The 260,129-nt window shown below is 39.3% G+C and overlaps 2 long non-coding RNA genes across 2 annotated transcripts in view; both read left to right on the top strand.

Annotated features, from left to right (window-relative positions):
* The window catches only part of LOC140850222 (uncharacterized), an 8,735-nt gene extending 4,966 nt beyond the window's left edge, over positions 1–3,769 (top strand). Inside the window, exon 4 of the long non-coding RNA XR_012132913.1 lies at positions 3,655–3,769. This is a non-coding gene — a long non-coding RNA (uncharacterized lncRNA). The remainder of the gene's footprint in view (positions 1–3,654) is intronic.
* Positions 3,770–17,943: 14,174 nt separating this feature from the next.
* Positions 17,944–132,833, top strand: LOC108398835 (uncharacterized). Its single transcript, XR_001853519.3, has 3 exons — positions 17,944–18,051; positions 129,525–131,170; positions 132,089–132,833. It is a non-coding gene; the product is annotated as an uncharacterized lncRNA (long non-coding RNA).
* The last annotated feature ends 127,296 nt before the right edge of the window (positions 132,834–260,129 follow it).

Below are 260,129 nucleotides of genomic sequence, written 5' to 3'. Positions count from 1 at the left end.
AAGTACATAGATAATGTTTCCTTTACCTATGAGGGTCATATATATGCCTTGGATTATTTTAAGAACTTCACCTGTGTTATCATTTTTGATCCTCACGATAATATTATAAAGTTAATAGCAGTATTATCCTTATTTTACAGATGAGAAACTGAGGCTAAGTGAAATTAATTAAGTTGCTTGAGATCACTACAGGCAGAATTAAAACCTAAATCTGTCTGATATAAAAAAATGTTTCTATTCATTAAGCTGTACTCTATAAAGATGATATTCCTGCATTCTGGATATTCACACCTAGTGCCAGAAATAAATGTGCAAGCAAGCAGCCAAAATAAAAGTAATATAATTGGAGAAAGACACTTCTGTCGTATTACTCGTCTGCCTAGAGAAGTCTGGAGAAACTTCACGTAGGAGTTAAAATTTTATCTGGATCATGAAGGTGACGCGAAGTAGAGCCACAGCTGATCCCTAGAACACCTGTTGTGTGAGTGAGATAGAGACCTTTGATGTTATGAGTCAGTTGGGCTTATTTGTTACAAGATAACAACCCATTTTATTCTGACTGCTGCACTGTGATAAGAAAGCTTCTTTCAAACCGTAACGATACTTTTAACTCTTAAAGTATACATACTGAAAAGTGTATATGTAGGAAAGTGTATAGCTGAAAAATTTTGAGAAATCTGAGCAGCTGAATGTAGAACAAGAAATGGAATTTGCCCTGCATCTCTGTAACCCTCTATTATTCCTATATTGGTTTATTAAGGCTGCTGTAACCAAGCACCAGAAGCCTGAAATCAAGATGTTGGCATGGGTAGTTTCTTCTGGAGGATCTGGTATAATAATCCATGTTCACAGATGCCCTATTTATGGGGAAATGTAAAGCTATGATGTGGGGAAATTATTCATCTCATGTTTTTGTTGAGGAAGCAAAACACACAGTAAATTAAGTCTGGTCCTCTTGAAATTCTGCATTTTAAAAAATTGTGCTAGGATCTGGGAAGCACATCCTTTCCTTTCAGCAGTCCTTGGCATTGCTGGGCATGAGGTTGTCTCACTCCAACCTCTGTCTCCATCTTCACGTGGCCTTCCCTTCTGCGGGTCTCGCATCTCCCTCTCCTTTCTCTTGTAAGGACACCACCTGTTGGATGTAGGGCTACCCTAATCCAGAAAGATCTTACCTTGAGATCCTTAACTAAATTACTTCTCCAGAAACTCTGTTTCCAAATAAGCTCATATTCCCCCGTATCCAGAGAGGGACTCAGGCCCATCATTTTAGGCCCAATTGTGTCTTTTTGGGGAAACACAATCTGACCCCCTACGGCTCCCTTTTAGCTGCACCTTCCCCAAGAGCAATGCTGCCCCTGTTTTTAATAGCTTCACCTGTTTTTCTACTTCACATAAAAGGGTCATATGGTTCATACTATTTGTGTTTGGCTTCTTTTTGTCTAAATCGTATTTGGGTGATTCATTCATATGGTTGCATATTATAGCCCTAGAAAATTTCTTATCGTTGATGGGTAGTGTTTCCTTTGTGTGAATATAATGTGATTTACCCATTAGGCTATTGTGGGCATTTAGGTAGTTTTCACTTTAGTAGTATTTCAAATAATGCTGCTGTGAGCATCTTAATACATTTTTTAGGTGAGCTGCTTTGGATTTATGTTAGGTTTGAATCCAGGAGAGAAATCACTAGGTGATAGGTATACACATGACCAGCTTTAATGGAGCTTCCAGACAGTTTCCAATGCGGCTACACAAAAACTAGTTTAAGCAGAGGGTTAGCACGACCTCATTTACACATGGCGAAGATCACTGGCTGGAGGAATACAATGGCACGGAGGTTTAGCTTCAAGATAACATTCACAGAAGAAAGTAGTAGGAGGTAAATCTAAAAGAAAGCGTGGCTCAGAGGATGAGGATTCTCTTAGCTTAGAAGTTTGGGCTCCTTTTCTTGGGAAAGATGACAGTTTTGAAAGTAAGTGAATGACTTGATTGGATTCATTCGTCCTATGATGGATAAGGTTTTCAGTTAGGAGAAGATATGAAACCCTGCGTGTATGAACCGAGGGATGTGGTAAGAGGGATGAGGTAGACGGAAGAACCGAGAGTGAAGCTACAGATACTAGCAGTTTCAAGAATGTGTTGTGTGGGAGAAAAGGGTCCATCAATCATGCCATCCAGGTCTCTGACATCTCAGGACACTGTGCGCAGGACAGTGAGCCTGGAAGTGGACTTAACCTGCTGTTATCACACCAACACTCTGGGTGTGCATGGCTGGGGTGGAATGCGTGCTGTTTTGGCAGCACTTATAAAAGGGTTTTGCTCAGAGACAATGAAGAACTCTTATCACCAACATGTGTATCTGTTGGCATTGGATAGAAAGCCTGAGGCCACCTGGAAATGCTCCGTTACCTGTATTCCTTTTTTTAATTTTTAATTTTGGTATCATTAATATACAATTACGTAGCAACACTGTGGTTACTAGATTCCTCCCATAGCAAGTCCCCACCACATACCCGACAACAGTCACTGTCCGTCAGCATAGTAAGATGCTACAGAATCACTGCTTGTCTTCTCTGTGCTATACTGCCTTCCCCATGACCCCCCACTACATGTGTGCTAATCGTAATGCCCCTTATTCCCCTTCGTCACCTGTATTTCTAAACATCAGAGAGGAGAGAAAGGTGAATCTAGATACATTCAACCAATCTTAGAACCCACTGCAAAACACAAAAGCAAAAAGTGTTATTTTGATCGGGAACGCATGTCAAGGGCATTAGGGAGGTCTGAAGAAGGAAGCACTTGATCTGAGTAGGGGTATCAGGGAGGGTAGTGGTGGAGAACATTTCCACTAGGTTTTGAAAGATGTTTAGAAATTCTCAGAAAGAGACAAGGCTGGGGAATGGAGGCTGCAGGGTGCAGTTGGGTGCATGTCCGGAAGGAAGAAGATAATTCCCAGCAGAAGAAAGCATGTACGAAGAGACCAGGGAATGAAAAAAAAATAGCTGAAATGCACTGTGCTGTCATTGTGTACTTGCCCTGTGCAAAGAATTCAGTCGAGGCTTACTGGGCTTGCTCATTGGATCCTCTACAACCTATCAAAGCAGGTGTACTTATTATTTTTCATTTTACAGAGGAAGGAAACTGAGGCATAAGTAGGTGAAGCAGTTCAACTCAGGGATACACAAGTCCTAGAAGACAGAGCAGGAATTCTGAACTAGAGCTTAGGCCTCGAATCACTGTGCACTCCCCTGCTCTGAGAGAGAGGCTGGAAATGGTGTGCCCATTAGTGCAGACAGCTGGCAGCTTGTTCACAGTGAAGTAGTGGCAGGTAAACTCTTCATCCTAAGCCACGATGACTGGCAGCAGAGAGTTTTCCAAAATTCTCTTCCATTCCATGGAATGGAGGACATTTACCCATGTTGGTTCATCAGAATAAAAATAGGCCCCCCACTGCCCCCTCACTTAACCCCTTCTCTTCACCTCAGCATCCCTCCATTTTGCTTCTGTTCCATTTTTCTTCCTCTTTGAAGATGCGTCAGGTCTCAAGTTCAGCTTAATCCAACTGCTAGATGTATTATTCATTTCTGGGCTTTAATGATGTGATAAGGTTTCTGGAAATAGGAAAAGGCTCATTAAACTGTCATTTGAATATAGATCGCACCTAAATTCAAAGGAAGACAAAGTCTGCCAGCCAGGGATGCATTTGACTTCCCAACACAGCTCTCTACAAACTGGGAAAGCAGTAAGAAGCCTTTCAAAGACAAGATCCTCCAGATTAGCACGTATTCTTGATTTATTCTGTAATTAACTATAACTCACAAAAGGAATGAGGGATTCAGAGAGACAGTGGATGAATGTGTGCCAAATGAAGAAGGAATCTGCGATGTCAAACGCCCGAGATGTGTGTTTGGTGCCTGTCTCTGATCAGGCAGTGGTTTGATCAGTCAGGCTCTGTCGGAGGCAGGGGAATGTGTACGGATTTTAATTGGCCCTCGCATGGTTTGGAACACAACGTCATCCCTGGCTGCAGAAATTGATTTAGGAACACAACTTGCCTGAAGCTTTTCTTCTCTGTTTGCCTTCAGGTTTGAGAAGATGCTAGAAAATGCAGGAGTGCGAGGGAGGGATTCAGCGCCAGATGCCGGTGAAACTGGGAATATGCCCAGCTGTCTATCCATCTCTCAGTTTGGAGGGGAACTGAAAATAAGAGCTTACCTGTATTTAAAAACATATGTTGTACCAGACACTGGTCTAAGCACTCCACACATATGCTCTTATTTCTTATCCAGCCCTCTGATAGGTCTGCGTTGTCTTTAGACTCAGGCCAGAGAGGTGTCTGCCTGGACTTCCTGCCTGCGAGGGACTCTTTTGGCTCTCTTGTGTCCCTCCCAGAGAGTAGGAAGTTGCTCCTTGGGGACAGGAGGACATATCCGTTAGGCACCTGGGACCCTGGTGTTTCCTTCCCTAATAGCCCCCAGACAAATCAAGGTTCTGAGCTGGCCTCTCACCTGGGTCTGTCCTTCATGGTAGACTGTGTTCATCATGTGACCGTAGGTCTCAAAGCCACGCGCTGGCCCTCTGCAGGGCTTATGGACATGCAGAGAGCATTTTGTGTGGGCTGGGCTCTCAGAAAACTTGCTTGCGTGTGACTTGCTGTGTGGGACAGAGCCAGCTGTGGGACGAGAAGGGGCGGAGAGTTAGTCATGAGCAAAAGCCTGAGGCAGGCTCTCTCCTACACCATCACATTTCAATAAAGAACTCTATGCAATCCCAGAATTCTCAGCTCCAGCCTTGTGTTTCCAGGTCATGAACGTGTTATTGTCAAGGGAGAAAGACAGATGCTTTAGTTAGTGATTTGTTTGCTTAATGTTTACTTTTGAGTATCTTTGCATATGCTACATAGGCTGCCATTTGTGCTCTTGTTCTGGGCTCTAGAAATGTTAGGGGTGGGCTCAGTATAAAGGTATTAGTATCTGTATTTTATATATGGAAAAATGGAGAACTTAGTCACTTGCTAATAAGTGCTAAAGCCTGAAATTGCATTCAGGCTGTCTTATTGCAGGATCTACTTACTCAACTAGTATCTAATACTTCTATGGGGACATCCTGGGTGCCCATTGAAGTCAGCTAATATCCTGATAGGACTAGAACCATTAGACAAGCATGCACAACATCCCTCTCCTGCCATGTTTTAGGAGAAAAGTGAAAGGGGAACCTGTTAGGTAGAGTACAGTGTGTGCCTGGGTGAAAAGGGGACAGGGGAGGACCAGAGATACTGGAGACAAGAAAATCTGTTTGAACCCCTTCATCAGTGCCTTGCCAAAAATATGTAACCTTAATTTAATCATGAGGAAACAGACAAATCTGGCATATCTGGAATGGAGGAAGTGATTGACAGATTTCTGAGATGGACCCCCCCCAGGTTTCTGCCTTTTGTAGTGCATGCCTGGTGTAATCTCCTGCCTTGCAGGGCAGGGCCTGTGAATGATGGGCTAGTTGTTCCTTGATTATGTTACATATATGGCAAAGGTGAAAAGACTTTACAATGTAATTTAAGTCCCTAATCAGTTGATTCTAAGATAATTGCTTATAAAGAGATTATTGTGGGTGGGCCTGACTCAATCAGTAGTAAGGCTTTAAAGCAGAGTTTAGCCCTTTCCCTGTGGAGAAAGGCAGCAGCCGACCTCCTTTTTGTGTTGAAGAAGGAAACTGTTATGTTGGAAGATGGCCAAGTGGCAGGTGGTGGCCTTTAGGAACTGAGACCTTCAGACCCACCAGTGCAAAGAATTGACTTCTTCTAACATCCCATGAGCTTGGGAGAGAGCCCTGGATCTCAGATGAAGCCATGGCCCCACACCTTGGTTTCAGCCTGGTGAGGCTCTGAGCAGCAGGCTGAGACTCAGGCCGGGTCCTGACCCATGGTAACGGAGCCGGAGGAAAATTAGGCTATTTGAGCTACTAAGCAACAGGAAACAAACATAAGGGGCATTTTACAAGACAACTGGGTTGTATTCTTCAAAAAATCATTACCGTAAAGAACAACAGACATAAAGGTAAGGGGAGGAGTCTAGTATCAAATAATGGCCAAGAACAACAATAACAAAACCCCTCTGGGTTGGCAGGGATTTACTAAAGTTGATGCACACTGAGATTTGGAGACTCGAGTTTCCTTCTTTCTGAACACCCTTCTCCTTACAGATATCTTTGCTCTGTGTTTTGAGCAGCTTTTAGGTCTTATGGCTTTGAGCCCCCCAATGTCCCATTGTGCATAGGGACAGTTACTTAAAACTAATTAAGTGTCCCTTAGCTATAGAGAAGTGACCTAGGTCTTGGCAGCTGCTGGAAGGCCAGGATTTAATGGCAGTGGTGGGATCATAACAGTGAGTGTTTATGGCCCACACCTATCTTCCCTTCCCACAGCTCAGAAGGTCTGGGAGGTGGGGCATGAGCTACTTTGACAAATTTATAGTGAGAGCAAAAAATATTTGGACAAGGACAACAGTGTTGCAACAAGGAATTTGTGTTCAGGAGTAAGCTCCTAGAAGCAGGGAAACAGCAAGACGGATCCTGCACACAAACTTCATCTCCACTTCTGGCCTGCAGGTTCATCCGGGGGGAAAGTACCTGAGAAGGGAATTTACATTAAGATATGAATGACCTTTCTATAGACTGAATTGGGACCCCCAAGTCCATATGTTGAAGCCCTCCCCCTGATGTGATTATATTTTAGAAGGCATTTAAGGTTAACTGAGGTCGTAAGAGTGGGGTCCTAATCTGATAGGACTAGTGCCCTGTGGGAAGGGGAAGGGGGAGGGGAGAACTCAGTCTGAGTGCATGTGCCCAGGACAGGCCAGGGGAGGGCAGAGCCTTCGAGAAGCCTGCATCTGCGTCCCAAGGAGAGAGCTGTCACCCGACTCTGACCCTGCAAGCACCTTCACCTTGGACTTTCCAGCCTCTAGAACTGTGAGAAAATAAATTGGAGTTGTTTCGGCTTCCCAGTCTGGGGTATTGTGTTATGGCACCTGAGCTCATGACTGTAGACCTAGATCCCAGGCTATTGCATTACAAAAAGACTATTGGTCTTTTTAAAGGCCACTGCTTTAACCCACAGAAAAACCTTTCTACTTTAACCACAGGAAAAACTCTCAGTTTTGTGATACCTTGATATTAGAAGTCAATTTAAAGATTTCTAGAGTTGTAATTATTTTACATATGGGGATGGGTCTGTTAGAGGAATTGCACAAAATAGGTGCGCTCACGCACACACACACACACACACACACACCCCACCTATATGTCCTATGGACATAATCCAAATCACCATCACCATCACCAGAATAGTAGGGTGACGAACATGCTGAGACAGGGAATGGTTTGTGGGTAGAAGTATATTTCTTTCATTCATTCATTCATTCATTCATTCATTCAACAAATAGGTATTGGTCATCATAAAGAAGGGTATAGCAGGATGGCAGTTTTCTAGGCACCATGGACCATGCAAAGAAATACAAAGCCCTGTCATTGAATGGGTCCCAGACATATACAAACCTAGGGTAATGCAACTGCTGTTTACTAAATGCCCCAAATTAACCTAGCCTTTGCTACATGACTTCTCCAAGATTAGCTCATTTATATAGACAGTCAAGGTGTATGTAATTACTTTCATTTTATATGTGTTCTATTGAGTCCCAGAGAGTTTAAATAACTTGCCCAAAGTCACACAGACAGGCCAAGATGTGTTTGCTTTCCAATGTAGCATTCTACATTAATCGTAAATAAAGTGGTATCTGATTAGCCATGACCCTGAAAGAGAGAAATAAGCTATAAAGTGTTAGAGAAATTCAGGGTTTGATATCTGAGCTAATAGTCAGGGAAAGCTTCATGGAGAAAGTGGCATTAAGCTGAATTTATGTGAATGAAGCAGCCGTGTGAGGCAGGACAGTCCAGGTAGTTAGAAAGGGCTAAGCAAGGACACAGGGGTGGGTTTAACCTATGTGGGAGCAGGGAGAGAACTGCGCTGGCTATGGTGTAAGGACTCATTTAGTAGAGTAAGTGGAATCGAAGTGAGAAAGAACGTGTGGGCAGGAGGCAGGTGGGGTGGGGAGGTTCTGGAAGCCAAGTGGCCAGCCGCAGAGCTGGTGTTCTAATTCAGGTAATAGCTGCTGAGAGCCTGAAGCAGGGTGGGGAGGGAAGAGCAATGGGGGGCGAGTCCTCATATCATTGCTGGGGCAGGACGGTGGGTCTTGATATGCCAGCTGTGGTGCAGGGAGAAGGAGGGAAAGGATGATTGCTGTCCAGGAGGGTGGCGAACATGATGGCAGTGAAGATGACGGGAGGATGATGCAAGCAGCTGGTGTGCTCCAGGCCCTGGAGGAGGCCTGCTGCGGGCAACAGATACTGCTAGCACCTCCATGTGACAGATGAGAAAAGGGTTCCGAGAGGTTAAATGATCTGTGCAAGTTCCCACAGCCTGCAAGCGGCAGGAACAGGATCTGAGCTCAGCCTGTTAGCAAAGACCCAGAGTTGAAAATGTGGTGAGATTTCCCCAGCGGCAAGATCGCCCGTGCGGGAGGGGTGCTCCAGGCCCTCCCTGTATTTGTCATCCTGCAGCCTGCACCAGACTGGTCATACTGAATATGCAGAAAATACCAAGACACCTAATTGATGAAAAGCGTTTTGAAAATGGCTCCATGGCCCCTAAAATAAGAAGTCCCAGCTCCTCATGCTGTGTCAGAACTTCTTTATCTTTTAACCATTTTTCCCTTCAAATTTAACTCTGTTGCCTTCTGACTGAGGATTACCTAAAGGCCAAGTTTGACATTCTTAATCCAACCATTTCTGAGTTATCTGAGAACAGAAAAAGTGCAGGGATAAATGCTTAAGGCATTAACTCTGGAAGTGCCAGAGAGAACTGAGTTGGCATTGCTTCCAGGGCTTTGTGGGCTACCCCTCTGAGCTGGGCTGCTCTAAATGATCCTTTTAGGTCTCAGAGCCCCCTGTTTGTTTGGCTATTTTTAAAAACTGCCTACAGCTAAACTATGTGGCTGCTGAAACTGCTGAGAGGATATTATTTCCCAAAAAGAGCTTAGTTGGAGGAATTGAAGCTGTAGGAAGGTGCTGACAACCTCAGCTGTCAAGGAAAATCAACAGGTGTTTATCATCTGTCCTGAGCCCCATGAAGTACTGGACCAGGAAGACAATACAGAAGAAATGTCCTATGGATGTAATCCAAGCCTGAAGTAATTGCTTTTTTGCACAATAGTGCACAATAATGACAGAACTGATTAAGTCACTATTGTGCATCTACAGGGCAGCAGGCATGGGGGCCTGGGCCAACTGGTCCATCAAAAACAACAAAACAGACCTGGCCGCCTGCCCTCACGGAATTCATATGTTGGATAATGTATATGAAATTAAACCACCTTTCCTTTTTAATTATATTCTGAATAGCAACAGAAAATAGCAGGGAAGCAGAGCAGAAAGATACTCTTTACCTGAATTAAAAGGTAGTATGAGATTCAAACACATTATTCATCGCATGATAGACAATGAAATGGGCTATCACTATCCTACACACATGGGCACCCATACGACTTATCTCATACATGGAGGATATATTCTTTGCTTAGAATTGTCTGAAAGAAAAGTTTGCGGTGTTTAGGGTTTTAATAAGAGAAGATGTAGGACAAAATCCTTCCTATTAAGTGTCTTATAATTGGTTTGAAAAGGCTCTCACATGTTAAAAAAAGACTGTGGAACAATTCAAAGCAATATAGTCAGTTTCTCCTATTACCCAGGCCACTTCTATCAAATTTAAACACAGATTCAGCCTCCTCAAGGGAACACACTGCTTCTAAGAACTTGGCATTAATTACTAGGATGCAGATGGGTACAAATAGATGCTGCCAGCTACAAATGAGTCTTATCCGTTCAATAAATTAGGCTTCATCAGGAATACCTTCTCAGTCCCGAAAGTCATAAAAGTGCAGTTCTCTCTAATTATACCACTTTACCATTTTATTTCTAAATTCATCTGAATTGCTAGAGTTCACTCAGTTAGCCAAAAGCTTACTATTTCCTAGTCATGATAGCGGGCCCTGGGCTAATGCAGTGAACAGAACTCCCCCAGATGGTGCCTCCCCTCATGAGCTTACACTCTAGTGAGTGATCCAAGAACAGGCAACTACATATATGCACTAAATTCTTGCAAGCTGTGCAAAGTCTAAGAAAAACAATAAGGCAGCATAAGTGTGAGAATTACGGGAGGAGTCTAGTTTAGACAGAGTGGTTGGGGAAGGCTTACAGATGAGCAAGGACCAGCAGGGTGAGAGCAGAGGAGAATATTTCAGCTACAAGTAAAAGAATAAGAGGGTGCGGTGTTTTCTAAGACCCCCAAAAAGTCCAATGTGCCTGTTGGCTAGTGGATGAGGGAATGGGTGACTGGAAGCTGGAGAGAAAGGGGTGACGTCCAGACCCTGCAGTAGGAAATTTGGACTTGATTCTAGACAGAGTAGGAGGTAATCTGAGGACGTTATGCACCTTGGAAACTGACAAAACCACTCTGGCTTCTGTTTGGAGAATAGATTGGAGGAGGCCTGGAGTGGGAACTGGGCACCAGTGAAGAGGCTAGTGTTCAGTCCAGGTAAGACAGAAGTGCTGACCTGAGAAGGGTCACGACCATGGAGATGGACTCATGTGGACGCATCTAAGAGAGTGTGGACTTGCTGCTCCATCAGCTGAGGGGGAATGAAAGAGCAGAAGGAAATCAGGAGAAGTTTTCTGTTTTTCACTGGAGCAAGTGAGTGGCTGGAACACCCGTTTGTAACAGAAAGAAGACAAGTAATGAGAAAGCAGATTTGTAGATTTGATGTTTGGAGGATGAGAGACTTTATGGCTTCTGTCTTCCCAACAGAAGGTGAGATCGCTGAGCAAATTTTTATTGCAGAAAAAATAATTTTCAAAAACCGTTAGCTTCCCTTCAAGCCCTGGAATGTTTTTTGGCCTACAGATTTTCCTTGACCATTTTCCCAGTGTTCCCCCGTCTTCACATTCTCACTGTCTCCTTGCCCCTCTGAGCATTCCTACCATGTCCGCCTGCTCTTTGTGTCACTGAGCTCCACCAGTGCAGCCACCTGAGGGCAGCAGATGTACTCAGAGCCCCGCCCCCAGATACAGATTCTGCTGAAATCCAGACCCAGGGGATCTACAAAGATGAGGTGGTGTATGTTCAATTTCTTTTATTGCCATTGTCAGTCTCCCTTTTGGGGGCACCCTGATTGCTCTGGGGGGATGTGGGGCAGCATTTTTTTTCATTGTCAGTTGATGACCATATTATGCTAATTGTCTCTTGCACCACAGGGTCAACCCCTTTTCCCATACCTCTCACACAAATGACCTAACCTTCCACACACAATCCATGGAGGACTTCACCATCCACCGAGGTAAAACCTAACTACAGTTGACCTTTGAACAACATGGGTGGGAGCTCTGTGGGTCCACTTTTACATGGACTTTTTTTTTTTTTCAATAAATAGATTGGAAAATTACTTTTGGAGATTTGTGACAAGCTGAGAAAACTTCACAGATGAACCACATAGCCTGGACATATTGAAGACATTAAGAAAAAGGTGGATCATGAATGCATAAACTATATGTGGATACTAGTCTATTTCATCATTTACTACCACAAAATCAACAGTAGGCTCTTAGGAGCTGTTTTGGGGGAGTCAAAAGTTATACACATATTTTCAACTGTTTTTTGGGGGTCAGTGTCCCTAACACCCCCACCCCATTGTTCAAGGGTCAACTTTATTCTATGCCAGTGTTTGTACATGTATTTGCATAACATAAAGCTACAGGTGGAAATGATATTCTAAAATGATATTCTAAATAAAATAAAAATAAATGATATTCTAAAAATTTCTGAAACATTCTAAGTAAAAATAATATTCTAAAAAATTTCATGATCTTATACTGTAGTTTCCTACCATTGTTTGCAAATCCTGAGGAGCACAGGATAGAAGGATGAGGGAACTCCAGCTTCAGTGGTGTGTATTTAGGGTAGAAATATGGAAAAAGGACAAATGGTAATATGGGCTGGCTGAGGGGAAATAAGACTCAGCAATACAGTTTATTCAGTTATTTCATATCTTAAATGTTCATTGAGTATGTGCTCCATGACCTCACCTTATGTTCTTGGCATGGAAATTTGAAAAAATAAAAAAGAACTAATTATAGTAAGAAGAGCGGGTTGAGCTAAACTCCAAGTGTCATGGGGACTCCGATGTAGGAGGGAGATTGTGAGCTGGGAGTGGGGTAGAGAAGGTAAGGGAAGTGCAATGGATGGTCAGGGACGGCTTTTACAAGGGAGGCAATATTTATATCTGGTCTCAGAAATGTTAAGTGGCCATGACTTCGGGCATACAGGTGAGGAGGAGAGTGGTGAATGGGAAGAAGGAACACACGAACAGGGGAGATCAAGCAGACAAAACATACAGGACCTATCAATCTATCTGGAGAGGTGTTTTGCTTTGCCTTTCATAGCCAACCTCTATAAACATCTTGTAAACCTATGTTTACAAGTGTTTGATGGCTTTAAATATTATATCTTCATGCCTCTCACTCCTCAGTCTTTATCTGCTTGGGTGTTCTTCTTTTCAGAAAGATTCTCCATGTCATTTAATTGGGTCTATGATCACTCCATCAGACAAAGAGCAGCTCTCTCTGCCAAGGCTGACTTCTAACCCCGGGCACATGCCCTTGATCAGCCACTGTGTATGGTGCATGTACGCACTGTGTATGGTGCATTTGCTGATATGTGAGGTTTTCGTCAAGTGTGGTGGAGAACTGAGGAGAGATGCAATAACACAGAATAAAGAAACAGAAACCTGCCTTAACCCTGAAGTTCCTTAAAGGCTAATTGATAGGAGAAAACAGACCACCTTGAAGTGATTTAGAGCACTTACAAAATAACCTTCAGACAACCAGTAATTCTTACTACCAAGCTAAGTTCCTGAGTGCTAAGCAGAATAAAATTATAGTCCACATCTGCACAGTCATTTAAAGAAGTCTTGCTTAGATAGACTTGATGCATTCTGCGTTTCCGCGGGAGTGCAATAAAGGGTGGTGGGGGGCAGAGGGGGAGACCAAAGGAAGAAACCAATACCTCGGTACTCTGCGGTGAGACTCACTCAGGACCTCCTTGCATGTTGAGTGACAGCTGAGAAACTGGTGCCCATTTGTTTGCCTGACTCAGAATCAACATTCATAGGAAGAGTAGAATAAAAAAAAACTAAAAAAGACTTTAGCTTCTTTGGCAAGCCAGTAACAGGCTTTGGAATTTTGCTTTAAACATTTTGAATAATCCTTTTAGTAGCTTAGAAAAATGGGGTTATTTTAATGACAGAGTATATATATATATATCTATATTTCCCATCCACTGGTGTCTGAAGGAGATTATCCACACTCACTGAATCCTACCCTTTCTGTGGGGTCTACCCCTGTCACCGGTTTGGAGAGGGAAAGAGCCACTCAGCCACTCTTCTGAGGGGTCTGAACTGGCCAGATAATGTCTTCTTTGCCCACATACCCAGTGACATATGGACTGGTTCTCTTCGGTGTCAAGTCAGTCCAAGCCCAGAAAGGACAGCACAGTGCAGGCTCCAGACTCAAACTGCAGGATTAGAAGATCCAAATTTAGGTATCAAGTCTGACTATGACATTCCTTCCACAAAATGGGAATAAAGAAACAAGGTGGGAGTAGCTATAATCAAGTCATGGCGTTGTCTTGAAAATTAAACAAGGATACATAAAAGCACCAGGTCACATACCCAGGCCACCAGATCCACTGTTACTCATACTAGTCTGGATGATTCTGATGTCTGAGAGCCTATTCTGCAACTACTTTTACCAAATCAGCTGTGCCTTAAAGCAGGTGGGGTTTATGTTCTGGTGAATGTGCAGCCCTGTTGGGAGGTAGAGTGTATACAAGAAGACCTTTCATGGCCTCTTCCAACCTTTCCAGTCTTAGGATCTGACCAATGAAGCTCATAGAGCTAATCTCTCTGGTCAGCCATATCATGTCTGTAATAGAGTATAGATAATTGTTTTTTTGTGAATATGAATTGTGCAATTTAAGAAAAGAATATTGCTATGTGGTTGGATTTTCTTAGCAATCCTCTTTGTGTTGCCTACCCTCTTCTCTTCCCCAATTCCAAGAATTGCATGATCCTTGGACAAGAGAAACATAGATAATTTCTTGGAAAATAGGGCTGAATTTCTTCCAAAGCCTTCCAACTTCCCTGATGTTTTTACTTGCAGAGATCAGATGTACATGCTGCCAGAAACATTTTTCTGTATGTTGTAATGACTCATGCCCCTGGGAAAAAGAACAAGACTTGGCAAATTCTGGGACTGGTACCTGAGCCAACAGGAGATGTCCATATCACAGATGCTAATAGTCAGAAGACCCAACTGGAAATTCCATTAGGAATTTGCGGAGAGAAAAATCTTAGTCACCAAAATCTCTTTTGATTTGAACAAACGGCTGGTCTTATGTATGTTTCTTAGATGTGTTTTCTTTACTGATCATTTAAATTCCGCACTAGGAATCTTTATTTCAGTTGGTCAAAGAGGCAAAGAGAGCTTTGGGAGATACTCATTCATAGTCAACGCAATCTGTTGAAAGTCATTATAGACACATTCTTTTTTTGTTGGAAAAATTAGAGCACAGTGAAGATAAAACTGTGACTTCTCTTTCATTTGTCAATTGGTAAGGTTAGCTTATGTTGTGCAGGGCTGGAGAAAGCAAGGAGCGTGCAGACAGGGCTGTGCCCACAGTAGGTGTTGGTTAGATGAACAGAGGGCAGGAGGAAAAAAAGGGATTGATGGAGGGGCGAGAAGAGAGTGTCAGGCAGGCAGGAGAGAAAGGAGAGAACGGCACGACCACAGTAAAGGAAGGGCAGGAAGAAGGTTCATAATGAGAGGTGAGGTGAATCCTGAGCAAAGTGCTGGAAGCTGTCCTCAGCTCCTCCCCTTATAGCATTAGGGAGCTGTTATCTGATGACATGTTAACTGATGAACTATTTCTTCTATTCTCTTCAAATGTGTTACTCTTTCAACCAATCCCCTGCAAATTGGGTACCCAAAGCAACCCAACATGGTATAAACTGTTCCTGGTGGGCAACAGCCAGTGGCAGCGGCTAGGGCCAGGGCAGTCAATGCAAAGGCCAGAGGAGGCCCTGAGGCAGAGGTTCTGGTACCCTCGAGGCACTAGAGTCTCTGTCTGTGGTCTGGCCTGGGGAGGAGCGTGGAGGTGGGGAGAGGAGGGGCTACAGAAAGGCGGAGACTCATTTTGCCTCTGCCTGTCCAAGGTCTGGTTGGCCATAGGGTCCAGGGCACAGGACGATGCAATGGAAGAGCAAGCAGGAACATTTGTTATTTTTACCTGGGCAGAAAACAAACAGCAGCGAGAACAGCAGAAGATTCAACGCAGGAACAGCCCGCAAACTGCAGGCTGTAACCTCGGTGGTATTGATGGAGTGCACCTGTCCGTCTTCATTTTTACCCGTGAGCTTGATTGCTGGCAAGTTTATAGGATTATAGGTTTAATTGGATGCCTGTGTTTTACTAGATGTAAGTGAAATTTATGGCTGTGGGGTTTGCGGTGCCAAGGTTTACCTCAGTCACTGCTTCCCAGCTGAGAGGGCTGAGGCTGGGGAGCCAATCAGAGCGAGCTCTGGGATTCACGTGCTAAGGAGGCCCTTGGGGGGCTGCCTGCAGGCTGGGGTCACGCAGAGAGCAGATGAGCCCAGAGCCTTCCTACCTCTCTGGCCTCCTCTGATGCTAACAGGAACTGGTAACAGGCATTTTGGAGAAATTTCTGATATTTAGTTAGGTTGCAAGTGCCGGCAGTACCCAGAGAACCAGCTGCTCAGTAGGATGGCTGCTGGGCTCCCCTCACACAGGCTGCTGTAAAGCGCTTTGGGGAGGCTTCCAGGAGAGGCTGAGAGTGTTGGGAGGTTACAGAGGTACAGGGAGGCCTTTAAGCCCTTGAACTAGATGGTTAGTGCACTTACCACTTGCTATGGAATGACTTGTTATGTCAATTTAAATTATTGTTTCATTTCTCAAAGTGTGATTGCTTCTAATAACTCGGTTGGCCTTCAGAGCAGCTATTCATTAGCATAGTTATTTTTTAATTTGACAAGTTTTTTACTGAGCACCTAATAGTAGCCATTCCTTGGGCTTTTAGGTGAGGGTGGGGGAGATTCTTATTTTCTTTATTTTGAAGATGAGGCAACTAAAGCCCAGAGAATGTATATACTTTCCCCTGGTCATACGTAGACCTCCTTGTGGATTTAGAACCAGAATTCAGATACCTTATGCCAAGCTCAGAAAAAATCTGGTCAGGGAGTCAGAGCTGAGAAAACAAATGAAGAAACTCCAATTAGTAAATGTGTTCTTGGACTTCTGCTTGGCTGCTTAGGAAAACCCAAGTACTCCTTTTCTAGTTTTAGCTAAATTAAGAGAACTCCAGTAAAGTGAGAGATACACATCAGTTGGTCAGGTTCTTCTAACCAAGGACAATGGAACAACTGCCTGATGAGATTCAGTCCCAATTCTATTCTTTGTTATATAAGTGTATTCTATGTTTATGAAATGGGCTTGATTGGAATAAAGGCTCTTGAGGTGAGACCCACACTGAAGTAGCAAAGATCCATCATTACAAAACAATTTGAGAAGGTAAAGATAAGAAACACTTAACGTGTTACGTATGTGCTAAGAACTCTGGAACACTTGGCTTGCATTATCTCATTTGATTCTTGAAACATCCAATTCATAGATGAGAACATTGATGCTTAGAGAAATTATGTAATTTGTCCATGGCATACAGCTACCAAGTAGGTAGGACTAGGATTTTAAGTTGCATTGATATGATCACATAGCCTGCACCTTTACTCACTATGCTTTCCTGGAGAGCATTTAGAGACATGTTGAGAAGCCATTGTTTCATAAATGAACTGATGATACACTGTTTAAAAAAAGCTGAAACTCTCCATATATTGGCTTATCGGATAAATGAACAAACACATGATAGAAGAAGAGATAATGCTGAAAACTTAGGGTACATAAGAGCATGGAAGTACTTGAGCTCCAGGTCAAGAAGGTTGGCTTTGATGCACGGCGGTGGAGAGCACTATATGTACCACTGACGTCCAGGCGGAGGATTAGTGACCAAACAGGAGCAGTCCTGTCATGGTAAGAGGCTCATTTTGGGGGTCCAAGTTTAGAAGTTGGGTCTGAAATGTCTGTGTGATCCATGGAGATATCTGGCAGTATTTGGAAATCTTGGATTTGAGAGCAGAAGAAAACAGGCAGAGGCTGAACATATACATTTAAACATGCATTTACATAGAGGTGACAGTTTGTAGAAGGTTAGGAAAGGGAAGTAATCTTTAGGTATCAGGTAATAAAATACTTAACCTCAGGGCTGCCTTTTTAAGAGGGCGGAATAAGGAAGAGACAGAAGAAAGTGGGAGAAAAAGGAGATCCATGTAGGATAGAATATCATGGTATAGAGGCTAATCGAAGGTTCTGGATTCTTGGAGGTGAGGGCTAAGAAACAATTGTTGGATTCAGTGATTCAGAGACACTGGAATCCTTGGGAGAACCCTTTTGAGAAGCTCCTGGAAGATTATGTAAACATTTTTAGGGTCCTCTGCTTGAGCAGAGGTAGGTGCATTGTGTGGGTGAGGGAAGAGAATGATTTCAGGCAACTTTCAGGGGAAATGAAATGTGGAGCTGATAGGAGATCAGCAGGTGATAAGATTTCATATGAGATGAAACAGCTAGCTGAGTCAAATGGAAATGATTCATGGTTAACAAAGATTAAACATGCTTTCATGAAATTCCCCAGTTGCATTTCACAACCTCAGAGGGTGAGGAGCAAAAGCAAAGTTTACTTTCCCAGAGTTGAGAACTGTCAAGGATCATCACGGCAATGAGAGCGAGGCTCCGAGGGCGGCGGAGAAATGACAGCAGGGCCCTGAGGTGAGTAGAGAGGAGAGTGAGCTCAGGATGGAGGTCCTGGATACAGAGGAACAAGGAAAGGTAGGCTTACTGGAACTTACGGCTGAAACAAAGAACCAGGCTAGTGGAAATAAAGGCAAAGGGGACATTTAGGATAAGGCGGAAGAAATGAGAAAGGAACTGTTGCAAGTTCAAGACCCTAGAGGCAGAAGTGTGGGTTCTGAGTGGTGACGATGTGTGGCTGTGATGGTTAGAAATCAGTTAGTCTCTGGAGATGCTGGAGGTACAAGATCATCGGCTTGAATGTTGGCATAAAGGGTCAGGGAACAATCAGAAAAGTATAATGGCATTCACATGTTGACGTCCCAGGAAGAAACTGATTATCCTGGAGCTAGATAGGTAATGAGGGTGATGTGATAAAGGCTGCAAAGATTAGCAGATGTCTGGAGATAGTAAGGTGGCACGGTCTGGGTGCTGCAGTGTGCACAAGCAGACCCCTTCTGATTCTGGGTATCGGGAACGGGAGAGAAGGAATGGAGCTCTTTAGGAGTCCTCTAGGGGAAACAATAGTGTGTGATGGTTATCAGCAGAGGTTCTCGGTCAGAATACCTGATTTCTATCCCGGTCTGTTCCTTCCTAGCTGGGTAGTCATGAGTAAACTATGCAACTACCCAGTTTCCTCATCTCTAAAATGGCAATAACAGTGGTATCCACCTTATGCGGTTGCTGTGAAGAGTCATTGAAATAATTCATAAAAGAGAGTAGCATAAACCCACCACACTGTAAACACTCAATACAAATTCACTTTCATGTTGTTATTATTATTATTACCGTTATTATTGGAAAAGGTATACAGGAAGTGGTGTCATGGGGGACAAAGTGGTTCCAGTTAATCCAGCCAGGTGGACAGGAGTATTTAAAGAAAATAACAAGGATGTAAGATATTTTGCTTACAATGGAATTGGGCTTCCAAGCTTCACCCTGGTTCTTGTCCTCCGGGGAGCAGTGGTTTTCAAGAGAAGAGGGGGTGCAGCTGGTTGGGAAAACACCCAGGGGCTGGGGAAGAGGGAGGGGTTCCCACTGGCACCTCAAGTGAATTGTGCAGCAAAGGGATCATGAGGTTGGGAGTCAGGATAGAAGAAACAGCACTTCGGATCAGAGCTTTTTCAAATGTTCCTTTTTCTGGCTTGATTTGCCCCACAATGAGTCAGAAAACTGCTTTACTTTTCTTTTGATGAGAAGAATCCTAGCAATGCTTTGAAAATTAGAAGTTTTGAATGCAGGAAGACTTTTGCCCTTGTTTTACTAATAAATATTAAATTTAATGAAGGCTTTTGGTTCTTTCTTACTAATCTTCATAGTTTCTAAAAGTCTTTTTAAAAGTATATCATTAATTTGAAAGAAAACATTAAAGTATTAGTTATTACAATCCTAATCCCTTGCCCTGTCTTACAATGGGACAGATCTCAAAAAGGTGGTTTTTCTGGCAAGGGTTCTGTTTGCTCTTCATTGGGGAAGGCAGAACCCACCAAGAAGAGACCCTGAAGGAGGGAGAAAGAAGCAGGGCCCCTTCAAAGAGAGGGTGGTATGATGAGATTTGGGAGAGATTGAAGATGTGAGTGATAAAATTAGGTTTTCTGAGGACCAGAATTTGGGGGAAGAAAGAGGTGTTGAAAATCACTTTTTAGATAATTTTTTATGCAAGTTTTAAATCTTACAGAAAGTAGGAAAATCAGTTCAGTAAATAACAGTATATTCTCCATCTGTATAGGACAATTGGCAATGTGTTGCTAAATTTTCTCAATCTTTCTCTCTGGCTGTCTTTGTACCCATTTGGAGGGAAGCATTTAAAAGTGAGCTAAAGACATCCCAGCTCTTCATTCCTAAGTTCTTCAGTACGCATCTCCAAAAAACATCCGACAAGTGCAGTTACTATTTCTGCTTAACAAACCACTCCAAATTTAGTGGCATGATGTAGCAACCATTGATTCTGCGGGTCAGTAATCCACAGAGGGAAGGGTTGCCCCTGTTCTGCTATATCTGGGATTTCAGTTGAGATTGTTCAAATGGCTGGAAGCTGTAATTATCTGGAGACCTTTACAGATAAGCCTAGGAATGATGACTCCAGGTCTGGTCTTAGTTGGGTGTGGGGACTGGAACACCCACATCTGGCTTGGGCATCTCACCTATGGCATTTGAGTGTGAGAGGAAGTATCTTGAGGAAGAAATGGCCATTCCAGAAGGTGCAGGTAGAACCTGCTAAGGGTTTTCTGATATAGCTTTGGAAACCCTGAATCATCATATTTACCAAACCCAGACAGGTATAAACACATCCATATTGAAGGGAAGGGATCTAGATCCCTTCTTCTTCATGGGGTGTCAAAGATTTTGTAGCTACTTTTCAAAGCCACCACAAAGATGATCTCCTTCATAACACAACACTATTATCATACCAACAACAATAATTTCTGAATATCATCTAATACCAGTCATTCCACAATTATCTCAAAAATATCTTTATAGCTGAATTTTTAAATAATAAGATTCGATCAAGGACAATGCATTAAATTGCTTATTCTATATCTTAGTTCAAAGGGGTTTTTTAAAGAAGTCACCTGGTATAATGTGCAACATAAGGTCATTCTCTATTTGCCCAGGCAGCTGACTTTCAGTAAAAATCTAAACAGCTCTTTAATTTTCAGGGGTAAATTTGCAGTCTGTCTTTTTTGTTTTGGGTGTAATCATTATATTGAGATTGGCCTCAAAGCAGACTGAATGCACTTGGATTATTCATTTACTTACTAATAACTTATTGAGAGTAAACTATGTGCCAGGCACTCTGCCCGATGCTAGGCATATAAACATGAATGAGACAAAAAGAATATGGAAAACAAAACAAAATCCTCACAATCAATTTTCAGTGAGGCAGGGTACGCAGAAACTCGATGGGCAAGTACACTGTAGTACGATACCTGGTGTAACAAAAGGAGGTTTAGTAGGTGCCTCAGGAGCAGAGAAGGGAGGTCCTCACTCTTGGGGAGTCAGTCCAGAGTCCAGAAGAGGTACAGACATGTCTGCAGATGAATCACAAGACACGTGCTGTAACAGATGTAAGAGTAGAGCGTGGTGAAGAAAGTGCACACAAAACCATTGACTGGCCCAATTCCCGTAAATTAAAACCTAAATGCCTTAGTACATGTTGTCTCACCTTTCCTTCCTTCACTCATCCTAATCACCTTCCAACATCCAAACGTGTGTTCTTGCTCTCCAGCCTAGGCCAGTGACCTCGTCTCCTTCGTACATTTTATGTAATAAAGTTTAGACTTACCCTCAATATTTATTTAGACTTGTTTCTCGGCCCAGACACAAAGCCTGTGACTTCGACGCCCCACCCTGTGCTTCCCTTCCGCCCCCCACCCGCTTGGGTTTCTCCTGTGGAATCTGGAAAGTTGATGGGCTCCTTCTGACTCTGCCATTTTGGACGACATCCTGCTTCTCACGAGGGAAGCCATAAAGCCTGGCTCATTTGCATGAATCTCTGCAGTGGCCCTTCTGACCCCAGGGCTGTTAGAAGTACTCATTAGATCCTCTTTAATTAAATATGTAACACACATCATGCCGTCAACCATAGAAAAAAAAAAGAGGAAAGAAAAATACAAATCTAACAACGGCTCCCGCTCCTAATTAAAAGCAGTCTGTCTTGCCTGAGAGCAAGCTGGGGACAGTGCTTTTATCCTGGGCACAGCCGTGGGACCCCCGGTGCCAAAGCCAGGGGGCAGGGACATGAGGCTTTGCATGTGCCGAGGGGGCTGAGCGTTGTTGGGTGACAGTCTCCCTCCCTTCCCAGTAGGTGGGATCTAATTTCAGCTCCAAAATGGGATTCAAGGTAAGGACAAGCTTTCATTTCCTTTCATCCCACTTTTCAAATGCTCTCCGATTCAATGCCATGTAGTAGTAAATAGAATATAAGCACAGTGGGACGGTCTCACTAAGTAAAACCTCATGAAAGCTCAAAGAAAATGAGCCAAATGCATCAGTTGCTCATACGTGATGCCAGTAAGGAGTGAAGGGGCAGACGGGCATGGGGGCGCAAGGGGTGGGTTCCCAGAGTGTCTTTATTGTGTGCAGCACTGAAGGTTGAAGCCAGCATCCATAAGTAGGAGACTTCTCGCCTCACCTACTCACAACCTGGTTCTTAGATACCCCTTGAATTTTCCTCCTCCCCTCTCCTAATCTCTTCTCATCTTCATTCTACTCTTTCCAATTCCCTGTCTTCTAGAGAAACTCAGCAGAACCTCTTCACCCTCCACTTAAGCTGCCTTTCCTATTATATATGAATCTTGAAAGAGCTTCCCCATGCTCAGCTGCATCATAGTGTCTTTTACTCCTCTTTTCAATTATGGTGGCTCTTGAATTTCTATATTGGTGGGATAATCATGTTGAAAGGGAGGAAGGAGAGCTGGGAAGGAACTTGGCTACCTATGTTTTGCAAATCCTCTTCTTACTTGTTTGTTTGTTTGTTTGTTATAGCCTTAAAGGGCTGATGGAAACCCCCACTTTAGGTGCTGCTCCCAGATTAACTAGGAGTTCTGGATCTTTTACAAGACTTGCTTGATGTCAAGAGGAAGGTTCATTTTTAGCTCTGCTCTTCTCTTTAGTTTTTCACTCCAGTCCTCATCCACTGTCATGTCCCAATGGCCATCAGAGGGAGTGGGGAAGGAGGATATTCACAGCATTGATTGGCCGGGTTTGCTGCCAGCTCTTTGGGCACAAGAGCCATTGAATCTATTAAGATCTCTCAACCACAAACACTTAGCAAATAATTTAGCAAAAATTGTTGGACCCTATAATGTGCCAGACCTTATTTCAAATGCTAGGGACACGTCAGCAGACAAAGGAGAACATGCGCCTCTTCTCATAGAGTTCACATTTCGGTGTAGGCATCAGATAACAAAACAAATAAGTACCTAAATAGAGGGAATGTTAGGTAGTGTCGATGAAGGAAAAAAGGCAGGTCAAGCATTGGGAAGTGATAGAGGTTCCAGTGTAGACAGAGTGGCTGAGAAGGACTCTCCGGTGTATGCATATTTGAGCAAAGACCTGTGTGAAATGAGAATGAAACTATGGGACTATCTCGGGCAAGAGAAATGCCAGGATAGTATGTTCAAAAGTAGTGAGATTAGAGCTTGAGAATAGCATCTGAGAATGAGAAAGGAGGCTACTGTGGTTGGAACAGAGTGACTGATAGAAATAATAGGATTGTTCTCTTTGTAAAGTGCCAAAGTACAATTTCTAACCTTGTTACAACTTTGGACCACACTTACGTGTTCATCTTAATGTATGAGGATTGGAGAAAGGACAAGATTGGCTGCTGTTTGTCATATTCCCAATTTGGTTGTGGTTTGAAAAATCAAGGCAGGAAAGGGAGATGTTGAAATACAAGAAAGCCTTCATGGGTACAGTGTTACGTAATTCAATCACGGAAGTTAGAGACCCCAAACATAGAAACTTTTTCAAGACTTTGAACCTTGAAAGACTAAAGAGAAATAAACCGAGTCAAGAGGGTAAAGCAGGAATAAGGGATACTTAAAAATTTTATACTTAATGTGTGTAGAGAGGCATGGAATTGGATGGAAAAGGCTCTAGGCAATTTTTGACACAAGAAAAAAGCCAAAGTAGAATCAGTCACTTGTGAATCAAAAGACAGATAGATAATAGCTGAAGGAACAAATTGGAGTCTAGGTGTGGAGGATGAAATCAATGGCATAGTTAAGGTGTTAGATTTGAGAAGGGTACCGCTTCTTTCCCTGGCCGAGCAAGGACAAAGGACTCATGGGTGAAGATTTAGAGAAATATGGTAGTAGTATCTACAGTTCAGAACTCTTTCCCAAATTCAGGACATGTATATCTAGATCCATACATCTAACTGCCTTCTCACCATGTCTACTTGATTGTATAGTAGACCTCAATCTCACGAGGCCCAGAACTGAACTTCTGATCTTCTCCACGCACACCCAGATCTGCTGCGTCCTTATGTTTCCCAACTCAGATGAGAACAATTCATCTTCCCAGGTGATCAGGGCATCCTACCCCTTCTTTTTCTAACCTTATCAGCAACTTCTGTTATCTCTACCTTGAAAATCTGTCCAAAACCCACCTACTTCTTGCCACCTTTATAACTTCCACTTTGCTCTGAGTCACCACCATCTCTCTCACATCACGGGCTGTGATTGCCTCCTAACCAGTCTCCCTGCTACTCTATCTGCTACCTCTACCCTTGAAGCCTACTCTAACTCAGAGGCCAGAGCCATCCCGAAAAGCCAATGTCAGATCATATCACTGCTTAAAACTCGGGAATGGCTTTCCATTTCTGTCAGAGTAAAATTCCAAGTCCCTACAACTTCTGACAGACTCTGTGATCTGTTTTCTTCACACCCCACTACCTGTCTGACTGCATTACTACCACTCTCCACTTTGCTTATTCTGTTCCAGCCCACATTGGCTTCTTGGATAGCTCCTGAAGACATTAGACATCCTTCCTATTCATAGGGCATTTGCTCTATCTTATCCCTAAATCTGAATCCTCTTGCCCCATAACTGCCTAGCTAATTCCATCTTCTTTTTTAACTCTGCTCAAATTCCATGTTTTCAGTAAGGCCTATCCTGACTCCAGTTTTAATCCTTACTCTTTCCTGCCATTCACTTTTTACATAGTATTTATCATCATATAAGATATTGTGTGTTAGTAACTTATTATATTTAGTTTGTATCTCCCTCCTAGAAGTTTTTTTATGCAACTTTGTCATTTTATTTTGTTTTGTTTTGTTTAATTCACAGATGAATCCCAAACACTTATAATAATTCAGGTACTTTCTTTAATGAATCAGATAATAGAGAATCCTAAGGCACTTGTACTAGGTAATCTTGGTTTTCCTGGTAAATTGTAAGGCAAGGCCACTGGCTAAAAGTATTGTAGATGGTTGAAGAATTGAGATTTAGAAAGATTTTGGGACTATCTCTGAAGAGAGGAAGTAGGGAGTTATGTGGGTAGAAATAAAAATATTACTATCAGTAAGGGTCAAGCTCTTATTTAAAAAGATACAAAAGTATTATTATGGCAACGTGCATGACTGTATTACTGTCTTCAGAAATGCTTACCATTTGGTCTAAGGTAAACTGATTGGTAGTTCCCAAAATATGTTCACATTTTAATCCTTGGAATAGGTGACTATGACCTTATATGGCAAAACTGAATATTGCTTTTTATAGCAAAAGACATAATTAAGTTAACAATTTTAAGAGGAATTTATCCTGGATTATTTGAGTGGGCCCAGAATGCAATCACATGTATCCTTATAATAGAGAGACAGAATGAATTTTAAGACAGACACACAGAGGGGAAAAAATGCACATATACAGAAAGGCAATGTGAAAATGGAAGCAGAGATTGTAGTGATGTAGTCACAGGCCAGACAATGTCAAGGATTACCAGCAACTACCATAAGCAGGGAGAAGATATGGGATAGATTCTGCCCCAGAGCTTCTGGAAGAGCATGCCCTAACAACACCTGGATTTTAGACTTCTGGCCTTCAGAGCTGTGAGAGAATATGTATCTGTTTTTTAAGCCACGGAGTTGTGGTAATTTGTTATAGCAGCTCTAGGAAAGCAAAACAGGTTTTGGCTACTAAGAAAGCATAGCTTGCTTCTGTAACAATACCTGAAAAGGTGAAAGTGGCTTTAGAACTAGGTAAAGGCGGAGAGAATTTTAAGGTGCATAATAGAAACAGCCTAAATTGCCTTAAAGAGATGGTTGGTAGAAATGTGGTGATTCTGGTAGAAAAACTCTCTTTACTTTGAGGGAACCAGAGGTATCAGAAAGAAATGAGGAGCATGTTATTAGAAACCGGAGTAAGGTGATCCTTGTTACATAGTGGTGAGAAATTTGCTGAATTACATTCTGCAGTTGTGTGAAAAGCAGAATTAGTAAATGATTAGCACAGATATTTAGTTGAGGACATTTTCAAGCCCAATTTTAAAGGTGTGACCTGTTTCTTTTCATTGCTTATAGTAACATGTGAGAGGGAAGAGATAAATTGAGGAAAGAACTATTAAGCCAAAAGGAAGCTGAACTTGATGATTTGGAAATTTCTCAGCCTATCCAGATTGAATGCAATACTAACATTAGGAGATTCACTGTTGAGGAAATGTGCTCTACAGGAAAGGACAAGGGTGTGGCTGGACAGTCATCTGCTGGCAAAATCAGGTGTGTGACAAATGGATCCAATCAACCATATCAGCAGACACAAGAAATAGAGATGGAATTAGATAGGAAAGATCTTGGAAGGAGCCTTTGGTCTAATCATGTGACCCCTACGGCATACACGGGAAATCCACACAATTTTTGAAAATGTCATACCAGTAGAAGCACTGCCAGTTTGGACCAACACGGACAGAGGGAAGACAAGATGAAAGAAGACTGTTGCACTTTCCAAATTCTACACACAGGAAACTAATACACAATGCAAAAAATGGGAATTGCTATATAAATGGTAGCATTTACCCAACGTTGAGGGATAGAAAAATAAGTTTGACAGAACTTCAGTAACATGAACACTAGGGCACTAATAAAAATGCAAATAAAAGGACTTAGCAAGGGCCCAATCAGGGAGGGAGGCGAGAAGTTCTGTGACTATACCATGGATGGGGGGGTCACTTGACTGGAGTTCTCAATGAAATAACAAAGCAAGTCAATTTAGAGAGAAGATGTGGAAGAAATATGGGAAATTGGGGTCAAAGAAAAACATTATTAAATTTTACATACTGAGGGTCAACAATTTTCAGTGATAAAGACATCCAATGGGTGATCACACTGTGGAGAGCTGAAGCATACTAGAAATGAAAATTATTCAAAGGAATAAGGCTGAGTGTTGAGAGACAGGGTATAGATAAATGGGTAATGTGCACTTTGAAAATAGAGGTGGCTTTTAGATACCATACTGATGCCATGGTTGATAGAATCAGGAGTGCATACATTAGTATTTATATTTATATTCATATTTATATGTATATATTTATATCAGAATTCCATCCCTAAAGATTTGGAGCTATAACCAAGAAAGGTTGAGTCTTACCCACTAAAGATTCAGAAATTTAGCAGAAGAGACAAGAATGAAGAAGGTGTGTAGAGAAAAGTCAAGATAAGAGAGAAAACAGTGTGTAGGTCACCCTTTTAAGATGTGGCTGTATTTAGACAGCTTGTGTCGGTGATATACACCTATAGCCTTATATCTCTTTTTAAAATTATTGTATGTTTTTTTTTTGGTGGCTTAAAAAAAGCACTATACACACTGTTTGTCTTCAAAGCTTCAAAATCACCCTCCTTTTATATTTTTTGAAACTCTACTAGCATCAGCTTAATTCGGATGTTAATGCATTCCCCAATGCTGAAATGCAAATAGGTTCCCTTGTTATTTTTAATTCTGCTACATTTTAATCATATAAAGCATAGTAAATTTATAAGTAATCTGATTGTCCCAGGTAGCTTGATCTTTAAAATAGCCAACAATTTTCCTTTGTTCCATGTTATTTTACAAATTCAATTATAAGTGTATATTTTAACTTATTGTATTTTGAAGTATATCATACATTCAGAAGAGTCTACTAAAACGTGCATAACATCATATACAATTTCAAGAGTATTTAGAAAGCAAAGCTCATTGACCACTAGGCTGGTTAAGAATAATGCCTTGCCTGTTCTCTGGAAACCATTCTTTTCTGTCTCAAACCCAATTATATTCTGTTGTCTTTTTCACAAAGTAAACTATTTGTTTATGATTTCACAAAGTAAAATAATTTTTCTTATTGTGCCTTTTTTTTGTAGTTCCAATTGTGCATGTATTCTAAACACATATTTTTAAGTTTTAAAATGTTAAAATTTATAGAGACACTATTGAAAATACTCTCTGGAATTGTTTCTTTGCTCAAGATATTTATGTTTATTATTCATTCCTGTTGTTGTGTATAATAGCAGATCATTCATTTTTTTCTAGGCCAACTTTAAGCACCATCTCTTCCATGAAGTCTTCCAATCCTTCTACCAGATCCAATATGCCCTTTGAAAGACATTTAATTTTCCTTATTTTCCAAGAGTTCCTATATTCTGCCTTGTAGTATAATTTTGCATCACTTTTATATTTATTCCTGGTTTATTAGGTCTTTAAAGGCAAAGCATTTGTCTCAAATTTATTTTTATCCTCAGCAGCCCTAGATCTACTGATTATGCATAATTTATGCTTATAAAATGATTATTAAATGTATGATGTTGATACCTTCGGTATATATTTGGATGGAGGATGCTTTATTACCTATCTTCGAAAGTCTGGGTGGCTTCATTCTAAATATATCTCATCTGTTCCCCATCTTACTACATTATTGTTCACAATATGCTTAATGTTTGACTTCAATTACATTCTCAATGCATTTTTCATCTCTCAAAGGCTGTTTTCTTAATCTGCATACCTGCATCTGGCTAATACTGAAATTTTTGCTCAAAGGAAAACTGTTGGGTAAACAAAATGTAAGTGGGTTAAGGATTAATCAGAGTCAGGACCCGTACATCTATGCTTTCTGGACTAAACAAATGCAGTTAGAGGGACTCCAGGGATCCAAGCACAAAGAGAAGGAAACTGCCCTCGGGAAGGTGTGCGGCCGTGCAGCCTGTTTACTGCGGTCTCTGGGGTCCCTGCTGGAAGGAGCACGGTGGCTCCCGTGGCTTAAAGCCCTAGAGCCCCTGGATAGGAGCCTTTCTGAAACACTGGAAGATGCCTTTGCCTCATCTGAGCCGAAGAACTAGTGTATTTGGGAAAGCTCAAGTGAATCCCCCTAAGCTCCAAGCATGCAGAGTAAAACACAGCTTCCTTCTGAAGAGGAAATGAAGTGTTTTATTTCTTTATTTATTAGATTTGTTACTAACCGTACCCTGTGCCAGAGGCCCCAAGGCAGAAAAGCTTATTGTAAAATAATAGAGATAATTAAATTTTATATTACGAAACAGCAATCAATGCAACAAAACTAGGGTCTAGTCCACTGGGGATATAGAAACTAAAGAGGTGGGTTCTGCAGGATGCCCCAAGGCCAAACACCGCTGCTGTCTCTATTCTTCTCTCCCCTCCTTATCCATTAATATTTATTAAAAATTGCGGTCACTGGGTATCTCACATTTTCTTTCCCTACAAAGTAAGGTTGGAGCTTAATTCTATAAGCAACAGAGGAAAATCTCCCTTGGATAATGTTTCGGGTATTGACCCACGAAGAACTTTGAGTATAAGAAGACCAATTTGTAAAATTGGTTAATTTTTCCTCAAAGAGCTTTTAGTTCTTTGGTGCTGCTGCTGTCTTGGAACTGTCCTCCCAGAGCCCCCAGGGTGCACATCATACCCGCCCCCAGCTCATCTGTGGCGAATTCCACATAAACTTCCCCCTCTTCTTCCAGCACTCTCCCACACCCCTACTTTTCTCTTAAACTATATCTGCTTTGTCGTATGACATTTGCATTGTTTAACTCAATATATTTGCAAGTATGTATATTTCCCACAGGAATCATAGCATAGAGATAAAAACATAGGATTTAGTGTCCAGGAGACTTGGGTTTAGGGGAAACCCAAACCGTAGGATTCAGTATCTAATAGACTTAGGTCTAGGAGAGAGTCCTGGCTTTCTCATCTAGGTCATTAAATGATCTGTAGAAATTTTCTTAGTCCCTTTTAGATGCGCTTTCCACTGTTACCTAGAAAATGCAAGTATAACTTCACTTTTCTTCGGAAAGAAAAGTAAGCCAGTAACTTGTTAATTGGCTATCAAGAATTTGTTCTCACAAGAAAGAGAAGGCAGGTCTTGCAAAAGGCAATGAACAGCCATTCAGACAGAGAGACTGAGGTCTGGGGCCAGATGGATATCTGTCAAAAAAAGTAATTGCGGAGTTGAGCAAACTGGTGAGCTAACAGCCATTTCACCATCACAGTAGCAATGCAGCAAGAGATATGAAATTTACAGAGACTTTTAGAGCATACACAGAGATGCTTGCTAATTTGCAAATCACACAATTCATTGACATTTGAGATCTCAAGGGGACCATGGACTTACCTGGTAGCTACTGACATTCAAGTACAGCTCCGTAAGTGAGGGAGTTGAGACACAGAGAGTAAGTAACTTCCTGAAGAACACATAGCTAGCAAGTGGGGGAATTTAGAATCACATGCAAAACCCTTTAATTTAAAAGCTGTTCCGCAAAAAGAATTGGGATTCTTTGATTTTTTTGTATCAACTTGACTTAACAGGGGCTCAGTTTCACCGTGTAGATATTCTCCAGTGTCAGATTCCAGACTACCAAAGAATGAGGTAAATGAAATTTTAAGTAATGATGCATTCATTTACATAAGAATATTTCCCCCTCCTCTCCTCACCTAGTTATAAAGTGGGTAGAGGAGTGAACTGCAAGGTCTTCTAGCTGGACATCACTTCACAGTGAACCGTAATGAACTTCCTCATGATCAATGAACATATTGGTGGTGCGTCTTTCTGTCTGTACTTGCCCTGCTTGTTACTAAATATAACAACTACAAAACGGACACCTGAGAGATTGGGGTATTTTCCAGCAGAGCACTAAGCCAGGATGTTTGCAAAAGCAGCAACAGCCTGTGCTACACAGAGCAACAGAGCAGATGGGCCCAACAGGACACGATGGATAATGGTGCGCGTCACAGAAATCGCCAAGGTACGCATGACATGGTGAATTGCAAAGCTTGCTGCTTCCCTTGAGAACTCATATCACCAAACACCCAGGTCACTGTTTATTTCCTCTGTTTCACAAGGGGAAAAAAAGTACAATGAGAAAAGAAATAGAAAATGTCTTTATGAATCTGAACACTTGGCAAGAGATTGAACAACTTGGACTTGAAAAAAATTCTTTCCTATAATCCCTGTGGTAACAGCAACCGAAGGACTTGTAAACAGTCCTGGAACACAATCAGCCAATAGGTGGCAGTAGTGAGCAGAGCAAAAAAATCTGAATGGCGGATCCACCACTTAGTAGTTTTGAGAATTCAGTCCTCCACACTGGGGAAAGAGGCCAGGAGTCCTCACCTGTCATGGTTGTTATGAGGATTAGATGTGATGTACATGAAAATCACTAGGTTGGGGGCATCAGAGAAACTCAATTACTTATAACTGTAGTTGTTATTTTTATTATTACTAGGAGGACCATATGAGAAGTAATCTGACTGTACTCACAACAAGGAAAAAAATTGGTTTTCTGCATCACGGCTCATTATAAAAGAATGAGGTTCTCTGAGGAACTGATGGAGAACATCACCCAAACACCTGGAAGAATGTGGAAACACACTCATTAGTGCAATCAAAACAAACAAACAAAAATAAACATTTTATAAAAAGGTAGGGGAAGGCACAAATCAAACTGCAGAATTAAGACCATGGAAAGCAAAAGGGAAGACATGATGAAAACATAATGGATATAATAGGAAAAATAAATATCAGTGGGTCTCAGGTATCAGTGATACCAGTTTCTTCCACTGTAACACTCATGTCATACACTGAACATTGTCAATAAATAAAATATGACTGTTTACTTCAACAAAAAGTAATATATATGTATATATATGATTTCACATTTATATGCGATTTCATTAAAGCATCACTGATATTTAGTGGGATTTGAACATGGCTATAATGTAGTAATTGGGTGGATATCTTGCATCAACAAAACTCAACCACAGAAATGGCTGGAAAATAGCACTGTTAAGATATTCTTATCAGTAGAAATCTTCAACCTGAGGTTGGAGCATAATGGCGCATATGTGAATGTGGAATGGAAGCAGAAATGGAAAGAAGGGTTAAATGTCAGGGGAATGCTACCGACTCCGTACACCTACCATGTAGATGTATCTTAAACACAGTACGAATCTCCTCCGCAGAAAAGTACTGACCTAATGGGCTATTTTGATGATCCAGACACTTGAGAGTTTGAATCTTCTAAAAGTGGAACATCTTGTCAAAGCCATGACATGACTTGCTCTTATTTTGTATTTTAAATGGTGAAGAAAGTCACAAGGAAGAAACCGTTGCACTGATGTAATTCTGGCCATGGTGGCAAAACTGGTCACTGTCATGAGAAGGGCAAGGACCCTGCAGAAAGTAATCTTGCAATATTCACAGAAGCTTAGAGAGACACAGACTTGACTTCAGAACAGCAAAGTTAAAAATAATCAGAATGTGTGTGTGGTCATGTGACCCCAGGGAAAGAGACATGAAACATATCACAGCTTAAGAGAAGTAGGATGGTAATAACACTTGGGAAAAAAATCCATATAATCAGAAATTATTCTAATGATAAAGAAAAAGGGATATAAATCTAAAGGAACTAAGATAGCTGAAAGTCGAGTTCACATTTTAAAAGGACTTATGTTAAATATTGAAGGGGGAGAGTAAACATCAAGGGAATACCAAAAAGCAGCATGAGGCTGAGGAATAATGTTGGGTAGGCTAAATGTTAAAATAAGACAAGGATTTGAGAAAGATGCTTTAAAGAGCATAAAGGGATTTAAAAGCTATGTGCCGAGCAAGATGAACAAGAAAAGTGTCTTAGCCTGGGTTTTTCAAAAAGCAGAGCCTGGGATCTTGCAGGCTGGTAATTAATAAATTTCAAAGTGATCCCAAGCAGCAGGCTTGAGGGCAGAGGGAGAGAAACAGGAAGGAGGGAAAGCAGATAAAAGGATGCATTACACAACTGGTCACTGTGAGATGTTGAGAGAAACTGGTGTGAGACCCCCATGGAACCCTCTGGAGAGACTTCTGAGTGGCTCTCATGTCTGTCTGACCTAGAAATGAGAGTTAGATATATTATTCACCAGTTCCTATCCTTCAGTGGTTGAGGATGGCTCCTGGGGTGTTTATTCCCTGGCACTTCCACTGGCACTAGGTGAGGACCACCCGACGGGACCCCAAGCAGGAAGGGAGAAGGGTGCAGAGCAGAGGTGCAGGAGTTTGGGTGGGAGGGACCCTTTCTGGAATCGGTTGCTTCAGTCACAGCTGGAGTAAGAGATGAAGCCTAGACAACTTGAAGTTTGTCTAAGAGCTATTTGAGAAAGATATAAGGTATACAGAGAGCAGAAAGGAAAATTTAAATGCTTCAACTACAACTTCTCTCCTAAAAGAAAAAAAAACATGAAGCTATAAAGGGCAAGCCAAGCATCATTAAGAGAAAATGAAGCCATTTAGAAATGCCTGGCTGGTGATACCAGTTTCTTCCACCTTAACACTCATGAAGATGAAATAAGTAAGATGCACTAAAATTAAAATTGAAAGAAAAAAATGATACAAAGCAAAGTTGAAACAATATGTGCAGAAAGCATATTTGTGGAAGCCTTTCCATTTATGGTTAAAAAAAGGGGGGCATATACATGTATATATGAGCATATAACCAATTCATCTATCTCTGACTGTGTGACCTTGGACATGTCATTTAGCTCTATAATGCTCTTGCCCTTAGAGATCCGTTTATGTCATGTTAACTGCTGTGTCCCCAGATCCTAAAAGTGAGCCTGGCACAAAAAAGGTGCTTAATAACAGCTCTTAAATGAATAAAGGAGAAATGGATTGAAACACGATTTCATAGGGAACACTAAAAAAATATCTTGAAGACACAAACAATTTTAATGTAATAAAATTTATTTCATGGATCTATTGAGTTTTGTATGCTACACTCAGAGCACATATCTTATTTTCAAATTTCAATGAACAATTATAAACATTGATTAGCTTCTAGGTCATAAATAAAATTATTAAATCAGAAAATTGAGCAATAAAATGTTTTCTGGTCACAAAATAACAAACTGTAAATTAATAGCCGAAGTTTAAAAAAACAAGTAAAAATAAACCCCAGGAATCTGGTAATTTAAAACATTCTTTAAGAAACCTACTAGGACAAAAAAGAAATCAAAATTACAATAATAGGCTATTTAGAAAACAAAAGAAATAAAAAAATTACTTATTATTGTAATGCAATGCAAACTTAGTCTCAAGAGCAATAATCTTAAATGCTTTCACCATTAAAATAATAATAAAATAAAGGAATTTAGCAATCAACTTAATAAGTTGGAAAAGCAAGCACAGAATAAACCTAAGAAAATGGAGAACATATAATAAGTATAAAGATAGATTTTTAATGAATTCAAAAACAAAAGAATATGATTTCTCAGTAAATCCAAGAACTGTTTCTCTAAGCACAACACACCAATACCTACGAAAATGGCAAAAAGCAAATCTCACCAAGACAAAAAAGAAAAACAGATAATTTTTAAAAATGGGGACATAATAGGAGAGATTTACTTTTAATTCCAGGAAATACTATACACAGTTATGCAACATATTTAAAAAACTACAATAAATGGATGATTTCCTAAGAAAACAAATCAGTGTCCAAAAGTCAGTCAAGCAAAAGTAGAAAATTAGATTTGATCTGTAATCTAAAATAAATGTTCAGAAAGTCTCCAGTAACCTACCCGTGATCAAATAATCTTGCTATTAGAATTTCAAAGAGGAAATAATTCCTGTGTTCCGTAAATTGTTTGAAAGCATTGAAAAATGACAGTGTTATTTACTTCATGTTCTTAAGCTTGAATGTCACAAAAAGACCTGTGCAAGAAAGTACCCACCTACCCGAAAAACAAAGAAAACAAAAAACTTCTAAGTGAATTCACCGAGAGATATTGATGCAAAACTCTTAAACCATTAGCAAACCAAATTCAAGTTATCTTCAAATAATCATCAACATGACCAAGCAGGATTTGTTTTAAGATTGGACGTCCAGTATATTATCAGGAGAGAGATAACACGCATGTCTCTTATATCCCCAATACACACACAAAAATCACATAATCATCTCAAAAGATGGTGTGAAATGTTTGATAATCAATGTGTCTTAATAGTTCTTTCAGAAAAGCACAAACACATTAAAGAAATTAGGTTTAGAAGATTAAGCTCAGTTGCAAAACAATATCTATCTGACATCAACAGTTAACATCATACATGATGGCAAAAGCTAGAGGCAATCCCATTAAAAAAAAACATGACTCATGTCCACTATCTTCTTTACTTCTCAACTCTATTCTTCCACAATCAGAAAATGAAAGTTCAAAATGAAGAAGAACAAAAGCAAAGAAAGGAGAGGAAAACTTAGTAACATAAATAAATTAAGGACAGCTGATCATATTAATTGTGTTCAGGTTACTTGATACAATTTACATCCCAAGAAGAAATGGTACAAACAATCCACTGTGATGGATTAAGAATGAAGTCATGCCAGAGGCCGCTTGAGGTAAAACAATTTGTTTTACTATTTAAATATGGAAAAACTGTGGATTCTAAACTACGGACTAACACTATCCACAATTATTGCTGGGAACTTAATATTAATGCTAAAAGTGGTTAACAGAGGAGACAATTTGAGTTAAAATTTGAATTGACTTTGAACTTAAAGAGTTTACCAAGAATTTTTAGGTTAAGAGATTCAGTCATACCAATTTTAAATCTCTAAAAATCCTTCAGGATTAAAAGGGTAATTGATATAGTAATACATTAGGTTTAATACAATTTCACTTGCAGCTAGTTTTTTTTGGGAAAATATACTTTCCTATCCTTTTGAAAAATATGACAAGTGTGGACTATGGATCATACATGGGGTTCCTGCTGGCTGAGCAATGACATCTGAATTATGACGTGCATGGTTTGGGCAGCAAAGAAAGAGTTTAGGTTTGGAAGCTAGATGGGCCCGACTAACCAACTGGTTCCACTGTTACATTTATGGACCATGGACAAATTGCTTAATTTTTGCCCATCTTCCAGTGAGAATACTTTCCTTACATGAGAATAATAGAGATTAAAGTTGATTTATAGAAAGTACCTGAGCCAGCGCCTGGTGGTGTCCAGCACTGGGAAAGGGAAGCTTTGTTATCCTGGTGGCTTGAATAGGACACCTTAGTATTTAACTGTATTTTCTCATTTTCTGTATTCTTGATGCTCTGGCATCTGAGGCTTCCCCCAGTGGGAAGAGGCTAACCCTCCCAGGGTCAGGTAGCTGAAACTCTCCCAAGAGTGTTCTCTCCAAATGCAAACCAACCCGTTCAGTGCCTGTTTCCCCACCTGCCTTCTTTTATCAAGGGCCAGCAGCCCCAGACGCTGTCGGCTTCCCTTAACACATGCCCCAGCCAGGTCCTAGACCATTATAGATCACGCCTATATCCCAGAATACACCAAAATTGTTCAAACCTATCTACGTCACTTAACCTGCCTTGCTTGCCCGTTCCTGCCTGTGAAAAGCACAACAGAGGCTCGTACCTGTGCTTTCTGCTCTGACTGAGCCTGGCACTTCCTGGGCAGCCCTGCCTGGCATGCTGTGCCTCCCACTTCTAGGGATCTGTGCATATCACCTTCTTCCTGCATGACAGTCATCTCCTTGTCTGTGTATTTTACCCTATCTAATGAAAACAGATCCTGATGCATTTTCAAACAGCATGTCGTAAGATTGCTGCTGGCTATGTTATTCATAATGATTCTTTTTAATATCCTATAAACATGTTTAAAAAGAGGCATAGATTTAGATAAATTAGAGCCAGAATAAATTAAATTCTGGATGAGAATTAAAAGTCTAAAAGATCATGACAGGTTGACTTACAAGGTCAAATAGCACAGGGTGAAGTTAAAAGGCATACATCTGTAAGTCAGATATGTATCTATATATATCAGGTATAAATATGTATATTATATTTATTACATATGTATATAAAGGCTTATATGTATATGTATATGTGTGTGTGTATATGTCAGGCCCTATGTGTATCTATCTATCTATCTATCTGTCTATCTATCTATCTATCTATCTATCTATCTATCTATCTATCTATCTATCATCTATAGATACACACACACAAATACTTTAAAGAAATGATGCATTAAATGCAGAATTGGGGAAATATGGACTTACAACAATCCTGCAGGAAAAAAAAAGGAGCAATCTATACATATCTGCACATGTAGATGGCTTCAATTGTTGGGTGAGGCTGATGGTACAACATGGCTATTAAAAAGGGATGTGCAAATTGGAGTAGTGCTTTAGTTTGTCAAGACGAAGTAGAGGCTGTCCTCACTGCACTGTGTGCTGGGCAGACACAGTTTGGAGCTTTTTTTTCTTTGTAAGTCCTAGGAACTAAGGATCACAACTAGAGTTGGGAAATTGCAATGTGAAGGAGTGTAACATATAATGTCGATGGATCTGTAAAAGAGAAAGAACAGAATTATTTTTAAGTACCTGAGATGTTCTCATGTAGAAGAGGAAATAGACAGTGTCCTTTTACTTTATTAGGTTGAGTGGTGTCCAGTGAATGGATGTCCAAAAGAGGAATGTCCATCTCAGAGTTAAGGGGGAGAGGAAGGGTGGGAAGAAGTAACATTTCATTTGTTGAGGTTATATTATGTGCAAGACACTGCACTGTCTTGTACTCACATGTACCTTACTTTCTAATGTTTAATGTTCTCCAAATAGACTATGCATCCTTCTAATAACACTCCATGGAATATTTTATAAGGAAACCCATGGAAGATAAGATTTGATATCCTCTAAGCCCTCTTCAGATACTAAGAGTTTGTGATTTGTTAGCTAGCTGTCACATTCTAGGGAATGAGTTTGGAGCAGGGGCCAGAATATTTCTCAAGGCTCGTTGTTCCTATATAACCATAATCATAGAAAACAGAAGGTAGAGTCGGCATGTTTTCTTTCTTGAGCCGATTAAGGTGCTGCTTCCTATTATATGTCATATAAATATTTTTATCAGCTTATCTTTCGGAAAGGATCCCGTGTTTAATAATTTGTATTTTAACAGAAGCTCACATCCAAGTCAATATCACTTTCGCGGGCCAGGTTTACCACAGGCGGCTGTCTGGGGGTAGGCAACCATGTGTGCGCCATTGGTTAGCTCATACTACCTTAATGATCTAAAATGTCTAGAACTGAGGTAGTCCTGACTTTGTGACCCGCTTTAATTATACATAACATGGAAAAAACAATTTAAAAAAAGCAAGGTAGATAACTGCCATTTTGCCTCCTAGAGAAGTGGCATGACTCTTTGCTGAGAGGGTGGCCTTCTGTTTAGTAAACTACCTTGTTCATACGTGTGAGCCATGAAGCTCTAAGAACGTGAAATTCTGGGAGACCATGAAATCTACACAACAAAACTGAGGGGGCAATAAGTAAGAGCAGGGGAAATGTTCTGAGAACAGGGACAGAGCCAAGCAAATCGGAAGAAGTCTGCATGTATAAGGGAAAAATTCCATGAAGAAATGTTAATGAGAATTTCCCAGCAGTGGGGCTGGCTGGAGGAATTTTATGAAGATTCGTTTAAAAATGAATTCTGTATTTTGCTGCAGTGTAACAGCCACTTGTTCCATACTAACGTCTTTGAAGAATAGAGTTTTAGGTCATAACGGGGCTGTGTTGGTGTATGACTTTGCACTGGATAAGGAGAGAACAGTTGTGGAAGGGGAGCTGCACGTTCAGTAGGAATAGTTAATTCAAAATACAGGTACCCGCGAGATGGTATGTTAAGATGTGTGCAAAAATCTTAGAAAGGATATTGAGCTTCTTTTTAAAGACGAGAATAGTGGTTGAAGTTAATTTTATGTAAGTCTCAAAAGACAGGATGACCTCAGCTGACATCTAGATTGAATGTATAATTGCCTCAATTCTCTTTTTCATTGTGCTTCTTTAGAAACATCTTGAAAGTCAACCTTGGGAAACAATACAAACACATTCCTGTTATTCTGTTATTCATAGGGTCCAGGCTTTTTTTTAATTTAACTGAAAAGCTTTCATCCACTCACGTTGAAAGAAACAAAGGTAATATGCCTATGGAACATTTTTTTTTCCATCCAAATTGACTCATTGGATTTGACCCTTACATACCATGAGATGATTGCAAACTAGTTTCATACATTTAAAAGACTTTAATTTTTAATACGGTATCTTTCTTTAAAAGTTAGCTTGGCTTACAGCACACTGTTACAAAATGCCAAAGCAAAATCCATGCCATGTTACTGCCCCAAAGATTTTTCTGCAGGTTTCTAATTGATAGTTAAAGACATATGTCTAAACTGAAAATCCCATTGAAAAGCTGGCTCAGAACTTCCCACTGGCCAAGCTCCTGTGATTCCACCTTTGCTCATTCAGTCTTCAACTGGCAGGTGCCAACTTGAGCAGCTAGAACTATTTATGGGTAAACTTTCTCCTACATTTTCTTTATTGACCTAATACAATGGCATAGGAATACATTTCCAAATTAAATAAAAGATGGAACTGACACCCTAACAGCTGTAGAATAATTTCTGTTTTACTAGATTCTGAACTGTTTTCTCCCTCAAGTTATTTGAATGTGAGCCGAGGTGTGAACAAGGCAGGAATGAGAATCAATAATTAGGTTTGTTCTCTTTATACCTACTATGCTGGGAAATCTATTTCTTTTCCTCAGACTGATTATTATTTAGCATTTACCCAATACCCTCAAGCCAGGTCTCTACTGCAGCAGAATAAAAACTTCAGTAAAATCAAACAAAAACACACACCTGAACAACCTGGTTAGCCTGTTTCTACGAGGCTGTTTTATTGTCTTGGAGTGATCAGGTCCTGGGGGAAGGGGCTAGTGTCGCATAAACGGGGAGCTACTTTCTTGGATGGGAAATGTTATACACTATCCCATTGGGCCACTGTCATGTGTGACTGCTGAAAAAAAAAATCGAACAAGGGTCTCTAGAGAGATGCTTATTTCAATTTCTCCAGTCTGCCTTGCTCACCTATAATTTTCCCAGAAATGGTGAGCATTTCTAACCCTCATTGATTAGAGAGCAGGTCAAATCAAATAAGAGATGTCTTTTGAGAATAGGTCCAGAACCCTGGACCTTGAGAATATTCCATGAAACCTTGCTGTCAGACTTTCCAAGGAATCAGTTATGGGTGGTATAGCAATGTGTCCTGTAAGACAAAAGGAAAATCATGATCTAAGAAGGAGGTGATGTTTGTTTATTCTCTCGTAGCTGGGCAATGATACACTGAGAACTCAGGTCGTCTGAGTTTGCTGGTTCCAAGCTGATCGCCTTAATGCAATGTGGGGACAGTGGTCATGGCTGGAGAAACCCTACTAAACATTTCTCTTCTCATTCTTTTTTCCCAAGAAGACTGCAAATCATCAGAAAAATAAGATCCCTCCCAGTGTCTTCCTGGGCTGTGATGTTGTCCAGATAGGTACAGATATCAATTTAATGGAGAGATCTTTTGATGTTTGCTCTGATTTTGCTTTCTTGTCTCTCATTCTGTTCTCATTTATCTGAAATTTGGCTTTCATTGACAATAACCTACACAAAGTAACTCACCAGCATCCTTCAAAGTTTACTATGGTCTTCTCTCCCAGTCTCCAGTGAACTTCCCTGGTTCTCCCCCCTCTCCAGCCATGGTTCAGTCTATACCCTTGGCTCCTCCCACTAAGAGCCACACGATTTCTGTGTTCACAGTCCCTCTCCTTATTCTACCCATTTTCTTCATGAGCTCATCTATTTACACCGTACTTTGTTTTGTTTCATTTTACTTTAGCCTCTGTGCACTTTACTCTTCTTTTTTCATGTCAGTCCTGAGCATTTGACTGGCATTTCCATGTAATCCATGCCTCAAACTCAATCTGTCCCAACCAAACTTCTCCTCTCTTCCAGAACCTGCTCCATACATCACCCAGTTCAGTTAATAACATCCCAAGTGTGATTGCTCAGCCTCTCTGTGCTCTTGTTTCCGTTGTTCAATGCAGTCACTACCTTCCCAACATGGCCCTAGATCTTTCCAGTTACAAATAATTTCTTCCTTCCTGTAAAAACCTATAGAATTTTGCTATTTTAGTTATCACCAGTACCAAAGCCTATGATGTATTATTTGTATTTCACATAACACTTTGCAGTTCACAAAATCTGCATCTGCCATTTCATGGACGCTTTCTCACTCTTCAGTGAATCGCTTTGAGGGTCAAAAGATCTTGAATTATTTGCAGTTGTACCTGCTAGGGTTTCTACATGCTGCATTGTATGCGGTAGCTTTGCAGTAAAATCACTGTGGGTTAGTAGAAGTCTTGAGTTTTAATTCTTTTGTCTATGCAACCCACGGTTTCTCTTGAGTTAGCTCAGTGCTTTATTTATGCCACTTTCAAACAATTCTTTCTCTTGCTACTCATGCTCCAGAATCTGAACTATGTATAGGGGTTTGTGTGTGACGAGCATCAGGATTGAAAACACTAACGATGTTTCAGGTACTGGTGAATTTTTAAAAATGGAATGCTATAAATGTAATACCAATAAAAGTGATTTAAATGGACTGCATACCATGCAACCCAATAATAACAGTTCATAATAGTAATTAATACATATTAAATTAACATTGCTATAAATTTTACTTGATACGATTTTCTTGACTATGCTGCTAAAATATTCATGTCTCTTTGGTATATATTGTTTTAATTTTCATACGGTTGTCTATTCAGAATTTAAAAAGAAATTGATGAAACTTGCTTAGAATAATCTTCCATGTCGCTCGTTTTACCAGAGGTAGAAATAAGATTTGCAGTTACTCAAGAGATAGGAATGTCATTAAAAAAAAAGTAACATACTGTAAAATTCACTTTTGTTGTGGACAGACCTATAAGTTTCAGTACATGTTTAGATCTGTGTAGCCACCACCATAATCAGGATAAAAAACAGGTCTATCAATAACAGATTCTTTATGTTTTGCAGACAAATTGTCCTCCTACCCGCAGCTCCTAATAATCACTTATGTACTTTAAGTCCCTATAGTTTTGCATTTTCCAAAATGTCATATAAATAGTCATGCGACCTTTTGAAACTGGATTCTTCAGTTAGATTCATCAGGTTGTGTGTGCATCAGCAGTCCCTCCCTTTTTACTTTTGAGTAGTACAGTACTCCCCACTAATCCTTGGGAGATACCTTCCAAGACCCCCAGTGGACGTCTGGAACCGTGGATAGCACTATACACTATATATGTATCTTTTCCTATACATACATATGTGCCTATGATAAACTTTAATTTATAAATTAGGCACAGTAAGAGACTAACAACAATAACTAAAAATAAAATAGAACAATTATAACAATACCATAATACAAGTTATGTGGATGGGCTCTCTTTTTCTCTCAAAATATCTTATTATACTACATTGACCATTCTTGTGATAATGGGACATGATAAAATGCCTACATGATGAGATGGAGTGAGGTGAAGATGCAGGCATTGTGATGTGCATTAGGTAATTATTGCCCATCTGACCAGTGTCATAAGGAGAATCATCTGCTTTTGAACCATGGTTGGCTGTGGGTAACTGGAAACTCAGAAAGCAAAACTGTGGGTAGAGGGGAGCTACTGTATTCCTTCACATGGATGCACTTCAGTTTGTGTTTTCAAATAGTGAGGGATATTTGAGCAGATTCCAGTTTCTGGCAGTTATGAATAAGCTGCTTTAAACATTTGCATACAGGTTCTGTGTGAACATAGTTTTAATGTTTCTAGCATAGTACACAGGAGTGCAATTTCTGAGTCATATGGTAATTATATGTTCAACTTTATAAGAATCTGCCAAACTGTTTTTCCAGAGTGGCTTCTTGATTTTGAATATTCATCAGCAATGAATGAAAGTTCTAATTATTCTGCATCCTCACCAGTACTTGGTATTGTTAGTTTCTTAAAATTTTTTAAAACTTTATCTATTCTAATAACTGTGTAATAAAAAATTTTTAAACTTTATCTATTCTAATAACTGTGTAATAAAAAATTTTTAAACTTTATCTATTCTAATAACTGTGTATTAGTATCTCATGATGGTTTTAAATTCACATTTCCCTAACATCTAATGATATTGAATACCTATTCATGAGCCTATTTGCCATCCAGAAATCTTTGATGAAGCATCTGATCAAATCTTTCACCCATTTGTTTTTAAATTAGGTTGTTTCCTTATTGTTGAGTCTTGAGGGTTCTTTATATATTCTGGATACAAATACTCTGTCAAATACATGAATTGCAAATATTTCTTGTCTTTGAATTTTCTTAACTGTTTTTTGCAGAGCTAAAAAGTTTTTGTTTGGGTGAAATTTAATTCTTTTTTTTCATATATGGATTGTACTCTTAAATCATATTTTATAATTACTTGCCAAACACGAAAAGTATGAAGATTGTCTTTTATATTTTCTTCCAAGAGTTTTATAGTTTTAAATTTTACAAATAAACTTAGGGTCCATTTTAAGTTACTCTTTGTAAAAGACGGGAGATATAGGTTAAAGATCTTTTTCTTTTTAACACATGAAAGTCTAATTGTCTGAACACCATTTCTCTAAAAGACAATCCTTTCCTGCACTGAATTACTTTTGTAACTTTCTTAAAAATTAACTTACCATGTTTGTGTTAGTGTATATTGGACTCTAGTCTGTCTATCAATCCTACACTGTCTTGGTTATTATAGCTTTATTTGTCCTCTAACTTTGTTCTTTTACAAAATTATTTTAACTATTTTAATGTATTTGGCTTTCTGTGTGATCTTAAGAGTATGTTTGTCACTACATAAAATTTTGCTGAGATTTTGGCTAGAGTTGTATGGAATCAGTAGGTCAATTTAGCAAGAAAATACATCTTAGCCATATTGAGTTCTCTAATCTGTGAACAGAGTATGGCTCATTTTTGTTTATATCTTCACTCCGCTTTTAACTTTACCTCTTTATACATGTTTCCCTAGTGGCTGTTCAAGGGACACAATATTCATATTTAACTTTTAACAGCCTACTAAAAATTAATATTTTGCCAATTCAATGGAATGTAGAAACCCTCATCATGTGAGTCCTTTTACTTCTCCCCATGTTGCAATTGCCAACATAAGATGAAAATCCCTTCAGGAAATGTTAAAATTTTTGTTTTAAACTGTAAGATATATTTTAAGTAACTTAAGAGGATTAAAATTAATCTATTACATATATTCAGATAGTTGAATTTTTACTGCTCTTTCTTATTCCTAAAATGCCAAATTTTCTTCCAATAACAGACCTCTTGAACTTTCTTGAGCATTTCTTTCAGAGCTTGTCAGTTGGTGATGAATCCTCTTGGTTTCCCTTTATCTTAGAATATCTTTATTTTGCTTTCATTGTTGAATATAGATATAGAATAACTGGATATAGAATTACAGATTGACAGTTCCTTGTTTGCGGCACTTTACAAATACTGTTTCATTTTACCCTGGCCTCCATGATTTTTCGTGAGCAATTTGCAGTCATTAGAATTGGCTGCAGCTCATCCAAGGTGTTTCCCTGCATGTAATGTATTATTTTTCTTTGGTTGTTTTCAAGATTCTGTTGGGGGTTTTTTTTGTCTTTTTTTTTCAGCAGTTTGACTGCAACATTTCTGGGCATCTATTTCTCTAAGTTCATCCTGTCTGCTGAGCCTCTTTATCTACCGATTTATGTCCTTCAGAAGATTTGAAATGCTTTCAGTAACTATTTCTTTAAATGTATTTTCTGCACCCAATGTTTCTGCCTCTCCTTCTAGGAATCTAGTAATATATATGGTAGACCTTCTTATATTGTCTTAGAGGTACCTGAAGCTTTGCTTCTTTCAAGCAAAAGTCAGTTTTCTTACTCTTGTTCAGATTGGTTAATTTCTATGGACCTATTTCCAAGTTCACTGACCCTTCCTTGTGTCATTTCTGTTATTGAGCCTATTCATTAAATTTTATATCAGTTATTGTATTTTTCAACTCCAAAATTTCCATTTTATAGCTCCTATTTCTCAGTTCAGAGTTGCTGTCTTTTCACATTTTAAGAATGTTAATTTTTGCTTCCTTAGAGTTATAAGAACTGCTTTAAAATCTGACAAATTATCTGGTAACTCTGTATCATGCAAATCTGTTATTGTTTTCTTTTTTCCTTTAAGATCTTATGATTACCTTGTATGTTCCTCAAGGAACAGAATACTCACCAATTTTGAATTGGGTCCTGGACATTTTGAAAATTATGTTATGGGACTCTGGCACTTTAAAAAATCTTAACAGAGACTGTATTTTTATTTTTGTTTTTTTAAGCCATCAATCATAGTTATGTTCAGGCCACACATTCTGATTCATTTTCTGTGGGCTATGTTTCTAAAGTCAGTTCTGTTTTCAAAAGCTTTTTAATGCTCTTTGTACTTTCCCAGAATTTGTACCTCCCAAGAACAACCTGAAACCTAGCAGTGGTCTCACCCATAGTTGGGTTCTCAAAGATTTTTGCAAGTCTACCTAGGCACAACATCTGGGAGCATATTCCTGAATGAGAAGCTTGGAGTGAGTTCAAAATTTTCTCTTTCTCAATCTGTCCTCTTTGCCATCTCACTCAGTCTTTATTACCCTCTGCATTAAAAATAGGATGTTAGTCTCTCTGTGCTTTGCTGCTCACTTCCTACAACTGGCTCAGCTTTCAGGGCCAAGTGGCAAGAGGATATGAGAGGTAAAAGAGCAACACAGATTCCCTACATGCTCTTTGGACTGCTGTGTTTCTGGTCAGAGAGAAGGATTGTCTTCCACTGGAGTTTTAGGTGCACGTTTGGTCACTATAGCAACTGCCATAGAGTAACTACTACTTTGGGAGGTGCAGCTTTTGGGAATGCCTGGGAGCAGGGATGGGAGAAAGACAAGAAAAGAAGAAAGTTTATCCTACTTTCTCTGTCTTGTAAGGACAACTTCCTTCTTCAAGGATCAGAGTGAGAGATCTTTTTGAGCTCTTTCTGTCCACGTACAGTACACAACTCCAAGATTTATGCTGCTCTCTTGAATCCAGGCTGGGAGATACAGTAGGAAAAACCAACCAGGAAACTCAGTGCCAAATCGACTGAATTTTAAATTCTGATTTATTTCTCCGACACATATACTACTGCTTTTCAGAGTCTTTAGATAGTTGTTCTATTCATTCTACCCCAAAACTTTAGTTGAATTTAATGACAGAGACAGGGTGGAATATGCCTCTCTATCTCCGCTAGAACTGGAACTTCCCTGTAAGGTAGCTTTAGATATAATTCTAACATGTAGAAATCTACTGATGAGAGTGTATATTTTTCAGAACTAGATTTTGAGGTACAAACTGGTAAGCAGACTGGTTTAAAGAAAAAAGAAAAATGTAAACAATTATAAGGTAGTAGATTTTCTTTAGTTTTATTGGTAATATCTTGAAGAATACCAAACATTTATATATCCTTGATAGGATTTGGTGAGGTGAAAGGAACAGAGAGAAATATTTTGGATGACATATCTAGAGTATAGGCACACAGAAAACTGGAAATATCTTTCTAATACCGAACGACTTGGTAGAGTTTCTAAGACTCCATCTACCATTTCCTTTTAGCATATTACTCTGTAAGTTTCTGGGAAAAGTCTGCTTGCCTTCCAAGTCAAAAGTACTTTAGCTGCTTGCAATAAAAGTGGTCTGTAACAAACTATTAAAATATCAACATGCAAAGAGAAGGAGGAACTGCATATTTTCCCCTCATTTAAGTAGTTCAGTGGAATTACCTGCAGCCTCAAACCAAGACTTAAGGCTTTTAAATTGGTGAACTACCTAATTATTGTACATACTTTCCAAAAAATGCTAAGTCACTCTGCAATAATATGCATAAAACATAACAGCAAGCCAAAAGGTTAGATAAGGGCATTTTAGCTGGTTAATTATTACACGTGGCTAATTAATTAAAGATTGCCAGTCCTAGAAATTGCCACCCCTTTCCTTTCTGCCTTGAAAGACAAACATCCCTGACTTCATGCCCAAATATCCTTTTCTTGTATTTAAGTCATCAGGGAAAAAAAATTTTCTCTGCATGGAAGGCAAAGACTACTTAGCTGGGTTGGCAAGCTGGAAATTTGTAGTTAAAAAGATACTCCAAGAAACATGTCAGTTCTACTATCTTCTTCTTAATCATCTGAAATCACACACATTTTAAGATAATCTTCTCCAATGAAAAATGGCAGAAGTTGGTGAAATCAGTCACAACTATAAGCACCTATGAGGCACTGTTACCAAGTATGATGACAGATAGAGGTGAAGCTGTGACTGAGAAATATTGTGTTACTGTTATCACAGTACTCTAGTTATGTCTCTGGCACATGGTGTCATCTTCTGAGGTGTATGTGAGTTCCTCACTTTTTGAAGCATCCATCTACTAGATCCCTCTGGACTAGATAACGCTAGGTTGAGACATTATGAAAAGGATTCACTTTGTGGGTGAATAGTTGAACAAAATGAACCTTAATCTCTCTCATGTTCAGCTCTGCTATTACTTAAATAGCTAGGTAGCCTTAGGCACTTGGCTTTGCTGCATTTAAATCCTTGGAGGGATATTCTATAAATTGAGGTAAAGTTTATTTTGTGCAGCCCAAAGGACAGAAATGAAATTAATCAAAGTAAAGGAAAATACATTTTAGTACATTATGTGGAAACCAGCTACATTAGCCCCTAACAAAAGAGTCCCCTGTCCTTTAAAGCTTTGAAGCCAGGCATTGACTTTTTCTCTCTTGCTAAGAATGTGTAGATAGCATCTTCTTGAAATAGAAATCTGTTCTCCCTATTTGTAAATCTGCTGTTTAGTGTAGTTACCTTCATCAGTTATCTTAGCTCAGTCGGGATAACTTGCTGCGACTTCTACACCAGCCCTTGATGTTTCACCTTGTGCTTTTATGTTATGCAAATTTTCTTTCCTTTAACCTCATGAACCAACCTCTACTAGCTTCAAACTTTTCTTCTACAGCTTCCTCACCTTCTTAGCCTTCATAGAATTGAAGGGCTTTGCTCTGGATTAGCTTTTGACTTAAGGGAATGTTGTGGCTGGTTTGATCTTCACCCAGACCACTGAAAGTTTCTGCATATCAGCAGTAAACCTGTTTTGCTGTCTTATCATTCCTGTGTTCATTGGAATAGCAATTTTAATTTCTCTCAAGAACTTTTCCTTTGTATTCACAATTGGCTAACTGGAGCAAGAGGCCTAGCCTTTGGCCTGTCTTGGCATTCAATATGCCTTCCTCACTAAGCTTAATCACTTCCAGATTTTGATTAAAAGTAAGAGTGCACCATTCTTTCTTGCATTTGAACACTTAGAAGTCATTGTAGGATTATTGACTGGCTTAATTTCAATATTTTGTATCTTGGAGTATAGGGAGGCCTAAGGAGATAAGGAGAGATGGGGGAACGGCCAGTCAGAACACATAAACCATTTATTGATTAAGTTCACCATCCTATGGGGGAACAGTTTGTGGCACCCCAAAACAAATTCAATAGTAACATCAAAGATCACTGATCACAGATCTCCATAACAAGTATAATAGCAATGAAAATGTTAAAAATATTGTGACAATTACCAAAATGTGGCACAGAGACATGAAATGAGCAAATGTTGAAAAAAACAGTGTCAATAGACTTGCTTAGTGCAGGGTTACCACAAACCTTAAATTTGAAAAACAAATAATATTCATGAAACACAACAAAGCAAAGGAGATAATAAATAAAACAAAATATGCCTATATGGAATTCCTTAAAAAGTTAAAAATAGAACTACCGTATGATCTACCAAGTTTACTTCTGGGTATTTATCTGAAGAAAATGAAAACACTACTTTGAAGAGATCTATGAACCCCTATGTTCATTGCAGCATTATGTACAATAGCCAATATATGGAAGTAACATAAGTGTTCATTTATAGAAGGGTGGATAAAGATGTGGTACATTCACACACATACATACAAGCAATGAATTATTACTTAGCCATGAAAAAGAATGAAATCTTGCTGTTTGTGATATCATGTATGGACCTCTAAGGTATTCTGCTAAGTGAAATAAGTCAGACAGAGAAAGATGAATACTGTGTTATTTCACTTATATATATGGAGTCTAAAAAGAAAACAAACAGAATAAGACAGAAGCAGGCTGATAAATACAGAGAACAAACTGGTGGTTGACAGAGGTGATGAGGATAGGGGGATGGGTAAAAGAGGTAAGGGGCCAAGAGGTGCAAAGTTCTGGTTATACAATAGCAAATAAACCACAGGGATGTAGCAAAGTAATAAGTCATAATCTTGTAATAACTTTGTATGGTGTCAGATGTTAACTCCCAGATTTATCGTGATAATCATTTCATTTTGTATATAAATGTTAAATTGCTATGCTATACACCTGAAACGAATATAAAATTGAATGTCAACTATACCTCAATAAAAAATAAAAGAAAATAGATAAAGAATAAAGGAAAAAAACCCTGAGTTTAGACTTCAGCTTCTGGGTGAAATGGAGTAATAATGACTGAATTTACTCTCCCATCTAAAATAACTAAACAATGAACAAAGTATAAAATAAAATGGTTCTGAAAACTGTGGCTATCAGGTTACCAAGGAACAGTGATTCCCTTAGAGATGGAAAACACATAAGGTTAGTGCCAGGCTTTTCCCAGCTCACTGGCTGGAAAAGTTTTCCAGAATGTAGTACAGGGAGAATTAACCTGGGAAAAGCCCAGGAGTCTCCCTGAGTCGAGGATTTGGAGTTGGGAGTTCAGAGAGTCCAAGAAAGCTAGAGAAATAGTGATAAAAAATAATGGAAGAGTTCAAATTTGATGGAATTCTTAACCCACAGATGCAAGAAGCTTATTGAATACTAAGCACAAGAAACATGAAGGAAACTACACAAGGTACATAAGAAACACTTTACTTAAAATCGGATAAATAGAAAATACTAAAAGTGGTCAGATTAAAAGAGTAAGAGAGCAGATTTCTCATGGAAAACAATGTAAGCCCAAGAGTGGAACAACATCTTTAGGGTACGAAAAACAACAACAAAACAAAATTTAAAACCTCTGTCAGATTACAATTCCTTATCCTATGACATTATCTTTCAAAAATCAAGGTATAATACATGCATTTTCAGACATACAAAAGATAACATAATTCATTATTTGTAGACTTGTGTTATAAAAAAATGTTAAAGGAAGGAAAATGGCTGTGGGTGGAAATCTGTAACTATGAAAAAGATTGAAGACTGTAATTATGTGGGTAAGGCTTTTTTCTTATTATTTAAATTTCCTTAAAAGATAATCAAGTTCCTTAACAAATAAAATAGCAGTGTTTTGTGAGGTTTAAAATATATATAAAAGGAAAATGCATGGTAACAATAATATAAAAATGGAATGGATAAAAATGGACATAAACTGTTTTAAACTTCTTACATGAAGACATAATATTACTTGAAGGAAGGCTCTGATAAGTTAAAAATATATAGTAGAAACACGAAACATAGTGTAATGAAGAGTAGTAGCTAAGAAGCAAATAAAATGAAATCACAAAAGGATATTTAATAGACAGAAAACAAGGTAGAAAAAGAGAAAAAAGAAAACGAAATGATTGGACAAATAGAAAACAAATAGCAAGATGGTAGAATTAAACACAACTATCCTTATCACATTAAATGTAACTGTTCTAAATGCATCAATTAAAAGGTGAAGATTCTCATAGTGGATAAGAAAGCGATATCTAACTATGTGCTGCCAATAAGAAATCCACTTTAAGTATAAAGACACAGTAAGCTAGGTAAAAGCACGGGAAAAGTAACTGTATTAATATAATTAAAATAAAACTGGAGTGGCTATATTGATATCCAACAAAGTAGATTTTAGAAAAAAGATGATTACCAGGAATCAAAGTCATTTCGTAATAATGTTGATTCAGCAGAGAACATAATCCTAAACTGTTTTTTTAACCAATGACAGTTATAAAATATATGAAGCACAATAAATAAGAAAAATGGACAAATCAACAATTATGGTTGCAATTATCGATTTCAATAGTCCTCTTTCAATAATTGGTACTCCAAGCAGACAGGCAATAAGCCTGATTATGAAGACTTAAACAGCACGATCAACTAACTGACCTAATTGCATTTCTAGAACAATTCTCCTAATAACAGAATACATACTTTTTAAATTGTACACAGAACATTTACCAAGATAATGCATACTCTAGGCTGAGTTGGCAAACCATGGCTCACAGGCCAAATGCAACCCATTGCTTATTTTTGTAAATAAAGTTTTATGGGAACATGGTCATGGGAATTTGTACTACAACTATTAAGTTGCATATTTATGACAAAAAATGTACAGCCCAAAAGTATGAATTATTTACTATCCAATCTTTGTAGAAAAAGTTTTTTGATCCTTGGTTTGTGCCACAAATCATATCTGAACACAAAAAGCACAATCCATAAAAGAACAAATTAACACATTAAACTGCATAGAAATGAAGAATTATGCCCTTTCAATGATACTGTTAGGAGAATGAGAGTACAAGTCAGGGTCTAGGAGAAAATTCTAGCAAAACACATATTTGATAATGAACCTGTATCCATAATATGTAAAGAACTATCAAACTTGATGAGTAAACTTAGTAAAAATTCAATAGGTAAAAATTATATGAATGACAAATAAGCACATGAAAACATGATCAACATCACTAGTCATTAGAGAAATCTAGTAGAATATCTAAAATTAAAGACTGGTTACATCAAATATTGGCAAGAATGTGAGACAATGGGACATTCATACATTGCTGACGGGGATATAAAATAGTCTGAATATTTTGGAAAGGAGTATGGATGTTTCTTTAAGAAGGTAAATGTCATCTACTATTTAACTCAGTCTTTCTATCTCTGCTATTGTATGGAACAAAAATAAAAACATATTTACATGAAGACTTAGTACAGAATTGGTATAGCAGCTTTATTCGTAATTGCCCCAAACTGGAAATAGCCCAAATGTCCATCAACATATGAACGGACAAATAATTTGTGGTATATTCATATAGTGGAATGTTTTTCAGCAATGAAAAAAGAGTGAACTAGTGGTACATGCAACTGCATGCATAAATTTAAAAATAATTATGCTGATTGAAAGAATCTAGGCAAGGTAAGAGTACACACTACATGACTCTACATATGTAAAGTTTTAGAAAACATAACCTAAGTTATATAGTGACAGGACAGTGCAGACCAATGGTTGACTAGGGTTGGGTTAGTGAACGGGGAGGAGTACAAGAAAAATTTGGGGTTGAGAGATATGTTCATTAATTTGGTTGAAAGGAAAATAAAAAATTTAATAATGAAGACATTACATCAGGTTCAGCCAAATAGTGCAACTTATTAGTTCTGAAAATACTTGGTGGTTGTTTCCCCACATGCCTTGATTAATGTTAGTTCCTCTGCTTGCAGTGATTTCCCTCTGCACCCCACTCATTGCACATGAAAAAGTAACATATTTTTGCAAAGTTGAGATCAAATACTGAGTCTATACTTTTTTCACTTATTTGAAGTTCCAGAATATTTAATGTTTCTCTTTTATTGTATCATGTGTCAAATGACCTCATTGCTATATGATACCTTATTAAATTGTAAATTGTTTGAGAGCTTATTAGACCATATTTTCTGAGGTTTTGCAACTATCTGTAGCTAAACAAAAGCAGACCATTAATGTTTACTGAATAAACAAATGGAGGAATAACTATATCAGTGAAAACTTCAAGCTAGACCTATATGAATACATGGTAGAAATTTTGTGCAATGACATAATTTCAATAGGATGTCTAGTTAAATACCCTTTAAGATATTTTTTATTTCTATAATACTACAATTTTCTGAAAACCTTTTATTTCTTCCTTTACAATATTGTGATTTTTAACTTAAACGATCTCTGAAGTCCATTCCTGTTAATAACATTCTGCTTATCTTGTTAGTCTATAATGATTTAAAACATGTTCTCCCAGAAATGACCCCTTACACAAAGTGTCCCAAAAAATATTTGGGTGAGAAGGAGTGGCCATGAAAAAAGAAAGTCATGCATTAAACAGGTTTTCTTATAAAAAGTATAAATGTATGTATGTATCTAGCACCTTGCTCAGTGCCTGACACATGCAAATAGTAAAAAATAAAACAAACAAAACGAAACACTTGTGTATTAATACCCATACCATCAGGGGCCAGTAGTTTATGCCCCAAGTTTATAAGGATTTCTATTATGCATTAAGCCTCGTGATATACATATATGTATAAAAAATATCAAGAACATTCATATCCCTACTTGTTTTACTGTGCTAGAGTCTGGCTCTTAAGAAATTGGGTAAAAATCATAAAGAATTCCAAGATGGTGCATGATTGATCACCTGACGCATTTATAAATGACATTCCATTTGTACCTTGATGCATAAGCAGCATTTACAAACTATCATATTGATGTATGTGGTCTATTTTGTCTTTGCTGGTCTATCTCATACACCTTGTCTTATTTTTTAACAGACATTGTGATAGTTTGTAATCTTTTTAATTCTGGTATTTGATAACATATTTTCTTTAATTTGGATTTTTCTATTACAGAATGAAAAACTCCCATGAATCAAATATTTATCATGCCTCACAGTAATTAAGAAATCTGTGACACCACTTCTTGCTGCCTACTTTCATTCTTTTGCACATTATATCTTATGATCTCTTATTGTTTTTGCATCAATCCATTTTCATCTTTAATCAATTCTGTATTCCATAGTTTGGGAAATTCTGACTTTAGACAAATAATTATTTATGTGACTATTTGACTAATGTTTCTATTTATCTCAAAAAAAAAGTTTCAGAATAGACCCCATGTCTATTTTTTGCTCACTGTTGTGTCTCTAGCACCTTGCTCAGTGCCTGACACATGCAAATAGTAAAAAACAAAACAAACAAAATGAAACACTTGTGTATTAATACCCATAGCATCAGGGCCTAGTAGTTTATACCCCAAGTTTATAAGGATTTCTATTATGCATTAAGCCTCATGATATATTATAAAACAAACCCTTTTACTTCTACTGGCATGTTTTACCATTATCTCTGAGTTATTTCAATTTCAGCCAGCAATCTTTCTGTCTGTTTTATATGGAATTACACATCCAACTAATTGAATATGTTATCTATTTTCTGCTTCTCCTTCATGGAAAATCTTGCTTTACTGGAAAAATAAAAGTTCAATTTATCTGATTTTATAATAGCTACCTTTAGTAGATTGTGGAATTTAAACTTATTACTAAAGCAACTTGCTTCTGTGTTTCTAAATGTCATATTAACTTTCTAAAAAATAGTTCAACTGTATTTAAATTGAACATGTTCTTAAGCATTGCTAGATAAGAGTTACTCTACAACTTATGAGTGCTGATAAATAAGATTTGAGGATATATATATTTACACTTCTAGATTTTAAACTGTTTAATTCACTATTTCACTGGTGATAAATTCTGTCATATTCTATTCATGAGCAGTGAGTCACTGAGTTCAGCTCACACTCAACGGAATTAGTCTCTGAGGGATGGACTAGAAAAGATTATATGGACATATTTTCAAAACACCAGTGGAGATACATACAAAGTCAACATTCTTAGATAAAAGACGATACTTCATTTCTAGGAATGGAATAACAGATAACAAGAAGTAACTCCTAAAAAATAAAGGAAAAAAATCACTGCTGAAATGCAAACATAAAAGTACAATAGAAGGGATAGAAAGTAAAAATTTAGAATGTTGCTCAGAATTTATTATGAAAACCTATGAAGATGAAAATCTGGAAGCAAAGAATAAGTACATAGGTCATTGGTAATGAAGATCCAACATCCAAACAATAGCAGATGCAGCATCGGGGAACAGAAAGGAAGCCCTTATCAACTGAGGAGAATGAGAAGGTGGGACACAAGTAGAATGGGAGGAGCGAGGGAAGAAGGTTGAAGGAAGAAGGAAGAAGAGAAATACCAAAAGGAAAAAGAAGAGAAAGAGGAAGTTTCCATGGATCCAATGAAAGTGTGACTTCATCAGCAATGCTGAATGTTAGAAGATAATAAAACAAAGGACTCAGGCAATCAGAGTGAAAAGGTGGTCAAACTGAACTACCACAGCCAGAAAAAATTCCAGTCAAGTGGGATACAAATAGTTTCAATAAATGTGAGGATAAAGAATTTTTATCTATCACAAAGGAAAGTGCAGGCACTACATATTTCACATTGGAGTAGGAGGATTGATGGCTCTGGGTGAAAGCTTCCAGAGGAAAAATGGGATAAATTATGTAAATATCAACATAAAAAGGCAATTGAGACTGTCTCTTTCATTAAAGGTAGACCAGACAGCTCAGACCAACCCTCCTAATGAGAAAAAACTGGAAAATTTGAAGGAAAGAATCCTTTTAAAGTACTGAAAATTAATGAAGCAATGAAGAAGTGTGAAGTCAAAATGCCCAAGAAGAAATCCATAGAAGCATCTATGGATTTAGGAAGCATACCTGGCCAGAGATTTAGGAGATGCAGATGATTTGGGTGAACAGATCATGGAGTCCACAGTCTGCAAGTACAGAGGCCTTGATGAATCCCTTATACTTTGGGTTAAGACATATGCTAGGAGTAATAGTAAATCATAAATGAGCAGATCTTGCATGGACTAACACATCCCTTTTAATCATATACAATTTTTTACTGGGTTAAGGTGATTTCAGCTTGCCACTTCCTCAGTCACCTGTCAGAAGAAAATGTTCTGAGAATGATAATATCATTATGGACTGAAAATATCTTTATAATTTTTTACATACAATGTTCAATATCTTTAATCCCTGAAAACCACTAGTTTCTAAAATTGTGTTAATTCAAAATGTTATGTAAATGGAACCATACAGATTATAACTTTTGCCTTTGTTTCACTCAGCATAATCCCCCAGGTATTCATCAATATGTGAGCATCTATAGTTGGTTACTTTTTACTTCTGAATAGTATTCCATGGTAGTCATGTATCACAGTGTAACCATTCATTAGTTAAAGGCCATCTGGGCTGTTTCAAGTTTTTGGATGTTATGGATAAAGTTGGTATGAACAGTCATGCAACAGGATTTTGTGTGAATATGTTCTCATTTCATTTTCATACATGTTTAAGAAGGTAAATGCTGGGTCACATAGTAATTGGATGTTGAATTTTATAAGAAATTGCAAAACTGTTCTCTAGAGTGGTACAACATTTTATATTCTCACCAGTAATATGTGAGTGATCTCATTTCCCCAGTGCTTCTAGCATTTGGTGTTGTCACTTTTTTGATTTAGCCATTCTAATAAGTATATTGTGATATCACTGTTTTAATTTGCATTTCCCTGATGACTAATATGTAAAGCATCTTTTCATGTACTTATTTGCTGTATGTTTATCTTCTTCAGTGAAATATCTCTTCCTGTCTTTTGCTCATATTCTAACTGGATTTTTTGTTACTGTTGAATTTTGAAAGCTCTTTACATATTCTAGGTATAAGTCATTTGTTAGATGCTTGGTTTGTAAATATCTTCTCCCAGTTCTAACTTGCCTTTTCACACTCTTCCCATGGGCTTTTGTAGAGCAAACGTTTTAATTTTGATGAGGTTCAATTTATCAAGTTTTCCTTTTACAGACTGTGCTTTTGGTGTTAAGTCTGAGAACTCTTTGCCAGCCCTAAATCCTGAATTTTTTCTTCTATGCTTTTTTCTGAAAGCTTTATAGTTTTGACTTTTACATTTAAGGCTGTAATCTACTTTGAGGTAATTTTTTTTTTTTTGAGAAGGATTGATCCTTTTCATTTCACATCCCTCTCTGTATAAATTCAATTTTAAAATATGGCAGTGTATGTCTTTGATTTTCAAATAAAGAAAGTCACATATACATAAATTAAAAACAAGGCAATAAAAAGGAGATATCATGCTTTATACACTCATATTCTATGCCTTTGTTTTTGCCATGCCAGCTGCCAGAAATACTTAGTAATTTTCTTGCTATAAACAGCTTTCTTTAAAGTTTAACTCTTAAGTCCCATTTTCTCCAGGAAGCTTTCCCTGACCACCTCTCCTGTTCAGACACCTCCTCCTCTCATGTTCTATAGCACTCATTGCTTGTACAGTCAGCACTATGTGCAACTAGATTCTAGTCATGTTTTACTTCTTTTGGTGTATTGTGCTCTTTTCTACCACAGGGCCTTTGTGCATGCATGTTTCTCTATCTGATTGCAATCCTTACACCCTTCACCTGGCTGCTTTTTCCTTATCGTTCAGTTCTTAGGTCAAATATTACTTTCACAGAGGGGATTATGTTCCATAATTTTAATCTTTCATAGACCTGGTGCTGAGCATGGTTGCTAATTAGGGCTTATTTGTTTGATTATTAGACTTTTTATCTTCCCCACTAGACTATCATCCCTATGAGGGAGTTCTACTTGGCTGTGGTCATATGCCGTATACAGAGCACAATGCCTGGCAAGTAATTGATGCTCAGTGTTTCTTGAAAAAACTTTTTACAAAAAGAGTGAATAAATGAATGTTTGACTTGTAAATTTCTCAAGGCAGGACTGTGATTTACAATTTAACATCATCACATAATAATAGAATTGAGGTACTAGAAAGATTTAATCATTTCCAAGTGAGAAACAGGACTTAGTCTATCTGTACAGCAAAGTGTTTAGGAAAACAGCAATATTTACCCAGATAATTTTTTACTGGAGGCAGGGGTTAGGTTGGCACATAAAACGTTTCCATGTGATCAGAGTTGAGTAGCCATAATAATTTAAATAATCCAAGTAATTACTTACATTCTTTAATTTCTGTTGAGTGTGGAGTCATTACTTAACAAAGCCTCCTAGGCAAAGGAGGTTATTAATGGCTGGATTTGTACCAGAGCACATTAACAAAGGCTGAATATAACTTTGTTGGCCTATTTATGAGTTAAAAATATACATTATTTTGTTTGGCCCATTTTCCATTTTATACTCTCCTAGGAGAGCCCAGTTGAACTGTGGCTCATTTTTAACTCCCTCCCATAGTTCTGTATTTTCCATACATCCAGGCTGGATGGTAGGGAAAATCCCTTTGCTGTTGTCAGCTGTGCTGGAGCACATGCCATCTCTCCCAGAAGCAGGAAGGTGAAAGCCCAGATAGGGGACTTTCCATTCTTAGCTAAACCTCACTGCTGTAGCCTGAGGGGCTAATGAAGTACTATAAACACTGATTAAATAAGGTAGGTCATTTCCATCACCATTTTCCAGAGGGGGAAGTGGAGACACCTCACAGGGGAATGATACTTGAAGACTCAGGAAGATAATTTGCTGTTGCTTAATTCCTTTCCCCTTGCAAATGCCCCAGCACTGGAGGAGTTGAAGTTTGCACAGTATCAAACAGGTTGCATTTAGGGGCCAAGGTGCCTCATTAAAAACTTCCTGTTTTACTGCTTATATACCCATATGTTGTATATCCAAATACTCGACAGATGCACTGGGCATCTCCTGTCTTAACATCTAATAGTCCTTGCCAGGCGGAATGAAAAAGTTGATTACCCCCAGCTTTGCCAACGTTTCTTGACAGGAAAGAGCAAAAAAATCTTTCTGAACAATCGAAATGTCAGTCAAATCTCAAACATATTAGAGCCCAAGAATATTCTTTTCTTAGATTAGAGATTAACTGGTTTCTAATTAATTTCAGGATGTATAATAAGCTGAATGACTGCTTTTATGATCCAAGAATATTCTTTAATCTACGTTTGTTTTTTGTTATTGTTTTTGTTTGTTTGTTTGCTGCTATTGTTTTTCACTCCTGTGCCTACCTCCTTGTAGAGCTGGTGTTATCATGCAACTCAGAAAGCTGTTGTTCTGGGAATTGAAAAGACTAGTACTCACAAGTTCTTCTTTCTTTCTTAATAAGCTACTGTTTATAAAATGTTACAAGCTAAGATTTGAAGGGGAAATAGAAACAACCCTGAACTTGAGCTATTCACATCATGACAGTCCCCTACTCCAGTCATGCTCTGTGCTCTGCTTTGCCTCACAGGTTGTTTCCAAAAAACCTGGGTTGTGTAGCAGTGTGGGTGGGAGGCAGGAAGGGAAAAGAGGATTTTAGAATTAAATAAGACTTTTGGTATGTGTTGCAAATTTTCATGGCAGGAAATGTGTTATTGGAAGTCTGTAGAATTGGTGCAGGTGCTATGAAATTTGCATTCCTTCTTTCTCCCCAGTGGCTTTTCTTTTTGCAAGGTTGGTTGGGAGCAAATATTGGGATGTTCCACCACTGACTCATGGGATCCTGAAGGAGAGACACCCTTTGTTCATAGCTCTTGCTGTGGGTCGAATTTGTGAAGTAATCCAGAGACGTTCACATGGCCTCCAAACAATCTCTCACTTAGTTTAGAACTAAATGTTACATACAGATATCTAGAACCCTGCTGCTGGAAATGTAGGTCAAGAAACAGCAGCAGGGCTATTGCCAGCTTGTTAGGAACATAGAATTCTCACCTCAGACCTACTGAATCAGATTATGCCTTCTAATGAGATCCCCAAGTGATTCACACACACATTCGAGTTTGAGAAGTGCTACCCCTCATGTTATAGCTTAGGACACAGTGTCCCTGGTCTAGCGAGTGGCTAGCTAGTGTCATACAACCACAGTCCTAGCCTGTTCTTGCACTTTCCCCAGGAGTATTGCTCTCCTCTCCTATGACATTGTTTCTCTGGCACCTTGAAGTATTTGTGTATTTGTGTTCACTAGTGAAAAATAAAAAAATATGACCCCTCATTCAAGTTAAACCTAAACTGTGTCTGGATTTCCATTTTCTTTGATGTAACTTACAGAAAACACTGAGCACAGTGCCTATGTAGGTAGAAGGTGCACAACTGATCTTACTATCATTTAGTGACTATTAATACTAATATTTATTTTCATTAATTTCATGTGCACAACGAACATTATAGAAAACAGTGAAAATTTTCCATGAAGGGTGTCTTATCCACACAACTAAGCTTGCAGACCAGACCAGGGAATCACAGAAGCTGGAATGGTGGGTCGTGGTGTAGAGAAAATGGAAGTTTCTACGGCCAGGATTCTCACCTGACCCTGGTCAGCTTGCTCACTGCACACATGTGGGCAATACATTACTGACTCTAGATAAAGAGCTCCGCCCAGTGCTCTGGGCTGCAGGCTGCAGGAGAGCAGAGACTGGAGTGGTGGCAGCGCCGAGGACAGAGGCTGAGATGGCTGCAGGGGGCAGAGAGGCCCAGAGGCAGAGACCGGCTTGCTGCATGCAGACTCGCTCTGGGGTGAATGGGATTCTAGTGATTGACCTGCCACCATGGGAATAAAGTTGGGTATAAACCCTTTCACCCCAAGAATGTTCCACTGTCATTTCTTTGGTCTCATTGGATCCATAGTGAACTTGCCCGGGGCTGAAACCCACTGGCAAGACACATGGGTTTATTGTCACTTAATTCCTGCCAGAAGCTGGCAGGCAGTTAGCTGGTGAAACATCGACCAGTGCTTCACAGCCCTTTGTAATCATCACAGGATTATCTTTACCCACTTCTTTGGCTTTGGTAAAGTAAGGAGATGTGGAATCATTACAGACACTACCAGTGTCTTCACCAGACATGACCAGACTCTCCTGCTCACTGTAGGCTCAGCCTTTCTGAATGACTGCCTAGCAGTCTATCTTCTCTTCATTTTCTTCTCCTCCTGTTCTCTTTCCCTCACTTCCTTTTTCTTCCCTCTAGATTTATGGAGCACCTGTTACATTCTGGGCTCCACAATAAGTACTGTTGAAATGAATAGTACTTAATTAATTTTTTCAAAAAGATCTTATTGTAGCAAGGGAAATAAACATAAATACAGCTTCTTACAATAGATGAAATGAGAGCTAGGAGAAAATATGAAGAACACTGTGAGAACAAGGAAAGGTTTGATTTAGAGTGACCAGTATTTTTTGAGCACCTCTAACAGGTCCACGCTCTGATGGGCACATTGCATTATCTGCGTCATTTAATTTTTTCCACCAGTAGGTGGTGGTGACGTCTCCATCAAGGGAGTTATATCTGAGTTAGGTCTTGCAGACCAAGCAGTGTTTCACAAGGTGGGGGAGTGGAGAAAGGTTCTTGTTGGTCGAAGGAATAGCATAAGCAAAGACAGGGGATGAAACCATAGCATGCCAAGAAAATAACAAATAGCTTTATTAAATCATGGGATGTGCAGATGTACAGAGAACAGCAGAAAATGATGTTGGAAAGGCAGACCGAGTTCTGATTTTGATGGGTCTTCAATGTTCTGCAAAGTGGTCTGGCCCCCATCTTATCCACTGAAATATTTTAAGTAAAGAAGTGACATGAATCTATTTGAGTTTTAGATATACCAGTGATATTTTGGCTGTGAGGAGAACTTGGAGATGGGGTGGCCAGTAGAGCGATGTGAAAATAGTTCAGGCAAGAGTTGTTAAGCCCTTGAGTCAGAGCAGGTGCGAAAGGAGAAGGTAAGTTAGACAGAAATGTCTTCTGTTCTCTGCCCTGCATCTCCCCGGGAATGCGGGGTCCAGTCCAGGATCTAGACTTGGGGCCACAGGGGTCACCTGTGGTGGAGTTTTCTTTGTTCACCCATATTTAAATACAAGAAAAGCTATAAAGTGAAGAAAATCGAGAATACAGTTAGTTATACTTGGAAGCTCATCTCCTTGCATCCCTGGCACTTTTCACTCATTGGGTTGTAAATCAGGAAAAAATTATATGTTTTAGCAAATTGCATCACCTAGATTTCTAAGTCAGACCTATGTCAACTACTGGCCTATGGCCTTTTCTCCCCACAGTTCCTCATCCTTACAGGTGAGTTAAAACTAGGTCCACCTTTGACAACTGTAATGTCACACGTGGACTCTCCTTGCTTAAACTTGGATGCTTTCTCTCTTCAGACACTTCAGCTTCCTGGACTTGCATGCCAGATCCAGGACCTGGTGAATGTGCCATGTAGCAAAATGATAATGCCTATTGCAGGAGATGTTAAAGTTATTTGCCTTAGGGTCAGACTTCTTTTTTTTTTTTTTTTTTTTTGCCAAATGCTGTGACAAGGTGATGGTATGATGTACCATCCTCGCCTTTGGAAGAGAAAACTAGGACAGTCCCTCTCTGGACTGTGTCAACAGGTTCCACACACAGATGGATTCCCACCACTCTGCTAACTAACTGCCTGTGCAGTAGTGCTTCACTTCAAAGGACGGAACCACTGTTACATCTTGTTCTTAAATCAGAGAGTTTAAATAGCGATGCCATGTTTAATTAGGGCCTGAGCAAAAAACTTCAGCTTTGAGATGGAACAACCTCAGAAATGAATCCTTTCATCTGTTAAGGTATGTCATAAAATAAAAACCCTATCCATACAGAATAACTAAAGGTAGGGTGAATCAGAATTAGAGGCAGCCTGAATTATAGGTTTGGGAAAGAGCTTTCTAGAACTAGGCAGAAAAACTACCCAATAGCCAGTAAGTTATTTCCAAGTAGAAGTCCTACTGAGGTTAGGGTAATAAATAGATAAATCTTATGTTGTAAATATAGTTTGAAAAGTGATTAGGAGGTTTATATTTAAAGTAGCATTAACATCTCCTTTAATTAAGCGATGAAGAATCTATAACATAAAAGGTAGGCATATACTCTGTGGAAGCAGACAAATGTCTTTTCAAATTTTTAACCCTCTATGTACTAGCTATTTAATCTCAAAAACTTTACTTAGCTATTCTAAATGCCCATTTCTCATCTTTAATATTAGAGTAATAGAATCCCTTCAGCTGGAGAGGAATACAGGTTAAATGAGATAATGTATATAAAGTGTCTGTCATATAAAGGTGTGAACAATTCATTTTCTCTGCAGACGTTTTTCCTACAGAGTAAAATATGCTTCCCTTCAGACACATTGAGTGGATGTCAATTTACTTTTTAAATTAACATCCAGTAAAATGGAATCTTTTGGAGAGTATGCTGTTCTGTGAATATTGTCACATTTATAGATGAGTGCAAAACAGTTTCATCCCCTTCGTGAAAGATTGCCTTGTGCAACCTCTTTGTAGACACCTCATGCCTGTAGCTCTCAGCAAGTACTGCTACAGCCTCAGTCACTGCAGACTTGTGTTGTTGAGATTATCACATAAATGAAGGCATGCGCTGTTTAACCTTTTGAGACTGGCTTTTTTTCACTCCACACAATGCCTTTGAGATCCACCCAAGTTGTTGCGTATCGATAACGTTTTCCTCTGTGTTGCTGAGTGGTACTCCGCTGTGTGGGTGTTACAGTTTGTTCATCCATTCACTCACTGAAAGACATTTGAATTGTTTCCAGATTTGGCAATTACAAGGGCAGCCACCATAAATAGCTGATGTAATGCATTTCGTGTGAGTAGAAATTTTCATATCTGTACAGCAAAATACTGAGGAGCAGGTTTCTGGGTCCGAGGGTGAATACACATTTAACTTTATAGAAATGCACAAACCATTTTTCAGGGTGGCTGTACTATTTGACTTTTCTACTAGCAAAGCCGGAGAATCCCAGCAGTTCTGTGTCCTCCCCAGCGCTGGGCAGTGTCAGTAAGATTTATTTTAGCCGTTCTTACAGGTGTGTGGAAGTATCGCAGGTGATTTTAATTTGCATTCCCTAACGACTAATGATGTTGATTATTGTGTCTGTGTGTTTTATATTACCATACATACACCCTAATGGCAGAAGGATTTGTTCAAGTTTTTTTGCCCATTTTTAGTGGAGTTGCTTATTTTTCGCTTTTGAAATTGTGTTACCTACAGATCAGTTTGAGACCTGACATCTTTACTGCTTTGACTTCCAGTACATGAGCTCTGTATGTCTCTCCATTTATTTAGGTCTTCTTTGATTTCTTTTATGAGTATTTTACATTGTTCAGCATAGAGGTACAGTGCAGGTCTTTTGAGATTTATGTCTAAGTATTTTATGTTTTCTAAAGCTATTGTAAGCCTTTTTTTAAAAATTCTGTTTCCAACTCTTCATTGCCAGTACACATAAATATAATTGATTTTTGTGGATTGCCTTTGCTAAACTCAGTTATTTTTTCTAGGAGCGTTTTTGGAGATTTCTTGAGGCTTTCTACATAGTAAATCATGTCATCTGTGAATAGGGACAGGTTTACTTCTTTCGTAGGCTTCTCCTGAAGTGTTTTCCATCTTCAGGGCACTTCTAGGTTTTATGCTACTGTGTGCTCACACTGGGGCAGAGAGGAGGAAAATTGTGGAACTCCCTGCCAATTTTATGGTGCCCTTCTGCTACTATTTATTATGTAGAGTCCTCAAAAAGGTTCTCCCCTGCATTCTGGGCAGGTTATATGGCTGCCTTCAATGGGGGAGACCCATGGGTTGTGCTTACTCCATCGTATCTTGAACCAAAACCAGAGATTGGATTTGGGGTCTTCCCCACCCCAAGTAACTAGATTATATGTATTTCTCTGTGCACACACTCTTCTATTTAGCTGAACTTCATCTTCTGACCTTAATGTTAGACATATAGCCAGGGTTGGGAACCATATGTTCCAGTGGAACATAGTAAGATCAGCTGGGTCTTGTGCACTGAGCCATGGCCTTCTTAGCACTGGGTCCCAAGAAATTGACTTAAATGAGTCTGGACACAAGGCAAGAGAAAACTTGAATTCAGTTTATGTTCAGATTATTACAAATTAGGGAGTTAATGATCCTCTTAAACCACAGAAATGATCTGAATCAATTTACAACATAGGAAATCAATGGAAGCTTTCTTTGGTTGGCCAGTGTGGTTACCGGTAATGCTACAACATTTGGATTCGAAAATGTGTGTGTCTATGCCGCCAATGTGGGTGATGGGTTGCAGGTAGAAGCAGCCGGGGGCTCTCGTCAGTGGAAAGAATAAAACGGGAAAACTCTGAAAAGCTTATTTGACTGGTTTCACCGGCTTTGCTGGGTTTGTCTCTTTCCCTGGAGTCATCAAGTAAATGATGGCTCTCTGACAGCATCCTTCCTGTCTCCCGTGATCTGGCCGGTGAGATTAAGACTGATCCAGCCCCGTGGAAGCTGCTTCGTAGCATCTGCTGTTGCAGAGCTTGGGAGGGGGAGGTATCCACCTTTAGTTGCTGCTGTTCTTTGCACTGCGCCTGGTTTTTCAGTGAGGGAGCCACGTGCCAACGCAATCCGGGGCTCATTTTTATACCGCCTTCTATTTCTCACACTTCCACTACACCCTGAGGCTCTGAATGCTGGTCTGCAACATCGCCATCTGGTGGCTCCAAACTACATGGGTGCAAGAAAAAAAAAAAGCTGTTTCCTGGGTCTTTTCAAGCCATTTCTTCTGCTGCTCTCGGTTGATTTAGAGTAAACTCATGACAGAATTGTGCATCATTTTAAGCCTCTGCCCAAGCCATTTCCTTTTCCTGCTTTTACATGTCCGGAGGTGTATGAGGTCAGAAAGAAAGCAAGCAGAGAGATTTGGCAAGCAACCGGGTTTCTGGTAAGGCAGTCTAAGAATTATACAGAGAAAAGAGTTACTAAAACGCATCTGATCTGAGTGCAGTTGTATTGAGTTTCCTTCTGTGCTTGAGTAATTGTAGGAGTTTTTAGTCTCTTTGGTACAGACAACATACTTGGACTGAGATACCTGTTTACACTCTTGGTTCTGGGTTTTTGGGTCATTGACGGAAAATGACTTCTGTACCAGACTTCTCTGGCCAGTTCCCTCTTCCACACCTGCTCCTGCTTTAGCCCCAAAAGGCGCTTTGTCGTGTCATGGCTTATGTTTTGCTTGTTTTGCTTAAATAAATCTGGATAGTTTTCTTGTTCTCTTGCAATTTTTAGTATTCTCGTTGAAAATGCTTCAGTAATCCTGATGGAAACCTAAGCGCATAAAGAGCAGGAATCTGTGCTGTGTTTTTATTTCACCACCGTTGGCATCTCATCTCTCTTCCCCAAATTGCTCACCTTAGGAATTCCTCTTTCATTTCTTTTTTCCAATTTCCTCTTAATGTGATAGGTTTATATGTGTGCCTATACCCAGGTGTCTATTTCTGTATGTGTGTGTATGTACTACATAAGAGAGATACTGTAAAGGTGAAAAGACATTAAATTATCTGTATGCTGGATGACCACCCTCCGAACAGTGAGCGCAGTATCAAAGTGATTTATTACACATGAATTTAGAAACATTTGAGGACAGTGACTAAGGCTACTCCATGTTTTTTAAAGACCTCCAAAACCTGGGAAGTGCAGACTAATCCACTCAAAAATATACCTAGAAACCTAGTGCACAGTTGAAACTCAATGTAAATTAAAACTGGAGACTTAGTGTCAGACACACTCATGAAAAGACCCTAACTATCTGTATCACTGATAGTTCCACCAAGTATGCAGAAATAAAAAAAAAACTTTTAAGTTCCCTAAACATCTAAAATTGATGTTGCAGAACACATGTGCCAAGAGTTTAAGTTCAATTCTTTATTCATAAGTGAATTCCTTACATCCACAGTCAGTCTATATAAATGACTGTTAATTTCCCACAGAATTATCATAAACTTGGCACTGTGGGTTTTCAAAATAACATTAAGAAATGCCAAGTTTGACAGTGGAAGTTCTATTTTAGGCAAACAAACTGACAATACGAGAACATTAGGGGACAAATTGGGGAGAATTTTTAAGAACAGAAAAAAAATTAATAAAAGCAAACAGTCAAAGTTCCAATGGCCTGAGTCATTAGCAGCCTCACCAATCATAAGACCTGCAAAGGTTCTGCCATATTATAGCACTCCATAAAGTATTAACTGAATCCCAGGATCTTAGACTATGTTCTTCATCCTCAGTTAAGGTAGCTGTGTTTATACGTAATATATTTTTAAAAATATTTCCATAATGAAATAGTTGAAAAGGTTAAGGATACTTAAAAGCAAAAACTTCTGCTTTCTAGAAATTAGATATGTAATGTATTCCTGTTTCAGAGTGGACTGGCTGAGGAGCCGTAGTCAGACGCAAGTATGGAGTCGAAAGTGTCTGATAGTAGCATGAACTTTCTGGAAGAAATGGATGTGAATGGAATTCAAGGTAGGGTAAGAAGAAGATTATCATGCCAGAGATTCAAAGTCCAGAATGTGAGATAGAAAGGAAGTGATGGGAACAAAGAAAGGGTAAGGGAAAGAGGGAAGGAGGGTACAGAAGAGGAAAAATATTTTCCCTCTAGCTTTCTAGGTTCTTGGTTGAGACCCCATGTAATAAAAGACAGATAAACAAGAGAAAACAATGCAAAACAGTTTTATTTATATATGTACTGGAGCCACAAAGATATGAGACTCAAGCGATACTGAGAAGATTAAGACTTACATGCCACCCTGAGCTAAGGAAAGGCTAGGAGTTTGGGGTGCTTGGGGCTCCTGAAGTTAGGGGAAGTAATTCACTGGAAAGGAAGAAGAGAAAATGTTGGGTAAATAAGTTTGCCCTGTTATATAGGTAAGTCTTGCCCTGTTATACAGGTAAGTCTTTAGGTAAAAAGTTATCTCTTATAGTAGCTCTTTTCCTTTCTAATGTAACTTTCCTATACAAAAGTGTAATATTCACCTTGTTTTGAGAGTTTCTCAAAATAATCCTTATGGCAAAGAGGCATATTTTGGGGTAGCATCCTCTATCACCTTTCAATAGGAAGTAAGAACAAATCTCTTACATGTCCATGTGCCATACTGTTGACTAATTTAGCACATATTTATTGAGGATCCTACAGTGAAAGCAAAAATAAATATTGGCCTTTGAGATAATTCTGGTTTCATATTTCTTGGTTAATTTCCCAAATAACTATCTTATTTTAAGGAAAATCAAGGGTCAGTAAACCAACAAAACTATAAATCTGAATTGGAGGGTGGGAGATTTAAAGCATTTCGATGGTTAGTACTGAGATTACAGTCCATGGATAATTAGATCAGCCTTATCTGGGTGTTTGTTTGAAATGCATATCCAGGGACCATCAACATGTGACCTGTGCTCAGAAGGCCCCTGTGCTTGATTTATTTATTGCTGTTGCCATCTGGACATTCTTAATTTTTGAACATGGGGCCCTGAATTTCTCACTGGATTCCACACATTATGTAGGTCATCCTGTGCTGACGGTTGGCCGCACCTCAGAACTACTAAATCAGAATGTGCATGTAAACGAGATCCTCATAGTATGAGCAAGGGCCCTAAAATTGAAGAAACAAAGAAGCGTTACCAAGCATTCTTGCGTCACATGTATGAGTTTTATTTTTCATTGCCCCCACCTTTAATTACCAAAGGGTTCATGTACGTCGCCTTCATCTACAGACAATCTCGGTGTTTTGTAGAGCTGCCTATAAACATACTGGCCCTCTCTCAAGTTTCTCCTTCATGAGACAAAGGGTGGGCAACATTTTCAGTTCAAAAGTTGATTAACAGGACAAAAACAGAGGAATAGTTAAAGAGGGGACTAAAGGAAGAAAGAAGAGCAAATTAGGGAAAGGAGGCAAAGCGGGAAGTGGAGAAAAGTTATTCAAGGTGTGAGGCTGTTGTGTAATAAAGACTTTCTCTGGTCCTTGTCCTGAGTTCCTGGTGTGGAGCTTCTAAAACCCTTGGACACTCCTGAATGCTACAAGTGTTTTTGTTAATCATCAACCCGGGAGCACCTCTGAGGTTAGGCCCCTTGGTTAGGCCTAAAAATGGAGGCTGCTCCCCAGACAGAGCAATCACATGAATGGAGAGCTGGACCTTTGAGCCAGTTCAACCTCCAGGGAGGGAAAGACAGGGGATTGAGTTTAATTACATTTAACATAGGTTTAATCAAGCCTATGTAGTGAAACCTCAGAAGAACTCCGAACACCTGCTGAGTGGACCTTCCTGATTGGCGAACCCATTGGGTGACACATACTCTGATTCCACAAGGAGGGGGCCCGGAAGCTCTGCATTTGGGGTCCCTCCTAGGCTTGTTGTATGTGTTTCTTCATTAGGCTGTTCATGATTTGCCCATTTAATAATACAAATGTGATCATAAGTGCAGCACTTTACTGAGTTCTGCCAGTCATTCTAGGAAATGCTCAGACCTGAGGGGGCCATGGAAAACCCTGAATTTGAAACAGGTTGTTCAGAAGTGTGGGTGGCCTGGGAACCTTCCAAGTGTGGCTGGCATCTGAAATGGGGTCAGTTTTATTGGGAATGTGACCTTCCACCTGTGGAGTTTGCACTAACTCCAGGAAGTCAGAGCTAGGTGGAATTGTATACTCAGTTGGGTGGCCAGAAAGTTGGTGTCAGAACAAATCTAACAAAGGAAATGTGAGGAGGTTTTGGCTGCATTTGGTGTCCTCCACCAAGGTGGAAGCCCTGGTCCTACAGAAACACAGTGGACTGTAGTAAGCTGTCTGGAATCATCCATGCCTGTACCATGGCTCTGCAGCCATGAAGCTGCTGGCCAGTGCCAGCAGGGAAGCAGCTTCAAAGAGCAGCTGCCTGTCCATTCACAAAGAAGGCTCTCGATGCATATGTAAATCACATCATCATGTTGTATAGCTTAAATACGTATAATCTTTAAATACACATAAAATTTTTCAAAAAAGAGGATCTTTCAAAGGTCATAGAGGCAAGGGGCTCGAGGTTGCAAGAGAGGATGGCAGGAGAGTGGGGAAAACATATGGTCTTCTCCAGTTGGGAGGTACCAGCCCCATTAAAAGACGCTAATGATCTTATATGAATCTATGTTCCCTCAAAGGTAGGGGCCTTTAATCTTTATGGTAAATGATGTAGAATCTCACCAAAAAAATTCACATACAAATGGATCTGTGCTTATAATTTTAGTGGATTCACAGTCCCTCTGAAACCTGTCCATGGTAATTTGGTCCATTGATTCAAGGTTAAGAACCCCTCAATTATGCAATAGCATGCATTGGTGAAAGCCAGAGACACCTGAATTCAAATAATAATTGAACCCCTCTGGCTGCTTTAACATGTGATTTAACGTCTAAGTCATATCTTTGAGGGTTTTTGCCAAATCACATTTGACATGAAATGGGTATCCAATAAGTGGTAACTATTATATTCCTAAAAACTTATTTGCTAATAATATGCACATGTATTAGAGGATTTATTTTTCTCTCTTGTTTTTCTGCTTATCTATATATAGACATACTTTTTGTTTAATAAAATAGAGAAATTTGTGAAGAAAATAAAAAACCCTTAAAATTCCACCATCGAGAGAAATCAATGTAAATTTTATAATCCATTTTCAATCAACAATCAGACATATATCTGTGTCCATAATATTGATTGGTACATTCATTTTAATGTTTGCACGATATGCCATTTATGTAATCTCATAATTAATTGAATCAATATTGATAAATATTTTTGTCAAATTTAATTATGATAAAAAAATGCTGTGATAAACCACTAAATACATATGCCTTTGAAAAGCTGCTTTTCCTTTCTTAGAAAGCATTTCTGTAGTATAATTACCTAATCAAAGAATATGCACATTTTCTCTTCTGAAACATATTGGCAAATTCATTCTTGAAAGGATGAACCAGTTACATTAATATCCATAGGGCACGGAAATAGATGGATGGCCAAACCCTACCAACATTATACCTGTAAATCTTTCCAATATTTTAAAACCTGCTAGATAAAAAAATAACAATGATTAAAAAACCCTCCTCTTTATCTGTATTTCTTTGATTAATTAGTAATTTTGTATCTTTTGCATTTATTATTTGGTATATTACCTGCTTGTATGCTTTGCTCCCTTTTTTAAAATTTTTTATAGGAGTTTTATTTCTTTAATTTTGTTTGTTTGTTTTCCCCTTAGGGATCATTACATGTTGGGGCTAAAAAATTTTTGTCTGGTGTAAACAGTATTTTTTCCCAAACTGCCATTTGCATTTCAGATTTGTTTACGGTGACTTTTATTTACATAGAATTAAAAAAAAAATGGATGTAGTGTAACTAAACATTTAAGTTACAGTTTCTGTCTATTTTATCATTCGTAATAAAGAAAAGAATCTTGTTTTTCAAGACATCACTGAACAATGTTAGTTTGCAAAGTAAAAAATCTTTTATAATGCTCATAAATAACCTAATAACCATTTGTAAAAGCCTAGTGTTGATACATGACATTTTTATAATGGAGGATACTGATTAATATTAAACCCTCCAAAATTCCTGAACTATGGATTTACATTTTCCTAAAGAAAAGCATAGGACCAAGGAAATGAAACAAATCCTGAAATCAAAAGATTTACTTTAAACTATTGGTTGGCTACTTTGCAATTAAGCAATCTGTGGAAAATCACCTCTCTGGGCCTCAGATTATTAACTATGTTAAAAGCATACTCATTACCTAATCGTCAGTTGCTATTTTTTCTGGTACATAATAATTTCTTAAGAAATGTTGTTCTTGAAAATTTTACAATCTCTTTTACACTCTCCCTTCCTTCTTTCTATAATTATACTGTACTTTTTATAGCCTGATTTTAAACAAAGGTTTCTGAAATATTTAATTTTTCAAAAATACTCTAATAAATAAATAGGTTTTAAAAAACTATGAAACAACTCCCCACACAGAGAAATTACATTCCCTGAATTTTGAAGGGCCTGAATGTATTGCTTGTTCCATTTCCATAACCCCAATTTACAGCATCAAAATCCTGGAATTTGCTTACCATTTCTTTGATTTTCTCTATTGTTAACCACATAGACATGTATTTGAACTTCATATAAGTGGAGTTATAGTCAATGTATTTTGTACCTGCCCTTTTTTTTTTCATTTAATGTTGCTTTCTGTTCCTGAAATTCCATCATAGTGTTTTCCACACCATGTTAATTCCATTTTTTATGTAATTGGAGTTCATTCATATTTATTGCTTGTATAGTATTCCATTATGTGACTGTACAACAAGTCATGTACACATTTCCGTCCTATTTTCTATTCTTCTTATGGTGCACTCATAACCGCCTCAAATTGGAATTCTTGGAGCATAGACAAAGCCAAATTGTTTTCTAAAATGTAGCCCTGCCAGCAGTATATTATCATTTTTATATCCTATTCTCTTCAGCACTTAGCATTGTCAGATTTTCTAATTTTCGATGAATGTAAAATGCCCTTGTATTATGGTTTAGTTTGTATATTTCCCCTTATTAATACTGTTGAACACATTTTCTTATATTTTGGCACTTTTTCTTTTCTGTGAAATGGTAATTGAAGCCCTTTGCCAATTTTTAATTTGATTTTCTTTGTCTTGCTGATTTACATATTCTCTATATTAATTCTATGTCAAATATTGCAAACATCTGCATATATCAGCATCCTGTTTCTGGTTTGTCTATTCACTTTCTTTATAGACTATATTATCTTTTAAAAATTATATGATATTGAATCCAACATAATAAAATTTTGCATATGAATATTGAATCCAACATAATAAAATTTTGCATCTGATGAGAGTTGATTTGTAAAAGCCATCTTTAAATGAATCTTTAAAATGAATCACATCTTTAAAATGAATCAATGTTCATTTCTTTCAAATGAAGAACTAACTGCTTTAAAATCATTGATTTTAAACTGTATCTTTTCTTCACTAATTGGCATTGCCAGCTCTGGATCAGAATGGTAGTCTAATTTTCCACTTACGGGCAGGTCATTTTCTAGATTCTCATTCTGTTCAATTTTTCTCTTGATCTGTTACTCTATAGATTATCATAGTTTATAAATTTTAATATTTAGTATGAAGTATCCTCCTAAATTATTTGATGAACTCAAAATGTCTTCCCAGTTGCTGGACCTTTGGTCTACCAAAAACGTTAGATGCATCTTTAATTAAAAAACGGAAAAAAACTGTTGGGATTTTGATCTGAATTAAATTGTTTTGTAGGTCAATCAAGGAATATATGACAGCTTTACAATACTGAGTTAGCTATTTCACAAAAATTGAATATCTCAATATTTATTAGGCTTTCTTTAATGTCTTTCAATCAGTGTATGTGATATTCTCTCTTAGATTTTCTACATAATTTGTTAGTTTTGCACCAGAAGTACTTATTATTTTTGGTTGCTAAATAATGAATCTTTTAGAAAATTATGCTATGTATTTATAAACAGTATCATAAATGTAATTGGGTTATGTTGAAGAGAAAAGTTGGAAAACTTATTTATTTCAATGTTACTGATTTTTCTGTATTTCTGTATTGTTTTGATTTTCTATGTCAACAATCTTATCAGTCAGTGGTGGCAGCTTTATTTCCTTCTTCACAGTCCTTCTTTCTTACTTTCTTTTTTCTGGACTTTCAATTTACTAGGAAGAGTTGAGAGTGGGGACTCTTGGTGCTCCTGATTTTAAAGTAAGTGCTTTCCTAGTTATACCAATATATACATGGTATTGGCTGCTTTTGTTTTTTTTTTAATAGTAGATGCTACTAGAACAATTGAGAAAGTTCCAAATTCTTTTCTTTTCCTAATTTACCAACACATTTAAGAATTAAGTTGTGATTTTGTTAATTAATTTTAATGAATTATTTTTTCTTCTATTGAAGTGCGTATATAGTTTATATTAGTTAATTTTCTGATTGTTATCCTTGCATTACTGTGAAAGACCAGTTAAATCACTTACTTCACTAATATTTTCTATTCAGCTTTATAAGGTTATGAATATTCTGTTTAGGATTTCTGCTTCTATATTCATAAGTGAAATTGCCATATAATGTTTCTTTCTTATGTTATCCCTGCCAATTTTAGTTTCATGTTTTATTAAAAAATGAAAATACCTTGTTTTCATTTTATAAGGCCAGCATTACCCTGTTACCAAAGCCAGACAAGGATGCCACAGGAAAAGAAAGTTACAGGTCGATGTTCCTGTAGGTGCAAAATCGTTAACAAAATATTAGCAAACCAAATTCAACAATACATGGGTCATATACCAGGATCAAGTAAGATTTATCTGAGAGGTACAAGGATGTTTTGACACCCACAAATCAATCAGTGTGATGTACCACATTAACAAAATGAAGGATAAAAATCATATGATTATCTCAATAGATGCAGATGAATCATTTAGCAAAATTCAATATGCATTCATGATAAAAATGCTCAATAAAGTGGGTAGAGGAAAAACGTACCTCAACATAATGGAGGCCATATATTTATAGATGTTGAAGACCACAGCTAACATCATACTAAAAATAAAAAGCTAAAAGCTTTTTCTCTATGATCAGGAACAAGACAAGCATGCCCACTCTCACCACTTTTATTCTACATAGTGCTAGACAAAGCAATTAGACAAGAGAAATAACTACAAATCACGTCAGAAAGGAGGAAGTAAAACGATTTGTGGGTGACATGATATTATCTGCAAATATTCATATAGAGAAAACCCTAAGACTCCACCAATAAAATATTAGGACTAATAATTGATTTCAGTTTAAGTTTTAGAATGCAAAATCAATGTGCAGAAATCAGTTGCATTTCTATTCACTAATAACAAAATATCAGAGAGAGAAATTAAGAAAACACGCCCATTTAAAATTTCATAAAAATGAATGAAAGACATTAGCAAATAGATAAGGAAAAAAGTCAGTTTCCAAAGACTTATTTGGAGGTATGGTTTATTTGTCTCTTCTTTGGTAGAAATTCAGTAAAATTGGAGTTATTTTTCTGATGTTTTGATTGTACCCATTTGTACAACTATCTGACTTTGGTATTTCTTAGGGAAAAGATTTTGAAATATTGATTCAATTATTAAAATTATTTTAGAATTTCTCTGGTTACTCTGGTTGTGTCTTACTAGTGAATTATGTAATTTTTCTTTTTCTAGTATTTGTCCATTTAATCTAAGTTTTAAAATTTATCAACATAAAGATGATGATAATATATTTTTAAATATTGTTTCTACTATATTGGTGGTTATGCTCTCTCTTTCTCTCTTTTTTCCCCTAGTATTGTTTGTTTTTGACATCTCTTTTTTTATTGGTCAATCTAATAGTGATTAGTCTCTTTTTTAGTTTTTTAATGAACTCACTTTTGGCTTTTGTGTATTTTTCCTTCTGCAATTATTAATATTTTCTATGATGTTCTTTTCTTTTTTTCTCTCATTAAGCTATTCTTTATGTAATATCTTATTTTGGATATTTGACACATCTTTAAAATAATTTCCTCTCCTCTAACATAGTAATGTAAGATTGTATAATTTGAGTGTATCATTTTACAATTATTTTGGTACTGTGTCTTATTAAATATTATCTTATTACCATTATGACTGTTCCATTGATGCCTGAATTATTTGGAAGTATTTTGAAATTTCCAAATGAATTTTTTTCCTTTGCTTTTTTCTTATTCACTTCTATTTTCACTGTATTATAAGATTTCCTAGCTTTTGACACTTGCTGACGTTTGGTTTATGGCTCACGATGCAGTCAGTATTTGTAAATGTTTCATGTATGCTTAAAAAGAAAGTATATTCTCTAATTATTGGCTGATACTTTATAAAGTTCCATTAGACCAGATTGTCATCTTTATTGCTTATAGTTATTTATCCTTACTGGTTTTTGTCTATCAGTTGCTAAGAGGGGCATTAAATTATCCCAAAACAATAGATTATGCATCAATTTCTCCTGGAGTCTTTTTAATATTTGATGTTTTCTTTTGCTGTGCAAAAGCTCTTCAGTTTGATGTAGTCTCACTTGTTTATTTTTTGTTTTGTTGCTTGGGCTTTAGGTGTCATATCACTCATTTTCTGATTCCTTGTCATAGATTCTCAGATAATTGATGTTTTAGCTGTAAATATATCTCTAAGGATAGCTTTAGGATATCCCATAATATTTGGTATGTGATATTTTAATTTTCATTCATTTTAAAACATTTTCAATTTACTGTGTGATTTTTCTTTGAACTAAAGTTCATTTTAAAGTGTATGCTTAATTATATAATAGGAATTTTCTACCTATATTAATTTATTTGTAACGTAAATTTACTGTAGTCAGGCAATGTGTTCTGAATGATCTCATTTTTTGAAATTTGTTGATCCTTGTGTTATGATTGATCATTTGGGGAAATTTTGGAGGAATTCTTTTTGGGGAAAAAAGGTGGAGGGAATTTTTCCACATGAAGTTGAAAATAATGTATGTGCTAGGACAAGGGCTGGCAATGTATGACTCACAAGCCAGTTGTCCATTCATTTACATACTGTCTATGCCTGCCTTCATTACAAGAGTAGATCTGAGTAGTTGCCACAGAGATCATATGGTCTGTAAGTCTAAAATATTTACTATCTAGACCTTTAAGGAAAAGTTTCCCAATACCTGTTGGAGGTCATTGGATCAACATCTATAAATATCAATTAAATCACACATTATTTATGTTGTCCGTATCTTCTATATTTTTACAAATTTTTTTCTTATTTTAGCTTCTGTTAAGAGAGATCTATTTGAGTTTCCCTGTATTATTTTGGATTTGTCTATTTTTCCTTTTAGTTCTGTCAATTGCTGCTTTCTATATTTTGAAACTATGTTATTGGGTACATAGAGATCCAAGATTCTGGTACCTTTCTAGTGGACTGACCTTATTATTTTTACAAAATGCTTTCCTCATTTCTTGTAGTGCTTCTTTTCTAAAGAGCCTAACTTGTCGTGTATCTTAAAGTTTCACCCATTTCCTGATGGTATTCAGGAAGAGGGGGAGCATTAATGCTTGCTTGGAATGTACTTTTCCACTCGTATACTGTCAGTATTTATTTCATATTTAAGTCACATCGTTTGTAAGTGACCTATATTTGCTTTACTCCTTGCTCCAGTCTGGCATACTTAGTCTTTTAATTGGATTTATTCTAATTTACATGTAATGAAATCATTAACATTGTTAAGTGTTTATCCACCATTTTGCTATTTGTTTTATCTTTTTTCCATGTTGCTGCTATTATTCTTTTTTGCTGGCTTTTGACAAAATCAAGAACTTTTTTGTTTTCCTCTATTTGTGTATACCTTTTGATATATTTGTATGTTTTATATTTAACGTTTTTATGTTTTCCTCTATTTGATTATGAATAATGGAGTTATTTCAGTGGCAAATGTAGAGATTGCAACATACCTTCCTATCGGTCAGTAGAATTAATTTAAACAATAGTTTGACAAAGCATAAACCACACAACACTCTAATTCTTTTCTATATTATTTTATAGTGTATTATCTAATATTATTTTTATTATATCTTACATGTTAATTTTTATTATTCTTTTTATATTATAGTTATTATCTTACTTTATATTTTTACATTATTATTTCCTTACATGTTAATTCTCTATATATTTTTAACCCATTCAAAAACTGCATTACTATTATATCTGCTTTCATGTGCTTTTAGTTTGTTCCTTCTCCAGGTTTCCCAAATAACAGCCTGGGAAATACAGAAGAGTCTTTTCCCACCAGCTGGTCCCCAGATCTAATATTTTCCTTCTCAGCAATGTGAGACTACCACTGTTTTTCCCGTGTTTTTTTTTTTGTTTTTTTTTTTTTTTGCTTGGCCTCCTGGCCTCCCTCACCAAGCAGGAGAAAATGGCAGTATAAGGTTCAGATCTTCAGGCCTCCCTTCTCATGTAATCATCCGGCCCCACAAGCCTTTAATATTTTGTGTCGCTCACTAGGCTATCAAAAGCTGCTATCTTTTCTCCACCTTCTGGTATCCCTCTACCTAAGATCTTTGCTTGGCATATATGGCTATTGTTTTGTACAACAAATTAGCGAATAAAATAAGGTAAAAATCTGTGGCAGAATGGTGGTTCAGTTCTTGCTGAGCTTTCTTTTTTTCTAAAAAAAGTTTCCACACAAATCCTGATGACCTTACTAGTTCTAAGATCTTCTCAAATAGGTATTTGTATGTATTTTATTCTGCTTTTCCAATTCCTCTTGGCCTGGCCAGCGCTCTGCCACAGGTGGTTTCATCATACTTGATGTTGCCTATCCCTGTATTGTGCTGTAAATTTTGGTTTTATTTATTCTTCATTTGTGGAATTATATTCGTTGTTTTAAAAAACCTACTTGGCCAGACTCTCAATATTTTGTTTTCTTAAGACATAGTAGGCATGCTTATTATCTATTATTTTGTTTTAGTTGCATTTTCTGAATTCTTTGCAGGTCTGATTGAGCTGCCCGTGGCTTCTGCCATCTCGGAGTCATGATTCCTTGTTTTCTCATGAGTTTTGGCATTTTCACTCGGAGCTCATGCTCTTTGGAACTTTGTCCATGGGAAATTTTTGATGCCTAATTTGCAGCTGTGCTTTCTCAGAGAGGACTTTAATTTGCTTCTGACAGGGACCCTGGGATACCGCAGACCAGGGCTTCATGTTGCCCTCAAAACAGCAGGGCTCAGAGACATCAAGATTCAGCCTTTGCTCTGAGGTTGAAAGGTAGCTTCAGGCCTCACTGACCTCTGTGAATTCTCCTTTTTTACACCAGTTTCGGACTTTTAAGATTTTCTTTGTTTTATTATCAATTCAGTGATGCATTTAATATACTTTAACATTTTATTATAAAGTGAAAATAGATACAGAATACCATGCCAAAGTATATAGCTTTAATATACAAAGCAAATATGTTTATACCAACTCAAGAAGTAGGACTTTACCACAATCACCACCTGCTTTGTATCAATCATAAAATCCTTCTTTCCCCTCCAAAAATAACCATTATTCTGACTTTTATAGTAATCACTTTCTTGCATTTTTACATAATTTAATCACCCAAAGGTGCATTCATAGATATCAAAATTTAATCATGCTCATTTTTTATTTGATTTATTTTTGAAATCCTTTATAATTTACAGGATCCCTCTTACAGTCATTTCTTTTCCTTTTAATTCAGCAATCAAAAACAGAAATCCACAGATCGGATTTTGCTGATTATATATTCATGGTGATGGTTAATGTGTTTCTCTCTTCTCTGTGTCATTCTGCAAGTTGTGAGCCGAATCCAGAGGCTGCACCAGGTTCAAAGTCCATCTCCTGGACAGGTATTCACATGGTAGCAGCTATTTTTATCAACAGCTGCTGACATCTGGTTGTTTTTCTTTATGTGATATTAACATCTCTTTATGTTCAGTGCATTGATCTATTTATTAATTGGGAGTTGTCAATTCCTGTGATAATTGTATTTCATCATTTCTTTTGCATTTATTAATTGGAATTGTTTTATAAAGAGATATTTCTCATCAACTAGCTGGCTATCTTATGATACAGTTTACATAGGAAAGGCAGAATAATGCTTGAATTGCTCATATACCTATTTTTACTGTACTGAATTGATTTCACCTGAAGGTGAATTATTAGTGTGTGTGTGTATGTGTATATATTTATACACACATATATATCCACATATATACACATGTTTTTTATAATTTTGTATTTATCATATTTTGTGTATGCACAAGTGTATAAGTTGATATATATGTACATATATAAAATACACACATATTTAGTATATATGTAGTTATACTAGTGTGTATATAGTCAGGAATACATAGGTTTAAATATATTGGTATATTTAAATCCTTTGAAAATATTATCTTTAGGGAAGAAAAAGTTGCTCTCTCTTTGGCAATTGACAACCTCTGCACATTGCCTTCAAAGCCCTTTCAACAAGGATGCATATGTTCCAGGCTCATCTTGTACATTTCCTACCCCTGGGCTTAGAACCAGTTATTTTTCCAAGAAGTCCTGCTTTCTTTTAGTAGGAAATAATAATTTAAAGCCATAACCAAAGCAGTATAAATGCTCATTTTATTTGGTTGTTCATTTTTTATAGGCCTTCAAGGGATTTTTAATATATATTTTTATCCAGAAATTTTTTTCTGTAGGAAGGTTCTTCAGGTTAGTGTGATTTATCGCAAGAAAATGAAGTCTATTGCACACTGTCTGACTATATTCCTACACCATGAATAATAATCTAAAGTTTAATATGCATGGCTAAATCAATTTTTGAATTCAATCCTCTATTTGTGGACATTTTCCCCCCGCAAAATATTAGATTTGTATAAGCAACACTTCATGTAACTAAGTCTTTGTATATAATCCTAATGATTTCCATAGTTCAAGTTTTAGGTGGAATTGCATGCTCAACTTTTCTGTGTATTTTAATGGCTTAGAAATAAACTTCAAGTTGGTTTTTTTTTTTTGGCTATTTTTCTTCCGTGTAGAGAATAGAGAAGGCAGTGACAATGGAACGTGAGCACGCTAATATTTTCATTGCAAATTAAGGTACCAGGAGAATCTAGTTTGTCAGTATGTCTGATAGAAACTTGGTTGGTATTTTAGGTGCCCCTAGAACCTAATCAAACTGAACAAACCCTTAAACCTCAGTTTCTTAATCTTTAACAAGAAGAAGCAAGCTTTGGATCTTAGCTGATCCAGTTACATGAGGCAGATAATACCCAAGAGCGGCCTTCCCTGAGCTGGGGAAGAACAACTGAGATAAATGCGTGGCACCAGCCCCTTCAGTGTAGAGGCTGCAGGCAGTTACAGAGATCAAAGCCACACTGTCCTTCCTCATCTGCTTCCCCACAACTCCCACGAGAGGCAGCCTCAACTCCCTGCAATCACCTCCACGCTCTCCTCCCATTTGTAACCTTTTCTCTTTTCTAACCCCCGTTTGTAACCAGTGAGCTGTGCTAGGAACACAGACTTCATGCACTCTGTTGCTCCAACCATCCAGAATTAGCATCTGGAAAAGGGGCGCCCTCCGCAGTGGTGTGTGCCACGGTCTGTGTGGAAGCATAGCCCAGAGGAGAATCTCTGTCCCAGGTGTGGAGCTCCAGCCCCGGATGTTAAGAAAGGCTTGGTTTTCTGGGAAGAGGGGGCATGGACCGTACATATGACGGCCATCTCACAAGGCGGACGTCATGAGGGAAGAGGGTCAGGCATTAACACAGCTGGCAACCCACGGTGTTAAATTGTCCGTAAAAGCGGTTGTTAAAGCTAGAGGGAAAAAAAATGCAGCCCTTTTGCAGACACTCCACAGGCTGCTTATTCAGGAATTTCACAAAAGCCCAGGCCTGTAATAAAGCCTCTGGTACTCCACGTCCCAGCGTGACCAGCCCCACGTGGTCCAGGCACATCGACGCCTAATTGATGAGGGTCTGAGGCCTAAATGCAGCACTGATTGCAGCAGTTCCAGGGAACTGCTGCCAGTTAGGGCTCCTAGGTGAGGGGGAATTTCTGCACTGCGTTCCTAGTGTTCAGCTAATGACTGTTATGAAATGAAAACGAATTTAGGGAAAAGCAGAACGAAGGAGGGGAAGGAAAACCTCCAGGCCAAATTCTGTAATCTGATAGTCCCTCTGCAGGAGGAGATGGGAGAACAAAATGCACCGAAATACATTCTGCTCATTCCACACCCGAAGACGAGTCAGCTTGTTCCAGTTCAGAATGGGGCTGGTGCTTCTGGTTCTGGAAGGTTTCTTGAATCGGAAAAGCTAACACCTTAAAAATGTAGTGCTGCAGTCTCATTCCCATCAATTATAAAATGCAGCCCTCATGCCGTAGAAGCAGGCAGAGTAGTTTAAATCCCGGCTCAGCCCCTTGACAGCTCTGGGCAAGGTTCTTCCTTCTCAATGCCTCCTTTTCACCGTCTGTAGAACTTGGGGTGGGCTGGCGCCTTGTGGCATTACTGTGAAGATCAGAGCAAATCATGAACCCGTGCAAGCAGCCTGGCACACAATTAGGAGTTCAGACCCCTGGCCTTCACCTCTTCTTGGCTGCTTCCTTGTTGCTGTGACCCGTGACAGGTGAGCTGGTTGTTCTGTTTGAATAATAACATCAACCACCGAAACAACCGCTGACTTCTATGCTTACCGTATGTCAGGCGCTGTGCTGAGCAGGAATCCTGTCCTGTTACCAACTTAATGGCTGAGACACTCAGGGTAGTGGTTTCTCTCTTTTGGGCACCATCTTCTTTCCATTTGCTCCCTCCTATCCGTGTCCCTCTCCTGCTCTCCCTGGCAGGATAAAGGTTAGGGCTGGCTCTAGGCCTGGACTCCCATTGCCAGGATTGACTGCGGGGCCTGAACCCAGGGCTGCTGATGCCCAGGTTGTAAATGCAGGTGAGTCCAGAAGCAAGGGAAGGTCTGAAATGACAAGTCAAAGTATAAGAGGATCCAAATCATCTGAGCTCACAAAGTCCTCCATACCCAATTGTCAAGATAGTGCCAAGGAGATGCAGGGGGAAGATTCTAGAAATATTCCAAAAGCCAGCTTAGTCAGGGCCCAGGAGCCTTTGTGGTATTTCTGTGGCTGCGCCATGTGAGGAGAAAGACCCTGGGGTGCTCCTGACAAAGGCGCACTCCTGGACTCCTTCCCCTCGTGCCATATGGCTCTCCTTCCCCGTGTTTTTGTTCTGTTTTTAGGAAACTTTCTCTGTAGGCATGGGAGGTGGATTTCTGTAACCTCTCCTCTAGGCTAAACCTTTCGGGCAGACTGTGCATTATGCCTGCAAGAAGTCTCACAGATCCGTCTGCCCGGGGCACTCCTGTTCACACCTACATCTTTCAAAATAAAAATTTAAAAAGTAGCCAACTGTCACTTTCTCACTTTGTCACCTACCAACCAGTACTCAATAGAGTGCCATCTGGATCCTGTCCTGTAACAGCTATGGAACTTTGCTTGCCAAGGTCCTAATGACCAATGGCCTGTTAACTGCTAACCCTAATGATTGCTTTCCCATCTTTATTTTCTATGCCTTCGCTACAGCATTAGACACCACTGGGCTAAAACAAAATCCTTTCCCTTGTCTTGCTTTCTGACATGGCTCTTTGGCAATTTTCCTCCCACGCAGTGTCCTCTCAGCAGCTCACTTTTCCAAATACCCCACAGTTACGATCCTTTGATTTCAGGAGGACCTGCAATCCAATGACCTACAGTCCAGGGATCTACACATATCTCTTCTCCACTGGTCTTCTCATTTCTTCATTTTTGCTTTCTTGTTTTCCATCTCTTTCTCCCTTCCCCTTGACCTTTTTTTTTTGCTGTATATTCTGTGAGAGTTTCTCAGGGCTACCTTCTGAACTTCTTAGTTTTTCCTCTCTGCTATCTTATTTTTTTATAACTTCCAGGGCCTCCTTTTGAAACTTCCAGCGTTTCTTTTCTTGAAACTCTGTTCCTGTTTCATGGTTGCAATTGTTTTTCTTATTTGAAAGCATGGAAATAAATTGTTTTTCTCCCTGCATAGTTTCTCTTTTGCTGGACTGTATTGAGTTACATCTGTTTTGGTTTCTGTATTTTGTATTATAAACTATCCTTATATGTTTGTCAATCCTTGATTTCCAGTTCTCATTTCAGAGTCATTCTTACAAAGCTCACTGTGATCTCTGAGTACCTGGCTATGGCTGGTAGACTTTGAGGGACCTGGCTGGGCCAGGTAGTGGGGAAACCTCTTGTGTTAGTTCCTTAAGTTTTTCCTTTTGGCACAGTTGGATCCCCCCACGAAGACTCCACTAGTTTCTTATTCAGTGGGTGTAGAGCTGATTCACATCATTCTTTGAGCTGAATAAAAATAGCCCAGGTTGTCAGTACCCAGTACCCACACATGCACTTAAGGCCCGTTTTTAGTACACTGACTCCTGTCCTAAGTGCCTGTTGTCCACCAGTACAAAGAGTTGCTGTTGTGTTCACTCAAAACACACATCTCCAGTTCCAGGACAGGGAAAGCCTGGCAACAAGCCAACCCGGGCTGGTGAGACGATCTATTTCTTACATCAGTTTCCAGCCAGTCCTCATTAATATAGTTCCTTCCCCTCAAACTGGCTTCTAGCATGCCTGGTCTTCCCAGTTACTGAGACTTTGCAGGTTCTGGTGCAAATTGGGTTTGATCCTGTTTGGTTGGGATTCAGTTTCGTCAAGCTTCAAAAATCCATTGGATTTACACCATTAAAAATTCTGTTGTTTTCTCTCCTCCGATCTTCCCTATATTTGGTGGGTTTTACTTATAAAATGTCTTCAGACTTACTTCAGTGAGATGTCAGGAGGGGATAGAAGTAGCTGTAGGTGGCTGATCTATCATCTTAGCCCATCTCCCTGGCTTTTTACTCACCTGAACTAGTGGTACATGCTCACAGAGCAGCAAAAATTTCTAAGACTCTTCATTTTGAAGGTGTCTTTGTTTAATTCTTGTACTTGAATGATAATATGGCTGGGAATAGCTTTTTTTTGAATGTGTATGTTTCAAAAATTACCTTCTTCGTTACTGTAGAGATAATCTCCATTATCTTCTTGAAAAAGGTGGCGCCAGTGATAAGTCTCATTTCTATCTTCTTATTCCTTTGAAGGTCATCTTCTCCAAATCTCTGTAGCTGTTCTAATTTTCTTTATTCTTTAGTGTTCTGAAAAGTTTCTCCTCTTTCCTCCTCAATTTGCTGTTAAACAGATGATAAACCTTCTGAATCTCTCACTGATCCTGCATTTGGGGGATGATTCTTTGACCGGATGTTCGCCCTCCTTAGTTGGCTTCACAGCCACGCCCACTCTGCTCATTCATTTAACGTGTTAACCTTGCCACTTCATTTAGGAACCCTGACACTTAATACCTCTTGTCATGAGTCCTGTCTTCTCATCCTGATGTATTAAAAATATCTCCCTCTATTAATTTTGTGGGAATGCCTTTCTGGTGGTGTTCTTCCCCAGACATTCATGTTTCCTCATGAATTTCTCTTTTATCCTCTCAAAATGTTGGTCTTCTGTGAGATGGGCAGGTAGTGGTACTGGGAAGATGTTCTGGTAGCCACTGTGAGATGAGATGATGCACTTTTATACCTTCTAGTCATCCGGCACAGGATGCTGTTCCTCCATGCCAGCCCCAGCCCTGGTGGTACCTAGGAGTGGGGGCAGGTGAAGGATGGAGGGAGAGGTCAAATTGCTTGGTGGTTCTTTCTGTTCTCCAGCCAAACACCCACTGGTCCCCTTACCTCTGCTTTTCATATCCACCATCTAAGAGCAGCAACTCCAGGTCCACTCCCACCTGCCTCTCAGCCATCTCCCGAATGTGTCTAGCGTATGGTATCCTTGTGGAGTCCAATCCCATCTACATTCCATTTCTGAGATTCTTCACAATATCTGATCCATTGATGGCACTCCTTTTCATTTTCCATTACTGTGACAGATATTTTTAAATAAATATTTTAAATAGATATTTTCTATAATTTCCAGGGATTTGTAGTGAAAGTGTAGCCTGTAGCTTATCTCATACCAGCATCTTATACCCAATCCAGTATTTTTATTCACAGGTATTTTCCACGTTCACTGTTCTGCCCAGTTCCGTTTCGCTCCTGTCTCATCACACGCCTCCCCCCTAGAATGCCCTCACTAAGGCTACCATACCCTCCATATTGCAAAAGTCAATGGAAATTTTAGCTCTCATTAGGTTCCTCGATAGACTAACTTAATCAACAACAGCCTCTCTCTTTTCTCTTTTCTCTTGTGACATCATAGTGTCCTCAGTTCCCTCCTGTCTCTCAGTCATTTCTGCCAGGCCTTCAGGCCCTACGCAATCTGGAAATGCTGAGATTTTTCAGTGTTCACATCTGAAACTTCTTTCTTGGTGACCTCATTGATTTAAATAGCTTTTAATCCCATCTGGAATCTGAAATGATGCCTCCAAAGGGAATCTGTATATTCAGATATCAGATCTTTCTTCCATGATTTCATGAAATATTTAATTGTCAATGTGATAAAGTCCTTCATTGCCTTACAGGTATCTCACTGAAGATTATTCTGTCAATAATCCACATCAAAAAATTGTCCATAATTGCTCTCCACCAGTTCTTAATCCTGTCCATGTGATATAGCGCTCTGTGTTTATATATCTCTATCTCTGGATCTACATCTTGAATTAGTTCTGTGCCTCCCCCCAGTTCTTAATACCAGTACCCTAGTATAGGCCTTCAACCTTAGTATCACAGGCTGGCTTCCTGGAGGCAGAGATCCTGAGATGGAGATTAGCAATTAGCAAACAGGATGTTTACCAGGGAGGGGGTGCTTTGGGGATATAAACACTTTAGGAAGCAGTGGAAGGAAGCAAGACTGGGCAGAAGGAGGAGCGGAGCCACAGCCCCGTCCCAGGGAGGCGGCAGCTGACCCCAGGGTGGTGCTATGTTGAGGTATTTCTCTGGAGTCTCCCACTAAGGGGGAGGAAGCTGGGCCTTTGTACTCCACACTCAACAGTCCTGAGAAGTGAGTTGCTTGCTGAAGAAGGTGTGGCAGTGGCCCCAGCAGTTTCTCAGCCAAGACAGTCCTCAAAGGCTACCCGCCAAGGTCTGTCTCCTGCAGCTCTCCACCCACTGAGGGCATCAGTTCCTTGTCCCTGAAGGGGGTGCCCCTCTTCAGATCCCAGTGGATCATACCCTCATTGTTTGGGTCACTGGAACCACCTCCCAACTGATCTCTCTGAGCTCCCAGTCTGCCCCCACACCCTAATCCATTCTCACACAGCTAGTTCGAATGAACCTTTAAAAAAGCATATTTTGTTTTATCACTTTAGTGGCTTCCCATTGCCTTCCCATTACAGTTGAAGCTTATTAACAGGATGCTATAAAGCTCTTTCCTACTTTAACACATAGGTACTTCTCAGGCCTCATCCATATTCCAGCCATGTGCAAATACTTATTTTCCTGAACATTGCATTGTTTTTCATATTCCTGAGCAATTCACTATCCTGTTGTCTCTGTTACTAATGAAATCTTTTCCTCTTTTCACCTGCCTGTCTTCTGCCCCCCCCTTAAAATTTGGCTTGGGCATCACCTACACAAGCCCGCTGTGATTACCTTTCTCATAGCATCTAAAACAGTGTCTTTTCCCTATTCGTCTGACTCCATCATCACACTTAAATCTCCTCAGGGCCAAGAGTTTAGTCTTTTTCAACTTTCTATCTGTTGTAGTAACTGTGAAAGGTACTGGCCGCTAATTACAGGGTGGGTAGGTAGGGGAGTCCCCCGCCCATCCAACAGTTCTCCAGACCCCAGATGAGTTTCCTACAATTCAATTCAGTTCTGACACTATCTACCCAGAGAGCATCAGAATACAGGCTGAGGGCTCAGTTCTACAAGACTGCCGCTCGCTTCAGATGCCAGTCGCAAGCCCAGGTTGTTACCTGTGTTTCTCACCAAACAGCTACAGGTTGGAGGTTGCCCTGACCCCCTTTCTGGGCTTCCGGTCATAAATCCAGGTTTTTACCTGGACTTCTGACCCCCTGGTTATAAAGCACAGGCTCCCATGATGTCCACTTTGGTTTTGATTAATTTACAAGAGCAGCTCACAGAATCAGGAAACCTGTTGACTTACGAGAATACTGATTTATTAAGAAGGATATTAAAGGATACAAATCAATAGCCAGATACAGTGATACAGAGGATGAGGTCCTGAGCAAAGGAGCTGCTGTCCCTGCAGAGCGTGGGGGGCCTGACACGGGGGCATGGGGAAGCATTCTGTTTCAACCCTCCTCTTGGGTTTTTATGTAGCTTTCACTGCATAACCATGATTGGTCAAATCATTGGCCATTGGTAACTGTTTTAACCTGTAGCTCCTGAACCGAAAGTTCTGCTGATTTATGGTTGGTTCCCCTGGCAACTAGCCCCCATCCTTGGATGCTTTACAAAAATTGCCTCCTTACCATAAATCCAGTTATCATGGGAAGGGGTTGGTTATGAGTAACGAGACACCCATTTTACCTTGTGACCCTGAAGCATTTCAGGAACTGAGGACAGGGGACCAAATATTATAACAGAAGATGCTTTCACTCCCTTTATCTCTCAGAAAATTCCAAGTTTTGGGGGACCTGTGAGCTAAAATTGAGGATGAAGACTAAATATGTATGAAAAATATACTTTGGTCTTCTGAATGATCAAATGTATATTTCCCATAAATCACAACTAATACAAAGAATATACCCCCGAAATATTTGTTGAGTTAATCAGCACGTGAATAGTGAGCCCAGGGGAAGGTTAGCAGGACAAAGTGCAGTGCTGTCTCTCTTGAGGCGGTTCAACTGGGCTTGTAAAGGCCAGACTCAGGCCCAGAATGCAGGGCCCGCAGAGGCAGTGTGTTATGGTGAGGAAAGACACTGGATTTGGAGCCTGAAGTTCTGACATCAATTCCTCCTTTTACATTTATTAGCAATGAGGCCTGGCAAGTAAATTCACTTCCTTGGGCCTTCGCAATCTAATCTGTAATCCCATGGGATTGGGTTGCATCATCCCTAAAGTCTTTATAAAATCAGATTTTTGAATTGTTTTTCCAGCAAATGTCTGATGGTCCTCCAGAAGGTTTGACTCTGAACTCACCTGTAGGTTGTAGATTCTTGCCTCATCTTGCCCTACAAAAAAAAAAAAGCCTTGCTCCTGTTTTATCTGACCACCCTGGAGCCCTTCTCTCCACCTACCAGCCTGTCTGAGAGTCAGGCCACATGCACACTCATCTCAGAATTCCAGACATGCCCCTCATTTAGCCAGCCTGGAGCCTGTCCTGTGATGGCCTGTGCTACCTCAGGTCCCAGGAAGGGCAGGAGAAACATGTGCGGACCTCACTGTCACTGAAGGGAAACAGAATATGTGTGACCCACAAAATATGCCTCTTTGCCATATGGATTATTTGGAGCTGAAGGCAATCAAGAGTGGCAGACTTAGTTAAAATATTTACCTCTCCCTTAACTATCTAGAAGAATTTGGATAAGGGTCCTGGCTCACAGAGAGCTATTACCAGAGATCGCTTCTATCTGAGTGACCCATCTGTATGGCCGGGCAAACACCTAATTATGAAACATCTGCTCTTTTTACTATCCTTTGAAACCACAGGCCCTTTTTTCATTCCTAATCTCAGGATGGCATGTAAACCTCAACCGCCTGACCCATTTTTGGGTCTCATAGTGGTAGGTACATATTTCAATTTGTCCTTCTTCTGTTAATCTGTTTATGTTAATTTGATTATCAGACCAGCCAAAGAACCTAGCAAGATAGAAGGAAAGCTTTTCATCACCAACATTATCAAGAATACTGGGTGACTCTGGGTATTATGAGCACTTGGAGACTCTCTCTGCCTAGGGAATCATAACTGTTTGATCCCCACAGCATCTGTGTGGAAACTAGCATGTGTTGGCGACCCAGAAGAATTTGATTCCCTCCCACAATTAATGGAAGAAGGGAAATTTATAAATCCATGTTACTGAAATGTTCGCTGTTATCCTTCTTATTTAAAAAATACTTTAAAAAATAAATACAACATATATTCCCAACTCAATGTGCAAATGGTTTGATGTTTATGATAAGCAGATCACTTTTCCCTTAAGTTGCTGTTTATGGGGAAACAGAGACACAAAAGTTATGTGTCTTGCCTTGTGTCTCAGTGTTTGTTCTGATGGAGATGAGAACATTTCAATTTATTGAAATTAACTGTGCTAACGGCTATGTGTCCTTTCCTTAGAATTTTTCTCTTTCTTGGGAAAAACAATCCTTAAATAGCTTTGGTCCAGCAGATTGCAAAACATGTTTTTGGCTGCATATTTGGAGTATCACACTGGAACACAATTCTGGTGAAGAGAAAAGTTATGGGGAAATAAAACTCTGCTCCTGATTCACTTGACATGACAAGAGTCATGTGTCATGAGTTCCTCTGACTACCCACAAGTGCTGTTGTCTGTGTAAGAGGTTCTGTGTCTCATGAAGGGACCATTTACCAAGTGGCTATGCTTGAGACTGGGGGTTGCTATGTCTCTCCCCTTTTCCTGCAAAGTATCTCTGTGCTGGTTCTGTGTATGGTTCAAGTGTGTGATGGTGGCCTGTGGATACATAGACAGTTCATACCTGGAGAGCTGAGCTTCTGATTAAGGGCCAAGAGCATGGCCACAGTCGCTGACCTTTCAAAACAGAGCATAGAAAACTGGTAGCTCTAAATCTGAGACTTTATTAAATCTCTCTGTATTTCTTCATAATCATTGTTGTCATCATACATGCACCCACATAGCCATAGTTGAGGCTGTAATCAGGGTTGGCATCCAAAAAGGGAACTAATAAAGAATGTAGATGCCATTATCCCTGGCTCAGGGGAGACAATATTATTAAACTGATGTTCAAGAGAGGAGATCATGAACCCCAGGTTAATAACAGTGCCAGGAAAGACACACAGTTATTAAACTGGAGTATTTGGGAGAAGAGACCAGGAAGGCAATCCTTCTATAAGAAAATGAAAGCCCCACATGACCCTTATCAGGATACAGTGACAGTATTAGCTTTCGGAAATGTCCTCTGAGATCATGACTAAAAGGTCTGACATAAGTAGCAATTACAAAAATAATATTGCATCCTCAATGTAATACATTTCATGTATTAGAGTTGTTTAATAATAACTTTACTGTGTCTCTCCAGGATACAAAGCCTAGAATTCCCAAATTAGCCATTGAGGGTTTCAAAGAATTTTCCCAGACACCTTCATTTCCCTTTATTAGTATGCTAGCGAGATTATTCTTTTGTGCTATCCATTTTGTAGAAAGAAAATGCTTCTGTAGTGTATGACTAAGAGACCGATTTGTTACATGAGGTGAAATTACCTGAGGTATTACCTCTGCTGTGCACACAATAACCCTTCCTAAGATATTGATTTGATGTGTCCCTAATAGCACAATCCATTTAGGAATGTCCCAGCAGACTGTGGGACACAGACACCCAGAGAACAGGACCTTCCTCTGCCTCTCACCCTCCGGAGGCAATCAGGATCCTTTGTTTCAATTACATTTAATACCTATTGCTTCAACAACCCTTAGCCTGCTGTGATTAAATATTGATACTGTTCTGTCAATTTGGGCTTCCAATTTTTTTTTTTTACCTTTGCACCTAGTTTTGCTTGTCTCTGGGAAAAAGGTGATCCTTATATTCTCCAAAGAAATATATATAAATGTAGCCCGCTCCTAACACTTTTTCTTTTAAAGAAATTGATTAAGACGTCCTTATAACTGCTAGCACTACCACCTGTAAGGATCCTCACTTTCTACCAGGCTGACTGAGGTCTGTGCTTAGAAGTGAACCTCATCGCGGAATCACATTCTCCTTATCTTTGTACCTTATTTCTGTATGCCAGCACAGTCCCTGGCACATAGCAGGCAATCAGCGACACTTTAGTTAATGTAATTCAATGAAAAATATCCAGTATCTCTCTTTGCTCTTCATTTGTCATTATTCATATAGAGATTCCACAGCATGTAAGTCATGGACAGTCTAATTCTTCCATTCTTTAAGAGATGAGGTTTGGTAACTTTTCCAAATTTCATATAAATGGTTAATGGTGGTGCTGAGGCTAAAACCCAGGTATCCTGTAGCCCAGATCCACGTAGATGAGGCTTAAGGAAGGTATTTATTTATTTGTTCGCTAATTCAGCACTTTTCCCCCCTGACTGGATGCGCTCTGTAGAGGGAGGTGCCTGTATATCCATTTGCCTAAAGACGGGAAGGGAGAAAAGAGGAAACTCTTGAAGCTGGACTCTCCGAACCATAGATGGAATCTAATTTATAGGGAAAGGGGTGTCTCCAAATAATTCACAACACTGTCTGTTCCAAGCAAGTGTAAACAAACCAGAGCAGCAATGAATTCTTGGTGCCTGCAGCCTGCTGGGGACAAGCAAAATGATTTGCTTTAGCGGATTCCTGATGTGTTGACCGGCTGCCCAGAACTGAGATCCACTAGCCAGAGGGGTGCAGGGAATGGAGACCTAAATCTCAGCTTTCTGTGGTCCATAAATGTCTCCTGCAAAGACAGGGTGGAACAATCTGCTGCCCCACTGAGATGAAAGTTTGAGAGGCTTGTGCCTACCGCCTGCACTACAAGACCTGTTTATTAGAAACAGGCCACCCTCTACCTGGCAAATGTCACGAGTGGAGCAGGGGAGAAGCATCCCTGTGCTATTGTTGTGTCAGGCAACCTGTCTCAAAGTGTCCTGACATCTGCACCGGGATATTTAGGAGATGGTCATCCTCTTTTCTTTCTTCACGGCCCTCCTAAGAGAAGCAGCTCATGTGATTGGCGAGACTGGAGGCAGGACTTGAATATGGACCCGTCTGCTCCTCCCTCTCTGCCTCTTTGGAGCGGATCTGGTGGGTCTCCATGCTGAATGCCCCCCATCATCCCTCAGGTAAGCTCCAACACACTGCTCAGATCCAGCCCCACTCCCGGGGATTAGGCCTTGGTTCATCTGGGGTAGAGCTCTGGGCACTGATTGCTTTAAAAGTTCACCATCTGGTTCTTATGCACAGTCAGTACAGAGAAATGATGAGCTAAACTGCCCCCAGAAAAACATCTCCTCTCTCTTCTAGTAAATGGCCTCTGCTAGTGGAGGGCTGTCACAGGCTGAATTTTGTCTCCTCAGAATTCATATGTACCTAAGCCCCAGACCTCAGAATGTGACTGTGTTTAGAGACTAGGTTGGTAGGTGGTTGCTAATACAATCTGACTGGTGTCAGAAGAGATTTGGATACAAAACACATAGACGGAAGAGCACAGGATGCCACAGCAAGAGGGGGCCTGCCTGCAAGCCAGGAAGAGAGAAACCAGACCTGCCAACATCTTGATGGTGAACTTGTGGCTTCCAGATCTGTGAGAAAACAAACATCTGTGGTTGAAGCCACCCATCTGTGGTCTTTTATTGTGGCAGCCCTAGAGAAATAATTTGAAGGCTATCTGAGATGCCTTGTGGCAAAAGGGGTGAGTCTGTCCCTTTAGGGAAGGTATTACCACACCCAGTTGTGGTGGCACATTTAAAAAAAGTTCTTAAGTATGTTTTACCAGTAATAAAGCTGACTTTCTCTCTTCTCTGTCAGACTAATATGCTATATCTCATTTTGCTCCAAACTAGAAATGTGAGAAGTGTGAATGGCTATCCATTTGGTGTCTTTGGCCCAACTCCTTCAGATGCTCTTAGTGATTTTTGCATTTGAAGCTACTTTGCATCACACCTTACGCATCCCCAGGAGAGCCAAAGACACCAGCTCTGGCAACTGTTTGGAAATGTGCTCAACCTTTGTGCCAAGAGCATTTCTTCCTTCCATTTAAGACATGTAAGGAAAATGGAAGTAGCTTTTGCACGTTTGTATTCCATTTCCCTTAAAGTATTTAAAACATTTACTCAGAAATATCTACAAGATATTTGTATAAAAAGAGAATGTATTTCTCAGGATAAATTAATATCAAAGAGCTTAATAGCATAATCATAACAGCCTATGCCATCATGTTAAATGCTGCAGAAGGGAATTGCACAAAGTTCTTGTCCTGTGAAGATTGCAGGACCCACTATAACCAGTCAGAAGCCCTGTATTTATGAAGTCCCATTTGAGGAAGTTTTCAGTCTGTTTTCTTGGGAGAGCTGATAAAGGGCATCTTATTTTCTTTACTCAATGGAGAGCCCCAATGGGCAGCAGAATGAACATCAGCTAGGCTCTTTTTTCCATTCTAGAGCTGCAGAGAAAGTATCAACTTGCTGAGAGATGTTTTCAGTGGCCCAACCCACACAGAAAGCCAAGACGGTGTTGTGTGTACTGGAAATGACTGTGAACAGTGCACCAGCTCATTACAGTGGTGCCAGCCCCTAATTTCCTAAGTGGCTGTGCATGACGCTTTAATCAAACAGCCCAGAACAAAGTGACTAATCTGTTTTGCAGCTGCAATGTTAACGGGCCAACGGCATTACTGCACACTTGCCTAGAAAGAACAGCAATGCCTAAATGGATTGCTATGATTTTTAATACAGGGAAGATCTAACCACTGTGAACTTATGTTGTCAGCTGACAGACTGTACTTGATGACGGGCCTAGTAGTTACCCAGATCCTGGAAACCAGCAGACTTGGTGTAGGAGATAAATGAGGAAGAAAGCAATTTGATGGAGAAGATTGCAGACTTTGCTCAGGAGCTCAGATGAGGGAACAAGGTTTGTTCCAGGACAAGGCGATGACATATAGCTGATGGTCAGCAAGTGTAGATGAAGCAAATAATCTGGTAGAAAAGTGCGAAGGAATTTGGAGTCAGGACTCTGGATTCGCCGCTGATCCTTAATGGTAATTTAGGATATTGCCCTTCTCTCTTTTTCCATCTTTGAAGACAATAACTGTCTCTCATTAACTTCCAAAGAAAGACTATTTATGCTTAGAAATTAATGTTCTTTGTCAAAGCTCCACAGAGGATGAATGTCAGGTTTGCCCCACACCGTCCCCTGCATGCGTGGTGATCTCTGCGGCTGCTGGTGCTGGGGTGGAGATGCCGAGCCAAGGTTCATCCTAAGGGGAGGCTGGATTCAGGGACGTTTCTCGCTTTCCTCTCTCACTTTACCCCCTCCTCACATGCACCTGTCATTCTTTTTCAGACAAAATTAGGGGAAAGTAAGCAATGGTCTGGGGAAACCCTGAAAGCACAAATATGTCCCAGATGGTAGGGTGCTGAGAGGTCTGTACAGGAGCAGTGGAGGCTAAGCCTTCTGTGTTTCCTTAGTGATGGGAGTCCGGCTTGCCAACTTGAAGTATAAATATCAAGAGAAAAGAATGGACATCATTGCTTCACTAATCAGAAGCCTTAATCCTAATCTAATCAGAATTGCTTGGGCCCTTGATGAGGGAAGAGTTAGGATTACTATTACATGCTCTAATTATGTACTCAACTTCTCCTCCACAGTAATTAGTAAAATTAATTTAAAAATATCCAGTGTCCAGATATTCTTTGTCAAATATTAGCCAACTTTGTTTTTCCTTCTAGGCATTTCTCTTCTCTGCTCATGTCCCCTCAAGAGGGGAGAGGAGGAATAAGGTAATTGCCCTGGTTTGGTTTTCAAAAGATTAAGCCCTTAGGAGAATGAATGGTTAAGAAAAGGAAAATAGATTTTAAGGGCATTGGCAAGAATATTATTAATAATATGAACGGTGCAATCTGAGATGGATAATAAGGAGTTGTAGCTCTGGGGGGAAGGGTGTTCCTAGCCCAGGGCAAATCCCCCTGTGAGCCCTATGAAACTGAAAAAAAGTCAACGGAAAGAGTACGTTGGGAGAAACAGTTTTTATTGCTCACAGCCTGAGGGAACTCGCTGGCCAGGCTCAGCACGGTCCCACCCCTCTGGCTGCAGCTGGTGCTCTGGCCTCGGAGCTCTCTCACTTCCCCCCCACCCTCTACTAGGAGGAGCTCCATTGGCGGGTCCTTGGTGACTGGCAGATGCCAGACCAATTGTGTACCAGGAACAGAGGGGAGAAGAGAATGTCCATTTTCTCTGCACCCCTTGACCCAGGAAGAGGGGAGGCTCTGCGGTGGTAAACGCTTATTAATATGAACTAAGGCTGGGTGGGAGATTCTGGAAATTTTGTCATTTACCCCACAGATAGTGCTGATGGACATTCATGTCTCCCAGGATACTGGTACTGCCCAAGGTGGATTCAAAGACCATCAGTCAAGTTGATTATCCCTCAAAGACCATGCGGGTAGGACTAGTAGGCTAGTGTGTGCGGTACCAACAGACCTAGTCTCTCTTTAAAAGATCTGGTCATTTACAACTCTCTCCATTGGTTTTCATCATTGCTCTGAGCTCCTCTGAAGGCTGCATGCCCCATCTTCTTGCTTTCATGATCTCAAGAGTATGCAAATGAATTTTAAGCCTTTTTAAACAAGTTGTAAAACCACCCCTCCACCCCTGTGTTCAGTAACTTGTTTCCTAACTGTAGCCCAACAATGTAGTAAGATAGGGCTTCCCAAGGGTAAGACCCATGGGTGATCACTGTAATTTATTAAAGTATTCCTTCAAATTCTGCTGGGTGAGAAATTTTTAATTTGTCCCATTATATGCTCAATATTGTTGAATTTTTTAAGGCTCAAGGGTATTTTATACTACTTTATTCTTAGTAAATAGCCAGTGTTCTTTCTACTGATATCCTGGGATGGAAGCTTGAATGGCCATAGATGGCCGTAACCATATCTTGTATTCCACATGGCTTTTCTTCAATGAGACCTTGACATTTCTCCCATCAAGTGGCAGTGTCTGTGTTTCTTCCTTTAAACCTGTGAAGAAATAATACCTCAGAAGGGACACTATGTGATTTTTGAAGCTACATCACAAAAGCACAATGTACTTCCACCTTGTTCTCTTAAAGCGCTTGCTCTTGGAACCCAACATCCAGGCTGTGAAGAGCCTAGACTAGTCCATATGGACAGACCACATGGAAAGTCCATGTGGAAAGACCACATGGAAAGTCCATGTGGAAAGTTCACCTGAAGTCCCCCAAGCAGCTGGCATCAAGTGCCAGACATGTGATTGAAGGCACCTCCAAACAATTCCAAGCCCCAGAAAAAAGTCACCTTAAGTCTGAATTTTTCCAGTTGAGGTCCCAGCATCATGCAATTGCACAAGCCATCTCTGTTATGCCTCGTCCTAATTCCTTACCTATGAATTCTGTAAATGTAATTTCTAAAGAAGTATTTAGTTAGTTTGTTACACACTAATAGATTACTAGAACAATAAGGAGCTAACAACAGGTTAACCTGTCAACCTTCAAAACTGTCAGGGTGGAAGTAGTGTTATTAGAATGCCCTGGAGTCTGAGCCAGGGTGAGTGCAGTTATACAGCAGAGAATAAAATTCAGCAAGATTATGCTGGAAAAATATTGTTTCCTACTCCTCTTCAGATTCTTCTGGTATTTTCCTTAGTTATGTATCCTCAGGTACTTTTTTTTTGTAGAAGACTTGCTTGACTCATGTCAGTTTGTAGGGAACTTTAATAGTTGACTTCTTCTTCCAGCCCCCCTTTCTGCCTCTACACACTTCTGATTGTAGATTACGGGTTGGACATTCCACTTAGTATTGGCTTATTCAGAACCAACAATCCCTAACTCTTCCTGGTTTTTATCCTATCAGATTTCTGTTATCATATCACACATGACTGAAACTCATTTTGCCATAAAAGTCTCAAATATTGCACCAGCCCCAATAGGCTCACTGATGAATTTTACCAAACATTAAACGAAGAAATTAAACCAATTCTTTCCAATTTCTTACAGAGGGTAAGAGTGCAGGGAATATTTCCTAACTCATTCTATAGGGCTAGCATTACCCGAACACTAAAGCCAAACAAAGAAAAAGACATTGAAAGAAAAGTAAACTAAAGACCAGTGTATCTCATGAACATAGATGCAAAAATCCTTAATGTAATATTAGCAAACATAATCCAAAAATTTGTTAAAATTGTATACCACAACTCAGTGGGATTTATCCAGGTATGCAAAGCTGTTTCAGCATTTGAAAATCACTTAATGTATTCATCTCATCAACAAACTAAAAGAGAAAAATAACATGATCACATCAATAGATGTCTGAAAAGCTTTTGACCAAAATCCAATACCCATTCATGATAAAAATCCTCTGTAAACTAGAAATAGAGGGGAATTTCCTCAACTTGATAAAGAATATCTACAAAGAACCTATAGCTAACATCACACTTAATGGTGACACATTTGAAGCTTCCCATTAAGATTAGGTACATGGCAAGGATGTTCCCTCTCACCATTTCCTTCCAACATTGAGCTGGAAATTCTAGCTAATGCAACAGGGAAAATAAAAGGAAATAAAAAGCATATAGATTGCAAAGGAAGGCATAAAACTATCCTTGTTCATAGATGGTTTGATTGTCTATGTAGAAAAACCCAAAAGAGTTGACAAAAAAACCCAACTGGAATTAAGTAATTAAAGCAAGTATTCTAAATTAATATACAGTCAACAACTTTCCTATATAGCGGCAATGAACAAGTGGTATTTGAAATTTAAAAAATCTTTCATATACTCACTCCCCAAAATGAAATAGTGTACATCTAAAAAAATATGTACAAAATCTGTATGAGGAAAACTATAAAACCCTGATGAATAAAACCAAAGCAAAAATAAATAAGTGAAGAAATATTCCATGTACATAAGAAGAGTAATTATGGTCAAGATGTCAGTTCTTCCCAACTTGATTATAGAGTCAAGAAATCCCAGTCAAAATCCCAGCAAGTTAGTTTTTTTGGATATTGACGAACTGATTCTAAAGTTTGGAGAGGCGAACTATCCAGGCCAGCCGACACGATACTGAAGAACAACTAAACTGGAAGACTGACACTGCCCAACTGCAAAAATTACTGTAAATCTACTCGGATTAAGATAGTGTGGTATTGCAGAAGAATCGGCAAATAGATCAATACAACCGAATAAGCTCCAAATAAACCAATATAAGTATAAACTCACATACATATAAGTATAATCAACTGATCTTTCACAAAGGAGCAAAGCAAATACAATGAAACAAAAATAGTCTCTTTGACAAATGGTGCTGAACAACTTGACATCCACATGTGAAAACACTGAATCTAGATACAGACCTTACACCATTTACAAAGTTAACTCAAAGTGGATCAGAGACCTAATGTAAAACATCAAAACTATAAACTCCTAGAAGATAAATAAGAAAAAACATAGATAACCTTGGGTAAGGTGTGATGCCTTTTTAGGTACAACACCAAAAGCATGATCCATGAAAGAAATAATTGATTATCTGGATTTAATCATTAAAATTAAAATCTGCTCTGTGAAAAACAACATCAAGAGAATGAAAAGACAAATCATTAACTGGGAGAAAATATTTGCAAGACAAATCTGATACAGGACTGCTGCCCAAAGTATACAAAAAACTCTTAAAAACTAACACTAAGAAAACATACAACCCAATTAAAAAATGGACCAAAAATCTTAATGGACACTTCACCCAAGAAGATATACAGATGACAAATAAACATATGAAAAGATGCTATACATAATATGTTATTAGAGAAATGAAAATCTAAACTGCCATGAGTTATCACTACACTCCTATTAAAATGGCCAAAACCTGGAACTCTGACAACACCCAAATCTGGTGAAGATGTGAAGCAACAGGAACTCTCATTCACTGCTGGCTGAAATAACAAACAGTACAGCCACTTTGGAAGATCATTGCTTACGATCCTGCAATTGTGCCCTTGGTATTTACCCAAATGAGCTGAAAACTTCTGTTCACACAAGATTTTGTACATAGATTTTTATAGCAGCTTTATTCGTATTTGTTAAACTTGAAAGCAACCAAGATGTCCTTCAGTTAGGAGAATGGATAAGGTACGACCAGATAATGGAATATTATTTGGCGCTAAAAAGAAATGAGCTACTAAGCCATGGAGAAACCTTAAATGCATATTACTAAACTAAAGATACCATTCTGAATAGACTACATACTGTATGATTCCATCTAACTGACATTCTGGAAAATGAAAAACTATGATGACAGTAAAAATAATCAATGATTGCTGGGGATTAGGAGAAGTGGGTGAGGATGAATAAGTGGAGCACTGAATATACGTCATATGATACTATAATGAGATACATGTCATTATACACTTGTCCAACCAATGGAATATATAACAACACCAAGAATGAGTTGTAGCATAAACTGTAGAACTTTGAGTGATTATGATGTCAATGTAAGTTCATCAATTGTAAAAAAAATGTACCATCCTGGTGGGGGATGTTGATAATGGGAAGGATTTGCATGTGTCAGTGCAGAAGATATATGAAAAATATGTGCATTCCTCTTAATTTTTCTGTGGACATAGAACAGCTCTAAAAGGATAAAGTAAAAATTCAAATATCTCTATTCCGTCTGGGCCATTTATTTATTATAAGTATCTTTACCCCTGATGTCTGTGCATCTTTGCATGTAAATGTATAGATCACACATAAAGAGACATGTGGGTTTACTTGTTTTATATCTTCCCTGCAGTATGCCACTGGATATATAACACAGAACTAAAAATATTTGGAATGGATTATAATATCAAGACTCCCTTAGGAGCACAGTCTCACATCTTCTTATTCTCAGAGTTTAAATGACTTTCCAATTGTCTAGCTTAAAGATTTTATACTAACATTTAAATATACATTCTCTTTTGACTTACTCTGAATGTATATAGAGAAAATGGCACAGAGAAAGTGATCACAAAACCTGCTCATACATGCATTATTCCTTTACAGAATTGAGTACTGCCATCAAATGTGGTTTCAGAAAGCAGAGCATATGCAACCCACTTGAATTCTCCCCTACAAGCTATTTCTACCTTGTGTGCATATAATGCTGCAGATGCATTTCCATGTCATATTTTTCCCTTCTCAGAATCTGTGCAGAATACACTTGGTCACTCACAATTTGTTTTACAAACAAAACCTAAGAGAAGTAGTCTTTCTCCTCCTCAGAAACAAGTGCACCACTACTGTTATTAATGATCTGCAAAGAATAGACCAGAAGACAAAGCCTTGTACTTTGACCAATGTCGTTTTGAGAAAGTCTCTAGAGTTTTTGTTTGTTTGCTTTTTAAGAGTAGACAACTGTCACTGAAAGGAATAAACCCTGGCAGGAAAAATAGATGAATATTTCAACCTGGTGCTATTTTGCTTTCAGCCCAGAAAGGCAAAACACATTTTGTTAATAGATTTTTTTTCTCCTGTCACATGTACTGCAAGTTATAGAACTCAAATTATGGTAAATCTCCTGCTCTTTGCATTAGACACAAATAAACAAAAACTGCCAGCCAAACAAAAGAATGTGATTTATAATTCTCTGCCATGGCACCTCTTTCCAGCAATATATAATCATACTGCCTCTCTCATTTTACAGCTTAGGATGGAGGAGAGAAATCACTTTTTTTTTTTTTTACTTTTGCTGATAAGAAATAATAAGTAGAATAATAAAATCCATCCATTTTCCTGAGTGTATTATGGAAAAAGAGCAAAATTCCGTAGCTGTTTGTTAATCAGTTAGATTTTTAAATGCAGAATATTTGACTTAAGCTCAATCTGCACCAAAACAAATATCCCCAGGTTATTCATGTTATATATTTAACCATTTTTCTCAGATTAAAATCTTCCAAGTGGAGCCTCTAGTGCTGCAATTATTCAGGATCTTGAAGGCTTATTGAAGACTGTCTTTTTGATGGAAAGGGTGTTTCCCTCTAACAGCAATTCTCCTAAGCTGCCTCCAACTCATCCAGTGTCCAGGGTGTCGTCTCTGTGTTTCCACCCTGACCCCTCGCTAGAAAATGAGTGTTATGATGTCAGCTGCCACAGGGGGTTCAGCTATCTGCACACAAGGGAGATGTCAGTTGATAATAGGACCATTTAATATTTTGTCGGATATTTATTTTTGTCAGATTTCATTCAGGGACTTGATATGTCGACTACTTTATAGTGTGTTCAATCAATCAACATAAGGTTCCTTCCTTCTTTTCCCTAATCAATCGAAAATCTTTGTTGAGTACTTACAATATGAGAGGTTACATGAATATAGCAATGAAAAGTTAGATAAGTTTACTTATCAGTGAAGGAGACCAACAATTAAACAAACCCACGGATAAACAATATTTTGTTTATTTACAGACTGTGGTGACGTTATGAAGGCCATAGAGAGAGTGATGAGATAGAGAACAACTAGAGGAAAAGTCATTTGAAATTAAGTTGTCAGCAATAGATTTTTCAAGAAAGAGCTTCCTGAGTTGATTTTTGAAGAAGGCACCAGCATCGCATAAAGCTGGAGGATGAGGGTTTTAATGACAGTGTGCAACATATGTACATTTTCAGAGATGCCAAAGGCTTTAGCATGCTCAGAAATAAAAGGTAGGTGGTGGAATTAACATGTAGTTAGTGAAGAGAAGAAATTTGAGATGAGAAGCAGAAAGAGGTAGGTTATGGAACCAAGTTTGGATTTTATTCTAAGTGCAATGGGGTCACGTTGAGAGGGTTTAATCCAAAGAGTGATGTCATCTGATTTATAGCTCTGAGACATCACCTTGGCTGCCACGTAAAAGGACATAATAACACAAAAGTAGATTGGGGATATCATTTGGAATCTAGTACAGTGATTTGGAGAAAAGAGGATGGTGACTTGGACTAGAGTGTTGATCGTGAAGTTGGCGAGGATTGAGGTATATTTTGAGAGTAAAATGATGGAGGAAAGGTGGAGAATGAGGGTGCCATGTATTTATGGATGATGTAGCAGTAGTATTTAAGTTGCACTGTGATGCTGATTTTTGATAACAAAACCTGGATGGGAGGCAGGAAGAAGATATTTGGAGATATCAAAAGCTCAGTAATATTGGGCAAGTTCTGTTTAATATGACGATTAAGACTTCCCAGTGAAAAATGTGCACATCTCGTGCTTAGAGAGATCCAGGTAGAGATTTAGATACGGGAGTTCCATCAGCATAGACATGGTATGTAAAGATATCACATGAGCACCCGGGGAGAGAATGTGAATGGAGATGGAGAGAGTAAGGTCATTCCGATATGCAGAGGTCAGCTGGAGAAGCAGCAAAGGGGCAAATGAGAAGAAGTGATCAGTGAGGAGGGAAGTAGAGCAGAAGAGTGTGTGGTCAAGGGTCCTAGAGGATAAAGTGTTTGAAGAAGACAGAAGTGTTCAAGTGTATGAGATGCTAAGAGCTGGCAGCAAGGAAGTGCTTGATGTCTTTCAAAAGTTGTTTTAATGACGTTGGTAGAGATACAGGTCAGATTGGAGTGAGCTTCAGAGGAAAATGGTGTGGATAACAGACACCAAACAACTTATATCGAGGTCCGGGGCTTTTGCTTGATGTGGTTGAGAGTTCCTAGTGTGTACCGAACTATGCTTGATTCTAACCTCAATCTCTATCTTTAAATTATGGGTACTGATATTACTTACTTTATATAATTATCTTGAACGTAAATTTAGGTGACATATCTAGAGCACTTATAATGCTTGGCCAGCCATAAATGCTCAATAAATGACACCGAATTGGAGCTTTTGACTCACTCACCAAGGTAACAATAGAAATTACAAAATGAGACGCCAATGCACTGTGCCACACATGTCAAGCAGGATTTTTCCAGAAAGATGTTGTGACTTTTTAATCCCCTTCACCCATGGAGACATTGGGAAGAAGTCAAAATATTTGGGAGGTGTGGTGAGGAGAGGTTTGGAGAGAGCCATCCACGGGAAGGCTGACCCGTACCCAGAAGCCTCCTCAGGAAGGCTCCCGTGTGTCGTCGAGTATGGGATGCTGTGGACCAGTATCTGACTCACACTTAGAAAATCGACAGGACAAGAAAGGAGGGCTAAGTGAGCTGCTTTGGATAAGGAAGAGTGGTGGACGCTGCCCTGGGGTCATGAACCAGACCGCAGACCCTGCAGACTTCAGATCAGTCTGGAGTTGTTTTAAACCCTTCCCTAGGTGACCCTGAAGGAGCTTGGATCCCAAAGGAAGGGAAAGTCCATGTGGAGTGGACCGATGAATATACTGGGATAAGAAGGAGCTAGAGCTGGAAAAGTAGAACCGAGTCTGTGTCCTTGGAACCGCAGCACAGGAGCGGAGCGGGAGAGACCCTAGGAGTCCAGGACAGTATCTGCAGGCGACAGAGTCAGCTTGGACATCCGCCACCTTAAGACAATGAGATAAGAAGTTTTTTTAAGTTTACAGGTTTAAAATCCCTCTTTTCTCCCTGCTCCCCCGTCGACTCCCCTGCAGGGTCAGGAGGAGACTGAGCAGAAAGACGGAAACAATGGCTACTCTGCCTTCCCAAATGGCAGGCAGATCACCTTCCACAGACAACTGGGGGAGAAAAGAAGAAGTCTCCCTTGGCATGAAGATTGAAGTGTTGATTATTCTTTTAGATTAGATTTCTGTAAATAAACTAAGCAGCCTCCATGGGTGTCTAGGAGAACCTGCTGTGAACACAGCTTCTTCTAGAACTACAGCAGCGACTGTGTGCTGGGCAGTGAGGAGTGCTGGCTGCCTGGATTAGGATCCCCCTCTAACCTAGGCAGCCTCCAACCAGGTTGTCTCATCTCTTTGCATGTCAGTCTTCTCATCAGTAAATGAGGGACAATAGTATTTCAAACCTCTGGGCATTTTTTATGAGGGTTAAACAAATGCATATATCTGCAAAGTTTAGAACAATGCTCATTGAAAGTAAATAGCTATAAATATTATCTATTGTCAATACTTTTGCTGACATTGTTTGACAGTGACAATGCTAATGCAACAGCCTGGCATTTCCAACCATGGTGTTAACCACAGGACACTTAGGCAGAGATTTTGAGGCATTAAAACCTTGATGCTGGGTGATGCAAAGTTAGGGACCAACCTAGGAGTAGACCACATCTATTATGTGCCCAGAGTGGGCAGATGATGGCATGTGGCAGTTCCCAAGCTCCTACGTCTTTCCTATTGCACTCAACCCATCTCCACCCTCAACCCTTTCTGCAGATTACATAGATCAATTCCAATCTTGTTTTCCATCCACTGCATTTCATCAGTTCGTTCAGTTTACTCTTCTACTCATGATCTCAGCCCCTGTTTCAGAAGACAGTCTCCTAAAGCTACAGACACTGGGACCCTGTCTGTTCACTCAAGGTGCTATCGCATACAACTGTCCTACTGACTCGCTGTGTTTGTTAACTCAGAATACATTTCCCCCAAACACTTGAAGCTTCAGAAGAGAGGCCAATGGCTACAGTGGTGGTTTGGGGATTCAGTTCCCCTTTCATCCCTATAAATAGCTGCTTTAATTTGAGACTGGGGCCCATTTCTACAGGAACCTGGCACTCTTGCTGCCTATAAATCAAGGATGTCAATCTTCCCTGCCGTCAACCGTTAACCAGAGCCAATTGCACAGGAATTTGTGTTGCCCACTTCAGTGTCCTTGGGCTATTTCCTTTCTGGTTTGTCTGGCCTTGGCTAAAAGTTCTGGATTCACATTCCAGGCAACATTAAACTTCTTCTTGCATACACATTCATGCTCACAACCCTGTAGAGTTTGACAAATTGTTTCAGTTCTTACCAAAGCCAGTGTAGCTTGGCAAATCCATCAGACCTGCCAGCATTTCACAGAATGAGTTTAGAGGGGAGGATATCTTGTCTCAACTGGTAGCTCCTTTATAGGCAGAATGCCCATAAATTTGTAATATTCCAAGTCACAATGCTTGCCTAGCATATTGTAGGCAATAACAATGATATTAATAATTATTATTATATTTGGGCTACCTAACCTGAGAAATGCTCTGAAATGCCTCCCAAAGGCAGCATCCTTTGCAGTATTTAAAATTTTGCCATTTTACTTGTTGCTCAGGCACCTTATGTTTAATAGCTACTGGCTGATAGAAATTCAACTGGTATAACATTTCAACAAATTCACTAAGTGTTTAGGGAGCCTATTATGTGAAGACATTGTGCTAGGCTGAGAGGGGACACCAAAGAGGGAAAACACAAGATTCTCATCCCGGAGAGATTTATCATCTCAGAGATGAGACCAGAATACGGACCTGGAGCAAGACTTTATGAGAACCACAGCCATCAGAGCTCCAGGGGGTGGACTCTGAGCCCAGCAGTGAGGGAACATCACGGCTGGTTCCCAGAATCAGCAGAGCCTTTTTAAGGATGCGACACTGGAGCTAGGGCTTAGAACATGTTAAGCTTTAACCTCGCATGGATGAGAACTTTAGGTGAAGGGGTAGTTTTGGTGGATGCTCTTTAGGAAAGTGCTCCTTCTTAAAGGAGAAAAGAGCGAGGTGGAGTGAGTTGAAGGTGATGCACAGAGAAAGACAAAGAGCCCTAGACTGAGAGCTAGGAAATGGTTCTCAGCCACTAACCATGTGACTTCAGTAAGTCTCCAAAGGCACACAGCCCAGCCTCAACTATAAAATGAAAAGGTGAGTTTCATAGTCATAAAAGTCTAAGGATCACTTTGCTTCTCCTATTAAATAGCCAGTGACCTTTGTGGTCTCTAGTTGTGAGATATCTCCATATGGTGGCTATGAGGATACCTTCCTTATTTAATAAAGGGAAGCTCCCCCCTCTCCTCCTTCAAGCTGTAACATTTGTCTTGTGCTAAGATCCTAGGTGTGAAAGAGCATGAATGTTTTTAGTTTGGCTTCAGCAAACCAATCCAAATTTGTACTCTCCAGTTAGACCATTATCCCAGAGCGGGACCTCCTCACTAGTTCATGAGGCATTTGAAGAGCTCCTCTCTCACCTATTTCCCAATTCTCATGCCGTTTAATTACCACATCCTCCCCACCCAGCTGCCCTGCCCCACAAGGATTCTTCGGGCCACAGCTCAAATTTCACATTCTTGATGAATCCTCACTTCTTTCTCCAGACCCATGATTTCTTCTATCTCTGGTCACATGAACAAGCCATTTTCAGTGCCAGACACAGCCATTTCAGTGCTGTGAGAATTGTCTTTTTTGTATGTTGCTCCAGGAGCATGAGTCTCGTTGCTCAACAGTGCACGCTCCTCAGTGGGCCATCCCCCACATTTGCTTCGTATCAATGGTGCCTTATTCAGTTCTATAATGTGTTCAAATAAGGGCTTACTGTATCACAGAAACCATAAGATTTCACCAACTTTAAGTACAGATTCGATAAACAAGCAGGTTCCTTTACGTGGCCATGTTATGCTTGAGAGTGGTTGGCCATTTTTCCAAAGACAATTGGAAATGCTTGAATCTATGGGAGGAGAGGAAGAAAAGAAGGGCTCAGACAAATTTCTTCAGGAAATTCTTCCTGGTGTCCTAATGCCATGTGACTTTGCTAGGTGGAGACTCTACCGCTCCAGCTTGCCTTGAGATGTATTGATTCTGAGAATTTATTTCTACTGAAAAGAAGCAATCAACACTCCAGTATTTCTGCAGATTTTCAATTAATGAGAATCAACCTTGTTAGGTTCATTAAATGAACTGTGGATAAGAAGAAGGCAATAGACAATTAGACAAAATGGTGGGATATGTTAATTGGGCATTTTATTAAATAATTCAAGAGACACTGAATCTGGAAGTTCAAGGGCTTTTGCAGGAAATTTATCCTGCTCATGGGATGGAAAAACAGGATGACTGCTAACAATCCCTCTAGAGTTTTGTGCTGGGGGACAACAGAACTGAAGCCCTGAAAACATTCACAGCTAAAAAAAAATACCTTTTAAAAACAATTTAATACATATTTAAGAATGGAATTAGTTTCCCTGAATAAGGCATAACAAGTGGTGAAAATCAGCCATGGAGTCTTTGCTCTAATTTATGCTAAGTGGACAATGATTGATGCCAAATTGCACAGGAATACCTGAGAAATTACCTACCACAGTCACATAAATATCAGAAGAATTTATCATAATTAATGGTGTTGCTCTGAGAACTGAAGGAAGGGTGAAGAGTTTGCATTTCTTATAAAGTGCTGACTATATTATTTGCTTCAGGTAATAATTACACAACCCAGGATTGCTAAATGGCAACAGTTAACATGCAGGGATTGTAAACATGGCTCTGGCTATAGGCAGGCTCTGTTTAATCTTCAGCCTGAATATGAGCTGCCTGTGTTTTTTTTTGGGTTTTTTTGAGCTGCCTGTTTTTGTAACATATAATGTGTCAGCTCATCCTTCCCATCTTTTGGAGGAACAGAGGTTAGGCAAGAACAAAATAATGTGAATTTCTAATGCTATCCCAATCACCTCTTGGGGCTATTCTAAAGAAAGCCTCTGAATATCAGGCTAAAGTGACAGCTAAAATGATCACTTTGAATTTCAAGAAGATCTGTCCCTCAGGACCTCAAAGCTTTACATATCTGGGGAGGTGGTACACATTTTTCGGATACAAATAAAATGAGGGAAGGTCACTGGCAGATTTTGATTTCTACTACGTGTCATTTGAAGTACTTTGCATCCAATCTCTTATGTAGCACTCATCCCGTGGGGGTAGAGTTATTATTTCTATTGTGCTAATTGAGAACTGAGGTAAGGGGATGTTCAGTGAATGCTGATAAGAGGCAGAGCTGGGACCAGATCCAAAGACGGTCTGGCTCCAGATTCCAGGAGTCTTCCATCCTTCCATTCTAGAGACATCCGCCAACTGCCAGGGCATGGCTGTTGCTTTACTCCTGGGCCACCTTTTTCACTGGCAATACCTCTGCCCTTGCTTCCGACCTACGCCGGAGCCTATGGAAGTCATCCCTGTGCTACACGACTCAGTGCCTTTCTAAACATGAAGAATACCCTTATTCCAAATATCAGACATTCAGCAGGGTAATTTAACCACAGCACTGCAGTAAAGTTAGTACCATATTGCTACATTGTATTGTGTATCTAATATTTGCATGATACACACTATGAGATTGTAATATTTTTACAAGTAGTCAATTTACATTGATTGAAATATACGTTCTCATTTACAGTTTCCCTTGTACTTACTCACTGTAGAGACATTGGTCAGACAGATACTGGCTGTCTCCCCCACAGTTAGGGTGTCAGGACACAGTTCGCTCTGGCTGAGCTGCTCCTGGGGATTGGGGTGGGCACTGCACTTACCCTCACTGACCTCACTACCCCATACAGGTGGAAAAGGAGCTTCTGACCGGCATGAATTCTATGTTGGGACTTTTCACTCTAGATGCTGAGGAATGCTCACCTGGTGCCAATTTTAGGTGGAATTCCTCAGTTGTTACATGGCTCCAACCACAAGAGATTGTGGAATTAGCCAAAGCTCTTCCAGGCTGGTATTTATATATTTCTCACAGGCAGACTGTGTCATATGTAGTAACAAAAATCTCTACGGTGTGCATGATTTGGAAGGCTGATAAGGCCCATTGTTTCTTCCCTGTGCAGTTAATTCATCCTCCCAAGGATGCTTCCGTTCCCTGACAAATGCAAAGACTCTGGGGTTGCTTCTCCATGCCATCATCAAAACACTTTGGTCATCTGCCCACCGAGGACTTATTCTGCTGTGTTACTTTACTGTCATTGTCTTACCATTAAAATGTAGGTTTCTTCAGAGTAAGAAGAGGCCCTATTTCATTTTGTTTATTGCGTTGCTCATGGTCTGGCACCAAGCAAACATCTAAGAAATGGCTGTGGAATGAAGGGAAAGGGACAAGGCATGGGTGAACTGGACATCGCTGGTATCAAACCCATGATCCTGGCCTTATCATCGGTGCCCTAACCATCACAGCTAACCAGCCGTGGCCAAGAGGCATCAGTCTGATTCCCAAGAACAAGTTCCGAGAGCCATCTTACAGACATCAGAGAACTGGCACCCTGCTTAGAGTTAGAATCCATTCACTGCAATAAAGGTCTGCCTTGTATCCCTTTGCAAAGTGTACTTTAGTGTGAATAATGAGTAGAGAAAACAAATGAGAAAGTGACTTAACTTTTAAGGTTTTTTTTCCCCCTAAAGGAATGGTTTCTATTATTTTCAGAGCTGCCGCTACCATCATTCTGACTGCTGTTCTGTTTTCCTTGTAGATATCACACAGCTCTTTTAATGGAGCGTATACTATATGCAGAGAGTTGATAAACCTAATGGCCAGGAAAAGCACTGTTGGCTCTCTTGACATTGGACTGACTTCCAAGGTCTAGTGCGTGATGAAAATCAGGCAGAGTTTAACTTTGTCTTTCGTATAACTTTGACAGCAGTTTCCCCAAAAGTTAGGAATAATGGTCAAGGAAAATGGAGACCTCTGTAGGAGATGATATCCTACCAGAAAGGACTTTGGGCATCCTGGCCTCTCAGAGCTTACCTGTAGAGATCTGCACTGAAGTTACTCCCTAAAATAAATTGTATTTCGTGTTCTATTATCTGATGGCAAGAATAGGATGGGCAGGGCAGGGGGTGGACAGAGATGTTTGCCTACCAATACAGTCAATTCAGTAAGAAAATCCTATAAGATACAATGAAAAAGTTAGATTTGGGATGTAGTTTCCAATTCTAACCCTACTTCTTATTGTGTGGCTTTAGGCAAGTTACTGACATTCTCTGAGCTTCAGTTCCCTCACTTGTCAAATGAGAAAATATTACCTTTGGTATTGGGTTGCTGTAGGAATAAATAAGACAATGCATACAAACTCATGGGAAATGCCCACCATACAATAGATAGTCAATAAATATTTAGTTCCCTGTATCTGCTTAGAGTTGTGAATATGTGATTTCATACCCTTTATATCTCAAATAGTTTCCTTCTGCTTTTATCTGATTGGCTCCTATCAAATTCTGCACAGAAGGAGTTTATTCTATGAAGCTTTCTTGGCCCTGCAAATGGAGTCACTCTCCTTCCTCAGATCTGCACCCCAGCTTTGTTACCATACTTATGTTCTTATATGCATGGGCATGTGTTAACAGTATTTCTATATCTGCCTTTATTCGTTGTGCGTTTTTTGAAACAAGAGTGTCTTGTCATAGTCTTCTCTACAGCCTCAAGTAAATAGCAGGGCTTGGGTTATAAATAGGAGGCAATTTTGTACCCTGGTTGTTTAACTCAATATGGGAAAATTTGGGAAAGTGGAATGCTTTTGGTGAGGCCTGAGATGGCACATAGGACGGGGTGTATTATAAAGGATAGTGTGGCAGCCAAGCCGAAGACAGTGCTTCCATTAAACATTCTCTGGGAACTGATAGCACTTGAACTACTGAAGGGACGTATTTATTCATATTTGGCATTAGATTTTTTTTTTAATGTATGCTCCATTGGTAAACTAAGAGATATAATACAAAAACGTATCCTTGAAAAATAACTCAGCAACAACCATGGGGAATTAACGGAGCCTAAGAGAGGAGTAGGATGAGAAAGGAAGGAGTTAAGTGGGGCTCCATCTGTGGTTCAGGTGATGAGGCTACGTGGAGAGAAACAGGGGAACCATCTGGGGTCCTGGGGCTTTGTAGAAGAGCCCCATTGTTTTATGAAGAAATAAACACACCTGTGTTCTGAGTCTGCCAGCAAAGCCAATCTGTTTCGCATTTTAAACTCAGATCAATTATAAAATCAACAAATCCCTCTGGAATTGAAGTGTGTCGGGATCACATCCCCTTTCTCCAACTTAGTGTCAGCAATCCAATACTAATGTCCAGGGTAGAGCTTCTCTCAAATGCATGTGGCTTCAGAGCCTGCCAGCCTGGATGGCAGCCGCAGGATCATGGCCTGGTTCCCACTGGCCAATACGCGGTATCTTCAGTATCGGCTCATTTGAGCCGAACCCAAAATGAATTAATACAAAGTTCTAGAACAGTTGTCCAATGTTACCTTTGAAAGCCTGCAAAAGCACAAGCAGGTGAAAATCAATACATGAGTATTTTCTGTAAAAGTAAAATGAAGAAAAATTAAAGCCCCCAGTGTCATTTTTATGGGCTTTCTTCATTGGAGTCCAAAAAGGCTATTGTCTATGTGCCTGTGTGTATTTCTGTGTGTGTGTATGTGTATTAGAAGGGCAGTGCACTTGGTGGTACTGATCTTGGAGCCCAGAACAATGTACCAATATCATGTGTTTATTCCAGCTCTCATTTAGCAGAAATTCAAGATTTTTTAAATGAATTTTTGTTGAGGTTAATAAGGCAACTTGATAATCTTTACTTGTTTTTCCCCAACATAATGTGGCTTTTTTAAGGTTAAGGTCCAGCACTAGTAAAGTGATATGTCCTTAATACAGAGCCTGGAACCTGGTAGATTGCCAGTATATGGTTAATGATTAAGTGAAAGATGAGGGGAGGGAAGAGAGAGAGAGAGAAAAGAGAAAACATTGATAACTAAAATCTGATAATTCCTAAAGTTTATTTACACCCATAGGAGCAGTTGTCTGGTACAAGTTTATTCTCACATGCCTCATGACCCAGGGCAATGGTTGACAGCCTACAGTACTAGTGGTGGCATTCGGACTGACCTTCATTAGTATATCATCTGGTAACCTGTCTGCTGAGCCCTTGAGAGTGACCATCCACTGCACTCCCATCTTCTGATTTTGTAAGATTCAGAATGTGAACTAAACACCCAATTTCCCTCAATTTGAACATCCTGAATTTCCACTGATCATTCCCATCTGACATTTTCCTCTCTGTTTGGTACCACCTAGACCCACAAGGGCATGTAGTTACATGACTCCTTCTGCATGAAGCATGTGCTTTCTAACTGACGTTTTAGAGTGAATGCCCACATTCTCATTATATAAACCAAGGAGGGGATTCCAAATATGGACATTTATTTCAATCCAGGTTGTGGAAAAGCAGGATTAAGATGCATTTGCCTAGTTAAATATACCTGCAGATACTGCTTTATCAACTGAAATACAGTCAAATATGCCCTAAGTGCCTACTCAGACTATTTTTGGAATCACAAAGTCAAGGAGTTTTGAGGTCAAGTCCAGTTTTCCTCACTAGGCCAATTGTTCTGGCATCATCATGAGCTGTCTGACACAGAAACCAGTAACCACGTATGGCTATTAAAATTTTAATGTAGATGAATTAACACTAAATGAAATAAAAAATTTAGATTTTAGTCACATCAGTCACAATTCAAGTACCGAGAGCCACACGTGGCTTGTGGCTACCATATTAGAGATAACACAGATGAGCATCTTCATCATTGCAGAAAGTTCTATTGCTCAGTGCTGTAGAACTTATGTCCTTTGGAAAATCTGAAAGAAAGAAATGACCTTTAGAGACCACCATAAGATTTTTGGTTTGTTTGTTTTGGTGTGGTGTTTTGGTTTGTTCTGTACTCTTGTAGTATCACTGGAAACAAGAAACAATTTTTTGCTCTTTGTAGATGGAGCTTCATGATGTTTGACACGCTTATTGTGAATGGGACTACTTTTGGACTGATGTGTAACTCACAAAACTATCCAATACAAGGGATAGAGGACAGTGGTCAAAAAAAAGTCCTGGTTACTTTTTTTTCTTTTAGATCACAATGATCTTTCTTTTCAAATGTTTGCGTCATGCCTTGATACCAAAATTCCATAGACAGCAGAGCTGATCTTCCCTTCCCTGTCCACCTTAAAAGATACAGAAATGGTAGGCCAGTAGCAGGCCGTGTCCTGGGGCAAGTGGGACCTGGCTAATAAGTTGTAATTTCTCTAATGTCATGAGTAAAACTCTGGTGGGATCACGGGGCCCTGCTTATGAAGGGTATGGAACCAAAATGTCAGGAAAATGTTTAGATGTACAGTCAGCTCATAATTAGCAGAATGGCCATTTCTTGTTCTCTTTCCTTTTTCCTTCCTCCCTCTTCCATTCCTATGTTCCTCTTTCCACCCATAAATACATGTGAGAGTGTCCATGAGATTTGAACAAAAAACACGGTCCTTATTTTCATGGAGCTTAAGTCAGGAAAACAAAAAATATTACAAAATTAACTATTCAAGAACATTCTGATAAGTACCATGTAGAAGGAATGCAGGGTGCTGAACAGAAAGCCCTAATTACGAGGAGACTTGACTTGGCCTAGGAAGTAAGAGACGGAAAACCACCGAACAACTGATATTCTGCTAACCCTTTAGTAATTGTAATTCTTCCCACGTGACAGGCTAGGCAAAGTGTGTTGCGTAAGCATAAGACGTTGCTGATGTTTCTCTCGTGAAGCTGTCCTCAGAGCAAGAGTTACGAATCCTGCAGGTGGGAAGAACAGAAGACAGTTGGGAATGGATGAGGAGTGTGGGGTGCTACTGTGAGCAATTTTCTATGACACAGAAATAAATTTGTTCTGCCAAGGGCTCAGGAGGGGAAAGGTGAGGGCACACACATATTTCATTGTTGGCATTTATGTTTTCTTGGCAGCTTTGTTGCTCTGGACCCATCAATGCCAACTCATTGATCCTGACTTAGCTTTCTGGCTCTCACCACTGGATAAAAAAAAGGGTTTCTAAATCAGATCGGATTCCATGATGAAATACACTCAGCTGTCCCCATTGCTGCAAGCTTGATCTGGCTTCTATGGCAACATTAAGCGTTGTGCTTTTCTCTCTGTTCATCTCTTTTGTCCTTCCCTATTGTTGTCCTTTTTGCCACGGCATCTTTGTCTTCCATCTCTATCCTGCTCAGATCCGCCTAGATCAGGTATGGCTGTTAATTGCTGATGCCTTTGAAATTCTGAGTGATTAATTATTAAAGGGTTCAGGGTCTTCCTTTGATGACATTTAAGAAATATGATAATGTATTAAAAGATATGTGCCATCTTTCTGATTTTGTTGTGTGTATTGCATATGGTAAGTCTTTTCTCAAACGTGCTCATGCAGTGTTACTTTTGGAATGCAGTTGTCTCCTCAAAGTGGCTATCAAGGGAATTAGGACTCAAATTAAGGATTATTAAAAAGACATTCACACTGAAATATGTTATTACTGCAAAAGCTGTTCTTGCATTAGCAAAATGAAGTTAGTGAAACAAATGGCATTTACAGCTGAGGCTCTAAATCAAAATTCTGCAAAGCATTCCTGTTTTTCCACTCCAATGGCATCCTCTCCTCTGCAATTCTGTCACCATGCACTTTGGCAAGCACCTTATTTTATAGAACACCAGGCAGACTTAGAAACCCATAGAATGCTTAATGATGACTCCCCACATGTGCCCCAAACCCTGGCTATTTCTCCTTTTTAGCTTTTGGAGAATCAGCTCAGCAGCAACTGGAGCCTCTGGATGCTTAATTTAGGAACTGAGAACTATTGCAATGTGTCCAGTCAGCTATTCGATTTGCACGGTGCTATATGTTTGACCTACTAGATGAAAAGACACAAAAGCAAACATTTTGCAGCTTTTCCTAAACTCTACCACTTTCCTGCATTCCCTAGCTCGCTTGTTGGTTCAAATACTACTGGATCATTCTGCTGGAAGTTGGGGCTTGAGCCTTGATTCTTCTCCCTTCTCACTTTCCCCTCGCAAGCAGCATCAGAACCCTCAACCTTCTGTTATCCTCCATGGTATTTCTTTTATCTGCGGCCTTGGCTGTTGTCCTTCACTTTCATCCTCCTTGCACGCTGTCACGCTGTCACGTGCATTTCTTGCCTGTGTCTTAGCCGTTCTCACAGTCTTCAATCTCGTCCTTCCCACTTGCTTCTTCTTTGCCCAAAGAATCCATCCGCGACTCAAACATAAGGCACCAATCTCATCATATGTCTTGTACTAAAATCCCATCATATTTTTACAATGGGCATAGAATTCAGTTTTAACACCTTAACTTGGCATTAAACGGTCCTCTGTATTATTACCTTTGCTTATTTTACAAGCTTCCTCTGATTTTATGTTACCTGTGAATTGGTTGTGGTTTTTCTATGGACTACTCCACCACAGCATGGTGTTTCTCTTCTCCTTTGTACTATACACACAAATACATACACACACTCTCTCTCTCCACGCCACCCCCACCCCACCCCTCTGCCTGGCCAGATGATTCCTTTGAAACTGAAAAATGTGCTGTGGAGCAAGTCTTCACTGAAACTCTGAGCTTACAGGCTGAGCTGAAACTCTTATCTAGGCTCTCATAAAACTCATTCTCATAAAAATTACACTTCCCAAGAGGCTTTTTAAAAATAACAGATTTTGAGATATCATTCACATCTCATAATTCATCCATTTAAAGTGTACCATACAGTGATTTTTGGCATTTACACAGAGGTGAGCAACCATCACTCCCATCAATTGTAGAACATTTCCAACAGCCCAGAAAGAGACCTAGTACTCATTCATAGTCGCTTCCCATTTCTTAGCAACTTCCCCAGCTCTAGGCAACTACTTGCTGGTTTATTTCTTGTCTCAATACATTTGCCTATTCAGGACTTTTCATATAAATAGAATCACATAGTGTATAATCTTTGTGACTGACTTCTTTTACTCAGCATGAGGTTTTCAAGGTCCATCCATGTTGTAGCATATGTAGTATCTCATTCCTTTTCATTCTTTTACATTTTAAATATTACACTTCATTGATATACCACATTTGATTTATCCATTCATCAGTTGCTTATTTAGGTTGTTTTTACTTTGGGGATATTACAAATAATTCCTTTGTGGACATTCATACGTCCATTTATATGTCCTTTGTGGACATTAGGAAAAGCTGCAAAATCATACAAGTTTTTGTGTGATGTTTCAGTTCTTCTGGGTACATACTTAGAAATAGAAATACTGGGTAATATGGCAATTCCATGTTTACACTTTGGAGGAATCGATGACTGTTTTTCCAGAGTGGCTGCACCACTCTACATTTCCACCAGCAGTGCTGGATGGTTCCAGTTTCTCCACACCTTGACAACACTTTTTATTATCTATTGATTGTAGAAGAAATAGTGAAGTGGTATTTCATGATGGTTTTGATTTACATTTCCCTGATGGCAAAAAATTATGATTATCTTTTCCTTTAGCTTTTTGGCTGTTATTATATATTCTTTGTAGAAATGTCTATTCAGATCTTTTGTCCATTTTCAGATGAGTTGTCTTTTTATTACTGAATTGCAAAACTTCTTCATTTATTTTGGATATGAGACCCTTATCAGATATTTGACTTACAAATATTTTCTTTCATTCTGGGTGTTGTCTTCACTTTCTTTATGATATCCCTTTAAGTTACTTTTAATTGTGATGAAGCCCATTTGTCTAATTTTTCCTTTAGGTTTTTGTGCTTTAGTGTCATATCTAAGAAACCATTGCCTAATCCAAGGTCACAAAGAATTCACTGTATGTTTAATATTTTTATAGTTTTAGCTCTTATGTATAGGTCTGTGATCTATTTTTAGTTACTTTCTGTGTGTTGAATAAGGCAGGGATCCAACTTTATTGTCTTACATTGTTTACATTCAGTTGCCCAGCACCATTGGTTAAAAAGATGATCATATCTCCATTCACCTATTCCTTGGATTTGTCTTGACTTCATGTTGAAAATGAATTGACCATAAATGTGAGGTTTTACTACTGGATTCTCAATTCTGTTCTGCATATCTATTCCATCTAACCTTATGCTAGCACCACACTCTCTTGAGTACTGTAGTTTTGAAATAAGTTTTGAAATTGAAAGAGTGAGTATTCAGCTTTGTTTTTCTTTTTCAAGATTATTTTGTCTACTCTGGGTCCCTTGCATTGCTTTAGGAATTGTAGGTTCAGCTTATCAATTTCAATAAGGCAGCCAGTTGGGATTTTGAGTGTGTTGAACTTGGAGATTGATTGAGGACATATTGCCATCTTCACACTCTTAGGCCTTCCCATCCATGAACATAGGATACCTTTCCATTTATATTTATTTATTTAATGTCTCCCAATGTTTCATAGTTTTAGTGTGTAGGTTTTAGAATTCTTTCTTTAAATTCACTCAAGTATCTTACTCCTTTTGAGGTTATTTTAAATAATTTTTTCATTTCATTTTTCAATTTTACATTGAAAATATATAAAAATTCAATTGATTTCTGTATATAGATCTTATATTGTGCAACATTGCTGCACTTGTTTATTGTTCTAATAGTTTCCTAGTGGATTTGTTAGAAATTTCTATATATATGATCATGTCATATGAAAATAGAGTTTTACTTCTTCCTTTAAAATCTGGATGTCTGTTCTTTTTCTTGCTTGATTATTCTGACTAGAACCTCCAGTACAGTGTTGAATAGGAGAGCATACATCCTCATTTTTTTTCCTGAACTTAGGGAGGAAATATTCTCTCTTCAGTATGAAGTATGATGCTAGCTGTGGTATAAGTAAGTAGATAGACATAGAGATAGAGACATCCTTTATCATTTTCAGGACATTTCCTTATAATCATAGCTTTTTGAGTGTTTTTATCATGAATATGTATTGATTTTGTCAAATGCTTTTTCTGTGTCTACTTAAATGGTCCTTCACCTCTTTACTATTGATATGATATGTGATGTTAATCAATTTTTATGTCTTTAATCAACTTTGCTTTTCTTAGATAAGCCCTACTTGGTCATAGGAGGGAATTTTTGTTGATATTCAATATTATATTACTTTCATGTATACAACCTAGTGATTTGATGCCAATATACATTAATCAATGCTCACCATGATAAGTATAGTTGCCATCTATATCACACCAAGATATTATAATATTATTGACTATATTCCTGTGTTGTACTTCTATTCTGTGATTAATTTATTTTATAATTTGAAGTTTGTACCTCTTTATCCCCATCACCTATTTGCCCCCTATCCATGGCAACCAGCAGTCTTTTCTCTGTGTTTATGAGTCTGTTTATGGTTTGTTTGTTTGTTTCTTCATTTGTTTTCTTTTTTATATTTCACATATAAGTGAAATAATATGGTATTTATCTTTCTCTACCTGGCTTATGTCTTAACATAATACTCTCTGAGTCCATCCATGTTGTTGCAAATGGCAAAATTTCATCCTTTTTTATGGCTCAGTAATAGTCCATTGCATATATGTAGCACATCTTTTTTATCTATTCATCTATCAGTGGACACTCAGGTTGCTTCCACATCCTAGCTACTGTAAATAGTGCTGTAATAAATAAAGGAGTCCATATATCTTTTCAAATTGGTGATTTGTTTTCTTCAGATAAATTTTCTGAAGTAGAATTACTGCAGAAGATTTTTAAATGACTCAATCTAACAATTGTTTTTTAGGCTTCATTCTCTAACTTCCATTAGGAATCTTGATATAGATCCATTTATGTTTTCTAATTCTTCCTCAATCAATTTTGGTAGTTTGTATCTTTCTAGGAATGTGTCCATTTTATCTAGGCTATATAATTAGCTGGTATACACTTAACTGTTCATAGTATCTCTTATAGTTTCTTTTCTTTATTTCTGCAAATTTTTTAGTGATATCCTTCTTTCATTCTTGATTTTATTAATTTTGTTTTTCTTTTATTTTTCTTGGTCTAGTTAAAAGTTTGTCAGTTTTGGTGATCTCTACTAAGAATAAGTCTTTGTCTTCTTTGATTTTTGATACTGTCTTTCATTCTTTAATTAACTTCCATGTTAATTTTTATTATTTAATTCCTCTGCTTATTATCGGTTTTCCTTGCTCTTCTTTCTCCAGTACCTTAATGTGGAAATTAGATTAGTGATCTGAGATCTTTATTCTTTTAAATTTAGATGTTTAAAGCTGTAAGTTAAGAAAAGATAAATTAACATTCACTTGTAATATCTTTTTTAATTAAATAATTAATTTTTCTAGTGTTTTTTCTTTGAAAACCTTTTTTTAGAGAACTTATAGGTTCACAACAATATTGAGCCGAAGTTCCAGAGATTTCCCTTCTATACCTTGCCCCCACAGATTATCAATATTACACACCAAAATGCTACATGTTTTTACTAAGGATGAACATACATTGATACACCATAATTGCCAAGGTCCATAGTTTACTTTAAGGTTCACTTATGGTGTTTTCCAGTATATAATGATGTATCTCCATCACTACAGTGCCATACAGAATATTTTTACTGCCCTAAGTATTCTCTGTGTTCTGGCTATTCATTTCTCTGTCCTTCACCAATCCTTAATAATCATTGATCTTTTTTATGTCTCCATAATTTTGTCATTTCCACAATGTCATATAATTGGAATTATATAATATGTAGACTTCTCAGATTTCTTCTTTCACTGAGTAATATGTATTTAAGATTCCTCTATATCTTCTCATGGTTTGATAGCTCTTTTCTTTGTAGCATTGTCTGAATGTACTGTGGTTTATTTACCCACACACCTACTAAATGGTATTTTGGTTGCTTCCAAGTTTTGTCAATTATGAATAACTCTGTTTTAAATATCTATGTGCATATTTTTATGTCAGTAGAAGTTTTTAGCAACTTTAGGTAAATACCAAGGAGCATGTTTGCTGAATCATATAAGAGTATATTTAGTTTGTAAAAAACTACCAAACTGCCTTCCAAAGTGGTGTACCATTTTGCATTCCCACCAGCAATGAATGAGAGTTCTTGTGGTTCCACATCCTTACCACATTTGTTGTTATTAGTGTTCTGGGCTTTGGCCATTCTAATAGGTATGATTGTTTTAACCTGTAATTCCCTGATGGCGTATTATGTGGAACATATTTTCATATGATTATTTATCATCTGCATATCTTCTTTGGTTAGGTGTCTATCCTTTGGCTCACTTTTTAATTGGGTGTTTTTTCTTATTGCTACATTTTAAGTTTTTTGTCTGTATTTTGAATAACAGTCCCTTATCAACTGTGCCCTTTGCAAATATTTTCTTTCAGCCTGTGGATTGGCTTCTCATTCTCTTAACATTGTCTTTCACAGTGCAAAAGTTTTTAATTTTATTAAATGCAGCTCACCAATTATTGTTTTCATGGATCATGTCTTTGGTGTTTTATCCAAAAAGTCATTGCCATGGCCAGTACCCAAGGTGATCTAGGTTTTCTCCTATGTTATCTTCTAGGAGTTTCATAGTTTTACATTTTACATTTCAGTCTGTGATCCATTTTGAATTAATTTTTGTAGAGTGTAAGGTCTGTGTCTAGATTATCTTTTTGCAAGTGAATGCCCAGATTTTCCACTACCATTTGTTGAAAAAACTATCTTACTCTACTGTAATGCCTTCTATCCTTTGTCAAAGAGCAGTTGACTATGTTTATATGGGTTCATTTCTGGGCTCTTTATTCTGTTCCACTGATCTATTTGTTTATTCTCTTGCCAATAACACTCTGCCTTGATGACTATAGCTTTATAATAACTCTTGAAGTCAGGATATGTCAGTCTTCCAACTTTGTGTTTCTCCTTCAATTTTGTGTTGGCTATTTCTCCATATAAAGTTTGGAATCAGTTTGTTGATATCCATACAATAACCCACTGGGAGTTTGGGATTGCCCTGACTCTATAGACCAAGTTGGGAAGAACTGACATCTTGACAACATTACATCCTCATGGCATTAAAAAACTCTCCAGTTATTTAATTCATCCTTGATTTTTTTCATCACAGTGTTACAGTTTTCCTCATAAATCTTCTACTGATTTTGTTAGATTTATACTTAGGTATTTCACTTTTGGGGATGCTAATATAAATTGTATTGTATTTTTAATATCAAATCCCACTTGTTCATAGCTAGTGTGTATAGGAAAGTGCTTTACTTCTGTATATTCACCTTGAATTCCACAACCTGCTATAATTGCTTATTAGTCTAACAGGTTTTTGTTCATTCTATCAGATTTTATGCATAGGTAATCAAGTCATCTGCAGAGAAAGAGAGTTTTATTTCTTCCTTCTTAATCTGTATACCTTTTGCTACCTTCCTGTCTTATTGCATCACTTAGAACTTCCAGTGAAAGGGAATTGTAAAGTGAGACATCCTTGCATTATAGGTGGTCTTGGAAGGAAAGCTTTGAGTTTTTTTTACCAGTAAGTATGATAGTTTAGCCTTTTTTTTTTTTAGGTAATCTTTATCAAGTTAAGGAAGTTCTATATTTCTGGTTACAGAGAGTTTTATCAAATGTTTTTTGGCATCTATTCATATAATCATAAGATTTTTCTTTGTTAATGTAATGATTTATATTAACTGATTTTTGCATGTCGAATCAGCTCTGAATACTTAAGATAGTTCCACTTGGTCATGGTATATAATCCTTTTTATTCATTGTTGAATTTGATTTATTAATATTTTGTTGAGAGTTTTTGCATCAATGTTCATAAGAGACATTAGTCTATAGCTTTCTATCCTTGTAATGTTTTTGTCTGTTTTTTGTTGTTTTTGTTGTTGTTAGAGTAATGCTAGCCTCATAGAATGAGTTAGGAAATATTCTCTATGCTTCTATCCATTGAAAAAGATTGTAGAAAATTGGTATATTTCCTTCAATGTGTGGTAGAATTCACCATGAACTCATCTAAGCTTGATGCTTTTTGCTTTGAAAAGTTATATATTATTGGTTGAAAGTTTCAAATAGATAGAAGCCTATTAAGATTGTTTCTTGTGTGTTTTGACAGATTATGTCTTTTAAGAAATTGGTTCATTTCATCTGGGTTATCAAATTTGTAGGTATAGGTAAATGTGTGGTTAAATTTGTGGATTTTCATGTGGGTTCAAGTTTGTCCTTCTTAGCACAATTGGACTTTCAGCCTGTAAAACTTTAAAATTTCCTGTAACATGGATTTATTATTAGCAGTAAATTCTTTCATATTCTGTTTACCTTGTAATGTATTTATTTTACCCTTCCTTTTAAAGGTTGTTTTTCTGGATATAAGATTCTTAGTTGACATTACTTTGAATATATCAGTAACTGCCTCCTGGGTCACATTGCTTCTTCTGGGAAGCAAGATCTTAAACTCATTGGGGGTGTCTTATGCATGGCAAGTTGTTTTTTTCTTGCTGCTTTTAAGACTGTTGTCTGTTTATTTATATATTTTTATTATTATGTGTTGGGATGTGGATCTCTTTGCATTTAATCTACCCAGAGCTCCTTAGATGAGTAGATTAACACCTTCCATTAAATTTGGGATGCATCTTGCCATTGGTTTTTTGAACATATTTTTAAATTTTTTTCTGCATTATTCTCCTCTACTTCTGCTAATGTCATTACAGATACCTTATTGCACTTAACATTTATCTGAGGCCCTGTTAATTTTTCTTCTTCTCCTCTCTTTTCTTCAGATTGCATGCTCTTTATTAATCTGTACTTGTTACTGCTTTTAAGTCTTTACTGGTCCAGTCCAACATCTGAGCCCCTTTCTGTATCAAAAGCAGTTTCTGTTGCCTGTTTTGCCTTTTTTCAATGTACAGTCACACTTTCCTGTTTGTTTGCATGTCTCATAATTATTGCTAAAGACTGGGCATATTGGATAATTTAGTAACTCTAGGTACTTCTTCCCCCTTATAGGGCTTTCTGTTGTTTGATGGTTTATTTTCTTAATTACCTGGCTGGACTATTTTATTATATTTCTGCACAGTGTGGAGCCTCTGACGTCACCCCACAGAGGGCACTGCCTTGGGCATGTGCACAGTCACCTTGGAATGACAGGTGGTTTTAGTGGGGCTCCCTTCAACTGGCTCTTTCCATTTTGAGCTTTCTTTCTCTGTTGGCATTGCATCCAGCTTTAAACTGCACTCATTGCTAGCTAACTGTTCTATTATTTTTTTCAATGCCCAAAGGCATAAATTGCTTCATGGTTTTATCCAACCAAGTTTGGGACCCTGTGCAGGGAGAGTTTTCAGAGTCAATCTGTGAGGTTAGTTCTAACCTCAGGAGGTCTCTTAGCAATTTCTTTCCTCGGTTCATCCTGCTAAACTAGCTGGCCTATGGTTTATCTCATCGCTCTCTTGGAGCTACCTACCTAATCTTAATTGCTTAACACCAAAATCTCCATTGTTTCCAAGGCTTGAAATTCTCTCTTGCAAATAACTTTTATTCCTTTGAGGAAAGTTTCAGAGTTCCCTGTTCTTAGGGCCTGCTTCTCTCCCTGGGCAAAATCTTTAAGCCACTTCTTTGGAGCTGGAGCAGGAACAGAAGCTGTGCAGCTTCTCTCAGAGGGACATTGTGCCTTAGAGTCAGGGTGCTGGGTGTGGGTGATAGTTTTGCTCTTAGGCTTTTTCTCCTGCATGGAACTTTCTCCTTGTAAACAAACTCAGGTAAGCTAGGTCAGGTCCCCAGTATTCTCAGGGGGCCATCCCTCCACTCTTATCAGTGGGGGCTGGGGCAAGAAAGGAAGTTACTGACCTCTCAGCTATGTTTAAGTGGAATTAGCCTTTGTAACATGGGCAGTGAGAAATGCCTGTTAGCCTTGCTTCCTGGGAAGGTACTGTAGCCCTTGGCTGAGAGTTGAAAGATGGGAAGCTCCACCTTCTTGACCACTTTCATCGTCCTGAGCTGAGCTTGGGGGAGCAGAGTGAAAGTATCATGGCTCAGGTGCCATAAACTCACTGCTCTTACCAAGATTTGATGGATTTTCTTGAATAAATGTTTCCTCATATGCTGCAAAACTTTATGACAGTTTACAGAGATCTTAATGGTTGTTGTAAAAATAATTTTAAGCAAATGATTGCTTATGTCAATCAAAGAAAGGCAAATAATTAGTTGTAAAATAAAATAATTTTTTATTTAATAAAATAATTAGCTATAAAATCATTAGTTGCATTTATTTGGGGTCTTAAGGATTGCAATCCAAGAGACACAGATTAAGGTAGCCACCCAAATTGGGTTCCTGATTGTTGACAAAGTTTAGAGTTTTTAAAGGTAAACAGTAGCAAATTTGTTCACTTACATCAATTATTTTGAATATTTTATGATTAGAGCCAGCAGAGAAGTTTGAACATTATTCAGTTTCTGATTGGTTGCTATGGCTGGAGACAGGCAAGTGTCTATGTAAGACCACAATCAATGGCAGCCTCAGGAATGTGTTTTGGCATTTCTCAAAGATATGTACCTGCCAATGTGTGCAGCCCCATTTCCTTAATGATCTCCCATCTCATTTTAGTTGTTTCCCTTGGCCATGCTGACCCCATTTTGATTTTAGTTTGTCACATTTTTTTATTTCACTGGGGAGTGCACCCTCAGAGCTCCTCAAGCCACTATTACTGACATTATATTTTTGATTTAGTGTGCGTTTTATAGGTGTACTATTGGACTTTTTTATTTTTAGGATTTCCTTTACCTATGATAAATGATACTGATAATAATTTATGGTACTGATATAAACTTTCCTTTTAAAAGTCAATTAATTCAAACTGTGTTTTTAGAATAAAAGGACTTAGTAGTAATGAAAATCCCGGCCCTTGCTGATGTACAGAACATCAACAAACCGTATTGAATTGGGGAATAAAAAAATAAAGCAAGCAAACAAATGCTGCTGAAAGGAAATATCTTTTCAGCTCTGACTCTAAACATGGGTGAAAAGCAGCCACAGAACTTTTGCCCATCACAGCATTTGTGTTCACTCCTAGCTTGCAGATTATGGTCTGCAATATTCTCCACTAAACAAAGAACCAAAACTCCCAAGAAAATAGTTTGAGGCAAGGAAAAATCCATATAGCTTTGGAAATGACTATTATTGACAGAAAGGAAGAACATTTTTAAGACTGTCAAGGGTGGTAATAAAAAACAAAGAATCTGGCTCAAAGGAGCTCTACTGAGAAGGTTATAATGGTTTGAATATTAAAGGGGATGAGAGTTATGGCTAATTACAAAAGTTTTGAAAGGTTAGGAAGTTTTCATACAAAAGAAGGATAAAATAGGAAAATTTAAAATTTATTGTTTTAATTAGTGAGCTAATGTTATTATATGTGGGTATTTTATTTATTCTTCTAAGTTCATCTTTGCAAAGCATAGATATCCCCTTGCTTTTATCTGTGTAAATAGAATTTGGTAAATATTGGATACTTGGAGTAAGTTAGACAATTGAGAACTGCACCAAGGACTCATTAATAGCTTATCCATAAAATTGATCATAGGTATCCTGGTAGTTTATCAGTTAGAAAAGGGTCTATTGGTTAACAACCACAAATTATCACTTATTGCCCAAAATTTTAGTTTGTTTCAAGATCATAGATGAATCAAATAACCTATCCTCCTGAAAGAAGTGTGCAATTGATTCTGCATTTCCTAGGACATACAACCTCCAACAGACACTTCTAGTTATAATGAGACACTTGTAAGGCCTTGATTTGATTTTAATAATGGTAACATAATCGGTAAATGTGTTATGGTGACAGAATAATGGCCGGTAAAAATAATACAGTAGTGAGACAGCCAGATAATGCCAGGTAAACAAGAACTCAAGAGAATATCATTCGAGGAAAAGGTTCCAGCTGGAAAAAATACTTAAAGCTAAATGAAAGACATGGACCCCAAAAGCTTTAGAAACATAACTGGTGAATGTAGGATGTGGAAAAGAAGCTTAATATGACATTATGTGTCTCAAGTTTGAATCATATTCATAGAAAGCAACAACAGGTGGCATCCTGATCAAGAATCCATTTTATTTATAACCCAGGCCCTGTAATCTTGGTTGATCTGTTATAATTCATCCTTTTGGTGTGGTAAAATTAAAATGCCTTGGAGAAATATATAAATTCAAGGTTAACCTTAGGATGGTATCATCTGAGTAACTGTTGGTAAGTATAAAGACAAGTGTACAGGTAATGATGAAATTAATTTCATGATACCTATAATTTATAATAGATTTTAGAGTGAGCATAGTGCTTTCCCCAGATAATATAGATAATAACTATGTTTGTGTCTATCTTACTTGCTATTTAAGGTAGCTGAACCATTTAAAGTAATGAGATAGCCAAATTTGAAAGTGTGGCTTAAATTGCTTAAGAAAATTTTATTAATAATTAATATGTATCCATGTGTGTCTAAGTAAACTAATTTAAAATGCATTAAATATGCATGTAATAAATAGAGCACTTGATAAAGTACAATTAGTAAATGTGTTTATGCAAAACAAAACCCTTGGACATGAAGCTAATCAACAGTGAAACAGTGTATTCAAAGAAAAATATTAAACAAATAATGATAAAGATGGTACAAGGCAAAAATATTGAAGAAGACAGGGAGATAACAGATACTGGGGAAAACCTGATTCAGGGTTAAAAACATAGATCTGGGTTTGAATACCTAGTACACCATTTACTACCTCTGTGACTTGACAGACAGTTACCTGAACTTCCCATCCCTTATTATCCGCATCTGAAACTGTAGGAAAGCAATTACTCCCTCTCTAGAGTATACACAGCATGATTAGCTTAGTACATGATGACTGATGGCATTTTCAATAAATGGTCAGTATTATTTTTACCATCCTTTAAAAATTAGAATAGTGTTGGGAAAGATACTGTAGCAAATAGGCCAATTCATGCTTATCCTCATTCTACCATAATACCTTTCCCACCCTTTTTTTTCAGAGTCAAGCCCCTCAAAATGCTTATGTGAATAGTTTTTTTCCCACTTCATCTAGCTTCTACTTTTACCATTTTACTGAAATAACATCTTACATTTTTCAGCCTTTATTAAAAATCACCTATTTGTAGCATTTGACAATATCGACATATCCTCCTCCAATCTAATAGTTTCCTGTCATCATCTCCTTGCCAACATCCTCCACTATTTCTCCTCTTCCTCTAGCCGCTTCCCCGTCCTTCTGGCTGAGAGACCTTCATCGGCCAGCAGCGTAATAGGGGGTCATCAGCGTTCGATTCCTTGACTTTTTCTCCTTCAGCCCGCTCTTGTTAGGGAATCTCATCCAGTCCAACACCATGATTCTAAAAATCGTTATTCATGGCCTTTAGCTCTTCTAAATTCTAGTACTATATAAGCAAGTAACAAATGATCCAATGTATAAGGATCTCTAACTTGACAAATTGCCTCAAAACGCAAATGCCTCATTTTGTCTATTTTCCTTAATTTAGTTAGAGATAGTATCATCCTTCTCATTCTAAAACTTGGGGCTATTTCTCTCTTTTCTTCCTCAGACTATGAGTGCCCAGTATGTGCCAACCACTAAGCTAACTATTCAAATTACATTGGTGTGTGTGTGTGTGTGTGAGAGAAAGAGAGAGAGAGAGAGAGAGAAAGAGAGAGAGAGAGAGAGAGAGAGAGAGAGAGAGAGAGAGAGAGAGAGAAAGAAAGAAAGAAAAAGAGAGAGGAGAAAATAGCATGTCTGTCGTCATGGAGTCTGCAATTCCTATGAAGGGAATACACAATACCAGAGAAATCACAAATATAAATGTGCACTGTAAGAACATTTAATATTGGCAATTGACTTAGGAAAGTCAAGGAAGTTTTTGTTAAGAAAGTGTTCATTGATTTGGGGCTAACAGGAATAAAAATTAGCAAGAGGGAGTGGCATTTGGGCAGAGGGAATAGTATATGCCAAGGCTCTAGGCAGTGGGGATCGTGGTGCAGTCCATGGAAAGCTCAGTTGCAGCAAGAATAGATATGAATGGTGCCAAAGAAGCGAGGATTTTGGTTTTTACCTAAAGGTTAGTTTTAAGCATTATGCATCTGGCTTCAGATAGCTTCATTCATTTATATTTCTTATATTTATTCAATTGGACTAGATGCCCGACACCTATCTAGGATCTTTGGATACTTCAGAGAATAAAATAGACAAACCATTGCTGCTTTCTTAGAGCTTGTATTCTTGTGAGAGAAAGTAGACTATAAAAATGAACGCAATAAAGAAGTATATCATATAGTGTTTTGGAAAGCGTATGTCATGGAAATAGAGAGCAGAGCAAGGGAGACTGAGACTGTCAGAGTGCGAAGGATGCCATTTTAAATAGGGTAGCTGCTGTATTATTCACTGAGAAAGTAACATTTGAGTTAAGACTTGAAGGAGATGAATTAGCCGTTCATGTGGACATCTGGGAGTGGGATATTCAGAGAGAGGGAAGGCCAGTGCAAAGGCCCTGGGGCAGAAGCCTGCTGGGAATGCTCACAAAGAACAGCAAGGAAGCTGTCCAACTGGAGTAGAGTGAATGAGATGGGATGGATAATAGGAATAGTGTCTGAAATTAATGGGTGGGTGTGCCTATCATATAGGGTCTTGTGGATTGTAAGGGTTTTAGTTTTACTTACAAGAACCTTTGTTGAATCTGTGGCTGCTTTTTAATTGTTCCAGTGCAGATGTCAGATGTCAGTTTGAAATATAGAGAGGAGGTCATGGATGGATAAAGGTTTTTGATTCCTCTCTATGTAGCAATTAAAGCCATGGATATGGAAGAGATGATCTAGGCCAGGGATTGGCAAACTCCACGGGACAAATCCAGCCTACTGAGTGATTTTTATAAATACTGTTTTATTGGAACACAGCCACACTTATTAATTTATGTATTGCCTATGGCTGATTTGGCTGATTTCATTTTACAATAACAAAGTTGAGTAATTGCAACAGAGAATGTATGGCCCACAAAGCCTAAAATATGCTCTGGACTTTTTACAGAACATAAATTGCTGATCCCTTGTCTAGAGACACAAAATAGCTTGAGGAAAGTAGCACTATGCTTAAGTCTTGGGCAACTCCAACGTTTACTATCCCAGAAAAGTAGGCTGAGTTTGAGAAGGAGAGAGAGACCAAGCAGCCATAGTCAAAGTCCCTAGGAATTCAAGAAAAGAGTCTTTCAGATATTAAACTATGATTGGTTAAGATGCAGATTGAGACCTATTCTTTGGATTAACAACTTGAAGGTTGCTTGTTTCCTAATACAAGCTGTTTCAGTGGACAGTTGGATGTTATAACTAGAGTCATATGGAAGCCACTTAGGGATTTAATGAGACATGGAGAAATGATGTAGGGAATATAGACATCTCATTGGTATGTTTGTTGAAAGGAGAATAAAGAGAATAATTTAGCTGTAGGTAATTGTTGGGGGTCAAGGGAGGCTTTTGTTGTGTGTTGTTTTCTTTCTGGTTATTTAGATTAAAGTCAGCTTAATTAAAAGTTGGTGGAAGAATCTAATTGAGAAGGAAATGTTAACTGTTATGGGGAGAAGGATTACAAATAAGGTTAAATTCTTCAGAAAGTCAGGAAAAGTGGAACGGAAACCACATTTTGCAGGAACCCATACAAGCCCTTTACTGTAACAGAAGAAGAGAAAGAGGGTACAGATAATGGAAGGTTTTCATGCCTGGGAAGCTGTATGTGAAAGAGCTCATGCCTAGTAATTTCTATTTTCTCTTTGAAACAGGGATTACAGAACTTCTGGGAGTGAGAGGAGTGGACTAGAGAAGCGGTAGACTTGCAGTCAATGGAAGGACCTCAGCTTAGTTTGAAGACTGGAGATGCTGTGGAACCAAGCTGTCTCCCTGAGTGGTTTTGCTTCTTTGCTGTTGTCTGTTGGCTTTTTTAAATCTCTGTGCTCAGCAACCCAGGTGCAGACATGGAGAACATGTGTCTTTGGGTTTATTTAGTGTTGGGAGTTTGAGAGAGAGATGAGGCAAAACATTGAGAGGGAACTGGGATAGACTTTATAAACAGTGGTTATTTAACTGATGGATTCTGGAATCTGAAGATGAGAAGGGAAGAGTGCAGTGGAGATGCCTATAAGGTTAAAGTAAGAATAGTTTTACAAGCACGATGGAAGGAAATAGAGTTTTGTTTAGAGAAGGAGATGACTGACTTAGGGACTTTGGAATGTTGAGTATATAGTCTGCCACATAACCAAGTGCAAAGAATGAATTTGGATGGATTCATTTGGAGATGAAAAGGCTAGGGAAGGGAGCCGAAATGTTCAGTCATTCATCCTTGTGGAATTTGAGGTAATGGGAGTTGCTGCTGGAATTTGACAGAGTTTAGGTTGTAGCCAGAGAATGGGTTGGAATATTTAATGACTGAAAATTCATGAGACAGACTAGTTAATGACTAAAGAGTGAAAAATTGGAGGTCAACAGACAATAGTATTTAGAGAATGGTATATTCAGAGCAGAAACCCCAAAGGGAGCATTTAAATTTTAACAGGAGGAGCAATAGGAGGCTGCAGGGCATGATACAGACAGCACCCCACTTCTTAATATAGAGGTAAAACAGGTGTGAGAAAACAATTATCCACCACTTAAGCTAAGTATATAAATGAGTGTATAAATAATCATGAAATAAACTAAATCCATGGTAACCTGAATTTAAAATGCATTTTAGAGTGAGCATTATATACATGCACCACATACCATATATATCATGGACACGTATATGTCTACACACAGACATATACCCATATATAGCAGGATTCGAGTTCCAGAAGGCATAACAGAATGGTTTGAAAATGGGAGACTGAGCAAGGAGTAAGGGATTGAACCAGTCATATGATGATGGTACAGTGAAGGACCGACAGGCATAAGGGCTTATATTAGGCAAGATAGGTTTGGACTCAGAGGTCACTTTCAAAAAGGTAGGTATAAAATGGGCAAAGTAATTAACCAATTAATCACCTATCCTATATCAAAACTATGCCCAGACCTAGAAATTCTAAAACAAACACAAAAACTTCTACCTGTGTCATCATTTTTTTCCCCTGATTTCAACTCCACTACCCACCCACCCAAGCCTTTACCCAGGTTTGTTCTCTGCCTGGAACTTGCCAGACTCCTAACTCAACCCTCTCCCTGGTTTTAGTTTTCCAGGAAGGCTTAATCAGTCTCTCCCTTGCATCTTGTGCGTATGTCTATTCAAATTGCTTTGACAAATGTTTGCTGAATTTATTTCTCCCCTTAACAATTTTCTCTTCTCAACAACAAACTTGTTGAACGATGATGTCTGTAGCAGAAGATGCTTAATAAAGGCTTACCAAACTGAAGGGGACTTCACGTACCTGCTCTCGCCTGAGCACATTGCTTGCAAGTAAGTTTCCTCTCGTTTGGCTCCACTCTTGAAATACAAATTGACCTCTCAGAATTTTTCCTCTAATACCCTTGTTGGAAAATGTTAATAACTGGTCAGTGTCAGGTGTGATTAAGCCTTCCCTTCTCCTTTATTTAGATTGGTGTCCGAGAGCTGCTCTGACTCTGAGAGAGCAGTAAAGATTATTAACGCTGCATCTACCATGACAGAACAAACCATTCTCTAGAAATTGATAAGGGTTTTTTTTCTGGAAACAAATTTGGTTGTGGCAAAACAAATGGTTGTCTCAATGGCCATCCGTCTCCTTTTCTTTAATAACTTCCGTTTATTTCACTGCATCCCTTTCTCTGATTAATATAATGAACGTGTTTTTCTCTGAAGGATGGGGATTGGCAGAGTTTCAACACAGTGAAAGACTAAATGACCCCTAACCAAACCCCTTTACGTGTTTTAAAATATCATTTATTTTGGAGTTTTTGTTAATCATTTTAAATTCTAAGTCATATTTCTTTCACAGAAATCAAAGATTCTGAAAAAAAAAATTAAAGCAAATGTTAACTCCTTGACTGAGATACAGTATTCCAACTCTATCAAAGAAGCTATCAGGATGATTTCATGTGACTATTATTGGGTGATATGATTGTAGAATAAAATAAAATTTCTCTTCTGGTTCTGGGGAAAAATAAAACACAATTCATTGGTATCTGAAAACCATAAGATACATAAATATGATGAATGTGTAGCAGACAAGCATACACAAGCCCCTAGTATGTATTAGAAAACGTGGGTCTTTTGTTCCCTTGCATTTCATTTTCTGAAGAGTTAAGGAAAAGAACAAACTAGCACACAATGTTGCAGTGACAGGTTTATCCATTTTCACCTTGGTTTTAAAATTTTCTATTTCTGTTCTTTTTTCAGCCAAACTCACTGGCCCATGGACCTCAAGCATTCCTTTTTCTCTAGAAATGAGAACACTTAGGGATCCGCAGAAAACACAGAAGGTTGTTGCTCATCTTCTGAAAGCCCTACCCTAGTTGCACTTCTTTCAAGACCACTTCTTTGAAGAAGTATTGAGTCAGGAAATGCACACTACAAAACAAAGGACAAAAGCAAACTACCGACCGATTACAACAAATACCCGTTGATATAGTTCCCCCAATTTAACCCAACTCTGAAAATCTGCCATAAAACTCATCAATGGAATGATTACTTCAGAATATTTCTATGTTCATTTATAAAAGAAGTAATCATACAAGTTGTCTGGGTCATCTACCAGCTTTGAGGATCAGCTACTTTAATGAAAATACTTCTCTGTGCCTCATAATAATATTTTTACATCTAGAGAATAGGAACATCAAAAGAATTCAGTTTTCCAAGGCTTTCTCCCCCACTCTTATGTCATGGAAGCCCAGTAGAGGCTTCCAATCCCATTCTGAAGATAAGAAAGCTTATGAAAAGTGAAGGGATTTTTGCCCAGAGTAACTCATTTTAATTAGGAACAGAGGTCAGGAACACAAATATGCTAGTGGATTATTCCATTGGACTCATAGTTATATTAATTCAGTAGTTAATTCCAATATCCCTATGCTAGCTAGTAAATAGAAACTAATGATGTACTGTTAATCCTGATGTATGAAGGAATAAAATGCTATGTGGGAATCTTTCAGGTGCTTATAATACCTGACATCCATACAAAGCTTTTCCATATGCACAAGACTTTCACAGCCATCATTTAATTTTATTCTCAGAACAGGGCATTTGACAGCTGTGAGAAAACTACTGCGAAGAAAGAAGTGAAGAAACCGGTCCATGTGTACGAAACTGGTCGTTGTCAGGGGTGGGATTCGAGCCCGGGTCTTTTAACTTATATTCAAATATTCTCCTTTCAGGGAACTCTTAAAAAGATAAGTTTTATCTCTACAAGTACTAAATAAGTTATGCAGTTGTTTCACAAACATTTTTAAACATTGATTATGTCTTTCCTGGTATTCACGGAGAAAGGGTACTTTAAGCTTAAGATAATTTAAGCTTTTTTGTTTCCCTTGAGTCAGGATGGGCATAATTAATTTCCATTATTGTAGTTTATTGTAATAAATATAGGTCTGTATCTCCATTTTAGCATTTATTTCCTATTTTTCAATAGGAGTTTGTCAGATACTACCTCTCCTGATACGTGTGTTCACCTCAAAAAGCCTTTCCTTTGCTTCTAATGTTGTGTTTCTTACATACTCTAGGCAGAGAGGCTAGGTCATTAATCTTATTAAATGTGTTGGAAATGCTAATGGTAAAGCAATTGGTGAGAGACTCAAATCCCCAAATGCTAGTGTGCATAAACACTACGTGGGAGTCTATAACATACAGATCCATGGGACCTACTCACAGAGATTCTAACCTGGTAGGTCAGGAATGGGAAGAAGGGGTTTTAACCGGTGTCCCATGTGTTTCTGCAGGAAGTTTTCTCTTGTCTGTAGTTTAATAACACTAATATATTAGACAAAAATATGGTTCATGCATGAAGCATAAGATCAACTCTGTATCCTTTAAGATGTTTACTTCAGTTTCTAGAAGAAGCACCATGGTCTAGGGAATAGAACTTGAGGTTGAGCACACCTGGATGAAAATCCAGTTCTACTACTTTCAAGTTAAGTGACCTTGGGAAAATGTCGACTTCCCTCACCCCCGTCCCATCATCTGGAAAATATCTCATCACTTCATCTCACATAGTTAGTGTTTCTGATCAAAAGAGATGGTGTCTGTGAAAATATTTTCATATACCATATGATTCTATACAGTTGTTTAGAATTTCAGTTTGCTGGTGCCAGGAGGCTCTGATAGATCAGTCAGTTATTACTTTTCTGAAGCTCAATGTCTTTCCAGTTGGTGTAGCCAAAACAGGCTCCACTGTCATTCCTACCTACATCAACAACCAACATGGAAAATTCGAGACTAGTAGATCCATGCTTTCAGAACTTCAGGACACATCAAGAACCAAGTTTGTTCAAGGTCCTGCCAGAATGTGGAAGAAAAGTTACATACATATAAGCAGAAGAAGTGAACAGGGAAAAGGCAAAGCCTGTAAGAAGTGAAGAGGGAAAAGGCAAAGCCTGTTCCCAGGGATCCATGCTTTCAGAACTTCAGGACACATCAAGAACCAAGTTTGTTCAAGGTCCTGCCAGAATGTGGAAGAAAAGTTACATACATATAAGCAGAAGAAGTGAACAGGGAAAAGGCAAAGCCTGTAAGAAGTGAAGAGGGAAAAGGCAAAGCCTGTAAGAAGTGAAGAGGTAAAAGGCAAAGCCTGTTCCCAGGGAAATGGGAATTGGAAGGTTTTACTGCAGCAGATTCTTCCCCAGGTTCAGCACCTGCTCAACCACCCAACCTTCCCAATTTGAATACGTGATTAACAACTCATTAACAGATCATTAGCTAAATCACCCCAGTGTAGTGAAGAGGACCCAGGTTCACTAATTCCCCTGGATTATCACCCACTGCAGACCAAAAAGGAAATTAAATACGTCTGATAAAAATGCTAGTAATTATGCTATTTTTATATCAGGGTGGAGTAAAGTGGTTTGTGGAAAATGACTTATCCCCTTGCATCCAGGAAAGGCAGAGCTTCTCCCCTCATACATACAGTTCAGGGACAGTCTTATTCCCTGACGTTCCTCCTCAGCCCCAAGTGGCTGGGTGGATCCCTGATTACTGCTGGACCATTGAATGTTTCAGTTTTAAGTCTTTATTCTCAATAGCTTCCTGTGCACACATCTGATGTTGGTTTATCTGCCCAATGACTATTCCCTGCACTTCACCTAAGAAATGAACCTTTTACCCTTGGTTATAGTCTGATGACGGGATAGACACATGACACAAACGAAGCCAGTCAGATATTCCCTTCTTGAATACAATCTCTTACACAGAGATTGGAAAACACTGAAAATGGTTGTTGTTCCATTTCATTTCATTTCAGAAGTGGCTCTCATCAGTCACTTGGTTTCTGCTTGTTCCTAAGCCTGGGTCTCTAGCTCCGTGGTTCTGTGAGCCCCCATTAGCTTTATCACACATCACCTTTACCTAAGCTATCCTGCATCCCTTTCCGTTGCTTCCCACTAAGGAACCCTGATAATGTGGATGTTTTAGTTCCTACTTTCAAACTGGAAGCGAGAGATAGCCAAGTCTTCTAACTGGAATCAGTCTCATAAAAAGTTATAGTTTGTTTGCAACCTTCTTTTTCTCCCTCCTCTATTTTAAAATGAATACCATCATTCATCAGACCACCTAACTTTTACGTCTCTTTATCTTCCAAAATGTCCTTATCTTTCCACACTCTCTCTTTTACTTTAAAAGTTATGCTTTTACTTCTAGGCTTACACTCTTGTTTCCTTACTCATCTCAGGTTTCCCACCATTTTTCAAACAATCTGGACTTTGTAGCAGGTCCAATAAAAGTGTAAAGGGGTTTCATTGAGCCAAGAACCTTATGGTCACCATCACGGTGCTGTTTTCTAGTTTTGTGACCTTGGGTAGGTTACTGACTTAAACTCTCAAATTCTTAATTTCCCCATTGTGAAATGGATATAATATCACTGTAGATTTGTTGTGAGGATGAACTGACATATGCATGTAAAGTATTTAGTACAGAGCGTAGAACACACTGACAGAATGCTTGATGAGCACCACCACCACCACCATCATCATCATTGTGATGTGAGGTGCTTAGCACGGTGCCTGGTACAAGGAGATCATCTATACACGCTATCATTACAGTCAAGGACATTAGCATCCTTTCTGATCACCAAGACGACACCAAGAACTGTGACGTTCACAACTTGCTGGGTCTTCACTTAACCTCTACCTGAGTCTTACAGCAGAAGCACCGTCAGACTCTAAATCTCACCTTCAATCATAGTGGCTCAAACATAAATTTTCATTTCTTTCTTCTTTTTTTTTTTCCTACTTACTCATCTCTCTTCCTATTTACACCTCTACCAGCCTACTTTCAAAGATAAATATCTTTTTTATCCCTAGAGACTTAATTTGTTTAAAATTCTTTAGCAGAGGAATAATTTAAAACACATAATAGAAAGTACATAGAGAAATCAACTTGGATACCTTTTAAAATACTCATTAAGTCAGACCTAGTGTAATCCTGATCTAATAGCCAGACTCTAGATGGCCCCAACTGGGCTCTGCCTGCTGATTCACACCCCTGTCTAATCTCCTGTCTTTGAGTGTAGACTGGTGCTAGTGACTTCTTTTGATCAGCAGAATAAGAGAAATTTGATGGAATGTCACTTCCATGACTAACAATAAAAGGTTGTGTCTTGTGACTTGCTAATCAAACCCCTCTATTGTCTTCTTGGGTCAATGCAACCAACTGCCATGCTGTTGAGACCAGCATGATGAGAATTGAGCACAGTCTTCAGTCAGCACCCAGCCAAGAGCAGAGGACTTTAGTTCAACAGCCTATAAGGAACTAAATCCTGCAAACAGCTCTATAAATAATTTTGGAAATAGAACCTTCCCCAGTCCAGCCTTGAGATGACCACAGCCCAGCCAGCACCTTGATTGCCGAGACTCAACAGAGGGTCCAGTTAAGCCATGCCAATATAGGATGATATTTTGAGCTTTTAATGTTTGGAATAATTTGTACAAAGCAACAGATAACTCATACACCTGGGTAGTCTTTTCTATTTAGTTTTTCTCATCTCAAATTCAGGGTGTTGAACATAGTTATTTAACCTCATACTACAGATCTTCATTTGGTCTTCACTGTTGCCCAGAAGTTTATTCATGATTTTCTTTCTTTGGCTCTCTACATATTTTGAACATGCTCTTGTACCAGCATTCTCAGCTGGAAGCCCACCCAGCAATTTGACTGAGGAGTTTAACCTTAGGAATTCTTGGCTCCCCTGAGTCCCTTATTAAACCTTGATGTCTCCCTCTGTTTTTAACCATTCCCCTTATTTTGTCCTTTTTTTTTTCCTGTGCCTTTCTAGTAGCATTCACATGTTTGACACAAAGGTGTTATATCTCTCCATCCTTTAAAAATAGTAAGTAAACCCTCAAACAAAACAAAACAACAAAACAAACTTCCTTTCTACCTTAAGTTCTTCGGCTCTTTGCCAGGAATAGTTTACACTCACCTCACCTGTTTACTCACTTGTTTCTTAAACTATTTGTAAACTTGCAGGCTATTTCATAGTTCAGCTGCTATGCTACCAAAATGTAATTGTCTCCCTTCAGCTTCCATTAGAGTGATACTTTATTTCCCACAGTCTTCTTGAGACTTAAAACAATGTATTTGTGTCCTGTGATCATTCTGTTTTTATCTCTAGTTCTGTGCCTTCTTTCTTCTGCTCATTGATGGGAGATGCTGGAAAAGATTTTATCTTCAGCTCCCCTTTACGTATTTTTTGAACAATTATGCATTAAGCACATTCTATGTATTAGACATCGTGCTAGGTGCTACATCTATCTGTTGTTATCTTATATTTTTCTGTCTCCTTTGCCTCCATCTTTATTTTGGTTTTCACTGTGGCCTGGAAATCATTCTATGAATTTCTTGTTAACTTCCCATGGAAGTCCTTGTAATTGCTTATTTTTATTTCCTCTCCCTCAAACGTCATACTTTACTCCTACCTTTCTCTCTCTCTAAGTTTATGGCTAAATTAGTATACTGTATGTTTTGTATATTAGTACATGTGCTGTTATCCCCTCCATCCCTCCCAATGCCATCACTCTGTGTCAGACCCTTATTAGTCCCTTGGTACTACTGTAATAATCTCCTAACAGTTTCTCCTTTAAGCCTCTCTCTGCTCTGTTCTGTTCTGTTTTATTGCATTCGGGTTCTTGCCATACTTCCCTTCCCCTGAATTCTCCTCTCTTCCCATTGCTGTTCTCTTCTATTTCCTTTCTACAACTGCCGCTAAATAAGTTTGGTTTTATCTACACTGTGTCCCTAAGGATTTGTTTTTAGTCTTGGTTTACCAGTGCAGGTCTAGAGATTCTGTTTTAATTGATCCAAGGTGGGGAGAAGGGTGACTAAGTGTTGGCATTTTTAGTTTTAATATACAGCCAGAGTTAAAAAAAACATCGACTCAGATCACACAGGGAGCATTAATGTTTTCCCACCCATCATTGAATGAAGCCCCAATTTCTTAATCTGGTATTTAGAAACATCCACATTACAGTTCTTAAATTTTTTTCAATCTTAATTCCTAGTGAATCCTCCTATAGATACTTATCCAATTAAACTACCTGATACACATTACTTGAGATCTCCTATAAATATATTTCTGTTCATAAAATTGCCTTTATCTCAAATTTGCAATTATAACAGACCTGGTGTCACTGCCTCATTCTGATTCCTCCACATGTCAAAATGCTAGTTGACACATTTAAAATTTCTGCAAAGTGTTAAGAAAGAAACTAAAACTCCAACACTCAAAAATTCGGACCAAAGGCATGAACATATATTCATAAGAGATAAATTGCTCAAGGCTAAAAAAGCATAAGGAAACATTTACTGAATCAAAGACAGATTTAAATGACAGTAAGATATCTGCTTATTTTAAATAAAATAATAGTGCTTTAAAAAAAAATAATATTTCGTTCCAGCCAGGAGCTTGTGAGGCTGGCAGCTTCATTTACTGCTATTAAGAATGTCATTTCTTATAATTCCTTTTTTGCTATTGTGGCAAAATGTAATGAGAATCCTAACCGTTTTTGATCTAGTAATTTCACTCCTACAACTTTATCCGGAAGAAATAATCAGAAATTCAAACAAGGATTTATATCTAAAGATATTTACCAAAGTGTTATTTATCACAGCACAACACTGGAAAAAATTAAACATCCAATAGTAGGGAAATGACTACATAAATCATCCATTTATGTTGAAATGTTTCCATTAGAAATAATGTTTACAAAAGATATAAGAATGTAGAAAAATGCGTCCGATTTAAGTGAAAATCACCTAACAGCTTCTGTATATTATTGTTTGGGATATGAACTTACTCCTTAGCCCTGATGTCCCCTTCCTTGAAGGGGCGGGGGGGGGTGTATCCCGTAGGGATCCTTCTAGTCTTTCTGTGCTCCCTATGCCCTCTGCCCTTTAAAAGGAATAACTTGATAGATGGGTGAGTTTGGAAACTCAGTTCTTCCTCTGCTTTTCTATTTGCATATCTTTTTGGCTCAGATAACTCTACTTCTGGGTTTTCCTAAATACATAAGTTCTACAAGGAAGCCCTTTAAATAAGGAGGCTCACAGCTGTCCAGCATTGTCTATGTGAGTAAAAGCTTCTAAGTGTTATGTTTAAATGTATTGGTGATTTACATACATCACTTCATTTAATCCTCACAAAAATTCACAGGAAGACACTATTCATAATTTACAGATGGGGAAGTTGAGGTTAAGCAACTCAGTTTTTTATCTCTTGGTCTCCAGTTAAAAAATGGGCTAGGAGAACATTCAACCTTTGGTCTGACTGACCATAGGACTTGTGCTTCTAACAGTTACTATCACTACCTTCCTGGCAGAAAAGACTGCTTCCAACTTAGAAACAAAAACCAAGACTTCTGCCCTCTTTCTTTCTTCTTTTTCCCTTGAGTTGTATGAGTCCTTTATATATATTTGGATATTAACCCCTTATTAGATAAATCATTTGCAAATATGTTCTTCCACTCAGTAGGTTGTCTTTTCATTTTGCTAATGGTTTCCTCTGCTGTGAAGAAGTTTTTTAATTTGATGTTGTCCCACATTTTTTTTTTTCTGCTTTTGATTTTCTTGCCTGGGAAGAAGTGTCAAGAAAAAATTGCTAAGGCTAATGCCCAAGAGTTTATTGACTATGCTTCTTTTTTGAGTTTTATGGTTTTAGGTCTTACATTTAGGTCTTTCACCTATTTTGTGTTTTTTTGTGTATGGTGTAAGAAAGCGGTTCAAATGAGAATGTAGACTGGTGCAGCCATATGAAAAATAGCATGGTGATGCCTCAAAAATTTAAAAATAGAAATAACATACAACCCAGTAATTCCACTTCTGGTTATTTACTCAAAGAAAACAAAAACATTAATTAAAAAAGACATATGCACCCCTATGTTGATTGAAGTGTTATGTATAATAGTCAAGATATGGAAGCAGCCTAAGTGTTCACTGACTGATAAATGGGAAAAGAAGATGTGGTATATATACATATGGCTGAATATTACTGAGCCATAAAAAAGAATGAAATCTTATTATTGACAAGACCCTAGATGAAACCAGAGGCTATCCTGCTAAGTGAAATAAGTCAAAATGAGAAAAACAAATATGTTATTTCACTTATACGTGGAATATAAAAAATAAAATGAATAAATGAGGGAAAAACAGAAGTAGACTCATAAATACAGAGAACAAACTGCTGGTTGATGGAGAGAAAGGGGTTGGGGGACAAGCAAGATAAGTGAGGGGAATTACAAGATACAACCTTCCAATTATAAAATAAATTAGTCATGGGGGTAAAAAGTACAGCACAGGGAATGTGGTCAGTAACATTATAATAACTTTATATGGTGATGGATGGTAACTACATTTATCATGGCAACCATTTCGCAGTCCACGTAATTGTCAGATCACCATGTTGTATGCCTGAAACTAATACAATATTGTGTGTCAGCTGCATTTCAACAAAAAAATTTGAAATAAAATAAATTCAAAACAAAACAAAACAAAAAAACAACAGCAAGCCCAAACCCTAATTAGGTGTGCAGAAAAGGAAATGACTTCCAAATGCTTTTGTTTGGGAATTTCTAGGAACTTCCAGGCACAAACTGTAGTATCAAAAATGACACAATAAATGTCCAATTTTCAGGCAGTGGTTTTTGGGGTCAGAGGAGCCTGAGGTAAGGAGGATCGTGCGAATCGTTGCCTTCCCACCCCTTCCCTGAGACTCAAGGAACAGCTCCCCAGAAGCTCCTTTAGCAACTCAGCATTCTTCAGCAAGATGCTCCCTAATAGTGTGAGCTGCCTTCAGAACTCCAGTAATTGCTTGTAAATCCTAGTAAGCCCTGGAAGCTTTTGGTCCATTTGTTCAGTTCTGATGCGCTATGAACCAATAAACCAGAACGAGAAGCCAGTTCCTGAAATCATCTCTTTGGAATTAAATGCCCTGGTAAGATGCAGGTTCATTCCCATCAGACATAATGACTTAGAGAAAGCATCCATTGCGTGGCAGGCTGACGTACAAACGTGTATACAAGATGCCTCATTTCGGCGGAAACAAAAGCACCTGGAGCCTTCTGCGGTCATGATATCAGTGGGGGGCAATGGGACACAGATCAGGAATAATCATAAAGACATTTGAAAAGTGCTTTTTTGACTACAGCACTGAGCTGTGCGCAGAACCTCAAGAACAGGACAATGTCCTTTTCATCTGAGAGTCTGCAAAGTGTATTCTCAATGGCTTCATTCTCCCATTGAGAAAATGAGGGCAAATTCCTGAGTAAAATAGAAGCCACTCCTAGTCTTGTTGTCTCTTCATATTGACGCCATGAGGTGAGGAAGACCACTTCACATGCCTCAGTTTATGTTTTTCACTGGATACCCACCATGAATCCAGGTCCTGTTTTAGACACAAAGCCTCATTCTTCAGTTATTTTCAAAATCCAGACATGTCAACCTAGCATGCAAGCTTGAAAAATCATCTATGGAGATACTTTATAACAGATGTCTCATTTCCTACTATTGTTTGACACAAAGCTGTCCAGTAAGGTTAGATATTAGATTGTCATTTGACTGTCTACCAAGCATCCCAGGCTGTGTTCCCTCTTCTTTCTCTCTCTCTTCTTTTTATTATAATACAAATACATTAGATATTTATTTTTATTATTTCATATTTTATATATTAGCTAGGTACAGTTTCATCAGCCTAGAATACCTTCTTCCATCCTTTCTGCCCATCCAATTTCCATCCTGTCTGCTATCTCACACCTGAGTAGGAAGAACTATCTCACAGAGAGTATAGTAAGTACGAAAGTCTTTTCAAGTGTGGCAATGTTGAGTCGTTAAGAAGAAATGCCTTGTGTTTCATAGGCCTATTTAAATTTTATATAAATACTAACATAAGATGGTGTCCTTCAGTATGTTCCAAAAGGAAAGGAAGAATTATAATAAATTACTTTCTACTTCAGTAGAGGCAGATGACTGAAAGTAAGGCTGACAAGACAGGCTTCTTATGCTCCCTGGGGTATATATCCAAGGGGACACAAAAATAGAATGTTTTCCAAAACACATCAAATGCATTGACTTTTACTTTTCTGCTGGCTAATGTGAGATCAAGTGACGTACTCTGTGCAAAACGCATATGTATTTTTAATGATTTTCAAGTTCTCAATAGAAGATTAAAAAAAGAAAATAGTGGGAATAGCACATGTTGCTTTTTAACTCCTTTTCCAATTGGAGGTTGTAAGCTTGGCAGGGAAAGTCAGATACAAGGAGGGAACAGCTGGCTGGGTAGATGGTGTCAAGGCAAGATTTGTTTTCCTGGACCACAGCTCTTCAGAATAAAGAGTTCCTGGCAAGAAATGGTGTTCAACTCACAGGCAATGTGGGAGGGAAGTAGCTGACCTGACGGAAGAGTTTCAAAATGAAATTTGTAGAAAAGAGTTGAAAAATGCCCAAATAAAACTGCAAAACTGGATCACCCTGAGGATAACAGTGACACCGAGAGAAGCATCACGATGCAGGTGTTATTCTCTTATTTTCAGGAAAAAATAAGAGGGTAGAGGATTGAGATCCTCTGGCCCCAGATGTCTATATTCCAGTATAGGTCAGCTTTGCTCTGTGCCCCTGGATTTGCTATTTGCCAGCTCTCTGCAACTCCACTCACTGGTGTGCTTTGGCTGCAGACCTGGTCCATTTGGGCTTCTGATTTAATTCTGATTGGGATGGAGGGCAAGTAACATACCAATGACATCTCAATCTTGAACCAAAGGCATGATGCACCTGGTGGGTCCCCGACCACTGTCAGGCTTTTAAATATCTGGGCACCAGGTGTTCTGTGCTGACAAGGAGTCTGAGATCTGAGGAGCCACCTGTGAGCTTTGGGCATCTGCATGGATCTCAGCTCTGCCTGGGTGGACCTGCCCTTTTGAACTGAGTTTCTGCCTTGATTTCCTTTTTTTAAAGATCTTTGGTTGACTAACCTAATACTTTCATCTTTTTGTAGTCAGAGACATGTCCTGAACTCTAGAAAGTGATTCAACCAGTATATTTCAGATATTAAGCTTAAGGAATTTGGGGCTGGACCAACTGGTATGGAATCCTGTACATGCCATTTACTAATATCTGTGTCAATATCCTTATTGATAAAATGTAGATTGTTGTAGTAAATCTTAAAGACGTTAGTACAGTTAATAACTTATTTCATTGCTCAACTCATCATAATGACCCAACAGTTGTTAGCTCTTATTCGTTTTATTATTATTTCCATCATTATTGCATTATGGTTACCAACCCTTTATATTATCATTATCACAACCCATTTTTATTATTCTTCCTGAGGTCTTACTGTACAGCTGTTGGATGCTGGAAACCTAGACACCTATGTGCAGATTTCTCACTGCTTCTCAAGGCCCCACCAACTGGCACATTGATCTACCACTTGGCATTTGTTCATCAGGGGCCCTACTTGCCATATTGGGCATTTAATATGTCTGCCTATCAGATTCATTCCTATTTTAACATTGTGCAGAGACTACAGCCCAAGTTTTACAAGTATATAAAAACCACACAGCATTGCTCTATGCCTCCATAAATGGGTCTCTACCTACACCCAGTATCTTCCTCTACTCTACTGGCCTCATTATGTCAACCCACAAGCACAGTAAAAGAAAATCAATGGGATGTTTTCCCACAAGACAAAGAATACCATTTCCTGATTTTCCGAGGTTTTAATTGGGTGATGATATAAATGACTGGAATGTGGCAAAAAAAGAACTACTCCTTTGAGAAGGATAAAAAAAGATCATGTTAAGTGTATCAGAGATTTATCCTCAAATACCTGAAGACTTGTCATGGCAATGAAGCAGTTTATTTGTTTTGTGTTCCTTCCACTAGCACGTCCAGGACCAATGAATAAAAATTCAAGGGAAGCGATGTCTAATTACAGATGAGACTTCTAACAGTAAAAGTTGATGAAAAATAGAATGGGATGATTCAAAATCTTTGCCTTTTTTCACAATTCAGCAACAATAACATCTATATTAAATAATGATCATGCTAATAATTAATTACTCCCCCTTGAGTTTAGGGTTAGTTTAACAGCATGCTTTCTACTTTATGTCTTCTGTGCCCAATAGGGGGTCTTGCAGACTCTAAAAATAGGCTATTTCTAAAGCTGAAAACATTTTTACTACAAATGAGTGCTATACACACAAAAATAAAAGATTCTGACAGACGCTTTTAACATACGAGCCAAAAGTTCGTAGAATATCCCAAACCCTTGACAGAAACAAACGCTTCTTCAAAACCTCCATAAAATACCCTTATCTTTCCCACTAGGTTGGGGGTTGAATTCCTTTATTCTCCCTAATCTCAGTCATGACTGAGATAGGTCTAGTTAAGGGAGTAGTTAACAGATGTTTGGAGACTAAGCCAGACCCACTCACTTGGTAAGACAGACGAAGGGGCCAGAAGGCCAGTCAGCACACAGGGCGCTGTGCCTTAATGCAGGGCTGGTGCGAGCTTTCTTCCAGCTCAGGCCATGAGCAACCAACAAAGCACCACTGAGGGGCCACGCTCAGGACGGGCTAAGGGGTGCCTGCATCAGCGATAAGGGAATCCTGAAGTGGGCAGCATTCAGGACAGGCAAAGCCTGTTGCCAGGCACCATTCTACTTGTGGGTAAAATAGCAATATTTCCAGAATCTCTTGCCTGGCCTTAGTGCATCTCCATATCAATAGGTGTTTTCAAGGGGTGGAGAGAAATAGTCCATCTCCATATCAACAGGTGACTACATGGGGGACCAGGGCATATCTGGACCAGTTGGGTGGGTTGGATGGAGTCCCTTTTCACATCCAGGTCATGAGAGACACTGGCAAGCAGAGGTGGACAAGTGCTTGTAAGCAATAAACAGGTTTCTCCCACTTCATCTCTCTCTTTGACAAATTTTGGTTTCAAAGGTAATTTGCCCCAGGCTTGAAAATATTTCCCCCCCAGGAGTTACACTACCCTACATCTCCAGCTGCTGGCCTGTGGCTTAGATGAGGAAATCACTTCCTGGAAAAGGATATGGAAATAAATCAATGTAAGGACCCAAATACAGAGTGTTAGGGGAGTCAAGGAGGTTATGATAACATAGAATCAGGTACAGTTCCAAAAAAGCAAAAAGACAGTAGTCTTTATAGCTACACACAGGTGTGGGATAAGGGGGAGAGGAGGTTGTGGATTTGAAAAACAAGGTGGGATCTTGGTTACCAGACTCCAGAGCAGACCACGGCCATCCATGTATTTGCCCACCTCTCAGTCCTTCCCTTTCTCAGCTCCCCATTCTACTCATGGAACTTGTGAGAAACTCGGCCAATACCCCCATCCCATACAAACTGGGGTTTTAGACGTACTGTCATAGTTGAGAGCATAGACTCCAGAGCTGGATTGCCCGGCTCAAGTCACAGCTCTGCAATTCACTCCTTGGGTGTTGTCAGGAAAACTACTTAGCCTCTCTGTAGTCCATTTTCCTCACTTGTGAAAGAGTAATAATAGTCCTTATGCCACAGGGTTGTTTGAGGGGTAAATGAGTTAATACAGGTACAGCTCTGAGAATGGACTCTGACACATAGTTATGAGTGTTATCTACTAAAAACAGCAAAAGGCAGAGGGGCTTCTACCTGAGGGCAGTTATGGTGCAAATGCCTACGTGCTAGTGGGGCAAAGGAAGGAGAAGATTAATGTCCCAGATGGTGGTGATCATTTGCAAACTGTTCCCGGTTCACAGCGGCCTCTGACCTCTACCTCCCCTTGGGCTCTTCTTCACTTCCTCTAGGTGCTGGCCACTGCCTCCTCTTTGAAATTTTGCTTATTTAAGGAAAGTCTGACTGTAGTGTCTTAGGTGATTTCCGGGCAAGTAACATTCTGCTCTGAAGGAGGCCAAACATGTGAGAGCCACTGATGGACGGGTGGAGGAGGGTGAGGCCTTGGAGTCGAGCCTAAGCTCTTGATTGTGCAAATGGGATACAGTCCCCTCTAACCTCCTTGATGTTTTAACACAGGATAGAAATAGATTCCCCCTCTTCATGGTCTCATGGTCCTTGTATTAGGGTTCTCCAGAGAAACATAGTCAATAGGAGATCTATATATCTATGTCTACATTTATGTCTATATCTAGTAAGAGATATTTATATCTATTTATTATGTATTATAAGGTGTTGACTTACACAGTTATGGAGGCTAAGAAGTCCCTCAATCTGTCATCTGCAAACTGTAGACCCAGGAAAAACAGAGGTGTTGTTTGAAGACCTGGGAACCAGATTACTGGTGATGTAGCTTCCAGTTTAAGTCTGAAGATCTGACAATCAGGAAGGCGGAGGGCAGGCGGAGATCAATGCCCCGGGTCAACAATGAGGCAGAGAGTGACTTCAACCTTTCCTTCTCACTCTTTCATTTTTTTTATTTTTTTATTCAGACTCTAAACAGATTGGATGATGCCCACCCACATTGAGGAGGGCCATCTTCTTTACTCAGTATGTCAATTTCAATGCTAATCTCTTCCAGAAACAGCCTCACAGACATAACCAGAAATAAAAGTTTGATCACCTCACTGGGCTGCCCTTGACCCAGTCAAGGTGACACATAAAATTAACCAATGTAAACCCAATAGTCATGACTGAGGCAATATGATATAGTTGAAAGAGCATGGTTCTAGCTGAAATCCTGAGTCAATCTTACTTGGGGATCCTTGGGTCAGTTACCTCATCTTTCTGAATCTCCATTCTTTTATCTGTCAAGTGAACTTGACATTATCCATTTTCTGAGGTTGTGACTATTAAATTGTATCATGTATATAGGGCTAATAGGAAAGTGCCTCCTTATAGATAATCTTCCACCTCCTTTTATTTAATTATTGCAGAAATAGATCTAGGAGCTCAGGCAGCGCTGCTGACTCCACACCTCTCTGTGCTAGGCACTAATAGACACACCCTGAAGAACGGCAGATCTGATTAGACAGAGGCAGGTGATGGCCAGGCTGTGCAGTGACTATGTGCTCTGTGTTTTCTCTGGACCTTCAGGCATTTTCTGAAATGGACCTGAGTACAGTCAGGAAAGGGCCACTTCAGCGATCAAGGAGGTGGGAAGGTTGACAATGAGAAGAAACCCGTTATACATAAAGGCAGAGAAATAGGTTTATGGAAACTGTTGACAAGGCTTTGCTGTGGAGGAACTAGAGGTCCCCTCAGAAGCAATGAAGAGGCGATTTAGTAGTACAAAGATTGAGCGAGCAGCGGGAAGTGAAACTGTAGAGTTCATTCCCACAAAAGGTGGAACAGATAAAATATGTTGAAAGTTCAACCAGGGTGACATAGACTAGTTGATTAGCTATGAAGGGAAGTGAGATTTAGAGTTTTCATATTTAATCAAGGGATGCTGATCCTACCAGACAGAATACTGGTAATGTGCCCCAGGGCTGATCTAGATTTAGTCTTTGAGGGATTTTGTCACTGGCATAGAAAGGGACTAGTATCTCCACAGATTTCTAGGCATTACCCTGCATTGTTCAATCCAAGGAAGTTAGTCAGTATGGACGTCCAAAGGAGGTAAGGTAGGGCCATGTCTAAGGACAAGGATTCTGGAATCTGATTGTATATGTTCATATTATGGTCCAACTCTTATTACAAATGTGATCTGGCAAATTATCTAACCTCTCTACCTCAGTTTACCGATATGTAAAACGAGGATAATAATAGCACTTAATAGATTTGTTGTGAAGATTAAATGAGTTGTCTCATGGAAAGACTTAATTGTAGTGTCTCATAGGTGATAAGCATTCCATCAATGTTGACAATTGTCATTGTTGTAAAACTCAGACTGACAACACCTTGCTAAAAGGGGTTCTATCAACAATGCTATTTACATAGTTTGTCCTGTTTAGGCACCAAAATCTTGACTCAAAGAGTCAGGTAGGGTCAACCCATTTCAGAGAATTTCCTCTAAAACTACTCAGAGCTTTCTGAACATACACAAGAGGACTTTGTGAGATTGTATAAGCCAACCCTGGGGCCGGAGGACAATACACATTTTTCTATTCCTTTAATTTAGTCATAAACCTGTATCATAAAGTGTAAGTTTTCCAGAAGCATTTGATATCAATTTCCAGTTTCTCTCACTAGTCACACCCTGAGACCAGATTAAGAGAATAGCCTTTGGTCTGGCTTGCTTAGCATCTCTGGGCTCCACTTCTTCCAGATGGTTCCACGTGAACTTGTGTCAGTTACTTCCTAAGGCCATTATCCTGATCACCCCCCAGGAGGTGGCTCTTAGCTTATAGCAGAGTTTTCTAGCCTGAGCACTGCTGACATGTTGGGTCTGACACATTTTCCTTGTGAAGGGCTCATGGCAGGGTGTTTAACAGTGTCTCTGTTCTCTGCTCACCAGATGCTATCAGCACGTGTCCTCCACCCCCAGGTGTGACAGCCCGAAACATGTCCAGACCTTTCCAAGTATCTCCCCACTCCCTGTGCCCCAGGGTAGATAGCAAATCATTTCTGATGGAGAACCAATGATTTCAAGACATTTTTCCAAATATCACCTGATGAAAGTAAAAAGGGACAAAATTAAGAAAGAAGATAATAGCCGCACCCACCGAGTGCTGTGGGGACCAGAGTTTTACATGAAGCCTTCGCAAAGGTTCAGGATTCTAGCAGCGTTAATGCAGTATTTGCAGAGCATGGGGTGTGGATCCTCATGTGCTGGACCTTACAGTCTTCAGCCAGTTCTCTCATTTGTAAAACAGGGATAAGAGCTCCTCAGAGAGAGTGTGTGTGTGCATGGATGCATGTGCATGCATATGTAGTGACACATAAAATGTATTTTATAAATATTTGGCTGTAATTACCTTATTTGTGTTTATAGGAACTTTATGGCATAGGTGTTATTATTATTCTCATTCTACTGATGAGGAGAAAGAAATTCAGAGAAGATGAGTAATGAGTGCCTGGAAATACATGGCACAATGGGAATTATAACCCAGGTCTGTCTAAATTCAAATTCAATACTCTTATCTCCCTGCTCCCCCAGCACTTAATTATTTAGAAGGCTGTTTACCTGAATATTCTCCACATTTTTTTTCTTTTTATTTATTAAACAGTGTTTATTTTTAAATATTATCTTTTTTAGTGTTATTTACAGGTAAATTTGACACATTGGCAAAGACAAAATTGACGCATACAAACGATATATTCACTGCATAAATTTAAGGTATACAAGTCATATTTTGATACAGGTGTTCATTAAGGAATGATTATCACAAACTAATTAACATATTCATCACCTCATAGGCTTTTTCTTCTCTCTCTCTCTCTCTTTCTTTCATGAGAACACTTAAGACTTTCCCTCTTAGGAAATTGTAAATATACAATACAGTGCTGTTCATTGTAGCCACTGTGCTGTAATTAGATCCCCACAACTCATTCATCTTGTGTAACTGAAACTCTGTGTCCTTTGACCCACATCCCTGCCTACCTCTCCCATAGGTGCTCCGGGACTCTCTTTCAGCCTCCCACTCTGCAAGACTCTAGGTGGGTACCTATGCATATCTTCTAGTTTTGAGAGATTAAGTGAAACTATATACTTAAAACATTAAACACAGCAACTTGCATTTAATCAAAATACAGTAAAGGTTGGCTATTGTTATTGAAATGACCCTCCTCTGGATGGGAGCTACCCAGAAGATGACACATGCTGTGTAATATTATTAATCTACAGTCCTTGGCTGTAGCTGTTCCTTCCATGACTAATAATCAGATTCACTGCAGGTACATTCCAGGAAGCTGCTTAGTCTTCTAGACTTTTGGCTCTGTATTTAGCTATACTAAATGGAGACACCAGAAAAATAAAGTGACCTCATTTCTGTTGGGCATTTTGGCAGACTCCTGTTCATTGGTTGACACTGAATTTCAAAGCTCCTTCTCCTTTGCCACCTCCAAAACATTGTCAGGGAACATTCAATGCAATTTTTCCCTGACTCCCTTGCAGCTAGAGGTGGCACAGTCCTTTGACAAAGTTGTGCCTTTGAAGATACAAGTCAAAGTCTCCTGCAAGCTCAGGGAGGGTTTTGAGCTCTCCTAATTATAGGTCCAGCACAGCTGCCACGTCTGCTTCCTCTTGTTTAAATGGGGATGGAATGACAGCCTTGCTCTATGGAGGAGAGGTCAAGGGAATCATAGCAAGAAGCTGACCCATGGAACTACTGAACCAATGCCAGCAACACCCTCATCCAGATTATTATGTAGCAAATTAGAATCCCTATTCACTTAAAATGTTACAACAGGATCTCTGTTATTTGCAGCCAAATGCATTCCTAACAGATATAGACATAGACTATGCATTTTCTTAGGACAGGGTTGGGAAATACATATATTCAAGGGTGAATTCCTTTCTTGTGAGTGAAGAGGCAGAGAATGGGCAGGAGGAATTCAATTATTTTTATGTTTCTGGCAGACAGTGATTTTATAATGTGGTCTCATTCACTCCTCAAAGACCCACTGGCATTAGTGTTATTTCCTCCTTTTTACAGATGAGAAAATGAAAGTACAGTGAGGTTGTACAGCTTAATGAAAAATCACATGACTAGTAAGTGGTAGAGCCAGAATCAGAATGAAATAATAATGGATCCTGTGCACAGAGCTTTTTCCAGTACATCAGAATTAAATGCCTTAAACCTAACACAGGTGAAAGAATTATGTCACTGAAATATCGGAACCTAAATGACTACCTTCATCAGGTATGGGGGATGAGGAATCACTCATTTCAGGCACATATTTTTGTCCCCCTCTTTTTACCAATAAACTATGGAATCCAGTAATCTCTATCAGCCTGAATAGAAGGAAGTTTTCCTCAGCTTTGTTTTGTCAGGCTTCCTCCTTTCATACTTTCCTGGACCCTCCAAGTACATAAGCTCATCACTGATGAACAGAATTCACAAACCTGGAGATTTCTTATCCAGGTTCTCTAACAGTCTCAGGGAAATGATTAGGACATCTGAGTTACATGAACCAACTGAGAAATGCAAAACAGAACACAAAGAAAAAACCCAAGGGGCACTGTGCCTAAAGGATCATACCAGTTTTATTAAACCCTAGTAAGCATCTCAGGAAGATGTTATAGGGTTGGCATAAAGGCAATTCTTGCCTTTCCTGGATGGCCATCACAGTCCTCTTCTGGGTGGCAGATGCTCTGGAGGAAAAAGGATAACAGCACCCTGAGGTTCTGCTTTGGGGGAGGGGTGACCATTCCCTTAGAGAGCTACAGATATGCAATGTGTGTATGTGTGTTGCTGGGGCACGGTGAAGGTAGATTTGGAAGTGATGGACACTCGTGAGGGGTGTGGTTCTCTTGATAAGCCAAAATTCAAGCAGGATCTGCCAGAACCTAATTGGAGACTGAGAGCTTCTAATGTCATCTTGAGCCCGGGGTCAGCTCTGAAACCGTGCTTGCCAGAATGCCAGAACGCACCCTTTAGAAAGACAGCTCTGCTTCCTTTTTTTTTTTTTTTCTTAAGTGGATTCAGCATGAGGTCTCTCTTGGGCCTCATGTCTGCAGGGCTGCCCCACTTTTCTCTACTCCCATCTGGCCCGGGTATTATTTCCCATGGATTGCACTTGGACTTGCCAGGGTGCCAGGTTGGCTTTGGGGAATTGCGTCTTACTTCAGAAGCCTCAGAACAAGTCTCTAATAATCAGTTGTAGGAAATATAAACCACAGAGTGGGAGTGAATGTGAAAGCTTCTATATTATACAGCATTTTTAAGGGGATCTCAGAGGTGTCACCTGTGACACCCCGAACTCCATCACCCTGGCAGCTCCATAAAAATGTGTGAGTATCTAAGTCAACTTGTGTTTGGGTTCCAGGTGGGAACCCTGCAGTCCCCTCTGTGATTCTCTGAGTTCTTGTCCTGCTATGGAGGCAGATAATCTTAAAACTGGAAAGGTCCTCACAAGCTATGTCTGAGAAAGTCACCCATGAGGAGATATTAAGGGAGGGCTTGAGGAATGCTGGACAGTAGTAATAATAAGATGGCATTGGGAGTGGGGCCAGGGCTCCATTGGTCTTTTTAATTTTTTAATGTAATAACATGGAGAAATGCATTAAGAATAAAGAGCAGTCTAGTTACTTGGGTAGAGATCTTCCACGGCTACAAATGTTCAAAAACATAAAAGATGTCACTGGATTGGCAGAGGGCATAAAAGAAACTGGAATTCCTTCTTTATCTATGTGTTGCTGCAAATGCTTCCCCTGCATTCTGCCCACACTTCGTGCTTCACTGTCTGCACCACTCTGACCTAACCCCCTTCTTACCCAGTGTGGGTAAAATGGTAACATTTCCAGAATATCTCACCCGGCTTTGGTACATCTGCATATCAACAGGCGTTCAGAGATGGAAAGAAGTATGGCTTTAGTGTATTTGCATCTTTCCTCAGGGGTGGAAAAGTTCATCTCCATATCAATGGGTAATTACCTGGGCAGAGAGGGTTTATCTGTACGTGAGAGCTGAGGGGGAGGGCCCGTTTTGCTGCAGCTTGAACAGAAGAGAGAGATGGGCCGGACTGCAGTTTTGTAAGCAATAAACGGATTTTAAACTTTATTTCTCCCTCTGACTGATTTCGGTTTTTAGAGGTATTTTTCCCCAGGATTTCCTTTTCCCGGACTTATACCCAGTCCTTGGCATGGGCCTCTGTGCTAAATGGAGATTCTGACTTGAGAGCAGGGACACTGAAAAGGCAAAAAAAAGCCACTGAAGGAAGAGAGAAGGAAACGGCAGGGGAGGAAGAGAAGGGAGGAAAATCTCCTTCTGCCAGATTTTAAGTCAGTGCATCTTAAATGTGGCCCCTAGGCCAGCAGCAGAGCCCCTGAGAACTTGTTCCACGCTCAGATCTTCAGACCTGACCCCACACTTAACTGAATTTAAAACTCTGGGGTGGGTCCCAGCAGAAAGTTTGAGAGCTTCTCTAATGCCTTCATGGAAAGGAGCTCACAGTTTCTGAAGGCAGCAAATTCTAACTTTGTCGAGTTTTCCTGTAATACTCTTCTTTCTCCTGATAACAAACTGAATGACATCTATTCCTAGTTTTCCTTTCCTTTATTGCAATAACCTAGACGTGTGCTTTAATTAGGCCACTACAAAGTATGTTCCTGCATTTGTCCTCACATTACCTTTATTATCTCCATTTTGATGATGCCAAAGACTGAGGCTCAGAGAGATGGCTCATTGGAGAAACACCCACCAACTCACAACTCTTTGCAGTAAATGATCAAAATTTCTTGTAGTGCTTGCTGAAGCTGACAGTCCTTATAGAATAAAAATACCTAGCAAATAAAATCTTAAAGGGAGAAACAAACGCTACCTGAAGAAATATTCCTGGCAAATATGATGCCAATAAAATTGACACTCAGTGTGTGTTACTGAATGAAAAATATTAGCTGAATAAAAATGCTAACTGTAGACACAAATGTTAACAGCTGAACATTGCTGGTAATGCACAGCAAATAATGTTTGCTGAAAGAAAATTTATTAACTGCAGGAGAAAAGAAAGGAGCTGTAGTGGTTCATAACAAACAAACACCTAGCGTGGAGGATGCTTCCTAAGGTAACAGATTGTGTAGCATTCATAACTCTGGTGTCATAATGCCTCAACCTGACCTGGCACCGTTTTTTTTTTTTTTTTGGTACTCTCACAAAATGGCTTTACGTTCCAGCCACCAACAGCAGGTATTCATTTATAAAAGAATTGTTCCCTACACTGCCCTGAATTGTTTGACAAATTGCTCTCCTGTCGCTCATACACCTGGTATCACCCATTTCCCTGACCCCGCTTCTACCCTCTCACACTATCAGTAGGGCAGAACTGAGACACTGAGGTCCCCTGGCTTGGAGTAGTGTGGTGGCCTTTTTAAGAAAAAGTCAAGTAAAACAAGGTCCCCATTTTGCAGACAAGTTTCCTGATTGCTCTGCTCAAAGGAAACTTAGAGAAGGAAAGCAACATGTTGCCAGTCCCTGTCTGTAAGAGGTAATTGTTTTGACACGTTAGCTTAATTGCATGAATGAGACACCGAGTTGCTGCAATCCACCACCGCAAATGAAAGGAGCCTTTTTGTGCACATCTACATGAATTGGCTCTGCAGTGCATTATGGGAAATGTCAACTGATATGGGTGAGTTGGATTCTGTTGCTGTTAGTTCTCATTTTTATTTATTTATTTATGAATTTTTTTTGCAACAAGGCTGAGATTTTGCATGTCAGTTGTCGATACAGCCTTTCTTCCAAATATTGTCCTATCCATCTGATTTCCAAATTTTTGGGGGGCCTTGCCGGGACTTTACAGGCTCAAGGAGGTGGATAATAAATTACAAAAGGAAATAGTAGCAGTCTGTCTTATAGGTGGCCAACCCCTATAGCAACCTTTGACAAGTCTGTGCCTGGCACATAGTAGGCAAACAATAAATATTGGAATAAATGAATGAAATAGGCGGTTAGAGCTAGTATATTTCACCTACTTTCATGGTTACTCCCAGCCTGTCAAAATACTGCAGGCAAGTGAATTTTTCCCTTCAGTGTACCAGATTGTAAATTATGGGGCCTCCGGGGTGACTCATTCAATGGAATGTTGGTTTAATGAATCCTTCCTGTGCTCACCGCCTGGTTCTGCAAGGGGATGTGAAGGGTTAATGTCTCAGAATGCTTGGAGAGTGTCTAATGTTGTGTGAATAGCAAAGTAAATAATTGTTGCTCTGCCTTTATGAGGCGGCTTCTAGGCAGAGGGAGGGAGCAGGGGCCCAGGGTACATCTGCCAAGGCCGAGAAGCCCAGCCCTTGGGCTGGTGGGAGCAACGTGGAGGCATGTGGCCTCAGCTCTGAGCACACACGCTGTCCCAGGGGACCTGGGTCCTGGTGCACAGATGGCCCCCCTGCAGAGGGATTCTGGTTGGGAAGCTGCAGGAGATAAGCTGTTAGCTACCCCCTACACCCGCTACCCCCACTTACCTCACGTATAGTTCAGCAGGGGTAGGGCTCTGGTGGTACAGTTTTTAATCTTCAGAAATTTTAATTTTGTTTTTTCATGGAACAGAAAGTTGCCTTGGATATGAAGACATCAGGGTAGAGAGTCTAACCAGCCCTGTTCTGCAAGATTCTCTCACTCTTGTCTCCACTTTTCCAAATAAGGCTGTATTCCATCCTTTTGACTCAGAAACTTGGACAAACTGAAGCTGGATTGGCCTGGCTTTGATCTGGGCTGGTGGTGCCATCTGTGCGACAGCGTTGGCCCAGCACTCAGAGCTGTTGGGTGCAGGTCCAGATTCTTTCACCAAGCTGCCATATGACTCCAGTGGGGATTTATCTCCTCCGGGCTTACGTCTGGTTGACCATAAAATGGGAACCAATGACAACTGCCTTTCAGATCCACACAGGGCTATTGTAAAGATGAAATGAAATTGGGAAAGTTCTTTGAAAGGTGTGGACATATATAAATCTATTTATCTACAGTCACATACGTACCGTACAGGTTTTAGCAACTGTGATCCTGTGACTTTGGATGGTCATGAACAGAACTGGAGAAGTAAAACTGAGAGGCTGCTAGAGGTGGGGCCGGTGGCCTCCTCGCCAAGTGGAGAACTAGCGCTTCCTGGAGCAGAAAGGCAGCACTGGAGCTGGAGCTACAAAGCTAAATGAGTGTCAGCTTCATGATGGTACCAGTGACGACCACGTGGACCAAATGGGAACCCATCTCCCCAAACCAGAGTGCAGCCAGGTAACGTGGTATAGCAGAAGCCGCAAGGGGTTGGGTACCTGCATCCTGAATCTCTCTCTCTTTCCATGTTTTTGGTAGACAAGTCCAGTTAACTTCTCTGGATTCAGGTTCCCTCATGGATCGAATAGGGCATTTCAGAACCTGCCGGGCAGTGGTGTTGGAAGGGACAGGCGCAGTGCTTTGTGAAACCCTGGGACATTTTAGGCTCACAGTAAGGGCTGGCTTAGTCAGGGATGCACTTCTCCGTTCATTTATTCCCTCACTGATTTAGAACATCTCACAATCTCAGGTTGGTGTCTTGTCCCAGGAGGTCATCTGCAGTTAAAGACTTTTTCAACAGTAAAAGGAGCTAGCTCATAAACACCCCCAGTAGTTCAGAGAAGTAAGAAAGCATTATCACTCCTTTGTCTGTATATCAAATTATTCTTTATTGTCCACAAGTACCAGACGGATGGTGTGGGTGCCTCTGCCGGCTCAGGACTCTCTCCCTTTTGCTGCTGGGGTGTAGGTAGGGCTCCACTGAGCAAGGCTCACCAAAAAGAAGGAAAAACAATAGGCTGGTTGCCTGTTCCTCTGTGAAAATGCTCCCCGAGGTACCACATAATCAGAGCAGGGCTGTGACAGTCAGCATGTCTCTGCTCTCCCCATATCCCAGCCGTAATACAACATTAGAAGCAATTAGAGCTTGTTCTAGCTTGTTTGTAAGACTATTATTGCAGCCATCGCAGAGACATTTCAAAACAGTGGAGTTAAGGAGTACAACGCATTCCACATTTCCAAAGTGGCTAATGGGGGGCGGTGCTGAGAGCCTAAGAAGCAGAGACAGACAAAGCCCAGCCCATCACTCCTGCCTACAAGGCCGGGGATGGGGGTGGGGGTGGGGCTCGGTGAGAGCCTGGACATGCACTCTCAGTATAGGGCCCCTGAGGGCTGATGGCGAGTATTATCTCCTCTGCAGAGCTGCTCGGCAGTGGAAGCTCCACCGTCTCATCTTTTTGTTTCCCCAGACCTGTCAGAAAGGCTCTCAGTATCAGTCATCCAAGCACCTGAACAATAGAAGGGCCCTGGCCACAGCCCTCTCCCTCTGTTCCATCAGCTACGCACAAATCCTTGATCAAACTTGAACTGGAAAATCTGTAACTCCAATCTTCCAAAATTGTGCAGAAGAAACAGAAAACAGCTGGTCAGCTTGCTGTCCAACCTGTGCACCTGCCTTTCCCCTGTTGTGCTTGGCAAACCTTGTTCTTCTAGCTCTCCAGGCACAGGATTGAGAGCTTTTTTGGACTTTTCCCTTTCTTTTCATTCCAAGGAGTATTTAATATGCTCCCACCATTTGTGGAACAATGTTACCTATGTGCTGGGATTGTATCAGTGAACAAAACAAAGATTCCTCCCTCATGAAACTTATTGTATCAATATGTAAGTAATGCAGTGTGGCAGAAGGTAGTAAGTAATAAGGAGAAAAGAAAAAGTGGAGCAGAGAAAGGAAGATCAGAGTTATTAAGGAATTGTGACTTGGACTGTGACAACTGGTCTCCACCAGGGCCTTCCTGTCCTCCTAACATCCAACTCTGCCATTGTCACTGACCTAAGAGAAAATGTTATAGTCCCTCCTATTTCCAACACAGCCAAGTTTCAGCCCCTTAGTCTGGTGTGGCAGGTCCTGTGGGTATTATTCCCAGCCTGTTTCCACTTGATTCTGGCTATTTCATGAAGTCTGTGCTCCAGCCAGAATTATCTTTCCATGATCCCCCCAAAACATCCTGTCTTTTCTTGCCTTATCACGTAGTTATTTGTGGGAAAAGGAAGCTAATATTTATTGAGCTTTGCTAACAGACAGAACTTTGCACATCTTTTACATTTCATAACAATTCCATGATGTATACAGTGAGGGAGGTTGGCTTGACGGAAGTCACATGGTAGAATGTGCCAGAGTCAAGATTCAGATTATCATTGGTCTGAGTCTTTCTCCCAGATCATACAATTTATTATGATTTGTTTCTGATTCCAGATTGAAATGCTGAAAAAGAGCTGTGTGTATTCACCTTTGTGCTACATGTAGTGACTGCATGAAACCTCACGCAAACAAGGATAAAACATATTATCTGAATTAAATTACCTTGAATATAATTTAATTAAATTGAACATGGTTTTCTAAGGCTCTTAATTAGCCAATCTTTCAGCAGCCTCTTTTGTAGATTTTAATCTGCTTGTTTTGTTTGTCAGCCCTTCAGTAATCTTTGGGTTTCTCTCATGATTTCTTTTCTTGTTCTCTGAAACTCTCTGTGGGCCCTGAGCTGAACCCAGCTGAGGGGCTTTTCAAGGCCAATAATGGTAGATTTCTTTATCTATGTCTTTCAATTGTCTTTTCTTCATGTTTTCCCTACTTGCCTCATTTTGTCCATTTGAGATCCCCTTATGGACATCCATTCCTCCACCCAAATGCCATTCTTACTGGAATGCACACTAAGCCAGGCCTCAGGAGTCTTTAGTTCTTGCCTGCCTCTGTCTTTTGTTTTGCTGGGGAGTGGGGGTGGGCTTTAGCAAAGCCATAACTTCTCCGGGCCTTGGCTTCATGATAGGAAACTGCACATATGGTTTTAGAATTCATACCAGATCTACTATATGCAATCCTCATTGTCAAATGCGCCATAACTAATAAGCAAATTTTGAGATCTTATTGATGAAGAGGCACTTCAGAGGTGTTCTTGCAAAATGCTACCTGGTCAGCAGGCTGCTTTACAACTCCTCAAAGCAGCTCTGCTTCCCCTTGTGTCCTCTAGTGATTAACACACGTCTCCCAGGGAGAGACAGGGTCCGTGGATGATGGACAGGTAGAGATCCTGGTCTTGTAAATGACGACCATAAGTAGTGGCACCTGGGCATTTCTCACATTCCTTTTGCCTCTTGCTGTTGATGGACATGTGGGTTCACTTGGCCACCAGACCTCTGATCATTCTAAATCCTGGTTCTGTTATCTTCACCTCTTCAAACACCCACCTACTACATCTGACCACTTCCCACACTTCCTCCCTCAGTAGCTGCCAAACCACAAAAAGCCACCCATGTCATGCAGCCCCAGTTTCAACCCCACAGATAGAACTTTTGGTAAAGGGGGACGAGTTGCTAAATAAATAGGATGCATTGTAAGTGTTGATGGATTTTCTGTTCTATCCTGGCATTGTGCTCAGTGGAGGATTACCGCTGTGTGTGTTTAAATGTGACAGCTGTTTCATTCACTCCCCGGTGTGTTGGAGAAGCTGTCTTAAAGCCAACAATATGCCTTCGGAATCCTTAAAGTGAAATCCTCTAGGAAAAAAAAGTCCCCTCCCAACGCTCTCTGTGCCCTTCTCCTTGCTCACTTCTCACGTGTATTGCTACTTACTGGATATTGTCTTTGATTTTTCATGTGTGGATGAGAAACACCCCTAGAAGACCTTCCACCTCTAGTCGCCGGGCATCCCCAAAGCAGTTGGCTTTGTTTTGGTACCTTGGGTGCTGAGGGAATGCAGAACATTTAGAAACCTTAATTAAGGAACATTTAGGAAGATAGGCTGATGAGAGTCAAGATTAGCAATGGATTTCACTTTTGCCTGCCTATGACTTTCTGTTTAATTATTACAAAGAGAGCTGCCAGCAACGCAGGAGCTGAGGGCTTGATAGTGAACTTCACTGACCTGGATTTCTGTTTCATTAGATTTCATTTAATTCAGGCAAAGGGGGCAATTTCTTAGACCCTAGGATAGTGGAATGTTAACCTCCAGGGCATGAGAAAGGCAAAAGGAATGTGTTTTATCCTGAGCTCTACCAATTCCCAGATAAATAATCCTGCCTGGATCCCAACATTTTTTTTTTTTTACTGTTTTGGGAAATAGAATGGGGATCTATTGTGTCCCATTAGGAGCTCAAGTGAGCTGGATAATTGACCTAACTTTCCCTTCATTGAATTAAAGAGGACCAAAGGAAGTCCTCTCCACTAGATTTAAAGGAGAAGATCTTCCATTGCCTAGATCCTTCTGGCTTTTGCTGAAATGGTTATTTTTTCTGATGACCCCTAGGGATCATTCAACATATTCAGCTCATGACTGAGGAGAGTTAAGTGCTAACTGGCAAGTGAGAGTGCTGGTAGAAGTTGGATAGGAATGTAAAGGCCGGGCAGGGATTCTCTATGGGCTACAACTAAATTACTAGATCTGTCTAGCTTCTCACTTTGAACCTTCTGCCTCCTCTGTATTCTACACCAATAGTCAAAGTTGGTTGAAAGATTCTGAAAGTTCAAGAAAAAATACTGTACCCCCTAATCAGGGAACTTGGCATCTGCCACTTGTCTGTGCATTAAGCATCAGTTAATCTCTCTGTTTGCTCAACTAACAAAATGAGAATACTAATTCCAACTTCTCAGGAAGCTTGTAAATAAGAAAATGCCTAGGTAGCATTCAGCACATAATAGGCTCTCAATGTATGTTAGTTACCAGTTCTACTCCCTTAAGGCATGTAGGAGGACCATCTACTGAAGGAAGCCAGAGAACATTCCCTTTCTATTGGCCTTATATTCAGCTAAATTAACAGAATAATAAATACAAAAATAAAATACACCACTGAGATAACAAAACGTTAATAAGTTGTGATACAGCCTTACAGTGGAATACTTCTTAGTAGTAAAAAAGCAATGAATGTCTGACAGAATGTGCACAGGGGAGCCGTCTCTGGACTAAGTAACCAGCTGCTTATGGTGACTGATGATAAGCCTCAAGGGCTGACTTCCCACTGTCACCTCTCTGTGTCTACCTAAGGTGATAAGTTCATTCAACAACTCTCACTGTATATTTTCCCTTGGAAAAGGTAAAAACCATTATGCTAAGTGGTTTAAGTCAAACATAAAAGTCTATGCACTATGTTGGTCAATTTATATGACTTTCTATCAAAAGAATAAACTTTAGAGACAAAACTCAGATCAGCAGTTGTCTGGGACAGGAGGTGAGGGGAGATGATTTAGTACAACAGAGTACAAGGGACCTTTTTAGGGTTTGGTAATATTCTGTAGGAGGTAATGCTTGAAATGTACACCTAGAAAGAGTGAAGTTTACTATATATTCATTGTACCTCAATAAGCATGATTTTTTTAAAAGTTGGCAAAGATGTGTATGTCTTTTCTATTCTTTCCTTTCTACTGCAATGTGACCTGTCCACATTGTGAGGCTCTAAGGTTCCCACAGAGGCCTGCCTGAAACTGAGGGCCCACTGAATCTCTGAATGAATGGACATGCTGGGGTTTTAATTATCTGTAATTCCATGCAAGTGTTTGCATATGTGTATAAATGAAACTCTGTGGAGAGGTCTGATGATTTTAAGTAGAATATTAAAAGTTACTGTATCTTACTACCCATCTCTCATACAAGAACAGCCTAAGAAAGCCAGTGCAAGAGAGAAATTATGAACCATAATTCTAGAAGAAAAGATAAAGTGAGAGTTATTGTATGAGAGTTATTCTTAACAGGGATGGACACGGCAGGGCAATAGTTTGAAGTCAGCCCCTGAGCATTGTCATCAAGTTACTATCATTAGCTGGTTATTCTTATTAAAGAGAATTCTACTTTATATGCAGGCTCATTTCTGTGGACCTATAGTGCCACTCACTCTGATTCTCAAGCTTATAGCAGGGAAAAGGGAATAAGACTTGCATAAATCCTCCCTAATTTGGGACACTTAATAGGTTTCTTGCATGGTGCTGCAGAGGTTTGGAAATGGAAGCAGAGAAAGGAGGTCACTAAGGATAGGTAAAAAGCAGGTGCCAAGCACAGCTTAATGGAATCTGTGGTATTGATCCAAGTGGCAAATGCATAGCATTTTGATAGTATTGAAAGCTCTGTGCTGGGCATAGCTCAGAAGAGGCCACAGCTGCTAATGTGCAAAAATATCAGGGTCTCAAAAGTTACCAGGGGCCTTTGGAAGATAAATCACTAGGAGTCTCTTTAATAACTGCAACACACTCCTATGCCTTCATGAGGGATTTCTTTCCAGAAAAATGGGACCTGAGAACACAGCCCTGCTAGTAATGTTATGTCATTCGCTTCCAGACAGGAATATCACTCTGTGCCTCTCACACTGTGATTAATTAGTCAGTTTGAGATGCTAATGGTGAGGAGAAAAGTAATAACACTGCTGCAATACCAGGCTGGCCATGCCCCTCTAGGGCTTGAAGGGATGGGTCATCCTGGACAAGGCATTTCCTATGCTCAGGTGTGTACCTACAATCCCCAGCCACAGAGGCTAGATTCATGTTAATGAAATGCTGAGGAATATTCTCTTCTAACACAGACACTGCCAAAAAATGAAGGGAAGGCTGTTTCTATGAGCCACCTAGAGCTCAATATCGAAAGACAAATTTGCACATTTCAGTTCACAAAAGCACAGTCATATATCGGTTCACCTCTCTCAGAGCCTGTCCCTAGTGTCGAGGGTTCCTGTCCCAGAAACCTTGCTGCTATTTTTATCTCTAAGCCAGTGATTCTGAGAAGAGATTCCTAGGTCTTGAATAAGCCTACTAGGGCTGAAAAGGCCTTGCTCTCTACCTGTATTTTTGTAATTGCTGATTCTAATACATATTCCCAAACAGAACGGTTAATGTGTAGGGTATGAAGAAAGGAGTGGCAGTACTGGGGAGCTAGCAATTCACCTGATGAGCAAGGAAGATTGAAAGCAACACTCATGACCTCAGGGGTGTAGGAATGGATATGGAGTTTGGGTGTGTAATAGAGAACGGAGGTCGTAGCATCTGGCAATAAAATGGTAACTGCATCTAAGTCCCCAAGGCCTGGTAGTGATGGGATGCAAGACTGAATTATCATGACCCAAAGAAAAAATTCAGAAAACACAGGCTGTTTGTAGGGTTGGTATGGGTACTTACATATGCCAATAAGACACACTTTTCTGGAAACACAAGAAAGTGAGGATGGAAACTTCATGAACATGAAAATGTATGAGTGAGAATAAGAGGAGAATGTGATAGAGGGATATCTTTGCGGGAATATATTACAAATTGCCCGGCCAGACAGAAGTAGTTCATGACACATTTCTTACCCGGTAACTAAGCCAGCACAGAAGTTCAGGGCCCTGGCAATAAGAAACTTCAAACGTGTGAACATTTCCAGGAAGCCTCATTGAGGTGAACTCAAAGGATATAACAAAAAACAACTTACATTTCTGTAGAATACAGGAACCAGCAAGAGGTATGGCTACTCTATAGTACAAACCAACAAAAGAATATTCTAGTGACATGGAACTGACAGAAATTTGGAGAAAGGGACTATTTCATCTTCCTAATCTCCGGAGAACAAAACACGAGCTGAGTCAGAGGAATATTCTAGATTTTTAGAAAAAAGCTATTAAAACATTTAGATTAAACACAGACACAAGGAGAAGACACAAGATAAAATTAACAGGAATTCTGTAAAAGCCAAAAAGGGCACTTATTTTTTACAGTGTAGTTGTGCAAGGAACTCTCTGAGCAAACAATGGAAATAAAGAAAATACTATTATTTTAGTATTAGTGTTAAAGGAATATAAAGGGTTAGCATACTTAAGTGCTACATGAGCTAAATTGCCAAATGAATTGGGGTCAATGGCATTTTTTGGAGGCAAAAAATGTTAAAACGGGATAGGTCTGCTTCTTGGGCCCCGTAATAAAATGCTCTCACACCTAGACAGCACTCCATAGCTCTTTTAATTCTCAGATTGTCTCTTTTCTGTCAAAAAAAAAATGACCTTTGTGATGAAAATAGCAGATCTAATAATTTTAAGAGAGTTTTTATCTACCTTATATCCTAAGCACATGAGAGATTTATGGGAAGGAGATATTAATTTGTGTAATTATGATTGAACATCTTCAAGGAACCCTGGAGAATGGAAGGAATGCTGAAAAGTGCAATTAGCATATTAGTTGGCAGTTTTCAAAAATAGGAAATTTTCTTTGGTGAATCTAGAAAATGCGATAGGCTGTATATCTGGACTTTTGTATGGTCTGACTCAGCTTATATAGGAGAAAGACTTTAGCAGAGTATTAAAGGGGCTTAGGCTGTTAAATATTTTATCAATGACTTGTATAAACATCGAATCTGTTAGATGCTTCACATTAGAAAGTTCCATGATGTGTTGAATGGATAGAACTGAGATCCAAAGAGATTTAAATAAGTGATATTGGCAAATCTATTCTAGCAAGATAATATTTAATAGATGGTGAGCTTAAGGTCCTCACATTTAGTAAAAAAGTCAAATCTCACTTATTCATGGTGGGTGAGATAAGGTTTAATAGGAATGTATGAAACAAATCAACAACTTAGAGATATCTGAGGTCAAATGTACAGTGTGACTGGAAAGGCTGATGTATCTGTCAAAAATTCTCACGGCATCTTAAGAAAAACTATGTGGTAGTCCTGTTCTGGCCTCATGGGACCATGTCTGAAATGTCAGGTTTTCTTTTGGTGGGGTCACATTTTAAGTGCTATGTCAGTAAATAGGGTACATTTGAAGCAAAATAATGGATATGTTAAAGACACCATTTCAGCTAAAGCCACATATTGCTTTATTCATGAGAAATTGTTACAGAAGCTGAAAATATTGTATCAGAAGAATGTGGGAGCATCTCTTTAAATATTTGAAGGGCTAATATGAGAAAGAGTCTTTCTTATTCTGTGTTGTCTTAAGAGGAAAACATTAGATTACTATGAACAAGTCATCAGGAAATAAGTTTTGGGAAATAATGTATTAACAGACATTTGCAAAGATAGGAGAGGTTCTTTGAAGTGTTAACGAGTTGCTGCCTCACGGGAAGTGCTCCCAGCCTTGCTGCCCACATGACATGGGTGCTCTGGAAGGCATTCAAGGTCAGACAGACATTGATACATTTTAGTTTTTCCCAGTTCATGGCCCCAGAGTTTCCTAATCAAATGTTAGCTCTGTGGACTTTCTTCCACCCAAATTTCACCCCTCAATATGCACAGGTAAGGCTCACTTCTTTCTCCCTCTTCTTAGTATCTGCTCTCCTTCATATTCAAGATTTTCAGTAGAAAATGTAGATATTTTGTGATTATGCTGTACAGTGGTTCTCAACCTTTGGTCTCTTTACATTCATACACGGATCCCTTTATACTCATAAAGAATATTATTAAATGTTTAATAGCTTTTGCTTGTGCAGTTAATATCTATTTGTATTCACACTAATACATATTTAAAAATCATAATTTTTCAAAGAGTATCTATTAATTCACTTAAAGATAACAATATTATCCTCAAAACACTAAAAATAGAAATACCATTTGACCCGGCAATTCCACTCCTAGGAATTTACCCAAAGAATACAAGTTCTCAGATTCAAAAAGACTTAATGCACCCCTATGTTTATTGCAGCACCATTTACAATACCCAAGATATGGAAGCAACCTAAGTGCCCATAAGTAGATAAATGGATGAAGAAGATGTGGTACATATACACAATGGAATACTATTCAGCCACAAGAAGAAAACAAATCCTACCATTTGCAACAACATGGATGTAGCTGGAGGATATTATGCTCAGTGAAATAAGCCAGGCAGAGAAAGACAAGTACCAAATGATTTCCCTCATCTGTGAAGTGTTAACAATGAAGCAAAACTGAAGGAACAAAACAGCAGCAGACTCATAGACTCCAAGAAGGGACTAGGAGCTACCAGTGGGGAGGGCTGGGGAGGGTGGATGGGGAGGGAGGGAGAAGGGGATTGTGGGATTAGTAAACACGGTGTAGGGGGTGTCACAGGGAAGATAGTGTAGCACAGAGAAGACGAGTAGTGACTCTGTGGCATCTTACTACACTGATGGACAGTGACTTCAGTGGGGTGTGGGAGGGACTTGATAATATGGGTGAATGTAGTAGCCACTTTGTTTTTCTTGTGAGACCTTCATAAGAGTGTATATCAATGATGCCTTAACAAAAAAAAAGAAAAAAGATAACAATATTAAACACATTACATATAAACATAAATCAAATATTTTCTTAAAAATTATTGTTTTCAACACAAAACCATAGTGAGAAGAGCAGCATTTTATATTTTTGTGAATCTCTCTAAGGTCACCCTTAATAGAACACAAGAGATTCTCACATTTGTTTTTACATTAAATCAAAAAATATGTAGCTGGTAAAGAAAGGCATATGTTAACAGCTTTTTGGATAATTGCAGATATTTTTCTCTGGTACACCAAAATTCAAAGTGTTAATTTTTTAAAGGCTAGTTGAAATCTGGAGTCTGCAACCAGATCCAAGAATGTTTCATTATCTGTTAGATTTAAATACATAGGTCTGTCTTGCACTTTGAGTAAATCTTTTACCCATGCCTGATTTTATAACATCATGCCCTGCTCACTTAGATAATATCAGTTTTCTGGTTCATGTAGATCTTTTAAATGTTGACACATTTCACTAAAAAACATCAAAAATAGTTACATTCATTAGTACTGGGTGTGTGGCAAGCTGCTGGTGAGTGTCCCAAAATTCTGTTCTCTTTTGGATGCTTCATTTTTATCGTTGACAAGAAATACTGTCAATTGTTTTCCTTGCAATGACAGGCCCACTTCACCCATTTAAAAAAAAAAAAAAGTCTTCCTGAACATCTAAGTGTGAGTAATCATAGTTTGTCTGTCAATCACTTATTTCAAGAAAAAAATGGTGTTTTATGAAAGGAGCAGCTAGTTCAACCTGCAAGTCAAACAACTGCAGAATTTCAATTCCCCAAGAAAACCATCATTCGTTAGTTTTGCAACAGAAGCGATTTGTGTGTACTTCTAATTTTGTCAAATGACATAATAAAGGATAAAGATTTAATAAAATTAATAATTTTCACTAGGTCTTTAGGATCATTCTTATGTGCAAATGGCGTTTTTTTTTATTACACATGTGTGACAGTGTATAGTGCAAAGATAACCAATACAGTTTACCACCAGTGCCTCAATGCTTGTTACAGTGGCAGCCTTGTTTTGACCTATTCGTGCAAATGTCAATGCAGTGAATAAGGCAAATAATGTCTTGGTAGTTTTGTGACAATATTTTTGATCTTGTGAATTTCCTGAGAAGGCCTGGGGACCCCCATGGGTCTTCAGACTACATTTCGAGAATTGTTGCTATTGTATAATGTGGCTTGGGAGCCTGGTGTTAGATAATTTTTAAAGGAGTTTCCAGCATAGTATCAAAGACACTGAGAAATGACTGGGGTTACCAGGGGGAGGGTTAGGGGTGTGGGGGTAAAATAGATGAAGGGGATAAAGAAGCACACAATCTCAATCATAATATAAATTCGTCACGGGAATGAAAGCACAGCATAGAGACTACAATCAATAATTGTGTAACATCTTTCTATATTGGCAGACAGTAACTGCATGAGTTGGGGCAAGGATTTAATAATGTATGTAAGTGTTGAAGCACTGTGTTGTATACCTGAAATCAATAAAATATTGTATATCAACTATATATTTCCATAAAAAGATCAAGAGAATTAAAAATAAACAAACGAAAAACCTTCCAGCCTTGTTACTCTTTGATGGTAGAGTCATATCCCCTTAACCTTCTAATATAACCCTTACTCTGCCCATGTGATTTACAGCTCCCATTTTGGGGCAATTCCCAAGTTTCCAGTTCCCAATTCTGCCCATGTTTGTTATTTTAGTTTTGGAGGGGAGAAGAGAAGATTGCAGAAGGGATGTTGTAAATCCTGGGAGAGGAAATCCCGTGGCAAAATACCTCTAAAACTGAAATCAGTCAAAGGGAGAAATGAAGTTTAAAACCTGTTTATTGCTTACAAACTGCAGTCCGGGACCATCTCTCTCTCCTGCTGCAGCAGAAGCCAAACCGGCCCTTCCCCTCACCTCTCAGGTACAGATAAACCCTCCTTGCCCAGGTAATTACGCATTGATATGGAGATAAACTTCTCTCCACCCCTGAGGAATGATGCAAATGAACTAAAGCCGTACTTCTTTCCACCTCTGAGTGCCTATTGATATGCAGATGTACTAAAGCCAGGCAAGGTATTCTGGAAATATTACAATTTTACCCGCAGATTTGCAAAAGGAAGGCTTTGCTGTAGTTTGCATCTGCTCAGAAGTAGAGACGCAGCAATGGGCACACACACAGTAGGCTGACAGGACAAACCTGCTGCCTGCTCCTGGGCCTTTGGGAGCAAGGCTTTCTTCCTAGGATAACATGGGACAATACCACCATCCCACAGGGAAAGTGTGCATTAGCAACTCCTAGAGACGTTTTGTAAAATGCATATTCCTGGGCCATACACTTGGCTTCTGAGTTAGTATGTCTTTGGGGTTGAGAGATAGGGGCTCAGGCATACCTATTTTGCACAAATGCAGGTGATTTTGATCTGCATCTTGGTTAAAAATCATTGTTCTGGAATGTAGCGTGAGTAGATGTGTAACCCAAGTAGTCACAAATGAGCCTAGAGATAATTAAAGGAGGGGTGATTCTTCTTTATGGTTTGGGGAGATGTGTCAAGGCTTGGAAACAGGCCTGAGGTACACTGAATAATACATTTTTTATCTGAATTAGTCAGTGGAGGAAGAAATCTCCCAATTCCCAGGAACTCTTTCTTTTGTTGTCAACATCTTTATTCAGTATCACTTCACTCTTCAGCAAGATAGAAATAAATGACAACTAAGAAACTAAAAAAAAAAAAGTGGCACAAAGACCAACAGCTGTCCCCCAGAACAGGCCTGAGTAGTAATTGCTACTTTCCTTTCATCAGTTTAACTCACAGTCACTCCAGGAAGAACACTTGAAGTGGAAAATCCATTAATACTGAAGCCTGGGACTGGCTGGAAGCACAAATTGTGCAGAGTGGGCTATGATGGCTCCTTGTTTTCTCGGTGTTGTAACTCCTAATCTGTTAAAGACATCACAAAGAAACTAGAAAAGCTTTTCTTTTGATTTTCACAAGTGACACCAGATACCCTTTTCCTGACAGATACATAGGCCTAGTTTATTTTGGAATAGATTTAGGATGATGGGCTTTCTTGGACACAGCCTGTTAGATCTGAACACAGATGAGTTAGGCCAATCCCAATATTTGATAAGCCTGACTCCTTCGCAACCTCTAAAGATTGTTAAAAGAGGCTCAGGAAATGGTGCATTTGGTTCTTCTGTTTTTTGCAGAATTATGCAGTTTGGACAATGGCCACTAGGACTCACATAAAGGTGTTACCCCAAGATTCTGTTTGGCAGTTTCCGCTTCAAAGGAGATGATCTCTTCTAGAACTGCAATTTAGCTATGCTGCCACTAGGAAGTGATAGTGTGCAACTTTAATGTGTTCCAAACTATATGGTATATATATTTTTTCCCTTAAATACAAGATGGCTGCTCTAGCTCAACACTACTGTTTGTATTAAAGCATTGGTTTTCCATAAGTTATTTGAATATCTTGTTAAAACAGTTAAAACAAAACAAATGTCAAAATAGATAATCTTTGTGATTAACATGACCTAACTATGAGCTAATGATAACATCTATTAGCATGCTATGGGCTGACATCAAAGCAAGAGGTAGCCCACTTAAAGACCTCAATAACCCTGTGAAGTAGGTAGTATGAACTTTATTATTTTTAGATAAAGGAAACAAGGCACAGATTAATGCAATAATATGAATAAGTTACAAAGCTAGTGAGTGAAAAAATTGTGTTTCACATCCCAAACACTCTAGTTATAGAGGTCCTACTATAATGAAGCTACCCTGAAAAAAAAGATATTCTATTTGACTAACAGTTATAATTTTGACTAAAGTCAAAAGCTATTCTTACTCTGATGGCCATTATTACTTTCACTGCATAATCTAACACTAATCTTTCAAAAAAACTAATCGTAACATTTTTGTCCAGGTTCATTTACCCCTTGGCTTCCCCAAAATAAGTTTCATGATCTATTACTACAAGCAGCATATTACCTTTTAACAAGGATCCTTGGGACCCTGAAATATGAGAACAGTGCTTAATAATACAAAGTTATGTTAAAGAGTTTAACTAATAGAAAATACTACACAACATATGCCTCAACTATTACATTGATATTGTATTGCATTCGCTGCCCATTGATAAGAGAACTTACTGGGCAGCCTTGGTCATAGCATGCAGATGCTGAGACATTTCTTTTTCACACTGGGTGTGGGAGACTGCTCATTCATATACTTTCGGCTTCAGTTTCCCAACTTTCCTTGCTCTTTTCAATGCTAGCACTGGCTTCTCCAATTCTGATGTCTCAGACTAGAATCCTCCGGCTTTCTGTTTTATGGGGAGCTGTAGTCTGCCCAGTAGCTTTTGTCTGCTTTAAAGCCCTTTCTCTATCAGAGATACATATATCACCAAAACCCTCTGGCAAGCCTCTAGAAGAAAAACAACAACTTAAATTTTTTTAGTCTTTTGCTGGTGATCCCTGATTTTTTATTTTTTCTCTTCGTTTCTTTTCCTTACTTAGCCCATTCATTTTGAGGGCTCTAGGGCCTGTAGGACCACTCATTCCTTCAACTCCCTGGAACTATACCTCTATATTCCAGAACTGATATAGAGTGTCAACTTTGTACCTTACTCCAAATCTTATCCTGACACCCAAACCATCCCAGATTCGAATCACCCTGGTTATCAGATCTCATACAGCAGCATGCGTCCCATCCGGGTGTGGGCACAGCAGTCTAGGGAATGTTGTCTGTGACTTAGTAATTTGTCCGTGACAAAATAATTGTTACAGTGTGGCCACAGGAAGTCGTGCCTCCAGGGATATGTGCTCTTGAGTCTTCCCCTGGTACATGGAGTAAGGCTGGCCTCTTCAACCAAGAGTGAGTGTGGAAATGATGGTGTGTGACAGAATTCTAAGGCTGGGTCATCAGACTATCCTGGCCTCTGCCTTACTCTCTCTTGGATCACTCACTCTGGAGCAAGCTGGTTGCCTTGCAATGAGGACACTGGAGCAGCCTCTGGGGAGACCCACCTGGAATAGAAATGGTACCTTCCGGAACACCCCGCACCAGCTTGCCAGTCATGTGAATGGACCAACTTGAAATCAAGTCCTGCAGCCCCCTTCAAGCACACCTCAGGAGACACTGAGCCAGAACCACCCATTTAAGCTGCTTCCAAATTCCTGATGCATGAAAAAAGTGTGATGCACAGATTTTGCGATAATTGTTTATGCATCAATAGATGAGTAATGCATACAGAGTTTTCCAACATCAGCTAGTTTCTTTCTGCTAGAAGCTGTTCAGCAATCCCTATGATTAGTTTGCTGTAATCACAGAAGACTTTTCTGAGACTTCCCCCTCTAGGAAAAGGGGCAAATAGTCTTTTTCCCAACCTCCAAATCCACCTCTTGGCCTATAGCTAACGGGCTGATTTTGCCTAGGATACTGAGATTATTTATCTTGCAAGCTTTACTAAGTTGCCCCTAGCAACAACTTTGAATGCTGGCTTATTTTAAGTAGTTTAGAGTGGCCATATCTCTCACAAAAATACAGTTAGTAAGAGTCTTTGCTGCACAAAGAAGAGGAATAGGCAGGCATATGTGGTTTTGAATGCAGGACTGGCCATTTCGTAACAGTAAGAGGCCAAGGAATGAAAGGTCGCCTTGAAAAAATTATGTAACATCTCTGAGCATGGGTTCCCTATTTGTAAAATGGGGATACTATTTACCTTGCAGAGCTATGTGAGATAAGTTATGTACCTTTTAAAATAAATTTCAAGAAATACGGTGACATACAGGTAATGGAAATTTAATAAAAAATAACTACCATTAATAGTAAAGGAAGACCCTGAACACCAGACGAAGAAAGGAAAAATAACTTATTTGGGGTCAAAGATCCAAAGCATGTTGCAGTATCTTTGATTCTGAGGGTGTGGGGATCTGATTTCTAAGTAGGAAAGCCAAGAAAGCTCCCCCCCTCCTTCAGCTGAGAATCAACCAGTGTCTCAATAGCACAGATGAGGAGGGATGGCAGTTAGGTCTAGGGGACAGACAGCATGAGCAGAGTCATAGAGGAGGGAAAGGATCACATATTTTGGGGTGAATGTGGGCAGAAAGCAGTTCAGAATGACGAGGTCAGAGGAAACGCAGAGAAAGCGGAAGGTGGTGCAAGCAGGAGAGGGGTGTGAACACCGTTGGTGATGACTCCAGTTTCTCAGCCTCGGCACTAGTGACTTTTTGGCTGGAGAAATCATTGCTGTAGGGGGGCTGCCTGTGCGTCGCAAAATCGCTCCTGGTTGAACACTCCTTAGTCCAATATGCTCACCTTTGCTGAGAATGTCACTGGAGTTCAGAGAGGATGTGTGCCTGGGCCAAGGACACACAGGCTGAGGCTACCGAGCCAACTCTAGACACTTCCAGCACTTTGTCCCTCTCTAGTTGCTTGGAAAGCAACCATATGGTCTTCCTCCCCATTAGGTGGAAGGAATAGGAAAAACATCATTAGAAACACTTAGGTGTAAAGCAGACAAACATGTCATTATTCTGCCTCTGACAGGGAGAGTTCCAGATGCCATCTTATTTAAAAAGCATTAATTTGGGTATTAAATGAGTGAACACCGGAAAGTGTCCAGCACAGTGCGCGATGCCTGGAAAGTGACCAGAAATGATGAATTTTCACCTTCCTTTCCTGATAATAGTCTGGGCTTAATTCAGTGGTCCACGGGGAACTATAGGCTGCTTTTTATAGGTCAGTGGCATTATCATGGTGGGAAAGTGACATTCTACCTAGAGCTCATGTCTCTTGCTTTATCCTGGGAAGGTGCCCTATCTCGGGGGGACATGTACCCCCAGGGACTGCATTATGTCTGCTTCCTAAGTGTCCTCAATTACCATTTCACCCACCAAGGAGGTTACTCTCTCCCAAGAAGATCAGGACATAATGAGCCCAATGCCAGGAGTGATTAAAACAAATGACACCGCAGTCTCACAAGGTGGCAGGGCAGGGGGAGGTGGCTGAAGAGATTGGCTCCCCTTAAACGCAGCCCAATTTTGAATAATACAGCTGCTTACCCGATAGCTGCCTGAACGCAAAGCTTTGGCAGCTGGTCACCCTCCAGTGCCTCCAGGATGGGGTCACCAAGGGCTGGAACACACTTTCTGAATTGAAGCGGTGGACTGTGAAATAGGAATTACTGACAGCTCTTAAGTATATCAAGAGAACAGCCCTATTCCTTAATACAGAGCCACTAATAGACATCCAGAAACCTATAAAACAGACAATTCCTCTATATCATCCTAGTTAAATCAATGTAGTTATATTACCCTCATCATTTTCCCTTTAACGTTTATTACATTTTGCCACAGTAATTTATTTTTTCATATCCATCAGCCGATTAAAGACTTTATTCTGAAGATACACACATCCTTGTGACCTAGTTGAAACTGACCTAAACTGTTGAATAAAAGCAATTTGGTGGGAGAAGTTACTCTTGTTACTCTTTCTCTTTCTCTCTGTGTGTCTCCCTTCCTCTCTAACATGGCTCTTGCTCCAAGGGTCTGGTGTTCTAGTATTTACAAAGAACAGTGTAAGCTTAGATTTTTGTACCTTCCTTTCAAGGCATTGAGACAACTTTTTAACCCTCTAAATGGCTTTTCATCAGCTCCTCTCTTGATGCATCTCTCTTCTGCTTCTCTCCTGCTTCTCCTCCAACCCTTCCTCTCCTTTCTTTTCCTGAGTAGCATGTGAATTATTGGCAGGACAGATATTCAAGACTCCCAAAATCCAGGAGCTTTGCATCTCCAGGACACCTCAGTCCTCGGAGCCACAGCCAGGCTCACGGGTAGACAGAAGAGGTGGCTGCTTTAAATACACCATTGAAATCACCTCCCCGCAAAACTGCACAGTGCTGCCACGGTTTCACTTCTCTGACGTGAAATTTTGACACTTGGCAAACAGAGCAGGTGTACTTTCCTGGAAGAGTGTGATGTTGTAGTCCTTCCCTAACACCATGATTTATGTAAGTGTGAGCAAAGACCAGAGTTTACATGTCTGCAGAAGGAAACACTTGGGCATTTACAGTTGTCTTCTGATGGAGGGAGGCTGTGGTGTCCATCTGTGGGGTTGGTCTGTGCAGGGGATCAGAGCGGTCCTGGGAAGTCAAGGAGAATCATTAGGCCCCTGACCTGAAAGAAGCTGAGGAAAGGAAAACATATTCAAACAGATTGCTGCTTACTTTATGAGGGCAAGGTTTCCCTGAGCACCGCATGCAGTGTTTCTTAAAACCTCTTGACCACACAATTCTTTTTGGATTGAACTCTTACAGAGATGGCCAATATGCAAAAGAGGAAAAATTGGAGTTCCTCTGATTGGTGAAGAAGACACAGACAGAGGAGTCCAGATGGACCAGCTTTTGCATATAGCTGATCACCTCTGAAACCTCCTGAAGCCCTGGCTACTCCCCTCTGTATCACATATGGAAAGGTTTCTGTTAAACTGTTAACCCTCCTTGCTAGAGCGAGCAAGTTCACATAACCATAGAAGCATAGGGGTGGAACCTCAGTCTGTTCATTCTGAACTTGGCTGGTGGAGAGGTTTTTCATACCTTGCACTCGTTCAATGAAGCAAACTGATATATCGTTCAAATTCAATTCAAGCATCATCTCCAGAAAATCTTGCTCCCAACCCTGAGTCTGATTTAAACAGTTGTATCTCTCTTTTGCTCTTATAGTACCTTTGTGTATGATTCTGCCATAACGCTTATGACACCCTACTGTGATCATTATTTTTACATGTTTATCTCCACCTCCCACTGCGGGCTTCTTGAAATGAAGGACAGTAAATGTCTCATTTGATTTGATGTTTCTGGCATATAGTGCACTGCTTGGCCCATTGCTGCTTCTCAATGAAGTTTTGCTGAGAGAATGAATGAACAAGTGTTTGCCAATTGTATTTAATCCTACCGCTTTAGATTGACAGACCCTAGTAAATAACATCCTCCTTCAGCTCCTGGACCCTATACAGCATTTCTCTTTAAATCAAACATTGAGACTCCCTATGTGCTAAACTGTCCTTTATCTTCTTGCAGGATACCACCTTGCCATCACTCATAGGGTAAACACTTAGCCTTGTGATGTTTGTCAACAATTTTCTCTGGCATTTACTTATGTTCCAACTGGGGCATGGGTGTGTGTAAACATTCCTGTGTCATATACATTTCTTGGTGATAGCCCATTGTAACTGTCTATAAACCATAATTAATTCATGCCAGAGCTTTGCTGAGGGGAGATGGGCATCTTTAATCCTTCCCTTGCACATGGGGAGCTGAAGCGATGAAATGATTTAAAAGTCACCATACCTTGGATTGGTGTCCAGGATTGGTAAAGGGATTTAGTGCTTCTTAGACTTAGGCTTTAGCCTCCAGGCCCTGCTGCCTCAAATAAATTATATGTTTGTTCAGGGAAACCACATTCATAACATTTCGCTTACACAGAAATCCTGTCCGTAGTCAAGCTTCTCATAGTCAACCTGGATTCTGGTGCCTTTGTCATCACTCCCCAAGTGTAATTTTTTTAGAGCCTTTTGACTCTTTGTCCAGGATTTTGCTCCATAGGAATTCTTTGTAATTAAGTATGTAACTGGATTTTGCTAACATTCCTCATATGACCTTAATGGTAAGAAAATTAAGTGACCATAACAGAAAACACACACACAAACATACAGTCAGTTTCACAGTTTATCCTGAAACCAAACTCCCTCTCAAATCCTAAACATAACTGAAATCTGAAGAATGCAAACTTTCAGAAAATGAGCTGTGGAGAAAATGGAAGTTCCTATGGCCAGGATCCTTACCTAACCCTAAACTACTTGAGGGTGTAATTGGCCTCCTGCTAGGCTAAAGCTTCCACACCCACAGGCGATAAGCTATTATTGACTGAGTCACTATAAAAAGAGCTCTGCCCAGTGCCCTAGGTGGAGGCAGAGACAGAGGTGGATTAAGAACCTGCAGACTGCTGGATGCAGACATGATTCTAGTGCTCAACCTACCATGAGAATAAAGCCAGGTATAAACCCTTTACCCCCAAAAATGTTCTGTTGTCATTTCTTTGTCTCACTGAATCCATAGTGAACTTGCCTGGGGCTGAAACCCTCAGGCAAGACATAAGCTAAATACAGTAAGTTAATACTTTATCAACACCATCAGTTCAATGACTTTGAGATTAGCCAATTAAAGATATTAACAGTTTGATCTTTATCTGGGGTATACCCATCTTTTGAGATGCACACATTCCTAGTTATTTCCTAGTCTATATTTATATATCGAAATTCATGCCAGCTGTTATGGATAGGGATACTTGGGGAAAGCAATTAAAAAACAGTTGCTTAAAATAATTTCCTGAACAAAGAAGCACAAATAAATATGTATTTGTCAACTCTGGTTTTCAGACCCCTCATCATATCTCCCACTATTTCCATGGAGGTTTAAAAAGCCTTCTTGGAGTAATAACAACTAACATCTACTGAGATATACACACATGTGTTCTTTGTAACATGAGGAAAGTAATACATGGAGAAAGTTTTGTCCAAGGTGATGGTAAGTGAAAGCTCTTGGATTTGAACCCAGGCAGTCTAGCTATAGAGCCGACACATTAAAATTACTTATAATAGTGGTAATTAATTATATCTCCTCTGAAACTTAGAATTGGAAGACTCTTGGACTCTTGCCACTCAGAGTGGTTTACAGGGCAACATCAGTATCACCTGAGCACTTGGTAGGAATGCAACATCTCCATCTCGGTCCCTCTCCAGACCTGCTGAATCACAATCTCCGTTTTATCAAGTTCCCCAAGTGATTCACATGCATGTTAGTATTTGAAAAACACTGCTTTAGTTCTCTTGTAGTTAAGGGCCCAAGGGTATTTGATAGGATTTTTTTTTAGACTACCACACATACAGGAGCACTGTGTTTTCTACAAATAAAATTTCACATTTAACCATGAGGAATTTCCTGACTGATCCTAAACACATCATGTGAGCAGATGGCCTTGGGGGAGAATATCCTTCAGTCACACATTTTTCTGAGCTTCTACGTTTGTTTTTTTGACTCTGTCATTTATTAGTAAGAACAAGAATTGCCTAAGCATTGGGTTTGTTGATAACACCAGTGTACATTATTTAATAAAATTTTGCAAAAGTTTATCTACTTAATAAAGCTGAAGAATGTGTGGGAATTGAGTCAATCCAAGGCTACTCTACTAGTGTGAATTTTCTCTGGATTTTGGATCAATGGGACAGTCCAGAGTTAATTGTTGACTGTAACTAGTGACAGTTAAAACTGGAATATCTAAGGTTTTCCCTACTGATGTATGGATGAGGTAATGCTCTTTATATTTCAAAGATTGTCCTTATGTTACTAAATTATCTTCCTCTTTAGATGTGAAGACTTTAAATAAGGAGAATCCTTAGACACTATCTTCCCTAGTCCAAGGTTCTCTAAGTAGAGGGTGGGCATGTAAAGCCAAATTTACCTGACTCCAAACTATGCTTTTTTCTTTTTACTTTTCTACCAAGTATGAGAGTTACCCTTTTTCACTCTGCCTGTGAAACTGATGTTTATATCTCTTGAACCTCAGGCAAGACGAAACAAACTGTACAACATGATGGTACATAGCTGGGAGTTGGGTTGGGATGAAAATGAGGGAAAAGAAACATGCTCACTACTTTTCCACCTCCTTAGGTTTATAAGTAGGGTTGAATCCCTAAACAAAATTTCTGCATCTTTTTAGTGTAATCACTGAAGCTGTTGAAGGTGGAAGAAATCTTTAGGATCAGATATTACAATGAATAGTGTTATAGTTTTAGAACTAGACAGCCAGGCAGATTAAATGATTTTCCAAGCTAGTCTGCGGCAGAATGAAGTCCCAGCTCTCAAATCTCACACCCAGACAAAAAGCTTTGCATGAATCTGCACTGCCTTTTTGCATCCAAGTAAATCACAAGTCACTTCTCTACTGATCCAATGCACTAGAAAAAAAGACCAGTAGCACTTACTTATGTTTTATGATCATCAATAAATGTGCACAACAGCCCCTCTGAGGAGCTGAGCCCACCAACCTCCAGATTTCCTTCCAGCTGTTGTCATGCCTGGCCACCCAACTCCTTTGAACCCAGCATACATTTCAGGGTCCTACTGCATTCCTTAGAGTTGGAAGGGGACTTAGAGATCAGCAGTCCAAGGATTTTCAGACTGCATGTTTCAGAGGCTGAGGTTGCAAAGGAAATGCTTTCAGGTGCACCTTCCTCTGGTGTCTGAGTGGGTGACTCACCCACTTCAATCCAACCATCTTCACTCCATCAATACTATATATTGTGTTTTCACATAAAATATATAAGTCCGGGGAAAGGAAATCCTGGGGCAAAATACCTCTAAAAACCAAAATCAGTCAAAGGGAGAAATAAAGTTGAAAATTCATTTATTGTTCACAAACTGCAGTTCTGGGCCATCTCTCCTTCTGGAGCATCTTTCCTGCTCCAGAAGCAAAACCAGCCCTCCCCCTCACCTCCCAGGTACAGATAAGCCCTCTGTTGCCCAGGTGATTACCCATTGGTATAGAGAAGAACTTCTCCCCACCCCTGAGAATATGCAAATGCACTAAAACCATACTGCTTTCTACCTCTGAACAACTATTGATATGCAGATGTACTAAAGGCACATGCGATATTCTGGAAATATTACAATTTTACCCACAGGCCACCCCTCCAAAAATCTTGCATTACAATTTACTCATTCCCCCTCTACCGACCAAACTAATGACATACTAAGCACAAAATATGTTTATACACTTGTTTACTCATTCCTAACAACCATGCTAGATTACTCACAAAACTTTTACCGAACATTAGATAAAGTCAAGCCTCTCTTTAAGCATTTTTTCTTGACTACAGCAACACAATCATGATAATTCTCAAGCCAGAGGATTCATCTAGGTTCAAAGTCCCCTGCAGATAAAGTCCAAAGCTCATCCATTCCAGCCATCACACAGCAGCTGCAGCCAGGGGGCGCATCCAGAACACAGGACTGTAGAAGCAAATAACGATGATTTTGAGGGGGCCACTTCGCTGTTACTCAAGGAATACACAGGAGGCCAGCTTTCAGGCCTTTTCCCCAAGGTGCCAGAAGAGCCAGCCATCGCCGATCTGTGTGTTGAAATGTCCAAGGCCACACCCATTTAATTGCTGCCCCCATCCTTGCAATGAATGTCCAATAAAGTCGGTGCTTTGATTGCTCTTAATCACCTGTGGCTAGCCATAGGCTGCAAAGAGATGTTCTAGGCCCCTCTTGGTGGTTTGCTGATCTGCACAATGTGCAAGAAACTCCTTCTGGGCTTGGCTGACTTCTTCTAAGGTCAATAGCAAGGCCCACCGAGGGGCTACAGCCCACATTGTCTTTTGCCCTGGGCGCAACAAATGCTGGTGTAGCCACTGGACCACATCAGAGGCAGGCTTTCCTACTAGCCAGCGCACCTGGGCCAATGCGTTTGCTTCATCATTCCCTGGGGATGGCAAAGGCAAATGGCCAATCACATGATATACGGTAGTGGTGTCTGTGCCACACCACTCCATGGCCTTTGGGTCCAGTCTCTCACCCACCCTGCAATGGGATAGGTGGTTATTTCCTTGGTTATTTCAGGCAATGGACTCCATAGACAGCAAGATATGGTGTACGGCAGCCAGTTGCTTCTCTGTCAAGGTGACCTGGACCTCTGCTCCTTTCAGTGGTTGTGACCAGGTTTCGGCCGGCAGCAGGAGCAGCAGCAGTGGCAGAAGCAGTAGCCTTAGGCTTGGGCCATGGGCTGGGGTTGGCGCAGCCAGCAGCGGTGGTGTTGCCTCCACGAACAAACGAGTGTAGACACATGTCCCTCAGCGCTAGTGCCACTTGTCCCCATCATTCCTAGGGACAGCCCTCCCAAAGGTCACACCCATTATAACAGATTTCGGGTTCAGAGGAATCCTGCCGGCTACGCCAGATGTAAGTCCGGAGAAAGGAAATCCTGGGGCAAAATACCTCTAAAAACTGAAATCAGTCAAAGGGAGAAATAAAGTTTAAAATCTGTTTATTGCTCACAAACTGCAGTCCCCGGCCATCTCTCTTTCCTGCTCCAGCAGAAGCAAAACGGGCCCTCCCCTCGCCTCTCAGTACAGATAAGCCCTTCTTGCCCAGGTAATTACCCACTGATATGGAGAAGAACTTCTTTCTACCCCTGAGGATATGCAAATGCACTAAAGCCATACTTCTTTTTACCTCTGAACAACTATTGATATTCAGATGTACTAAAACCAGGCAAGATATTCTGGAAATATTACAATTTTACCCATAAATACTTTTTAAAAACATGTTCTGTTGGGGATGATGAGTTTGTTCTCCTCGGTTCTTGTCCCTGTCACAACAAAGAATTAACGGGCAGAGACACAGTAGTGAAGCAGAATGGATGTTTTGTTTGAATATATTCTAAGAGAGGAATAGGCCAGAGTCAAGGTTGAGAAAGCCAGCTTTACTTGTTTATCTGGAGTAAGACAGAGAGAGTAAAGACTTATTCTTAAAGTCTGGAACAGAATGGCCATTTTCCATTACATAGCTCCATTTCACTATGAATATGAAGAGAAACAAGCACAGAGAACATATTTTCTCAACAAAAAAATCAGGACATAAGATCTGGCAAGTCCGAGTATACTTATGGGGACAACAGGACAGAATATTTGAAATTGAGACTGCCCTAGAAAACTCATAATATATGGTCACTCCAGGAACTAGGCAGGAGCATTTCCTGACTCTAAGCCTAGCTTGAGTGGCAGGTGAATGAACTATGGTATCAAGTCACAAAGGGTGACCGATACTTCTTTCCTGTTTTCTGCATTCTTGATATACCGTAAGACCTGCCAAATATTACTGATTGTAGTGATGCTTTTCATATTAAGATTTATGCCCTAATGGTTCTTTTGGACTTCTTGGGCTGGCTGTACTCTCAGCTTCTGAGATGCTTTGGGAAAGTGGAGACCAGGATGAAATAATTCAGTGACTAAACTGATTTCTAATAAATCCAATAGGGGTAATTCCTGTGGTGTGGCGGTAAGCAGACTTTTAATGCCAAAAGTTGTGAGCAGCTGTAGATAATATATGTGTTCTTTGAATTTTTTAAGAGCTTCTAACTGCCACAACACAAGGTACCCCAGGAATCTACTCTTTAAAATAAATGAATAAATACAATAGAGAGAACACATGGTACAGGTACACTCTGTCAGCTTGGATGGCTCTATTCAAAATACAGCAGTGCTGTGCATTGAAGATAATGCATATGTGGTAATATGCAGCATCCTTAAACCTCAAACTCAGTAAACATGATGACTGTCAGATGGTAGTGAGTTTGTGCTGTGAAATTGCCATGCTAGTCTGATGCACAGGCTAGCTTAGGCAGTCATGAGTATCATTTTTATTCTGTGGAGTCCATTGCAGCTGATCTCCCTTAACAGAAAGGAGTTGAATTTTTCCTTCTTCTCACAGTTTTTTGTTTTTTGTTCTGGCAGATTTTTTCTCCTCTAAGAAAAAGCTTGTTTAGGGGACTGTTACAACGAAGCTCTGGTTAATGTCACCACTTCAGAAACATGGCTTTCTATGGCTGGTAGGAGCAAGTCCTATTTTTCTCAGCCTACCATTTTGGCAAGACCTGCTTCCTTCAGTTTAAGGATGCAAACAAACTCACTAAAAAATTAAGAAGATTGACTATAAAAGAATCAAAATACCTGCAATATAATGAGCCATAAGAAATAAATATTTTGTCATTCATATGACAAAATTTATATTTTCCAGGTATATTTGGTCTTCATCAATAGGCTGAAGAGAGGCACTCCAGGCCACTTTTGGTCATTTGCTGATTTTCATGACGTGCATGAGAAGCAACCAACAGTCCAGCAACTGCTTCCACATAAGTCATGGCATACCGATATCCTTCTGATATGGGCAGAGGCCCAATATAGTCTATCTGCCAATTGATGAGGGGTATCGGACTCTTTATTATTGTCCCATGTTGCTGCGGGACCCAGTGTAAGTCCCTCTTTGAGCACACAAGGCGCTCCTTCCAGGCTTTGCTGACTTCTTCAAAGGTCAGGCCCACTGATGGGCTACATTTTCCTGTATCTTGCATGCAACAAATGCTGATGTAACCACTGGGCTACATCAGAGGCAGGATTTCCTTCTAGCCAGCACATCTGGACCAATGTGTCTGCTTCATCATTCCCTGGGGATGCCAAAGGCAAATGGCCAAAGGCCCACAGGTATACCAAGCACTTCAGGTATAGGGGCTTTTTCCTCCTGATAAGAACTCTCAGCTACCAGTGGCTCAAAAGCAAGTTCTTCCTGCTTTCCATTGGTATATGTCACTGGCCCCAATAAGTGTTGGAGTTCTCCACTTCAGGGGCTAATGAAGAGGGCACTAAGCTGCTGTAAATTTGCCCCCCATTTGACCAGTGTAGGAGTCTGTGCCATGCCACTCTGTGGCCTTTGGGTCCAGTCTCACACCCACCCTGCAGTGGAATAGGTAGTAATTACCTTGGTGGAGCTCTTATGGTGATGGGCTCCGCAGCAGCAAGTTTTGATACACAGCAGCCAGGCGCTTCTCTATCAAGATGTAGTGGACCTCTGCTCCTTTCCACAGTTGTGACCAGAATCCAATAGGTTGGTAGGTCCATTCAAGCAACTGCCAAAGGCCTCATACATAATCATCTTTGCTTACATGATCATCTAGTTCATATGGCCTTGGTGAGTCCACTACACTCAAGGTCTGTACAGCCTAGACTGCTTGCTTAGCAGCTGTACATATTTCATCCCAGTCCCACCTGATACCCCTTTGTACCAAACAGTATAAGGGCTTCAGAATTTGTGCCAAATGAGGGATAAACACTCTCCAGTAGTCCAAAAGATCCCCAAACTTTGGTAATACTGCCACAATGGTAGGGGTGGGGAAAGCCTGGACCTTGTCTATGACTGCTTCAGGAATAACTTTAGTTTCACCCAATCAGACAACTCCCAAGAACTTCACAGACAAACCGGGTCCCTGAACCTTGGTGCTGTTCACAGCCCACCTTTCTCCTGAAGATGTTGCTGCAATCTAGGAACTGCCCCTTCTAAATCTGCGAATCAGACACGAGCATAATATCATCAATGTAGTGATACAGCCACACTGTTTGTGATTTCTTCTGTGTAGCCAAGTCCTGGGCTACAATTCCATGACAAATAGTGGGACTGTGGAGGTATCCCTGTGAAAGGGCAGTGAAGGTCCACTGCCAGCCTTCCCATGTGAATGCAAACTGTTTCTGATTTTCCTGTGCTTTGTCAATAGAGAAGAAAACATTAGCAAGGTCCACAGCATAACGATACGTCCCTAGTTCATAACCCACATCTGGGTCCTTGAGAGCTTCTTGGGTCCCTTTGCTCCTGTCCTTTCAGTCGTAGCCTATACTTCCTTCCATGCTTTTATTGTTTCAGCCTCCCCCAGATCTACTAAAGTATGAATAGCCTCACTTATGGGTTACCCTACGTGGATGCAAGAATAGTTACTAGGGACCCAAAAAGAGATGGGGGGGTGCTGTATGGAGCATCAGATTTCTCATTCCTTTGGTAAACTTATTGGGGCCCTTGGGGTCCATATTATTAATGATTTTTTTCATGCACAACTCCTGTAACACCTGCTGGAGCTCTGCATACATTTTCCAGTTAGTGAGTAAATATGAATAACTGTCGTTCTTTCTGAAGGGGATCTCATAGGTCATTTGCTGAACTCCTCCAAGCAATGCTGAAGTGTGTCTTTCTCTTCAGTGACTCTTTCCAATATCTTAAGAAACAAACATCCCACAATCTCAGCTGCTACATGACCACTCAGGGCCTCTAAGCAGTCTTCTACTTCATGGAGGGCTAATTTCACAGCTTCTGGTTCTCTCTACCCTTCCCCAATTCTGGGGAAATACCCACTCATCTAGGAGGTTCTTTACCCTAGACCAATTCACTACTTGGAGCTCCCTGAGTGGAAGTTGCATGGATGGGGGCTTACCAGGTGAAGCCACCCCCCTCCCCCCCCACTGCCAGAGGGAAGGGTGAGTCATCAGCCCCAATCACAGCAGCCACTGGGAACTACCCATCATCCACAGGAGTGTCTCTGGGTGTCTCCCCACCATCTCTAGGGGCAGCTGAGCCAAGCGTCACACCCATGAAGACAGATTTTGAGTTCAAAGGTTCTGTTGACTCCTGCCAGGTATAACTCCAGGGGAAAATACATTCCCAACCTGGAGAAAATAACCTTTGAAGCCAAAATCAGTCAAAGGAAAAAATAAATACAGTGAAAGAAACCTGTTTATTGCCCACAAGCATTTGTCTACTTCTCTTGTCTGTGTCTCTTGCAGCTTAGCTGCAAAGGGACCCCACCAAACCTCTCTGGTCCAGCTGTGTGCTCCCTCTCCACCCCTTTTGTTATCACCTATCGATGTGGAGATGGACTGCTCCTCTCCACCCCTTGGAAACACCTATTGATATGGAGATGCACTAAGGCCAGGCAAGAGATTCTGCAAATATTCCAATTTTACCCATAGGGAATTGAACCCGTAGGAAACATTTTAGATGATGAAATCAGAAAACCGGAGCTGGCTTCATTTTGGGTGTGGATCTATGTGATCAGACAGGGCCCCATACTTAGAAGGCCCTGTGCTGGGTTTAATGCTCTTTTGTTGCCGTATTGAAAATATAGTAACTTATGAACAAGGGGCCCTGCATTTTCATTTTACATTGCACTCTACAATCTAAGCATCCAGTCCTGCAGAGAATCCCACAGGCATTTTTCAGAACATTTCTGGTTATACTCTTGTCATTTCAACACCACGTGGTTGGGAGCCCATGATCTAGAGTCAGCCGCTCTATCACTTTCTAGCTGTTCAGTTGAAGGTGAGTTGCTGCTTCTTTTGGTACCTCAGTTTCTTGATCTTTATAATGGGGATGGAAATAGGATCCACCACATCCTTTTGGAGGATTAAATATAACAGTATACCTATGGCACTTACCTTAGCCACTGTCAAGAATATGATCTCGGTAAATACTTCTTGAATAAATGAACAGGATAAAGTCATCTTGGAATTTCTATGGACTTCTAGGAGTCCCAAATAAAGAGCTCTTGAAATCTCAAGAGCTTAAAATAAACTTCTTCTATCCTGTTTGGTGTGTTTTTTTATATTTTATATATATTTTTAATCCCCAAAGGCCTTACTTCAGTGGTCCAGAATTCAGGGGGCCTAATTTTCAAAGATTAAGAATGCAGGAGCCAAAAATGGACACCAAAACTGACCAATGTAGACCTCTTGCAACCTGTTGGGAGCTCAAGGTCATTTCCACCATTGTTTCCCACCTGCAGGTTATCAAGACCAGACACAGTTCCTGCAGTGGTGGGTGGAGTTACATACTCCCGTGGGTGTGCATTCCTGTGCAGAAGCATGTACTTCAGAGAATAAACACTGCTTTAGTTCATTTCTCTGGATGTTTGGATTCTTGATCACCTTAGGAGACTTGTTATTTAGTAGAATTTATCATTTAGTCACATATATTAATGGTTAAAGATTTGTGATCTATAGAAGCCAATCTCAAACCAGCCAAAGAAGCAATTTCAAAGCAATGCAAGATCTTTAGAAAATCTACAGACTACGGCCACGTTTGTGATTTCTAGGGGACACACAGACCATGGCAATACCTACAAAACCGTTTCTCCCCATATGTAGACTTTACCTCCCCAGCCCCAGCCTAAATGCTATTCATTCTTCCATTTCCCCCTTCTCTCCTAATTCTGCACTGGGAAAAGCCCAAGAGTTATGATGAGAAAACATGATGCATTTTTGAAGACTGGGAGATTGAAGACTTGAGGGAGTTTGTTTCAGAAGACAATGGAGGGAGAGAAGAATGATATGTTAAAGTTTTTATCTTGTGACACATAATTACAATAATATCTATTATAATGGTTCACCTACTAGGTGCCAGACACTGAAATATTATATTTTTACAAACCACATCTTACTTATCTTCACAGCAGTTCTATAAAATGGGTATTATTATATTACAGAATCATTTACCAGCAGAGATGACTTTGAACCCAAACCTAAGATTGACTGACTCCAAAGCCCTTGATATATTTTTCAACCTGCAGCAGTCATTCTGAAAACAGTATCTGTGTGACTAATACGTGTAGGACTTTTCAATGGGCTCTGTGATGTTTGGCAGAGATGTCAAGATGTGGGCCCTGACTTTCAGGAACTTAAAATCGAGTACAAAAGATTAGGCATGAGCAAAAATGTCTACAATATAAGATTATGGTAAATGTCATGTGCGTGGTGCAGACAACAAATGCCACACAGAGTGATATTGTTTTTTTGGAGAAATCTAAGTATGTCATTTGGAATGTCTTTCTCAGAATTATGCACCACAGAATTGCATTCTAGAAACTGGACTTAAAAGATGTCACTTGCCAGCACAATGAATGTCATGTCATATCAAAATAATTAGTCCAGTGCTTTTTAAAAATATTTTTGGTATGGCTTATGTCTTCCTTTGTTATAAAATGACACATGTTTCATCAAATGTTCTTCTGCAGTATTCCCCATCTAGCTTTTGGGTCTAATAAAAGCCAGATTCATTTCACAGTTCACACCTCTGTAAATACTAGGAAGGGTTGGAAAAATAACCCATTAAGTATTTGCTAGTTTGTGATACTCTGTAGCCCGAGCAATGCTATCGCATCAAGTTAATATCAATGTTTGTGCTGTTCTGGAACTGGACCTACATCCTGTACTCTTCATGTTGTGACCTTTCCACATTGTCCTAAGTAACTACAATCTGATAGGAAGGACTCAGTAAGCTTTTGGAAGAATTTTAAATTTAACTTGAGCCTTAAAGCATGGTGATGGGGACTTAGGTAGATATAGATACAAGAGAGAGATGAGCAAAGGCATTTGGAAAAAGGGACAGATCCAGAAAAGGACTAGATGGGGAGGCTCCCAACGTGTTCACAAAAGAGTTAATAACGGACTGCTAGACTGAAAAATCTAGTAGTGAGATAAAATTAGAAAGTTAGATTGGCAATATTTTTTCTAAATGTAAACGACAGGATATGAAATTTTGCATGGATTCTTTTTTTTTTTTTTGGCATGGGCAAATGATAATTTTTAAAGTAGGGGACTGATAAGATATGGTCTGTTTCATGGAGATAATAGCAACAGTTGGTGCTAAATGAAACTGGGGAAATATTTGCCACAAAGGCTGGGGCTTCCTAGTTGAGTCTCCTGTATAGTCTAGGTGGGTGATGTGCATGTCTTTCTTGGACTAGTGGTTGCTGCCAATGTGGACAGGACACCAAGTCTGGTGGTAGCTGCCACTAGAGTGTAGTGAGGCACCCTGGGATCTCAGCAGCATAAGCTGGCTCACAAAACCTTAATATAAATGAGGTTTAATTTGTTAGGTAAAACAGAGCTCAGGGAGCCAGGGTAGCAATAATAATAAAAGCAATGGCATTGCAAATAGCTAAAATATATAGTGTGTACTCTGTAGCATGTTCCCATCACTGTGCCAGGTGATCCACCTGGGGAATCTCATATAATCCTTAACTCAAATCAAGTTTATGAATCAGATACTGTTTTCTCTATTTTGCAATAAGGAAAGTCAGGACTTCAAGTTCATATAGCAGGCAGGTGGCAGAGCCAAGATCTAAACCCAGGCACATTTGAAAGAAGAACCTCCTCTCTGCCACTGTCCTGCACAGTCTTCAGTGGCTACCGCCAGGCACCATGGTTCCATATACCTGTATGGTGATGAATACCAGTCCTCTAACATTATTAGCTACAATATTTTGGAAGAATGATTCAACTCTATTGAGCCTCAATGTCTCCATTTATAAGATAGGTATAATTAATAGTTACTCTGTAGGGATATTTTGAAAGTTGAAATTCATAATGTCTGCAAAATGCCTGGCAAGATAAATATTTCCATTTGTCAGATGAGGAACAGCTTTGGGATTCCAGGTGGTAAGTGATATCCAAATCCTGGCAACATGATCCTAGTAGATGGGCTCATTCACCAGAGTCCTCCAACAAGGCACTGGGGAACCCAGGAAGGGAGGCAGTGTTGTGTCCAGCTGCCCGCGGAGGGGGCAGTCTGGGGAAATTAGCGTCGTTCCGTCAGTGGACTTGGCTACAGATGCAAGGAGGGCTCCAGTCACAGAACCGACTGTGTCAGTCCCACAGATTATTGAGGCAACAGAGAAGGGCCAGGTGGAGGACTTGAAGGAAGACTTTGGAAGTATGCAGGCACGTGGATTCTTAAGATTAGCCCCAGTCATAATAGACACCGCGTTCACGTTGACAAGATTAATCCCAGACTCACCAGCTAGTGAGTGCGGAGCACCGCTGTCCTGCAGGCAGGACTCGGTGGAAGTTTCTGATATTATAAAAAGGGCATCGCTGAAGCCTGGAAACAGTGATCTAAACAGCTGAACGAAGGGCAGCTTTAAGAAACTATGGCCAGAGGCAGAGACTTCAGGGCATTTAAGAGAAAGGGAGAGTGATTTGTCTAGTTTAGGAAGTCAGGAATAAGGTTTTTCCAAAAAGGACCCTGTTCTACGGTCCTATACAACAGTGGCTTAGCTAGTGTTCCCATTTTCAGGAATGCATTTCCACTGACACACGTGCGTGCACATTCACACACACAGGCATGCACTCATACACACTTAACAATGAAGAGGTATGCTTCAGAGACTGTGAATTGGCTCAGGCACCTTAGAACTGATTCTGTAGGAGAAAAGGAAAAGAAACGATGGTGAAATATGACAAATACATTTCATTGCTTGTGTCCACTTGGATCAAAGCCTAGGTACATGGGTCTTGGCCTTCAGAATGATTCCTAGGCCTCAGTTTAGAGTCTGTGATCATGTGCTATCACCTTATCTATTTGTTTGTCTGTTTATGTCTCTCTTTCCCAATAGAATATAAGTTCCAGAAGGACAGGACACCCACTGTCTATTTTGCTACTGTATCTGCAGCTCATGGCACATTACTGGGTGTTCAATAAATAACCAAGGAATGAGTGAAAATATTCTTATTCATATTTAGGTTATGGTCTTCTTTCACTGCAGAGTTTTAGTAATAAAAAGTCTCAAAGTTAAAAAGGTGAAAATCTAAATTTAAGCATGGCCCTATCCTTTGTCTATTCCTTCTTCTTCCACTTGAAGCCGAAATTCTTTTGTTAAGAGCTCGCCACTGAGGTCAGAATTTATCGTGTAGGGATAACGGAACCTTTGGAGGATATTAAGGAGGGGATTGACCCGGTGAACAGATTTCTGTTTCAGAAAGATAACTATGGAAACGGTCTGCAGCACAGGTGAGAAGGAAAACAGACTGCAAGCTCAGAGTCCAGTTGGGAAGCTACTAACTCGGGATAACCATGCAAACACGTAAATCTTGGCACAGCTTGGTGTTAGTAGAATGCTTTGGGGAGCTACATAGCTATGTGCCGTGTGTACTACTATCTCCATTTAACAATTATAATAATACTGATGATGATGATAGTAATAATACTAAACAAGAAAAATAACAAACATTTATTGTTGATTTTCTGCCAGGGATTCTTCTAAGATGTATAGGAGTTTAAGTAACTTGTCCAAGTTTGCACAGCTATGAGTAAGCAGAAGAACTGAAATGGAGATGTAAATCTTTTGATTCTAAACCCGCACCCCTTTTCACCATACTACAAACAAAATATTAATGTACAAAATCTGTACTTTACAATACAAATACATGTTACTCAGCAAAATGCACTTTATTTTATGGTTTTTAGATTGTAAGCTTTTGGAAGGCAGAAGCTATGTTATCTTCTTTTGTTTTATTTAGCTACAGACACACACACACATATATATGCACATGTATGTACATACACATTATGTATATGAGTGTATATGTTCATATGCGTATGCACGTGTCTCTCCTGAGTGAATATGCACACCCACAGCGATCTGTATTTGAACAGGGACCCATGAAGACAGGCATCTCATTCCAAAGCCACGCCCTTCTGACGGTCAGACTCTCTGGCAGCCAACAGGAGAACTGTGAGAGTTAGAGGAGCCTTCATTTATCCCTCAGATAACAGGCTGATATTGACACCCTTCACCCTCAAGCCTCTCTACTGCACACTTCATATCTGGGTGGGTGGAGGACCGAGGCATGGAGAAGGACCAAAGGGGTGGCCTGCGCTCAGTGACATTTTGAATGTCCTGAAAGCTGGCTCTTCTATGCTCTCTTTCTTTCCGACTGGCTGCTTTCTTTATGCAGCAGTTGCTTTTTCTCCTGACACTGCATGAGGCTCCGGGAATAAAGGGGCTTAGAAGAGAAGGTAGGATTTGTACAAGGCCTTTGCATCAGGAGGGAGCCAGTTAGGATGAGAAAACAGACGCCCTCCTCAGCTGTACCCACAGAGGCTCTTTGCTCGGGCCTGGGCTCCCGGCTGCCTTTCTGCACCCCCTCCCAGCCCTTCCTCACCTCCCTCATCCCACTTGTTGTTAACAAGCCTTCCATTTGGACATCAAAGCCTTGTTTGGAGATTTGTAGAGGAAAATTCTGGAGGCCTTACAATCTGTTTTATTTGCATGGTGGGCCCAGGGCTTGGTCTTGCCTGATAAGAATTGAGAGCTCCTGGACAGCTCTTCCTAGAATGCTACCCAGAGACCTTCTATTTTAAACAGAAGTTCATGTTTGGACCTGATGCAGTGAAGGCTGCGACAGGGTAGACAGCAAGGAATAGCTGGTGAACCTGTGAACCTGGGTGTGTCCAAACGCCCCATCCCTGGAGCGATTATACTCATGTCTGGGAAACATAAATATTACCTTCGAGTGAGAACAGTCCCTTCTCTAAAGAAAATATCTAGAATCATTTACAAGAAGAAAGGATTCATTCCCCATCTCTCCCAATAGCAAAATAAAGGGTTTCCTGGGTTAGGGTGGGGAGAGACATAAGAGAAAAAATGAGGAATGGTTTCAGGAGAGTCCAGGCAGAGAGGCCTGAGCTGGAAGCCACACTGACTAAATGCCCACATGCTGGCCCTATAGGCAGGCAGTCTCTGAACAGTTCGCTGTTCAGCCTGCCTGCCAGGGTGGGGGGTGGGGGGTGGGTGTGGGAAGGGTGGACACTTACCTAGAAACGGTAAGCAACACCACTGATGGTGACTGATCAGAGCCATCTCCATTATAAATCTTGGCTTGATCCTTGGCCAACTACCTCATTTGGGCATCTCTCACCCCAATACTCTCACCCCAACTACCTCATTAGGACACCCCAAGAGGAGGATGGCCCTGGTCTCCTTGCAGAATTGTGGAAGAAAACGTCCACTCTCGTAGAAGCAGTGTCATGCTGCAGAAACTCTATCTATGCACTAGTAGCTCTGTGATCACTTTTGAAGCAACAGCAATGGCTACTTTATTTGGCAGTGGCTAAAATGGTCACTGTATTTCCAAGCCCTCAAAACTAGACTTATTATTTGCTACATGACTTGACTATAAAAAGGAAATGTTAAATTGGGACCATCTCAGAAATCCACTTACGGTTTGGCCTGTTGTCCTGAGGCAGAGGTTATTTTCAGACAAGATGTAGAAGAAATTCTATGAATTCCTAAACTGCTCATGTGAAAATACATACATTCTCTCCCCACTAACATATGCCATCCCAAAAAAGTTGCTTGGAGATGGGATTTTCTTCTCCAGGCTCCCACAGCAAATGAATTCCTCTAGGTGCATATAGATGTAAGGCAGGAATCTGACATCTGTGGCTCACAGCAGAGATTTGGCCTGCAGACATGTTTCATTCTGGGTTGCTCCACACTGAGAAATAGTTGTCGAGTATTAAGAAATCAAGAGAATATTTGGCTTCTTTTGGATTAGAGGAAGACCTGGCAGCGTCAAACGACATCATCACGTGCTACTTCCTGGAGATTGGAGATTGACAGCTCTCAGGCTCTCAGCCTCCTTCGGTCCCCATTGCACCTCTAACACTAGGGTGAGGCTGAGCGGCATCTATCACAGGAATCATGCTTCACACGTCTTTCTTTTTCTCTCTCAACCAGCTCTTCTCTTTTGTGTTTCAGTCAAGGGCCTTGAAAGTGTTTTTTGTCTCAGAGCAGGAACATCTGGTCTTGGTACCTAGCAAGTAGTTTGGATTATGACTTGGGTGCATAGGCATGAGCTCGTGGGCTTATCCATCTCCTTTTCTGGAAAATATTTGTGTTCATTTGCTTGTGGAAACAATGCCTTAGTTTGCATGAGGTTTTTTTTTTTTTCATCTAATTCTCCAAACTGCTCTTCCTATGTCTTAAAAATGGAGGGTGCCCTAGAGCTTGGACCTTTTAATCTAGCTGAGAAAGCTCTGCAGCTGTATTCACTCTTCAATTGTATTGCTTCTCCCAGGTAGATTAACTTGGGACTCCACTGCTGGGTCTGCATATTGCTCACTCACGGCTGCTTGAAGTATCCTTTATTCCCTGCCACCGCCCCCATGCATGTAACCATGTGGTTTCTTGCAGATTACACACAACTAAAGAACAGAAATTTGCCCGAGGCTGTATCTACCTTTAGAAATTAGCATTCTGTGGCTTGGAATTATGCCAAATGTATTTGATTATTAATTGTGTGACTTTAGACAAATAACTTGTTCCGCTAGTGCTTCAGTTTTCCTTTTACAGAACAAGACTAGACTTAGACTCGCCTGTACATATTGACTCAGCTGATTCATTCAAGTAATATGTAGCACACACCTGCTATGTCATAGACACTGTCCTAAGGGCTGAATGTATAAAAGATGACAAAGATAATGGCACCATTCTCGGGCATCTTAAAGTCTGGAGGTGGAGAACTGTACCTTTATATCTATTTACTTATTTTTTATCTATCATAATCTACAGATTGTTAGAAATGACATAAAACTAAATGTGATTTATTCCCAGAGGAATTAACATTTAAACAAAAGGGTATTGACAAGAAGGCTACATGTCAGCACATGTACCAGGGAGTCACTCCGGCTGGGAGGGGGAGGGAGATTGAGAAAAAGTATGGGCTGTCTATCACCAGAAAAATTCAGAAAATGTTTTAAACCAGCCAACAAAGTTAAGACAAATGTAAAGAAAGCCTAATATGGATATAACTTGCTTAGGCAACATCCGGGAAAGACTGTGAACCCTGTAGTACTCAGCCAGTGAGGAACCAGGGGAGGGACTCACCGGCTAAAGAACAACTTGCTTGTTGTAACCCCGAGTGTGCCTGCTGACCAGACACCCGATCTTGCAAGACTGCCGTGAAAGCCTCACTCCACTGTTCTCTTTGACTTCGTGTCCACTTACGAAGTTCAGATCGGTGAGATCACTTCTCACAATTTGGGGGCTTGTCTGGGGTCCTCTTGCCGGTGCACAATGGGGACCCAAGTGGAGTGGGAAGGAGTGCCCTGCCTGCCTGAGGACGGCCTGCTCTGTCTGGGTGTTTCACCCTCACCCAGAAATGGAAAGAAGACCTGAGACTGTTATGAGGAGACAGCGTGACTGACACAGAGGAGGAAATGCAGGCACGGGGGTAACCAGGCAAACTCATGCATGAGCCAAGGTAGGAGAATTGGGCTGTGCAAGATAAATTCTAACCAAAATGAGCAGGTGACGGGAGGCAACAAAAGGCCAGGCAGTTTATTTGAGCGCAATCCCGGGCGAGGTTCACCAGTCTGCACAGACACAGGCTGGAGAAGTCGTGCCCAACCAGATAGGTGGGGAGTTTTATAAGCACAGGGAAGGGAGGGGGAAGTGGGCCGTGCCAGGGGTATGTGGGGAATTTTTATTGGCTCAGGGTCGGGTGATGGACAGCCAGAGGTCTCCTCCTTCTGGATAGAGGGGGTCTGCATCCGGGGTTTGTCACAGGGCAGGGTCACAGGACTGGAATCCAGGAAGGGCTGTCCGTTCCTTCCTTATATGGCACAGAGCTATCTGGTGCTGTCTTTGTTCCACTTGCACTGTCCTTGCTTTCCTCCCTCTGGTACCTCCAACCTTACAGGCTGTGAGTACTGCCTTGGTGGTTGGGCATTTTTGGGAGGTTGAGTGTGTGTGACTGAGACGTGTCCTAGATTTGAAGTGAGTGTGGAGGCCCAGTCTGTGGTTCCCTTTTTCTGCAAGGGAAATGGCCAGACGTGGGCTAAGTGAATCTCAGGGGGGGGCAAGAAATGTCTGTTACAGAGGGTGGAGTACACAGGGACCTCAGACACAGGGACCTCTTTGGAAGATGGGAAGTAGAAGTTCTAGGCCTAGGGAAACAGGATAAGGGAACCAGAGAGCTCCCTCGAGATTTCTCCAGATAGTCTGCTGGGGCAAATGCTATGGTAATGGGGGGATGCCTCCTGCACCAGGGTTAAGGACAAACGGAAGATGATTAAATTTTGGTGTTTTGTCTGGATTGAAAAAAAAACGATCTGTAAGCTGTCATTTCTCTGGCAGCAGTTTGGATCGGATGAAAACTGGCTTTGCCCGTTTAACTAAACATAATTTAGTTCTTTATGAGAGCGATAAAGCCTCCGGTTCACCAGAGGAAAGGGACTATGCCCTCTGCTGGTTACCAAGCCTTCGACCCCTTACCAGATCCCCAATGTGTCCAGCCAGCAGAACAAAAGTTCCCAAATGTAGATCTGGGTAGGACAATAACGATCCAGGGGATAGAACGAGAAGGCAGGAACTTCAAGGGCTAATTGTAAAGGGAATCAGAGAACCGGCTCCAAATCTCAAAATGTTACTAAGTATTTGAAGTCCCACAGGAGTAGGAAGAGACCCCAACCACATGTTTACGGAGACTCAGGACCTGAAAAGCTTTCAGTCTCTGAGGTCAAAGGACTGTAATCAGATTAGAAAATGAGATCACAGAGGGATCATTCTTATATGTCCCCAAAGCGGGAACTAATCTGTTAGAAAGGGAGTTAATTATTCAATTAGGCCTGGGTCTAGTAATAGAAAAAGGCCAAATAAAAGTTCTAATGGTCTACTTCAAAGAGGAGGAAGAAAAGAAAATAGACCCTAGAATAAGGGTTAAGGAAGGAAATAGGGAGGTTTATGAGTTTCCCTAATAAAAGTAACTTTGAGACAACCAGGTGAAATAATTTGCAGGAGACAATATCCAATTCCCCTTGAAGAGAGAAAAGGCCTTGCTTTGGAGTAAATGTCTTCCTATAGCTCTCCTAAGGATTAGAACTGTTGCCTGAAAGGATTTAGGACTTTGCCCTTATGAACTATTATATGGGTTGCCATACCTAGGAAGAGCAATGGCCTTGCCCACCACAGAAACAAAAGATTCATTTTTAAGGGAATGTGTGCTGCCCATGTCTTCTACCTTATTGTCTCTCTGCTGAAAGGACTCCTCACCCAGACTCCACCACTTAAGTTCTTCGCTCACCGCTTCCAGCCTGGAGACCTGGTCCAGTCTTCCTAGGAAGGCCCCTACTAAGTGCTCCTGGACATGGAAACCTCAGTGAGGATGGCTAAAAAGGGCTGGACTCATTACACCAAAATCAAGAAATTGACTGAGGGATCTGGGGACAAAAACAGAGAATTGAAAGGCATCCCAAGTGGCTGGCCAACCCGTGAGGCTAAAACCAAAAAGGACCTAAATTGTTGATCTTTATCCTTCTAATTCTGTATTTTACAGGTAAATTGCAGGGAGCCCTAGAATGGGAAGGAACTCCTGGTTATCCTTTCAAAATGGTCATCAATGTTAACTAGTTACTGTAACAGAGGTCAAGGATCTAAAACAGACTCTTGAAATCAAGACAGGTTATGGAGACACCAAGCCCGGGTAGAATGGGGGAAATTTTCAGCACTAGCTCTGAACTAAAGTGATTGTTATGCATGTGCTGCAGGATGGCCACAAGCACAAGTGGTCCTGTTCCCTCTCTGCTGGGGCGCAGACCCCACTGGGATGAACTGCATGTTGGCCCTATGTCAGGACAAGGATGCTTGGGGAAATGGGACTTGCAAGAGCTTGTCTCTGCTCTTCCCTGCACTAAAGAAGTCAGACCCCAGGGCAATCCCCTCTTTTTCTGTAGGGACCATGAATCACTCCTTATGTCTTTCTAGGCAGGAGGAAGGTTTCACAACTGTGGGGAACTTGCTGACTTATACCCACATCCTGAGTGCTTCTAAAGAGGGCAACTTCTAGAGCTTACATATCCCCTGAGTGGATATTACATGGTACTGTGGAAAAAGGAACCTGCACAACTCACTGCCATCCAACTGGACTGGGACTTGTGTTTTCATTCAGTTGGCTATTCCATTTATCCTGACACTTCTCTCTATACCCAAAGGGGAAAGGATTTCTCATAGAAATCGCAGAGCATTACAAGGATTCTTTGATTCATATGTGTATGCATTGACTCGGTAGGAGTCCCTAGGGTGCTCCTAATGAACTTAAAGCTAGAAGCCAAAAAACTGCAGGGTTCAAATCAGTACTCTTTCGGTGGTCTACCGCTACCAAAAATGTAGGTCGGGTCAGTTATATTAAGCCCCAGATGCCTGAAAGTCAAGGTAGGAAGGTAGAAACTTCGGAATGGCTGCAGCCGGGCAGGAAGTGTGAGAAAGTCCGACTGAAGATTCCATCAGAGAAGGGTTTATAGGGCTGCATAGTCCTACAGCATTAAGCGATTTAGACACTACTTGGGAGGTCTTTACACATAAATACTTATTTACACGTAAATTCTTACATTTTTCTGGAACATTTTGGCGGTGTTCTATTAATAAGTGAAGATCATTTGTTCCCTCACAGTTCATTTCAAAACCAAAATTTTTCAACACTGTGCTAACACATGAAGTGCCAGTAGGAAGCAATGTATGAATTATGGCTGGGGAGTGTTGCTACAAATGTTTGGGCTGTGAAAAATAAATAGTCATCGGAAACGGAGACGTGCCTTCTATGCTCCAGATTGGGAGGCAATGCCAGAAAAAGCGTGAAATGCACCTAGTAATCTCAGTCCAGCAACATGGAGATTAACCGGGAACCGCTAAGCGGAATTTCACATGCACGGTTTCCTTAGTCCTTTGGAATCACTTTGTTTCCACAGCGCCTTCTCTCTTACTGGGTAAAATCATACTCAGGGCTGCTTCCCAGTTAGTTGCTCAAGGGTAAGGAAAAGAGACATAAACTGTTACTTTCTGGTTTCACCAAATCAGATTCCACAGGGCTGGCCTCTGAAAGGTTGATTTCGCTATTGCCAGAAGCTGGCTGGTGGACTGTTGTGTTTTATTTCTCCATCTTTAAATCATTAACTCTGTTTAGCCCGGAAAAATGATGCTTATACTTCAGTTCTACTCCCTCTGCTGGTCAGATGCCACCTCACAACAGCAAAACAAGGCTATTTTCAGTGTAGTTCCTTCATGAAGACTATTGTACGAGTTCTTTTAATTTCTTGGCAATGCAGTAGTGGTGGTGGGGGGGTGCAGAATATATATACATACATATATATGCATATATATATATATATATATATATATATATATATATGCTATTTAAAACAAAACAGCTCTTCCTCTGGCAGATTATAATAATTTAAAAACACTGCAGATTAAATTTGGGGCCTCTGCTGGATCCCTGGCCTTAGTATTAATTAACGAAGCTTGAAACGAACTGTGATTAATTGGAAGTCTAGGAGAGCAACACAGTTTGATGAATATGTTCAGATTTCAGGGAGAAAAACATTCAGACCGTTGCTCGAGGCAGGAGCCTCCGCAGTAATAACCAGTTTGGTTTCGAAAACGTGTCTTTGCCGTACAAATTGCAGTGTATCATCCCAGAGTGAAGTCCGCTGGTAACAGAGTAGAAGTGGGGATCTGGAGCCATCTGCACAGTGCGGGCCTTCTAGCGCTTCTTTCCTTTCTTTCTATGCATGTGTTTTTCTCTTCCTTTCCTTCTTTCCTTCTTTCTTTTCTTTTTCCCCCCACCCCTCTCTCCATCTTTCCTTACCTCTCTCTATCCTTCTTTCTCTTTGTCTTCATTGCCCCTTTCCAATGATCAGACCTAGAGAATAGATTAAGTCAGGGTAGGAAGGGGAGGTGGTTAGGAGATGTGGGATTCCGAAAGAATGGAAAAGCTGCAGCAACACTTAAAATACAGAAAAATCCATCCACGAGACAACTTTGTTTTCTTCCGTCTCAGTATCACTGTCAAGAGCGTTGTCCACTAGAGCTCACGGATCTAGGGGGGGAAAGATCACAGAACTTGGGGAGGCAAGAGACTTGGCGGTGATTATTTTATCTGGCCCCCGAGTTCATAGTAGGGAAACCTGGCTGCTTGTCAGTTAAGCAGAGTATGCGCAACACTGCAGAGATGGGGGGAGGCGACCAGGGAATAGAATCCTGATACAGCCAGAGGGTATGGAGAAAGGTGGACTTGGACTCTGAAGATCTGAACCTGAGTCCTGGCTGCACCTCCATCCAGCAGAAAAGCCAGCTTCCTGAATGCGTGACCCGTGCCGTCGCGCGAGGCTCTGCGCTTAGAAGGGCTCCGCACTTGGTTTGATGCTCTGCTGTTGTCATCTTGAAATTATTAGCATTTTTTAAAAAATTAATGGGGCCCTGCAAATGATGTAGCTGGACCCAGCGAGGAGCCTAGGACCTTCAGCAGATACTCAACCTCTCAGAGTCTCGGTTTTCTTATCTGTAAGGGGATTATCATCATGTCTGTACTGGATGGAATAATTAAGTAGCATAATTAGGGGGAGGCACTTTGTAAATGATAAAGTGCTATGCAAATATAGGGCAAAATTATTAGCTTTCCTGAGCTGCAGCAGGTCTTACATAGCAATATTTTTCATGTGTTTTTCCTGGAAATTTATGGGCTGTTTTTATGTCTTTGCTCAAGGTGCTGTTGCCCCTGATTTAACTTCGCATCATCTTACATAGAACATCTGCATCCTCAACTACAGGGCTTCTCTCTCATCCAGGAAGTACAGCTCTCCAGGGGGAAGGAGTAAGAGGAGACAGTGCTGGTCAGAGGAACCTATAAGATACCAGGAATAATTACAGCTTGGGGTGAGGGTTTCGACGGAAGGCCACATTGAGAATGATTTAAGGGTAGTAGTTAATAGCAGTTTTTCTGCTAAGTTCTCAAGCATGAAGGTCAAAAAAGCAACACTTGTGGTTATGCTTGTATTTATCCAAGCATATTTGGAGAGTTAGAGGATAGCCTTTGATAAATAGGATGTAAGTGAATAAGCTTGCCTTGAATGCCTCTGCTCTCTTCTTTCGTTTTCCTCTTCTCATCTCAGTGGGATCCCATTGATCAAGGGTGAGAGAGAGCAAATAGGGGTGCTCTGGGTGGGAAACCCCAGAGAGAATAGTAATTATACTAGAAACTGTAGGCCAGCCTCTTGGGCCCTGTGGGGGTCCCAGGGTTCTCATAATACTGGAATGGGGTCACTGTGATCACTATGGGGTGTGGATGGCAGAGTGAAGTTTTAGAAAGACAGGGCAGGTCTCCTGTTCATGAACACATTGTAGTGCCAGCAGGTCAGCAAGCATAACGTCAAGATGCCACCGAACGTGGGGTCTGGGAAATCTGTTACCCTCGTGCAGGCTATAGACATTAGACCTGTAACAAGAAAAAGAAATATGATGAGATTTGTTTGAAAAAAATGTGTGCTAATTGAGGTCTTTGTGAGACCTGGTACATCATTTATGATTAGTTACTTCCCCCCAAAAACACATCACATACATGCAAAGAAACTATTGTGCACACACTTATTATATAGAAAATTTGTTTGCTTTGGATTTTGCTCGTGTTGCCGGGATTAATGCACTTCTTTGATGGTTAGTGTAGCCTAGTAGGCTGCTTAGGACTGACTGTAAACCAGGAAGGAGTGGAGTGAGAATGTGGGGAGGGGCTGGTGGGTACATAAAAAATCAAATGCATGATTCAGAAAGAGACCAAGAGCAGAGTCAGGAGAATGGGAGTTAGGGGGGGCAGGAGGGTCCGTGAAGATGTTTGAGAAACAAATTGAAAGCTGCAAAGTACAGGAAAGAAACGGTTAGAAATTCCAGATGAGGACAGACTTCTTTTTTTTTTTTTAACATGGCGAGATTCAGCCTTATTAATGTAGCCAAAGTAAAAGGGCATCAAAGAGGCATCCAGAATCAGGCTCTCAGATCCAGGGCCCTGGTGAAGTGCTGTGCCTAGATGTCCATGTGGCCTGTGCCTCTTGCACTAACAGCCCAGCAAAGCTTGTCTGTCATTTGCTAGTGCGTTTAGCACACACCTCGCTGAGCGCAGGGAGCGATGAAAGGGATCCTAGTCTGAGGGGAGCCTGCTCTTCAAAAACACCTAGCAACAAACAGTTCTGGGAGGGTGGCCGCAGGGAAACAGTGGAGAAGACTGAATTATTCTGATTTACATTCTCCTGTTAATCAGACCCCTCTGCACCACAGGAGACTTTCAGGGGAAAACATCAGCTTGTTTCTCTCCTTTCATATGGAGTGTAGCTTTTTTTGAGATTTCATTCCGTATTCCCTGTGTATCCTTAAAAAAATGCTCTTGAGGTAAGTCCAGCTTCTGGAAGGGATGGGGCTCAGAGTCCTCCAAGCTCTGGGTTAGAGGGAGGATAAAATTCCTCCTTCACCAGAGTCAGAAAATGCCCCCTCACTTCTTTTCTGGCTCTTACGGAAAGGTGTCCAGTCCCGCGCGCTTCTCAGCTTCACCTCTCTTCTCCATCTGCGTCTTTCTGATCGGAGTCTGTCGCTACTAATAAGGTCGCTACTGTTACAGGCTTTCACATAAGACCTACCCACGGGGGCTACTGGCAATTTCAGGCTTGCCCCTAAATGTGAGAGGTGCCTCAGGGGCCAGAACTAACTCTGTTTTCAAAGTTGGGGTCTTCATAGTTCTAGAGGTCCCTGAATTAGGCACGTCTGCAAAATAAATGTCCTCGAGTTCTTGGACGAGAGAATTCTATTGGCCCTGTGTCCTGATGCCGGAGTCTCCCTGCATTGCACAGGGATAAGATCTTATCTTTCACTCTTGGTCAAGGGAAGAGATGAGTGAAGGAACAAGCTTGTCTTGGGCACACATTTGAGCCTCCCTCCCCACTGAATTTTCATTTTTATTTATTTTTTGGGTCTCTGTGTTTTTCCATGAGGACAGAGACATTTTAATATTTGGTTCACTGTTGTGATCCAAGCATCTAGAACAATGCAGAGAATGCCTTATTGACTTTGCAAAACAAAGAATGTATAGGAAAGTTTCAGTTCAAGTCAACAATTTGTCATAGAGTTCTTCCTGGGCTCTACAGTCTGTTCTAGTCACAGAATGATTGCACCACCCCAGGAAGCCACTGAAGAAGGCAGCATCATGAAAGGGAAGGAGCATGGATTGGTTGGGTGAGTCCAGTGCTTTCACTGGCTATCCAAGTGGTGATGCAGGGTAAGGTGCATATGCGTCCTGAAACATAGTTTCTGCATCTTAATGAATGATCGTAATACCAACTTCCCTGGGTCTTTGAGAGACTAAAATGAGATAATACATGCAACAAGCACCTAGCTTGTTGTTTGTCATATAATAAGCATTCAACAAATGCTAATTCCTCTCTCATTACTTTGATAGGCAATAAAACCAAAGGGAGAACAAGCTATAAAGTAATGCATTTTCACAGCAACAACTCCTAGGGGGTAAGCATTATTTCTTTTATGAATTCTTGACAGCTTCTTACTTCTGAGTACTTAGAGAAAATATATCATCACTAAAAACTGCTTTTCAGTCCATTAACCTATCTTACTGGGGCAACTAAAAAATATCATTATCTGATTATGGAATTACTACAGCTATTTTTCATGTGTGTGTGCTACCCCCTCTTTTAACTAGATTATAAAAGCTACCTGTGTCCCCCATAGTGCCTTGCAAGTTTTTTCCATAGATGTGTTCAATGCATTTTGCGCATAGTTTGTTTAATGAGGACTTTCCATCCTTCTGTTAAACTTTCCATGCTGTGCTTTAAGAAGCGACGCTCTCCACCCCCAGCCAATAATCTCTACCATTCAACCCAGTGGTCTTCCATCCAGCCCCTCATGGGAATTCATGGTGTGGTTTACACAGTGAGGATAGAGATGCCTTGTCCATCTGAGCTTCTGGAATGCCAGGGCCTCCGGACTCACTGCTGCCACATTTCTGAAGAAGCTCACTAGGAGCTGGTGCCAAAGGGATGTCAGCATATCTGGGCATCCTCCCAAATCTTAAACACAACTGGAAAAACATTAGGCTCTTTTGGGGATACACGCAAACTAGATGACATTAAGCAAACTGCTTGAGAGTTGAGAACCGAACAGGGCTTCAAGTTTCCAGCACAGGCATAAGAAAGAGCATTCAGGAAGGTGACCGCCTAGGCAATAACTCAGTTTCTGAGCCCCATTTTCAAAAGAATCACCAGGATAGCTTTTAAAATACAGATTCACAGGTCCAGCCCTAGACCTTATGAATCAAAAGTGCTGTATTTCAACAAAACAGCAATGACAACACCAAAACAGCTGGGCAAGTTTTGGTGTACCAAGCCCATCCGTTAATGGTAGAGTCACCATTTGTTCTGTACTTACTGCTGCCCAATTTTAAGCCCAAAGTGTGAATTCATCAGTGTGTTCGGTACGATTGTTTCTTCCAGATGTGTCCTGCATCCTTAGTGAGATGGACCTGTGTACCCTTTTTATCAGGCTGTCCTTCCACTCTCTGCCTGGTGGATTCTCATTTATTATCACAGGGCTCTGTTCACATCCGATCTCCTATGGGATGCCTTCCTTGGTTGCCCTGGAGAGTACAAATAGCTCCTTCCGCTACATTTTAATTTGTATTTTTTTGCATTTCTGCACTTAATCAAAATATTTGAAATTGTTTGTTTGCCCATCTCTTTCCTCACTAAAACAATCAGTTAAAAGAGAAATAATGCCATTTTCTTTCTTAAGTGTCCGGTGTCAAGGATGGGAGTTAGGAGTTAGTACCTATGTGTTTCCCAATACTTATTATTTAAATGGATGGACTGATGAATGAAGGAATTCTTGGGTGAATGATTAATTAATTAGAGAAATATTTTTCTTCCCAGGAAGGACAGGCATCAAGAAGAGCACCAGACTCTTTTTCATAGCATGGCTTTCTCACCGCTGTTCTGTCTTCAGCCACCCACACACAGGCAGGACCCCACAGAGCAGGCGCTGAAGAATAGCAGGGCCAAGAGAAGTTGTACCAATCCCAAATCAGAAAATCTGCCTTCTGCCTGTGAGCTAGAGCCGGTTACCTGGGGAACCAGATTTATCTCTATGTCCTCAGTACAGTACATCTCAATGAGGGCACTTTTAATAACCAATTGATGTGTAATTGCCTGTATAAATTATGTATCTCTTATGCAGCCCCAGCTCTGATGCACAGAATGAATTATGGAGAAAACCTCCTTTCAGGATTATTAGGTGGCTGGTATGATATGATTGCACGGCCCTTCAGAAGGTCCCCTTGAAAGGGGACCAGTTCACTTTCAGGTATTCTTTGAAGAGAAAGAAGATGGGAAAGGAAGAGAAATCATGGGAATCTGCAAACTCATGCAACAAGCGAAGCAGAAATAAAGAATTATTGAAATAGCCCTAAAAAGACCCGAAAGGTCATGGAGTCCAAATTCCTAACTAATGTTTTAATCACCTGAATAAAAGATACATGTTAAAGGAGTGTTTGGCCTCTGCTCGAATATCTTCAAGGGTATGAGGTGGCTTAAACAGTGAAAAAAGCAGTCTTTGTAGTTAGATAAAACAGAGACCAGTTGCTTAGTGACCTGGTCAAGGGACTTACGTCTCCCTGGGCCTCGGTTCCTTTTTGAAACGGAAATGCTGATGATTATCTCACTGGGTACCCATGCCTATTAAATGAAAACGTGTATAATGAGAACAATATTTTGAAAATACTAAGTTTATAATAATTTCATCCTCTCTATCCTTCTAGCCATAAGTTACGTTCACTTATAGCCGTTCTTGAGGATGGGGAGGTGATGTCCACTTCTTGAGAAGGAAGATATGATATAGAGAAGTCACTCTCATCAAGGAGGGGTTGACAAGAAAGCCTATCCAGTTCCCAGGGATCATCAGAGGCAGAAGGACAGATAGCTGGGAAGCATGGGTTTTTAATTATTGTCTCCCCACTTTTGGCAAAATCCTAGAGACATGAAGATGGGGGGATATATGCCCTTTCCTCATGTATTGTCTAGGAGGACGCACTGCACAGGGTCATCTCCTGCCAATGGCAGTCATCAGTAGAGTAAAAATGGAAACAGTAGCACTTTGGGATGGAGAGAGCCCAGAGCTGGCCTTCCTGGGCCTCTGTCGGCTCCTGTGAAAGGAACCCATGGGTCTCTGAAGGCCTTCCAAATAATCAGAGGTGGCCAATTTCAGAGCCTTGGGGACTGCCATGGAGATGTCATACCTAGCACAGAGATGTCCCCCTCACTTCTGTATTGCAGGGTGTTTAGCCTAAACCCCTAAACCTAAATTCCTAAAGATGAGGGGGAATGCGGCCAAGGCCTAAAGAAGTCTTCAGTACCAGGAGGAGATGAAGTGGGCCTGGTCAGCAAGAATGATCCAGAAGTTTTGACTGAGCCAAAGGAACAAACCATAAAATCACCAATCCAACTCTATTTGTAGACGAGAATGCCAAGGCCTGGGTGGATTAAGTGCCTTGAGATGACCCAAGTACCAGGGGCGCAGCCAGAACTCAATCCCAAGTCTAGACTGCTAGGGAGCCCTGGTGAGATCTTGGCAAGAGCTCCTCAGCGAGTTAAAAGCCACCTACTCATTTACGTACAGCAAATTCTCTGACTTTCTCAGAGGGACATCCCTGGACAGATATAGGCACTGTTATGATATGGACGTTGGGCAGATTCTCTCTGCCTCTTTCCTTCTCCCTGACAAGCAGAGTCAAGAACGAACCGTGAGGGCACATCCTTCTGGCCAGAAAGCATGTTCTATTTATCTCTTAGTGTGTGACATTGTGCTAAATGTCTTGTAAGGCATGTTCCTTAACACAGCCTGTGCTTTCCAAGAACTTAAAAATAAATAGCCAGTGTCACAGACACACATGGGGACACAGCACGGAGAGAACTTAAACCATGAGTTGAAGAAATCCAAATATGTCAGGAAGGTGCGATTATCAAATACAACTACCTTGCGTGATAAGCATGAGGGTGAGTGCCCATCAGGGAAGCAGATGAGAAGAACCTGAAAAAGGGAACATGGATGGCGCAGAGACAATGAGCATAGCCTATGGGGATCAAGTTTGGGACTAACCATTAAGCTGGTTGTGTGATCTCAGGGAACTTACTTCACCTTACTAAGTCTTAGATTTCTCATGTATAAATTAAAACATCTTTAGGGACTCATAAGGCTATTGGGAAGGTAAAATGAGGTAGTGCATGTAAAATATCTAGCACAAGTCCTGGGAACTGCTCCCTGTGAGTATTGTTGCTCTTGTTGTTAGTGACCCTTGTTTCCTAGAACAGACTTGTGAGGGCCATGGAAAGGCCATCAACCCCTCCTTGACCCATGAGGAATAGAAAGGTCAGAGAAAGCCTATATTTTCTTACAGACTTCCTGAAGGAAGAACAGGTGTGGAAACATCCCATAGACTTTATGCCTCCATGTCTTAGGCACTGAGAAAGGAGAACTCTCTCTTGACTCCCAGTGGCCCCAAGTGGGAATAGTTGTTCTACGGGAATCCATCTTGCGCATGGGGACTGGGGAGCTCTCCAGCTCTTTCAGATATGGAAATTTACCTCCCCACCCAACCACATCCCCAGAAATGAGGACCTTTAGTTTTCCTCTACAAGAAATGCTTTGTTTGAAATAATTTTGAAATAATTTTCTCACTTCTAATCCTTTTAAACAAGGCTTTTAATGTAGGCCTTAAAGATTTAGCAACAAGGGATAATTTATTGTCATGTTTTGATACATTAATAATATAATTTCATATCTAGTTAAATTGAGAGCAAACTGAATTCAGTCTCATCTTAATTACAGTCATTCAAACTCTCAGATGTCCATGTTTTATTCTAATTATCAAATATTCTAATACGAATAAATAGATAATTCTATGGGTTCTTCTATCACCTCTCAGGTTAAAACTGCCTTTCTTCTTGAATGACCTAAAAGGTGAAATGCTGTCTAAAGAATTTACTTAGAGCAGAAATGTCTTTTTCAAGACCTTTTTATTGTCTTGGTAACTTGTTGGACTTTGGCTCTTAACCTTAGTGCCCTAGATACAATGAGGATCATCTGGAACTGTAAAGTGAGTTGAGATAAGTGAGCGAGAGGTGCATAAGTGCCTTGGGAGGGTACCTATAAAAGTGAACTCAGACCAGAGTGGATAAGGGGCTGTTAAATCACTTAGGATGATAAAAGAGCTGATCAAAGACTTCCTGGCCTTGTCTTCTTGAATTAATTAATTACACTCTTGTGCCATCTCCTGACACCTGAGGTCTTTAAGGACTTACAGTTGAAATCTAGTAGTACCATAGAGGCTAGTTTGGATTTTTTTTCCTCCACCCTGATACCTTCTGGCTGATCATTATGAATACTAATAGCGTCTACAAAGTTAACGTCTACTATTTGCAGGAATGTTACATATATTATCCCTTACTGTTATAAAAATTCTTTAAAGTGGGTGTTAGCCCCATTTTGTAGAAGGAGAAACCAAAAACCATAGAGATTAACACAAATTTCCTACAGTTTCATATTTGCTAAGCTGCAGAACTGGAATTCAAATCCAGAAGCCTGCCTTCCCCTGACTTCTCAGCCTGGCCCAGAATCTCCGTAAAGCAGCAGACCCAGGAGAAAGCAGAGTTTACAGAGTTCTGAGGAGTCCCTGGCTCCCTGTTCTCTCTTGTGACAGCTGCAAGTGGAGGGTGGAACAGAGAAATGTAGGCTTAGGTTATTTTCAGAAAGAGCCCTGTTCCAGATGATGATGGCTCATCTCCATAGAAACTGCTAGAACTCAGGGGAGATCTTCTTCAGGCAGCTGAGCCAAGGGGGAGCCACTCACCACAGCAAGCCTCTGATTGCAGATGGCAACTTGGCCTTGAGAAGGGAGGGGTAGAATGTTTCAGAGCAGAGTCTGCAAGCTTTCTGTAAAAGGCCAGGAAGTAAGTATCTTGGGCCTTGTGGGCCATATATTCTCTGTCGCAATTTGCTCAAGTCTGATGTTTTATAGAAAGAAGACATAGGTATACCATAGGTAAACAATGGGGTGTGCCTGTGTTACAATAAAACTTTATTTATAGTCATTAAAATTTGAATTCATTAAATTTTCATGTGTCATGGCACATTATTATTTTGATTATTTTTCCCCAGCCATTTTAAATGTAAAATCGCTCTTAGTTACGGCCATTCTTAGCAGGAGGTGGGCAAGATTTGGCCTGTGGAGTGTAGTTTGCTGAACTCTATTTTAAAGATTCACATTATTTTCAACTTATAATGTATAATAACAGATAATAGTTTTTGAGTAGCTATTATATATTAGGGACTATGCTGTGCATTTTAGTTTTCTAGGTTAAGATCTCTAATGTCTTTTTAATTATAAAATAATTCCTATGTATAAAAATGTGTGAGATTATCATGTAAATTTATATGTGTGTGCATATATATATATACGCTGTGGCTAATATTTTTAAATGAACAAATGTGTAAGCAGCACCACCTTAAAGAATATGAACTGTTAATACCTTTGAAGCCACTGGTCTTCCCCCAATCCGACAATCTCTCTCTCCTAATAAGAGGTAAATTTTGTGTCTCTAAGTACATTTTTCCCCCTTTCATGGTATACTATAACACAAGTACCGAAAAGTGAAGCATATACATACTTTAACACGTAATTATAAAACTAATCCTTATCTTTATCTCTTGAACAGAGAAATAAGTAACAAAGGATTATCACTAACACCTTGCCCATTGTGTTCCTTCATGACTACAATCCCATTCTTCTCCTCTCCTGAATTTAGCAATAATTATTTCCTGCTCTCTTTTAAAATCATATTCCACCTTGTTGGAGGAGGTCATGGAAAGGATGTGACACCTAGTTGACAGGAAATGGGACCCCGGACAATGTGCGGCATCCCACCCATTCCCCTGCCCTTGCAATATGTGCTCTATCCACCATTCACACAGTGGGGGCTGTTGTCAAGGATGCAGCCTCGAGAAGCAAGGTGTTGTGGAGGATATCTGGACTGAATAGGTGACAGAACCGAGGGAAGGCCCCTATATAAATGTGTAAGATTCTGGTGGATGGGTGTAGAAGATCTACTAATCTTGTGGCTGCCCAAGACAAGCCTCAGATGTAAGTTCCTGTGCTTTTTCAACCTTCCACCCACCAATCTGGAGGGGCTGGCCTCTTTCTTTGGTCTCCTTTCCTTTTGTGTATGGGGGCTGGTTTCAGATTACACCCTGGAAGCTCTGGAATTTTCAAACCAACAATTGGTGAGGCAGCCAGGAGACCAGAGAAACAGGTCTTGGGAAAGAAGCATCTGTGGCAGAAATCCCAAGTTGGCCTTCACTTCTGCGTGGAGAGGGGTGGCTGGTATGTTAGATGCTGTGAACTGTGGCATGAGTACAGGAATGTCCCGAAAATGCTGGCTGGTCTAACGTGCTTGTTTGAAGGACTGCACAGAGCAAGGACTCTCATGGCTGCACAGGGGACTGGCCTCTGCTGGGCAGTCCCACTGAACACTGATGCCCAAGTAGAGGCTGGAGCTCGAGTTAGAGAATTGGAAGAAGAGTTGATGTTAGAGAAGGACCGTGGGGTGTCCACTACTCTGCTGGCTTCAGGCTGGAAGACAAGGTGGGAGAGCAGGTTAATAAACTGGAGATAAGTCATTCTGCAAAACTAGGAGAGTGCAAACTCCCACGGACAAGGTCTGAGGGCTTATGGCAAAGCCTGATCAGGACGTTATTAGGTAGAATCCATGGGAGGACAAGAAGGGCAAAGAGGATGTTGTGGTAACTGACGGTGAAACAGGCAAAATGCCCCACATTGTCTGACCCCTAATACAAAGGAAAGAAAAACCACAACACACAGCCAGTGAGGCAGACCCCAGTTCAGGGAGCACTCACGATGAGAGAATACATTTCTGCTGAGCTTATTGATATAACTGCCACATTCCAGTAAAAGGCCCGGGAAAGTGCCCAGCATGGGTGGTGTGGCTATGGGATATGGGGGTGATAGCAATCCTCTGACCGGACAGGAGACAAAGAAAACAAGCAACTTCACCACACTCCCTGCCTCTGGCAGCACCTGCATGTTCTGTGATGCTTGCGGGGCTGGTACGGGATGCTGGCATGCAGGCTGAGTCCAGTCATGGGGCGGATATCGGTGAGGTTGGGCAATCCATTGCTGCTCTCGGGAAAATTGACAAATCCTGGGCACAGGCTGCGGGAAAGCCCTGAGATAGAGAGGGAGTTCTGAAAGCCAAAGACTGTCCCAACTGGCTGTAAAGGGTCTGGCAAAAGTAACCTGCAAGCAAATGTGGTTTGGCCTGCCAGGACCTCACCTAGAAAAATAGACCAGCAATCCAATACTGTGTTGGCAGCCTATGGAAAACCTTAAAACCTCAACAACAGTCCAGACCTGCCTCGTCTGCCCCTACTGTTATTGTAGGTAGATAGCCGGACATGAGCAGGGAAGGGGGTGGGGGTGGGGGACTGGGGACTATGTTTACTTACATTCTGCACATTCTGAGCAAGATGTTTTCCTGGGATGTGGGGAGTGAGAGTATAGATAACAGACTTGCTAAAACTGGCTGGTTCCATGGAGGAGAAATTGACCCAAACTTAACTCCAAAACACGAACATAATAAAAATCATGCCCCTCCCTCATTAGCACAGTAAAAATCACATTTCCCTGTGCCATGACATATCTTCAAAAATCCCTCCACCTGTGGTGTGAGGGGTGCAAGCCCAAATTCTGAAAAAATTCCACCTGTTCCCTCTGCAACATGACCCTGCTTAGTGACCCTTTACATATGAGAGGTTCCCTGTTGTTCCCTTGGCACAGCTCCCTCCGGGTCTGCCTGTGCCTCACTCTCAAGTGTGTGCTATTACCTTTCTCTATACTCTTGTTTTCCAAATAAACTCTTAATGCTCAACTGCTTTCTTGCACCTGGTCTCCAATTCTTTCTTGCCATGAGGCCAAGGACCCATCTCTGGTAACACTACTGTTCCTGAAGCCCCTCCTTCTCCAGCAGAGGCCTCAGGGATGCATTCTTATTGGGGTAGATGCCTCCCAAGCCCCGGAAATAGGATTCAGGGCAAGACTGCCTCCAGATGAGGGCCACTGGAGGCCATCAGAGCCCTCATGGTGAGCTCACTATTCATTGACCCCCCCAGAAATAGACAAACAGAGATGGCTCTGGTGGACACTCGAGCTGAATGGACTCGAATATGTGGTACCCCTCTGAAGTTTTCTGGTACCCTCAGTGACATCAGTGGTTATGGTTAGGAGGGCAAAGGTTTTGGCCAAGAAGGTCCCTTTGACACTGTAAATCAGATGCTCTTCCACTGAGAAATACCTGATTTTCATCTATTCTGTACCAGAGAACATATTGGGCATTGATATTCTACAAAGTGTTGTTTGTACCTCTGTGAACCTCTCCCTGTTGGTGAATTCCGTCTCTGGGTTAGAGTCACCAATCCGGTGCTGAGAGGAGCACCACCTCGGGGAAGCGGGGAAGTCTACCACCTCCTCAAGGAGCGGTGGCTTTCAAACAGTGTAAGTTGCCTGGGGGGCACAAGGATATTGCAGACACTCTCTAAGAACTGCTCTGCATGGGTATCGTATGCCTTGTTGTCCACCTTCAGTAGCCTGGTATAGCCGCTAAGAAACCCAGATGATGCTGGGCGAATAATGATGGAATACTGAGAACTGAACAAGGTGATACCCAGCCCCCTCATCCGTGTGGTTGTGTCAGGTAACCCTGCCATCTTAGATACCTTGGCCATGGTCCTGGGAGCATGCCATGCTGTGCTTGCCTCTTTTTACTATACCTCTGGCTGCTGAATCCCGAGATCAATTTGCCTTCATGTGGGAGGAGCAACAGTGGACCTTTCAAGTGCTTCCCCAAGGCTCTCTGCACAGCTGTACAATATGTGACAGGATGGTAGCCCCAGATCTGTCTGTTTCCTTCCCCACATCAGTAAAATGGGCCCTTTACACTGATGATACAATGTTAATATATGAAGGCCTGCCTCTGCTGCAGAACACTCTGCAGCCTTTGCTGGACTGCCTGCAAGGGAGAGAATGAGCAATGAACTCTGAAAATTCAAGGCCCAAGCACTGCCTAGAGGGTTTGGGAGTTATATGGCCAGAGCAGGCGTGTGTTGCCCCTGAAGATATGATTGGCAAGGTGCAAACTTACCTAACACCTAAGAATGTGAATGAGGTGCAAGCCTTTGTGGGGATTTTGCAACTTGAAGGCTTTTTATTCCCCATCTGGCACAATGCCTCTGTCCTTTATACCACCTGGTAAAGAAAGGGCACATGTGGGACTGGGAATCAGAGCAGAAAGCTGCCTCTGGGAAGGCAAAAATGTGAGTGAAGCAAATTAAATCTCTGGGGGCATCTCCCAAGCAGGGCTACCACTTGAGTTAGATGTATCTGGGTCTCCGGAAGGGCTGGGCTGGTACTGTGGCAGAGACGGCCAAAGGAGAGAGTTCTGCTAGGATTTCAGACCTAGCTCTGGAAGGGACCAGACATCCAGTATATCCCCTAGAGCAGCACCTACTGGTGTACATAGCGCTCCTCCAAGTAGAGCCTCTCACATCTTATTAAGGGGTGAGTTGAGAGTATGTCTCTTCAACCACTTCTGCCATGGCCCAAACCTCCAAGTTGGCTAATTGGCATGCCTATTAGCAGCAGAGAAGCACCCTGTCCACCAGCCCACCATCTCTAGAAATGCAAGAGCCTGTAGGCCCTATGAAGGGTGGGCATTCTCCAGATGCCCTGCCCCTATTCCCGTGGGGGTCCCTGTAGGCTATAGAGAGAGAATGGGGGAAATTCCTCCTGATGCCTGGCACACAATTAGATCTAGTTAGAGGCAACCTGCCCCCATGGGCTGCAGTTGCTCTTCAGCACAACACAATACCATCTGGATGAAAACAGGAACAAACCACAGCACTCAGTGGGCTGAACTCAGAGCAGTTCAGCTGGTGATCGGTCATGATTTCTGGCTGTTAACCTTGTGCACTGACAATTAAGCTGTTCTAGAGGGAATAATCGTACTGCTTGGACAACGAAAAGCCAAGGGGTGGATGATCATTAATAAGCCCTGTGAATATGTGGAAAGACATTTGAGTGCCACCGCAGGAGCCTGAGGCCATCCTCACTGTCTTCCATTTGTCAGCTTTTAAGGTGCTAATACCCTGTAGCCATCAGGAAACTGATGCCCTAGCTCCAGAACAAGCTCTAGTAACTGACATTTCAGGAGATAAAGTAGATTGGGTGCATGGAAAGAGCAGCCAGCCACTGTAGCACCTGGGTGGGATGGTGTATTACCAGAGATGGCAGATTGCCCCTGAAATAAAGTAACATCATGTCTGTGTGTTCTAAACAACATCTAAGCAGTGTGCCAAGAGATTCTGGGGCTATTTACTGGAGTTCCCATCCAGTGAGGGATTGGAAGATTAATTATATTGGCTCCCTTCCTCCCAGTGAGTGTTCTAAATATGATTTGTGTGGACACCAAGACTGGCCTAACCCAAACTTTCCCTTGTTGCTGTATTAATAATACTGCCATCACTGGGGGATTAGAGAAGCTGACTACTATGGAGTTCCCATCTCCCTATTATAACCCACAAGCAGCTGGTTGGAAAGGAAGAATGGAATATTAAAACAGCAGATTAAATAACTAGCAGGTAAAGCCATCTTGGCTGGATGGACTAAGGTACTATCCCAGACATTAATACACTTGAATGAGCAGTGAGTAGGGCCTGTTGTACCATATACCAGGATGAGGAGCCCTGCCAAGACACCCAATACCTTAAAGATACGGAAGTCCTAAGGGACAGTCATTGCCTCAACTCTTACCATGGATCGACATGCTTACTGCTGAGAATACCAACACCCGTGTCACGCCTGGGTTTTATCTATTGAAATTTGCAAAGGTATGTCTCATCTGGAGTAGCCTGCCTCTTTCTTCAGTCCTGCTTCGCCCTGTATGTACAGGGAACAGTTTCAGATTTCACCCTGGAAACACCTGAGTTTACAAACAAACATATCTGTGTATATATATCCCTTAAATGTATATATATATATATATCTCTTTCTATCATCTCTCTTTGTCTTTCTAATCATATATCTACCTATCATCAATAATTTGCTTTTGCAAATCATATTTTAAACTAAACCTAAAGAATATCACTATATTTTAAAATAAACCTAAAGAAATGAAGAAATATACCAGTTCATATGGTTGGAATCATGTTATATATATTATTTTGACTCTGGCTTCTTTCATGGAGTCCATGGTATCCCAAGATGTTCTACTTTTTGACAATTTGGTTGTATCTCATTGTAGTTCTAGTTTACTTTTCTCCATTAGTAATGAAATTAAGCATGTTTTCATATATTTATTAATCATTTGGATTTCTGCTTTTGTGAAAGTGCCCGTTCATATCTTTTGTTTATTACATTTTTTTTTGCGTAACATACAATTTTATTCTGTTTACAAGATAGCCAACATAGGAAAATACCATTCCTGAGACATCTTGGACATCAAACAAGTCATAGCAAAGAATGTGCCTGTGGAGGTAAGCATAAATAACTCAGATCACAAGAAGTGTAAAGAATTACACTTTTTCATAATGCAAGTATATGTGAGACTTGATATTTAATATAAGTCCACACTGGGAAAAATTTTAAGTTCATCAGCATATATTAGGTTTTAGTGAATTTGGCTTCACACACTCCTAATTTAGAGTGTCTCAAAATTTGCAATTAAAAGTTACAAGTGAACAGTGGCTAAACCTAGACTCATAGTAAAGAGTTTAAAAAGCTCAATCACCTTAATTATAGATTTTGGCTCTTCTTGAGACTTCCTCAGTTTTGGTCAATCATTGTTTTTTTTTTTTTTTTCAAGTGCTTAATTAATTTATTATCATGTTTTTTTCTTTTTTTTTGAGAGGGCATCTCTCATATTTATTGATCAAATGGTTGTTAACAACAATAAAATTCTGTATAGGGGACTCAATGCTCAATGCACAATCATTAATTCACCCCAAGCCTAATTCTCGTCAGTCTCCAATCTTGTGAAGCATAACGAACAAGTTCTTACATGGTGAACAAATTCTTACATAGTGAATAAGTTCTTACATGGTGAACAGTACAAGTGATGCCTTCTTTTTTAATACATGAATTCTTTACCATCTTGACAGAATATATTCTTCTATATTTTCATTTATAAAATCTGTATTTTTAAAATTTTGCACTTTTTAATCCAACTGGAGCTGGTTGTTATATGATTTTGTTTTGGAGGTAGCCCTTCCATTTCTTCTCTTTTCCACTTTTCTGTATGGATACCCAATTGTTGCAGAAACATCATTTAAAAGCATATCCTTTCTCGTAATCTAAAATGCCAACTGTGTCAGAAAGTGGTTATCATTATATACCTGGTCAATTTCTGGCATTCTGTTTCATCAGTCTGGTTATCTACTTATCCTCCATTTCTATGCTATCTTAATTAGTTTAGCTTTATAATAAATTTGGACATCTAGAAGAGCCATGTGCTCTATGCTGGGAAAAAACAGAGAAAGAGGGTTGATGACAGACGGCTTGAAAACTTGTCCTCTTTCAAATACTGATCTATGAACAAGGTACACTTCATGTATTTAGGCTTACTTTAAAATTTCTTAATAAAGTTTTGTAATTTTGTCTATAGAATTTTCTCCACACAGATTTATTCCTAAGTACTTCATTTTCTTTTTTGCTGTTCCTTTAATAGGTATTTTTAATTTCACCTTCAAACTCACTCTTATGTAGGAATATATTGAATTTCTTCATACTAGTTTTGACTTCAGCAATTTTATTTTGGTTTCATATATACTTAACTGTAGATACCTATGCATTTTCTATGTGCACATTCATTTCACTTGCAAATAAGGAGATATTTGTTCTTCCTGATGCATCTTTTTAGCACTTTTTTGGTGAAATACTATGATTGGAAATACCTTCAGTCAAATACTGAATGGAAGTAATAATAGTAACATTAACTTTTTTTTCTGAATTTAAAGGTAAAACTTTCTGCACTAGGCAGACTTCAAAGATAGCTACAATGATTCCTGCCTTAAGTTCACACCTTTGCATAGCCTATGGTTCTTGAGTGCAGCATAGATCCAGCAACCTGCTGCTAACCAACAGAATATGCCAAACTTGATGGAATGTCACTTCATAATACGACTATAGAAGGTTGTGATTTCTGTTTTCCTAGCATATTCCCTATATTATATTTTTGGATTGCATCTTTTCATATGTTTATTTGCCATCTATATATCTTCTTTGGTGAGGTGTCAGGTGCCTTTGGTTCATTTTTTTAATTTGATTTTTTTTTCTTTTCTTGTTGAGTTTTAAGAGTTCTTTGTATTTTGGATAACTGTCTTATCAGATTTGTCTTGCAAATATTTGCTAGGGGCTTTGTGGTTTTGTATTTTACATGTAGGTCTGTGATCCATTTTGAATCAGTTTTTTGTGAAGGATATAAGGTCTGCATATAGATTAATATTTTTTGCAAGTGATGTTCAGTTGCTCCAGATCATTTGTTGAAGAGACGATCTTTGCTTTATTGTATTGCCTTTGCTCTTTTGTCAAAGATTACTTGACTATATTTATGTGGTCCTATTCTGGGCTCTCTATTCTGTTTATTGATCTGTCTATTCTTTTCCCAGTACCACACCATCTTTGTTACTTATTTTTATAGCAGATCTTAAAGTTTGGTAGTTAGTTCTCCAACTTCATTTTCCTTCAGTATTGTGTTGGTTATTCTGAGTCTTTTGCTTTCCTTTGTAGACTTAGCATCTCGACAATAACAAGTCTTCCTACCTGTGGACATGAAATAGCTCTCCATTTATTTAGTTCTTTGTCTTATTCATTGGAGTTTTGTAGTTTTCTTCATATAGGTCTTGTACATATTTTGTTATATGTACATCCAAGTATTTCATTTTGGGGTTTGGTAATGTAAAGGGTATTCTTTTCATAATTTCTAATTCCATTTGTTTATTTCTGGTAGATATGAAAGCAATCAACTTTTGTGTATTAACCTTGAAACTTGTAACCTGTTATAATTTCTTATTAGTTTCAACAGTCTCTTTGTCAATTATTTTGGATTTTATACATGATTATGTCATCTATGAACAAAAACAGTTTTATTTCTTCCTTCCCAAGCTGTATACCTTTCATTTACTTTTCTTGCCTTATTGCATTAATTAGAACTTCCAGTATGATGTTGAAAAGCACTGGTTAGAGGGGACATCCTTGCATAATACCTGGTCTTAGAAGAAAAGCTTTGATTTTCTCCTTCACTATTAAGTGTGTTGTTAACTATGGGATTTTTATAGGTATTCTTCATCAAGTTGAGGAAGTTTCACTCTACTTCTAGTTTACTATGAATTTTATCATGAATGAGTGTTGGATTTTGTCAATTGCTTTTTCTGCATCTATTGATATGATCATGTGATTTTCTTTTTTCAGCCTGTTGATGTATTGGATTATATTACTCAGTTTTTGAATATTGAACTGGCCTTGCATACCTGAGATAATCCCATTTTGTGATATATGTAAAATTCTCTTTTTCCTTGTTGGATTCAATTTTCTAAATCTTTTTTAGGATTTCTACATCTGTATTCATGAGAAATAATGGTCTATAGCTTTCTTTTCTTTTAATATCTTTGGTTTTGGTGTTAAGGTAATGTTGGCCTCATAGAGTGAATAAGGAAGTAGTCCCTCTGCTGCTGTCCTCTGAGAGTGTAAAGAATTGGTATTTCTTCCTCAAATGTTTGGTGACATTCACCAGTGAATAATCTGGACCTGGCACTTCCTGTTTTGGAAGGTTGTTTTTTTTTTTCAATTTATTGGTAGGTATAGGCTTATTCAGATTGTTTATTCTTTGTGTGAATTTTGAAAAAATGAGCCTTTCAAAGAATTGGTCTACTTCCATCTAGATCATCAAATTTGTGGGGATAGAGTTGTTCATACCATTTCTTTATTCTTTCAACATCCATATGATATGATATGATATCCCCTCTTTCATTTCTGATATTAGAAATGTGTGACCTCTCTTTCTTCTTAGCTTAGCAAGAAGCTTAATGGATTTTATTGGTCTTAAAAAAAGAACAGCTTTTGGTTTAATTGATTTTCTCTATTGACATCCTCTTTCCAATTTTATTGATTTTGCTCTTATTTTTATTATTTATTCTCCTTATTTTCAATTCTTCTTTTTCTAGTTTTCTAAGGTGGCAATTATGATTAGTAATTTTAGCTCTCTCTTTTTCTCTAATATATACCTGCAAAGATACAAATTTCCCTCAAAGTACTAGTATTTCTCTAGCCCTCATATTTTGATAAATTTCGTTTCCATTTTTATTTAGTTCAAAATATTTTTAAATTTGTCTTGAGATTTTTTTCTTTGACCAAAATGTTATTTAGAAGTGATAGATGAATAATTTTATTTCTCTTGGGTATATATTTAGGAACAAAATATCTGGTGCATATGGTAACTTTATTTTTAACATGCCAAGCTAGTTTTCAAAGTGGCTGCATCATTTTCCATTCCCAACAGCAATATATGAGAATTCTAATTTCTACATGTCTTTACAAACCCTAGTTTTTGCTTGCCTTTGTAATTTTAGCCATCCTAGTGGGTGTGGTTACCTGTTACTGAGGTTTAATTTGTATTTTCCTAATGACTTAATATTTTGAGTGTGCTTCATGCGCTTACTGAACATTTGTATATCTTCTTTGGAGAAATGTCTATGCACATCCTTTCTCTATTTTAAAATTTAGTTATTTTGTTTTTATTGTTGAGTTGTAAGGATCCTTTACATATTCTAGACAGAGGTCCATTATGATAAATACAATTTATAAACATTTTATCTAATATTTTGAGTTGTCTTTCACTTTATTGATGATATTATTTTATCACAAGAGGCTTAATTCTTATGTAGCCCAACTTACCCATGTTTCCTTCTGTTGTGTTTCTGGTGTCTTTCTTTTTTTTGCCTAATGTCCTGGCTAGAACCTCCAGTACAACGTTGAATAAAGGTGGCAATTATGCAATATGTGGTTTTGATGCCTGGCTAATTTCAATTAGCATAATATTTCCAAGAGAGAAATAAAGCATTCAGTCTTTCAAAGTGAGTATGATACTGACTTTAGGTTTTTCAGTGATATCTTAAAATAAACTGAGAAGGTTCCTTTCCATTCCTAGTTCACTGAACATTTTAATCATAAATGAGTTGGGTTTCTCAAATGTTTTTCTGCATCTATTGAGATGATCACATAACTTTTGTTCATTATTCTATTACTGTGGTATATCATATTAACAGGTTTGGATGTATTAAACCAGTTTTGCTTTCCTGAGATAAATCTCAATTAGTCAAGTTGTATAACCCTTCACATATGTTGATGAATTTAGTTTAATAGTATTTTGTTCAGTTTATTTATTTGTTTGTTTTGGTCATGTGTATAAGGGATATTGGTCCACAGTTTTCTTGTGACGTCTCTATTTAATTTTGGCATCAAAACAGTGCCAGTTCCACAGGATGAGTTGGGGTGCATTCCTTCCTACCCTATTTTTGGGAGATTTTTGGAAGAAGTAATAATACTTTTTTGAATGTCTGGTAGAATTCACCAGTAAAGTCATCTGGGCCTTGTTTTTTTCTTTATGGGAAATTTTGAAATTACTAATTTTATACCCTTACTTGTTATAGGTCAATTCAGATTTTCTGAATTTTCTTGAATCAGTTCCAGTAATTATTGTCCACAGTATTTGTCCATTTTACCTAAGTTCTCTAATTTGTTGCATACAATTATTCATATGTAGCCATATGTGTGTGTGTGTTTTCCCTCTTTTACTTTTGATTTTAGTAATTAAAAGTTCTCTCTTTTTTTATTGGTCCATTTAGATAAACAGTCATCAATCTTTTTGATCATTTCCAAAGCCCCACTCTGTTTTATTGATTTTCTGTATTGTTGTCTATTCTTTATTTTATTTCATTCTACCCTATCCTTTATTTCCTTCCTACTTGTTCTTCTGTATATTTCTTTTTCATCTTTTTCTACTTTGTTATAGTAGAAGTTTGGATAATTGATTTGAGTTCTTTTTTAGTATAGATATTTAGAGCTATATATTTCCCTGTGATCAATCCTTTAGCAGCATTCCATACATCTCTCATCTCAAAATGTTTTCTAATTTCACTTGTGAAATCTTTAACCCATTAACCATTTGCGAAATCTAGGAATATGTTGTTTAACTTGTACATATGCATAAATTTCCCAGATATCCCACTGTTATTGATTTCTAATTTGGTTCATTTTATTCCATTGTGATCAGAGAACATCTTTCTATGATTTCAATCTTTTTAATTTTTTGAAAAATTTAAGGCTTGTTTTGTTTTACCCTAACATATAGTCTGTACTAGATAATGTTCCATGTGTGCTTGGGAAAAATATGTGATCTGCTACTGTTAGGTGGAATGTTTCAGAGACATCTGTTCAGCCTAGTTTGTTTACAGTGTTGTTCAGTTCTTATATTTCCTTCTTTGCTCTATGTCTAGTTGCTCTATTATCAAAATCAGAATCTTAAAGGCTCTGAATATTGTTGTAATGTATATATTTGCCTTAAATTCTGCAAGTTTTTGTATATTTATCTTGAAGCTCTGTTAAGTTCATGAATATTTTTAATTATGAATATTCCTGATGGAATGGCCCTCTTAAAGTCATGAAATATCCCACTTTATGTCTAAAAATTTTTTTTGCAATTTATTTTTCTGATATGAGTATAGTCACTCCACATGTTTTATGCTTATTGTTTCTATGATATACCTTTCTCATCCTTTCACTTTCAATCTCTTTGTGTCTTTGAATCTGAAGTGTCTCCTGTAAATAGTTGTATGCTTATTTTTAAATCTAATATGAAAATTGACATCTTTTGACTGAATTGTTTAATCCATTCGCATTTGTTTTTGCCACTAATATGGTTAGATTCATGTCAGATTTTATTTTTTGTTTTCTATATGTTTTGTTTTTGTTCTTCTGTTCCTCTTTTATTGCCTTATTTTGTATGTAGTGTAACACTCCAATTCATTTAATGTTTTTCAAAATTATTTTCAGAGCACTGTAATAACAATTGAGATCTTGGTGGGGGGTATTTAAGGGGAGACTAGTGGCTCTATGTCACAAGAGAATGGCAGGGCATTCAGAAGGTCACAGTGTTCTTAGTCATGCAGCTCCTTCCTTGTACTCTGTTTCTAGTAAAGTCTGTCCCTTCAAGCAGAACTGCAGAGTGTTTCATCCTTACGGACTGCCTTTCTTATGAGCAGAACCCAGCAACACTGTATCAGAAGTGGAGCATGGACATGCTTTCCCAAAAATGACACCCATATTCTATGAGTGGGCATTGGATGGGGGTTATGACAGCCCCTGGTCTTTTCAGCTGATCCCTCCTGGAACTTTCACCCTAGTTAGCTGGGCTAGAGTTGATTTAGGCCCCAGTGTTTTTAGCTTGTGATACTTACCTTAAATCTCCCTCTTTACAAGTAGGGGTTTGGTGAGGATGGAGAGACTGGTCCTTTCTGCCATGGCTACTCAGAGTGGAGAGTCTTCAATATGGAGCTGGAAATAGGGGGGATGAGGAACATTTGTAGTCCCTCTTCATGATGTGGAATCATAGCCACAGACTGGGAGCTAGGGGATTCTGAGAGGCCCATCTTCCTGGCCACACTGAACTGAAGTAGAGCACCCAGGGCAGAGTTTCCATAATACAGAGCTGGAGATGGGAGTGAGGGAGAGGGAGTAGGTCAGGGTCAAATGGTATTGACCATCACTATTCTTACTGAGATTTAGTACATTTTCTTGAGTGAATATTTTTCCATTTGTTGCATGCTTCTGTTAGGACAAATCCAGAGATATTTTAAAATTGTTTTGTTTGCTTGTTTGTTCAGTAATTTTCACTTGTTATTTTATTTTAATTAATTAATTGATTTGTTGGGGAGAGAGTCTGTCAAACTCTATACTCTGCCATTCTGGGAGACCTGCCTTCTTGCTACTTGGTTTTCACTTGAACTTTATCAAAACCTTTTATCTGCATTTCCTAGGATACTAACGATCTGCTTTACTTTATTTATCACTGGAGTTACCAAATGACAATCCACTGGCCAGATCTGCCCCACTACTTGTTTCATAAACAGCATTTTATTGGAACACAGACACACCCATTCTTTAACCTTGTCTGTGGCTGCTTGCAAGCTACAATGGCTACTGTTCTGGTAGCAGTTGCAGTGGAGACCTTATGGGTACAAAGCCTAAAGTATTTAATATATGGACCTTTATAGAAGCTAATTTGCTAATCATTGATTAGCAAAATAAAGAATTAACTTTTCTAAAGATATAGCAAACTTGTTTTTCTGGAATAAATTCAACTTTGATTTTATATATATATATATATATTTCACATTATCATAGAACTTGGTTTGATATTTATCTCACTGGAATTTTTGCATCTCTGTTTATGAGTAAGACTTCCCCTTAATTTTCCCTTTTTAAATTGCCCTTATTGTATTTCTGAATCACAACAATGCTGGCATCATTTTAAAAAGTATTCCTTTTCTTCCTTTTGGACTATTGTACATTTAATCTGAAGTTGGAGTTTTTTTATTTAAGCATTGGCTAGAACTCCCTGACAAAGCTATTTGACTTGGGAAGTTTCTTTGCAATCAAATGTTCGTACTAATTAAATTTTTGTCCTGTTTGTAGGACTATTTAGATTTTCTATTTTTTTCTTGAGTCATTTTTGATAAATATCTTTTTTATATGAATTTTTAGAGTTTTCTAAATTTATATCCATTTATGTGATATAACTTTTTAATAACATCTTAATAATACTGCCTAATGGCAGAAACCTATATAAGATGATCTTTAATTTTAAGCCCTGTTATTGTCTGTGCTTATATTATTTTTGCCTGAACAATCTTATCAGAAGTTTGTCAAGTTTTTATTTAATTTTTTCAAATAAATACTGTGGGCCTTGATTTTCATATCTATTTTATGTTTTATTATCTTCCCTTATCTTTATTTTCTCCCTGTATGATTTCTTGGGGTAACATTATTTAGCTTTTCTTTTTCTAACTTTTTCATATGAATCGATAATCGTAAGATGGTGATTAGTGTTAGGTAGTGACCTAGCTTTTGCAAGTAACTTTATTTTTTTTGTCACTGCATAACACTGGTCTTGTAATTGGTGGGTGTTTCCTTTGTGACTGAGCTTCCCAACCACCTAGCAAATGCTACCTAGTTCATATAATTTTATTTATAAGTATATTTTGTACTTTGGTACTTTTATTACTTTTAAATTATAGTTTTATAATATACATACAGAAATAATTTATAGGTCACTGCATTTTCCCAACATGACCACACCTAAGTGTGCAGGACACCTGTAGCAAAATTACCCTTCTTGCCTTTTTTTACTTACCTTCCATAATCCTCCCCATAAAAAAAAACAACAACTACTACTCTCCTGACTTCTATTATTAGTTTTTTATTTTTTATTTTTACATAGGTTTTAATTCCTTATAGGTTCCAATACTCTATTTAAATTCTTTTTTATGTCTATTCAACTATTTCTCTATTATCTTATATAGATTATATAGTCACTTCAAGGTTTTTTCTTCTTCAATATCTGGCTAACTTGTGAATTTGCTTCTACTTTACTTTTTTTCTCTCTCATATCTATCTGTTATCTATCCCATCTACTTAACATGCTTAGTAATTTCATTTTACATGTTGGATATTGTGCTTACAAAATTATAGAGACTCCAGTAGATATTATTTTCATGAAGAGTTAGTTTATCTTTTTCTCTCCTGGGCATGTAGTGGGAGAAGCTGAGCACCTTAATTTAATAGGGGATTATGCTTGGATAAGGCTGGATCACAGCTTTAATAATATTCAGTCTACTTCCTTCTGGTTTGGCTCTGTTTCTAAGCTTTCCAGAATTTTAACTTCAAGCTTAGTGGGTTTTTGTCTTCCCTATTTTAGATAAAGGAATATTCCTACAATTGATACCAAATCATTTGTGGAGAATAAATTAGTACCTATTTCTCTGTCCTGGGTGCTATAGGATTAGGTATGTCTTAGAATCTGAAATGCTTCCTCTCCCCTAGGTCAGATGAATTTACTCTTCCTTTTATCAGTTTTGTTGAAGGTCAAAGTAACATTTCAAATTCCATCTAAGCTAGTGTGATTTATTACTTTAAATGCAAAAGGGTGGTTATCAAATAGGAATGCTTATAAACATCAACAAACCTGAGTTCCAGTTTTTTGTGGCTTTATGAGGTTGATAAGTGTTGCTATCTTGCCACTGCAATGCCATCACCAATTTTCTGGTATCCTGTAGGCATCCAAGAAGTTATTCCAAGGAAACTCTGAGGGTGAGATCACATCTATATTTATGGTTTCTGACTCCAGTGACACCAGTATTTTGTTCTCTAAGTTAGCTTTAAGGTTTCAGAAAAATGAAAAACGGTCTGTCAAAATGGCCCCTAATCACAGTGACCACATCACCCATATCAAGCATACGAAACCTCCATCAACTGCTCCTACAACTGCTAGGCAAAGAGGCAATGATCCAGTCAGCTACTGGCTAAGCTCCAGGCAGCATGTCCACGCTGGGATCGAGTGTTGCCATAGTTACCTTGACTGGTCTAATCATCCCACATGGGAGGTGAGATTAAAATATCCAAAGAATAGGAGAAGGATCTAGGAGAAGAAAAATCATCTCTGTTTTTCATTTGGCTGGGAAATTCCCTAATAGCTTTTTGAGCCAAAAAGCATGTCCATTTTTCTTGTTATAAAAACTGAGAGGGTGTGTTTTTTTATAAGTTTATAATGGCAGGATGTCAAAATTGTATGTTTGTATATTTGTGTTTGTGCGTGTGGGTATGTTAAGCTTATAAAATAGGTTCTACAAATTATTTTATATGTGTAATTAAATATAAAATAGCTGGTAAAATATAAATAAATATATTATGAATATACATAAATACATACATATGTATATGTATATATATTTAGTTACATGTATATGTCAAGGCCCGGGAAAAGCCTTAGCCCTCAAGCATTCAGATCCATAGGAATGTGACTGAGATGATTATTCATTAAGGAAAATAGGTTTGTAACGAAATAATGCAGTAGCAGAGAAGTCCAACAGTTAATAAAGTTTTCAAGTTCTTTTGACAGCCTCCTCAACAAACGCATGTGTGCAAGTGTGGGTGTGCACACGCACATATACACATATGTGCACACTCACAAAGATACACTTTCCTAATCTTTGATACTTTCCATCTGTCAGGGAGAATGAATCTTTCCAATCATTTTTAAAACCATTCTGTTTTTATGAAGCTTTGCACTTGTATACAGTGAAAGTTTGGCAGGAAGCATACGTTTCTTACTCAAGTTCCTGAACACGACAGCTGTGCTTCTCTCACACAACTTGGGAAAATGTTCCCCATCTTAATCAACCGGCACAAGGCAGCAGAGGGTCTAAATACAGCTTGTGTCACAGAGCATCCATAAATGTGTCAATTTCTCTCTCCTTCTAGATCCTCTATCCTATATCTTTTTTTCTTTTTTTTTTTTTTATCAGCCTGTTTTTTTCAGTCTGTGCCACTTTTCTATGTTGGACTGTGACTATTCTTACAAAAGATACTTTGATGTCTTGCCTTCTTGACTATGTAGCAACTCATAGTAAGGTAAGAAAAATTAATGTCCACCCTTTTCCCATACAATCTGTAATAAAAATAAGAGGTAAAAAAACCCATCTTGTTTGCATTCTGGAATACCTCACAAAATCCGGGTGGTGTTGACACCACATGTACTCCATGAGCAGTAATGAAAATAAAACCATCTTGTTTACATTCTGGAATACCTCACAAAATCTGGGTGGTGTTGACACCACATGTACTCCATGAGCAGTAATGAAAATAATTGCCATTGGATTTTAATGAGTGCTTATTGAATGGCAGACACGATGCTAGGCTCTCTACCTCCCTTATCATCACATAAGTCACTGTGCATATCATCTTCATCATTAAATTTAATTGTTAAATTATTAAATGGGCAGTATTTTTACAGATCAGAAAACTGAGATTTACTGAGATTCAATGACTTGCCTTGTTCACATATTTAATAAATGTGTGCTGGTCAATGATCAGTTTTCATCTCTGATATCAGGATTTGCGTCTACTCTGTATGGAGGTAACTTTCTGACCAACTAGTGCTGTCCTTGTAGCTGCTGCTTGGCCACCAGACAGGAAGAAAGGGTAGTAACGATGTTTAACCTTTTTCAAACCACAAAACTCACTCTTCCGCCCTTCAGGTAGAATAAGACTTGCAACCTGGGTTTGGATTGGACTGTAACTGATAAATACATCTTTACTCTTTGGAAAATATTCATATTCTTTGAAACTTGATTTCTTTGTATATTAAAATGGTGATTCAAATATGTCTGAGTCTCCCATGGTTTTTCTAAAGCTTAAATGAGATAATGTATGTGGAAATGTTATTTCCATTTTTTATAATACAACACATATATATGCATATTCAATAGTCACAAATATATTTGCATACATAAATATGCATGCATTTTACATATACATGTAAATATATGTTTGAGGAGAGACTGGTTCTATTTGTAGCCCCATACTGTTTTCACAGAGAGCAGATATGTCTAAGAGAATTTGGAAACTCCACTGTACTTGCTAATAATTTCAGCTGATGACAAATACTGTCCTAGGTGAGGAAACCGAGATGGCTTAAAAAAATTACTGATTCATTACACTGTTTAACATACATTGTGATAGTGTTCATTATTATTATAATCCTTATCATCATCATTATCAATTTGTCATCAAAGAATTCTCTGTCACTGCCAGAGATTTGAGAAAGAAAGATTCTTCGAAACGTGAAGAAATAGAAAAGAAGCCACTGTAAACAACAAATGTTCATTCAGGAGTATCTGTGTCCTTTTGCTACTTAAGTCCTTTTCTCTATTTTAAGGCAATTTGGTTGTTACATGGCTCTTTGTCCTATAGAGCTCTTACTAAAAATATTTGGCTTTGACTATTAAGGATCCTTCTGTTCATTATTTTTCATTTCATCTGACTTTTGTAGGGTGATGGTGCCTTAGGTCATCACATAGGATCTATTACAGGAATCTTAATTATAAGACCAGGGTCTGGAGCCAAACATGCTCTTGTTACTACTTCTTTGCAAACATTATCCAAGACTCTTGTATTTCTTTTTTTCTTTTTCCCCACATCTGCTTATTGATTACTTTGTTTGTTTGAGGTACCAAGGCCCCACACAGCGCTCATCCCTCATCCTCTGACAGAGGAGCTGCCCTTCATTCTTTACCTTCCACACCAGAAACTGGGCAAGTCGTAGGTGCCTTGGATCCATTTGATTTGGAGTAGGAGCTCTTGAACCTGGTTGACCTGAGACACTCTTGCTTTTGAGATTTTTAGAAGAGTTTCCTTAAAGAATAGTTTAAATCAACTTTGAAAATAAGAGCACTGAACTGGAAGTCATGTAGCCTGGGGTCCATTTTGTAGTCTCGTAAAGTTTCTGCAATAACCCGTTTCATTTTCTTAGACATGCCACATGCTTCATGTGTCATGTGTGTACTTGAGCTTCTATCAGATCATTTAGGTTTACTTTAATGTTTTATTATTTTTTTTTATTAAGGCATCATTGATATACACTCTTATGAAGGTTTCACAAGAAAAACAATGTGGTTACTACATTCACCCTTATTATCGAGTCCCCCTCATACCCCACAGCAGTCACTGTCCATCAGTGCAGTAAGATGCCACAGAGTCCTTACCTGTCTTCTCTGTGCTACACTGTCTTCCCCTGACCCCACACACAGCATCTTGTATTTCTTTATCAAATAAACAAAACCAATTGCATAATACATTACCACTCTTTTGATCAGAATGTTTTCTTTCCATATTCTCTTGAATATTTATAATCTGTGTAATCAAAATATGTGTATGATGTATATATTATGGTCACCAAGTGGGGGCCCCAAACCATAGTGTTAGTGGAATGATATCCTGAAAACCCTGGCTGTATCAGGCTCTGAGGCGTGATGTCACAAGGTGCTAAGAGCCACGGGGAGGTAATAGATGAGAAATGTGAGGGTAAATACCTCTAAGCTCAAAATGAAGCTACTCATCTTTCTTGATTATGGTCTCCTTACATCATTATATGATGCAGGTGTTAAACTGTTGAAAGGAGATAAAAGGAAGAGGAAATTTGTGGTATATTATGGTATAAATAGTTACTCTAATACTACATGTCATGTTCAGAATGCTTATTTTGAAATTAAGTTAGAGAGTTATTAACCTAACTTCCATGATGTTCAGGAGACAATATGAAAGAAGAAACAGCATCTTATTTAAGCCAGACCGATCTCTTCCTCATTTAAATTAATCCAAGTCCCCAAGGAGGGAATGGAGTCCTGAGGCAGGTCAGCACACAGACAGGGTTCTGCAGCTCCCAGTGCGATGCTCCCTCTCAGTCACTGTGGTCTGCATTCTGAGGTTTCCTCCAGCCCAGGAGTCAGACACATGTCTTGATTCTGCCCCACTGCCTTTTGTCTTGGCCAGTTTGGTCTGGTGACATGGAGAGATTACTGCCAGGAAGTCAAGTGGTGATCACAAATAGTGAAATAAATAAATGGAACAAACCAACACTTCAGATCTTTTAAGTTTTTCCCTTTTGGCCTTTAAGATTTGCCAAATGGACAGAGACCGTAGCTGTTCACATTAATTAAATTTTTGTTGAGCAAACTGCTATGGGTCAGGCACTTTGCTAGGCAATAGAGAGCAGTAAGGTGATAGGTGGAGGTACTAGGCTACTATGTATAACGTGCACAAATTGAAGATTTTGGCAAAATGGTGACTGGTAGGAAAAAATATTTTCTCCCTGGGATTAAGATAGGATTCTCAGCAAGATGCTGCTGTGCAAGATGGAGATATTTGAGGTACATCACACCAATAGGCAATTATTCCAAGTAACAACACAATTTTCACTTTGAGTATGAAATGAATGGAGGTGAAATTACATACTTTCATTTATTAAGCTACGGTCATTTCTGGAGGAAGATAAATTTGTGCTTTAATTAGATTAATCTTTAAAAATAAAAGAACAGTATTAAATAGACATGTTAGTTTGGCATAATTCCTTAGAATCATTAAAACATATTGTCACAGTTAAAAATTTCTTCAGTCTGGGTTTTATATAATCAAGAATAAGCCTGCACATACTCAGTCATTTCAAAATTTCTTTCTTATACATAATACTTTCAGTCAATGAATCAAACTTGAGGATTGAAGAGAGTGTTGGGGGCAGGGACAAGATGAATATATCAGCAAGTAAAATATTTATAGTGGTATTAAGTGACTATAACTTAAAGCTTGAATATATTCTAACTACAATTTCCTTTGGTGGGAGTGTTAAAATGACTTTGCCCTCCCATTTCGTCAGACTGCTTTGTCAGTATGGACTCTCAGGGTATCATCCTGTGCTCATCTAAATTTTGAGGGACAGAGGGAATAAAATGTCCAAGTTTTTCCTATACTTCAGAAGTTCATCAATGTAAACATATGCCAAAAATTGACTTTAACCCTCTGTCATTCAGCATTCAACCCTATTTTATTTTCAGATTGCCTCTAATTTTTAAGGCTTTTATGAACATAAAATTGGTCTTGGATCTTGTGGGACCCTAAGGGTCACCAGGTTCAAAACTCCAGCCGGTGCAGGAATTATCTGGACTGAGTGACAGGTAGGAGAATTAGCATGTCTTCTGATGGCGACTTTTTTATGCTACATGACACTCTGTTCCATACTGAACAGTTCTGCTTGTTATGATGACTTGCATATGTAGGGCTGCGTTCTGTCTCCCTGTAATTTTCATCCATCTGTTCATCGTTTTGTCCTTTGGATCTCAGAAACTATCTCTTACTATTGCAAATATTTGAGACAATACAGGTCTTTTGTTTATGACGCTAAATCCAGGTTTTTGAAAAAAAATTGTGTTAAACAACTAGTTTGCATCATAGCGTGTATTAGATTCTAAACAAGTAGTAGCTGTTGTTGTTCCGTAGACTTCCTGTAGGATATAAGAGTAAATAATGCTCTGAAATGGACAACTACCTTTGTTTTTGTGTTAGCCATGTCTTTTGTTTTCTGTATTGTCACTGACATCTGGAGGGGTGCTGACCCTGTTTGTAGTCCACCTACCAGCTCTTAGAGGTAGAGAATGACTAAGCTGTGACCAAGCCTTCCATATGCACACCAGCCACCTCCTTTATGGGGCTTTCACTTTCCAGGCCACTATCTACCTGCTCTAATCACATGAGAGCCACATTCCAGACAACTAGGGACAACTCTGTGCCCCAGAGCCCATTGAAATGATTAAAACCAGCACATCCTAAGCTGCTTGCCTGCCTCGCTTATTCCTGCCTGCAGAAACCACAAGAAAGGCTCGTGATCACTGTTTCCTCCTCTCCCTCTGCCTCCTGACTGACCCCAGTGCTTTTGTACATGACCCCAGTGGCATGGTGTGACTCCTTTTCCTGGGATCTGTGAGTATAATAAAGTATCTTTCAATGGCAGTTGTGTCCTGATCTGCTGGCCTCACCGTACCTGAATAATAATAACATCAGAATTTTAAGACAGGTTCCATCACCTGGGTTGCTTGTGGTCCAGTCTTAACAACTGTCTTGATTATAGACACCAAGGAAAGGAATTGCTGAGATAGCCATTTGCAAGACGAAAAACCTTTCTGTAAGGATTCTCAGATTGGCATTGCTAGTCTAGGACAACCTTATGCTGACACAGCTGGTTAGTAATTCTCTCCTTTTCCAGACATGTGATGCTTGCTCTCTGCTTTACCGTACCCATTTCTGGAAAGGGTCAGGCCTCACATACCCAGTAGATATAGTTACCTGCACGGTGTGATTGGAAGGTCATTGTTGCAACTAAAAGAATGGCCCAGATATTTCATGACAATATCTCCCATAAACCAGATGATCTTCACTGGTTACACCTTTGCCTTAAGCAGTAGGTAGCTTGTCTCTACATAAGTATGTCAAAGTCCTTGATGTCTGTGAGAAAGGTAGATACCTTGTGTTCATTTACTCATTTGTTCAAAAATATATTTATTAAGTCCTCACTGGGTACCAGAAACCATGATAAGTTTTAGACATTTTAGCTATTCCTATCTAAAAAAGATTCCTAATCTCACTGATAATCAAGGAAAGCCAACTAAAACCACAGTCAGATACCATTTTACACCAACCAGATGGACATTCTTTATCAGTCTGATAATATTAATTGTTGATGAGAATGTTTCAGAGGTCCCTAACAGCCTACCAAAGTCACAAATTTCTAAGCTACAATTCAAGTCCTCCATAATTATTTTAACTAAACATCCCTTTACTAACTTTTCAATAGCATAAGTATCAGTAAAGATGAAAACTTGGTGTTCTTTAAGAATATCCTGCAGTTCAATAAGTTGTGCCTTTTGTTTCATTCTCTGCCAATCATAATCCAACTTGCTGTTCAAAATCTATTCATTGTCACATTGTCAATCAAGTCTTTTTTGAGCTTCCGAACATACTATTATGAGACTATAATACTGATGACAGCTAATATACACAGAGCATTTACTAGGCAGTAGGTATTGTGCAGCTTTATCTTATTAATATCCACAAAATACCTATGAGGTGGTACTGTTACTTTTCTTTAATGAGAAAAAAATACAGCATGGAAAGCTTCATTAACATTGCAAAGTTCATAGATCTGATAAGTGGCAGTGGCAGATAAGTAAACAAAGATACTCAGACTTTAAGACCTTTTTTATTAATGGCCCATTGCAACTCCATTTTATAGATAAAGAATCTGAGGCTCAGAGAAGTAAAATTCTTATCTAAGGAACTTGTCAGATTCACACTCAATTTCTCCCTTCTTTGTGAATGTCATGGGATGTGTGTACTTTTCACAGAAGTTACTCCCATTCTGCCATCTAATAGCATTATTTGCATAACGATCACACCTCTACTAGATAGACCTCTTCCTAATAGTAAGCTGTTGTTCTTTGGGCTCTATTTAATTCAGAAAACTTAACTCACAGTCTTCCCATAGTATATGCTCAATAAATGACAGATGGGAAATGTCATTGAACAAATATGAGTTTATTGTCTCACTTGATAAAGTAGTAAAACAAAAACTGCCCTCTGTGGGATTCACATATAAATCAAGTGTAAAAATTAAATGAATAATCATATCTGACTTGATTGTTTATAGTTCATGAGAGATCAAAACCGAAAGTTTCTGTGATCTGACTGCCCTTGCACTGTTCACCATGTAAGAACTTGTTCACTGTGTAAGAACTTGTTTGTTATGCTTGAGAAGATTGGAGACTGTTGAGAGTTAGGCTTGGGGTTGATTAATGATTGTGTATTGAGTCCCCTATACAGAATTTTATTGTTGTTAACAACCATTTGATCAATAAATATGAGAGCTGCCCTCTCAGCATCTCTCTTGCACGGTTAAGCCTTGAGTTCCCAGGCTGGTCCTTTCAGATCTTCGATACCTCATCATGTCTCCTCCCTTATCTGCGAGTCAAAGGCAGGGAGGGACCGACAGCCCTCCTATTTCAAAGGGATGCGGAAGGACCCAGTGAAATTATGTGCATGAACATGTTACGAGGAGTACATTGTACCATATAAATTTAAAACAGCACAGAAATAACTGCAAGGGGACTTAATTTGCATCCCTGTTCAAATAATCTTTATTAAATATACCTGACAGGATAAATTTTAAAGCTCCAAACAAGGGCCTTTTGCAATCTAGGCTTTGTAAGTTTGGAGAAGTAAGTGGTGTTGAAGTTGTTGCTTGGAGTTAAATATTTAAGTAACCCTTGAGATCTGGTGATGAACCTAATTCAATTTTGTGCAACTGTAGGAAATCTACCTCCTACATCTGTGTGAATTAACAGTTACCCAGAAACTAATCATAAACACTACTTATTTTTAGCTCTTGCAAAATAATTTTTCTATGGGGGAAAGAAACTTTCCTTAAGAACTGATGAGCATTTCAGAAAAAAAAAAAGAATTTCAGGGGAAAAATAAGGGGAACAAAAACAAGAATACAATAAAAATGTTATTAACCAATTCTCACGAGCATGGTTTTCTCCTGAACGTACACTCAGGCATATGTGGACCAAAAGTCATCCAATGGCTAACTTCCTACCTGGTACTTGTAGAAGTCACCATCTCAGCTTCAAGTCAGATACTCAACAGTTTGGTGTTGAGTAACGAATCAGTGTGTGTGGAGGACAGCCTCAAAGGCACCAGAAATGAGGAGGACATGCCATATTCCTGCACAGTACTTACAGGATGGTTAAGGCATGGTGTCTGTAGATGGAACTGAAAAAAGAGCAAATAACGTACTTTAAAAAATTATCCATAATGGAAAAGGTTGAAACAATTTGCTACAATGAAAGTTTTAATCTTCATAATGAAAGCAACTACCTAAACAAATGACACTTAGAAAAAATATAAGTGGCCCACATGACAGACAGGACAATGACCAGAATTTAAAATACCCTTATACATGAAGTAGAAAAATCAGGAACAGACCACAAGTAAAATGGGCAAAGAACATGAACAGGAAAACCACAGGAAAATAAATGAAAATGGAAATAGTAAATAAACCCATGAAAAGACCATGTATTTTTCTCTCTTGAACTATGTTCCTCCCTGGCATCCTCACACGAACTCCTTTCTCTCCTCCTGCCTCTTGCTCTTTCTCTCGTATCCCAAATACATAGTAGTTCACAGCCAATGAATCTACCTACCCTCTGCATAATTTTTTTAATAATCATGATCCAGGGAATCTCAGCCATCCCCCTCCCACCATTCCTGTTTCTGACTTTCAAACTAAGCTCCCTTAGAGACTATCTCCCATACAACATATTTTAAATCCATGAGATCATTGTAGGGGTGAAATTATTTAATTAAGAGAGATGGGAGTGACTGTTTCTTAACTGGAAAAAATACTGCAAAAGCAGGGTGGGGACAGTTTTGTGCCAGTGATGCAAATCCTGTTGCAGCGAGCGTAATTAGGCACTCTTAGAAATGCACATTGTTAACTTGATTTCAGTCCAGGATTCAATTTCAGGTGCAAATACCAAACTCCCTGTGCTGAGAACATTTTGTAAAGCTCACTTAACAAAAAATGAGGTGTTAGGGTCAGTTCTTTGGGAGAAATGGAAAGTACCGTCCACATAATCCTGTATCTATAGTGACACACACACACACACACACACACACACACACACACACACACACACACACACACACAGGAAGACAATCCCACATCAGGGAAACATCAGGGAAGACATTTGCCAAAGCCCATAAGTAAGGGCAAAGTTCCGTATTTTCACATTTTCTTCAAATAATCCTTTTTCTTCATTCTGAGGATGGTCCATTGCATTTGCACAGGGCTAGCTGGGAAACTGCAGTGATTAATACTAAACGGACTTCATCCCACACCTGCCTTGCTCCCAGGGTAGCTGAGGAAGAATGCTGGCTTCTGCTAGACAATCAGAGGGAACAGCGACTAGGAAATTAGCGTCAGAGTGGGCTCTGGCACCATTAAAACTTAGAACAAGGCAACAGCAGACTATGTCATTTTCCCAGTCATGAGCTCTCAGTTTGAACTGATCAATTCCATACAAAAAAAGAGAGTGTCACAGAGTTAAGCCTAAAATTCAGCTCTTAGAGCAATTTTCTCTTACTAAATTTAATACTGAGTGTATTGTGATGGAGAACAAATTTACATTTGCTTTGTCCACTAAATGGAAAGGTGAAACCGCCTCTGTGGCCCAGGCAATGAACCCACGGTACAATCAAGGGCTTTAGAGAGCTCAGCTCAGCCAACCGGCCTTTGCCATCTTTGACACTTGAGGATTTTCCCTTCTTTTCCTTATTTCTAGTTTAAAAAAAAAAAGGGCTTTTAAAAAATCTCTTAACCTTCAGATTAACTTTCTGAGCATCAAAAGGGTTTTAACAATTAAGATTTCCATTACAATTAAAATTAGAAACTCACAGTCAGTCAGTTTTCCTTGAAATAGCAAGGCTGATTTGGATAGAGTAATTGACTTGAGGACAAGAAAAATTTTTATTGCTTTTATTAAATTTTCAATAGACATAAAAAGCATTTTAATATATATGTGCACAATAAAGAATAAACAATATTAACACTAATGTACCTGTCACTCATTTTAAGATATGGAAAATACCAGTACTTTTGGAAACCCCCTGCATGGCAGTTTCCAACCTTTCTCTCTTAGAAAGAAATCGAGAGATAACCACTTTCCTGAAATTTGGTTTTATTATTTCCTTATTTAAAAAATAAACATTTAAATATTTACTCTCTCTCTCTCTCTCTCTCTCTCTATATATATATATATATGTATATATATGAATAATCATATCTGACTTGTAAACAAAGATACTCAGACTTTAAGACCTTTTTTATTAATGGCCCATTGCAACTCCATTTTATAGATAAAGAATCTGAGGCTCAGAGAAGTAAAATTCTTATCTAAGGAACTTGTCAGATTCACACTCAATTTCTCCCTTCTTTGTGAATGTCATGGGATGTGTATACTTTTCATAGAAGTTACTCCCATTCTGCCATCTAATAGCATTATTTGCATAACGATCACACCTCTACTAGATAGACCTCTTCCTAATAGTAAGCTGTTGTTCTCTGGGCTCTATTTAATTCAGAAAACTTAACTCACAGTCTTCCCATAGTATATGCTCAATAAATGACAGATGGGAAAAGTCATTGAACAAATATGAGTTTATTGTCTCACTTGATAAAAGAAAACATATATATATATCTGTCAAACAATTTTCTGATTATATATATAATGGAATATTTCCATCCCACTGCCTATTCCATTATATATATAATCAGAAAATTGTTTGACAGATTGTCTTTAAATGGCATAAATGGAGGGAAGCATATTCTATGACTTCAATGATATGCTCTTTTCGTTCAACTTTATCTGGCTGTAGTTTACCCATGTTCATGCACTGAACAGTAAGTAGCTCATTCTTTTCCTTTACTTCATTGTATTCCATTGGATAAATATACCTCATTTCATTCATCTATTTCCTTGTTGATGGACATCGTGTCGTTCACAGATTTTTGCTACATCAACTCCTGCCTTCCCCTTTGCATGGTATATAAAGCTTCTTGTGTCATCAGCTACATCTCATTTATCCTTCCAACCTTAATTCCCCTGGGCTTACCAACCATTATCATTTCACTGGGCCAAACACTGTTTCACCTCCTTGTTTCTGATCATGTGATTCCTTTTGCCCTATAAAGCCCTTGTCCATCTAGTTGGCCTTGTGAATTCCTGTGTATTCAGATCAAGGGTTGCTGAATCTGACCACCTGGCTAGGTACTCTCTTTGGATCCTGAACTGGCCATAGTAGAAGTCTTATCACTGTACAATTGATGGCTGCCACACAGAAGATAAGCTTCTAGAAGAGAAAATATTTTCTTTCTATATTACTAGGCCCAGAAGACAAGAAAGCTCTGAATATTCAGCATTTCTGACTCTGTGCTATTGCTATTTCCATCCCACTGCCTAACTTTATGTTTCTAAGAAATATCTTCTCGTAACATACCCCATCATTGATACACAACTCACATATTCCATTATGCCCTTTAAATAGGGATTTCCAATTTGTACCCCATGGAACACTTATTCCACCTGCTCTCGCTTGTTACTTCATGAAAAAAAAAATGCCACCAGAATTAATGGGGATTATAGCACTGCTTTCAATAACACACATTAATTCACACAATCAGTACAGACACGGATAAACACACCTCCTGTATGATATTCAAAGCTTGTCAGGAATATTCAGGTCATACTTTGAAAGCCTTATTTTCAATAGACTGAAAATTTATCATGGTCCTTCACAGAAGGCTCACACATTGGAACAATTTTTGTTAACAGACATGTTATTTACAGGAAATTTGGTTGTTTCTTTTTATTGGAAGTTTTAAATTTTATAAACTCAGAATTCAGTATAAAGTAGCAATGACCTATTTTTAAAATTTACAACAGAATAGTAATTTACAACAGAATTGTAAACTAAACTGCAGAACGGATTATCAGAACAGATAATTTTTATTAGCTGCCCTATTAATGGAGATGGACAAAAACATATGCTTTTGCATATAAGCCAGCTAAAACATTCTGATCTATCACAGCCCAGAGAGTGTCTGAGAAGGCAGACGAATTATGCAACCTGCCCATCTTCCTGTCCCTGAATGGAGGAGGCAGGGGTTGCTCTGTAAGAAAAAAAGCCACCACACTCTAGATGCTGTAAGACGCAGGCTATGAGCAAGATGGGCAGAAATTTCATGCCTGTGCTCTGATTGGTGGGTTTCTTTCTGCATGTGTTCAGAGACTAGAGCTCTCAATATGCATTATACTAAGGAATGGAACTGAGACTAAGGGCAGGCAGTGTTATTTGCATTTTGGAATCCTTTATTGTTTAAGGTACAGTATGAAAAGCAACAGCCTGAAGTGGAACAGCCCTAAGAGGAAAGAGTGCCTTTTTATTTTTTGCTTCACACAGAGGTCACAATAAACACTTAATTCTCTTAGAAAACATGGTAGCAGTAACATTAGCAGTGCTAGACTGTCACCAAATAAAGTGTGTTAAATATCATAATTTATAGAGGGGTTTATATGTCTTTCTCATCTAAATCTAGTAGCAGTTTGATACTAGCATCTAAGAAGCTTTGACAAGAGCTGAAGATATTAATTAACCCCCAGCCAAGTATTCTAGGAAATGCAAAGCCTGGATAGAAATTTTACCTACCTAGAAAGAAAAAATATAAATAAATTAAAGTAGACTGGGGCTGCAGAAAACATATAGCATACAAGGAATCAATGCATAACCTAGAAAATCCAAAATAAGGATGTGTCTCAGAAAAGCAGTTATTAAACAGAATAACATCAGTGAAAAAATAAGATCCCTACTTGAGGTCGGTAGAAAAACAGATTTTGACCTTTATGGAACATGGAAAGGGAAAATAATAGGAGAATATCCAAAGATGAAATCAGAGATTCAAATAAGCTTGCAGATGAAAGAAAAGACTGCAAAGTAAATAAGAAGATAATAGCGGGAATATACTATGACAAGCAGATCAGATATGCAAAAGACAAATTGGTAATTCCCTCCAAAAAATGCAGAGTGAAAGCACAAGGAGATGGAAACAATAGTAGAAGACTATAAATGTAATAGAGAGGAGATTCAATTTAAGGACTAGAAATATATGTGGAAGGAGAAAACCAGAAAAACTGAAAACAGGGAATAATCCAAGAAGAAAGAGAAAGAACTCCCAAACTGAAGAAGGGCCCAAGCTATAATTAAAGGAATTACTCAGTTTTCCTAAATTAATTAAAAAAGAACCTCTTACCTAGATTTTTCTGGGTTTTTCTTTTTCAGTATTAATGATGAGAAATTTAGAAGCTTGCACGGAATACCATTAATAATATTATAAAAAACAAAACAAAATTAAATAACTTCAGACTTCTCATAATGCTAAGATACCAAAAGATACACATTAATCTATGAAGATTTTCAAGATAAAGTGGTTGATAACCTGGAAATTGTATACCCAGCCAAACTCTCCATGGTATGCAAAGGCAATAGGCAAATATATGCATATTTTCTAATGAATTGTCTAAGTATTTACTCCCACCAAATGAGAACAATTCATTTGATTTAATACTTTAAGCATAAATAATTGCTGAATATATCACTTCAAAACTGAGTATAGAATCAAGGTCTATTCTTGAATATAAAAGTATATAATACAATATGTTAAATTTAGTCAATGACGTGAAATATAATTTATGCATAATATAAAGTCGAATTAGGGAAAAATCAAGGATGGAATGGCAATGGCACAGGATGTGAAGCTATTCATTTATTTGTCATTAACATTGGTGATTTTTTTTTTCGCTGATCATTGAGAAATATGTCACAAAATGTTATTTGGTAAAATTTAATTCATCCCCGAAGTCATAAAGGAAACAAACAATAAAACTGATTTTGTAATATTTAAAACAAATGAAATCCAAAGATCTTACGTGCAGTAAAAATGTCAAAAATCAAGTGTAGAGATTAACAGCAATGAAGCAAAACTGTACATTCTATTAAAGACAAAAGCTAATTTCTTTAATTTGTAAGGAACTCATATATTTAAGAGAAAAATATTAACAACATAAAGTACAGACAGAGAGTTTATAAGAAAGGAAAGAATACTGATGGAATCTCAGGGGCAATAGAAACGATGAGGCAATTTTGTAAAGGAAATATTTACTATTTATTTTTCATTTATTAAAACTGTGTTATTGATGCAGGGATTAAAAAATAGAAGAGTTGCCACAGTAAAGAGAGCCTAGAAATACTGATATGTGCAAGAAAATCTGATAGGCAAAGAGGTAATAGTATTAATGGGGAGAAAGAGCATGCATAGCGCTGGGTTAATTAATTATGTATCTGAAAAACCAACAATTAGATCCCTGCATCATTTATACACAAAAGTGGGTTTAATCAAATGATTAAGGACATGCATATTAGAGGGAAACCTTAAAACATTTAGAAGAAATTTAGCATAATAACTTTCAGCCTTTGAAGTAGGGGAGAATTTCTTAATATTGAAAAAGAACACATCTTAATAAACATATTTCATAATGTGTATATATAAAACTTTAAAACTTCTGTACAGAAAAGATACCATAAACAAACAAAAATGCCAAGTCACTGTCTAGAATACATTTGAAATGTATATAACCAATGAAGAATTCATAGTAAAACTGCATAATATATAAAACACACAGAAAATGTCAATGTATACAAGCAAATCACAAAAGAGGTATCTTTTAAATAAAATAAATAAAATAAATATAAAATTATATATTTTAAATGCCAATGTAAATTTGGAAAAATAGTTTAAAATAATGAAAAAAGAAAATTCACTTACAATAGTAAGTGAAAATATACAATATTTACAAATAAACTGTTTTATTATTATAACTAAGCAGTTTTTAATTAATAAAACTATATAATTTGAATATCTGACTCAGAATTAGAAATAACAATGGCTAAAGACAAAAGAAATATGGTACTAGAATAAATGCAAAAACTCACAATCTAATATCACAATTTTACCTACCAAATTGGAAAAAAAATAGAAGTATATGCACTGTTGGTGAGATGGCAGTGATTCAAACACACTCAAATTCTTATCAAAGATGCATAAATTAACAATTGGAAAATTTGGTGGCCAAGAACATATCAATGTTCCCAATTTCTCGCCTATGGTCTCAAAAAGTCTACCGCTACTATTTCAACTAAACAAAACAAAACAAAACAGAACAAAATAAAACAAAACACAAGTTAACAGACAAATGTCTACCACAGTATTAATACTGGCAAAGGTAAATGAGAATATAAAAACAAATGACAAAACTAACTAATAAAGAGGATCAATCCACACAATGAACTAATATTAGGTATTGAAATATTCAGTTTGATGTTAACAAGAGTAATGTAGGAGGCAGAAGTGTATTATTCTAGGTGTGTAAGGAAAATAATGGAAGCCTAAAAAAGCAAGTGTTTATTTCTAAATAGTGCACTTATGAGTTTTCTTTTTCATTTTGCATATTCCCCCAATTTTTTCACTAAGCATAGGTTGCATTTATAATTTAAAAATTAATGTTCTTGTGTTCAGGCAATTCATATTTTAATCTTTGAATTACCCTAACTCATTTCATTCTAATCATTGAATTATCTTAATCCTAATACTTTATGAGTCTTTATATCTACCAGAGAATAGAATATATATAAAACATATTTACAGAATTCACACACACACACATTTCTCAATATTGTTCTGTACTAGTAAATGTAATATGTTCATAAAGAAAAAATAAATTAGCTTCTTTAATAAAGCATTCAAGTAACTAGGAAGTTTGTTTTTAACAAAGTCTAGAAGTTAAATAGAATGAAATAATTGTATTTTTAAAATGTTGCTTTAAAGATATTTGCCACAGGAAAAGAATGACTGACATTTTGGTTACTAAGGTAACTAAAGTGAAATTTCCCTGACTGGGAAGGAGAGTCATGAACAATATTCCTCCTTTTATTTACTCACTTTTTAAAGTCAGAAGCAGAAAGCTGTCTTAAATGGGCAATATCTTGAATTCTGAGCCCCCATAAATTGAGTTGGTCTTCTAATCAAGTAAACATTAAGCTCAGGGTCATGTTTCACTGAAGATGCAAAAATAAAGAAATTGGGAGTTACTGGGAAATGAATGGATTTGGGAGAAGGTTGAATGCAATGTGTCTTGCTTGTACAGTTAGAAGCAAATTAGGGATGAATAAAGGGAAAGATGACAATGATAGCTGTCAACAGAAGAAAATTCATAGTTCAGTTTCCACTTGGACTATAGACAGTGGTTAACCAACAATGAAGTTATTGGAATTTCCGAAAGGCCTAGAAGAAATAGTTCACAGTTAGAGCCTTATGGCTTGGTCATGATTTCTGGGATGGATCAGGACATGTTTAACATTTTTAAATTTCATTTATTTTGTGTGTATGTGTTATTTCTTCTCCTTCTCCTTTTTTTTTTCTTTTTCTTTTTCTTTTTCTTTTTCATCTTCATGTTCAATTCTTTTTCTTCTTCTAAGATTTGGTACTTAAAACTTGTGAAGGCTAGTTCTAGGAAAGGAAGGAACACACACCTTTGCAGGTGTATCCAGCATGGCTTTTGTAGCAGTTTAAAATAGCATATCCAGCGCTTTACAGGGATGATATAAACACTGTGGCCTGAACAGAGGAGTAAATACGTGACCATGTCACACATTCTAATACGATAAAGGAGTAGAGCATTGTGGGTGATGGAAGGGATGCAGCTGTGGCAGTCACCCAAGACTTTTGATTTGGACTTAAAGAACTCTGTGTGCAATGATTGCTATGTGCATTGCAGATTTTTCCTATCAATTATAAGTCCAATGTAATACAATTTATCCTTTTCTTCTTGCCCAAGTCCTTCCTTCCACTTCCTCTCTGTGTTCCTTCTCTTTTTCATTCTCTATTTGTTTTTTTTTATGGTAACTATATTATAAAGGCCTCTATCTTTTATTTCTGACATTACCAGGAATGCCAGGAAAGGTAAGCATGTGTCTGTGGTGGGAAAAGATCAAATGATTTACTGGGGCCATTTGTGTAAACATGCATAGACACAAACATAACCAAAGTAAAACATAAACATGAATTAATTCATTAAGTGTTTTACTGAAAATGTACAATATACAAGCTACTGTCATCATAGGCTGGAGGGAACATAAACATGGAAGATTTTATCCTTGCAAGCCCTTAAGAAATGTAGACTCTAATGGAAATGAATATAATGCGTAACTATGATATGCACAATAAATATCATTCTAAATAGCAATTAGGCAAAATTATAAATAGTTGATATCAATAGCATTAATTAACATTGCTCTTACACAAATGTACATTTTATAACTTAAAAAAATGTTGCCAATAAATCAGCATTAATATGCACCCCTTTTTTTTCAATGCTATGTACATGTGGAATAGTTCTTGTAATTATACTCTTGCGCATCTACACCAACTACTCACCCATAAAAAAAGGCCTTAGATCTGGGACATCCACAAGTCCTTGATGTCTCCCTCTTGCAACCATGGCTATAGTGAAGAATCCCTGGATCTCTTCAGCGCACTCATGTCTGACTGGGATGATGCTGAGGAAGTCATTCAGCTGCCTGTCTTTATTATGTTGATAGCATCTTAGGGTCTGTGGCATTGAAGTTCCAAATGTGACTCCATTTGTGCTGGAAGACATAGTGTGAACTCCATCCACAGATAGGCCAGAAGAAGGACTGGAGCAAAGAGTAGACAAAATTAGAAAGGGCTTTGCATGATTAACGTCTGACTATTGTGGTAGAGTAAGGGGAAGGACAAGCTATGGTCAGTTGGCAAGTAGAGAGAGATAGGGAAGAAATGTAGGGGAGAAATTTAGTAAAAGTAATGGTTCTTAAAACTTAATGTGCATAATCATCACCTAAGTATGTTATAAAAACCCAGATTTCTGAGCTCCTTCCCAGGCAATAGTCTCCTGTGAATGGCTCTGGTCATTTCAATGTAGGTAATAATATTTTTAAGGAAGACTGATGGGAAAGCAGATAATGGCATGCCGACTTCTCAGCTGTCACAGGGTTGGAATGGGGGTGAACTCAGAGTCCAGGTCTGCGGGAGGAAGCAGCTACTAACCCAACTTGCATTATTCTGCCTTTAAAATTTCCCCAAAACAGTTGGTCTGGAAGTGGTCATAGCCAGTTTATCATGGTTGATTTTCTGCAGGAAGACATTGGACACCCAGAGAGTACATGAGATATGTAAATATATCTAGACTGTCTTTGCTCATGCAAAACACTCATTTATGATTTTAGGGTTAAAATCAATTTCCTCAAGGTCTTCATGGCCTAGTGATCCATGGAGTTCCAATTTCTATAATTAAGTTTAAAAAGCTTAAAATATAAGTCCCTAAGAAATGGATTTACATTTGCAAAGTATGCAATGTACATGGATGCAAAATAGAGTCTGTCTTGTTCACAGGAGCTAGTAGTAAAGGGGACGCTCTAGCTCTGAAGGAAGGATTAGATCCATCCAAGGAAGAAAGAAAGAAGTAAGTGACTTGGGGAAGCTGAAGACAGGAAATGCTTCACAGAGTTTCCTCAGGGCAGTGCCTCAGAGCTGCTACAGAAGGGTGAGAGGGGCTGCCCTGGGACGGAGCCAGCCTGCAGGGGTGTTTACCCATCAGAGCACAAAGGGAAGACTAAAATGGACCTGGGATCACAAATGCCCAAGATACCAGAGCAAATAGGATCCCAGTTGAGGTCAAATAAACAAGTTAACGGAAAGACTTCAAACGTGAAATGCACGAACAAGCCAGAAATAAACTTCCCAAGCAGTAGCTTTTCTGAACACCAAGCTGGTGGAACCGCTTGAAGCTCTCTGACTCTGAACAAGAGGGAGAGAGAGACAGTGAATTCACAAGGTATTTTGGGATAACACCAAAACATATTAAGATCAATTTTAATGTTTAAGTTTGTCAAGTTGGTTTTACAGAGGTTTTTTTGTTGTTGTTTGTTTTTTAAGTCTTCTTTATATTACATTTATTTTGTTATACTTGTTAATTATAATTTCAATCTAAATTGTAATACCGTATCTCCTTGATTCCAAGACACAATCGATTTAAATGGTTAAATTAAAAATTTAAAAAGCAAATTTTGGGGGATGGAGAGCAAAAAGGAAAGAACCCACTATATTAAGCATACAAATAGACGCAATGCAGGCACTAAAAATATTAATATATTTTAGAGAAACTATTGCATTTCTCCAAATTAGTTGGGATTGTGCAAACCTCCCCCTCTCTGTCATCCATGCTCAGCAGCCATACATTGTTACACAAGGCTCTGGAGGTCACATGGTGACACCTGCCAGAACTACAGGCAAATGGGTTAGGAGAACTTTGGGAGGTACTCCTGGGTCAGCCTTGCATTTTCAGACCTGTTAAGCAATGACTCCTTCCTGCTGCTTAAGCAGAGCCCATTATGAAAATCCCACACAATAGAGGGCTATCCCTGCAGATTCTCAAACTGAAAAGTAGAGGAATTTAAACATAAGCTATGTGGGAACTATGTTCCTTCTCCTTTCACAGTCCTGGCTACAAACCCAGGTGGCTCAACACATGTTTTCTACTTCTTGTACATGGAAGAACATTCCATAGTTGGCTGGTCCAGGGCAAAATGGAGTTTCTTGCAAGACCTGCTTCTGTCGACACCAAAATATCTGCCCATATCTAGATGAAACATAGCTCAGCCAAAAAATGTCTGTGTTTGCCATGTGGGAAAGCACACCTATGTTTTATAATTGATTTGGAATCTGAAACACTTTGTTAAAGCTTTACCACTAATCCTTAAGAAATGTAGGGATTTGTAGCTTGTAGACAGACTGTGAATGTTTTTACTCCCCTGATTCTGAATACTGTGATGATCAAAATGGTAAAGGTCTTCAGTGATGGGGCAGAATTACTCCCTTCATCCAATACTGGGGAGCTCAGACCAGCCCTGAGCTTTATATTTCAAGGACAGGAATTTCCAGAGGGACTAGTTAGCTGACTTTCCTGTTAAGGGTCATTTCATCTTGTAAATTGGTGCCTCAATTTCTGTTCAGGGTTTTCACCTTAAATTTCCAAGTAAAAGTAATAGCTCAATGCCATCCCTTTAGTACCTGTTTTCAAACAATCATGTATGACAGTGGCAGTCAAGACTGAAACATTATGGGTCCCACAAAGTGTGTGAGGAAATTCTAAAAGGAGCTGAGAAAAGGGCCCATCCATACCTTTGACTAGCATCTTGCCGGGGGTACATAGTTTAGGTTAAGTATCTAACTCCGACTACAATAGCTAGTAGAGTCCCAAATGGTTCCTCGGTTGAAAAGCATCATGACTGTCGAGAGTAAGAGGAACTTACAAGAGGCTTAAAAAGTGTAATTTGCCACCCTCATGGTTGTGACTATTTCCACTATGGCTGTTCTCCCTTCAGTGTTTCTGAGGTGTTTATGTGTGGTTCTACCTGGAGGCTGGGAAGCAGACCTTATTTCCTGTCCTGGCTCCTTTAAGATCCATTGCTTATGACCCTTGTTGGGAATTCAGACACTTGGATGGGCTCCTAAAAGTGATACCTCTTGCAACAGACATGCACAGTGGAAATCTGTGTAGATTAGGACAAAAGCTAAATCAAAACTCCTGAGATGCTCACAGGTCTGTGCTGTGTGTGGTGGAGGATTCTTTGATCAGCCTGGAAGAGCAGCATCTGATGCAGACCCCATTTAGGGGAGACGTTGGCCAGCCCGCCCCTAGCAGATAAAGAGCCTCCTTATGCAGAGAGGGAGACGGGGATGATTTTTCTATGTGAAAGACACCAAATTTCCTCACTGATGGGTCAGGGAGCAAAGCTCTTACCAGGAAAACAGATACAGAGGAGGAAAAGCTGTTAGAGCAAGGATCCCCTTGCTTCTGTCACCACCCCTTGCACACACACACTAACACACTCCTGAGGATGCTGTTTCACAGTTAGAGAGCCTGGAGGTACTTAGCTTTTGGGTAGTTCACTTCACATCCATGAGCTTCTGAGGGCCAGATGCGAACCTGATCTTTTGTTCCTTAACCTCACCTCTTACTTGCAGACTATAACCCTGTTTTAGTCAATATTTCTTCATCTATTTGTTGATTCATTTATTCATTCAATAATGATTTATCGAGCATCTGTTGCTCTCCAGACAGGCCCCTAATAGATGGTGTACAATTATATATTCCCTGCTTTCAAGAACGTATTATCTTGAATGGAACATGACACACGCTATATGAATAATGGAGAAATGTGTTATAAAGGAGAAAATATTAAGTGACTTACAAGAAGTAGAGTGAAGCTGCTGTGGAAGCTCTGGGAATGAAAAAGAGGAAGTCCTGTGGTGGATGTTATATTGGAGCAAAGGATGGGAATGAAATACGGTGTCAAGTTCTCCAGAGATAGAAGTGGATTCCATGCTTAGGGCAGAGTTCTAGCAAACATACCTTCATATGAGAGTTGGGCCATGTTTAAGGTGATCAATGATAGAAGGGAAATAATCACAGACAAGAAAGTCATGGCTCTTTGGTAGTAGTGTGGGTGTGGCAGGCTGAAAAAATGCAGACTGTATAGGGTAAAAGCAAATAAAAATTGTGTCACATATATTGCATTTTTTATTTTTTTGGAAATTGACACAGGGCAACACACAGAGAGAAGGTGTTTATTATATGTATGCTTTTTGAAAAAATCCACTTTTCTAGGTCATTAAGGAGGAGAATATTAAATGAACATCCTCTCTATGCATTATTGCAACAGCCTTCGTTTTATCCTTAACATCACCCTGATGGACAGGTGAGCCTCAACTCACTTATTTCATATTCATAATCTATCACATGGCTCAGAGCATATGTTCAAATTCATGTATTCATCCATTTTTTCCCAACACATTCTTATTGAGCACTTACTGTGTGCTAAGTACCACTCTGAGTTCCAACGATTTGGTGATAAGAGAGAGAAGAGTCTCTTTTCTGAAGGAATATTTTTCATTAAAATTGATATAAATACATCATAATATAATTTCAGACAGCCAGTATTGCGAAGAAAAAATAGTAGGATGAAGGGGTATCTAAGGATTATTTTGAGTAGGGAGACTATGGAAGTCCTTTCTGAATAAGTACATTTGAGGAGGGCACTCGATGAAGTGAGGAAGGAAACCATGATTTGGGGGAGGGACTCAAGATTTCACGGAGAGGAACTAGCAAATGCAAAGGAGATCCGACAGGGCCTTGTGCGCTGTGATTTTAGGAGTCTGGATTACAGTCTGAGTGTGGAGGAAAGCTACAGGAAGATTTGTTGCTAATGCAGAGAATATACTGCAGCAGGAAAAAGGAGAAGTATTAGGAACCTTAATAATAATATAGGTGAAAGGCTCACAAGAGGGTATCATGGTGAAGGATATAAAAAGCATCCTAGTTCTAGTCAGGAAATTCTTTGAAGCTTGAACTGCTAGGACCTGCTCATGGGTTGGAGTATGGGGAGAAAAATACCCCATGGCCTGAGCAACTTGGCAAATGGTCCAAGCGTTTACTGCAATAGAGCAAGCTAAAGGTGAAACCAATTACAGGATGGTTAAGAGGTGTGTTCTTGAAAATTAAGCTTTGGGCAAGCAGGGGGATATACATCTGGAGCCCTAGGGAGAAGCTGGAGGTAGAAACAGATATTTGGGACTGGATGAGATTGCTTGGAGAGAGAATATAGAGGAGAAAAGGGGGTCAAGGAATCAACTAGAGAAATTCCCCCATTGTTAGCATTGGTAGGAGAGGGAGGGGCCAGCAGAACACACAGAGAAAGAGTGACCAGCGAGGTAAGATGAAATCCTGGAAGGGACTGTGAGGAGAAGAAAGAGCTGCTGAGAGGCCGAGGAAGACGAGAGTAGGAAACTGGCCTTTAGGTTTTACAATCTGGGTGTGGATGGTGACGCCGACACGTTAGGATAACATGGACACAGTGGCAGGGAATCAAGTGGAGTAAGTCTAAACAGGCATTTGGGGTGAAGAAGTGGAAAGAGTGAGTATAAAGCACTCTTTTGAGAGTTTTGCTATTAGGAAAGTGAGATCATTAGGTGGGAACTGGTTCTTTCCTGTGGATCTCATCACTGCCTAAAGCAGAGTGCTGGGGTGGGAGCATGGGGAGCGAGCACCAGCACACCAGGGGCATGAGCTCGATGATGCGCGAGAGAAGGGGTGACTGCAGAGCGGGGTTCTTGAGAAGTCTCCAAGGAGATGGGGGGCAATGCTCAAGGCGTGAATGTGGCTTTTGTTGGGAGCAGAGCGGGTGCAGTTATCATAACAGGAAGGCAGGCAGAATGTAGGTAGAGACCGAAGGTAGATTGGTGGGCTGGGTGGTGGAGATCCTTCTCTTCTTATTAAATATTTAATTGAGGGAGGTATTAGACATTTGCTCTAGAGAGTGCCAAGGAACTGAACATAGGCAATGTCATCAGGAGAAATGCTCCCAGGTCTATGTGAAGCCCAGATACACAGTTCCTCGCAAACAGCGGGAGCAGATGCTCTACCAGCTCAGTAGTATTCTCCAGAGCGTGAGATGGAGGGTTACCCGGGGGGCCCTTCTTCAGTAAAGGCTCATGTCAAGCCTGAGGCTCGTTTGCCACTGGCCAAAAGCCTCTTCAGGGACAAACCGAAGGACAGTCTTTCCCAGGCTGTGGAAGAAGGCAAGATGCCGTCGTCCCAGGAAGTGTGCATGTGTAAGCACTTGCATCCAGATCAAATACACAAACCCATGTGCTCTTGGGGGTTTGTGGGAAAGGCAGAGGTGGTGTGTTGTCACAGAAAGAGATCGGGACAGAGACTCAAATCCTAGCACCTTCTCTTTTCCAAACTTGTGCGTGAGTTTTGGACAAGAACAAAATCAAGAAGCTCTCTGAACCTTTGATTGCTCAGCTGTTAAAAAAAATATGGCTAAGAGGGTAGACCTTATGTTAAGATGTCAAGTGTTCTTAACACACACACACACACAGAGTAATAATAAAGTAGCTGAGAGGAAACAGGAATAGGGTGGCCTTGGTGGTGGTGATGGTTCATGAGAACATACTTAATCCCAAACTCAGTGAATCATATACATTGAATATGTACGGGTTTTTACATATCTATCATGCCTCAATAAAATAGTTTGAAAAAAGAAAGAAGGGCAAACAACGCAGCAAACTCATCCATGAAACCTGCCAGCTGGGCCTTCCAGCTCCTTTCCTGAGGTCCCTGCTCCTCAGCAAACAGCAGGAGCTCCCGGCTCTTTCCCTGTGTGTTTGCGGGGCAAGACATTTGAGGAAATAGGGTTACTGAGTTTGCAATGATCAGCTAAATAGAAACACACAGAATAACTCTTAGATAAGCAATCATTGTTGTGGCAGCCATGTAGAAGAAAAGGAAAGTTTAAGAGGAATTTTCTTGAAATTAGGTCAACAGCGTGCATATGCCCAAAACAGAGTTGCAATAAGGGGCTTCCTCAACACAAAAGGCTGAAAGTTGGCCTGAGTACTCCCAAGGACATGGCTGCAGTTCGCTGCTCCCCATTTCCTTGGTGACAACAACAGGAGGAACATGTAGGAAGAATGCCTAGTGTGGGCTCGTAAAGAAAGTTTGTATCCATTTCTTTCAGAACCACCACACTAATATTCTTTAATGGACTTGTCTTATTACAGCACCATATTTTTTTTTCTTGTTGCAAATTGTCTCAATTATCTAACAGAGGGGGAAAAATAAATACATGCAGAAAGTTGGCCTTGGAAGGTCAACTCAGCCAGAAAATAGTTTGGCTTGTTTAAGTCTCTACCAGGTATAGAGCATTAATTAATATTTTGTGTTGCGCCAGAATGAATCCTTTTCATTACAATTGAGGTGCGATTCCATGGAGTCCAATAACTACCAGATTCCTCTAGCTCAGATGCAACAAGGACAGATAAAACAAAAATATATATAGTTTTAAGTTTCTCCTGACAGGCTATTGAGTTTTCTCTCTCAGAAAATATATAGAACTTAATTTTCTTCAATTATTTAGGCATTTTGCCTCTTGTTTTATTTTATTATTTATTTACTCTCGGTCATAAATTTCTTTTGACACCAAGTGAAGTGTTGAAGAAGAAGGATCAATAATTTTGAGCTTACAGCATTTATTGATCTCCTTTTCTCTTTTAAAATTTTTATTTGTCCAAAGGAAAAAAAAAAACCCTAGGAAATAGGTTAAAAGGGAGAAGAGGTGATATTTTCTTACAAGTCTTTTTTCCTTTCTAAAATGTGGTTCAAACAAAAACTTGCCTGCCAAAGCAGTTAGTGACGGGGCAAATCAAAGTGTCCCTTTGCCTTGTGGGTAAAAACAGGCATCTGACTGTTGGGTCCAGAGAGCAGGTTTTCATTATAGGAGAGACCAATGCTTTGTTAACTTCAGAACACACTCAGACAGGAGGGAATTTCAACCTCAGATTCTTTCCTATTTTCTGTACTGTCTAATGCTTAAACACACACCAGACTCTTTGAAGAGGCTAGGGTACCATTAATGTCTTATTGAGGAGGATCGTGTGATCTTCCTTGGAGATGTTTAATAGAAGACTGGAATTACTGAAAGAATTGTGGTGCACAGACTTAGCATTGATGAAGCCATCTATATACCAAAAAAAAGGAACTAAAAATATTTCACTTTTTTTCAATGGTAACAAAACCCCTGTCAGGTAGAGAACATCGTGTCCATGTTACCAATGATGTAACTAAGGCTCACAGGTTAAGAGAACCTAGACTGCCCCCGCCAGGTTCTGGATGTCTCTTTTGTAGGACCCTGCTCCCCTCCCCTGACTTCTACCTGGGTATTCTCTGCAGGGGTGCCTCTGAGGTTAGCTTCAGAGCAGGCAGGCTGGAACTCTCAGTACCATGTTTTCCTGATGGAAAGCACTGGGAGGCTGCCTGCCCTGTTGGTGGGCAGCCAGAAATCTCTGCTCTGATTCTTTTCACCTCCCTCTGTGCTGTCAGGCTTGACCAAATATGGTTGCTTACCGATCGCCAGAGTGTCTGCCTCCAGGACCTGAAATCTTCAGAGGTTCTCCTTCTCTACTTAAAGACATATTGGAAATACAGGTTTCTTCCATTTCATAAATCCAGTACTCATTGAAGGATTATAATGGTACCTTAAACATGATCTAAGAAAATGCACAAGAGAAGAAAATACATATCAAAGATACAGGTGCAAAGGAGGTACATGTCACTAGACGTTGGTTTCAGAACAAGTCTGAAAGCCAAACGCATATGTCCTGTGGGTGTTTCATGGGATCATTTGTTGGCACTGGTCTGAAGATTACTAGCGAGAGACTCAGAACATGCTTCGTGGTCCTACTTCCATGAAGCCTCATTTGACCACCTTCTATTGTTCTGATGTTTGCCTCCTGCAGAAGAAAAGGAATTTCCTTCGGAGTCCCTGAGACTTGGTAAAATCCAGAAGATGCTATGTTGACCATATTTCCCTTATTGTGTCCTGTCCAGCAGTGTCTCGTGGGAGTCTACTCTGACTCTAGCCCTACCTTTCTCTCTTTCAAGGTCCTGTCTTTGGCTCTTTGTAAAGCTGGTTGTTCCCTGTGAAAAAAGCTAAGCTTTTTCACCTGTTTTTTAAGTCAGTACCTGAAATTAAATTCTCTAGGGATTTTAAGTTTTTAAATAGTGGGCTTGGTTTTTAATTGGACTTTTCCCTCACAGCCTTAGTCAAAGGCAAATGCTGCTAATCTCTCAGGAGCCGTGCAATAGAGCAGTTAAGAGCACACGTTCACAACTGAAACTGCTGGAGTTCAAACCCTAGTCATACTATCTAGAAACAGAGGTGACGAATTCAGTCTCAGTTTTCTCATCTGCAACCTCTGTTGCAAATGAAATGTAGCACAGTGGTTGGCAAACTTTTCCTTAAAGGATCGATAATAAATATTTTAGGCATTGCAGGACAAGATGTAAGTGGAGGACATTATGTAGGTACTTGTGTAACCATTCTAAACTTAATCATTGAAAAATGTAAAAACTGTCCCTAGTTCACAGGCCGTAATAAAAGAGGCAGCTGTCTGCATTCATGGGCTAGAGTTTCCTGACATCTGAGATAGATCTTTTTACTGGATTGTTGTGAAAATTAAAAGCGTTAGTACATGTAAAGTTATGAGATAATTCCCAACATGCAGGAAACATTCAAGAGTTTTTTTTTTCCCTTTCTTCTCTCGTGAAGTAAAAATCAATTAATGGAAAGGAGAGAAAGTGTACAGTCCTCTCCCGCTGTCTGAGGCTTCTCTTCTTCTCTCACTGCAGCATCCAAATTCAAGAGCTTTTCATGGATTCCTGGTAAACCCAACTTTTTCATTTTGTCAACAATAATTAATTGCTCCACCTCCCCTTTTAAAAATTCTTTACCATCCCAATTTATGTTATGAACCTATTAGGCTATCTGAAATCTACTCTTTGTTATTAAATGGTCATTTGGAATACTTATTACTAGTCTCCCTTCCTAACATACTCAAACTTAACACGCACTCTTAGATGCCTGGGATTGTACATACTTGCTGCCTGACTTTTGCCACTGTGGGTTGGTCATTATATCAAAAAAAAGAAAAATGATTCTGGTTTCCTGATTAGGGAGATACCATATACATAGAATAGATATATGAACCAAAGAACAGGGATGTGTTGGTTCCTTAAATCTTATTACCCTTGTGATCTTAAATATCTAGTTTCCACACCCCTCTATACTGACAAAAAATGTTAAAATGTCAGTGGCCAATCCCACATTTTTCTTACAACTACTATCTTCACCAGATATTTATAGATAGAAAAACTGAATCACAATATTAGACTCACCAAGGAGTCTTTGGCAGGGGCTATTTCAAGTACTAGGTACTGACCTCCCAAGAGAAACGAGTGGGCATCACTAGGAACAATAACTTATCTCCACCACCTTTCGGGGCACCAGCTTGTCAGTCCCCATGCTTGGCTGCAAGAATGGCAGGTGAAGCTCTGAGTTCCTGTGTCTTCATGCTTTGGTTTCGACAAACAATGGCAGTAAATCTTCAAAGAGAGACATGATTTTATAGGTAGGGAAATCAGGATCAAAGAGGCGAAGTCCCTTCATGAAGGCTGCTGCACAGTGTCGAAGTTGAAATGTAAATGCAATGCCATCTAGCAATGAAGCCCAAGCCCTACACTTTTTTCCCACTGCCCTCTCCAGTCTCCCTGTCCAATCACCCTCCAGGGACAAGGACAAAGTCTCAGCTAATCTTTTCCATAAATCACTCGTCTGTGGTTAGAGGTTGAGCTAAGTGCTGAATGCATAGTGACTGAGATTGGCCAAAGTCAAGAGTAGGCTGAAAGTGTGTGCTGGGTCACGGATGGTCTAAGGTCTGGCTGGATGTGCTTAGGCTTCTGGAGTTACGTGAGGCTCAGTAATACGGTGGGAAAAGCTTCAAAGGCGGGCTTCATAGCCAGACAGACCTGAATTTAAATCTCAACTAGGTCACTTCAAAGCCTCATTAGCTAAGTGACTTCCTATCTCTAATCTTCAATTTCCCCATCTCTTAAATGGTAGCACTGCTATTAGCTAAATAATTTTATTATACAGGTTAGTAATAAGTTATGTAAAATATTTACACAGTCCATGAAACCCATTAAATGTTCAAAAAATAGTACTAATATTGTTATCCCACCAATTCAATTGATATCTTCATTAATTGATGCTCTATCTTTTGGGCTGGGGCTTCGATGAGGAATTGGATTTTTCATGATTTGGGTGAAATTTCTTCAATAGATTTTTATCCCCTAGGACACCCACTCTGTGGGAAGGACCACTGAAGAGCTGGATTTCAGCAAGGTGTTCTTTTAGCCAACGCATTATTTCAAGGCTAAAGAGCAGCTAGCTTCCTGTGAAATGTTCCCAAAAGCAGTTAGTGGAGGCTGAAAAGAAATTGTCACCTTAACAAGAAGACAAGTTTTCAGGTTAAGTTCATCACTTGGAATCTTTTAAAACAGGTATCTCTTTTTAAAAAGATAGTCTCCTAATCACCTCCTATTAGGTATTTAGATGCTGTATCATTATAAATGAATTATTTCCAAGTGAATTATTTCTGAGTCTCTTCTAAAATTCTCTATTTTTAAAGGAACTTTGTATTTAACCTACTCTGATTTTATTTTTTATTTTTATTTTTAAGGCTGCCTAAATAGAGGTGCTTATTTTCATCTTGACCCCTTGTGTTCCCATCAGTTATAATCTGGAACAGAGAGGTCTATTCACTTAACATTTATTTATTAAGCATTACATGTGCCAGATATTGTTCTCAGAGCCATGGACACAGGCAGTGGCGGACAAGAAAACAGAGATTCTGCCCTCTGGAAGTATAGTGACTCCTATTTATGAGTGTATAAATCTATTTTATATTAACCTTTATAAACAGCTAATGGAGAGACATGGAAATGTCTCACATTTCCATTCAAAGTTATTATTCTTTCTATATTAAATATAATGGATTAAGATACAATAAAATTAGTATGAATTATTTTTTTGAGTGCTTAAGTATGCACAAGATACTTGGGTAACATAATTATAAAATGTAGCCCTTAACTGTAACTAATGTACATTCTAGTTGAGCAGAACAAACATAAACACAGAAGTAAACAGTATCACATTCAAGTCATAAACAATGCTAAGGAAAATTGCAAGCAGCTTGGACATTCGTAGAGGCTCATTACCATGAGACTCCCTGCGAATTCAGAGTGAATAAGGAGCAGAAAAAGAATTTTTTATTTTCTTTCACAGTAACAGTGTAAGGGGGGAAAAAAAATCTTAGAAAATAAAGCCATCCCTCTTTGTAAAAATCTGTGATGACCTCTCTCCTCATCAAGATAGGGTTTCCCTTGGCAACCGTTACCACTTATCCCCCTTCTCAAAATGGCTCTGTAAATACAAATTATTTTGAAGAGACCAACTGAAGATTGCTCTTTAACAAATTATCTGCTTTATCTCACTACAAATTATATGTTGACATGGACTCCTTTTTAAAGGAAATATATTTGTTATCCATTATAAACATTTTGAGAAATAGTTTGAAAAATTTAAAAACAACTTTCCTGAAGAATTACTGATGCCCTTTAATATGGTAACTTGAAGCCCTGAAGGACTTCTGCCTTTTACTTTTGATCCTGCCTCTTAGATTCATCAAATATAACCTCATTCTGGCTTTAGATATAATTAAGGACATATGATTTAATCAAGTAGAATATCACGGCCTCATAAGTCACAGTTAAGTACATGTAATTAAAGTGTATCCAAACAGTACACAGAATGGTTTGAAAAGAGAAAAATAAAATAGTTCCTTGAAATCCAAGTAATCTTTTTATGCAGAAACATGATGAGACTGACATCAGCATAGAGATATTCTTGAATCAAGTCTAATTTAGATTTTGAAAAATTAATTAGTTGCAATGTATAGTTTTAATGAATTTTAGGAACACAGTGTTTTATTTGTGGCATTATATGCCACTTATTTCCCACCTATGGGCTGTAGAATTTAATTATCACTACCTTGGGTTGTAGTAGAAGTCATAAATGGGAAAAAATATTGAGCAGCTGCTTTCTTCTCTACTCTTCAGGAGAAATCTGTCTGAGTGAGGGAACTCTGATGCTCCCTGAAATGCTGCTGTGTCTGACTTCTTTTTCCCACTAACGGAAGAAGTGGTCTAAGGAAGTATTTTATGAACATATGAACAGTGTCTCTCATTTCTGCTGTCCTTTTACTTTTCACCCATTCAGAGATGCACCATGACAAATATGTGTCTTACTTCTTGAAAAGCTGAATATATAATAGTTATTAAATGCAATGAAAATATGAAAAATTACCTAGAGAAGATATCCTCTTCACATTGAAGTGTTTGAGGAGTTGCCCAAAGAAAAAAAAAAGGGATTTCTATGCACCTGAAGAAATGACTTTGCTTTTGCAATTGAAATAAGTTTATGACATCAAGTCTCCCTGTGACCAGGGCCTTTTTATTTTTCAGAGAACCTCCTTGTGGTCCAGTCAAAGCCCCACATTTCCCCCAAGTGACTGCATTTCCTTGTTAGTCCATGCCAAGACATTAACCAATGCACAATCCTAGTCACTTAAAGTAGTAAGTTTTTTCTAAGCCACAATTACATCACTCAACCTACACTTTTTACCACTGGTTACAATGTCAGATTGCTTTGACTTAGGTCTACTTTCCTTAGAATCAGGAAACTCAGATGACTGTCCAGGCCATTTTTATGCTTCCAAATTAAGGGGGAAAGTAAGTATACAAAAGATCTTTTAACTATAATCTTCACTGTTTTTCTTTGTCAGTCTTCTAAAATCTAGTCTTTAAGGGTTAGCCACCAAAATACCACAGTGGGGGAAATAGAGGCACACTGGAGTGCAAACAGAGTAGGCAATGGTAATGCACAGAGACTGCTGCTAAGCTGTCACACAGTCACACTCTGATCTTTCCAGAAACACTACATGGAAGCATTGTGTCAACTCTCTTCTGAAACACTTTTTTACAGGGAAATGTTTGCTCATGCAGTAGTCCTGATGCAGATCCCCATCCCTTCCACCTGAAAAAAACAAGGTCATATTAGACACAGAAGTCATTAAGGTAAGTTAGCAGTAGTCACCATTTTTAGATGCCATAACAGAATCTTCTGTGAACTTTAGGGGCAAGAGGTCAAAGGAATTGAGTCCCTTTCCATGTCTACTTGTGGCAGGTGGGACAAATCTAGAAAGCAGAAGGTTACAGTCCTCTTGATGACACTTTATAATTACTAAAATAATTACTTTGACCTGATTCCTAAGATAATTGCTTGATCTGGGTGAATAGCCCTACCTTAGAGCATTTGTCAAGAACAATCAGTGTCAATTATTTCACATTGAAGCTGCCTGATGCTGCAATACAAGTTGAGGAAAACAAAAGGCTGAGAATAATCTTAAAAGAAAAACCTGCAGTTAAGATGTCAATAGGAGCTTTTCTTTCTTTTTCTTTTGTACCAAATATACTTCATATTGCAATGGGTATTTAGTGTTTCCCAGTATTTCTGCCATCAGATCCATGTTTTGTTCTCTCGTGGGACTTTTGTATTTATACATTCAATCAACAAATAGTATTGAGGTCCTACTATGTGTCAGGCACAGTGCAAAGAACTGAGGATATCATGGTAATCAGAGTAGATGAAGCCCATTTTCACAGACCTTAGATTTAATAAGACTGAGATAGACCAATAAAATTATATGTGAAATTATAACAGTGATCGATTATTGTAAAAAGAGTTTAAAATGGTACTTTAAAATATTTTTAATCTTTAAAGAGAGAGATAGATGCACAGTCCTGTAAGAATTTATAACTAGGAGAAATATTTCCATAATAGTGGACTAAGGACCTTACAAATTCTCTTCTTCATGAAAGCAGAAAATACACTGACTAAAATGATCAAACTCAACTTTTTCAGAACTTAAAAATAACCAAAGGTTTGCAATAATCTAAATATTCTTTACTCAAGAAAAACTCATGAATCTCAGTAGGAACAATGAGCTTTGTGGTGTTTTAACTGGTCTGATTGCCTGCTCCTCTCTCCACCTCTGCAATAGACATGAAAATTAACAGCCTTGTGACTATTGTAACTTTGGAAACCAGCAGCCTAGTTGCAATAGAAGTGGGTAGAAAGTATTTGGAACTATCTAAGAAACCATCTCCAGAAAATTACCACTTTTTCATTTAACCTGTCTAGATGTTTCATGAAAAGTTCTATTCATAGTAATCTTTTCCTTTTACCTGACTCAGAGCTTGACCTGGGTGAATAGCCCTACCTTGGAGCATTTGTCAAGAACAATCAGTGTCACTTCTTTAACATTGCCTGAAGCTGTAATACAAATTGAGGAAAACAAAAGGCTGAACATAATCTTAAAAGAAAAACCTGGGAGTAAGATGTTAATAGGAGCTTTTGAAAAATTCTGATATATTCCTTGGAATCTAGAAGATGATGTGCATGTGCAGAGTATGCATATGCCCAGGAAAGACCTGTAAAGGACCTACTCTCTCACCTCTATATGGCCTTGAAGCTCTGAACAAGTAGGTAGTCAAAGCCAAGGGAGGACTCTTAAACTGCCTACTAAAGCATTGAAGGTGTGTCCCAACACACACGAAGCCCCTTGACAAGGGCTGGACCACTTATTAATTCAAGGAACCTATAAAAATATCTGTTCAATTATTAACTATTCAGTTAACTGAGCAGAGCCTTCAGTGGCTGTATATGACAAATAATACCAATTTTACAAATTATTCCAGGAAAGTTACTAAACAAATGGTAGAAACAATAATAAACAGCAATGAAAACAAATGCTGAAGAGGGAAGGGAATTTTTTTCCCAGAGTTACCACATTATATTATTTTAAATTTCCAGTTTTCAACAAAAACAGACCTCACATTTAAAACCATGGAGGTCAGAAGGCAATAAGACAGCATTCTCAAAGTGTAGAAAGTAATAACAAATAAACAAAAACCATGTCAATCAAGAATTCTATATCTAGCAAAACTATCCTTCAAAAAATTGAACAGAAGCCAAGACATTACCAGATAAACAAAATCTGAGAAAGTTCATTCCTAAAATACATGCCCTATAAGAACTACTAAAGGTGTCCTTCAGTCCTAAATGAAAGCAAACTAGATAGTGACTCACATCTATGTGAAATAAAAAGCACCACTAAAGGTAATTATATATGTAATTATGAAGAACATTATGCATGTATATTTGTTTATAACTCTTTTCATTCTGTACTTATTTAAATAAATAACTACATAAAGCAATAGTTTAAAAACTGGTGGTTTTATAATGTAAAAGTTATCACTTGAATGAGAATAGCACACAGGAGAGGTAAGGTGACAATATTGGAACAAAATTTTATTTATTATTGAAATGAAGCTGATACCAATTTGCACTAGATTATTTTGTCAATATGGCAATTATAATACCCAGAACAATCACTAAAAAAAACAACAAAAACATATTGTAAAAAAATAATAAGGAAATTAATGTTGTATACTAGGAAATAAGTGTTTGAAATAACAGAAAAAGCACATAACAATAAATATAGAAAAAAATAGAAAAATAGTAGACATGAATGCTACCTTATCAGTAAAGATCATTCAATGTAAGGACTAAATATTCTAATCAAAAGGCAAAGATTCACAGAATGGATAAAAATAAAATAATCCAATTATATTCTGTCTATGAGAGATCTACTTTATATTCAAAGACAAAAATAGGTTAAAAATGGGAAAAATATCAATCAAACAGTACAAGAGAACTGAAGTGGCTAATATCAAACAAAATAGGCTTTGACAAAAACTGTTACTAAAGAAAAAGAAGAGCATTTTGTAACAATAAAAGGGTCAAGACATCAGGAAGACATAACAATTATATATTCATATATATAATTATACAGAAGAGTATAGAATCACATAAAATACTGTAAGTTTATCAATAAAAAATAGAAATCTGAATAGATCTATTGCAAATAAAGAAATTCTAATTGTAATAGAAAAACTCCCTACAAAGAACAGTCAAGGCCAAGATGGCTTCGTTGGTAAATCCCACTTAAGGTTTAAAGAAGAAATAATGTCAATACCTTAGAAATTCTTCCAAATAATTACAATATGTTATACAAGATATAAAAATTATTATAAACATATATACATCTGACAACAGAATCTCAAAGTACAAGAAATCAGAAAATACAGACATGTAGGGAGAAATAGCAATTCAATAATAATATCTAAAGACATGAATACCCCATTCTCAAAAGTACAACAATTAGGAAGATCAACAAGGAAATAGAAGATGTGATAAACACTATAAAAAGCTTAGACCTAACAGACATCTATAGAGCATTCCACTTAACGATAGAAAAATACAAAACAAACCTTAAGATAGACTATTTTCAAAACAAACCTTAATAAATTTAAAAGGATTTAATTTTATGAAGTATATTCTCTGACTATAGTGGATTAAAGTTAGAAATTGATAACAAAAGAAAATGTAGAAGAGTCATTCCTCAGTAGAAATTAAGCAATATGTTGCTAACTAACATGTCAAAGAAATCAAAACAGACTTAGAAAATACTTTGAGATGAATGTAAATGAAAACACAGCATGCAATTAACCTATAAGGTGCAGATAAAACATAGTTAGATGG

Source organism: Manis javanica, chromosome 6, assembly GCF_040802235.1.
Source record: "Manis javanica isolate MJ-LG chromosome 6, MJ_LKY, whole genome shotgun sequence".
In the NCBI taxonomy this organism is placed as follows: Eukaryota; Metazoa; Chordata; class Mammalia; order Pholidota; family Manidae; genus Manis; species Manis javanica.
The sequence above is the reverse complement of the archived record's forward strand: the minus strand, read 5'-3'. Positions and strand labels throughout refer to the sequence as shown.